The sequence below is a fragment of the Mesoplodon densirostris genome, chromosome 1 (assembly GCF_025265405.1).
Source record: "Mesoplodon densirostris isolate mMesDen1 chromosome 1, mMesDen1 primary haplotype, whole genome shotgun sequence".
In the NCBI taxonomy this organism is placed as follows: domain Eukaryota; kingdom Metazoa; phylum Chordata; class Mammalia; order Artiodactyla; family Ziphiidae; genus Mesoplodon; species Mesoplodon densirostris.
Window position 1 is genome coordinate 149,332,720 of NC_082661.1, and position 288,358 is coordinate 149,621,077.

The 288,358-nt window shown below is 36.2% G+C and overlaps 1 protein-coding gene and 1 pseudogene across 1 annotated transcript; one reads left to right on the top strand and one right to left on the bottom strand.

Annotated features, from left to right (window-relative positions):
• The first annotated feature begins 322 nt into the window (after window positions 1-322).
• On the top strand, window positions 323-163,836 carry LOC132484573 (cytochrome c oxidase subunit 7B2, mitochondrial). Its single transcript, XM_060091272.1, has 3 exons — window positions 323-409; window positions 79,156-79,211; window positions 163,461-163,836. The coding sequence occupies exon 3, from the start codon at window positions 163,520-163,522 to the stop codon at window positions 163,763-163,765; it is 246 nt and encodes an 81-aa protein (XP_059947255.1). The 5' UTR covers window positions 323-409; window positions 79,156-79,211; window positions 163,461-163,519; the 3' UTR covers window positions 163,766-163,836.
• Window positions 33,610-34,627, bottom strand: LOC132488677 (ribonuclease H2 subunit B-like; annotated as a pseudogene).
• Window positions 163,837-288,358: the final 124,522 nt, after the last annotated feature.

A 288,358-nucleotide genomic window follows, 5' to 3' on the forward strand; every position in this document is an offset into this window, starting at 1 on the left:
CAGGGGCATTAAGATGTAACAGAAGGAAAGAAATAGTGAGTTTGCCAAAAGATTGCTGTGATATGGAAGGAAAAGATTCCCACCAGCGAGACTATGCATTATGTAGAGGAACGGGAACACCTGTGCCAATGCTGTTTCCTTCACTATGGAGGGACATATATGAGAACAACACGCCTAAAGCTTCTCCGTCTTTTTACTTCTTCCCGTGGAGCCGGCAATCAGCTATCTGATTGGTCAGTTTTGAAAGAGGAAGTCTGCGTGAGTGACCCACCCCTTCCTTTCCTCCTAGGGAGAAGCGGTCTCTAGAAAGCGCCCACTTTACTCCGCCACCCGGCCGGCAGTGAAGTTGACAGGTGCGGAATTTGCCTGTGCGCCATCTTGCCGTTGGCTTCCGTCTGTGCCGTAGTTGGTAAGTCTGTCTAATTCTGGAGTTTAGTATCAGCAAACCTGCCATTATAAGCCAGAGTCTTAAACATCTTTGCTAGTATTTATAAGGAAGTAGTTTGGTTTTCCTGCTACGTTATTTCTTTTCTTTTTTTTTTTTTCATTTCTCTCTGGGTAAAAGAGGGACGTTACCCGCACGACCCTCCTCACACCCCAACATCTAGGATATAAAGTGGGGATAGAGAGAAAACGAAAAAAGAGGACTTCTGTGCTGTAGAGTGTTTACGGAGTAAAACTTTGGGCATGCTTATGGCATGGCTGGAGTGGGAGGTGTTAAACTTGGACAGTTTTGGACTAGGCGCTGACCACATATTTTCAGCTGTAGTGGGTTGTTGCAGTTTGTGGCGATTTTGTTTACAAGAGAGTGGCCGGTTTTATATAAGCAAACCAATTTCTGTAGAGGCAAGTCTGCAGGCTCTGGGCTGTAAGCAAAGGCAGGCAAGCTTTGATAGGCTCAGCAAGCAAAATCTGACCGGTACAGCTGAGATATCTTTATTAAATGCATCCGAGCCAAATAGTTGCTGCTGCTTGACCATAAATTCTGCATACCTGATTTTTTCTAAGAAGCCTTGTCTGAGACAAGGGTTTAATTATAGAGAGTCTTTTTATGTAGTGGCCTTTTTTAGGTCTCAAAGTGTTTCTACTGTATCCAGCGGTATCTGCAGGACGTGTTTAGTGCCAGGCTTAGGTTGGTGACAGAGAAAGTCTGCTGAAATTCTGATTATCTTTTATATATATATATATATATATATATATATATATTTAAGATTATTTATTATTTATTTATTTAGGCTACGTTCGGGTCTTGGTTGAGGGAGGCATGTGGGATCTTTCGCTGCGGTGCGCGGCCTCTTCGTGCACGGGCTTCTCTCTGGTTATGGAGTGTGGATTTTCTCTTTCTCCAGTCGTGGCGTGCTGGCTCCAGGGTGCGTGGGCTCTGTAGTTGTGGCTCTGGGGCTTAGCTGCCCTGTGGCATGTGGAATCTTAATTCCCTGACCAGGGATCAAACCCAAGTCCCCTGCATTGGAAGGTGGATTCTTTACCACTGGACCACCGGGGAAGTCCCCCTTTTATATATATATATTTTTAAATAAATTTATTTATTTATTTTTGGCTGCATTGGGTCTTTGTTGCTGCGTGCGGCTTTCTCTAGTTGCGGTGAGCGGGGGCTACTCTTCATTGCGGTGCACAGACTTCTCATTGCAGTGACTTCTCTTGTTGCAGAACTTGGGCTGTAGGCGTGTGGGCTTCAGTAGTTGTGGCACGCGGGCTCAGTAGTTGTGGTCCACAGGCTCTAGAGCGCAGGCTCAGTAGTTGTGGCGCACGGGCTTAGTTGCTCCATGGCATGTGGTATCTTCCTGGACCAGGGCTCGAACCCATGTCCCCTGCGTTGGCAGGTGGATTCTTAACCACTGCACCACCAGGGAGCCCCCCCCCCCTTTTATATTATTTTGAGTCTCCTTCAGAGTCAAGAGAGGGAATGTTGGAGGAATCATGTGACTTGTTGATAAGTTTTAAAGTTGCTCCTACCTCTTGATCTCAGGTGGCTCTAAATTTGGTAATTTCATACAATCTGACCATGACTTTTCACTGCTGAGATTCAAACTGTGACTCTACCCATAGGAGGTTGATGGACATCAAAATTTAAAAAAAAATGGGGACCCTTACTCTAAAGAGCATATAATTTCTTCTTAAATTCAGAATGAGAAACAACTAAATAAAATTATTGCAAAAACAGTGGCTAAGAAAGCAAGTCAAAAAGGCTTGCTCTTGGGGTGCTCTAGTTCTAATAATGGATTTTGCTTAGGAGTTTGCAATGTTAGAGTAATTTAAAATTTGTGCTTCAAGTTAATATAGGACAATGGAAGAGTGGAAACAAAAAGGAAAATAGAGTGGAGGAAAGAAAAACTTTTTTTAGAATAAAACCTGAGAAATTAGGGAGTGAATTGACAAAGGTGACATAGGAAATGACACTTTGAAGTTCCAGTAGACATCTATAAGAGGGAAGTGGAGATTCAAGAGGATATAAATGCTGTACAACAGAGTATTGGAAAAGGGAGAGGTGTTTAGTTGTTACTAGATTGAAATAGGGTCCCCAGGTCCCAAATTAATCAAAAAGAGAAAGAGGCAGGATCTCAAATGGTATGACTCCTTCAAAGAGAGTCAAGGAACAGGAAACCATTGAGAGGTCACAGATAAGAAATGGTGTAAAATGCATTAGAACAGAATCTTAAACAGTGAGAAAACTAGGAAGATATGTAGAATACACCAAGTATCATTAGGTGATTTTCAGGTAATATAGTTTTTGTAGGTTTGCAGGGAGGTATAGTTTGTGCCTCAAAGGAACATGCCCAAGAATTAGGACTCAAGACAAGGCTCAGCAAGATAAGGCATACTGAAAGGAGCAAGGCAAAAACATGAGTTAAGTTTAAGCTTGAATGGGCTTGATATCAGTCTGTTGGGAGAAAAGTTTTTTTTTGTGGAATTATCCATCTCAGGGAAGTGGAGGAAAAGGGATTTGTTTAAACAGTAGATACTTTCAGTAAACTCAGAATTTAGTGATTTCATCATTGATGGTAGAAATGATTCTGGAATTTAAGAAACAGAGGAAAAATTTAGGAAAAAACTGATGTCTAGAAAAGATAAAAAGGAAGGCAAGTATTCATTTCCAGCCAACAGCAATAATCCTTTATATTTTGGAGGGGAGATCAAATTAATAAGCAGGGTAAGCCGTTAGAAACTCAACTTCCTAAACAGATTAAATGGTTAAAAAATTAAAACTTTCTGAAAGGTGTAGGAGGAGAGAAGAAAATAAAAACTAGAGGCATATTTCATTGCTGCAGAAAAATATGTAGCAGAAGGAAATGCTATTCAAGGTCTGAACAATTCAGTGATGAAAGACACTGCCTACAGGAGCATATGGAAGGGGTATTAGTTCTCCGTGGGCCCGTAGGGTCTCGGCTTCAGAAGCATCAATTGGAGCTTCAATTCAAGAATCTGTTGAGAGTGATTTTCCAGCCAAAACAAATGGGATAAGAAAGAAGCCCTCCCTGAGAGGCAGGTTTCACAAGCTTAGCAATTCTATAACAAGAAGCAGTGGAAAGAGTCACTGTGGTGTAGGATTGAAAATATCTGCTTCCTGGAGATAGTAGGGCTTGTTTAGAATCTCCACTTCCAGCAGTACCAGAGAGCCAGTAACTGGGAGTTAAAGGAGGGAACAGAAATGAAGAGGTTTTTAAAATATGTCGCAGAGGGAAAAATTGTACTTCAAATAAAATCTGGTGATCTTGAGTGCAAATTTTTAAACTTTTCTGGAAGGCAGGAATGTTTCAAATGTCATTCTTTCAGAGAGGCAATGGTATGCTAAGTGCATTTTGCTCCCTCCCACTTCTCCCTTTTTGCTCTTACTTCTGTTCTATCCCCTGTAAGTTTTACTTATTTAAACATTTCCATAATACTTAGTAAATGCCCAATACAGTCCTATGTCCTTTGCAAATGTTAACTCATTTATTTTATGTATCAATCCTGTGCAGTAAGAATTCCTATAATCCTATTTTATAGATAGGTTCAAAGAGTTTAATTAATTTGTAAGGGGGACAGACCCAGGCAGTCTGGTTTGAGTCAGGCTAGTTAGGTAAACTCTTTAGTAGGTCCTATATTATATATGCCTCCTGTGTCATTTTTAAAATGCAAATGCATGAAAATATGAATATATATTCTTAATTTTTCCTTTTCTCTACAAAGGAAATCAAATTTTATACACTGTTCTGTACCTTGTCTTTTTCTCTTAATTGTGAATTCTGGAAATATTTCCATGTCGATATGTACAGAGCTTCTCATTCCTTTTCATTGTATAAAATACTAATATAGCTGTAATATTAATATTTTGTTATGTGAATGTATCATAGTTTATTTAAATATTCCCGTGTGGATGGACACTTGGGTGATTTCCACTCTTTTACAATTAAAAATAGTAGTGTGGTAATAAATAAGCTTATATACTTGTCATTTTTGGCAGGTATATCTATAGTATAAATTCTGAGAACTTGAATTGTTGGATCAAAAGACAAATGCATATGTAGCATTGTTTATATATTGCCAAATTCCATAAGTCTTTTACCATTTTGCATTCTGCTTACAATATGCTTCATCATAGCCTCATTAACAGAGTGTTATGAAATGTTGAGATTTTTGCCAATCCTATAGGTGAAATGTGTTACTTCAATGTTGTTTTAATTTGTATTTATTATTTAATAATAAGATACGAATGAGTTAAATATCTTTCCATTTGTTTAAGAGTCACTTGAATTTCTTTTTCTGTGAACTGGCTGTCGTTTGCCCTTTTTCTAGGGAACTTCTAGTGTTTTATTTCTGTTTGAAATCTAGCTTCTCTTTTTATATGAGAGAGATGGACCTTTTGCCTCTGATGTGAGTTTCAAATGTTTTTTCCCATGTCAGTCATTTGTCTTTTGACCCTGCTTATTTTTTTAATATAGTAAAATATACCAGTATTTTCTTTTATGGGTTTAGAGTCACATTTAGAAATGTATTTCTCCAAGTTTATAAAGGAATTTGTCTGCTTTAGTACTTTCGTGGTTGCAATTTTTTCCTTTATACATTTAAATCTTTGATTCTTTTTGAGTTTATCAGTGGTCATGGAGTATGATATAGATTCAACTTTATTTTCTTCCAGATGACTATCCTTTGGTCTCTTTAAAATGTGGCTAGTAAAAACCTGTCTTTGACATGATACAATTTATGAATCCCTGAAGGAACTATACCCATTTCAGATACTGGGAATACCTCTGACTGAGAGGAAGCAGAAAAAGAAATTCATCAACATGAGTTTTGGACTTTCTCCTAGCAGTCTGATTTTAACACTTTCAAGCTGCAGCTCACAAAGGCATCAGAATTTGACCATAGACATTAATTCCTTTGAACCTTAAAGTTTTTTGTATTTGAACTTTCAAGGTGATCTAATGTTTGGACTTTAATTTCTCCTTGGGAATTTAATAATTTAAAGAGGTTACTGTCAAATTTGGGATATGTCTATAATGTCAGAATTTTATTCTTAGAATTTAAGCCATTTGATATAATTGATATAATTGCAGCACCTCTGATAGAAAGGGTGAAAATTTGGAATAAGAAATAGAATTGGGAATAAATTTTCAGCTTTAGATTTAGAATGACTACAGATTTAATTTAGTTAATGTGGTTTTTGACCTGTTTTGGAGTATTCTGGGCTTGAAAATCTAAACTGCTAACATTGGTTCTAGAAGGATACCCAGAATCATAGTTGGGGTGGGTGACTCAGTGATGGGAGCAAGAATGTCTTGATAGGCTGCTGATTCCTTTCTCTGGGGGAAGCCACTCCCCTGGCTGAGCTGAAGCTTAATGATAAAGCTCAGTGGTTTAAGAGAACAGAATGCTAGAGAATATTGGTGTATGGGAGGGAGTGTAGAATGCTTCCTCCCTACCTCTGATATTTCCTTTATGTGTAAGATCCATTGTCGTAACATGTCTGGCCTTTCAACCTAACTTCTTCCTGAGTAGTTCAGGGAGTTATTTGATTGTTGAATTGAGAAGAAGAAACTGGGAGCCCCTTTATCTCTGCTTGTTCTTGGGATTGAGCTGTCCTCAGGAAGCTGCTCTGCTCTTCCATTTTACAAGGGTGGGTGAAGGACTGTCTCCATACCGTATTACTGAGACTAAAAGGGAAACAGCATAATTTTGGATTCAGTGCTAGAAAACATGTTAATGGATAAACCGCACTCTCCACCATCTGCTTTAATCAGACACAAAGGTAATATTTGGATCTCCCAATAAGCCAACTAATTTGTATTTCTTAATTCTTCAAAAATTGAGTAGGAGTGCCAATTATTGACCTTCCTCACCTCCAACTCCATCAAGGTGGGATAAGGACATGATAAGGACAATGGGGTGACTGAACTGAAATTTCAGATGCTATATTGTGTCTCATAACTGAGGTGGGAATCAAGTCAGCAAGGACATCACCATTCAGTACACTCAGTACATGCTCAGTAACAATCTATGTTTAATAGCTGTGTGGAGGGAATATATGCAAGTTATATCTCCACAAGATATCTCCAGAAAAATGAGCAAGGATCATATGCATACCACCCTTGATGCCTTAATTTTACATATACCTTTTCTGACACCAAAGTGTGAAATTACAGGAAAGTCTAAATTTAAAAACCAAAATTGAAGTTTTGTGTTAGGCTAAGTTTTTAGAAGCAGAAATAATGAGACTTAGAAATAAAGTAAGTTATATGTCATACACCTGAGTGTTTAGAACTGCCAAGACTGTAAAGTCACATCATGTTGAGCTTTGGGTTTTTAATATTCATCTTTATTAATTTTATTCTGAATGAGCCCTTGGATACTTTGTATCAGTGACAGATTTTTATTAATAATAAAAGCACCATCCCCACCTCTGCCCTTTGCCTTATACTTCTGGTGACAAAATGAGAGCCAAGTCAGTTGTTCCACTCAAGTAGCCAAACTGTCTGTAGGCAAAGAACATATTTTTTCTCTGCTTATTAAGTGGTAAAGAGGTAGCTGTCTTCCTCCCCTCCTGAAAGCGTCTCCTTGGAAACATGATGGGCCTGATTCATAATTATAATACTTTTGTATGTAAATAAAGTCTCCCCAGAAGCCAGATAACCTTGTGTATCTCAGACTGGGAGATATCTCTAAGTCCTGGGTCTCATTCCTCCTTGAAATGTAAATACCTAGGAATACTCCCCTCAGTGCTTTCACCCAGTACTTACAGACCTATGCTAGAATGTAACCCTTTGGCTTTGGAGGAGATAAATTTTATTATACTTCTGGATCAGAGCAATTTAGTACCATCATTAGGGAAACAAATGGCTACAGATTTAATCCTATGATATATGAAAATGATTCTAGGAGAAATGAAAGAAAGGATTCCCTAATTTTATAATGAATTCATTTTCATTTGGCAGAAGGATTGGACTTTTTATAGGAAATCTTTTATTTCCCACACATCCCTTACATAATTTTTCTGTCACTTCTGCTGGATAAAGATGTTAATACTACACTTGGGGCATAGCAAATAATTCACAAATGATAGCTATTATAATAATTATTATGCTTATTATTTTAAGATCTCAAAAATGCCTATATCCATGTTACAGAATCATTAAAATTTAAATTACTTTTTAAAAAATTTTATTTTATTTGTTTTTTTATACAGCAGGTTCTTATTAGTTATCCATTTCATACATATTAGTATATATATGTCAGTCCCAATCTCCTAGTTCATCACACCACCCACCACCACCCTCCCCACCACTTTCCCACCTTGGTGTCCATACATTTGTTCTCTACATCTGTGTCTCAATTTCTGCCCTGCAAACTGGTTCATCTGTACCATTTTTCTAGGTTCCACATATATGTGTTAATATGCGATATTTGTTTTTCTCTTTCTGACTTACTTCACTCCGTATGACAGTCTCTAGATTCATCCACATCTCTACAAATGACCCAATTTCCTTCCTTTTTATGGCTGAGGAATATTCCATTGTGTATATGGAATCCATTCGTCTGTGGATGGGCATTTAGGTTGCTTCCATGACCTGGCTATTGTAAACAGTGCTGCAATGAACATTGGGGTGCATATGTCTTTTTGAATTACGGTTTTCTCTAGGTATATGCCCAGTAGTGTGATTGCTGGGTCATATGGTAATTCTATTTTTAGTTTTTTAAGGAACCTCCATACTGTTCTCCATAGTAGCTGTATCAATTTACATTCCCACCAACAGTGCAAGAGGGTTCCCTTTTCTCCACAATCTCTGCAGCATTTGTTGTTTGTAGATTTTCTGATGATGCCCATTCTAACTGGTGTGAGGTGGTAACCTCACTGTAGTTTTGATTTGCATTTCTCTAATAATTAGTGACGTTGAGCAGCTTTTCATGTGCTTCTTGGCCATCTCTGTGTCTTCTTTGGAGAAATGTCTATTTAGGTCTTCTGCCCATTTTTGGATTGGGTTATTTATTTTTTTAATATTGAGCTGCATGAGTTGTTTATATATTTTGGAGATTAATCCTTTGTCCATTGATTCGTTGGCAAATATTTTCTCCCATTCGGAGGGCTGTCTTTTCACCTTGTTTGTAGTTTCCTTTGCTTTGCAAAAGCTTCTAAGTTTCATTAGGTCCCATTTGTTTAGTTTTGTTTTTATTTCCATTACTCTAGGAGGTGGATCAAAAAAGATGTTGCTGTGATTTATGTCAAAGAGTGTTCTTCCTATATTTTCCTCTAAGAGTTTTATAGTGTCCAGTCTTACATTTAGGTCTCTAATCGATTTTGAGTTTATTTTTGTGTACGGTGTTAGGGAGTGCACTAATTTCATTCTCTTACATGTAGCTGTCCAGTTTTCCCAGCACCACTTATTGAAGAGACTGTCTTTTCTCCATTGTATATCCTTGCCTCCTTTGTCATAGATTAGTTGACCCTAGGTGCATGGGTTTATCTCTGGGCTTTCTATCCTGTTCCATTTATCTATATTTCTGTTTTTGTGCCAGTACCATATTGTCTGATTACTGTAGCTTCGTAGTATAGTCTGAAGTCAGGGAGTCTGATTCCTCCAGCTTCGTTTTTTTTCCCTCAAGACTGCTTTGGCTATTTGGGGTCTTTTTTATCTCCATACAGATTTTAAGATTTTTTGTGCTAGTTCTGTAAAAAATGCCATTGCTAATTTGGTAGGGATTGCATTGAATCTGTAGATTGCTTTGTGTAATATAGTCATTTTCACAATATTGATTCTTCCAATCCCAGAACGTGGTTTATCTCTCCATCTGTTTGTGTCATCTTGATTTCTTTCATCAGTGTCTTATAGTTTTCTGCATACAGGTCTTTTGTCTCCCTAGATATTTTATTCTTTTTGTTTCATTGGTAAAATGGGAGTGTTTCCTTAATTTATCTTACAGATTTTTCATCATTAGTGTATAGGACTGCAAGAGATTTCTGTGCATTAATTTTGTATCCTGCAACTTTACCAAATTCATTGATTAGCTCTAGAAGCTTTCTCGTGGCATCTTTAGGGTTCTCTATGTATAGTATCATGTCATCTGCAAACAGTGACAGTTTTACTTCTTCTTTTCCAATTTGTATTCCTTTTATTTCTTTTTCTTCTCTGTTTGCCATGGCTAGGACTTCCAAAAGTATGTTGAATAATAGTGGTGAGAGTGGACATCCTTGTCTTGTTCCTGATCTTAGAGGAAATGCTTTCAGTTTTTCACCATTGAGAATGATGTTTGCTGTGGGTTTGTCATATATGGCCTTTATTATGTTGAGGTAGATTCCCTCTATGCCCACTTTCTGGAGACTTTTTATCATAAATGGGTGTTGAATTTTGTCAAAAGCTTTTTCTGCATCTATTGAGATGATCATATGGTTTTTATTCTTCAATTTGTTAATATGGTGTATTACATTGATTGATTTGCATATACTGAAGAAACCTTGCAGCCCTGGGATAAATCCCACTTGATCATAGTGTATGATTCTTTTAATGTGTTGTTGCATTCTGTTTACTAGTAGTTTGTTGAGGATTTTTGCATCTATATTCATCAGTGATATTGGTCTGTAATTTTCTTTTTTTGTAGTATCTTTGTCTGGTTTTGATATCAGTGTAATGGTGGCCTCATAGAATGAGTTTGAGAGTGTTCCTTCCTCTGCAATTTTTTGGAAGAGTTTGAGAAGGATGGGTGTAAGCTCTTCCTAAATGTTTGATAGAATTCACCTGTGAAACCATCTGGTCCTGGACTTTTGTTTGTTGGAAGATTTTTAATCACAGTTTCAATTTCATTGCTTGTAATTTGTCTGTTCGCATTTTTTATTTCTTCCTGGTTCAGTCTTGGAAGGTTGTACCTTTCTAATAATTTGTCCATTTCTTCCAGGTTGTCCATTTTATTGGGATAGAGTTGCTTGTAGTAGTCTCTTAGGATGCTTTGTATTTCTGCATTGTCTGTTGTAACTTCTCCTTTTTCATTTCTAATTTTATTGATTTGAGTCCTCTCCCTCTTTTTCTTGATGAGTCTGGCAAATGGCTTATCAATTTTGTTTATCTTCCCAAAGAACCAGCTTTTAGTTTTATTGATCTTTACTATTGTTTTCTTTGTTTCTATTTCATTTATTTCTGCTCTGATCTTTATGATTTCTTTCCTTCTGCTAACTTTGGGTTTTGTTTGTTCTTCTTCTCTAGTTCCTTTAGGTGTAGGGTTAGATTGTTTGAGATTTTTCTTGTTTTTTGAGGTAGGCTTGTATTGCTATAAACTTCCCTCTTAGAACTGCTTTTGCTGCATCCTGTAGGTTTTGGACTGTCGTGTTTTCATTGTAATTTGTCTCTAGGTATTTTTTGATTTCCTCTTTGATTTCTTCAGTGATCTCTTAGTTATTTAGTAACATATTGTTCCTCCTCCATGTGTTTGTGTTTTTATATTTTTTTTCCCTGGAATTTATTTCTAATCTTATAGTGTTGTGGTCGGAAAAGATGTTTGATATGATTTCAGTTTTCTTAAATTTACTGAGGCTTGATTTGTGACCCAAGATGTGATCTATCCTGGAGAATGTTCTGTGCCCACTTCAGAAGAAAATGTAATCTGCTGTTTTTGGGTGGAATGTCCTATAAATATTAATTAAATCTACCTGGTCTATTATGTCATTTAAAGCTTGTGTTTCCTTATTAATTTTCCGTTTGGATGATCTTTCCATTGGTGTAAGTGAGGTGTTAAAGTCCCCCACTATTGTGTTACTGTCAATTTCCTCATTTTTTTTTTTTTTTTTTTTTTTTGTGGAACGCGAGCCTCTCACTGCTGTGGCCTCTCCTGTTGCGGAGCAGAGGCTCTGGACATGCAGGCTCAGAGGCCATGGCTCACGGGCCCAGCCGCCTCGCGGCATGCGGGATCCTCCCAAACCGGGGCATGATCCCGTGTCCCCTGCATCGGTAGGCGGACTCCCAGCCACTGCCGCATCAGGGAAGACCTCAATTTCCTCTTTTATAGCTGTTAGCAGTTGCCTTATGTTTTGTGGTGCTCCTGTGTTGGGTGCATATATATTTATAATTGTTATATCTTCTTCTTGTATTGATCCCTTGATCACTGCGTAGTGTCCTTCCTTGTCTCTTGTAACATTCTTTATTTTAAAGTTTATTTTATCTGATATGAGTATTGCTACTCCAGCTTTCTTTTGATTTCCATTTGCATGGGATATCTTTTTCCATCCCCTCACTTTCAGTCTGAATGTGTCCCTAGATCTGAAGTGGGTCTCTTGTAGATAGCATATATATGTGTCTTGTTTTTTTTTTTTTTTTTTTTTTTTTTTTTGCGGTATGCGGGCCTCTCACTGTTGTGGCCTCTCCCGTTGCGGAGCACAGGCTCCGGACGCGCAGGCTCCGGACGCGCAGGCTCAGCGGCCATGGCTCACGGGCCCAGCCGCTCCGCGGCATATGGGATCCTCCCAGACCGGGGCACGAACCCGTATCCCCTGCATCGGCAGGCGGACTCTCAACCACTTGCGCCACCAGGGAGGCCCCTGTGTCTTGTTTTTGTATCAATTCAACAAGCCTGTGTCTTTTGCTTGGAGCATTTAATCCATTCACATTTAAGGTAATTATCAATATGTATGTTCCTATTATGATTTTCTTAATTGTTTTGGGTTTGTATTTGTAGGTCCTTTTCTTCTCTGTGTTTCCCACTTAGAGAAGTTCCTTTAGCATTTGTTGTAGAGCTGGTTTGGTGGTGCTGAATTCTCTTAGCTTTTGCTTGTCTGTAAACCTTTTCATTTCTCCATCGAATCTGAATGAGATCCCTGCCAGGTAGAATAATCTTGGTTGTAAGTTCTTCCCTTTCATCACTTTAAGTATGTCATGCCACTCCCTTCTGGCTTGCAGAGTTTCTGCTGAGAAATCACCTGTTAACCTTATGGGAGTTGCCTTGTATGTTGTTTGTCGTTTTTCCCTTGCTGCTTTCAATAATTTTTCTTTGTCTTTAATTTTTGTTAATTTGATTACTATGTGTCTCAGCGTGTTTCTTCTTGGGTTTATCCTGTGTGGGACTCTCTTGCTTCCTGGACTTGGGTGGCTATTTCCTTTCCCATGTTAGGGAAGTTTTCAACTATAATCTCTTCAAATATTTTCTCTGGTCCTTTCTCCCTCTCTTCTCCTTCTGGGACCCCTACAATGCGAATGTTAGTGTGTTTAATGTTGTCCTAGAGGTCTCTTAGGCTGTCTTCATTTCTTTTCATTCTTTTCTTTATTCTGTTCTGCAGCAGTGAATTCCACCATTCTGTCTTCCAGGTCACTTATCTGTTCTTCTGCCTCAGTTATTCTGCTATTGATTCCTTCTAGTGTATTTTTCATCTATTTCAGCTATTGTATTGTTCATCTCTGTGTTCTTTAATTCTTCTAGGTCTTTTTAAAACATTTCTTGCATCTTCTCTGCCCTTGCCTCCATTTTTTTTTCTGAGGTCCTGGATCATCTTCACTCTCATTATTCTGAATTTTTCAGGAAGATTGTCTATCTCCACTTCATTTAGTTGTTTTTCTAGGGTTTTACCTTGTTCCTTCATCTGGTACATAGCCCTCTGCCTTTTCAACTTGTCTATCTTTCTGTGAATGTGGGTTTTATTCCACAGGCTGAAGGATTGTAGTTCTTCTTGCTTCTGCTGTCTGCCCTCTGGTGGATGAAGCTCTCTAAGAGGCTTGTGCAAGTTTCCTGATCATAAATTACTTTTAAATTCATTTATTTCACTTTTAAAATGAATTTGTGGTTGAAATTTAGGTGGGATGTCTATCTTGAGTGTTGAAATTTTTGGAGAGGTATCTGCGTTTTTCTCATGGAAGACCACTGTTTGGTTCACGACTACTTTTTCTCCCTCCTTGGTGAAAGAGTACCTCCCACCCCCACAAACATACATATCTGTACAGATGTCATGTATACACACATACACACATGTGCATGTCTTCAAGTGCACTTAGGTTTCTCTCTCTCTACAGCTTTGTCACACTGGATTTTATGCCTTCTAAGGTATTGAGACTTATTCCCTACTATTTGCTAAACCCAGTAGTTGCGAGATGATCTCTTATTCACTTGCCTTTCTTAACTCATCTTTTAGATTCTTGTTATAAGGATTCAAATTCATTTTATTTCCTGTGTAATATGGTGACAATTTTTTTGAAATAGACAGGGTACAATAATATCTAGCTAGAAAGACAAAGCTACTTCTGGTGAAGTAGAAAATAGGGTATTGTAAAGCTATAGTAGTTGAAAAAGGAGAAGGATTGGGACTTCCCTGGTCCTCCAGTGGTTAAGGATCTATGTTCCAATGCAGGGGACTTGGGTTTGATCCCTGGTGAGGGAACTAAGATCCCACATGCTGTGAGGCAACTAAGCCCACGTGCCACAACTAGAGAGAAGCCCACATGCTGTAACAAAAGATCCTGTGTGCTGCACCTAAGACCCAATCCAGGCAAAAATAAGTAAGTAAATATTTTTTTAAAAGCCTAACACAAATTATTCTTAAAAAAACGTAAAAAGGAGAAGGACCAATATAGGTTGGAGGATTGATAATATTTATTGGAGGAGGTGGTACAGGATTTGGACCTTGCTTTTTATAAGAAGTAAATAAAGAGGACAGCATATCAGGTATGGAAAATAATATGAACTAAAGCCATTTCTTGAACACACAGTAAATTTTTTCTCTAAGAATAGTGAAATACAGTGATAAACAAGAAGTGATGAACAGCCCCCTTTTTTTTCATGATTTTGCAGTATAGTAATTTTACAGTACACTGTGATTCATTGATTACTTCTATGTTTAGGGAACAGGAGGAGATGTGCTGTCAGCAATGAACCTGTCAGGTTAGACCAAAAAATTTAAGATAGCTGGTATACATAATGTAGGATCAACAAAAATTTTAAACCAGAAAGTGAAAGAATGAGCAGCAGTACTTTAGGAAATTTGGTCATTGATAAATTGAATGGAGAGAGTCTTGAGTCAGGAAGACCAATTAGGGAAATAGTTGAATAATCTAAACAATAAATGATGAGAACATCTAACTTAATTTTGACTTTTTGAACAGAGAATTCCAAAGAAGTGTCAACAGTTCTTTTAGACTTAATTTATGAATGCAAGGGAAGAGGTAATTCAGAGGTTCAAGACTTGGAAAAAAGTATATAAGTTTGGAAGAGAAAGAGGCAAATTCTTCTTTATGCACATGTGGATGTTGGTCAGTGGCTATATACAGGAGAAAAATCTCTATGTAAATAATGAACATATGTTACTGGAATTCTAGGCAAGAGATGAAGGTTTGGAATTCACCAGCCTAAAGGTGGTAGCAGTCATGAGAGTGAGTAAGCCTTCTAAATTATAAGGCTGAAGAATATATTTTAGAGGAATAGCTCACAGAAGGTTAGGAGAAGAAACAGTGAGGTGAAGGTCAGAGAACATAGCCAGTATAGTTAGGGAAGCTGAAAAAAATTGTGATGTCAAGCTAATGTGTCATATGCTGCTCTTAGCCTATTGATAGCTAACTTGGCTGGACCGGCCTTTGTGGTTCTTATTCAGATTGCAAGATGTCCTCAGCAATAACTCAGAAAACTTTGAAAAAAAAAAGCTTTATTACTTACTGGTCTTGGAAATTACATGGCACACCTGAGGCCATGCAGTGAGGGTGCAGTATGAGAGAGGGAGCCAGGGGGTGGGCGGGAGAGCTTGCTCAAGGGCATGGATTTGGGGTTCTGCTTTTACTGGGGTTGAGAGTGGGGGCCTAGGGTTTTCCAGGCTCACTCCTTACTAGTGAACTTAAATATAAAAGGAGGAATTTAGCAGGAAGAGAAAAACCAATGGGCCCAAATGGGCAATTATCCAAATCAACCAAGATCTTCAAAACAAAGGAGACTGGGTGAGGCCTTCGTCTTTATCTAGCTATGTGACTGACAATGTGTTTGAGATAGCCATCTTTGAAGGGGATGCCCTTTAAGTGGATGCCAGGGCAATCAAAGCTTAAGTCAGGCACTTGCATTACACAAAGTAGAAAACTCAACTGTCAGGGCTTACACTACAAGTGGTGAGCTATATCAAATTTTCTTGTGAAGTAAAAGAAAATGAGATCTGAGAAATTCTAATTAATCTTCAAGTTTAAAGTATTACCCAAGGTGGGGTGGATGTGAAATGAAGAGGCCTGAACTCTTATATCCATATAAATTTGCACATTAAAGCACCATCACCCATTATTGTAGAATGATTTGTCAGATAAATTGTGAATGAGCTATTTAGTTTGAGCAGTGTAGAGGGATTGGGGGTAGCAGTATGGGTGGTGATAGGAGGGCAGTGCTGAGTTGGCAGCCATAGGGGTTATCCTGAGGGGTGCTTGAGAAAACAGAATACTTGTGTAGGGGAGGAAAAATAATTTCCTTTACCCTTCTAGGTTCTTGGCTGAGACACCCTCTATAATAAAAGAGAGATTAACAGGAGAAAAACAAATTTAGTTTAATTTTGTACATACATGGGCTCTAAAGATTTGAGACCCAAAGAAGTGACCAAAGCTGGCAGCTTTTATACCTTTCAGGCAAAGAAAATGGACTGAAATAAAAACACACAATGTAAAAGTTGTGAGTTAAGTTTTATTCAGGGACCTTATTGAGGACTATAGCCTGGAAGACAGCCTCTCAGGTAACTGTGAAGAACAGCTCTGAAGAGGTAAGGGAGGGGCCAGGATATATATGAACTTTTTTGCTGGGAAAAACATGTAGTCAAGCATAAAATAGGTTACTGCTAATTACAAGGAATAGACATCTCAAGTTAATGATTTTAGTGCTTTTCTATGTATGGGATAATGTGAAAATATGGGATCATTGAAATTTTTCCTTAGGTGTGTGTCTTAACTCTCTAGGGACCAGCATATCCAAAGCACAGAATGCTTCCTGTTTTTCTCCATCCTGAATTCCTCTGAGTGCACTGTCAGTGGGCACTGCAGTGGCAATGGCTTGATCCTTGTAGAACTGGAATGGCAGGCAATATTTTTTCTGTTCAGTGCCCCCTGTTGGTCATAAATCTGACCAAGGTTTGGGAGGCATTTCATGACTAATTTGTCCCATGGCCCTAATAACTTACTCCTAGGTTAGGGGAGGATCTTGGTGATAGGCCATTTATGTGCTATATCTGGATTAGGTCCTGTTAATAAATTAAAATTCTCTGGACCATCTGTCTTACTGGTCTATTATGATCCATGAATTGCTTTTCCCTTGTTGCTTCTTCCCATATCTAGTGTTGCATAATTATAATTAATTTTATGTAGAGCTAAATAAGTGATCAGTTGCCTCAAGACATTTAGCCATCATTAATTTTGTTGAAGGTCTGGTTACACAATGGGTAATGCAAGAGACAACAATCTAATAAAATAGACAAGATATAAGTAATATAGCTAGTAACACATTAATAAGGTTGTAGTACAGCAGAGTGAGACACAAAGCACAAACAGTTTAAAAACAACAAGGAGTGAACAAGTTAAAACAATGATTAGTATAACTAGTTGCAGTCTAGATCACAGTAAGCCATCAGGTCCTGAGGGGAACCAGCTGGAGAAGCCAAATTCTGAAGGGCTCACATAGAGAGAAAAAGATAAATGTTTCATCTTAATTTATAAAGGTATACTTCATTAACTTGCTGTAGGTCATAGCATAAAAAGAAGGGTTTTCTGGAAAACAAAGATTAAAAGCCCATAATATTTCAGACAAAAAGTCATTAAATTATAAATCATATTTATCAGTTCAATTTAATTAATTTTTGTTTCACTGGATGAAGCCATAAGGTTTTCCATTAGAGTTTTGTAATTTCTTACCTAGTTCAGCGGTATGATCTAAAAATCACCAGAAATCTGTATTTGTCAAAAATCCTTTATATGAATTTTCTTGAAGATCTTCATTTTCATCAAAGCATCTGAGTAAAATAATAACTGTCTATAAATGATGAAAGACTTAAAATGGCATGGTTAAAGATCTGATTACAGTGCAGTTGAAAAAGAAATTTGGTTAATTCTGTGACATACAGCATTTTAAGATAACTACAATTATGACTGATAACATTATACCAGCACATACCAGATTTTTAGGAATTCCATGTAATTTCTAGAATATCTATATTAATGGCATTTACCCATGCAATATAACCTAAGAAGGTTTATTACTACTTATTTGACATTTCCCAGGTAACTGAACAAACATACTAAATAGACCTAATTAATTTAATATCTCTCTTTGGAATGTATCAGGGGCCCTCTGAAGCATCCCAAAGTTAGCTAGATGTCAAAAGAACATTTAGAATTTGATTTGAGGAAGTTTGTCAAAGATAGCAAAAGGCTTAAAAACACTTGGTAAACTAGGATCATAGGTCATTTGAAATAGTACTTATTCACTCACCCAAAGGGACAATAAAAGATTTGAAAGGCAAATACAGAAAGTTACAGTGAATTAAAAGGTACAGAAACTTTACACTCTGTTATCAAAAGCAGATCAGTACTCCAAGAAAACTTCGTTCTCTTAACACAGAGAGGGAAGCAAATTCTAGCTTTGTACCAGCTTATTTTTACTATTAAAACTTATTTACTCAAATTCTATTCTAATCTTAGCCAATCAAGACCATGCACAAAACTCTTTTTTCAGGGTTCTTTTCCCACAAACCCATCTATAACTTTCTTACTTCCATTCAGATTTTGTCCTACATTTTCCCTTTCTTTTTCTCTCTCCAGGACAAAATCACTTTCTTTTCCCTTAACGACATGCATTTCCATTCCTTATATCTTTTTTCCTTTCATACACAGATGTTTTTATTACTACTTTTAGTATTTTAATTACATATATTAGAATTCTTAGTTTTTAAAAACCTTAATTTCTAGTGAAAACTAAGAAGTAAACAATTATGAACTGTTTTTTACAGTAGCATTCTGTAGATGGCAAACAAATATTGTTTATGATTTCTAAAATGTACTTTTAAGGAAAAATTTTCAGTGTGGCACCAAACATTTTTGTCAATAATCCTAAATATCTTTAGTTTTTCTCCAAACAGAAACCTATGTTCAGTAATTAATGTTTTGGTATATTATTGGGTTGGCCAAAAAGTTTGCTTGGGTTTTTCTGTAAGATGTTATGGAAAAACCTGAAAGAACTTTTTGGCCAACCCTATATTTTATTTTGGAATGATCTAGATATTTAATAAATTTCCATCATTTAACTTAACTTAGCAAAACTCTATTTACCAAAAATCTGAAGAAACTATTTTTTAGTAGGCATAGCCTAAAACATAATTATTCTTAACAAGTTCACCTAAAACTTCTTACCCCATTTATATCTATTTAATTCAGTTGTTCTCAGCAATTATGTTTAGATTAGCCATGAAAATTTCATGAGACTGTATACCAAGTCAGCCATCATGCCAAGCTATTTTTTTTTTGCTGATAAATTTTATAACAGAGATAATATGACCTTATTTGACTTTTAGTGAACATAGTTACAATAAAAGTAAGACGTGTGTATTAACTAAACCAACAAACTTAAACTTTAATACCACGTATTAATTTAATATTGAATATTTCTCAGATCACATGAACTTGAAATTCATTTGGGTTAGTTTCTATTACATTTAGAAGTATTTAATTTATAAGCACTTACTCTTAAGTTAATTAAATAGAACTCTTTTATAAATTAATTTTGATTTTGATAATGCTATCCAGAGATAGAGAAATATCAAATTTATAACATACACACAGACATATAAACAGACATAACCAGCGATCTCATAGCTTCATTTCACAACTTAAACATGAATCAGGGATTACAATATAAACTTACTAGTTTATAAATAACAGTTGGAATAAGTTAAATTTATTTGCTTAGATGACTAAGGCTTTTTACTATTTGTGGAAAAGACTTTTAAGATTTTTATTTGTCCTTGATAAATCCTTAAGTAAGCTGTGAATTAGATTTTGAGCAAGGAAGCCTTTCCAGTAGTTTGTACTTTTAAAAAGGCCTCTTTTCCTCTTTTTTTTTTTTTTCCCTTTGGTTTACCTGATTGAGTTAACTAGTCTCAGTCTCAGGTCATTGTGGGCTGTATTTACATTTCTGATTTGTAGAGATTTGCAAGACAAACACAGTTGCTTTTAATTCCCCAAAGAACTGGTCTGCTGCCTAAATGATAGCAAAAAATTGATTTGCCCAGCTACATTTTCTTTAATTTGCTTTTTTATATCAGTGAGAATATTTCCAACTAAACTGGAAATCAAGAGTTCTATGTTCTAGAACTTTAGGGTTCATTTTATCAGGCCTTCAAAAGTTTGCACAAGGCATTCAACAAAGGCCCTCTTTCTGAGTGCACAAATTAAACCCAGAGCAATTCACCTCAGAGGCAAAAAACATCAACAACAAAAACCCCTCTATTATTGCCTTTATTAGCCCCTGAATATTAGTCCCCAGTTTTTACTTCATATTGTATGGGTTCAGGTAACCCTATTGGTTTCTTTTAGTATATTTAATTAATATTTCCAGAGGGGCAGGTTTATATGCCCTGTCTTATAATACCAGGCAGGGGAGCATTCCCCAGTGAGACTTAATAATCTGTCCCACAATATTATAATTAGGTAAAAGAGATTTAACCATCTTATATAAAGCCCGTTCAAATGCACTGATTTTTATAAAATTTCATCTAATTCTCTCAACTCTTATACCTTAATTTTAGCCTCCATTAGGACCCCACCAACAAGTATTATTCCTACAAGGAGTCCCAGAAACTCTCCCTTTTATCCCCTGGCCATTTAACCTAATTTTGTATAAAAGGCATTGGGGTCCTCAGTGAAGGGTCGAGCCAAGGGACCCAGACCCTTTTGTCAATCTTTTTTTTTTTTTTTTTTTTTTGCGGTACCTGGGCCTCTCACCGCTGTGGCCTCTTCCATTGCGGAGCACAGGCTCCGGATGCTCAGGCTCAGTGGCCATGGCTCACGGGCCCAGCCGCTCCGCAGCATGTGGGATCTTCCCGGACCGGGGCACGAACCCGTGTCCCCTGCATCGGCAGGCGGCCTCTCAACCACTGCGCCACCAGGGAAGCCCCGGCTTAGTGTTTTTTAACTGAGCAAATCCCAGTATCTTTCAGCTGGGCCCCCCACCTCCAGTATCTTTCAATTGGATAAATCTTCCTTAATGTCTCTCAACTGAGGAGTCAGGTATCTTTTTATTCATCACCAAAAAAAAAACCTTGGGATCATCAGCCCATAGCAGGAGATCTAAGACCTAGGAGATATTTGCCCAGTCATCTAGACTCACTGAGGAGGTGGACTGGCACAAGTGACCTTTGCTGGTACCAAGGCTCCAGATCCTGGTGGAATTCAGGCAAAGGAGAGAATTCTGTTCTGGGTCCCTTCACAGTCACCAAAACTGTTGACTGAAAAACACACAACATAAAAGTTGTGAATTAAGTTTTATTCAGGGACCTTACTGAAGACTGTAGCCCGGAAGACAGCTTCATAGATAGCTCTGAGGAGCTGCCCCCAAGAGGTAAGGGAGGAGCCAGGATCCACATGAACTTTTTTGCTGGGAAAAACATGTAGTCAAGCATTAAAAGATTACTGCTAATCATCTCAAGTTAATGATTTTAGTGCTTTTATATATATGGGAAGATGCAAGAATATGGGGTCATTGAAATTTTTCCTTAGATATGCATCTTGAGTATCTAGGGGCCAACATATCCAAAGCACAGGTTGCTTCCTGCTTTTCTCCCTTCTGAATTTCCCTCAGGGTGTACTGTCGGTGAGCACCTGCGATGGCTAATGGCTTGATCTTCCTAGAACTGGAAAGGCAGGCAACATTTTTTTCTTTACAAAACAGATTTGTGAAGAATTGGCAAGGTGAAGAAGTCTGAGCTTAGGGTAGTAAATTAGTGAGGAAGAAACAAGTTTTGCTTATGTGGCCTTCTTGGCTCTGAATTCCCTATCTCTAGTGATAAGAATGTCTATCTCCTGTTTCAGGGAGGATACCTTTCTTATGGAAAATTTATTTCCTGCTTTTCGGGGGACAGAGGGTCAGAGTGTCCTTGAACCAGCTATTTTTTAAGTAACTTTAATTCCATATAATCAGTATGCCAGAGGGGCATATTTTGGGGTGGCCTCCCCTGCGCTCTATCACTTGAGAGTGGTTGGTAATGGGCTGGTTCCTAAATTAGTGTCTTCTAGTACTACTGGGGGTAAATAACTACTTTGTTTCTTAACAGAAGTCTAAGTGATATTTCTCTGCCTTAGCATTTTCCTGTTATAGAGAGAAAGAATCCCAACTGAGCTGATGTTGAATTGTTATCTTTTTTACATGGATAAAAATGAGAAGAAATATGAAGATATATCACCTCCTCTTCTGTTTAAAGACCCAAAACAAGAGTGGTGGTAGGGGAAGGCAGGGGAGAAAGGAGTTGGAAACTTAATTTTTACAAAAAAGCTAGCAGTTCATGACAGAACTCACAGCTTGAGAGGCCTGTATTTCCAGACAGTTGCCCCTGTCTTGACTCTGTTTGTTTCTGGTTATGTTGTCTGTGTCCCTGGGGTGAGGCTAAGGACAAAGGACAATTGGGAAGGCAGCCATGGCCCACAAAATAAGCCTTCAATTGTCATTTTAATATGTCTACCATTTCACCTTAATTTAATTTCCCTACCTCCAAGAATATATCTTGTTTTGTAAGTTCACAGGCTGACACATCATCCAGAGAGACTATTTATTTTTCCTATCTTCTTCACACAAATGCTGAGATTATTCTTGCAACAGTAATCAAGATCTTCTGTCTCTGGGTTGCAAAGAAAACGCATTCAACTGTACTTGAAGGAGAAAATTGAAATTTGGCAACAGATGATAAAGCACATTCTCCTTCTCTTTCAATTCTGTCTGCTCATATCAGCTGAACTGCATTAATAAAAGCAAAAGGGGACTGTTGCTTGCTATTGGCAAAATATACAATATTCAATTGCCCAAAACTCTGTATTAGGTGTGTTGCGGTTTACTCCTATTATGGAACCTTGTGCTTTTAGTCCTTTTTTTTTTTTTTTTTTTTTTTTTTTGTCAGTGCTAGCATGGTGCAAAATGAACTACGAAAGTACTCCCTAGAGGAAGGTGTTTCCCACTAGCTTTAATAGCAGAGCTACTGTGAATTTTCTAGAAATATGATCAAATCTCAAGTATTTGAGATTGCCTTGCCTATCTGCTTGCTGTAACCTTTTTACATTACTGGTGTAATTATTTTAGGAAACAACTCTGTAGATTTATTAGCATGCTTAATGCTAGCTTTAATTATTTATTGCATTTATTGGGTATGCAAGTCATGAAATTGCCACTGGGTACGTTTACAAATAACACAACCACCACAATAATAAAAGGCATCCAAAAATAAAAGTAAGTTGGTACCTCTGACAGAAAGATTTCCATAAATAAAGGGCGTACTGCAGATTTTTCTTTTTCCGCCATCAGACAATCTCATGGGCATGCCAATTGTGAAACCATAGTCAAATTTATAGAAATGCATGGGTAAGGACAAAATAAAAGTTCATACTCATATACACTCAAAATAATTCTTTTTAGCCAGCCCTGTAACAGGAGGCCAGTGGCTCAAATATAGGCAAAATTTTGAAGTAGGAATAGTTTAACTTCAGGTGCCTTTAGACTCGTCTTTGTGTGCCTAGCAATATCTCCTTCTCAACTGGTATTGAGATCCTCTTCCTCATCCTGGCCTTAAATATTGAAGCATCCCGGGACTCTGTGCCTGGACCTCTTCTCTTCTTTAGACACTTTCACTCCCTAGGTAATCTTTTAATTACCATCCTGACACTGAAGGCTCCCCAGGTTCCATCTCTGACCTGAATCATTCAGACCCATATCCACCTGTCTACTTAAACCTAACATATCTGAACTTGAATTCTTGATTTTTCTCCACTAAGTCTGTTTCTCTCAGCGTGTTCCCCTTCAAGTAAATGATAAGATTTGGTTGCTCAGGTCAAAAAATTTGGCATCACCCTTGACATCACTCTTCATTTCATATCCCATATCAGCAGAACTGTTGGTTTTACACTTTTGAAATTTATTGAGTCTGACTACCTCTCTCCATTTCTGTTGTTACCACTTTCATTCAAGCCACCGTCATGTGGAACATAGAAGTTTACTTTATCCTTCTACCCCTTGTGTCTACTCTTGCCTCCATTTAGCTATACTTCATACATAGCCAGAAAGATCCATTTAAAATGTAAATATGCTATTACCTTCTGAGTAAAACCCTCAAATGCATTCCTGTCACACTCAGTGAAATAAAAAATCCTTATTCTGACCCAAAGGCCTTACGTTATCTGCCTCCAGACTCACTAGTTTCTATCTGTAGTCGCTCTTCTCCAGCTGCTCTGCTACTCCTCCATGCTGGAAGGATTTTACCTCAGAGTCTTTGCACTTGCTGTTCCCCCTGTCCAGAATGATCTTCATCCAAATGTCCACATGGTTTGCTCTTTTATTTCTTTCAGTCTTTGTCAGCTTGTCAGAAAAAAATGTCACTGCCTGTCCTGCTCAAAGTAGCACCCTTACCCTGCTTTATTTTTCTTTACATCTTTATTTATTGTCTACATCTCCCAGTAGAATGTAAGATCTATGTGGAAAGAAATGTGGCCTGATTTGTCTTTTATATGCCCAAAGTCTCAAATGTCCTGGCATAGTATAGGCATTGAGTAAATATTTAGGGAATGAATGAATAAGGTGTCATTAATGTTCTAGGGGCTCCATTTGCTTTAGAGCAGTATCCTTTCTGTTCCATAGTCAAATCCATTATATTAATAGTTCCCAGCCAGTTGCCACACCTGGCTTTTAGCAGCTAATCTGTACTAGAACAGAAGCCAAATCCTTGTGATTATGAAAACATGACATGTACTGAGGAAGGCCTAGACTTAGGCTACATTTCTACTCAGACACACCAGAGTAACATAAAGCTTCAGGCCTCATTACAGATTCTATTTAATTGGGGCTTAAGTCTGCTATCTTACAACCTTCAGCTAGAGCCATTGTTTCTGGAGTTTGGCTCAGTTGGCTGTGCTGGTTAGAGATTTCAAGGCTTAGGTGAATTTCTTTAAAAAATACTGCTGGTATTTATTCCTTTGTGTAAATCATTTTTTCCCCTTGTAGTAAAAGTAACACAGACTAGATTAATGAGGAAACACTGGAAAAACAACAACTGTAGAAAAAATTCCACTCCTCAGAAACAACCATTCTTAATTTTTTTAAAATAGATCTTTATTGGAGTATAATTGCTTCACAATACTGTGTTAGTTTCTGTTGTACAACAAAGTGAATCAGTCATATGCATACATATATCCCCATATCCCCTCCCTCTAGAGCCTCCATCCCACCCTCCCTATGTCATTGCAAAGCACTGAGCTGATCTCCCACTAGCTGCTTCCCAATAGCTAGCTGTTTTACATTTGGTAGTGTATATATGTTGATGCTGCTCTCACTTCGTCCCAGCTTAAAATTCCCTCCCCATGTCCTCAAGTCCATTCTCTACGTCTATGTCTGTATTCCTGCCCTGCCACTAGGTTCATCAGTACCATTTAAAAAAATTTTTTTTAGATTCCACATATATATGTTAGCATATGGTATTTGTTTTTCTTTTTCTGACTTCACTGTGTATGACAGACTCTAGGTCCATCCACCTCAATACAAATAACTCAATTTCGTTTCTTTCTATGGCTGAGAAATAGTCCATTGTATATATGTGCCACATCTTCTTTATCCATTCATCTGTTGATGGACATTTAGGTTGCTTCCATGTCCTGGCTATTGTAAATAGTGCTGTAATGAACATTGTGGTACATGTTTGTTTTTGAATTATGGATTTCTCAGGGTATATGCCCAATAGTGGGATTGCTGGGTCGTATGATAGTTCTATTTTTAGTTTTTTAAGGACCTTCCATACTGTTCTCCATAGTGGTTGCATCAATTTACATTCCCACCAACAGGGCAGGAGGGTTCCTTTTTCACCACACCCTTTTCAGCATTTATTGTTTATAGATTTTTTTTTTTTTTTTTTGCGATACACGGGCCTCTCACTGCTGTGCCCCCTCCCGTTGTGGAGCACAGGCTCTGGACACGCAGGCTCAGTGGCCACGGCCCACAGGCCCAGCAGCTCCGCGGCACACGGGACCCTCCCGGACCGGGGCATGCACCTGTGTCCCCTGCATCGGCAGGCCGACTCCCAACCACTGCGCCACCAGGGAAGCCCTAGATTTTTTGATAATGGACATTCTGACCGGTATGAGGTGAAACCTCATTGTGGTTTTGATTTGCATTTATCTAATTACTTATACTGAGCATCTTTTCATGTGCCTCTTGGCCATCTGTATGTTTTCTTTGGTGAAATATCTATTTAGGTCTTCCACCCATTTTTTAATTGAATTATTTGTTTTTTTGATATTGAGCTCCATGAGCTGTTTGTACATTTTGGAGATTAATCCTTTGTCTGTTGTTTCATTTGCAAATATTTCCTCCCATTCTGAGGGTTGTCTTTTCGTCTTATTTATGGTTTCCTTTGCTGTGCAAAAGCTTTGAAGTTTCATTAAGTCCCATTTGTTTAATTTTGTTTTTATTTCCACTACTCTAGGAGGTGGGTCAAAAAAGATCTTGCTGTGGTTTATGTCAGAGTGTTTTTCCTATGTTTTCCTCTAAGAGTTTTATAGTATCTGGTCTTACATTTAATCCATTTAGAGTTTATTTTTATGTATGGTGTTAGGTAGTGTTCTAATTTCATTCTCTTACATGTAGCTATCCAGTTTTCCCAGCACCACTTATTGAAGAGTTCTTCTTTTCTCCATTGTATGTTCTTGCCTCCTTTGTCATAAAGTAGGTGACCATATGTGTGTGGGTTTATCTCTGGGCTTTCTCTCCTGTTCCATTGATCTATATTTCTGTTTTTGTGCCAGTACCATACTGCCTTGATTACTGGAGCTTTGTAGCATAGTTTGAAGTCGGGGAGCCTGATTCCTCCTGCTCCGTTTTTCTTTCTCAAGATTGCTTTGGCTATTCGGGGTCTTTTGTGTTTCCATACGAATTGTAAAATTTTTTGTTCTAAATCTGTGAAAAATGCCATTGGTAGTTTGATACGGATTGCTTTGAATCTGTAAATTGTTTTGGGTAGTATAGTCATTTTCACAATATTGATTCTTCCAATCCAAACACAAGGTATATTTCTGCCTCTGTTGTATGTCATCTTTGATTTCTTTCATCAGTGTTTTATAGTTTTCTGAGTAGACGTCTTTCGCCTCCTTAGGTAGGTTTATTCCTAGGTATTTTATTCTTTTTGATGGTAAATGGGATTGTTTCCTTAATTTCTCTTTCTGATTTTTCTTTGTTAGTGTGTAGGAATTCCAGAAATTTCTGTGCATTAATTTCGTATCCTGCAACCTTACCAAATTCATTGATTAGTTCTAGTAGTTTTCTGGTGGCATCTTTAGGTTTTTCTATGGATAGTATCATGTCATCTGTAAACAGTGACAGTTTTACTTCTTCTTTTCCAAGTTTTATTCCTTTTATTTCTTTTTCTTCTCTGATTGCCATGGCTAGGACTTTGAAAACTAGGTGGAATAATAGTGGTGAGAGTGGACATCCTTGTCCTGTTCCTGATCTTAGTGGAAATGCTTTCATTTTTTCACCATTGAGTATGAAGTTTGCTGTGGGTTTGTCATATATGGCCTTTATTATATTGAGGCAGGTTCCCTCTATGCCCATTTTCTGGAGAGTTTTTATCATAAATGGGTGTTGAATTTTGTCAAAAGCTTTTTCTGCATCTATTGAGATGATCATATAGTTTTTATTACTTAATTTGTTAATGTGGTGTATCACATTGATTGATTTGCATATATTGAAGAATCCTTGCATCCCTGGGATAAATCCCACTTGATCGTGGTGTATGATCCTTTTAATATGTAGTTGGATTCTGTTTGCTAGCATTTTGTTCAGAATTTTTGCATCTGTGTTCATCAGTGATATTTGTCTATAATTTTCTTTTTTGTTATATCTTTTTCTGGTTTTGGTATTAGGGTGATGGTGGCTTCATAGAATGAATTTGGGAGTGTTCCTCCCTCTGCAATTTTTTGGAAGAGTTCGAGAAGGATCAGTGTTAGCTCTTCTCTAAATGTTTGATAGAATTTGCTTGTGAATCCATCTGGTCCTGGACTTTGGTTTGTTGGAAGATCTTAAATTACAGTTTCAGTTTCATTACTTGTGATAGGTCTGTTTATATTTTCTAATTCTTCCTGGTTCAGTCTTGGAAAATTGTAACTTTTCAAGAATTTGTCCATTTCTTCATGGTTATCCATTTTATTGGCATATAGTTGTTTGTAGTGTTCTCTTATAATCCTTTCTATTTCTGTGGTGTCAGTTGTGATTTCTCCTTTATAGTTTCTAATTTTATTGATTTGCATCCTCTCCCTTTTTTTCTTGATGAGTCTGGCTAAGGGTTTATCAATTTTGTTTATCTTCTCAAAGAACCAGGTTTTAGTTTTATTGATGTTTGCTATTGTTTTCTTCATTTCTATTTCATTTAGTTCTGCTCTGATCTTTATGATTTCTTTCCTTCTACTGACTTTGGTTTTCTTTGTTCTTCTTTCTCTAGTTGATTTATGTGTAGGGTTAGATTATTTGAGATTTTTCTTGTTTCTTGATGTGAGATTGAATTGCTATAAACTTCCCTCTTAAAACTTCTTTTGCTGTTTTGGGTCATGGTGTTTTCATTGTCATTTGTTTCTATGTATTTTTAAAATTTCTTCTTTGATTTCTTCAGTGATTTCTTGGTTATTTAGTAGTGCACCGTTTAGCCTCCATGTATTTGTGGTTTTTACAGTTTTTTTTTTCCTGTAATTGGTTTCCAATCTCATAACGTTGGGGTCAGAAAAGATGCTTGATATGATTTCATTTTTCTTAAATTTTCTGAGGCTTGATTTGTGACTCAAGATGTGATCTATCCTGGGGAATGTTGCATGTGCACTTGAGAAGAAAGTGTATTCTGCCAGTTTCAGGTGAAATGTTCTATAAATATCAATTAAATCTACCTGGTCTCTTGTGTCATTTAAAGCTTGTGGTTCCTTATTTCTTTTCTGTTTAGATGATCTGTCTGTTGGTGTAAGTGGGGTGTTAAAGTCCCCTAGTATTATTTTTCTTTCTTTATTTTTTAAAAATTTCCCTAGTATTATTGTGTTACTGTTGATTTCCCCTTTTATGGCTGTTAGCATGTGCCTTATATATTGAGGTGCTCCTATGTTGGGTGAATAAACATTTAAAATTGTTATAACTTCTTCTTGGATTGATTCCTTGATCATTTATGTAGTGTCCTTCCTTACCTCTTGTAACAGTCTTTATTTTCAAGTCTATTTTGTCTGGTATGAGTATTGCTACTCCAAATTTCTTTTGATTTCAATTTGAATGGAATATCTTTTTTCATTCGTTCACTTTCAGTTTGTATGTGTCCTTAGGTCTGAAGTGGGTCTCTTGTAGACAGTATATATATGGGTCTTGTTTTTGTATCCATTCAGCCAGTCTGTGTCTTTTGGTTGGGGCATTTAATCCATTTACATTCAAAGTTATTATTGATATGTTTGTTCCTATTTCCATTTTCTTAATTGTTTTGAGTTTGTTTTTGTGGGTCTTATTCTTCTCTTCTCTTTCCCACCTAGAGAAGTTCCTTTAGCATTTGTTGTAAGCTGGTTTGGTGGTGCTGAATTCTCTTAGCTTTTGCTTGTCTGTAAAGGTTTTAATTTCTCTGTCGAATCTGAATGAGATCCATGCTGGGTAGAGTAATCTCGGTTGTAGGTTTTTCTCTTTTATCAGTTTAAGTATATCCTGCCAGTCCCTTCTGGCCTGCAGAGTTTCTGCTGAAAAATCAGCAGATAACCTTATGGGGTTTCCTTTGTATGTTATTTCTTGTTTTTCCCTTGCTGCTTTTAATATTTTTTCTTTGAATTTAATTTTTGTTAGTTTGATTAATATGTGTCTTGGTGTGTTTCTCCTAGGGTTTATCCTGTATGGGATTCTCTGTGCTTCCTGGACTTGGGTGACTATTTCCTTTCCCATGTTAGGGAAGTTTTCCATTATAATCTCTTCAAATATTTTCTGAGACCCTTTCTTTTTCTCTTCTTCTCCTGGGATCCCTGTAATTCGGATGTTGGTGCATTTAGTGTTGTCCCAGGTCTGTGAGATTGTCTTCAGTTCTTTTCATTCTTTTCATTTTTTCTTTAATCTGCTCCTTGGCACTTTTTTCCACCATTTTGTCTTCCAGCTCACTTAGTCATTCTTCTGCCTCAGTTATTCTGTTATTGATTCCTTCTCTTGTATTTTTCGTTTCAGTTATTGTGTTGTTCATCTCTGTTTGGTTGTTCTTTAGTTCTTCTAGTACTTTATTAAACATTTCTTCTATTTTCTTTATCCATGCCTCCATTCTATTTCTGAGATTCTGGATCCTCTTTATTATCATTACTCTGAATTCTTTTTTTGGGTAGATTGCCTATTTCCTATTTGTTTATTTGGTCTTGTAGGTTTTTACCTTGCTCCTTCATCTGTGACATATTTTTTTGCCATCTCATTTTTTCCTTTTTTTTATGAGTGGGATTGTGTTCCTGTCTTACTGGTTGTTTGGCCTGGGGCTTCCAACACTGCAATTTGTAGGCTGTTGGGTAGAGCTGGGTCATGGTGCCTAGATGAGGACCTCTGGGAGACCTCACTCTAATGAATATTCCCAGGGATCTGAGGTTCTCTGTTAGTCCAGTGGTTTGGACTTGGAGCTCCCACCAAAGGAGCTTCGGCCCAACCCCTGCCTTGTGAACCAAGATCCCACAAGCTGAGCAGGGTGGAGAAAAAAAAAAAAAGAGAGAGGGAGAGAACAATAATGAAGTAAATAAAATTAGACTAGTTAACTAACAGCTATGTTAGAAAAAATATAAAAATAAAAATATAGATGAAACAACAACTGGAAGATAAAACAGAACCACAATAGTAAAAAGGAGGAGGAGGGAAAAGAAAAAGTGGAAAAGGCATTGGCTGTGGAGGGCAGGGCCTAATCAGGGTTGAGGTTTGGGCAGTGGGTGGGGCCTATGCTTAGGAAAAGGGCTGGAAAAGGTGGAGGGGTGAGTGGTTGGGGCTTAGGCTCAACAGAACAGAAGGGGCCCAGGCTTGCCCCTGCCTCTGGTCTCAGACGGCAGTAGACCCCACCTGGGAGACCAGTAGGCTTCCTGTGCTTGAGTGGGTGGGGCAAACGCCCTCTACTTCTCTCCTGCTCCTCCAGTCCTGGAGGACTCCTCCCGCTTGCCTCTCCTGATCTCCTGGGCCTCCCTCCTATGCCCCCAGGACCCACATGGCCTGGCGGGGGGCTTTGGAGGGCAGGGGACCAGCCTGGGAGCTCAGCAGGCTCCCCATGCCCGAGTGGGTGGGGCAAATGCCCTCCGCTCCTTTCCCACTCCCCCTGCCTGCCTTTCCTATTCTGGCCTCCCTTCTACACCCCCAGGATCACCCCAGCCCAGAGGGGAACCATGAGGGCATAGGACCCAACCCGAGAGCGGGGCAGACTTCCCTGGCCGATTGGACAGGGGAAATGCTGGGCCCACTTCGCCCCTGATCTGAGCCCCCGAGGGCCCCTCCAGGTGTGGGAACCCCTCTCCCCTCTCAGCCACTGCTCAGGGGCACTGGTCCTGTCTGGCCTCCACTTTTTCTCCCCCCTCAGTCCCCCCACATCCTACTGGTTTGCTTGGGGCTTCTTCCCATCTCCCTGGGCGTCAGGGTCCCCCACAAGCGTCTGACAGGCACCCTAGTTGCAGCAACCATTGTTAATTTTGATGCATTTCTTATTAGTTTCATTTTAGTGTGTTTGTGTTTGTGTGTGTGTGTGTGTATGTTTGTGTGTGCGCACATGTGCATGTTTACACAGTTGGAGTAAGCCAACAATATTTATTGAGCACTATTTTTATTCAGAGCCCTTTGTTCCTGTCCTAATAATCTTATTAAAAAAATGAGGGGCTTTGATTTTCTGTCCTCATTGTGAACTACTCCTCAGGAGGCATTCCTTTCACATGAAATTAGACTTCCCTCTTTCCATGTTACCATTACCCTGTGCTGAATGTATGTTTGTCCTTTTTTGTTATATCTATCTAGGCTCTCTCCCTCTCTGAGAGATAATACAGTGGAAGCCTGCTCAGACATGTTGGAACAATATTGGAAAACAGAATTCAGTCAGTGAAAACAAGAGAGTAAAGTATGTGAGAGTGTCCCTGACTTGAAGAAGAGTCAAGTAGTGTTATGATGTCAGGCTTGGTGGTTATGGGGAAGAGTTGCATGCTAAGACTGTTTTGTGATGGAAGCTAAATCCAGGGAGCAGATGGCAGGTCTAAGGCCAGACCTAACATAGAAGATGTTAAGTCGTAGCCAGAGAGAATGCAGGTAATAAACATAGTTGATGATGGAAACTTGGGGACTTATAAGGGTGGCTGAACTAGTTCTACCAAATGGAACTAGTTCTACCATATATTAATTAATTAATATATGATCATTATAGGAACACTAGAAAATGCAGATAAGTGGCTGTCCACTTACTTTAAAATATCTTTTGGTGCTTGCTTTGTGGTATTAGTTGTATCTAGGGTGGAGATTAGGGGAATAGAGAGAATTGGGAATTGGAGGAAGTATATACAAGAGACGAATAGGGAAGTACATCATTGCAATATAATCATTCAAGAAGAAATATAGTGATCTGTCATCTTTATAAATATAGTAACCTGTCCATCACTGCTACTTGACTTGTTATGTATTACTTTGGTGATTTGAATTAAATCTATTATTTTTAGAAAACACTTAAATTCATAAATTGGCATTAACAAGCTGGAAATAGACCAGGATTTAAATGTGGCTTATTTCCTATTATCCTAAAAGAATTCATCGAAGTCTTGGTGGAATGCAGTGTCTAATACCTGAGGGCACCCCTCTGAGACACCGAAGTGTTTGCCTCAAAGGAAAGCAATGAGCTCTTAGGGCCCCTTCTAAGGGATACCACTTTGCTTCTCCCATTGTGCTCCTAATGCACAGTACCCAGCATGTGAGTTATTGCTTATCAGGAAAGCTCTGATTGTCACTGTGAAATGTTGTTCTCCAGATGTTTAAGTCATTAAGAGTGGTGTCAGCACAGCAAGCAGGCCTTCCGTTTTGGAACATTGATGCCTTCCGCAAGGGTTGGCAGACTACTGGTTCTGGCCTGAATAATAGTTCCAAACAGGAGTGAGGCATGTCCAGGAGGTGGCAAAGAATCCCTGGACCAGGCTAAGTTTTTATTCTTCAATCTGCCTCTAGAGTGCAGAGGCTAACTCTGCTCCTGTGAGGTAATTAGGGAGGAATCAGGTAGTAAGACTGCTTGCCTGCTTGGTATGAATTGTCAAACAAGATTCATTTGTGACTCAGTTGTCTTATATCTGTATGAGATATTTACTTTGTAAAGTAGTTTTACATACATAATTAGATGAAACCTCTTGAGTCCTGGGTGGCAGGCAGTGTATAGATGAAGGACATAAGACAATCTTTTCTTTTTTTAGCACCTATTACTTTTTTTTTTCCCCCTAATACTCTTGGGCTTGGAGGACATAGTATCTTCCTATGGAAAATGCACATGAAAATCTATGCCCTAAAATGCTTCTCAGCAAAAAATGAACACAATGAAACATGAAGAGTCTAGAGAGAAGAAATGAGATTCACTCCTTCCCTCCCTCCCTTCCTCTCTCCTTTCCTTCCTTCCTTTCAGTTTGATATATATTAAACCCTCCTAGACTGAGGTACACTTAATGATTCCTGCCTCTTGCTGAATTGTAATGCTAATTTTTTTTTTTTGTCACACATCAGTTTATTGAGGAAATTGTGATGTTAGAGGTTAATGCTATTCACTTGATTACTTTTCATGATGTCAAACAAAACTCCAAAGGCCACAAGCCATGAAGTTACACAATTACTTTCCCATATTTGTTCAGGAAACACAAACATCAAACACAAAGAAATGTTCAAGTGAATCTGAAAATTGCCCCCTTCCTACTTTTTTTCAAAAGGTGGTAATTAAGGGTTAGGAAGTACAGTGGAATGGAGGAAGGATGAAAATGGGACATGTAGAAGGCAAATATTTTTGCTCGGTTTAATTTTCAGTGTTTCAAATCTTTCCAATTTTTTTTAACATGTTTTGCACCAAAAAAGGAATCAATACTTTTCATTCCACTCTTGTCAACTTTAGCCAAAGCCTTCTGAGCTGCAGTCATTTTGCTGTTTTTCTTTACAGTCATCAAATCTTTAGTGTTAAATTTAGTGTAATCTTCTTTTGCTTCTACGGGCTCATCTGATTACTTTCTTTGATGGAGGGTTTGGCACTGAAGCTGGAGGTTCTGGAAGCTTTAAATATTTAGATAAGTCATCACTTAATTCTTTAGGGATGTAATCAGATATCAGACCATGGGCATAACGAATATAATCCTCTTCCTTGTCACTGGAAACCGGGTCACCAGAGAAAAATGCAGTAGACTGTACCCGGGCATCGACATTTACATTATTGGTTTTTAATGCTGCCATAGTCTGATTAACCTTTTTTTCCAGCCATTTTAATGTCTTCTCTTTGCTGCACTTGTAATATTTCTTCTTGTCTATTTCTTTCTCCTCTGCCACATCTCTAAGTAACTTCTCAAGTTCAGGAAGTTTCAGCAACAAGATGCAATTCGGAAACATGTCATCCATCACAACTTGATCCAGGGGCTGAAACTTTCCCTCTCTATCAGCCTTTATAAGGTAGTGGAAGTAGCAGAAACAGAGGGTCCATGGGTGTGGCAAGGTGAAGAAGAACTCCTGATTGAACTGATTCATTTATAAACCAAGAATGGTTTTTTTCCTTGAAAACTTTTATTTCAAGCAGCTCCGGTAGACACATATTGAACAAGTAAATGGCTCCTTCCCCTGAACATGGGTTAACCAGTTTTACAAACATAAAACCACTTTTCATCTTCTTTGAAGCATCTTTTAAATACTCTGGGACCAGGAACACATGCTGCCGGGTGTGAGGCCATTCTCCGCAGCCCACGCATTCCGCCATGCTGCCTGTTTGGTCCCGGCGGCCGCAGGCCTCTGCTAATTGTTTTTTAAAAAGCCAATTATATTTTCATGTTGCCGAGAAAATTTCTGCCTAGAGTATAAAACACCTGCTTGTGATATTTTTTTCCATACCAGTTAACAGTTCTGTCCAGTAGGTGGACTCCTTCATGTACAGATAGGGTTTTTCTTTTCCTTTAATCAAGTGTTCTTAAATTTGTGAAAAGGCATTTCCTCATATTGAACTTTTGTTTTCACCAATTTATTTTCTGAAAGACTGAAAATAGATTCTGGTATACTGCCTATTCCTGTTTGAGAAATAACTTCATCTTTAGTTACTTTTTCTTTTGTTTTATTTCATTTTTGTTTTAGTTTGTATCTTGACATTTTAAATTTATAAATCAGAGTCCCTTTGCAGTGACTAAATTTACCATCTGCATTGGATTCTTTTAAAATAAACTACATTTCTGTGCTTATATTCATCACAATATACAAATGTGTGAATAATTATGATTAATATATATTGATACCAAGGACTAATAATTATATTTGTTGTGAGAATAAATCTGTTTATAGTCTCCATAGTTGTTTTCTTCACATTGTTCTGGAGTAAATGTTTTTTTATAATGCTTTTTTCAACAGGGAATCTGGCACATGAGTCATTTTTAAGCCAGTCCCTGAAATTTATACTCGTTACTACCCCTAGGGTCAGATGTCTTCGGCAGTTTCTCTGTGGCCAGTGGGACAAGTGCAGATTCTCTTTCTGGATTATGAGTCTGTCTTTGTCCCTAAATCCTTACCTTTCACCCCTGTTCTTTGAAAATCTTATCATACCATGTACTATAGACACTGAGATGTTGTATGCATGATGAAAATTCCAGTAGTTGATTCAATACTTTTATTCCAACATGAAAAAGAAATCTCTTGACCTGGAAACCCAATTTAGGAAAAGCTTCATTTAGGTAACCTTTGTGTGCTATTTCTCTGTGACTGAGCCAATGATGATAGCATGTGACCCGAAACCAAATTTCTCTCACAATTCATTGCGTTTTCTTATATTACAGGTTCTACCTCCAGTGAAAGATTAAAATGTCAAAGAAAAGTAGAAAAAAAAGGCAACCTCTTCCCTGTATAATCAAGGCCAATTTTGCTGTTTTTATTCTAGATTGTAAAGTTGTTAAAAGAAAGAGTTGTATCTTATTCATCTTCATATTTATCCTAGTATCTGATATCAAACATGGAAGCATAACTGAACAGAATGTGTTCTATTACTTCAAAAATTGAAATAACTTGGATTAGAACCTTCTATTAAACAGAATAATTAAGGATGTCATTACAGAACAAAGTTTTTTTAAAAAAAACCCACACACAGATATTTAAGATAGGCAGATATAGTTTTGAATCATGCTGCCTTTTATTAGCTGTCTGATCCTGCTCAAGTTATTGAACCTCTTGGAGCTTCAGGTTTCTCAATTTCTAAAATGGGAATAACAGTACTTAGAAATAATTGAGGATAAGATATTATATAATTTATCCAATAATATGTTATGAAAAATGAAGACTCAAACCCAGCTCTTCTGCTTTCTGTATAACATTGAAAGTGTATTTCTATGCTTTGAGTACTTATAAAGGACAGGGATTAGAAAACTCTCCATACTAGTTATGATAATCCTGTTCTAGGATGATATAGGAAGAAGAAAAAAGATAATAGTGGAAACTCCATTCTGAAAGCAGACTTAAAGTTTGAGATCTTTCTATGGCCTGAACTTTAGTGTCACCTCCAAATTCGTATGTCCTAATGCCCAGTGTGAAGGTATTTGGAGGTGGCGCCCTTGGTGGGGAGGGGGGGAGATGCTTAGGTCATGAGAGTGGAACCTTCATAAATGAGATTAGTGCTTTTATAGAAGTGACCCCACAGAGCTCCCTAGCCCCTTCCACCATGTGACGATATAATAAGAAGTCTGTGACAGGAAGAGAACCCTCACCCAACTATGCTGGCACCCTGATCTTGGACTTCTGGCCTCCAGAAATGTGAAAAGTAAATGTTTATTGTTTATAAACCAGCCAGTTTATGGTGTTCTGTTGTAGCAGCCCATATGGGCTAAGACAGACCCTGACAAGAACTTTAAACTGATATTCAGGCAATGTAATTAAATGTTTAACATTTTATAAGTTGGTAGATAAGAATTAGTTTTAGAGAAAATTTTAGTGCAAAAAAATGTGGAAAGATAAGGAATTCCAAAAGTACCAAATCAGAGAGATTATTTTCTAAATTAAGTCAAATAACCAAGATATATGCCAAGATATTAAATCTATGAAGTAATTTCAAGAAAGCATGAAGAAAATGAAGAGTTGAAATTGTCAAAGTAATTGATAATGTCCTTCTCATGGTTAAATATTTTCTTCTAGAATTAAAAATTTAATCCAGATATGATATCAATTTAATTATACTCAGGACTGGTACTAGCCTTACCTAGGATTCAACTGTATGAAAATATAATACACCTTGATTTTTTTTTACCAAAAATTTAAGGTAGAGATTTTATTTCCCGCGGCCTGTCAAAAATAAGAGGAAACTGACCTTATTTTTTATAAAATTATAACCTTCAGATTAAGTTGCCCAAGAGACCGAGTGAAGGATATTTATTAAAAGTCCCTTCCCCATTGCAAAACTAGGAATAGTACAGGTATGCAAAAATAATAATGATGATTGCAGACAGAAAAAGGGTTAAGAACCAGGGCTATGCGTCTATTCAAGGAAACGGACAGAGTCTACTATTTGATTCTTACTCTTCTCTGCAGGGCACTATATCAAAAGGCATTCAAAGGATTGCTTTCTTTTAGGCTCTAAATATCCTTTGGGTGTTTGCAGATCTGCATGCTACATTGGAAAAACCTCAGCTTACAAGATGTCCTGTTCAAGCTGTGCTGTAAAAGCAGAGGAAGTAGCAGCCCCAGGCTTTCTATCTTTGTCAGGACTCCTCTTGAGATATTAATGTAAAAGTTTACAAAACTAAAAGTTGAATTACATCTCAGGTTCGATTGGATCCGTTAAAATGGCTTATGGTTCAGGGTAATTTATCAGATTTATGTATCTATTGGCAGAATTTATAGTGTTGTATAGACCACATACAGGTGGAGTTGAGGAAAGAAATCAATCTTTGTCATCTCTTAGTCTTCTTTGTCTTTGAGATGTAGCAGGAGTAGTGCTGAATAAAAGCCAAGTAACCTGGGAATCCATTCTTTCTTTTAGAGTGACTTGGGATAAGATCTCAGTTCTCACATAGGTGTTATTTATAACATATAGAGTTTAGAAAGAAGAGAGCTTTGGTTGTCAAAGAGATATTTTTGTTATCCTGGGATACATACATCTAAAATTCTAGGACTTTAGTAAAAATTTTCTTCATAGTTTCCAATCAGTTGCACCAGCTGCTTCTTCAGAACATCTCTTGATCAATAATGCCCATGATACTGGAAGGAGAGGAGAGAAACTTTCTATACAGTAGAATTGAAATCTCTGTTAAGAGATACATATGTCTGGTTGCTGGCCCAAATTTTTGAACTGCTCCATGTTTTCTAATATTTCTTGTTAGATCAAGAATGTGTATTTTTATGGTGTTTCATTTATCTAAAAAATTTTTATGACTCTTCTAGTTAGCAAGGACAAAATCAGTCCACCATATTTGAACTTCAGCCAGTCATTACCAGGCTAGACCAACTGCCTTTCTGAGATGATTTTTAAGAAATAGATTTGGGGGACTTCTCTGGTAGTCCAGTGGTTAGGACTCCACGCTTCCACTGCAGGGGGCACGAGTTCGATCCCTGGTTGGGGAACTAAGATCCCACATGCCCTGAGGCGTGGTCAAAAAAAAAAAGAGAAAAAGAAAAAGAAATAGATTTGGAACAACCAAAGTTTTACTAATCAAAAATCAGTTGTATTTACACTAGTTAGGTGTAGTGACTTTTCAGAGTAAAAAATGTCAGATATATTTTCAGCATAGATAAAACTACACACTCCTTTTTGGTACTTGCATCAACCTTCCCTGCTCTAGTTTGTTTCATATACATGTGGGTTTACATTACTGTATTTTAATACATTTTAATAATTTTCAGAGTGTCTATTGTTAATAATTTTCTTATAGAATCTCAAACTTAAAGGAAAAATTGGAAGCACAGTACAAAGAATGCTTTTTTCCCCTGAACCATTTGTAAGTTACTAATTTGATTCTTTATCATTCCTAAGTGCTTTAGTGTTTAAGCCCTGTGAACAAGGACATTCTACTGCATAATCATGACACCACCTTCAAAACCAAAAAATCAACTTTGATACATCCAGAGACATCTCAGATTCCATTCAAGTTTCACCCATTGTCTAAATGCATCCAGCAAAAAATCCAGCTAAAATTCTCATATTGTATTTAGTTATTTTGTCTCTTTTCACTTTTTCAGTCTGGAATATTTCCGTGATTTTTTCTTTGACTTTAATGACCCTAACTCTTTTGAAGATTGCAGGCTAGTTATTTTGTAGAATGTTCCCTCAATATGAATTGGTCTGCTGTTTCCTCATGATTACATTCAGATTTGTCAGGAAACCACAGAAGGAATACTTTCATCTTTTCATTATATCCTATCAGGTGGTGCATGGTTTCAGTTTGTCCCATACTCATGATATTCACCTTGATTACTAGATTAATGTGGCGTCTGCTATATTCCTTCACTGTAAAGTAACTCTTTTCCCTGTTGTAATTTATATTTTGTGGGAAGGTACTGTGGAACTGTGTAAATATCCCGTTCCTCATAAATCTATAGTTTAATTTGTTAATTTTTATCAATATAGACTAGAGGCTTTCTATTTTATTTTTGTGTTCGAGTTGTTCCCAGTTTGGCAAGCAGTAGCCCACCTAAGCCAACTTGTCTGTTCTTAGATATGTGCCATTATTTGAGCACTTCGTTTCTGTGGCTTATCTTTAAAATTTTTTTTCCAGCTTTATTGAAGTATGATTGACAAATAAAAATTGTATTTGTTTAAGGTGTACAATACAATGATTTGATATATGTATACATTGTGAAGTGATTACTACAGTCAAGCTAATTAACATATCCATCACCTCACAGTTAACTTTTTTGTGTGTGTGTGGTGAGAAGACTTAAGATCTACTCCCTTAGCAAATTTCAAGTATATAATACATCATTATTAACTATAGTCACCATTCTGAACTTATCTTAAAACTGAAAGTCTATACCTTTTGGCCAATTTCTCCCCATTTCCCCCAAGACCCAGGCCCCAGTAGTAACCACTCTTCTACTCTCTGTTTCTATGGACTTGACTTTTTTAGATTTCCTGTGTAAGTGAGATCATGCAGTATTTCTCTTTCTGTGTTTGGCTTCTTTCACTTAGCATAATGTCCTCAAGATTCATTTATGTTGTCACAAATGGCAGGATTTCCTTCCTTTTTATGGCTGAACACTATTCCATTGCATGTGTATGTATATCTTTATATGTATTTATACATTACATATATAAATAATATGTATTTGTATATAAAATATATATTTATGATAAATTTATATATGTTTTATATAAGAGGTAGATATATGTATGGATAAAGAAGATTTGGTTTATATATGTAATTTTCTTTATCCATTCATCTGTTGATGGACACTTAGGTTGTTTTTATGTCTTGGCTACTGTAAGTGATGCTGCAATGAACATGAGAGTGCATATATCTCTTTGAGATATGGATTTTATTTCCTTTGGATATATACCCAGAAGTAGAATTGGTGGCTCATAGGGTAGTTCTATTTTTAATTTTTTGAGGAACCTCCATACTGTTTTCCATATGACCAAGTTACATTCCCACCAATAGTGTACAAGAGTTCCCTTTTCTCCACATCCTTACCAATGCTTATCTTTTGACTTTTTGATAATAGCCATCCTAACTGCTTTGAAGTGATATCTCATTGTGGTTTTGATTTGCATTTCCCTGATGATTAGTGATGCTGAGCACCTTTTCATATACCTGTTGGCCATTTGTATATCTTCTTTGGAAAAATGTCTGTTCAGGTCCTTTGCTCAGTTTTTAAATTGGATTATTTATTTATTTATTGCTATTAAGTTGTATGAGTTCCTTATATATTTTGAATAGCCATATTGGATATTTGTAGCTTATCTTGCACATTCTGTGTCTCAGGCCCAGAGTCAGCCATTTCTTCAAGTAGCCTGATTCCTTTTAGTGGAGAATGGTAGAAGCTAAGACCAAGGAGTTAGGTGTACTGATTGCTTTTGGAGTGTCAGTGCTTCCAGGCCTTATAGTGGATTAATGTAGGGAATATAGATATATATAACACACATACAAACACACTCTCATTTATGTCAATAATTATTCCTCTTTATGTAGTGAAAACCATCAGTTCTTAGTACAACCAATACCAGTCCCAAACTACCAGATTTATTTTAGTTTTCTCCTTTTGCATATGTTTAACTCTTATCTCTGATTCTGAGAAACCTGTCTCCTGGTTTCTCCCAGGAAATATATTGTCTTTAATATACCAATTATTTGTCTTCGTTTTCAACTCCTACCCGACACAAATGCCCTTCTCACCCTGTTCCAACTCTGACTCCCATGTGGGATGTCCTCTTCATTCCACTAGGGATTCTATACCTCATCTTAAGTCACTCTCCATAGACGAGCTCCTTGCCCCATATGGACTCTGACATCCAGTGCTATGCTGCCCTCACTTATAAATATGCTCCTCACTGCATTTGGGCTTCTGGTTCTCCCTGCTGGACCAGCCTACATGCAGAAAGATCCTTCTCACTGTGCTTGAGCTCTGACACCACACACACGGCCACGCTCATAAACAGATGCCCTCCTCATCTTGCTTAGGTGCTGGCATCTCAGGTCAGGCACCTTCCCACAGGAATCACTGCTTACTCTGGCTCTGAGTGCCTGTGCTGAGCTTCTCCTCCTCTCTCTTGCTCGGATGCTTCCCCAACTCACACCTTACTCCAGGTTGCCCTTCCATGTGGATGCCCTCCTCATCCAGGTCAGACTGATACTCCGTCAGACGGAGACTTCCTCTGTGGACACCCCTGAATCTCATTTGTGCTCTGATAGACTGTTCTGGGTTTCTATTTGTACCCTTCTAACAGCTGGAAAACATGTCTATTTTGCTCTCCTCCTATATATGATTTTTATATGTATTTTTTAACTCCTATTTTAGAAAATCAAAAAGCTTTCTTTTTAAGAGCATAGAACTGAAACCTATGTTTGAAACTCTGAAAATCAGGTGGTCCTCTTCTCTTTATGAAGAGAGTCACAAAAAGATCCTTTGAATATCACCATTCAGTATATTAACCTATTATTTTGTTTATAAAAGTTTGATCTCTACTTGACCATTTTTACAAGAGCATAGGTTTGCCCCATTCACATATCTTAGACAATCATTAATCTATCCTTAAGTAACACTACAATTAGTAGAATTGAATTTTGTAAACCCTTTTTTAAAGATTATGTCAAGTCCACTTTGTGTTCTTATATACCTAGTGTGTTTCCAGCAATGAAAAAAGCACAATGAGTAATAGAGAGATAATATAGGGCATACCTCATCACCTCAAGCAGCTTATGATCTTTTTGGACTAGCAATAGTTCCAAAGGAGAAGCAATGCAGTGCAGCATATAAACTTCGCTGAATAACATAGTCTGTTGGTAAGTACGGTGTACATTCCAAGGAAAATATGGCTTGTGGACTGGAGCAGTTGAATTTTCTTATTGGAAGTGTCTGAAGCGTTATCACTTCAGTTGGCCCTGGAGAGTAGATCGGATTTGGACAGATGAAAAGATGGGGAAAAAAGAAGCATGCATCAGGAAAATCACAGGTAGAATAAGCATGGCGCGTGGGGGGATGCAAAGGAATTTATTCTGATGGGAGCAACAGTAAATTGGGAAGTCCTAGGAGGTTAGATTGACAACTAAAATGGGATACTATTTCCCAGGGCTTGGAACCTCTCAGTACAAAGAGTGTGGGCTTTTCCCATAGTCACTAGAACCACAGTAGGATCTAGAGCAACATTATGACATGATGAAAGTTGTGTTTTAGGAAATTTAATCTAGAGGATATTTCTTGTGTAGGTTAGAGTTGGGGAAGACTGTAATTTAGTCAGTTAAAAACAAGCTGGAAGTGTTTAGGGCCTAGAATTCAGCTATGATACTGAGGATGGAAAAGATGGAACAACTTTGAACTCTTTCCAAGGACAACTGAGAACACAGTGAAACTAACCAACAAACAAAAAATGAAAGGTTAAAAGTGGCTTCAGAAGCTATAAGGCAAAATGAGTGGGCAGTGCATTCTCTGAAAGTAACATTAACATCTAACATTTTGCACTTTCCATTGGATTTAAAATGCCTTTCTTTAATTTCCTGGTTTAGTAATTATTTTATCTCATGACTTTCCAGAAAATCTGCAGAATGGCCATTTAAAAAAGCAAAATAGGAAAATTAAAAAGAAGAATTGGTAATGAATGGTTTGAAACACATACATGAGCAGAAATTATCTCTGTATGCAGTGTAGCAGTTACACACAAGCAGGTACATGTTCGAGATAAATTATTCAGCCTTAGTTCCCAGCCATAGTCTTGGAAGCAGATGGAAGGTTTGAAGTATTTTTAATAAGCATTTAGATGTAGGATTGAACCTGTAATTTTCAGAGAATACTTAGGAGACTAGCCGATATATCAGGTAGGGAGCACTTTGGTTAAACGGTAATATGATTATGTCTATGTACAAACAAACACATAACAGAAGAGATGCAACCAGCATAGAACTGCATGTGTCAGTCTTACAAAATACACAAAAATATTAGTGCTGAGAGAAATTTCTAGAAAACATCTATGCTTGCAGATATTTGGCCAAGTTTACAATTTTTTTTTAAAGCATCATGTCTAAGTCTACAGAGATAAAAAATACTGTGTGCTTTCAGAGGTTATCAGGGACTATATAAAACCTACATATCAAAGCATAACCTTTATTTAGAAATATGATTAATATAGCTGAGAATACATTCTGTTCTTAGAACAAAAAAAATAGACAAAAAATCAATATGATGGGCCATATGTTGTTTGGTAGTTATAGAAATGGAATATAGAATGAAGGCTAGTTAATTTTCAGCTTGTTTGTTTTTTTAGTTTTGTATCTTCTGTTGCAACTGAAAAAAGTATATTCCCAGTGAAGATTTTAGGGGTGGAATTCTACTCACTGCTTCATTCCTTTGGGATCTTCTTGTATCTTCACTGCAACTAAAATAACCTCATCTTTGCTTTAAGTATATTTTGTGAATCTTAATAGTATCACAAATTTAAGCAAATTCCAACTTTTTTCCCCTCCCAGCTCTGTTGCTCTTACTTGAATAAAACATAAAATTAAATGTTTGATTTTGGTTGTACGTTGTAAATTATGCATTGACTTTAGTTTTCACAGAAACATGAGCCAAATGTATTTTTTAAAAGGGAAAAAATAGATGGATAAGCTAAAGTTCCAAGACTCAGAAAAGAATTGCTTCAATTTGATTTGAGGCACAAAGTAAATTGTAATCTGAAAGAAAAATATATTTTTCTCTTTATGGTTTATAATATTTTAATCCATTTACCAACTGGACATCAATTTCAGTCCCCTGATAATCAGACCAAAAGAATGTGACTGTGGTTTAAATAAAGAAGGAAATAATATCACTGCTAACAGATAATAGCAAAATTTATTGAGCTCCTGCCATAATTTAAGTGCATTCTACTTTATTTTCTATTAAATTAAATTAAACACCAAAGATCTATAAGTTGGGTAGCATTGCTATCCCTATTTTAGGCATAGAGTGAGTCAGTAAATTGTCCAAGTTTCCATAGCTAGGAAGAGATGAAGACATGAACTCAGCCTCTGACATTCTGACCTCTGAGTTCATTTCCTTTACTCATGCTATAGAACTTCTCTATTTGACATAATTTGTGAAGAATTGCCTTTCTGAGGTAGAAATGAGAAACAAAGATATGTATTCCCAAAAATCAGATAAATTGAGGGTACAATATGTCATTAAAGACATAGTATATAATAGTAGTAGCTACCAGACATGACTCTTAAGTTATCATATTTAATTAATAATTTTTTACTTATTCTCTTTCCCCAGCACCATTTTCCAGAGGAGGAAACTAGAGCTCAGATACAGTATATACCTTCTTCAGGATCACAGAGCTTGTAGATGTCAGATTCAGAATTTGAACACAGGTCTCTGACTCCAGAAATCTGAGTTCCTTTTGGTAGGAACCTGTGAGTCCAAAAAGAGGGGGTAGAAGAGGCAGTTGAGTAAGGATTTAGGAGAAATGGAAGAGGCTGTGTCTGTGGCTAAGAAAAAGGAGGAAGCCTGGTAGATCGGGGTATGGAGTGTTAGGGTGGAGACAAGCTCCTTGGCAGGAAGAGACCACATTTCTGGTGAGAGACAGAGGCTTTCAGCAATCTCACCCTTTTATGGAGCCCAGCGTGAGGGCTCATTCATCTAACCGTGCGTTCCCCATCACATTCATCCACATATATTAAGGACAACACGCTATCTCTGAAAGAGCATTTTTTCCATGCTAAGTCAGCAGATCTAAGCTGAGCTTCTGGCTCTGCCAGCTACTGGATAATAATCAGAGGAATATCATACATACACACTTTTTAAGCAGTAAGCAGCATTCATCTTTCAAGGTTGGGATAAGGGGCAATCGATGTTTGTAAAATGGCTTTAGAAAAGTGGTCAGCCTGTCCTACATGTTAGTTACTGTCATGACTAGTTATGTTGATTTCCACAGTTTTATATTTATTTATATATCTGAGGAATAAGATACTTGCGTGTCAGTTGCTTAGGGCTAGGGCTGTGATTGTCAATCCTTACAATCCCCAGAAACCAGACAAATGTACACACACACACACACACACACACACACATATATATACACACGGCACCCATCTGAATCTTCTAGAATTGGGGGGAACAGCTGTAATGTTTGAAAAAGTCTCATGCTCCTAGTAACTTCTTAGATATTCCTCTAGGGTGTGTCTAACTATACCAAACCAAATAATTAGGTAAATTTGAGATGCAGTGTTTTAAAGCTCTAGAATAATATCTATATCTTTTCTCTTTCTCAGTTTAAAATGTATTTAATACAGAGCTAATCTTTTCATGAATGAAAATGGCCTGAAACCCACATGCTGCTTCAGCTGGTTTATTAAAATATCTTAAAATATAAGTGATGCTACAATATTTTCTTAACTTTGTTGGGAAATTGGGGGAGGGAGGCAAGGAGGGTTGTGGTAAAGAAAGCTAACAAGTTACATTTCTGTTTCCCAAATGTAATTAGTAGTCTTTTTCCTCCTCACCTTTGTATAAGCCATTTCTTATACAAAGGTTCTTATAGCAATGTTTGAACATTGTTGCAATTCTTCCCTACTCTGACCCAACTCTAGCTAATTCCTCCATTTCCTTTAGGGGGTCTGCAGATATATATATATATGTGTGTGTGTACACACACACACACACACATATATATATATATATATATATATATATATATATATAATTTAAGCTTATAACTTATTTTCTTAACTGAGCCAAGATTTGAAAAATTAAGAGACTTTACATTTAAAAAACCCCAGCTTTCCAGTTTTTTTTTTTTTTTGAACAAAAATATCAGGAGTTCTAGCAACACTGGACTATCTCTCCAAGGCTAGATCTGAGATACATAACCTTACTCATGAAAACGTCATTTCGAATTTTCCCACAAAGTTTAGGTAATTTAAAGGGGGAATAGTACAATTTGATTTTTAAAGGAATCAGAGTCTTCTTTTTGTGTTTTTGAAATTAACAAATTATTTGTTTAAGAAGGTAGACTAGTTTCATCGCAGTGATTAGGCAGTTTGTAAACTTTTGTGGGGGCGGATCATATTGTCTGAGGTATCAGTGTAAGACACTTTGTAGGGCGACTGAGTAATCTCCAGATGAAATTAAGAAATGTAACTTTAAAATAGTAATGACAATAAAGGTGGTTGTTGATCATTGCTTGACACTGAAGACTAACGTGAATAAAAAAAGCAATTTCTTTAAGTTTACTAGCTTTCGATGTTCTGTTTTGTGGTGAATGTTAAATTAAATATTATTTATGTATTATATATAATCCACTTTCCCTGGTTCCCACTGTGAAGTGTCTACTGACACCAGTCCAGTTTCCAAATTAGTCTCTAAAAATAGCATGCTCATGCCTTCCTCCAGCATTCACATATTGCCTCTAACTGAAACCATTTTATATCTCCCCTTTGGGTACCCAAATCTTACCTACCCTCCCAGGTCTAAAATAAAGTTCTTTTTTCATATATCCCTTTTTTGATAAAAAATGTTGCCTATTAGAAAAGGATATGGACGACATTGGAGGGCGACAAACCTGGTTTTGAAACCAAATCTTCTGCTTATTGTTATGTGACTTTGTAGACATTATTTAGCTTCCCTCATCCTCAATTTCCCCATAAAACTGCAAATATTGGTGTAATAATTGCCTTCAGCTTTATGAGAAAAATATTACAGCATGTTAAACATCTGAAGAATCATAAAGTGTTAACAAATATTTTTCTATAGCCTTTAATAATCCAAAGATTGTAAAGTAGCAGCTCACAGGATGCATAGGCCTCGGAGTTGTGTCTGTTTGATTTACACCATGTTTAAAAACGTTTAAATAATTTCCAACACTAGGAAAAAAAATAGATATTTTACATAAACATCTAAATTCTTGTTTCTGTTTAGAAAATTAGAAGATCTGGGAACTCTGGACCTCCATTACCAAATGGCAGCAATCCATGGACAGCTCTTCTGAGAAAACATGTTTCAGTGTGGCTCAGTATCTACTTTGCCCATTGTACTTACTTGCCCTTCTTGGGTCTGATTATCATTTGAATTTACTATCCTGGAGTTAAGCCATTTATTTTTGTATTTGAATACATTCTACCTTTCATCTTTAACTATATGTATCTTATTCTATAGTGTGTAAAAATACCATATATTTTTATATACTATATTCTGTAGTATATTAAAAAAACACATTAATACCATATATTTTAATATACCTTATTATATATAACATCTTATATGTCTTATTCTATTATATATAATATATAACTTCCTAGGACAGACATGAGATTTTTAAAAAATCTTGAAAACCCTACCAGCTTCTAATATCACATCGTAAGTTAATAAATACTAGTTAAATTAGATTATAATGTTAAAAGGTGAAAACATGTAATGTGTCAGTGAAATTAATTTTTTTTTTTTTTTTTTTTTTTTTTGCGGTACGCGGGCCTCTCACTGTTGTGGCCTCTCCCGTTGCGGAGCACAGGCTCCGGACGCACAGGCTCAGTGGCCATGGCTCACGGGCCCAGCCACTCCGCGGCATGTGGGATCTTCCCAGACTGGGGCATGAACCCGTGTCCCCTGCATCAGCAGGTGGACTCTCAACCACTGCACCACCAGGGAAGCCCAGTGAAATTAATTTTATCTGTCATCAGTGTACCTTCCATCCTTCTATGAGACTATGAAGGAGGGTACATGCAGAGAAAAGAAAAAGCTTATTTTTTTCTCTTTTCAATACTAGGATTGGTTTTTCAGGGATTTTCTTCCATTCACTGAAACTTTAGTATGCATACATTCTAAAAACTCTTTGTTTTGATCAGTTTTTACTTCTGTAGCTTCCCCACTTGGAAATTGTACTCGCTCTTTGTTTAATTTAGCTGTTACATAAATATGTTGAAATGCTTCACTATTGCAGTTCCTGCTGTGAAAATATTTTGTAAGCAGCAGTATTAAAACACTTTTTTTCTCCCAGCTATATAGATCATAGGAATTTGAAAGCAGCAAGAGAATGTAGAGTTTATCCAGTACACCTCATGACACCACTGGGGCTTAGAAAAGAAAATGGTGTGCCCATAGCTCACCTTGAGATCGAAGAACCTCTACTAGGGCCTAGCATTCATGACTCCAGTTCAAACTGGTGTTTAAATTTTAAATAGTAATTCAACTTCTTATCATGTTGTAAAGCAAATAAAATGGATTCCACTGAAATAGTTATGTTCTCCACCTCATAATCTAAATCAACTAGTATTTATTAAACTTACTATGTGGCTTTATTTTATTCTCGCAAGAGCCATGTAGGTTAAGTATTGTTATTATCCTCATTTTACAGTAGAGAAATCTGAGTGACTTGTTGAGAGTTAGACATCTAGTGATGGTGGAGGTGAGATTTCCACTCTGGCCATCAAACTTCAGCTTCTGTGCCTGTAACCACTAGACCACCTGCCTTGTCATCATGTGCTTATTTTCTCTATTCTGTCCTGAATTTGTCATGTCCATGTATAAGAACTGGTATAATGTTGACAAAGCTTTCAGTCTATCTGTGATTGCTTGAAGTTTAACTTTTAAAGTTAAAAGTTTCTACCTTCATTACACAGTTCTATCAAACTGTATCTCATTGTTCCAACTATTTCTGTTCCTATTCACCATTTCACCTGTCTGTAAAATTCTGAAATTGGGAATTTTCTTCCACTGCAAATATCTCTATGGATGTTTGCCACAAACAAACAAAAACACTTTAGCTATGATGACTTTGGATGAGCCAAATAATTCTTTTAATAAGTTTGCCTCAAGCTTTTTCTCAGTTACTCAGAAAATCTCGTTTCCCCGAGGAGTAGTTTTGGTCTTCAGCTATTAATTTCACCCTTTGTATGAAAAGAGTGCCTGATGGGATAAAAAACTGGGCACTTTCTAGTCAAGAGAGAATTTTCTGTTCAACTTTTTTTTTTTTTTAATGTTGAGCCTTCTTTTAATTTATTTATTTTTATTTTTGGCTGTGTTGGGTCTTCGTTTCTGTGCAAGGGCTTTCTCTAGTTGTGGCAAGCGGGAGCCACTCTTCATCGCGGTGCGCGGGCCTCTCACTATCGTGGCCTCTCTTGTTGCAGAGCACAGGCTCCAGACGCGCAGGCTCAGTAGTTGTGGCTCACGGGCCTAGTTGCTCCTGCGGCATGTGGGATCTTCCCAGACCAGGGCTCGAACCCGTGTCCCCTGCATTAGCAGGCAGATTCTCAACCACTGCACCACGAGGGAAGCCCTGTTCGACTTTTTAATGTCCTTATTTTTGCAATAAATAAGGATGCTGGATGAGACACTATGTAAGGAGACCAAAGGATTGGAACCTGGACTTCGCAGTTGAGAAGTAAAACATATGAACAACCTGGCAATAACTTAAGTCCATATAACGCAACCCTGAGCAGTGAAAGTCAGTGTCCCAGACCTCTAGTGCTGAGCTGAGTTGAGTGTGTGGAGTGAAGCACAGTTGAGTTGAGTGATGTTAGTCAAGGGCTTTGGAAAGAAATACTGTCCAATTCCGATTCTGTAGTCATATCCTCTGCCTGGCTCTCATTCCTCACTGATCTGTAAGAACTCAGAGGAAGCACATAATTCAGATCCTGGACTATTTTTTTTAGAACACATTATTTTTCTGATTAGACAACAACACCTAACTTAACTGTGAATATTGTAGAACTGTAAAAACAGTATGAAAACAATATTGTCATCCAACACCCAGAGAAATCTACTGTAAACAGTTAATTATCTTTTTCTCCAGGTCCATGTATTTAACGGCCTAAACACCTCTTTGTTGCCTCTATATTATATATGTTCAACAAATTTAGGAGCATATTATCTATGTAATTTTTAGCTTATTTTTTCTCACTTAACCCAAAAGTCAGAGTAGCACAAAATATACAACTGATTTGCATACATTTAATATTTCTCAAAAGCATGTTTTAATGCCTTTGTCATGTTTTCTTCTGTGATGATTAGTATATTTTGTTATTCTCCTATTATGCTCTTCTCCATTTTTTTCTCTCTTCATTTTTTAGTTGAAGTATAGTTGATCTACAATATTAGTTTTAGGTGTACAACATAGTGATTCAATATTTTTATAGATTATACTCCATTTAAAGTTATAATATTTGCTGTATGCACTGTGCTGTATAATATATCCCTGTATCTTATTTATTTTATACATAATAGTTTATACTTCTTAATCCCCTATCTTTATCTTGCCCCTCCCCTCTTCCCTCTCTCCACTGGTAACCACTGGTTTGTTCTAAATATCTGTGAGTCTGTTTCTGTTCTGCTGTGTTCATTTGTTTGTTTTATTTTTTTAGATTCCACATATAAACAATATCATACAGTATTTATCTTTTTTTCTCTGACTTATTTCACTAAACGTAATGCCCTCCAGGTTCATCCATGTTGTTATAAATGACAAAATTCCATTCTTTTTTATGGTTGAAAATTTCATTTTATAAATATTTCATTTTATATCTATCTATATATAGGTAGATAGATAGATCTATAGATATATCAATCACATCTTCTTTATCCATTCATCTGTTGATGGAAACTGAGGTTGCTTCCATATTATTGAAATTGTAAATACTGCGGCTCTGAACATTGGGGTGTATGTACCTTTTTGAATTAGTGTTTTCATTTTCTTCAGATATATACCCAGCAATGGAATTGCTGGATCATATGGTATTACATTTTTAATTTTTGAGGAACCTCCATACTGTTTTCTGTAGTGGCTGCACCAATTTACATTCCCACCATCAGTATACTAGTGTTCCCTTACCTCCACGTCCTTGTCAACATTTGTTATTTGTGTTCTTTTTAATGATAGCCATTCTGACAGGTGTGAGGTGATACCTCATTGTGGTTTTCATTTGATTTCTCTGATGATTAGTGATGTTGAGCATCTTTTCATGTGCCTGTTGGCCATCTGCATGTCCTCTTTGGAAAACATGTCTATTCAGTTCTTCTGCCCAGTTTTTAATCAGGTTTTTTTTTTTGATAGTTGTATGAGCTGTTTATATGTTTTGGATATTAACCCCTTATTGGTCATATAATTTGCAAATATTTTCTCCCATTCAGTATGTGGTCTTTTTGTTGTGTTGATGTTTTCCTTTGCTGTGTAAAAGTTTTTAAGTTTAATTAGGTCCCATTTGTTTATAGTTGCTTTTGTTTCCTTTGCCTTGGGAGGCAGATCCAAAAAAATATTGCTGCAATTTGTGTCAAAGAATGTTCTGCCTATGTTATCTTCTAGGAGTTTTATAGTTTCTGGTCTTACATTTAGGTCTTTAATCCATTTTGAGTTTACTTTTGTATATGGTGTGAGAAAATATTCTAATTTTATTCTTTGACAAGTAGCTGTCCTCTTTTCCCAGCATCACTTATTGAAGACACTATTTTTTCTCCTTTGTCATAGAATAATTAACTATAGGTGTGTGGGTTTATTTCTGGGCTTTGTATTCTGTCCTCTTGATCTGTGTGTGTTCTTGTGCCAGTACTGTACTGTTTTTATTACCGTAGCTTTGTAGTATAGTCTGAAGTCAGGAAATATAATATCCCCAGCTTTATTCTTTTTTCTCAAGATTGCTTTGGGGATTCAGGAACTTTTGTGGTTCCACATAAATTTTAGGATTATTTGTTTTAGTTCTGTGAAAAATGTCATGGGCATTTTGATAGGGATTGCATTTAATCTGTAATTGCTTTGGGTAGTATGGGCATTTTAATATTAATTCTTCCAGTCCATGAACATGGGATATTTTTGCATTTCTTTGTATTATCTTCAGTTTTCTTCATCAAGGTTTTATAGTTTTCAGAGTATAGGTCTTTCATCTCCTGGTTAAGTTTATTCCTAGGTATTTTTTCTTTTTGATGTGATTTTAAATGGTATTGTTTTCTTGCTTTCTCTTTCTGGTAGTGCATTTAGTGTATAGAAAAGCAACAAATTTCTTTATATCAATCTTGTATCCTGCAACTCTACTGTATTCATTTATTACTTGTAATGGTGACTTTAGGGCTTTCTATATATAGTATCATGTCATCTGTTTTACTTCTTCCCTTCCAATTTGGATGCCTTTTATTTCTTTTTCTTGTCTGATTGCTGTGTCTAAGACTTCCAATACTATGTCAAATAGAAATGGTGATAGTGGGCATCCTTGTCTCGTTCCTGATTTTAGAGGAAAAGCTTTCAGTTTTTTACCACTGAGTATGATGATACCTGGGAGTTTGTCATAAATGGTCTTTATTATGTTGAGATATATTTCCTTTATACCAACTGTAGATGAGAATTTTTATTATGAATGGATGCTGAATTTTGTCAAATGCTTTTTCTGCATTTATTGATATGGTCATGTGATTTTTATCCTTTTTTTCGTTAATGTGGTGTATCACATTGATTGATTGTGAATGTTGAACCATCCTTGTGACTCTGGAATAAATCCAACTTGATCATGGTGTACAATTCTTTTTACATACTGTGGGATTCAGTTTGCTAATATTTTATGGAGAATTTTTGCACCTATTTTCATCAGAGATATTGGCTTGTAATTTTCTTTTTTTTTTGTAGGTTTTTTTTTTCTGGTTTTGGTCTCAGGGTAATGGTAGCCTTGTAGAATGAGTTGGGGACTGTTCCCTCCTCTTCAATTTTTTTTTTAATAGTTTGAGAAGGATAGGTATGAGCTTTTCTTTATATGTTTGGTAGACTTCCCCTGTGAAGCCATCTGGTCCTGGAGATTTGTTTGCTGGGAGTATTTTAATTACAAACTCAACTTCACTACTAGTGATCTGTCTGTTCAGATTGTCTATTTCTTAATGATTCAGTCTTGAAAGATTGTATGATTCTAGAAATTTTTCCATTTCTTCCAGGTTGTCCAATTTATTGGTATATAAATGTTCATAGCGTTCTCTTATGATTTTTTTTGTTTCTCTGTGATATTGATATTTTTCCTTTTTCATTTCTTTTGTTTATTGGGATCCTCTCTCTTTTTTTCTTGATGAGCCTTCCTAAAGGCACATCAAACTTGTTTATCTTTTCAAAAAAGCAGCTCTTGGTTTCATTGATCTTTTCTATTTTTTCATCTCTATTGTATGTATTTCCTCTCTGATCTTTATTATTTCATTCTTTCTGCTGATTTTGAGCTTTTTTTGGTCTTTTTCTAATTCTTTTAGATGATAGGTAACGTTTTCTTTGAGCGTTTTCATTTTTCTTGGAGTAGGCCTGTATCATCATAAATTCTCCTCTTAAAACTATTTTTATTGCATCCCACAGAATTTGGATTGTTCTGTTTCCATTTTCATTCGTCTGGAGATAGTTTCTCATTTCCTCTTTGATTTCTTCATTGACCTATTGGTTTTTTTCATAGCATATTGTTTAGTCTCCATGTGTTTGTGTTTATGCATTTTTCTTCCTGTAATTGATTTCTAGTTTCATACCATTGTATTTAAAGAAAAATGGTTGATATAGTTTCTGTCTTCTTAAATTTTTTGAGACTTGTTTTATGGCATAGCGTGTTATCTATCCTGGAGAACATTCCATGTGTAGTTGAAAAGAATGTATAATCTGCTTTTTTTGGATGCAATGTCCTGTAGATATCTATTAAGTCCAACTGGTCTAAATTGTCATTTAAGACTAATGTTTCCTTATTGATTTTCTGTCTGGATATTTCCATTTATATATGTGGGGTATTAAAGTCCCCTACTATTATATTATTGTTAATTTCTTCCTTTATGTCTATTAATATTTGCTTTATATATTTAGGTGCTTCTGTGTTAGATGTATATATGTTTATGAGCGTTATATGCTCTTCTTGTATTGATCCCTTTATCATTATATAATGTGCTTCTTTGTTTTTTGTTATATACTTTTTAAAAAAGTCTACTTTGTCTCATATATGTATTGCTATCGTAGCTTTCTTGTCATTTCCATTTGCATGAAATATCTTTTTCCATCCCCACACTCTCAGTCTGTGTGTGTCTTTAGCTCTGAAGTGAATCTCTTGTAAACAGCATATAGATGGGTCTTGTTGTTTTATCCAGTCACCCACCCTATGTCTTTTGATTGACCATTTAGTCCATTGACATTTACAGTGATTACTGATAGGTATATACTTATTGCCATTTTATTACTTGTTATGTGGTGCTTTTTGTAGTTCTATGTTCTTTTCTTCTTCTTTTACTTTCTTCCCTGTGGTTTAATTATTTTTTTTTTAGTGGTATGCTTGTGTTCTTTTCTCTCTAGTTTTTGTGTATGTCTCATATTTCTTTGATTTGATGAACTGTGGGGTTTATATGTTGACCTATAACTGTATGTAACTAATTTCAATTTCAGTTTCAATAGCCACATATGTCTAGTGGTTACTGTCTTGAATAGAGCAAGTATAGAATTCAACTATTTGTATTTTTGAATCTGATGACTATCTTTACTGCTGCTTACTGTTAGAACTTTCATAGATCTGTATTAAGATGTCCTTTCGTATATTCTGTGTTGAGAAATATCTTTGTTATTCTATTGCAGAGGTTTTACTAAATTCAATAATACTTTTTCAAACTCAGTGTGCTAATTAGGTAGCTAGTTAACTGAAGTAAATGTGAAAACCCTTAAAAACTGTATGTTGATACATACTGATGCATATGTTATTATATATTGTCCTATATCTTTTACAAATGATTAAGATGAACTAAAAAATTAATTAGTTGTCTAATTTTAAAATAATCATTCTACATGCTGCTCAGTGTACCTTACTGCTTTTATTTACATGGTTAAAAGTAGATTAAAAGAAGTAGAGTTTACTTGAATTATCTGAAAGTAGGACATTTGATTCTTCTGTCTTTAGATTTTCTAATTTAACCTATATGAACACCTATAGTTATGTAGAACTGCATGTAGCAAACCTAGGTTCTAGAATTGAAATGGAAAACATTTAAATTTGTAATTTGTAAATAACAGAATCAATTCAATTGAAATATATCATTAGTGACACTAGTGACACTTCTGTGGGTATATCTTTTTGTATAACTCTGATTCTTGGAATTATATAGTAATATTTTATATATCCCTCAAATAAACCAATATATAATTAAAATTAATGAAAAGGTGGGGGAGAAGCCAAAATAGACCACAAACTAAAAAATTAACCTAATTACATTGCAAGTGAATATTTTAACCACAATGAAGAGAGTAGTAAAGAAAATAACCAAATTTACTGTGGAGAACAGAATCTTAACTGGATACATATGACAAAAACATGTACATAAATGCTGTAATCTAATTAGTAAAAGCGTTCCTAACAGGAATGGGTTAGCAAAGCACATATTTTATACACATATTATATATACTAGAATTTTTATGTATACTAGAATTGAACAAATAAATAGACTAAATAGACTGTAGGTAATGAGAGCTGGGCTCCTCACTGTTTCAGAAAGAAGTATAAATAAAGAAAGGAGGAAAGGCTAAAGTGAATCCTGTGGTGTTGGATTGGAATCAGAGGTATCAATATGAATTCATTGTTTTTAATATATAAACAGATAGATAGATAAAGAAATATAGCCTGTTCTCATTATTCACAATGGTTATAATCCATGAAGTCACCACAGACAGTGAGCTAGTGAATACCAAATCATTGCTCCTATGGACAATATAGGATTAGTTTCCTGCAAGCCTTTGTTCACAGTATTCTCATCAACTGATCGATATTTAGCCTTGTTTTATGTGTGTTTCTGTTTAAAGACACCTTATTTATTTTTGATTCTTTAACATTACACTTACAACCAGTGGTCCTATAACTCATTTTTAGTGAAGCTTATCTAACACACATTTTCTCCATAAGGCACATCACAGCCTTCTTGTGCTTAGAAACACTAGATGGCACTTCAACATTACCCTTGGGAGCCATATTAAACAGTAAAATCACCAACAAAAAGCACAAAAATGCAAAAAAGTGGCACTAAATAGACTGCCCAAAGATACATGTTTATACTATGAAAGCTGAAACAAGAAGGCAAAAGCTTGTCTTGTTTTACCTTAGCTGCAAACATGTATGGCAGGTGACTCAAATTTTTCACTGCTCTCCACATGTTTGAGGATGACTGAAGGTGCTGCAAGTGTTGATGACTATGAAAGTGCTACAAGTGCTGCAAATAAATTTTAGCCATTAGGTGATTTTATAAATACAATCAGATCAACTGTGTGTGTGTGTGAGTTTGTAGGCACACATATATAACCTAGCTATGTATGTTGAGAGAGTCAGAGCCATGATGCTCAAGTAACAGTGAGTATACCCAACATCTAGATCTTGGTCCTAAACACCATTCTCCAGTAAAAAGGAACCAGGACTCCTTAGAGAAGTGGTTGATTATAGGCATAGGACAAGAAAAACACAAATTGAGTCTGCAACATCGTGTGGTTCCAGGAAGTAAGAAAATACCAAAAAAAAAAAAAAAAATTGGTTGCTTTTCCAAAGAACATAGGCAGGAACCTGAAAGAGCCTCTAATGGCCAAAGCCATAACAAATAGAATAACAAAATAAATAATAATAGTATTGAACTTTAGCACAAAGAATAAAATAAATATTCATGCATTCTTGCTGATATTAATAAATAACTCCATAAATAAGCAAATATGTGAGGGAGAAGAGATAGCTCTTCCTCACAGTGGAATTTCACTTAAAAAATGTAGAAGAAAATAGAGAAATAAGTTACTATTAGGCAAACACCACAGTAATACATGTTGCAGATAAAACCCTCTAAAGGTAGTGGGGAGACACTGAGGAGAAACATGATTTGCATAGTCTCAAAGTATGTCCCTAAGATACTTTTCAACAAAAAGAAACCTGTGAAAAAAACCTGGCTAACACCAACTTAATCAAATGATCACAATAACCGTCATTAGTAATATGACATATTGATAGATATCATGAACCTCTTGGTATTATGCACTGGGAAAGTCACAACATTGTTTTGTGGTATTTTTCCAAAAAAATGCATAACTCATTCTAATCTTGAGAAATTATTGGACAAACACAAGTTGAGGGATATTTTACAAAGTAACTGATCAGCACTCTTCAAAAATGTCTAGATCATGAAAGAAAAGGAAAGATTAAGGAACTATTAACTGCTAGAGGAAACTAAGGAGAAATAACAACTAAATGCAATAAGGGATCCCGGATAGGATCCTGGACTAGTAAATGACTGGTGGTGGAAAAATTGGTGAATATCAAATAAGGTTTAGTGTTTAGTAATAATATTGCATCACTGTTAATTTCCTCTTCATAGTAATTGTACTTTTGTTATGTAAGATGTTAACATTAGGGGAAATGAGTGAAGGCTGAAACATCTTTCTCACTAAGTTTGCAATTTTACATGCCAAAATTATTTAAATAAAAAAGTTTTACAAATACTATTAAAATTTATTGACTCCATGCTTCTGCGCTCATGTCTGATTTGGAGTTAGTTTTGTTATCTGGAAACAGATTCTACAAATGTCTAAGAATACTTTTAGAGAAGTTTGGATTACCTTAGATATACAATTGCTTTAGTTTATCATTTCTGGTTCCCAGCAACTAATACTTCCTCATGTTATCTGAAGATAAAGCTGTTTTCAAGAGAGAAAGAAGGCCATTATATCTTATAAAGGGGTCAGTTCATCCAACAGATATAACAGTTGTAAATATTTATGCATTCAGCATCAGAGCACCTAAATATATGAAGCAAACACCAACAGAACTAAGAGAAGAAATAAACAGCAATACAATAATAGTAGGGAACTTTAAAAAAAATTATTTATTTTTTTTATACAGCAGGTTCTTATGTTATCTATTTTATTCATATTAGTGTTAATATATCAATCCCAATCTCCCAATTCATCCCACCTTCACCTCCCCATCCCCTGCTTTCCCCTCTTAGTGTCCATACGTTTGTTCTCTACACGTGTGTCTCTATTTCTGCCTTGCAAACTGGTTCATCTGTACCATTTTTCTAGATTCCACATATATGTGTTAAGAGACGATACTTGTTTTTCTCCTTCTGACTTACTTCACTCTGTATGACAGTCTCTAGGTCCATCCACCAATTTGAACCAATTGGTTCACCAAATGAACCAATTTCGTTCCTTTTTATGGCTGAGTAATATTCCATTGTACCACATCTTCTTTATCCATTCATCTGTCAATGGGCATTTAGGTTGCTTCCATGACCTGGCTATTGTAAATAGTGCTACAGTGAACATTGGGGAGCATGTGTCTTTTTGAATTATGGTTTTCTCTGGGTATATGCCCAGTAGTGGGATTGCTGGGTCATATGGTAATTCTGTTTTTTTGTTTTCTAAGGAACGTCCGTACTGTTCTCCATAGTGGCTGTATCAATTGACATTCCCACCAACAGTGCAAGAGGGTTCCCTTTTCTCCACACCCTCTGCAGCATTTGTTGTTTGTAGATTTTCTGATGATGCCCATTCTGACTGGTGTGAGGTGATACCTCATTGTAGTTTTGGTTTGCATTTCTCTAATAATTAGTGATGTTGAGCAGCTTTTCATGTGCCTCTTGGCCATCTGTATGTCTTCTTTGGAGAAATGTCTATTTAGGTCTTCTGCCCATTTTTGGATTGGGTTGTTTGTTTTTTTACTATTGAGCTGCATGAGCTGTTTATATATTTTGGAGATTAATCTTTTGTCTGTTGATTCATTTGCAAATATTTTCTCCCATTCTGAGGGTTTTCTTTTTGTCTTGTTTATAGTTTCCTGTGCTGTGCAAAAGCTTTTGTTTCATTAGGTCCCATTTGTTTGTTTTTGTTTTTATTTCCATTACTCTAGCAGGTGGGTCAAAAAAGATCTTGCTGTGATTTATGTCAAAGAGTGTTCTTCCTATGTTTTCCTCTAAGAGTTTTATAGTTTTCTGTCTTACATTTAGTTCTTTAATCCATTTTGAGTTTATTTTTGTGTATGGTGTTAGGGAGTGTTCTAATTTCATTCTTTTACATTTTATTGTCCAGTTTTCCCAGCACCACTTAGTCAAGAGACTGTCTTTTCTCCATTATATATCTTTGCCTCCTTTGTCATAGATTAGTTGACCATAGGTGCGTGGGTTTATCTCTGGGCTTTCTGTCCTGTTCCATTGATCTGTATTTCTGTTTTTGTGTCAGTACCATATTGTTTTGATGACTGTATCCTTGTAGTATAGTCTGAAGACAGGGAGTCTTATTCCTCCCACTCCGTTTTTTTCCCCTCAAGATTGCTTTGGCTATTTGGGGTCTTCTGTGTCCTCATACAGATTTTAAGATTTTATTGTTCTAGTTCTGTGAAAAATGCCATTGGTAATTTGATAGGGATTGCACTGAATCTGTAGATTGCTTTAGGTAGTATAGTCATTTTCACAATGTTGATTCTTCCAGTCTAAGAACATGTTATATCTTTCTATCTGTTTGTGTCATCTTTGATTTCTTTCTCAGTGTCTTATAGTTTTCTGAGTACAGGTCTTTTACATCCTTAGGTAGGTTTATTCCTAGGTATTTCATTCTTTTTGTTGCAGTGTTGAATGAGATTGTTTCCTTAATTTTTCTTTCTGATCTTTTCTTGTTAGTGTATAGGAATGCAAGAGATTTCTGTACATTAGGTTTGTATCCTGCAACTTTACCAAATTCATTGATTAGCTCTAGTAGTTTTCTGGTCACATCTTTAGGATTTTCTATGTATAGTATCATGTCATCTGCAAACAGTGACAGTTTTACTTCTTGTTTTCCAATTTGTATTACTTTTATTTATTTTCTTCTCTGATTGCTGTGGCTAGGACTGCCAAAAGTATGTTGAATAATAGTGGCTAGAGTGGACATCCTTGTCTTGTTCCTGATGTTAGAGGAAATGCTTTCAGTTATTCACTATTGAGAATGATGTTTGCTGTGGGTTTGTCATTTATGGCCTTTAGTATGTTGAGGTTGGTTCCCTCTATACCCACTTTCTGGAGAGTTTTTATCATAAATCGGTGTTGAATTTTGTCCAAAGCTTTTTCTGCATCTACTGAGATGATTATATGGTTTTTATTCATCAGTTCGTTAATATGGTGTATCACATTTGCGTATATTGAAGAATCCTTGCATCCCTGGGATAAATCCCACTTTATCGTGGTATATGATCCTTTTAATGTGTTGTTGGATTCTGTTTGCTAGTATTTTGTTGGGTTTTTTTGCATCTATATTCATCAGTGATATTGGTTTTCAATTTTCTTTTTTTGTAGTATCTTTGTCTGGTTTTGGTATCAGGGTGATGGTGGCCTCATAGAATGATTTTGGGAGTTTTCCTTCCTCTGCAATGTTTTTGGAAGAGTTTGAGAATGATGGGTGTTAGCTTTTCTCTAAATGTTTGATAGATTCACCTGTGAAGCCATCTGGTCCTGGACTTCTGTTTGTTGGAAGATTTTTAATCACAGTTTCGCTTTCATTACTTGTGATTGGTCTGCGTATATTTTTTATTTCTTCCTGGTTCAGTCTTGGAAGGTTATACTTCTCTAAGAATTTGTCCATTTCTTCCAGGTTGCCCATTTTATTGGCATAGAGTTGCTTATGGTAGTCTCTTATGATGCTTTGTATTTCTGTGGTGTCCGTTGTAATTTCTCCTTTTTCATTTCTAATATTATTGATTTGAGTCCTCTCCCTCTTTTTCTTGATGAGTCTGGCTAAAGGTTTGTCAATTTTATCTCCTCAAAGAACCAGTTTTTAGTTTTTTTGATCTTTGCTATTGTTTTCTTTGTTTCTATTTCATTTATTTCTGCTCTGATCTTTATGGTTTCTTTCCTTCTGCTAACTTTGGGTTTTGCTTTTTCTTCTGTCTCTAGTTCCTTTAGGTGTAAGGTTAGATTGTTTATTTGAGATTTTTCTTGTTTCTTGAGGTCGGCTTGTATTGCTGTAAACTTCCCTCTTAGAACTGCTTTTGCTGCATCCCATAGCTTTTGGATCATCGTGTTTTCATTGTCATTTGTCTCTAGGTATTTTTTGATTTCCTTTTTGATTTCTTCAGTGATCTCTTGGTTATTTAGTAATGTATTGTTTAGCATTCATGTGTTTGTGTGTTTTACGTCTTTTTTTTACCCGTAATTTATTTCTAATCTTATAGTGTTGTGGTTGGAAAAGATGCTTGATGTCATTTCAGTTTTCTTAGATTTACCGAGCCTTGATTTGTGACCCAGTTTGTGATCTATCTTGGAGAATGTTCCATGTGCATTTGAGAAGAAAGTGTTTGTTTTCGGATGGAATGTCCTATAAATAGCAATTAATAGTAGTGAACTTTAAAACCCCACTGTCAACAAAAGATAGATTATCTAGATAGACAATCAATAAAGATACAATGAATTTAAACAACACAATAGTTCAAATGGACCTAACAGATATATATAGAATGTTTCATCCAAAAATAGTGGAATACACATTCTTTCATGATAAAAACTGTCAACATTGGGTATAAAAGGTATGTACCTCAAAATAATAATGACTGTATTTGACAAGTCCATAGCTAACATCATACTCAACAGTGAAAGGCTGAAAGCTCTTCCTCTAAGATCATGATCAATACAAGATTGCCCAGTTAAAGCACTTGTATGCAACATGGTACTGGTAGTCCTAGCCAGAGCAATTAGGCAAGAAAAGAAATAAGAAACAGCCAAATCCAAAGGAAGTAGTATAAGTGTCTGTTTGAAGATGACATTATTTTACATATAGGAAACCCTAAAGACTCCACTGAAATCTTGTTAGAACTAATAAACAAATTCAATAATTTCAAGATACAAAATCAATGTATAAAAATCAATTGTGTTTCTATACACTTATAACAAATTATCTGAAAAAGAACTCAAGAAAACAGTCTCATTTACAATATCATCAAAATTAATAAATTTAAGCAAAGTGAAAGACCTGTACACTGAAAACTATAAGACGCTGACAAAAGAAATTGAAGAAGACATATATACATGGAAAATATCTTGTGTTCATGGATGCGAAGAATTAATATTGTTAAACTATCCATACTACTTGAGGGCATCAACAAATTCAATGAAATTCCTATCAAGTTCCCCATGGTATTTTTCACAGAAGTAGAAAAAAAATATTAAAATTTGCCTGGAACCACAAAGTCAAATTTGGCAACCCAAATTGCCAAAGTCACCTTGAGAAAGAACAAAGCTCGAGGCATTACATTTCTTGATTTCAAATTATATTAAAAAGCTGTAATAATTAGGAAGTATAGTCCTGGCATAAAAGCAGACACCTAGATAAATGGAATATAATTGAAAGCCCAGAAATAAACCCATGCGTATATGATCAACTAATATTTGACAAGGGAGCCAAGAATACTGAATGGGAAAAAGGTAGACTATTCAATAAATGGTGTTGTGAAGGCTGGACATTTCCATGGAAAAGAATGAAATTGGACTCCATCTTACACAACTCACAAAAATTAACTTAAAATGGATGAAAGACTTAAATGTAAGACCTGAAACCGTAAAACTTTTAGAAGAAAATGGGAAAAATCTCCTTGATGTTGGTGTTGGCATTTCTGGATATGACACTAAAAGCACAAGCAACAAAAGCAAAAATAAATGAGTGGGACTACATCAAACTAAAAAGCTTCTACACAGCAAAAGAAACAGTCAACAAGTGAAAAGGCAATCTATGGGATGGCAGAAAATATTTGCAAACCATATATTTAATAAAGGATTACTATCCTTAATATAGAGATTCATACAACTGAATAGCAAAAGATTCTAAATAATAGGATTAAACAATGGGTAGAGGACTGGGATAGGTGTTTTTCCAAAGAAGATATACAAATGGCTAACAGTACCATGAAATGGTCCTTAACATCACTAGTCATCGGGGAAATGCAAATCAAAACCACAATGAGGTATTACTTCACCTGTTAGGATCGCTGTTATCAAAAGGCCAAGAGATAAAATGCTGGGAAGAATGTGGTGAAAAGTAACACTTGTGCACTATTGGTGATAAAGTAAATTGAGGCAGCTATATGGAAAATGATATGGAGATTCATCAAAAAATTAAAAATTGAACTACTCTTGTGATCCATCTATCCCATTTCTAGGTGTATAGCCTAAAGTAATGAAATCATTTCCATAGGGAGAGATAGCTGCACTCTCATGTTCATTGTAGCATTATTTACAATAGCCAATATATGGAAATAATTTAAGTATCTGTTGATGGATGAATGGATAAGGATGTCCTATACAGGTTTCACTCACTAGTTGAAAGCAGAGTGTTCCTATGAAACCTTTCTTAAGCTGAAATGGTGTAAAGTGAAGAAGCAGTTACCTTAGGATACATATATTTTGCTAATGGATGCACGAAATAAATCTGGATAAAGCACAGATGCTCACAGACACAGTTCAAACTATAGTGGCTTGGTGCTGAGATGCTGAGTCCTTTTTTCATATATGTGAAAAATCCTCTTCAGATTTCCTTTTTTTTTTTTTTTTTTTTTTTGCGGTACACGGGCCTCTCACTGTTGTGGCCTCTCCCGTTGCGGAGCACAGGCTCTGGACACGCAGGCTCAGCGGCCATGGCTCACGGGCCCAGCCACTCCACGGCATGTGGGATCTTCCTGGACTGGGGCACGAACCCGTGTCCCCTGCATCGGCAGGCAGACTCTCAACCACTGCACCACCAGGGAAGCCCCAGATTTCTTTCGATTAACAAAAACAGGTTCTAAAAGCCAAATGGTGTAAAGCAAGCCTTTGAAAAGCAGGAGGTATATATATATAATATTAATTATTAATATAGTGTGTTAATTATTGATATTGATAATATATAACCATTGATGTGTAATATAATTATTCATACATAGTATTTTCTAAATAATATAAATAAAATATTCAGCCATAAAAAAAGAAAAATATCCTACGATTTCCAACAACAAGGATGGAACTTGAGGGCTAAGTGACATAAGTCAGAGAAAGACAAATACGGTATGATACCACTTATATGTGAAATCTGAAAAAACTGGACTCAGAAACAGAGAGTAGAGTTGCAGTGGGGAGAGAGGAATTGGGTGATGATGGTTAAAAGGTACGTACTTCCAGTTATAAGATGAGTAAGTTTTGGGGATCTAATATATCACATGCTTGAAAATTGCTAAGAGAGCAGATCTTAAAGGTTCTCACCACACACACACACACACACACACACACACACACTGGTAACTATGTGAGGTGATGGTTGTGTTAACTGGCCTTACTATGGTAATTATTTTGCATTATATATGTCAATCAAATCATCACATTGTGTCTCTTAAACGTACTCAGTGTTGTCAATTATATCTCACTAAACCTGGAAAACAAAAAGGGTTAAGATGTTTTCTTATTAGAACACAGATGGATTTGTATTTTGAAGGCCACCTACCTTCTTGGATCCTGTCATAAACCAAAACATCTCCGATGGCAACTCTATTATCCTCTATGCAATATCCTCTATATTCCTAAGTAATTTTTATTACCTCATTATTCCTCTGTCACTTTCAGTTCTGTCACTGCTCAATCTTCCTGTCATTTCTTAGTTTGAATCCAAAGAGAAAGAAGTACATTGGCCCCAGCATTTTTTTAAAATTGAACCAGTTCTCATTTAATGTCACAAACCAACCCAATAGATTCACTGCCCTTGGATTAGATGCCTAGCCCAGGAACACTGACTTCTGGTCCTGTGGGGGCATGGACACATGGTACAAAGCCTGGCTGCCTAATGATTGCATTCATCAGGGATAATGGCTTCAGTGGCTTGCTTTGGTACTGGCAGGCAATGCATTTGGCCTATGCAGAGTAGCAATTTGTTCTCACTAATAAAACACTGATAAATAACTATACTTTTTTCAATGTTAGTCACTAACTTACATTTTTGCAGTGCCTTATAAGCTAAAATTGTGTTCACTTATGTAACTTCATGTGATACTTCATATTAAAATAAAGTCTTACTCTTTTTAATTTTTTTTAATATCTTTATTGGAATATAATTGCTTTACAATGTTGTGTTAGTTTCTATTGTACAACAAAGTGAATCAGCTATACATATACATATATCCCCATATCCCTTCCCTCTTGCTTCTCCCTCCTATCCTCCCTATCCCACCCCTCTAGGTGGTCACAGAGCACCAAGATGATCTCCCTGTACTATGCAGTAGCTTCCCACTAGCCATGCATTTTACATTTGGTAGTGTATATCTGTCAATGCTACTCTCTTGCTTCATCCCAGCCTACCCTTCCCCCTCTGTGTCCTCAAGTCCGTTCTGTATGTCTGCATCTTTATTTCTGCCCTGCTGCTAGGTTCATCAGTACTGTTTTTTTAGATTCCATATATGTGCATTAGCATACGGTATTTGTTTTTCTTTTTCTGACTTCACTGTGTATGACAGACTCTAGGTCCATCCACTTCATTACCAATAACTCAATTTTGTTCCTTTTTATGGCTGAGTAATATTCCATTGTATATATGTGCCACATCTTCTTTATCCATTCATCTGTTGATGGACATTTAGGTTGCTTCCATGTCCTGGCAATTGTAAATAGTGCTGCAGTGAACACTGTGGTACATGTATCTTTTTGAATTATGGTTTTCCCAGGACATGCCCAGTAGTGGGATTGCTGGGTCATATGATAGTTCTATTTTTAGTTTTTTAAGGAACCTCCATACTGTTCTCCATAGTGGCTGTATCAATCTACATTCCTACCAACAGTGCAGGAGTGTTCCCTTTGCTCCTTTGCTCCACACCCACGTCAACATTTGTTGTTTGTAGATTTTCTGATGATGCCCATTCTGACTGGTGTGAGGTGATACCTCATTGTAGTTTTGATTTGCATTTCTCTAATGATTAGTGATGCTGGGCATCTTTTCATTTGTTTGTTGGCTATCTGTATGTTTTCTTTGGAGAAATGTCTATTTAGGTCTTCCATCCATTTTTGCATTGGGTTGTTTGTTTTTTTGATACTGAGCTGCATGAGCTGCTTGTATATCCTGCAGATTAATCCTTTGTCAGTTGCTTCGTTTGCAAATATTTTCTCCCATTCTGAGGGTTGTCTTTTCGTCTTGTTTATAGTTTCCTTTACTGTGTAAAAGCTTTTAATTTTCATTAGGTCCCATTTGTTTATTTTTGTTTTTATTTCCATTACTCTAGGAGGTAGGTCAAAAAAGATCTTGCTGTGATTTATGTCAAAGAGTGTTTTTCCTATGTTTTCCTCTAAGAGTTTTATAGTGTCTGGTCTTACATTTAAGTCTTTAATCCATTTGGAGTTTATTTTTGTGTTTGGTGTTAGGGAGTGTTATAATTTCATTCTTTACATGTAGCTGTCCAGTTTTCTCAGCACCACTTATTGAAGAGGCTGTCTTTTCTCCATTGTATGTCCTTGCCTCCTTTGTTGTAAATTAGGTGCCCATATGTCTGTGGGTTTATCTCTGGGCATTCTATCCTGTACCATTGATCTAAATTTCTGTTTTTTTGCCAGTACCATATTGTCTTGTTGACTGTAACTTTGTAATATAGTCTGAAGACAAGGAGTCTGATTCCTCCAGCTCCGTTTTTTTCCCTCAAGATTGCTTTGGCTATTTGGAGTCTTTTGTGTCACCATACAAATTTTAAGATTTTTTTTGTGCCAGTTCTGTAAAAAATGCCATTGGTAATTTGATAGGGATTGCACTGAATCTGTAGGTTGCTTTGGATAGTATAGTCATTTTCACAGTGTTGATTCTTCCAATCCAAGAACATGGTGTATCTTTCCATCTGTTTGTATTGTCTTTGGTTTCTTTCGTCAGTGTCTTATAGTTTTCTGCATACAGGTCTTTTGCCTTCTTAGGTAGGTTTATTCCTAAGTGTTTTTTCTTTTTGTCACAGTGGTGAATGGAAGTGTTTCCTTAATTTCTCTTTCTGATATTTCGTTGTTAGTGTACAGGAATGCAAGAGATTTCTATGCATTAATTTTGTATCCTGCAACTTTACCAAATTCATTGATTAGCTCTAGTAGTTTTCCAGTGGCTTCTTTAAGATTTTCTTTGTATAGTATCATGTTATCTGCAAACGGTGGCAGTTTTACTTCTTCTTTTCCAGTTTGTATTCTTTTTATTTCTTTTTCTACTGTGACTGCCATGGCTAGGACTTCCAAAAGTATGTTGAATAATAGTGGTGAGAGTGGACATCTTTGTGTTGTTCCTGATCTTAGAGAAAATGCTTTCAGTTTTTCACTATTGAGAATGTTGTTTGCTGTGCGTTTGTTGGATATGGCCTTTATTATGTTGAGGTAGGTCCCCTCTATGCCCACTTTCTGGAGAGTTTTTATCATAAATGGGTGTTGAATTTTCTCCAAAGCTTTTTCTGCATCTATTGAGATGATCATACGGTTTTTATCCATCAGTTCATTAATATGGTATATCACGTTGATTGATTTGCATATATTGAAGAGTCCTTGTATTCCTGGGATAAACCCCACTTGATCATGGTGTGTGATCCTTTTTTTTAGAAGAAGATGTAGGGGGTAGGAGTTTATTAATTAATTAATTTATTTTGCTGTGTTGCGTCTTGGTTTCTGTGCGAGGGCTTTCTCTAGTTGTGGCAGGCAGGGGCCACTATTGATCGCAGTACACAGGCCTCTCACTATCGCGGCCTCTCTTGTTGTGGAGCACAGGCTCCAGATGCACAGGCTCAATAGTTGTGGCTCATGGGCATAGTTTTCCGCAGCATGTGGGATCCTCCCAGACCAGGGCTTGAACCCGTGTCCCCTGCATTAGCAGGCATATTCTCAACCACTGCGCCACCAGGGAAGCCCTGTATGATCCTTTTTTTTTTTTTTTCTTTTTGCGGTATGCGGGCCTCTCACTGTTGTGGCCTCTCCCGTTGCGGAGCACAGGCTCCGGATGCGCAGGCCCAGCGGCCATGGCTCACGGGCCCAGCCGCTCCGCGGCATATGGGATCCTCCCAGACCGGGGCACGAACCCGTATCCCCTGCATCGGCAGGCGGACTCTCAACCACTGCGCCACCAGGGAGGCCCCCTGTATGATCCTTTTAATGTGCTGTTGGATTCTGTTTGCTAGAGTTTTGTTGAGGATTTTTGCATCTATGTTCATCAGTGATATTGGCCTGTATTTTCTTTTTTTGTAGTATCTTTGTGTGGTTTTGGTATCAGGGTGATGCTGGCCTCATAGAATGAGTTTGGGTGTGTTCTTCCCTCTGCTATATTTTGGAAGAGTTTGAGAAGGACAGGTGTTAGCTCTTCTCTAAATGTTTGATATAAATCTCCTGTGAATACATCTGGCCCTGGGCTTTTGTTTGTTGGAGGAATTTTAATCACAGTTTCAATTTCAGTGCTTGTGATTGGTCTATTCATGTTTTCTATTTTTTCCTCATTCCGTCTTGGAAGTTTGTTCTTTTCTAAGAATTAGTCCATTTTTTCCAGGTTATCCACTTTATTGGCATACAGCTGCTTGTAATAGTCTCTCATGATCCTTTGTATTTCTGCAATGTTAGTTGTTACTTCTCCTTTTTCATTTCTAATTCTGTTGATTTGAGTCTTCTCCCTTTTTTCATGATGAGTCTGGCTAATGGTTTATCTATTTTGTTTATTTTCTTAGAGAACCAGCTTTTAGTTCTTTGCTCTTGATCTTTGCTATTTTTTCTTCATTTCTTTTTCATTTATTTCTGATATGATCTGTATGATTTCTTTCTTTCTGCTAACTTTGGTTTTTTTTGTTGTTGTTGTTCTTTCTTTAATTACTTTACTTGTAAGGTTAGTTTTTTTATTTGAGATTTTTCTTGTTTCTTGAGGTGAGATTGAATTCTTATAAACTTTCCTCTTAGGGCTTCCCTGGTGGCACAGTGGTTGAGAGTCCGCCTGCCGACCCCTTTTATGGCTGTTAGCATTTGCCTTATGTATTGAGGTGATCCTGTGTTGGGTGCATAAATATTTACAATTGTTATATTTTCTTCCAGGATTGATCCCTTTATCATTGTACAGTGTCCTTCCTTGTGTCTTTTAGTAGTCTTTTTTTTTGAAAGTCTATTTTGTCTGATATGAGTATTGCTACTCCACCTTTCTTTTGATTTCCTTTTGCATGGAATATCTTTTTCCATCCCCTCACTTTCAGTCTGTGTGTGTCCCTAGGTCTGAAGTGGGTCTCTTGTGGACAGCCTATATACGGGTCTTATTTTTGTATCCTTTCAGCCAGTCTATGTCTTTTGGTTGGGGCATTTAATCTATTTACATTTAAGGTAATTATTGATATGTATATTTCTATTGCCATTTTCTTAATTTTTGGGGGTTTGTTTTTGGAAGTCTTTTCCTTCTCTTGTGTTTCCTGCCTAAAGAAGCTCCTTTAGCATTTGCTGTAAAGCTGGTTTGGTGGTGCTTTATTCTCTTAAATTTTGCTCATCTGTAAGTCTTTTGATTTCTCCATCAAATCTGAATGAGATCCTTACTGGGTAGAATAACCTTGGTTGTAGGTTTTTCCCATTCATCATTTTAAATATATCTTGCCACTCCTTTCTAGCCTATAGAGTTTCTCCTGGGAGATCGGCTGTTAACCTTATAGGGATTAACTTGTAAGTTATTTGTTGCTTTTCTCTTACTGTTTTTAGTATTTTTTCTTTGGGTTTAATTTTTGTTAGTTTGATTAATATGTGTCTCAATTTGTTTCTCCTTAGGTTTATCCTGTATGGGACTCTCTGCGCTTCCTGGACTTGGGTGACTATTTCCTTTCCCATATTGGGGAGGTTTTCAACTATAATCTCTTCAAATATTTTCTGAGACCCTTTCTTTTTTTCTTCTTCTTCTGGGACGCCCATAATTCCAATCTTTGTTCACTTAATGTTGTCCCAAAGGTCTCTGAGACTGTCCTCCATTCTTTTTTTTTTTTCTTTTTTCTTTTTTTTTGCATTACGTGGGCCTCTCACTGCTGTGGCTTTTCCCATTGTGGAGCACAGGCTCCGGATGCGCAGGCCCAGTGGCCATGGCTCACGGGCCCAGCTGCTCCGCGGCATGTGGAATCTTCCCGGACTGGGGCACGAACCTGTGTCCCCTGCATCGGCAGGTGGTCTCTCAACCACTGCGCCACCAGGGAAGCCCTGTCCTCCATTCTTTTCATTCTGTTTTCTTTATTCTGCTCTGCGGCAGCTATTTCCACCATTTTATTTTCCAGGTCACTTATCCATTCTTCTGCCTCAGTTATGCTGCTGTTGATTTGTTCTAGAGTATTTTTAATTTCAGTTATTGTGTTGTTAATTACTGTTTGTCTTCTCTTTAGTTTTCTAGGTCCTTGTTAAACATTTCTTGTATTTTCTCTATTCTATTTCCATGATTTTGCATCATCTTTACTATCATTACTCTGTAATCTTTTTCAGGTAGCTTGCCTATTTCCTCTTCATTTATTTGGTCTTGTGGGGTTTTATCGTGCTCCTTTGCCTGTATGATATTTCCCTGTCTTCTCATTTTGTCTGGTTTACAGTACTTGAAGTCTCCTTTCCCTAGGCTGCAAGGTCATAGTTTCTCTTGCTTCTGTTCTCTGCCCCCAGTGCTGGGGTTGGTCCAGTGTCTTGTGTAGGCTTCTTGATGGGAAGGAATGGTGCCTGTGTTCTGGTGTGTGGAGCTGCATTTTTTCCCTGTGATGAGCAGGGCCGTGTCAGGTGGTGTGTTTTGGGTTGTCTGTGAGCTTAGTGTTACTTTAGGTAGTCTGTGTATTTATTGGTGGGTTTGTGTTCCTGTCTTGTTTGTTGTTTGGTGTGAGGCATCCAGTGCCAGGAGGTGCTGTCAGTTGGGTGGAGCTTGGATTCAGACAGCGGCCTCCATGAGAGCTCTTGGCGATTAATCTTCCCTGGGGCCAGAATTCTCTAGTGTCCAGTATCCTGGACTCGGTGCTCCAACTCCAGAGCCTCAGGCCCAACTTCTGGTTGAGGGACCAAGACACCACAAGTCACTTGTCCTGGCAATAAAGGGGATTTGAAAAAAAAAGAGAAAAGACTAACAAAACCCCAGACAAATGGTAAAAAGTAAAATCAACAAACAGAAACAGAAACAGGGAAACACACATAGACAAAAGAAACAAAAACAGAGCCAAATAAGTCAAATAGAAAGAGAACAGGGCTTCCCTGGTGGCACAGTGGTTGAGAGTCCGCCTGCCGATGCAGGGGACGCGGGTTCGTGACCCGGTCCGGGAGGATCCCACATGCCGTGGAGCGGCTGGGCCCGTGAGCCATGGCCGCTGAGCCTGCGCGTCCGGAGCCTGTGCTCTGCAACGGGAGAGGCCACAACAGTGAGAGGCCTGCGTACCACAAAAATCAGCCAAACAAACAGAAGAACCCAAGAATGAAATCAAACAATTAAGAAAGTTGACAAAAACCCTAAACCAAAAAACAAAACCAAAGCAGAGTGCCAACTGAAAAGTGAAGCAAAGAAGCCAAGCAAACTGACAAAAATGATATTAAAAAAAATGAGAAAGGGGAAAGAAGGGAGAACAATAGAAATTCAACATAGAAACAGGAATATACAAAAAAATAAAAAATATATTTAAGAAAAAAAATATATAAAGAAAACTCCAGAGAAATGGTAAAAGCAAAATCAAACAAAGAAAAACAGAAGCAAGGAAGCACACACACAGGTAAAAGAAATAAAAACTGAGCCGAACAAATCAAAAAGCAAGAGCACAACCAGACAAATAGAACTCAAAAATAAAATCAAAGGATTAAGATTAAAACTGACAAAAACATATAACCTAAAAAACAAAACCAAAGCAATGTATTAACTGAAGAATAAATCAAAGAAACAGAACAAACTGATAAAGGTGATTAAAAAATATAATGGTAGGGCCTCCCTGGTGGCGCAAGTGGTTGAGAGTCCGCCTGCCGATGCAGGGGATACGGGTTCGTGCCCCGGTCTGGGAGGATCCCATATGCCGCGGAGCGGCTGGGCCCGTGAGCCATGGCCGCTGAGCCTGCGCGTCCGGAGCCTGCGCGTCCGGAGCCTGTGCTCCGCAACGGGGGAGGCCACAACAGTGAGAGGCCCGCATACCGCAAAAAAAAAAAAAAATGGTAAACTAAAATAAAAGGGCAAAAACAAGGGACAAGAAAGCAAGGTAAAAATAGAAATAAAAAAATAACAAAAATTAAAAACATGTTATAAAACATGGAGATCCCAAAAGACTAAAAAAAAAAAAAAAGAAAGAAAAACTAAACAACGAACAAAAAAAAAAAACTAGAACCAACAAAAGAATGCAACAAAATATAATAAAATTAATAGCAATAATTATGTTTCCCTGGGGTCTCTGCTATACGTGTCCTTGCCCATGCCGTGAGCCACAGCCCACCTCTCCCTCCCCAAGAGGCTCTCCTCTCCCTCTGGGCTGGTGTCTGGACCTGCTGTGGGCCCTGTGGGCACCACTCAGACTGTGTTCTGGCCCACTTCCTGCGTGTGCTACCCCCAAAGTCCACAGCTGCCTGAGCTTCACCAATTTCATCTGTGGGAACACTCATTGTCTACTTAGATATTCCATAGATGCAGGCTCTGCCCAGCTGATCGTGGGCATTTAATCTGTAGCTTGTACAGCTGATGGAAAGATTTTCATTCTTCTTCTTTAGTCTCCCTGTCTCTGGGGTTAAGGTTTGGTTTTATCCCTACCTCTGCGTGTGGTCCACCCTCAGGAGTCTGGTCTTGAGGCTGCCTTGGGGCTCTTGGGTCTGCACCTGTGAGGACCGAGTGCAGAGGTGGTATGACTGCTTGGATATTGGGAGCCCCAGTGGCACCAAATGCACAGGGAAGCCAGTGGCCATGGGCACAAGAGATATGGCCCTAGTGAGGGCCTTTTCTAGTGCCTGGCATAAGGCACGTGAGGGCTAGCTCTGAGGGAGCTTTTCTTTTTATTGCTTGGCAGCTGGCACACAAGAGCCAGCCCTGAGCCAGCTTCTTTTATTGTAGTCAGCAGGTGCCGGCATGTGGGGAGAGAGAGGTTACAATAGTGGCTCCTCCCCCTGTGTGTGACTCAGCAATAGCACCCAATGGCAGTCCAGTCTTCCTCCATAGGCATTCCCTGCTGCAGATTTCCTCCCTCCCATCCCCTCTGTCTCCCCACAGCCAACGACAGTTTTCTCTCTGGGCCTGTTCTCCAATCCCCATGCATCAGCTCCCAGCCCCCTTGCACACCTGTGAACACACATCCCAGTCTGGGGCACATCGAGCCGTGGTACGGACCATATATGTATTTCTCACTCTGTCCCGTCTGCCACAGATCAGCTGCTTCATCTTCTGACAGCCTCAAATGCTTCCCTTTTGTCCCAATCGATTTCCCTGTCGGAGAGGGGGTTTCCCCAAATTTGGGAATCTCTCCTCTGCTTCATCTCCCCAACCCTGGGGTGGTCCCATGCCGTTTCCTCTCCTCCTCCTTCTCCCTTCTTTTTTTCCATCCTACCTAGTTATGCAAGGATCTTTATAGTTTTTCTAGTGTCCAAGGTTTTCTGCTAGTTTTCAGCCAGTGTTCTGTGAGAATGTTGCATCTATAAATGTATTCCTGATGCATCCATGGAGAGAAATGAACTTCACATCTACCTACTCCTCCGCCATCTTGAATCTCCCAAGTTTGCTCTTTCGGGGAGTAGAAAATAGATATTAATATTGAGGTATGGTTTTTCATGCAAGATAACCTATACTGTACAAATATATTGTGCATTTGGGAAAGCATATAAGACATGTATGCTCATTTAGCAATCTGGTGTTCTTTTTCTTCTGTTCTTGAAAATGCTCACCAACTTGTTCTAATAAATAATAATTATCCCTGGGTATAGCCATACATAACACAAAGAATGATAGTTGATAGAATCACAACAGAAATTCTGGAAAGAGCTGTATATCTCACTCAATCCAACACATTCATTTTAGCAATTCTATGTCAATTTATCCATCTTTCTTTAGATCATTAAGGAAGATATGTGCTCTGATTTTTGCTTTAATCTAATTATCTTTGCAATAAATTCTTAGAATTCATCACCCAGGAAAAACATGTTTTCTTTCATAAAATGAAATACTTCTTTTTGTTGGAAATAAGATTACACAATCTGTATTTTGCTCTTTGTAATAGCTGTGAGAAAGCACAGGGCCAGATTTAATTTTCAAATATAGTTATATGGACATAGTTTTAAAAACAGTTATTGTCTTCAATTCATTAAACAAATTGTTGAGTGGGTTAAACATTTTGTAGGCCCTTTTTACTTAGCTTTAGTTTGTATATGTTTATCTAATGGTGTATTTCCATTTGCCTGTCTAAATGCATATTTCCATTTTCATGCAAGCCACCTCAATCATTTTGGAAAGTAGCTTTTCAGTCAGGTAATGCTTATTGAGAACATACTGTGTGCTAAAAAGTGTTTCAATGGAAAGCTAATAGGAGTAAATTCTATGGAAGGGCATACATTCAAGTGACAAAGAAGATTAGGAAAGCCATTAGTAATAAAATAAGTTGAAAACTCCTCCATGCCATGATCTAGTCTCATACTTTCCTTTGTTTCATGGTGCTGAGGACATGACTGAGAATAATGAAGCCTGCTAACCTGAACCAAGTGAAGTATATCAGCAGTTGATTAACTTTTAGCCTTGATGATGGAGCAAAACTTGGGGAAAAGCTGATGATGCAAGGGTTGTATTGCTAGGTTAGCAGAGTATCTACAGATAAATATACAATAAATATATATATATATATATATATATATGCACATACATACATATATATGTATATACACTATATAGCAGGCAGAGTAAATGTATATATATATGTATATGTTTATATATATAATTGACCCTTGAACAACACAGATTTAAATTGCAGAGGTCCACTTATAGGCAGATTTCTTTCAATAGTAAATGCTACAGTACTATGTGATCCGAGGTTGGTTGAATCCACAGATGTGGAACTGAGAATATGGAGGAACTATGGATATAGAAGGCTGACTGTAAAGGCACAGAAGAATTTTCAGTTGCACTGAGGGTTGACACCCCTGACCACTGTGTTGTTTAAGAGTCAAATGTGTGTGTGTGTGTATATTTATACACACACACAACACATACGTATACACACATACATTGATAAAGTATATTGAGGACATAAATGAAAAGGGAGATGTTTGGCACATTTTGGATAGCATTGTTCTTATAGAACAGGAACGTTGAATACTTGTGCATTTTTTATCCAATTTGCCCCTCTATGTAACTAAGTGACTGCTCAGTATATCTTCATTGAATGAATGAATAGGAAAGAAATTGCTTTCAAAGCACTATAGGGAAATAGGATGCTCACTGTAGATAAACCTAGATAAAAGCTGAATACTAGTCACATTAGGGCACAACATAGTCTTTGATTGTGTGACAGTGCTTTATAAATAGTATAAGTTTGCATATGAATTATAGATATACAAAAAGCAGCAAGACAGCTTCTTTCACTGAGCTATACCTAGTTAATTCAGGGCCTTTCACATAATACATGCTCATTAGATTTGGTTGTATTGATTTAAAAAAAAACCATGCACATTAAAAGCCAATCTAAGCATATCTAAACACAAAAGTTTAAAAATAGGTTATGTTAGCTACTTAGTAATTAAAATGAACTGACTTTGATTAGTATTAAGTGTTAGCCAGTTTTGAAATACCAACTTTCAAAGCCTTATAAACAGTGAAGTAGCACAACTCTGGCACTAATTGGGTCTTCCAGGGAGCCTAATAAGGATGCATGTCTTTTACTTAGCAGTGCCAATTACCACTTTCTCCTTGGAAGGAGGCTGAAGTGGAGGTGGCTCGGACTTGGCTGCTCATGTCCCTTTCAATGGTGATCACCAATGAGCTGGCTAGACTACTAGAGCCCACCCCCTCAAAAACATCTGTAAGGAAACTCATTGCTAAAAAGCAGCTGTAAATGTTTCAATGAAAGGATTAATATTCTTAGTGAATGACCACCTAGAGCAGAAAGAACTGAATGCTTTCTGGCTTCTACCAGTACCCACGTAGAATCACTGGCTCTTACCACTTTCTTCCAGGAAGGGGTAAAGTAGAGGACTCCATGGCTGGAATGGAGGTGGCTCCGCCTGGCTTCTTGTGTACCTTTAGTAGTGATTACACATGAGCCTCTAGCAGGTCAGGGGACTCAACTTTTTCTTTGCTCTTTATCTCTGTGTCAGATTTCTCTGAGGAAGCTGGCAATAAGTCTCTTGGAGAAATGCTTTTCTCTTGGTTTTCCTCCTACCTCACCAGCCTCTCTTCTTTTGTCTTTTCCTGGCTCTTTCATAGCTCCCTCACCTCTAAATTTTGTAGTATCTCGGGTCTTGCATTACTTTTCTATTGGTGCATAACAAATTACCTAAAACTCAGTGGTTTTAAACAACAGATATATATTATCTCACAGTTTCTTTGGGTCAGAAGCTTAGTGTAGCTTAACTAGGTCTTCTGTAAGACTGCAGTCAAGGTGTCAGCTGGTGTTGAGGTATCATCTGAATGCTTGACTAGAGAAGGATTTATTTCCAAGCTTAAACAGGTCGTTGGCAGAATTTATTTTCTTAAGACTATCACCAATATGGCTGCTTGTTTCACAAAAGTCAGCTAGTGAGGGAAAAAGCTCCAGCACAATTGGCACTGTAATAATGTGATCACACAGTGTCAATCACCTGCATGCTGTCATATATTCTACTGGTTAGAAGCAAGTTACAGGTCCTGCCCACACTCTAGGGAATGGGAATCATACAAGAGCGTGACTACCAGGAGGCAGGGATGATCAAGGCACCTAAGAGTCTGCCCACCCCAGGGCTAGTCTCTGTCATCCATCTTCTCTGTCTGTACTCACTTCCTCTTGTATCTCATGTCTTTAAATACTGTCAGTGATTGGACAACCCTGTTTTATATTTAAAGCTTGATATCCTTCTCTAAACTCCACACTGATATAGCCACTGCTTTCTTTATATTGTTCCTCTTCTGATAGACATCTCAAAATTCATATATCCAAAGTCAAAATAATTATTTCCCCTAAAAGTAAAAATAACCTGCTTTTCCCATGGTTTCCCAGTCCCACTAAATGGCAGCTCTGTTCTTTCAGTTGCTCAGATCAAAAACTTTTGTGTCATCCTGACTCTTCCTGTTCTCTCATATCCAACATCCAATTTATTAATTCTTTATTTTTAATTTGCCATTTCTTGGTTAGTGTACTTATCTTCAGGTAACACTAGGACCTGATCTAAAATATAGGGCACTTGGTGGCTCTCTGGCAACTGGAGTCCTAATGGGGAGAAGTAACCTCTTATCTCCATTTTCTACCAGCTGGCTCCGGGCCTGCTTCTAACAGGATGGACCACATGAAACTCCAACACCACCGCTCTCTGACTTTGCTATTGATGGAAACTCTTGTGGCTTTGCAACATGCCAGATTGGTTCATGTCAGATGTTGCCTCTCACCAAACAAGGCTGCATTTGCCTTAATGAACCTCTCCGTACAAAGATTAAGGAGTAATGCCGATAATGGTTGTCACCTAACTCCTCCTAACATACTCTCTCTGCAGGGTTTTCTCCTCTGGGACCTGTCCTTTTTTCATCCAATGTTCTTTTTTTCTTTCCTTCTCGCTCACATTTTTTTGTTTGTTTTTAATTAATTAATTAATATTTTGGCTGCGTTGGGTCTTCATTGCTGTGCGCAGGCTTTCTCTAGTTGTGGCGAGCCGGGGCTACTCTTTGTTGTGGTGTGCTGGCTTCTCATTGCAGTGGCTTCTATTGCGGAGCACGGGCTCTAGGTGCACAGGCTTCAATAGTTGTGGCACACAGGCTCAGTAGTCATGGCTCACGGGCTCTAGAGCACAGGCTCAGTAGTTGTGGCACACGGGCTTAGTTGCTCTGCTGCATGTGGGATCTTCCTGGACCAGGGCTTGCATCCGTGTCCCCTGCATTGGCAGGCGGGTTCTTAACCACTGCGCCACCAGGGAAGTCCCTCACCCACGTTTTGGAAAACTGTGTTAATATCTGTTTCTGGGTAGGTAAGGCTTCCTATCATCCACGTATACTTTCTAAAGTAATAAATAAATGTATCATTTTCTCCAGGTGTATTTTTACCTTACAGAATGAAAAAAATTGTTCCTATCACTAGAATTTGAGACATTAGTATGATGGTGAATTTGATTTATGGCACAAACAGTAGAGAGGTTCATGCTTGTTCCCCTGAACTCACATGGAAGAGGTAGCTCCCTATTCTCCATACACATAAGGTGAACCTTGATCAGAACTCTCCCTATTTGAGCTTGGGCACAGGTGGATAGTAACTCATGGAGTCAGCTGACAGATGAAAGGGGGTGATCTCAACTACATGGGTCGAGAAAAATTTACAGACTCCTTCTGTATCACTCTAGGAAGACAGGTGACTATGTCCTCTTCCTTTCAAATACTTTGCAATTCTTTCCTTTGTACTTTAAGTTATTTCTTAAAGTTTATTTAATCAGGTGTCACTCGTATAAAAATATTTACTGTTGGTGGAGTAGTCTGGTGATTTTCTCTGGGTAACATAGCCCACCCTTACCTTTTGCCTTTTTCTGTTTCCTTGAAATCTCACACTAATTTTCTAATTATATTTTTAGGAATCTGAATCTTGAACTTTCTGAGGAGAGCATCTGAGCTTCAGAGTTCCTATCAGGTAATGTCAAAATATGGAAAAGGCCCATGGTGCTGAGATTAGAATTTCACTATGTCAATTTTAGATAATTTTGAGGATCCCTCCTTTTTTATGAAAGAAAGAAAGAAAAAGTTCTGATAAGAAATTTTGTAAAAAATAAAATTGACAACAAAACCGTTTTAAAAAGTTGTATGTACTCTTAAGCACTCTATTTATTATTCAGAATTAGTCCAACCACAGAAAGTATAAGAGATATATGCCAGTCTAAATAAACAAATGTTTCCAAAATAAGATATTTCCTATCCGTCGAAAAAGTTTTACTTGATTGACTAACTTGATAGTCTTAACAGTGCAATCAGTTGGATGAAAAATAAAATATGTGTATTGCCAGCAAACATTTTGGAGAGATAAGCACTTGTTGCAAGTACTATACGTGCTTAGAAAAATCTTTACTTTGGCCAGCTAAGACCACCACATGTTTTAAAATGTCATCCATCATTTCAGTGTTAAGAGCGCCCCCTGGTGTGATTGTATAATTATGTTTATGAGAAATTTAGGCACTATTTTTTTTAATTTTTAAAAATTTTTATTGAATTCTTTTTTATTGAAGCATAATTGATTTACAATATTATATTAGTTTCAGGTATACAGTATAGTGATTCAATATCTTTGCAAATTATACTCCATTTTAAGTTATTACAAGATAATGGCTGTAATTCCCTGTGCTGTACAGTATATCCTTGTTGCTTATCTATATTAGACACTGTTTCTAAAACCTCATTTTGCTATTAGATGGTGATAGACCTTCTTTTTATACTCTGCTGACCTGACCAGTGTGGTATGTAACTATCTAGAAATATGAATTTAATTTTTTCCTTGCCATTATCCATGTTTATATCTGGAATCAGTGGTTAGCTTGAAAGTAGAATTTGGTAATAGTAATCCCTAAACTTCTTCAGTTAAAGTTAATGACCAATAATATATCCTTTGGTAAATGTGAAATTATATACTGAGATAAAATTTTATAGGATAATCAAATTCCTTGGTGGTAATAACCTTGTTAAATGGCAAATTTCTGTGAACAGTTTCTTTTTGGTAAACTCATGGGCATTTTAATAATTAAACATGAGAATTCAGACATTGCATTTTGATTTTGAAATATTCATTGTGTGAAAAAATTAATCCAAGTTTTAAGATTTTCTTAACCCAGCAGCCCCCCTATAACCACGGAACTTGCAAATGTAAACATAATAATTCATCCCTGAATCACAACAGACCTCTCATCCATCCCCTAAATCACCCCCACTCCTGTAAATTCTCATTCGAACTTGGCAGCAGGGTGTCTATTTTATAACTGTCATTTTTTCTTGCATTTAATATTTAGTCCTTTGGGAATAATTAAACCATCCTTGCAAAGTGAAAGTGTGCATAATATTCTAAACTACATTTCTGTAAATTTGATAACTGCAATTATGTTTCCCCCTACTGTGTCTTCTCCAAACTTAGATTGTCGTGATCGTTTTAACCATTTCTCATTGGTTCTATGTTCTAAACTTGATCATTTACAGGGCTATCACACTAAGCTGTTTGGAATAGACTGCTTTTACTTTCATTTTCTTCTGTATGGTCCCTCTTTCAATTGAATTCTGAAGCCATAAGCTTAGCACAGTATTTATATTATGTCCTGGCCTGTTAAAAGGAAATTTTCTAAAATATAGAATAAAAAAAAATCAGAACAGCGAACCTACCATAGTAGCCCTGTGTTTGAATCTGGTTTGCAAATTTATTAGCATCATGACCTTGGATAAGTCAGTGAGCCTCTCAGAGCCTTAATCTCTTCTCCTGTAAAAGGGGAATGCAAATCAGTACTTTGCAGAATGTTGTTAATTCATCCTTTATGTTAATATGTATTTGAGATTTATTATCTGCCAGATTTAAGGCTGGATGCCTCATGAGCATTTAGTTCTCACAACAATTCTGTGAACTAGGTGCTTTTATTTCTATATTATTGATGAGGCTTAGAGAGGCTAAGAAGCCTGGTAAGTGCAAAGGCCAAGATTCCAATCGAGGTCTTTTTGACTTAAAATGAGCTTATAAACACTATGCTTTGTATATGTTTTAATCCTACTTACTCATTTCTGCTAATTTATTGATTTTGTTGTCCTTAAGGTCAGATTATCTCCCAATGCACAAACATACAGGAAACCAATCTTTTGAAAAAGAAGAGCTGGATCTTTTAACATGGATGCTCTTCTTGTCCGAAAACCAGAATTATTTTGAGAATTCATTCTTCTATACAATTTTTTTCAAACCAGGCAGTGCACTAAGAGATCCTTTGTTATTATTTTCATTGAGCTAATAGCAGTGACAAGGACTATTGGGTTGGTGAACCTTAAGGCACCTTCATGCAGAATATAAAGGCAGGATAATAGAATGCTTATTTTAGGAACTGTTGCATGCTTCCACCTCACCATTTCTGCTGGTTTTCTCTGGAGCTGGGACCACAATCTATTCCTTTTTGCCTTGTTGTTCTTATTTAAGTATCTAATTACTTGGATTGGCTTTGTGAAGACTGCATCATTTTCCTTATGTTTTAAGAATTTTTTCTCATATTTTAGATACCAGATTTTATTCATTAATTGCTACAGAGGCTAATATAATAAGTTTCTGGTTGTGCTAATAAGTTGTTTTGAAGGCTACTAAGTAACTCACCATGGAAACATGGTGTGAACAGGCTTGTTCTTTGCTTAATAAAATCTAGTGTTTCATAATATTCCTTTGGTCCTTGAGATTTGCTCTAGGAAGTAGGCTGTTCAACCATGATTCAAGAGCACATTGTTGGGTTTCTCAATGGCTGAGTGACTGTTTTCTTGTTGAAGTTGCCTCATGTTGTGCTTGGGTCAGATGTATAGGCATTAATATGAGCAGCTGTGTATATTGTTATGTCTTACTGAGGTTGCACATTACGCCAAGCACCACTGCCACTAGGAAAATCAACTCAATCATCATTATTGAATCCATGAATGAGTGAAGAAATGGGAGTTGTTTTAGTTTTCTACCCTCATTTCTGCCCCACCTCTACACTTATTCCCCTGCCTGCCTACCACACACATGCACACACACAGCATTTGGTGAGTTTGTTCTTGGACTTGTTTAATGTTTGTGGAATCCAGTCTTTTTTTCCAAATCCTCTGATATTGTTTTGGGTTAAGCCCTCATATTTTTCATTTGAACAATTGGAATTCTTTAACTGAATTCTCTCTCTCCAGTGTTACATGTCTCCAGTAAATTGTCCCTAGTAACACCAGAATAATTTTCCTAAAACATAGAACTCATAACAGCTTAAAATTATTCATTGTCTCATTGTTCAGAAAGAGCCTTTGGTTCTTGCTTACTCTCTTCTAATTTGTCTTCCTACCATTGTCTTTACCCTCTGAATTCTGTGCTTTGCACCACTGAAAAATTACAAATCCCAGAATGCTTTTCACTTCCTTTGCCTTCCTGTGCCTTTATGTACTAATGCATGCGCCTTTATGCCAGTAACACCCTTCTGCACTTCATTTGGCGGGCTCCACTTTCTCCTTCTAAGACAATCCTTCCCTGACAAAATTCTCACTCCACAAGCACATACTCAGTCTAAGTGCTTCTTCAGGGGAATTGCAAGATCCTATGCTCACTTCTGTTGTTACAAAGTTTAGATTAAGGTGGAAAGCTTGAAGGCAAGTATTATGGTATATTATTCAATGTACCACAGAGCCAGATATTTAGAAAATGCTCGGGACAACTTTATTTATGAAGCGCATGAAGAAGCTTAATGAAGAATAGAAAGATACTGTGTTAGGATTCCCATGAAGATCCCATGCCTCAGTCAGGCTTTCAAGCTTATAGATCAAAATATCTGACTTCTGTCAGCCATTACTGGGCAAGATGGTGAAGCAGCCATCAGTTGACTTTATATGCTCTCTTTCATTTACATTGAATCTTTTACATTTTCACTTAAATTGACTTTTTCCCAGCACTCATATATGCCTCAGTACCCCTCTGTGACAGTGATTTTTTGTGGCTTAATATTCATTCTCTTCTTCTTTTTACTTGTGGTGTCAAGAGAAAAAAAAACCCCACAAGCCCCCCCATTATCTCTTTCTCCTTTTTGTTATGGGAGACAATGTGCCATAATTCTGTCCAATGAAATATAAACAGAAATCTGATGGAATTTCTGGGAAATTTCTGTGTTCTTGCTGTTGATGGTGTCTTGTCTTCCTTCTGGGCCTCTTTCTTCCTTGTTCCTGGAAAGTACACATGATGACTGGAACTGGAGCAGCCATCTTGCTACCTTGAAAGGTTAGGAATATTACTGAGATTTTAGCCATGACATACTTGAACTTTCAAATCAATAACAGTAATTTCCTTCCCTTGGAATTCTCATTATACGAGAAAAATTTACTGTTTTGTGTTTAAGCCATTGTTATTTGAGTTTTCTGTTGCATCAACTGACTCACTTCCCAAACTGATACTTCTTACATTTAAAATGAATGCATTAGAAGTTAGCGGTATAAGTTTTTCACCTCTCCACCTATGTTTTATATCTGTTAACTCAACAACCATGTATTTAGACCTACTGTCACCATGTATGTACTACCCTAGACACTAAGATATAATGACTGGAACACCATGCCTATGCAAATGGCTTACAGTCTCATGGGTGCATAGAAACAAAATTAATTATGATATTGTATATTAACTATGATTAGTTATGACAATATGAGATAGAATATATAATATGGCAAATGCCACAGCAGTATATATAGAAAAGCCTGAAGGTAAACAGAAGAGAGTATTTACAATTTGATCAAGCTCTCCTAAAAATAAAATCAAAAATTTTAAAATCAGAGAAATGAATCTCTCATCTGAGATTTCAGGCACCCTGAACAGGACTTAATCCTTGTGCCTTTTTAGTGACAGTGTAGGTGGTTACTTACCTTTATGTGTCAGCCTTCTGCCTCTTACTAATAATTAAAATGAGCACGGTCTAGGAGACCAGAGATAAAATCCACAGTTTGAATTGCTGACAGGCTGTCTATGGAAAGCCAAACTGGTGAAAAGCAATTTGTGGAGCAGGAGGGGCAAGAAATGACACAGGAAGTTGCCAAGGATTTTACTGACACAAAGAGTAGTAAGCCAAGATCTGTGACAAGGATGTCAGTAAACAAGAAACCAAGCTCAGTTGTTGAAAGGCAAGAGTTAGTTAATGGAGAGAGACATCAAAGCATCAGGCAGCCAACAGCCCGGAACAAACTCACAATGAGGGAGAGCTAGGGAACAAGCCTCCTCAGGAGAGCACAAAAATAGGCTCCAGGACTCCAGGACTCTCGCTGAAGTCTGTGAGGAAGGCCAGAAGCAGATCATAATAAGGACACTATTTATAAAATCACAGCAACTCAAAGGAGTTAAAATGAGAAAATGGTCTCAAAATAAAGCATAAAAATTTTAATCAGTCAATATTTTGAAAAGACACTAAACACTCAAAGAACCTGATTCAAGAAGAGTCCAGGGACATTGGCATTGATTTCAGTGCTTGATCTTAAGGTGATTTTTTTTGGTACAGATTTTGAAATGAAAAAAAGCTCAGGAAAGGCAAAATCAATGTGGAATAAAATTTCTGGGTTTGGGCCAAATGCCATTCAGAATTCTCAGGTCTTGGGATGAGCTACAGAACTGAGCACATTACCATTTATTCTAACTGTGACACAGGGTTTTCCCTGAAGATGAATGAGAGGAAAGCTGCCAGTGATCCAGGTTTGAATAATAAGGACTGACCATCTCCAGTCTACACACACTTGAGAGAAGCTATGAATACCAATAAGGCATCAAGACATGTTGTGTGATCACAGAATACTCCATACTTTTACTCTACTCAGGATTAATGGACCAAGTTATGCTTGGTCCATTAATGCATGACCACCAGGGTCTGATAGAAAATTATAGATACTCTTCTAGGGCATAAGTCCAATCTTCCTGAAAAAAACAGGGAACAACTAACATAGGTAACAGGTATTTTGGCTTCTGTGACCATATTCCATCTGCACTTTTCATCTAATGAGGTATGCTAATTACCTGTTCTAATGAAATTTGATCAAGAGTGGCTTTCTGAGATATATATATGTCATATATATGAGATATGTTTGCATTTTATGTATTTTTATATCTGAACTATATTAAATCACTTATAATATTACAAATTATCTAAATTATTTCTAATGTAAGACATATAGGTAGTTCATTCATGATGATATATATTTTTTTACTTTTAAAGTGCTGCCTCTGAGGAAGCATGATTATTTTGCATGATGTCAAATGTCATAGAATAGGGATTTGACCTAAATAACTTTTAACTTTCCTTCATAATTTGATGCTGATCTAGAATATGCGAATTCACCTAAATTTTCCTAGAAACTATTTTGCTTGCTTTGCCTCATCTGTGAAGCAGTAATGTGCTTTCAAAGAGTATACTGTTTTCTAGATTTACATTCTATGCATCCAGAATTCAGTAAATACCCATGTTCACTTTATCCATGTCTTCTTTGTTTACAGTAATTTCAGTTATTTCAACCTCAGTCTTTCGGAATGAGGAGTTCTGACCTTTGGTATCTTTTTCACTTATAAATCTGTTCTGTGGTTTATTATTATTATTGTCCTTCTCCAAACCTTACCTTGCTCTTTGGTATTTCTGAAATGTGCAAACAGCATGAGGATGCATAGGAACACATAAAACAGAATGTTATAAAAAACTCTTTGTGGATATTTAATCATCATTACTTTTCTGAGAGCACTATCTCATCCTGTTGATGAAACGTATTCCCAAAATTATATATTCCTGATTTTTATAAACAAGTATGTGATTATAGTGAGCCATTAATATTTGATGAATATAACTTGAAGATTGCATTAGATTTCCAAAAGGGATCAAGGACATATAATCAGGAATTACTTATGAATTTGCAAAGGAGTTTGATTTTAAGAGGTGTTTTTTTAGCTTCCCAATATCCTCTTTAGATTATTTATATAGGAAGAGTTTTTTTATGCCAGGAGTTTTCATCTATAGAAAACCCAAGTTAATGTTTTCATTAATTTGTGCCTATATTTGTATGTTTGGGTTGGATCTCATTTTTATGTTGTGCAGGCTCCCACAGGTGAGTCTGATGCACACCAATATATGAGAACATTCTAAAATATTCAATAACATTATGAAGAGAGACAGTTATTATAATGAGAAGATACTTAGAAATATGTTTAAGGTTCTGTGTTGACTTCAAATTAAATATAATTGCAAAGTATATGTTGCGGACTGAATATTTGTGTTCCCCCAAAATTCATTTGTTGAAACCTTAACTTCTAGTGTGATGGTATTAAAGGTGGGGCCTTTGGGAGCTTATTAAGTTTAGATGAAGTCATGAGAGTGGAACCCCCATAGTGGAATTAGTCTTAGAGGTATAAGGATTATCAGTATAATTATTATAAGAAGAAGAAGAGACTAGAGCTCTATGTGAGGACACAGCGAGCTAGGACACACTGCAAGCCAGGAAGAAAGCTCTCACCAGGAACCAAATTTGCCAGCACTTTGATCTTGGGCTTTACAGCCTCCAGAACTGTGAGAAATTCTGTTGTTTAAGCAACTAAGTTTATGGTTTTTTGTTACAGTGGCCTGAACAGATTAATACGGTATGCATTGGAAGCCAGGAACAGTTTAAAAAATTTCAAATCTTTTTCAAAAAATATATATATTTATTTATATATTTGTTTGGTTGCACTGGGTCTTAGTTGTGGCCGGCGGGCTCCTTAGTTGTGGCTCGCCAGCTCCTTAGTTGCAGCATATGGGCTCTTTAGTTGCAGCAGGTGGGCTCCTTAGTTGTGGCATGTGAACTCTTAGTTATGGCATGCATATGGGATCTAGTTCCCTGACCAGGGATCAAACCTGGGCCCCCTGCATTGGGAGTGCAGAGTCTTACCCACTGAGCCACCAGGAAAGTCCCTCAAATCTTTTTCTAATTAACTAAAGTTGGCTACTAAACTCACAGCTGCCTTCAAGTGTCAATAAAGAATGGCAGCCAAATGACCAATAGTGGGCATTACTGAAAAGATGATCTATCAGGAAATAGAATGTTTGGAAAATGTAGTGCAGATATTTTCTATAACTAAATTGAAATATGGAAAAACTTGGTTAAACAGAATGCCTAGAGAACAGTGTTCTAATTTCATTGGATCTTTGATAAAATTTGAGCTGAATGTCCTTTGTGACTCAGTTGTTATTGACAACTTTCTTTATCATCAGTAAAATGCTATCCTATCTTCTCTCCCTTAATGTAATCAGAACTGAATCTTTTTTTTTTTGCATTTGGAAACTTTACCCTGAAGCATACTTCTCATTCTATAGTACGATGGAGGGATAAAGATGAAGAATGCATAGGCTTCGTTTGTAATGGGACTCTCTTATATTAGTTTTGTGTGATTTGCCACCTTATGTTACTAATGGAATATAGAGAATTCTAGATAAAGTTTCAAGTTAATGGTTTTATTGAAAAAAAACTTTCAAATCTTAACTCTTAAAAGTATTTTTCAATAGTTGAGTTTATAATGAAGAGATTGATACTTTCATCATAATAGTCATTAATCTAAAGAATTTTGTAAGAGAGGACATAGGAGATTGATATAATCTAAAATAAACTATTTAAAGCACACTATTTAAAGCACAACTGATTCTGCACACTACTTTTTGAAATTAATGTAGGTCTAAACAGAGCTCTATCTATAGTTTATGTCATACCACTATGCAGTACGAAGTACTTATTCTGTGCTGGGCATTGAGTTAAATGTGTACATACACATACATACACATATAAAATCTCATTGCTATATAATATATATAGTCTAATTTCTGTAACAACCTAGGAAAATTAATATATTTGTGAAATTAACATGAGTTTGTGTGTTTGTGGGTATGTGGGTGTGAGTGTTCAGAGCAATAGCAAACAAATTGTTCTATTTTATTATCAACTAGAACATATTTATTATTGTTGTTAGTTAAACTTGTTCTAAAACTTGAGGAAATAAAATTAAAATTTAATTGAACTCTCAGAAATAAGGACTAAAATAAAAATTTGGAAGATATAAAAGAAGCAGCCCTAAAATTATTAAAATAGTGTCCTCACGGGAGTAAGAATCAGGAACAGGGCAGGAACAGCAGGAGGCTTGTGTTTTATCTCATAAACCTATTAAAAACCACTTGATTTTTTAAAGAATATGCTCTTATAAATATGCGGTTTAAAATGTAAAAAAATAATAAAATCATTTTATGAGTTAAAAAAAAGAAATGAAGTGCTTAAAATACAAACTGTCAGAACCCTTCCAGGATGCTTTAGAATCAGGTAGAAAAGAAGCGAGTTCATCAATTAGGTAAGTATAAATTAATTAACTTTAAAATAGCAGCCAGTAGTTATAAGCCAACTTCTATACACTCATTTTAAAACATTTTTAAAAATTGTGGTGACATATATATAACATAAAATTTTCCATTTTTAAGTGTACAATTTTGTGGCTTTAATTACATTCACAATATTGTACAACCATCACCACTGTCTATTTCCAAAATTTTTTCGTTGCTCCAAAGAGAAACTCAGTACCCATTAAGCAATAACTCCTTATTCTGCCCAGACCCTGGTAATCTCTAATCTACTTTGCATTGTTACGAATTTGCCTATTCTAGGTATTGCATGTATATGTCTTATGGCCTAAGACATAAACGGACTTACACTACCTAATGCACTTAAAGGCTGGGTTAGTAGTTGAGTTTTCTTTAAGAAGCTATATCCTATTCAGTGAGTTGTTTTCTTTTTCCTAGTAAAAGCCATTTCTTTCACTTCTTCTAAATCAATAAGAGGACTAGGCATGCTTACTGTCTCAAATGCAGCTAACGGACCATTCTTCCATTGCCTTTCTCCAGTGGTCTGCCCTCTGAGTGTAAGTGAGAATTTACGTGTGTATGTATGTATGAGTGTGTGTGTGTGTGTGTGTGTGAGAGAGAGAGAGAGAGAGAGAGAGAGATGTATTGGTGTATCTCAAAACAGTTATTTCATTTGTTCTGATTCTGAAAACAATCCATTTTCATTACAGGAAACTAGAAGAACATTTGGTTGCTAACTTTGATATTATAAACAATGTAGCAATAAACAGCATGGTGCATCATTTCTGATGAATTCTACTTTAATTTAACAATATGCCTTCCATTACCCAGAGAAACAGTGGAAGCCCTTTGTTAAAGACGGTAGAAACTTTTAAGCCAAAGTTGCTGAATACCTGTGAAAATCTCCCTACCCTCTCCTACACCCTTACTAGACTGCACGGACAAGAAATAAATATTTATTGTGTTAAGCCATTAAATGTCAAGGTTTTTCTGTTACAGCAGCTTCCATTACCTTAACTAATACAATCACCCTTTGAACATTTCCTGTTAAGGTTGCCTTAGGCACTTAAAACTCATTAAAAAAAAAAAAACCTCATTAAGTCCAGAGTACATTTTCTTATCTTCTGCTAAACCCAATGCCCAGAAAGGAAAAAGTCCTGTATTTCCGCACAACTCTACTACTGCTCTGGCCATCAAATGCGTGTGTGTGTTTTTTTCCCCACAGTAACCAGTTCTCCAACATGTCAGATGTTGATGCAATTCAATTAAATTCTGACACTAACCAAAGTTCGTAAAAATTCCACAGATTAAGGGCTCAGTTCCACAAGACTTCCCCTCACTTCAGAAGTCAAGTGCAAGTCGTAGGTCCCCAGGCTACCTGCAACTTGACTACAAATTAGAGGTTCCCATGATACCCTCCTCATGTTCGATAATTTACTGGAGTGGCTGATAGAACCCAAGAAAACAGTTTAGTTACTCTTCCCAATTTATTATAAAGGATATTTTAAAGAATACAAATGAACAGCCAGATGAAGAGATACATAAGTTGAGCCTAGAAGAGTCCCACATGCAAGAGCTTCTGTCTCTGTGGAGTTGGGTGTGCCATCCTCCTGGCATGTGTATGTATTCACCAACCTAGAAGCTCTCTGAACCCTGTACTTCTGGGATTTATATGGAGGCTTTATCATGTGGGCATGATCAATTATTAACTCAATTTCCAACCCCTCTGCCTTCTCTAGCGAATGGGGGTGGGGTGGGGTTGAATGTTCCTAGCTTCTAATCATGACTTGCTTTCTCATGACCAGCCCCCATCCGGGTGCCCATCAGGAGTCACCTCATTAGAACAAAAGGTGTTTCCATCACTCAGGAAATTATAAGTGTTTTGGGAGCTCTGTGTTAGAAACTGGGGTAAAAGACTAAATAGTAGCAGGAACCAGGGGCAAATATATATATATGTATATATATATATATACACACAAATATTTATACTTACTATTATTTCGCACCTGGTCTTCCACCTTTTTTTCTTTCTAGTAATGAGCTAAGTGGTACTACCAGTCACTTAGACTAGGAAAAAAAAGTCATTTTAACTTACTTCTTATCTCCCTTACCCAATGGCTTTCCATTTCCTAGAAAAAAATTTCTATGTACATTGTTCCTCTTGTCTCTATTTGCATAGCATCTCCCCTAATTCAAGCTCTCTTTATCTCTTGGTAGGACAATTGTCATAACTTTCTAACTAACATTTCATTTCATTTCTTCTACAAGCTCTTCCCATGGAACTGATTAATATCCCTGACTTGTTTCTGACATACCAGGACCTTTTATCCAAATTGTATGTAATAAAGTTCAAATTCTTTATCTGTGATCTGCCTTTTGACTTAATTTTGCTATCTTATTTCATATGGCTCCCCATATGGTACAGCATATTGTGTGAACTGAAATACTTGCAGTTCCTTTACATACTCTTTATTTTCTTACCTCCCTTTGTTCTCTTTACTTGGAATATCTTGCTCCTGCATCTCAGAATATGTGAATTCTCCATTACATCAAGGTACAACTTAAATGATATTTCTTCCACAAACTTCTCTGATCCTCTTCTTTAATAATTTCTTCATTCCTTAAAGGAAGGGGTATCATTTATGACACATTGCTTTCCTTATAGTTATTCTTATATGTCTTATCTCTTCCACTAGAGAAAGAACTTCATGATGACATACTTTAATAAAACTATTATTAATAGAATTTTACCTGAAAAAAATTGCACATGGAAATAAAGATATCAAATATTTTTGTAATAGAGTAAAAGTGGGTACAAGCTGAGGTAGAAAATAGGTCTCCAGTGGACTTGTAGATTATTCTTAGACAACATAAGATACACTTACTCCCAGTCACCAAATAATTGTTGTGAAATGAGGGATACTGTTACTTCATAATGTTCATCTAAACTGAATCATGATTCTTGGCATATTTTTCAATGTAAAATGAGATGAGTCTTGGCAGTATGTCACATACCATGATAAATAAATATATTCTCTTTAGAGAGGAATAAGTGATGAAATGATCCTTTGATGTTCCCCAAAGAATGCTGTATCCATTTTGATATGTAGAAAGACAGTAATCCAAAGCACATGCTTAGAATACTACTGTTGTCTTCATAGTTCAGGCTATCACTTGAGAAAGGAGTAATAGCTCAGATATAAGGATATGGACACAACATTACATAAGTGTTGAGAAGCATCAATGTAACAAATACATTTTTTCCTTTATTCAGAAAATTAATTATACTTCTCTGGTATCAATCTGTGCAAGGCCTCTCTCCTTTTATTTTTTCATAATCACTACCTTTACTTGATTCCTCATCTCCACTGGCATTCCTCTCCACTCATACACATATTAGTCTTTGAGTTGAATGTAACCTTTAAAATTATATAGGCTTACTCTATATGTATGTGTTCGTGTGTTTTTAGTTTACATAAATTATTATTAATCATCTTATTCTGTTTAATAGGTTTTCTACTCAACACTATTTTTTCTTGTGATTTATTCTACTGTGCATCTAAATTTATCCTTTTGATTGTTACCTTGACTTTCATCTCATGCATATACCACATTTTATTCATCTTATTTCCTATGATTGACACTTACTATTACCAGAAGAGGATTTTGTAGGTCACATGTACATGTAATTTTACTAAGTACTTCCTGATTGCTTTCCTGAAACAATTTACAGGCCTAACAGCAAAACCTGGCAGCTTAATTTCACCCTTATACTTTCTAACATTTGTACTATCCAACTTCTTGATTTTTATCACTTTGAAAACTGGTATTTTGAAATTTGTAGTAGTGAAGATGAGCCTCTTTTTCATATATGCAGCCTTAGTTCATTCCTTCTTTTGGATTTCTTGTCTTTCCCTGGTTAATTTTTATCAGTTCCTTGTATATTCTCAATTAATAGTTTGCAAGCATCTCTCCTAGTCTCTAATATCTTTTTTCTTTAATTAAAAAATATTTTTACATCTTTATTGGAGTATAATTGCTTTGCAATGGTGTGTTAGTTTCTGCTTTATAAAAAAGTGAATCAGCTATACATATACATATATCCCCATATCTCCTCCCTCTTGCGTCTCCCTCCCACCCTTCCTATCCCACCCCTCTAGGTGGTCACAAAGCACCGAGCTGATCTCCCTGTGCTATGCAGCTGCTTCCCACTAGCTGTCTATTTTACATTTGGTAGTATATATAACTTTGCTTATAGTATTCTTCATTGAACAGAAATCCTTTATGTTTTGTCAAATCAGTAGTTTTTGCTTTATGTATTTCTTAATCAAATTTAATAAGGTATAATTTATATACAGTAAAATGTACCCATGCTGATAGTACAGTATGAAGAATTTTGATAAGTATATACATCTGTGTGCTCAGCATCACAATGAAGTTATAGAAAATTCCCATCACACCAAAAACTTCCCTTATGACCCTTTGCAGTCAATTTCTGCCTTTCATCCCCAGCCCCAGACAACTAATGATCTGTTTTCTGTCAATAAAGATTAGTTTTGTTTCTTCTAGAATGTCATATAAATGAGATCATGCAGTGTGAACATTCTTTTTCACTTCTGTTTATACTCAACATAATGTTTTTAAAGAATTAAAAGAAAATTTATATATATACATACATACATATATATGCATGTATACATGTATATGTGTATATGCATACACAGAGATAGATGTATACATACTATATGTATATGTACAGTTTACTTTTCTTCCTATATATCCAAGCTGCTATTTGGTATCATTTCTCTTCAATCCTCCAGACTTCCTTTAGCATTTCTTTTAGTAAAGATCTACTGCTAACTCATTTTTTAAAAAGTGTATTTCAACTTCATTTTGGAAGAGTAGTTTCACTGGATATAGATTAGTTCTTAGCTGAATTGTTTTTCCTTTTGTACTTTGGACATGCCATTCTGTTGTCTTCTGTCATCCACTGTTTGTGATATAAAGCCCATCATTGATTGCATCACTGTCAACATCTATGTAATGTATCAATTTTCCCCCTGCTTCCAGGGTTTTCTCTTTATCTGTAGCTTTCAGAAGTTGACTGTGAAGTACCTGAGTGTGATTTTCTTTGTGTTTATCCCACTGGGAGTTTGTTAAACTTCTTGGATATGTAAGTTAATATTACTTTTTCTTTTTTTCCTTTATACTAAGTTTGTGAAGATTATTACAGCCTTTATTTCTTGAAATATTTTTCTTTCACTTTTTGTCTCTATGCTCCTGGTACTCCAGTGAAATGTACATTGAATCATTTTATGTTACCCCAGAGTCTCTGAGCCTTTGTTTAAATTCTACATTTTTTTTGTCTCTGTTGTTCAAATTTTATTCATTCCATTGATCTATTTTCAAATTCACTGATTCTTCTTCAACTGGTGTTGACCCCATTTAGTAAATTTCAGTTGTACTTTTCAGACACAGAATTTCCATTTCATTCTTTTTTATAGTTTCTATTTCTCTGCTAAGATTCTATATCTGTTCATAGATTGAAGTATATTTTCCTTTAAGTTTTGAATGTCCCCCTTTAATTCTTTGAACATATTTATAATAACTTCCTTGAATTATTTGCCTGGTATGTCTAGCATCTGTGGCCATTCAGAGTCAGATTCGATTAAATGATTATTTCATGAATAGGGGTCACAGTTTCTTGCGTTTATTCTTGTTTTGTTGCTTGCCTAATAATTTTTGATGGAAAAGTAGACATCATAAGTAATATACTTTAGTAATTTAGAAACTCCTTTTTTCTTTCAGTGATGATGATGATGATTTTGTTCTTCCAAAAAAAAGAGGAAAAGGTCCTTATAAGTTAACTTGTTTGGAATCAAATTTTGAAATCTATTTCTCCTGCAGTGTTCAGCAGCTGATACTTTTCTTCAGCTTCCAGTTGCTGTTACTGCCTCGTTGTCCTCCTCCTCTTCTCTCCTGTTCTTCTTCCTTCTTCTCTCTTTATCTTTCTTCGTTTTTCTTTTTCCTCTTTTGTCTAGCCTCCCAGCTCTTACCTGAGCCTGCAATTTAGTAATTAATCAAGAATTTTATGTGCAGAGTTTATATTCAGATTCTGAGGCTCATCCAGTCTCTTAGCTTTTTCTTCAGTTATTGACACATAATTTTTTCTACTTTATTATCTTATAATTGTGCACTACATTGGTTGGTTTTCAAACGCAAAAGCCCTGATTCTGACCTACTTACATATGATTTATTTTCCTGTTTATATATTTCTAGATTTGGCTGTAATATATTGATAAAGTTTTAATGTTGATTTTTATGTAGCTTTTTTTCTCTAATAATGTCTTAGTCTAGTTTTGATTTCAGGGTAATTCTGGACTCAAAGAATGAGCTGTGATGTATTTCTTCCTCTCATTGTAAAATTGTTCTGGCAGGGTTGGTATTGTTTCTTTTTTATAAGTTTGGTAAAATTATCAGTAAAGCAATTTGTCCTACAGTAGTCTTTGTGGGGAGTTGTTAAGTTACAAGTGCAATTTCCCTAGTATATATAGGGCTACTTAGTTTTTCTATAATTTTTAAGTTAACTGTATTGTAGTCATGAAATGTAATCTTTGTGATATGAACACTTTAAATTTACTGTGACTAGTTTTATGGTCCAATGTATGATTTATTTTTAAATGATTGGGTGGAGAGTTCCATAAATGTCAGTTAGATCAGGCTGATTAATAGAGTCATTCAAATCTTTTATTTCCTTAGTAATATTCTATTTATTTATTATTTATTTATTCTATTTATAGAATTCTATTCTATTCTATTTATTTATTATTTAATGCTTATGGGGTCATATGGTAAATATATGTTTAACTTTATGAGAACCTGCCAAACCATTTTCCAAAGTGGCTATATCATTTTGAATTCCCACCCTCAATGAATGAGAGTTCTTATTGCTTCACATCTTCAGCAGATTTTGATCGGTCAGGATTTGTTCATTTGTTTTAATTTTAGCTGTTTTAATAGATATATAGTAATACCTCATTGTAGTTTAAATTTATTTTCCTAATGCCTAAGGATGTTGAGACTTTTTTTCTATGCTTATTTACCACCTGTATATATACTTTGGTGAAATGTCTGTTTATATCTTTTACATCTTTTTAAAATAGTTATTTGTTATTGTGGAGTTTTCCCCTTATTACTGAGGTTTTTTTTTTTAACATCTTTATTAGAGTATAATTGCTTTACAATGGTGTGTTAGTTTTTGCTTTGTAACAGGGTGAATCAGCCATACATATACATATATCCCCATATCTCTATTATTGAGTTTTAAAAGGTCTTAATATATTGTACATACAAATGTTTAATCCTCTGTGATTTGCAAATATTTTCTTTCAGTCTGTAGCTTGTCTTTTCATTAACAGTATCCTCTGCAAAAGTTAAGTTTTAAGTTTTGATGAGGTCCTAATTAGCAAGTTTTATTTTTCCTTTTATGTATGTTACTTTTGGTGTCATAAAAATACTTATTATCAAACCCAAAATCTTACAGATATCATCTTATTTTTCATGTTTTTTTTGAGAAATTTTAGTCTGACATTTTGCATTTACATCTATGATCTATTACGAGTTAATTTTTGAATAAAATATGAGGTGTAGGTGGAGATTCATTTTTTTAAAATAAGGATGTCCAGCAGTTCCAGCAATAATTGTTGAAAAGACTATCCCTTTTTATTAAGTTGCCTTTGCAAAAATCTATTGACTGTATTCATCTTGGTTTATTTCTAGACTTTCTATTCTACTCCACTAACATATGTCTGTTCTTTCACCAATACCACACTGTCATAATTGCTTTGGCTTTATAATAAGTCTTGAAATGGGGAGTGTGAATCTTCTAACCTTGTTCTTTTTCAGGATTGTTTGGTTAGTGTAGTTCCATTGTCTTTCCATGTGAATTTTAGAAACAGCTTGGCAAAGTCTACCAAAATGTTTGCTGTGTTTTTGATTACGATTGCATTGAATTTGTAGATTAATTTTGTTAGAAGTTATATCTATTGTCTTTTATCTGTTGAGTCTTTCAAGCCATTTGCATGGTATATTTCTCCATTTATTTAGATCTTCATTAATATATTTTATTAGTGTTGTGTAGTCCTTAATATAGAAATGTGATGGCTAATTTTATGTGAACTTGGCTGTGCCATGGTATACAGGTACATAATCAACACCAGTCTGTATTTCACTGTGAAAGTATTTTTTAGATATTAACATTTAAATCATTAGACTTTGACTAAAGCAGATTGCTTTCCATACAAACACACACACACACACACACACACACACACACACACACAACTGGTCTGTTACTCTGGAGAACTGGACTAATGCATAGAACTTATATATATTTGGTTAATTTATATGTAAATATTTTTGATGCTATTTCAAATGGGATTTTCTTTTTAAAATTTCAGTTGTTGATTGATGCCATAAAGATATTAGATTCACTTTTGTTTATTGGCATTTACCCTGCAACCTTGTTAAACTCACCTAATAGTACTAGGATTTTTTTTTTTTTTTAGATTCTTTGAGGTTTTCTTCATAGGTATCTGTGTCATCTATAAAGTGAGGCAATTTTACTTCTCCTTTTCAATCTGTATGCCTTTTATCTCTTTTTCCTGTCTTATTGCACTTGCTAGGGCTTCCAATACAACAGGGAATAAGATTGGTAAGGGAAGATATTTGTCTTTTTTCTGACTTTAGGGAGAAAAAATTCAGTCTCTCATTATTTTGTATTATGTGAACTGTCAGTTTTTCATATATTTTTCATTAAATTAAGGAAGTCTCCTTCTATTTCTGGTTTGCTAAAAGTTTTGTTTGTTCACTTTTATCAAGGATGGATCTTGAATTTGGTTGATGGCTTTTTGGTATCTATTGAGATGATCATATATTTTTACTTATTTAGCCTATTAAGATGGTAAACTGCAGTGATTCATATTTGAGAATCGAATCAGCCTTGAATTCGTAGAATGAACACAATATATATATTGCTTGATTTGATTTACTAATTTTGTCGATCATATTTGCATCTATGTTTATGAGGGATATTGGAGTATGATTTCATTTTCTTGAAATATCTTTATCTTATTTTGGATAAGATAAGCCTTATAGGCTTATCTTAATAAGCCTTTGCTGGCCTTATAGATTGAATTAGAAAGTGTTTCCTTTTATTTTCTGGAAAAGATTGTGTATAATTGCTAGTATTTCATCCTTAAATGTTTGGTAGAATGTACAGGTGGAACTTCCTGCGTGTAAAGTTTTTTTTTAGGAAGATTTTTTTTCCCTATAAATTTCTTTTTTAAAAAATAGATATAGGATTAATCAGGTTGTCTGTTTTATAGGATTTTCTTCTTGTTTTTTGGATGCCAGTGTTATCAGTCGTGATGCCCCTTCTTTCATTCCTGGTATTGGTAGTTTGTGTCTTCTCTCTTTTCTTATTTGTCAGTCTTGCTATAGATTTGTTGATTTTACTAATTTTCCAAAGAACCTGTGTTTGGTTCTTTGATTTTTTTATCTATTGTTTTCTGCTTTAATTTCATTGATTTCTACTATGGTCTTTATACATTCCTTATCTTCTGCTGGTTTTTGCATTTAATTTGCTCCTCTTTCTGTAGTGTTTTAAACTGAAAGCTTAGGTTGCTGATTTTACATATCTTTTAATATAAGCATTTAATTCTACGTATTTTCCTCTAATCACAGCACTTGCTCCATACACATATTTTCATATGTTGTATTTTAATTATGTTTTAGCTTGTCATTTAAAAAACTTCCCTTAAGAATTCCTTCTTGGTTCATGTGTTATTTAGGAATGTGTTGTTTAATTTCCAAATATTTGGGGATTTTCCAGATATCTTTCTGTTATTTAGTTTAAGTTTAATTCCCTTATGGTCTAAAAATGTCCTTTGCTGTATTCTATTGTTTTAAATTTGTTAAAGTTTAATATATGGCCCAGGATGTGGCATATTTCTTTGAAAGTTTCATGTACACTTGAGAAAAATGTATATTCTGCTGTTGCTGGGTGGATTGATTCATGAATGTCAATTAGGGCAAGGTGGTTCATAGTGCTATTTAAGTTATTTACATACTTAATGATCCCTTGCTTAATTTTTCTATCAGTTACTGAGAGAAGAATGATGAAGTTTTCAACTATTATTGTGGATTTGTAATTTTTTCCTTTAAGATCTATCAGTCTTTGACTCATATATTTTGAAGTTCTTTTTTTTCCTCTCCCACTTGAAAACCATTTTTAAAATTGAAGTATAGTTAATTTACAATGTTATGTTAGTTTCAAGTGTAGAGCAAATTGATTCAGTTATATGTATATATAATATATATAATATATTATATATTGTTTTTCAAATTCTTTTCCATTGTAGGTTATTATAAGATATTGAATATAGTTTTGTTTGTGGTTTCCTTTTTCTGTGAAAAATCTTTTAGGTTTAATTAGGTCCCAGTAGTTTATTTTTGTTTTTATTTTCATTACTTAGAAGGTGGATCCAAAACGATATTGCTGCAATTTATGTCAAAGAGTGTTCTGCCTCTGTTTTCCTCTAGGAGTTTTTTAGTATCCGGTCTTACATTCAGGTCTTTAATCCATTTTAAGTTTATTTTTGTATATGTTATTAGAGAATGTTCTAATTTCATTCTTTTACAAGTAGCTGTCCAGTTTTCCCAGCACTACTCATTAAAGAGACTGTCTTTTCTCCGTTGTATATTCTTGCCTCCTTTGTCATAGGTTAACCTACCTAAGGAGGCAAAATACCTGTACTATGAGAACTATAAGATGTTGATGAAAGAAATTGAAGATGACACAAACAGATGGAAAGATATACCATGTTCTTAGATTGGAAGAATCAATATTGTTAAAATGACTATACTGCCCAAGGCAGTCTATAGATTCAGTGCAATCCCTATCAAATTACTAAAGGCATTTTTCACAGAACTAGAACAAAAATTTTTTAAATTTGTATGGAAACACAAAAGACCCCGAATAGTCAAAACAATCTTGAGAAAAAAGAATGGATCTGGAGGAATCACACTCCCTGACTTCAGACTATACTAGAAAGCTACAGTAATCAAAACAGTATGGTACTGGCACAAAAACAGCCATATAGATCAATGGAACAGGATAAAAAGCCTAGAAATAAACCCACTCACTTATAGTCAATTAATCTATTTTGAAGTTCTTTTGTTAGGTTCATGCACATTTAAAATTCTTTTACCTTCTCATAGAATTGACTGCTTTATAATTATGCATTGTCCCTCTTTATACCAGATAACCTTTCTTGTTCTTAAGGCTACTTTGTATAAAACTAATAAGACTACAACAGCTTTCTTTTAATTTCTGTTTTCATGGTATGCATCTCTGCATCCTTTAGTTTTATCCTACCTAAGACTTTATATTTAAAGTGGCTTTCTTATAGACAGCATACAGTTAGGTCTTGCTCTTTTATCCAGTCTGATAAATTCTGTCATTTAACTGGTTTGTTTTGACCACTCATATTTCAAGTGATTTTTCCATATGATTGGATTAAAATTTACCATCATGCTAGCTGTTTTCTACTCATTATATTTGTTCTTTGTTTCTTCTTGCCTCTTAATTATTATTATTTCTTCTCCTTCTCCTTTCTCCCCCTCTCCTTCCCTCTTTCTTTCTTTTCTTCTTTCTTTCCTTCTTTATTTCTTTAGTCCTAGTTTTTACAATATACATTTCAAAATAATTTATGCCTACCTTCAAATACAGTATGCCACTTCACATGTAATGTGAGTACTTTATAATAGTATATTTCCAGCTCCTCTCTTCCATCCCTTGATCTATTTTTATCAAACATTTCACTTGTACATGTTATTAAATACAAACTATATTGTTACACTTGTTGATTTAAACAGTGTTTTTAAAGCAAACAAAAATATGATAAAATTTTACCATTATTCCATTTCCAATGCTCTTCATGTCTTTGTGTAAATCCAAGTTTATGAGCCCTATCATATTTCTTCTCCTTTAAGAACTTTCTTTAACATTTCTTATAGATATCTGCTGGTAATGAATGTCAGTTTTTGTTAGGTTGAAAAAGTCTTTCTCTCCTCCCCACTTTCCTTTTTGAAGGATATTTTTGTTATAGAATTTTATGTTGGCAAGCTTTTCTCTGTTTGTTTTGTTTTCTCTTAACACTTTAAAGATATCACTCTTGTCTTCAGTCTGGTTTCTGATGGGAAGTCTGCTGTAATTCTTGTCCATGTTCCTCTGTAATATATTTTATTTCTCTGGCTTTCTTTAAGATTTTCTCTTTATCTTTTGTTTTAGCAGTTTGAAATAAATGCATGTTTTTGTATTTTTCTTATTAGGTGTCCTTCAAGGTTTTTGGATCTGTAATTTGGTGTTTTTCACTAATTTTTGAAATTTCTCAGCCATTTTCTCCCTTTTTTTTTTTTTTTTACCTTATTCTCACTTTAGAGATTCCAATTACACATATGTTAATATGTTTGATATTGTTAACAGCTCTTATGTCACAGCTCAGTTCTGTTGTGGTAGGTTTTTGATTTGTTTTGTACTGTTACTCTTTTTTTGTTTTGCCTTAAGTTAGGGTAATTTCTACTGACCTTTCTTTCACCTCACAGATTCTTTGGCTGTTTAAAGTCTACTTATACATCAGGCAAAGTCTGGCTTCCTTCCTTCCTTCCTAACTAAACTAACTTTTTTCTTTCCCTTTCCTTTCTCTCTCTCTCTTTCCTTCTTTCTTTCTTTCTTTTGCTGTATGTCTGATTCTTTGCATTTCCATTTGTTTCTTTCTTATAATTTCCATCTTTCTACTCGAATTACCTATTATCCTTGCATTTTTCTATATTTTCCATTATAGTCTTTAACACATTAATTACAATCATTTTAAATTTCTTGTTTGATAGTCCCATCTATATCATATCTGATTTGGATCTTATTCTGATGATTGTTTTATTTCTTAAACTTTTTTTTTCTTCCTTTTGCCTTTTCACATGTCTTGTGATTTTTGTCATTGTTGTTGAAGACCTAATATGCTATAAAGGACAGTAGATACTGAAATAAGTTTCTTTGATGTTGTTTTTTGTTTGGTTTGTTTTTTGGATTTTTTTTGTATGCATAGAAATTAACACACCCTTCCTTCTGCTAACCTGTAGTATGGAGTTTGTGTTAATCTAGTCAAGAGCTGTGCTGTATTCCAGTGTTATTTTACTCTATACTTATTAGCATGGTGGTGAGGATTAGGGGAACTGATGATTCTGTCATGTTTTAATTAAGCCTGCTATAGGCCGGCACTGTGAACCTAATTGTCTGGATTGTAGTCTTCACAGTTCCTCTTGCCCCTTCTACAGTTGTAATCCTGGAGATAGCACGTATTTTTGTCTCACCCCAGACCCCAGAGATAGAGCTTTTTTTTTTTCCTGTTGCCCTTCCCCAGCTTCAGTGTCTTTCCTCCAGTACCTGAGGCTTTAGTTTTATTGCCCTTCCCCTTATATATTAAGGCTTTTGTTCCTGAAGAGACATAAGGCATGTGATGGAGTTTTGGCGTTGGCTGCTGTTCTCTCCTTCAGCTGTAGTGGCTTTCCACCAGTTCACTCAGGCTACTGGTTTTTTGTTTTTTGAAGGTTGTTTTTGTTTTTTTATTTCATTTTTTCTGTTGTTGTTTTAATCTTCCCCCAGCAAATTAAGGCTTTTGTTCTATAGGAGAAACAATGGTGATATGTCTGGATAGAATTTTGAAAGCAGAATGCTGTTCTCCTCCAGCCAGCACCATGGTAAAAATTCTTTTAGGATTTTCTCAGTTAACAGGTGAGTTTCCTGGAGGAAAAGCCTATAAAAGCTTGGACCACCCCATGCCTATAGGCGTCAGGGACTTCACACTAGAACAGTGACCCACACATAACCTTTAAAAATTTGTTAAGTATTTCTAGCTGAATCTTCTAACTAACTTAAATGGCAAATGGTAGTATCTGTACCAGGTAAGCAAGTGATGGCCTTTTTTCTCCCTGTAGGCACCTATTTTACTCCAGATTTTGGGTTACAGGCATACTTCATTTTATTGCACTTTACTATACTTTGGAGATATTGCATTTTTTTGTTTGTTTGTTTTTAACAAATTGAAGATTTGTGGCAAACTTGCCTTGTCAAATTTTGGTTAGCATATTTTAGTAAAATATTTTTAAATTAAGGTATATACACTGGTTTTTATTTATTTGTTTTCTTTATTTTTTTGGCTGTTTTGGTTCTTAGTTGCAGCACGCGGGATCTTTCGTTGTGGCGCATGGGCTTCTCTCTAGTTGTGGCGTGTGGGTTTTCTCTCTCTAGTTGTTGTGCACGGGCTCCAGGGCATGTGGGCTCTGTAGTTTGCAGCATGTGGGCTCTCTCATTGAGGCACGTGATCTCAGTAGTTGTGGTGCACGGGCTTAGTTGCTCTGCAGTATGTGGGATCTTAGTTCCCCAACCAGGGATTGAACCCGTATCCCCTGCATTGGAAGGCAGATTCTTTACCAGTGGACCACCAGGGAAGTCCCTACATTGGTTTTTTAGACATAATGCTAATAGACTACAGTGTAGTATAAACATAACTTTTTTGTTTGTTTTTGTTTGTTTTTGTTTTTTTGCGGTACGCAGGCCTCTCACTGTTGTGGCCTCTCCCGTTGCGGAGCACAGGCTCAGCAGCCATAGCTCACGGGCCCAGCCGCTCCACGGCATGTGGGATCTTCCCGGACCGGGGCACGAACCCGTGTCCCCTGCATCAGCAGGCGGACTCTCAGCCACTGCGCCACCAGGGAAGCCCTAAACATAACTTTTATGTGCAGTAGGAAACCAAAAAATTCATGTGACTTGCTTTACTGCATTATTTATTTTATTGTGGTGGTCTGGAACTGAGCCAGCAATATCTTTGAGGTATGCCTGTTACTGTTTGTATTGAGATGTCAGTTCTCTGGTGGGTTAAAGAAAATTGTTATTTTGCTTTTTGTCTAGTTTTTGTTTTTGTTATGTAAAGGTAGGAGTGAGGCACTTTCTAGTTTTTTTTTATCACTAAGCTATTATTTTTTAATATATTAGTGTATTGTTATCTAATAATTTATATTTGCCTTTATGAACACTCTCCTTATCCAGTTTTAGAGTCTGGATTTTACTAGGCCCATAAAATAAGTTGGTAGCATCATTTCAGTTTTTCTGTAGGAATTTATATGACATAGATATCATCTGTTTTTTTAAAACACTGTGATTGTTGAAAACATCTAGGATTTTTTAATGTTTTGGTAAGGGAAGGCGTTTCTTTTAATAAAATTTCATTTTGGTTAATTTTTTCTATTTTTGTGCCAATTGGGCACAGTGCTGCTCTTCTCCTGCCTGTGACAATGGTTGGGCAAAAAATTCATCATGCAGAAGAAAAATAATACATAAGTAGATATTTCTCCCTATCCTATGCCCCATAGCCCTTTCCCCACCTGTACCTCCTTTATGTATCTTTTGTCTCCCCAGGGGTTTCTTATAGTTTTTTATGCTGTATTCTGGGCTCTTTTAGTCATTCCTTCTCACTTTTGAAGCATATCCCATGTTGGTTTTGTGGAAGGGATCTAGTTCATGTTAGTGGTCATTCTTGAGAAACAGAAGCTCCCATATTTTCTGTTAAAAACAATTGAATAAACTGAGTTCTTAAAGTATATTAAACACTTGACAGCTATTTTGGTAATGTAATAGAGATGTACTTCATGATTTCTGTTTCCTAGGCTTAGTTTTTAATATAAAATGGTTAATCAACAGAGATTCCTCCATATTCCATTATAATCCCAAGTATTTGACATGGATAATAAATATTTGTGACAGTGATTATTATTCAACTTCTACAATTGAATAACACTTCAGAGTTTATACTGCTTATGTTCATTCAATTTGATTCTCTTTTCTGCAAGTATGGTGTAAGGTACTGTTGTTCACATATCCAAGATTAGAGAATTTGATGTTCAGAGGGATTAAATGATCTGTTTAATATAAGAAAGTAAATGGTAGAGCAACCACCAGGTCTGCATATTCCAAATCCAGTCCTTGTATTGCTAAAAAACTGCTGTGTGTGATCACCCTTCTTTGCTTATTATGTTGTGTGTTAATATGTGTCCATTTACACACAGGCTGTAACACATAGAGTCAAAAATACTTAAGGATTCACTGAAAACTTCAAAGAATGCTGCTGCCAAATAGAGTTCATATTTTCTTCTGGAAAAGTAGTTTCTGTCAGAAGGAATTATCTATGCTATCTAATATTATTTTCTTTGATAAGAGTGACTGAATTCTCTCTGGTGCAGTTTTCAAAGTGCCTCTCATGGCTTTTACCTCATATTTTCCTGTTGAATTTATGACACCTTGTTAAAAAAATAATTAAAAGTTCATATTTGAGTTGCATTCAGAGCAGAAGAGCTTCAACAAAAACAACCAGGTATGAAACTCAGATGTGGTTTTTAAGTAAGCAAAGTCAGCATAAGGTAGTGGATCTAATTTCAGTATGCAGAAAACTTAATTGATGAACCTGTTAAAATTCAGGTTCCTAGTCTTCAACTGTAGTAATTCTGGTTGGCTTTCTGTGATGGGCTATTGTATATAAATTTTTAACTTTTACCTTAGATTGGACTATTTTTTGAGATGCACTGCCTAACTTACTGTTCTGTGTAAGTAAAAAGCAAGTCATCAGATTACAGAGTTATTTTAATCTGAATACCTAGCAATCAACCTTGCAGAAATGGTACAGTTACCTTTTGAAATGAAGACGGTTAGTTCAAGGGTCTGGGATTTCGTCCTGATCTCCTAGTTTCTATCTGGGACTAGATCAGTATTTCCTGTCACTACTCTGCTTTGCTTTAGCATTTAATCATGTTTTGTAATTTTTATTTGTTGCTTTTATTGACTTCGTTACCTGTGGACTGTAAAATTCCTGAGAGTGAGGTATTAGTTGCTCTTCTGCTTTCAGCCCTTAGCATGGGAGCTTTAATTCCATATGTAGAAAGAATGAATGAGGTGTGATCCTGAAATGGTACCAGAAAATGGGTTTTTGATGGAAAGGTGAATCAAGAAGTTCTCCAAATCAAATTTGCCTTCATTTTGCAATTTTTTCTGTGAGAAGTACTCATTTAATAATCCCTGTTATACGAAGAACTCTGTTACTTGTCAGCCCAGAGAAGCTAACATGCTATGAAAGAAAAGACTTTGTTTTAAAAAGGGCAGAATTTGAGGTGATTGTAAACATGTCAAAGTGACTCTGAAAACATTGTATTCATTTATTCAGTCATTCATTAAAAAATAGTTATTTAGCACTTATATAAAGCACCACATATACATTAATAGGTAGAAATAATGGTCACTTCATTTTTGAAACTTACAGTGTTTGGGAGAAGAAAGACAGCCAAATGAATAGTTAAAGCAAAGTGGGAGCTTTCTGCAACATTGGAATATCTGAAATATCACAGAATAGAGGCTCCATGTTTATGGCACAGATAAGACAGATATGCCATCTGTGGTGCACTTCATACAGAAGTGTGCATACACATGTGTATGCCATGTCTAAGAGCACTGTTCATAGTATTGAGCGCATTTTTGTGCACTTATTTGTTTTTCCATTATATTGAAAGATGCTTAAAGTCTAAGAGTCTGTCTTTTATGCTCATGTATTCAAAGTTCACTGCAATACACGGAACAGAGTGGACCTGCAATAAAAAAAAAAAAGAACAAAAAAACCCCAAAAAGCTGATCCTTTCTACCTTAAAATCAGGATTAATAAGACAGTAAGTTCAATAAAGGTTACTGAGTACATACAGGAGAATTGAATAATTGAGAATTGACATAATTTTTCTCTTTACTCATTCTCACTTGTACAACCATTCTGGATGTTTTCAAACAGTCCATTCTGGCATGGATGCCAGTGCAGTTACCATTTGTAAGGGGCATAATAAGAAGCCACTGCACAATATTTTGGGAATAAATCTATCTTTTGCAATTTTGAATGTTTCTGAAATTTAAATTTCTAATCAGTTCTTTTTCTGTGTTCTGCTGAGAAATGCATAGGTTCAAAGAGTTATTCAGACATCTCATGTACAAAGCAAGTTTTGAAGTCAAGGGAGAAAACGTGTTTGAAGAAGGTCTCAATAGGGTGAACTTCCAACTCTTCTCAGTACCAAAACTCTAAGCTACTGACATGATTAGAGTGTCTGGCTTCTTTCAACTGCCCCAGTTTTCCCCATCTTCTGGTTTTCTTTCAATTTCATTGAGCCTGACTCTGCAACCAGACTCTAAGCCTCTTTGTGCTATTTTTGCTTTAACTTCATCATGTTTCCTCAAGAGGGGAAAGTATTTCAGAAACTCCTCTTTACTCTGTGACCTAGGATTATGCCTTGATTATGTAATTATTCAGAATGTTTAGAGCCCGTACTTAGACAATGAATTAAAGTTGCCCAATTAAAGAATGTTAGGGAGAAATAAGAAAAAAATTTTTAAAAAGCACAGTGACAGTGAAAGTGTCAGTATTCAGATCGTACCTGAGTTTATTCAGCATGTTATAGTGGAGAGGTCATAAACTTGAAGAACTGATGGGATGAACTGTTCACCTGGCTTGTCTGTTGACCTTGTAGCTGTACTTAAATCCTCAGAGCCTCAGCCTCTTCATCAATAAGAAGGGGGAATATGATTCTACCTGTTGTTAGAATAGAATAAAATAATTCATGTAAATCACTTAGAAGAACGCCTGGCTCTTGTTAACATCTAATGTGTTAGCTTCTTTCTGATTCTTCCTTTTCCTCTCTTCCTTCCATACACAAATAAACTCTAGCAAAGAACGATGGTGTGTTATCAGTTAAGCACTTAATCTTTATATTTGAGGTTTAAAATTCACTTGCTTCCCCTCTATCCCCTTTCTTCTTGTCTGTCTCTTATTTTAACTTCCCACTTACGAGCTGTTGCCTGAAAATACTGAGGTAAGGTTGAATCACTCTCTCCACACACTAAATCTAAAAGACAAAGTGAAGCAAAATCCTGAATCTAACGTCCCTTAAAAAAAAAATTTATAAATAAATAAATAAATAAATAAATAAATAAATTGAGAGTACAGCAAATACTCACTAGCTAGATGCCTCTTATGTAGGTCCACTTCTAGTCCACACATAGCCAGCGTTATGGTGAAAACGAATCAGTGAGATATGTAATATTCTGCTGCAAGTGAATACTACGCTATTTTATGATTTTTTTTTTCTTTTGTGGTACGTTGGCCTCTCACTGCTGTGGCCTCTCCCGTTGCGGAGCACAGGCTCTGGACGTGCAGGCCCAGCGGCCATGGCTCACGGGCCCAGCTGCTCCACGGCATGTGGGATCTTCCTGGACCGGGGCACGAACCCGTGTCCCCTGCATCGGCAGGCGGACTCTCAACCACTGCGCCACCAGGGAAGCCCCTGAATTTTTTATTATTATGCAGTAGACTGTTTTCTTCTGGTTGTGGAAAATCATCCTAATGCAAACAAGATATTATTTTTAAATTAAATATTTTTTGAAATTAAATAATATTTTCAACATTTGATTTGTGTTTCTGCTATGTATAAGATATTGTGTAGAGGATTAAAAAAGATTCAGACACCAATCATGATTTTAAGATGATTACAGTATAGTAACAGATAGGATAACTATTTAAATAATTATAATACAGAGTAAATGATTTTAAAAGTTTTTAATAACATACTGTGAGAATTCAGAGAAGAACATGATTACTTCAGTTTAGGTTTAAAGACGGGTGGAATATGTTGAAAAATGGCGGCATTTTAGATGTCCATTAAAGTATAGAAGATTTAGAAAAAAGAAAGAGCATCTAGGCAAGGGAACAACCTAAGCAAATAACTGGGGGCCAGAGAAGATGAAATGTGTATTAACAATGGCAAAGAAATCTAATATGCATGAGGCCTAAAGAGAGAATATGAGTTAAGGTTTGACTATATCATTAAGGGCATTGAATAACAAGCTACAATTTGTTTCCTTCACATATATTCATGGATACAGCAATTTTACTTGCTATTGCAATTACAGGATGTAATCCCAGTCTTGTATTCACTATATATATTTTATATATATTTTATTGTCCAGTGGACTGAGGGTAGTCAACATTCATGGAGGTTATAAGGGGATCTACATATCTGTTTCTCCTAATGTCATCAAGTTTTTATTTTGATAGACTCTCAGACTTTTTATTTATATTAAAAATCTAACAGTCACAAGTCTCACATTACTCCCATGCATGAGACAGAATAGGACAGTGTCACTGATCTTGTAGTTTGACAAATCTTACAAGTATTTATTTGGTACCTTTCCAAAGTAGAAATGGCAGTTTAACTATTACCAGGGAAACAAAGTGTTACCTACTAAGACAACTAATCTGTATTACAGACATTTTAGAGGTTAAAACTTACTTTCACAGGGCACTGCAACATTCTTAGAAGTCCTGATATCACAAATACTCTTTGTTGACATAACACTTCCAAGGACAGCTTTAACAATAGAAAATAAAAGGATTGTATATTTCCTCCCACCTGAACAAGAAAGTAAAAATTTTAAGTTTTTAATTCACTATTTGAGCAGAATTGAATCTGCATTTCTGCAGTTGTAGGTGAAGGCAGAACATGTCCTCCTTCTTAATTTGCTGAGATTTCGTTTACTAGAGTCAGGGCTGTCTTTAATTTCCAAGGTTAAGCTCTGGAATTTTCTTGGTTAGCACTAAGGAAAGGTATGGGGAAGACAGATCTAAGATGCACAAAAGGTGCAATATAAATAGGGAAAGGATATATTAGAATTATTAACAAATAGGATAGTTAATGATCACATTACAGGCCATAATATAACTATCATGATTACTATCTAAATAGAGTCAATGCAGTGTGAATTTAATAGACATAAATTTGTTCATACTTATTCTACAACATTAATTGATAATTTATTGATTATTTAAAAGAAGAGTCTAACTTCAACCCCAACTGGAAATAACTTTTATTTACTATCTGAATAATTTGTATGCCTCTGAATGACATTTTTTTAAACCACATCTATATAATAACAAATAAAACAATGATAGGATTGCTAGCATTTTTTTTTACCAACACATGCAAATTCCCTAACATCTCAAATATAACTACATTAGGAAATCATAACTAATGCCGATGTCTCTTCAACAAAAGTGTCAAATGACAGTCAACTCATCAGTAGTACACAGCCATAAAAAAGGACGATGCAATATCATCTTTGAAATCATTCATTTGAAATCAACAACCTTATAACATATCATCATTCATTAGTATGAGTTGTAACTATTACTTTACATATACATGCCTTTAAAGAAGGAAGCTTTTCTAAGGTGCTTTTATTAAAAAATAACTGTAGGCTTAGTTCATTTCCTAAATGAAACATTTTATTTTATAAATATTCTATAGTTTACACTCAAATCAACTATGTATTTTTAGTAGTAAGTTTTCAGTAGGAAGATGATTACATCCAGGAAAGATACACTTAAATAGGTGTATTACAGATCACATTTCCCAGGTTGATCCACCTAAAGGAAATCAGATGATATATTACTTTGCACAAGGCAACTTCTTTGGTGAACTACAGAAAACAAAATGGAAGTCTGCTTCTGAAATCTGCAGTGCTACAAGTTTGGTATCCGATGACAGACCAATAATTAGGCAAATAAGTATTTGGTTCTGAAGAACCTAGAGGCAGGACAGGAATAAAGATGCAGACATAGAGAATGAACTTGAGGACACGGGGAGGGGGAAGGGTAAGCTGGGACGAAGTGAGAGAGTAGCATGGACATATATACACTATCAAACGTAAAATAGATAGCTAGTGGGAAGCAGCCGCATAGCACAGGGAGATCAACTCGGTGCTTTGTGTCCACCTAGAGGCGTGGGATAGGGAGGGTGGGAGGGAGACGCAAGAGGGAGGAGATATGGAGATATATGTATATGTATAGCTGATTCACTTTGTTATACAGCAGAAACTAACACACCATTGTAAAGCAATTATACTCCAATAAAGATGTTAAAAGAAAAAAAACGTTTGTCATACGACTAAAGAGGTATCATCAAATTGACCTCAAAATTCAGATGCAGCTAATGATACTGTTATAGACATTGCTGGTTGCTGACCAAAATCCACGTTTTAATCTTTTTACTAGTCACACTGGTAGCATTTGCCAAGCTTTCTTGTGAACAGGCATGGCCATGTGATAGTGCCAGAAAGTGGAATGGGAGCAAAAGTAAAACATGCCACTTACAGGCTTGAAATTGAAATAAAACATCTCATGTAGGTGCCTCCCTGCTTATTGCCCCTTTCAGCAGCCTGGAATTGAGACTGCATTTTTCCATGGGAGGTCAGTCCTACTGTTTACCTGTCTAATGCTTTTAAGTGAGCAGGAAATAAATTTCTAATATGTTTCACTCGTACTGTATTATGGAGTGTATTTGTTATAGTCATTACAAATGACTCTCTAACTCATATAAATATTTATTATAGTAATTAAACAATGCTATTCTGATTCAATACTAAAAATAGGGAAGTCATACAGTTTAGGTCCACATTTATTAAAAAGAACAAAAAAAAACAAAAACAGAACTAACTCATAATAGTTACATGAAAATATTTATGTAACCATTTTATGGAAAATATTTATGTAACCATTCCTTTTATTTTATCTTTTAATTTTCATGATATGGAAAGTCAATCATTAGCATTGTGATTTTATTTTTCCATTTAGAGGCCCTAAGCCATGCTTCTTGTCATTTGACTGTTGGTTATTAGAACATAAAATATTAAAATGCAGTATCAAGATATAGATACCTTGTTACCTGTTACCATAGAGATGAATAAAAGGTGGAAGATTGCAAGGGCATAATTAGGGCCAGTACATTAAGGGCCAGCATGAATCCATGTAACATAGAATAGCAGCAAAGAGATAAGATGAATGCACAATGACAAGAAGATGGAATTTGAACCAAACAAGCATTTCTTATGAGGTAAATTACAAAGGCACAGACAATGCATCTGAGATGTGTGTGTGCATGTGTGTATATGTGTACGTGTGCACACGTGTGCATGCCTGTCCATATTGATTAAGCATACATGCTCTGCCAAGAGTTAGGAAGAAAAAGGAAGAGGAAGAAAAAGACCTGGACCCCAGGTGATCAAATTATAAAGGTATTCAAGACATCTGGTAAAGAGCTTGTATCTTCCCATTCCTTCAGATATTTAAAGGTTACCTGAAAACATGGAAGGGTATTCTTTTTATTTTATCTTTTTAAAAACAACATCTAATAGAAGCAGAAAAGAGTAAAACATGTCAAAGATCTCATTTACCTATGAAAATCCACAAAGTGGCTGAAAATATGAGGGGAAAGGAGGACATTGCATGAAGATAAATGAAGAGAACCAAACCAAACAAAAAGGAGAAGGAAACAAAATAGACATCATTAAAACATTATATTTGAACTCTTTTTTTTAATTTAAAAAAAATTTTTTTACTGAAATATAGTTGATTTACAATGTGTTAGTTTCAGGTGTACACCAAAGTAATTCAGTTATACATATTTATATATATGTATATTCTTTTTTTGCATTCTCTTCCATTGCAGGTTATTACAAGATATTGAGTGTAGTTCCCTGTGCTATACAGTAGGTCCTTGTTGGTTATCATCTATTTTATATATAGTAGTGTGTATATTTTAATCCCAAACTTCTAATTTATCCCCCCTTCCCCTTTGGTAACCATAAGTTTGTTTTCTATGTCTGTGAGTCTATTTCTGTTTTATAAATAAGTTCATTTGTATTATTTTTTTAGATTCTGCATATAAACTAAATCATATGATATTTGTCTTTCTCTGTCTGGTTTACTTCACTTAGTATGATAATCTCTAGGTCCATCCATGTTGCTGCAAATGGCATTATTTCATTCTTTTTTATGGCTGAGTAATATTCCATTGTAAGATTTGAAGTCTTAAGAAATCTAGGTTTAGCCCCTGTATCTCCCATTTGTTGGCCATGTAACTTTCAATTTTTACCATTCTTACTTTTAGTAGTCCCATCTGTGAAAAAGGAACAAAAATTCTTGATATAGTTATCTTGCAGGATTATAATGAAGATGAAATAAGATAATGGGTGTGAAAGAACTTTACAACCTGTAACATAGTCTTACACACACATAGTTTTTGCAATATATTATTTAATTAACATGTAGCATTTTGAGTTCTTTTGGAAGGAGTATATTGATATTTTCCTAACACAGACCTCAAAGGTAGCACAAAGGCAAGATTCACTAGGCAAGATCACTTTAGAAAGTCTCTTTCTGATTTTTTTAAAATGAGGAGGGTGTAAACTATAATGAATATTTGACTTTCTTTGTGGACAGCTTTATATAGTGGAAAGCAGAAAAAGCAGTCAAGTAAATTAGGTTTAATTTTTGACCAAAGAGCAAGAACAGTTATGATATGAAAGCACTGGGAAAAGAAAGAAAGTGGAAAGAAAGTGTCCGGGTTACCTGAGAATAAAGATGTGTACTACTATATTTATAAGTGCTAAACATATTTAGGGTGGGGGAGGAAGTGGAAGAAAATGTAAAGATACAATTTCATGGTCTGAGACTCTTAAAGGAACATTGGCTCAAGACAGATGAGAATCTTAAAAATATTGACTCTAATGAAATAAAATATTTGTTGGAGAAGTCAGAAGCATGGTAATTGGACAGGGAACACTAATTGAGCTAGATTTTTTGTAAAGATCCAGAGAAATGATGAAAGAGCATCAATTAACCACACGGCATGATGAAGGATTAGCAAACAGAGCTCAGAATGAGCTACAATTTGAGAAAAGTGCTAAATATAAGAAGCAGGGAATTTATCTGTAATAAGAAAAGTTGGACAGGATCCTAGCTATGTATAGATGTAATGATGTTAACACATGAAGCAAGAAGTCAGCACACCATGGTTTTATTTGAATTCCATCTTCTCCAATAAGTAGGAAGTGGTTGAAACATAGAACCTCTTCCCTCCACATAGCATATTTAGAACAAGTAGAAAAAGTTACCCCAAAAGAGCCACCATGAAAGGCGGTACATGCTATAAATTTTCAGTAACTGAAAATCTGATGGTCTAGCCTAGAAGGTAGTGAAACTTCCATTTCTAGAAGTACTCAAGTAAAGGTCATATTGTTAATATTATTACTGAGTGGAACTTAAGTTGGAGTAATTCTAAATTCCCTACCAGTGCTAAGATTCTGCAGTTCTAGTTAGGATTAGGGTCTGTTCATTCTAGAGTGGAGTTGCCAAATTTAACAAAAATACAGGACACCTGGTTAAATTTGAATTTTAGATAAACAATGAATAATTTTTTAGTATAAATATATACCAAATATTTTATCCAGCAACGCTTCTTCTAGACATTTTTTTCCACTGATTCTCTGGCTCAATTTTTCCCCTTTTCTGAGGATGTAAGGAATAGAGAATAAAGAAATTGCCACCACAGCTGAAAACTACTCATAGACCTGACTTCAGGGGTTTTGTCAAGATTTATATGTGCTAGAATCCATGGAATCACAAAGCTGAAAGGAACCCCTATGTGACACCTGGGAAATTCCTTAATTTTAAGAGGAAAATGAATGATTTGGCTTCTCTAAGATAGAACATGATATAGAAAGTTGTTTGCCACAGTTATTGGTTGCTAAGAGAGTTTATGGAACCTTCTTTATTGTAGATGATTCAAAACCATCTAAAATTCATCCTTCCTGTGCTTGTGGGAGTGGAAGATAAACTTCTCCAGGTACCTTTTTTCTCTGGAAGCCTATTTTTAAACCTTACCAGAATTCCCCTCAGGTATAATCCCTTCACAGTTTTATAGGACTAAGTTTTTCAGCTCATCAGTCCCTGAAGCTCCAGTAACTTCACTACAGATAGTTGTGGGGATAATTTAAGCAAGTCCCATATCCCTCCAATTTCCTTTTCCACAACTCCTCTACAAGATAACCAAGCATGAGACATTTTGTAAATGTGGCAGCCTTGTTTTCAGCCTCTCCTGTAGTTAGAAGCTCGCGTGGCTAACCTTTGGAGAACTAACTCAAAGTAAAAATCCCTTAAATAGATTGTGATACTGTAATTCATTCTTTGTGCCTTGAATAACTTATATGAAATGATAGTAATGTTGCTGGGGGTGGGTGGTGGGGTGAGTGCCTGACTTATAACTAGAGCTGTGTGCCAAGAAAAGGGCATTTTAAAGTAGCTTGCAATAAATGCTGGAGAGGGTGTGGAGAAAAGGAAACAGTCTTGCACTGTTGGTGGGAACGTAAATTGATACAGCCACTATGGAGAACAGTATGGAGGTTCCTTAAAAAACTACAAATAGAACTACCATATGACCAAGCAATCCCACTACTGAGCCTATACCCTGGGAAAATCATAATTCAAAAAGAGTCACGTTCCACAATGTTCATTGCAGCTCTATTTACAATAGCAAGGACATGGAAGCAACCTAAGTGTCCATCATTGGATGAATGGATAAAGAAGATGTGGCACATATATACAATGGAATATTACTCAGCCATAAAAAGAAATGAAATTGAGTTATTTGTAGTGAGGTGGATGGACATGGAGTCTGTCATACAGAGTGAAGTAAGTCAGAAAGAGAAAAGCAAATACCATATGCTAACACATATATATGGAATCTAAGAAAAAAAAAAGATCATGAAGAACCTAGGGGTAAGATGGGAATAAAGACACAGACCTACTAGAGAATGGACTTGAGGATACAGGGAGGGGAAAGGGTAAGCTGTGACAAAGTGAGAGAGTGGCATGGACATATAGACACTACCAAATGTAAAATAGATAGCTAGTGGGAAGCAGCCGCATAGCACAGGGAGATCAGCTCGGTGCTTTGTGACCACCTAGAGGGGTGGGATAGGGAGGGTGGGAGGGAGGGAGATGCAAGAGGGAAGAGATATGGGAACATATGTATATGTATAACTGATTCATTTTGTTATAAAGCAGAAACTAACACACCATTGTAAAGCAATTATACTCCAATAAAGATATTAAAGAAATAAAATAGCCTGCAAATTTTTCTAGTGTGCATGATTTTCTCAACATCAGCACTTCCATAAAACCAGTGTCCATTTTATTCATTCCATGAAAGAAGCCATAGAAATTAGCTAAATAAGCAAGTTTTTGTCACATTGAAGGATACCTTCCAAGATGGTTCATACACATTCAACCTAATTCCCTTGTCTAGTCCTGCATATCTCCTTTAAACTAATAGACTTACCCACATAACATGTAGCCAAAACCACTTAATATATCCCTAACAATCGTTTGGGCTCCTCTGCTCCTCAGCTAAGCACTGGCCCTTTAGACTGGCACATCTGCCTGGTTTGTTCTAACCAAACAAATGTAAATCATCTCAGACTGAACTCTCACAGAGGTAACTTCTATGCTGGTTGTTGTCTATCAGGAGGTCCTCTTAAAGTAGGAAAGAACTATATCCAAGAAAGGGCTGTCTCTATTGACATTGTGTATGGAGCTCACAGTGCTGAGAATAATATCTGCTCTAAGCTCTAAAGACCTCTGCATACAAGGAATACATTCAGAGCTTTCTGAGGCATATTTTGTATGAGTTCCTTGGTCTTCCTGGCAAAGGCTCCTTCTATGTTAAGAAAACAAATGGGGAACTCATAGGCAACAAAAGTACTAAGTACTTAATTTGGGGCCTGGGTTGTTCCTTAGCCTTCTCAATCGACTGTTTCAGATGGGATGGTGAGGGTTAGAAAATTCACTAAACTAGACTGCCAAGGTGAATCTAAGTCATTGATATCTGGTAGAGCAATGAATGATAGAGCATTTAAAGCCTGATTTGGGGAACTTGCCTGGTGGTCCAGTGATTAAGACTCTTCACTTCCACTGCAAGGGGCATGGGTTCAATCCCTGGTCAGGGAACTAAGATCCCACATGCCCCTGGAGTGGCCAAAAAAAAAAAAGTCTGATTTAGGTGATTGCAATGCCAAATGTTTCATTTGGGTTATGCAATATATTAAAGGTTGCCAGTGCCTAATAAATCGTATTTTCTTTGGCTTCTTGAAATCTGGAATGGGAGTAATTGATCTTGAGAATATCTGCAAAAATACCTGGCTCAAGCAATATAGAAGTAATTTCAATGACATCTCCTCTGGGTCAGTATAGACTCAAGACCCTTGTTAGAGTCTTGTTTAAGCATCTAAAGGTCATGGTCTTAGGCAATCTGATTGAGAATCTGAAAGATTCTAATTAAAGTATTTGCTATCCTAAAGGAGTCCTGATCTATCAAGGGTTAGATAGACAATAGGGATTCTCACTGCAGACGTTGAAACCTACTTCTGGAAGTTAATCAGGCATGTTTCATTGGACATTTGTGATAACTGAAATATTGGGGGAATTTGAGGTGCTCTTTGGCTCTGTACCCATTTGAACAATGTTATCTCATTTCACTGGTATATACTAAAGTCAGAATTGAAAATAGCTATTAATTATAATGCCATGTTTTCTTGTAGTGTCTAAAGACTTGGGTGTGTACCAATACACATCACTAGGTGCAAGCTGGAATTTATAGGTGGGAGAGTCAGCAGATAGAGAGGTCCCTTGTTCTTTCAGAGTCCTGTAGAAAGGAATGCTTGGATAAGAGTGCAGCTGTATGTTCCATGGGTTTGGATTCTAACAGCTATTGTTTTCTTTAAATAGGGCAAATGTGAGAACAGCTTTGCGTGGGAAGAAATGGTCAGTTTGGGCTTAGGTGCTAGGCATTTAATTGAGTGTTAGAAAGCCAGGTACCTAGCACTTTGAGATCTTGGAAGCTCCTGGTCCCTTTGGGAGTTTAGTTTGGAAGAAGGAGAGCTACTTGGTCCTAGCTAACTAACTGCAAAGCAGTCTAGAGGAACCTCCCAATGTCATTCACTAGATAATCCTATCCAACGTGAAGTAAAAGAGACTAATGGATATCTGAAAGTTAGTCGATTCACCTACAAATCTATTTAAAACCCACCACTTTGGTTCAAAATAATATTATTTTGTTAAAAATAGAATTATAAAATGTTGTATGTATTCCCTGATACTATTTCTACTAAAAAAAACTGGGTAATTAGTACATAGTATTAGGACTTCAGGCATTGACTGAGGGTAAAACGAAGTACCCTTATGAAACAAACTGAAGTTTACAATGGAATTCTACTCTCACTGAGGGAGGACATTTTGGAGAAAAAATCATAAAAGTGAGAATAGGCTAGGGCTTGATTCATAAGCAACAAGAATGGGGTGTCTTATCAACAGAGTAGGGGCATAATAGATGGTTCCAAATGATGGTCAGGCATGTGCCCAGAGCTCACCTAGTAGTGTTTACCTTAGCAGACCCCAGTGAGACTGCTATGTATTGCTTTCTTTGGACAGATTTGTCAGGAATAGTAAGAGCCTGAGCTTTTTAAAAATTCCAGGAGGATATAGGAAACTAGAACAGGTATGGGCTGAAAATAATTAAAATGTGTTGGAAGGTAGGGTACCAAAGGCAGGGAATATAGTTTGGGGTGACCCTGATTGTCTTTGTCTGAATGGCACAGTCTTGATCTGGGATGGAGCGGTGACAATGAAAGAGGCACAACAATAAGACAAGCATAGCAATAATAAAATAATACATTACCTATATACATAATTTGAGTTTTGAAAATGAAGTGACCAAACTATTGATCAAAAAATATTATTCAAAACACTACAAATGTTATATGTATGCCTAAAAGACTCAGGAGTTTGGCTTTTCAGGGGCTATTTAGCTGCCCACCTCCAAATGAAGTAAAACCCATACATTTAGGGTATAAACTATGAGTCATCTATAGAGCTTAGCCTTAGGTCAGGGCTTAATAAATATTCGCTGAGTAAGTTAATAGAATCATAAAGAACACACCTGAGACAGATAAATTGCTTACTCTGTTTCTGCCTCAAATGTCCCAATGTTTCCTGATTGTAAGTAGACATTGTATAAAGATGTGCTTAGATGACAGACATAAAAATTAAAGACATTATACCTTTTCACAGAAAGTATACTTGATTTTAAGATATAGCATGTCCAAACCAATATATTTTTTGCTACCTTTTTAAAACAAACATACAAAAATAGTTTTTTGATGAAAAATGTATGATAACCTTTGTTTCCTTTAGTTACTAAGTGGCAGTTCCACAGAGGGTCTCACTTTTCTCATGTTGTTTTAAAATTCCAAGAAGTGTCACCTATATTAGAAATGTTTGCTGAACCTGAACTTTCAGAATACTAGTAGGATACACTTTAATTGGATCTATAAAAGCAATTCCCCAAAGAGTATAGCTCCAACCAGTTTACAGAAACCAATTCAGGGTTTACAGAGAGAGGCAAAAAAAAAAAAAAAAAAAAAAACACTGAAAAACTACAAGTCTTCCTTTGCCCAGCTTAATGTTTAGAGGAAAAACTGAGGGATGAAGTTTCAGTGATTCATTTGGATGACAATTCATATTTTTCCCCCCTTGGATTGGATGAAATATCGTCTTATTTCATTTTATGTAGTTTTCTCCAGTGCTCCAGGATTATGACATTATTAATGCCATGAACAGTAATATGCCCACCAGAAATAGCTCATTCTAGAATTTTCAGATAATGGTAAACAGTGGTAGATCAATGAAATTGACAGATAACTCAAAAGGGTCTTTTTATTCAATAAACAATTTCAACATTCCTGAAGAATACAACTTTTTAAATCTATTTCCTGTTTCGAGATTTTATTTTTTGTAATGGTTGTTTTTAACCAGTAGTAACATAATGAGTAGGAGAGGCACAATATTGATCTGTTCTATGATTCAGTTGTCTTGTTTACTTATTTTGGGCTTTGAGAAGAGAAGTAAATGGCCTCCATAATCCATACACTAGCTAATCATCCACCTAATTTTTGAGCGTTGATTGGATTCACAGGCCATGAAATGGAGTCCTGTAAAGTTTTTCTGACTAAACTTCAACTTATTTTTGCTTCCCAGTAAAAAAGTTTGTGAAGTTCAGAAACCAAATACTAAGGTGACTTAGGGACCAAAGCAGAAAATAGAAAAGCAGATATTTTGGGAAACTAGCTGAGTCAGCACAGTGCTTGTTAGAAATGGTAGCCTCCACACCTAAGTCTCTCTACAATCCTGAGGATAAAGTAGTTTGTTCCTTGGATCATTCAGGGGCTGACTTAGGTCAACACTTTTCTCTGCTTTTCACTAAGATAGGCAAAATCATGTTTTCCATGAACTTCTCTTTTTTTTTTTCTGTAGCATTTCTTTAACCTGGAACAATATGAATTTACTACTAGTATTGCTTTAATTAGACTACTCCTTTTGTGACTTCTTAAGTTTTATTTATTAATTATATATATATATATACACACACACACACACACACACATATATATTTTTTTAACATGGCAAGAATCAATCCTGGTGCTTCTAAGGATTCTAAAAATTATCACTTAGGTCAAAGTTTGCTGGTTAGAAATTCTTTTTGAATTTCTAACTCCTTATTTTAGCTTTCTGACTCCTTAAAAATAGCCATTTCACTTGATATGGATTTTTTAACTGAGAAGTGACCCCTAGGTATTTAAAAAATAGCATGGGTTTAACAAAATAAATCTTTTCAAGGACACATTAATGTCATCAGAACTCTCAAAAGGCAACTTTTGCCTTTTGTTATCCTGCTATGTATAATGTTTTTATTGTCTGCCATAGGAATAAAATTTGTTTTTCAATGCAGTTTTTAAGTATTACGTAATATCCAGCCTTGCCTGGTTTCATTTATATTGATTTAAATATAACTGGACTGAATATATATGACCAAGAATATTGAACATGTTAAACTATGGAATTTGGGGCTTCTCTCCTATCTGATACTTTGTTCTACAATGCTGTTCTACAACTTTTCCCTTTACTTTTCTTTCCTGGGTTTTTCCTTGTGCTATTTTCTCAATTTGGAAATATTCTAAGTCCAGGTACCCAGCTCAATTTGTTGAAAGCCTTGTCTCTGAAGTCCCAAGCTACAAGAGAGATAGCTATAGGCTGAAGAGTTGGTATCATTTAACAATATTGTATGGTACACATAAAGATGTATTAAGAGGGTAGATCTCATGTTAAATATTCTTAGCACAATATTTATTTTTATTTTTTTATTTTTATTTTTTTTGCAGTACGCGGGCCTCTCACTGCTGTGGCGTTTCCCGTTGCGGAGCACAGGCTCCGGAAACGCAGGCTCAGTGGCCATGGCTCACGGGCCCAGCCGCTCCATGGCATGTGGGATCTTCCTGGACCAGGGCACAAACCCGTGTCCCCGGCATCGGCAGGTGGACTCTCAACCACTGCGCCACCAGGGAAGCCCAGCACAATAATTTTTTTTAAAAAAGCAGGAGGTAGGGCTTCCCTGGTGGTGCAGTGGTTGAGAGTCCGCCTGCCGATGCAGGGGACACGGGTTCGTGCCCCGGTCCGGGAAGATCCCACATGCCGTGAAGCAGCTGGGCCTGTGAGCCATGGCTGCTGAGCCTGCGCGTCCGGAGCCTGTGCTCCACAACGGGAGAGCCCACAACTGTGTGAGGACTGCGTACCGAAAAAAAAAAAAAAAAAAAAAAAAAAAAAAAAAAAAAAAAAAAATTACCAAAAAAGCAGGAGGTAGAGATTTAAAAAAAAGAGGAATTGGGGATCATAGGCCATACACATCAGGACTAAAAGCCATTCAAGAGACTTGGAGTGAGGAAGATACACTTCAGGTGGTGGGATTACATGGGTGGTCAGGAACTGGATAGGCAGAAGTCACTAAAACTAGAGTAGACTAAAATCCCAGGAAAGAAAATAAGGAGAATACTTGAGTACGTAGAGCCAAGGCAGGGTATGAAAGTAATTTCAGAATTCATTTCCAGTTTCCTTACAGCTTAATGAAGTCCTGCTGAGCAGGCACTGAGGTCTACGTATATCAAGGCTCTGCCAGACACGGTCTTCTAGGATTCTCATCTGAGGTGTTTTCTCTTCAGTAAAGTCTCTTCGGTATCCCTCAAGCTACAGTTAATATGTTCCCTCAATATCCACCAATATTCCCATTGTATTTTTACTTTCTAATTCAATTTAATAAATATTGAGTGGCTGCAATGTTTCAGGTATTCTGCTAGGAAATTGCTTGCCAGTCTTTCTTGGTCTCCCATTCTCTCCTAACACCACAAAAGGAGAATTTGCAATGATTAGAAAATGGAAGAAGACCCCTGACTGGTCTCTTTGTCATGATAGTTAGTGTGATCATCGTTTCCAAGCCCACAGCAGACACTTGAAGTTCAGGAACTTTATCTATTTTCCTACATTTTTGCTAGGATTCAAGTTTCTAAGATGTGCTCCTCTGCCACTATACCCTCTTAGGTCTGGCCACCTTGGAGACCAACTATAGTCTATAATACCAAAAGGACCTATAGACATCTTTTTCTACAAGCAGGCATCCTTACCTTACTGTTTCCCACCCTAGGATACCTGATGTAGTCTTCTCAGTGATTTTAGGCTTTTTATAAAAGACAGGCCTCTTAGGCTGCTTCCACTTTCTACCAGGCTGTAAACCCTGAGGGGAAGAAGTACAAAGCCAGATTATCTCAGTAAAATGGGGGAAAGGAAAAGAAAAAAACATATCTAAAAGTCCCCAAAATTTACTTGCCAGGCAGATATTGAACAAGTAACTATTATAGGTGAGAAAAATAATTGTAGCTATAGCTACCAAATACACCTAGAGGATTTATTTATCCCAAACAATCAAGCACACTAGTATTTAGCTACGTTTATGCCTATCACAGAATCACTTATTAGAAAAAAAAAAAAAAGAATCAGCCTTAGTGCTCAGCAGTGGGAGAGTAGTCAAATAAAGTGGTCAAATAAAGTTGCATCAGTACAAGGATGTACTACATGGGTACATGAGCATTAAAATGATGTTGATATTGACATTAGAAAACGTTCACAATATATATTTAGGTGCAAAATATAGTTTATAAAGAATATGATTGACAAGATACATACCCAAGTTTGTTACCAGTGGTTATGACTAAGTAGTCCTTTTAGTGGGAATTCAAGGGTTTTCAGCTTTATTCTTTTTGTTCACTTGTATTTTAAAGTTTTTCTCCAAGGAATGTGTATTTTCTTTTCACCATGAAAATAAAACTAAAAAGAACAATTTTGAATTTCAAAAAGATCTAACTGCTTCCATCTACTACTAAGTGTTTGCTGTGTGTAGTTACTTTGGTAGGCACTTTACATACATTATTTCTATTTTTCTCACCAGTCCAGAAACATTGGTATAAAACGGAATTTTTTTTCTGTTTATTTCCCTTTTATGTTCCTAGAGAAGGAAGTATTAATCAGATTGGTAGATGGAAGAGCCGTGTTTCCTTCTGGGCAGGATTGCCGTGTGGTAACAGGCTCTTCTCTCATGGGGCATCCATATGGTTAGGTGAAGAAGATCCCTCAAACCAAGGCTTTCTTTTTTCCTTTCTCTTTGATTAATGTCTTAGCATGCTTGCCATTGCTGTTAATTTGGGTAGAATGCAGTGATGAAGTGAGAGCAAATGGACTTTAAGCATGAGAATGAGAAGAAACCTGATTTTTAAGAAGATAACTGTTGAGAAATTTCCACACAAATTGCTGGATTAGATTTTCTGGAATTTTTTGTGTTCATTTCCCAGCAAGAGGAGCGATTTCTCAGGAAAGCAGCATTTTGTTAGGTCTAAACCTTTGGCAGTATGTTCCACCTCAGTGATGGTATAACTTTGCTCAACAGGGTATCATCTGCTTATTTAACAGGCATGTGAGTGAATCTCTACTGATTTGACAATCAGACAACTGCACAAGCAATGAGACATAAAGTGATAAAATATGTGCCTTATCTGATGATTTTTAATGCTACTGAAATATATTTTTAGAACTCAGAGTAATAAAATAGATTCTGAAAGTTTATTGGGATACTTTAATTTCTTTTACTTTTACAATTTGATGCCAAATTCTTTTCATGTATCTTAAGCATATTATATTACTGTGTAATTGTTCTCCTTAATAAACACTTTTACCTGATAAATAAATAAATAAGAAATTAACTTGTGTGAACTGAAAGACGATAACAATCCTATCAGGATCAGGGAGTTAATAATTGATGATCTTTAATATTTTACAAACATGATACTGTGTATGAGTAGCTCTTCTAGATGGTAGTAAAGGTAAAGCTAAGTAGTCAACACTTATTGATAAGACACCATTGAATTATGAGAATTACAGACTGTCATGGCAGAACTGATCCTTCTATGTCTGACATAGATCTTGGGGCTGAGAATTCTACTCCAGTTGGTTGTTAATAATATAGAAATAGATAATTCACTTGATTCACATAACTTGTTTTATTTCTCTAAACCTGTTCAATCTTTACTATCTAATGCTAAATTTGTATGATACTTTATATTTTGCAATGTAGTATTTTTTAATGCACAGTTTGATTTTTGTCTACCCAGTATCAGTTTTGCTAATACTGGTACCATCTTCTTCATACTTTGCCACTCTTCTACCCCATGAGGTTCTGATGGGACTGCTATTCACAGAAGTCATTGGGTTGTGTACGAGGCTTGTAATGTAACTGAGATCTGGCTGTGATTGGGATAAGCACATATTTAACATTTAATGAAATATTATATACAGACACCGGGAAATAAAAGATAAGTTTATGATATTATCTGTCATGTCCTCTACCAAAGAGAGGACTCCCACCATTAGTAGAAAAGATGAGGAAACTAGGAGAGGAGCCAAGCTGTCAAATTCAGAGACCCGGCAATGTTGTCTGATTACTCTGTCTGATATAGGTACCATCTCTAACCTTCCCAGTTAAGTAAATTGGTCATGTTCTTTTATAAATTGGTTATGTTCTTGCTTCATATCATTTGCACACAAAATGTGAGTTGACCTCATTAAATAGGCCCAATATATGTGAGTTTTCATTAGTAAGACCCTGCTTCAAAGAAACGTAAATAGGATGACATATTTTGTAGGTGCAGTCATTCTCCTTTCCTTTGTCAACCCAAGGTTTATTCAGTGGGGTCATTTACAAAATGGAAAAATAGGGTGAGTATGGAAATGATGGTGTGTTCAGTAATATGGACTTCCTGTTACCAAGACTGACCTGGCTACGGCTACTGAGAGTGCCTAATTTTCCTAAATCATTGATAAGCATCAGGGCCCTAATGTGAAATGGTATTTCTAAGACATCAGCCAGCTACCTGGTTATAGGCAATGTTTCTGTCAGATCCATTACTCATAGGTTAACTGAATGTTCTAAATATTGTCAAAATATTCCACACACATCATCTCTCGTATTCTGTCTCACTTCACAATGGAACAAGGAATGCGGTGGACCAATGCCGGTGGGTTCCCTAGTCTTTTCATGTACCCCACTTGAGGTACCAGGTTAGAATTTATAACTATTTTAGTAGTGAAAAAAGGACTGTCAAACAGAATATGTAGGAAAGGATTGATGAGAAGATTTGAAAACCAAGTCTTGAGATGGTCAGAAACTAAGGCAGCTCTGTTTTTGTCTACAGTAGATGATGCTGACTGAATCTCTAAGGCATTGTCATCAGAAACTAAGCTCTAAATAATTTTGGTTTCGTGTGTGTTTGTGTGTGTGTGTGTGTGTGTGTATTTCCCGAGACTAACATTTCTGGAGGAGGGAATCTGGTTGGCTTAGTTTGGGTCTGTTATCACTCCTATGATCAGGGTGGGGACGAGTCCATTATCAGAAGAAAGAAGTATATTAAATATTAGGCATCCAAGGACTGGACTGTAATAGCTACTACTTTTGCTTTCTCAGTATGTTTCCTGTGTGCCTCCCTCTTATCCCTAATGCCCACCATTTAATAGAAAATCTATTCTCCTAGATATATGGTTGAACATATGATCTGAACTGTTGATAAGCATATCTGGCTGTTACTGGGGTGACTGTTTCTAATTTCAAAATGATCATTGTCATCCTATGTCTGTCATATTGAAATTCATCATCAGCTATAAAATCTCCTTTGCGGGGATAATTATAATGGAAAATACTTTCATATGTTTAATAAGTTTAATGTTTTCTTAAGTGCAATAAATGAAGACATTGGCTTCACATCATAAAAATGATGTCATGTTCTGGAATAATTTCATTAATTTTATAGAGAAAATGCGTATGGACTAAGTCCAAATGTTACTTATGGTATAATGTAAAAACGAAGATTTTGCTGTTGTTCAAATAGGTAATAAATGGGAGCAAAAGAGGGTTTTCGTATAACACATAGATATATAGGCATGCCAACCTGAGGACAAAGAAAAAAGCCAAAGCAATTAGGGTTGTATTTATGTTTCAAGTGTATGTAATCACAGATTTGATGTTTTAAGTTCTTAGGGAACCAACCAAATTCTCTCAGACATTGCATGCCTGCATCATTCCATACTTTTTCCTTAGAGTAATTTATTATATTAGCTCTGAAAATTTTGGTTTTATGTTCTTTGTCCCCCTATCACACTGTGAGGCAGGGACTGTGTCATTCATTTCTATATCTCATAATCTCCTCTTTAGTTGGGGACATGATAGTCACAGACTTAGAACAAGGCTTCAGTGACAGCTGAGTTTGATTATTGGATTTACCATATTCTAGCCATGTAACCATGGGTAAGTCATTGAATCTAATCAACTTATTATATTTTTATATGTGATTTGGGAATAACATTGCCTCTTTGGGTAGTGTGAGAATTAGATGTGATAATGTAAGTAAATTTCTAATCACAGTTTTGGCAGATAAATTTTGGATGAAGTATAGCTAGTAGCATTGGTTATTCAAAAAACATGTGTGGCTTCTTAAGTGAATGACTACCTAATTCTTCTTGGTAAAAGCCATGTTTTTTGTCAAAAGAATTATATCAATGAATGTAAACATTTCCAGTATCTACAATGCAAGAGTAATATCTGTGTTTAAAATAGTATTTTTGAATGTATGCAATTATGAAAACTCGGTGTTATTGAATAAGAACATGTGCCTGCTATATAAAATATTGTTATTTGAGAAGAATGGGTCTTGCAGTTGAATAAAATAGGCAGATGGACTCTTGAATTTCTGCAGTGAAAGTTTAATTTCATTGATTATTCTACTAGCTGAATTAACAAATGCTAAAAATACTAGCAAATATTTTAATGCTGATGGAGCTAATTGATATGTCAAATTATTCAATAGATGATCAGTTGATGTGATTAAATATGCAAGATATAAGCTATGTTTAAAAATGTCTACTGATTCTATATGCTTAATCTCCCACATTAACACCAAATGCACATTTTTAAGTTCGAGTGTAACAGTGAGACTGTTTAAGTAGGTCATTCATAATTGAATTTGATATACGGTGTTTATTTTTCTTGTTTTACTAGTCAACAAACATTTTGGTTGGGTAGTCATGAAAAATAATGAAACTCAAGATCTGCATGTATTTACCTGTAACTACAGTACTACCAGGAGAAAATACTGATAGCCTAGAAAATTCAGAAGATAACTCGGTTTGCCGAATGCATGTTATTATAATGGTTACTATGTATTGAAAAAGAAAAATTAATGAGAATAGCAGATACTGTAACTCCCTTTAGGAGAAATATAAACAGTAAGAATAGTGATAGGAAAGGTTTTAGCCTTGTTCATGGATACTCCTGAGAAGGAATCTGGAAGTTTTCAATCTATTACAGAGCTTCATTTTTAGATCACGTCTTTCACACCCACTCTCCCCCCATCTCACACACACATTAACCACAGGGAAAGGTCCCTTGTCTTTATCATGGAATGAATCATTTCACTCTGAATCAATGAAGATGCTGTTAAAATTAGTAACTGGTGGTAATAATAATAGGTCACACTTTTTGAACACTTACTGTATGTCAGGTACCATGTAAGTACTTTTCAAGTGTTATGTATGCCTACTAAGTCTTGGACACAAACACTAGGGTTATAACATAAAAAAGGAAAAAAAATGGAAATTCCTGTCCTCATGGAGGTTATATTTTATTGGGAAATATATTGGAAAATAGATACATTGTGCCATTTAATCCTTTCAACTTTATTCATTTGGTGCCAGTATTATCTCCATCTTCCACTGAAGAAATCGAGGTGTAGAGAAGTTTGGTAATTTGCTTTTAGGCAAATGGCTAATTTAGGACTGAACTAGGAACTAAAGCCATGCAGTGTCTTGCTCTACCATGATATTCTGTTTTTCCTAGTCTACTGATTCTTCCTTTACAACCCTGTGCATTTCTTGAGAAAATTGAAGTTTACCTGCCAGCATCTGTATCCACATATTCTGCCTGCCTTCTTATGATACAGATGAATTTTCTAAGTGCCACTCTGAAGCCAGCCCCTCCATTTGTACCCAGGATCCCTTTGCTCTTATCTAGTTAAGAAGCTTGTTCTAGCAATTTTCTCCTTTCTTTTCTGCATTAGTTTTTTTCCCTCTCTCTGCTGGATCATTCCCAATCAGAAGACATAAACACTATTATTCTCTATTATTTAAAACACCCCCACACACATGTACACACGTACTTTCTCTTTACCTCACTTTACCTTTCAGTTACTGACTCATTTATTTGTTCTTTGTTAAAAGCAGAATTTCTCACGAATAATCCATGCTGGCTATACTCAATTGTACTTCTTCCATTTTTTCTTAAAACCATTGCATTCAGGCTATCACTCCCTTTCACTACACTGAAATTTTCCTTGTGTAAGTCCAAAGTCTTCCAAATTCCTAAATCCAGTGGTCATTTGTCAGTTCCTATTAACTTGTCATTGACTTTTGACACAAATAATAATTCCCTTTTCCTTGAAATTCCTTCTATACTTGGTTTCCAGTTGACCACACTCTTCTGCTTTGTTATTTTAGCAGTAGCTTTTTCTCAGTCTCTTTTATCAGTTTTTCATCTAGTCATCCTTCTAATGATAGAATGAACCAGGACTCAGTCCTTGATAATTTTGCTTCTTTTGCTATACTCACTTATTTGTGTTCTCATCTAGTCTTGAGGTTTTAAATACAAATATATAATCTGTGATACACTATACCATTGCACTCAGTCACTCATTCCCTGTGTCCCTGCAACAAGGTGTCACGTTCTTTTCTCTTGTAGCCTGGTAGCATTGAATAGTGCCTCCTGTAAGTACAGTATGTATCACTACTCCTCTCTCTGGCTTGATGTTGTGATTGTGTTAGGCCAATGAAATGTGAGTGGAAGTGACAGTATGCCAGTTCCAACCGGAAGCTTTACCTGTCCACACTCTTGCTCTCTTGTTTTTTTTTTTATAAATTTATTTTTTTATTTTTGGTTATGTTGGGTCTTCGTTGCTGTGTACAAGCTTTCTTTAGTTGTGGTGAGTGGGGGCTACTCTTTGTTGCGGTGCGTGGGCTTCTCATTGTCGTGGCTTCTCATTGTGGAGCACGGGCTCTAGGTGCGCAGGTTTCAGTAGTTGTGGCACGTGGCCTCAGTAGTTGTGGCTCATGGGCTCTAGAGCGCAAGCTCAGTAGTTGTGGTACACGGGCTTAGTTGCTTCGCGGCATGTGGGATCTTCCCAGGCCAGGGCTCGAACCCATATCCCTTGCATTGGCAGGCAGATTCTTAACCACTGCGCCACCAAGGAAGCCTTGCTCTCTTGTTTTTATCATAAGAAATAAAACTAATATATCTCAGAAATAGGTTCTCCTTCAGCCAGGGTGCTGGAATAAGAAGACAGAAACAGAAGTACAGCATGAAGCCCATATAGCTACCAAGAAGTAATGTGAGTGAGAAATAAATATGTGTTGTTTTAACCCAAAGAGATTTGGAGAAGGGGTTGCTACTGCTGCAGAGCTGACTAAAATACCACCTGTGTGCTAAGGACTCCCTAATTTCTATATCTAGCCCAATCTTTCCTTATACTCCCAACCTACATATCTGAGTGTTTGCTCAATATTTTTAATTGGATGACTAGCAGACATCTCAAACCTAACATTTCCAAAGCTAAATCCCTATTCTTTCCCCAGATACTCCTGATGCTTCCCTATGAGTGCCACCCTTTCATTTGCTCTGGCTAAAAACATGGAATCATCCTTGATTCTTCTCTTTATCATTATCCCCACATTCCAATCAGGAAATCCTATTAGCTGTACTTCAAAAGTATATCCATAATCCTGACACTTGTTATTTCTTACATCGCTACTATCCTAGTCTAAACCATAGTTATTTAATGCACGGGCTTAAAAGAACCTCCCTGACTCCACCTTTACTCCTCCATAGCCTATTTTCACACGGCAGTCATATTTTGAAATGACAATTGAAATGGCATTCTTTTGCTCATTACTTTTCATTAGCTCCCATCTCATTTAGAGGTAGACCAAAATCCTTAAAATGGCTTGTAAGCCCATACCTAATCTTGTCTCTTATTTCCTTTTTAAACTCTACCTACTCTCTCACTTGTTTACTTCCATTCAGCCACACTGGCCTCTTTGTTGTTTTGTTGTTTTGGAATATGTGAAGATCACTGTGCTGTGAGGATTTTTACCTGCTTTTGCCTCTATCATGAACCTTTTTCATCCAGTTAGCCACACTGTTTACTATCTCACCTCCTGTTAGGTCTTTGCTCAAATCCTTTCTTTTTAGTGAGGCTTTTCTTCAACACCCAGTTCCACATTACACTACTTGTAGTCCCTGTGCCCATCCCTTTTGTTTTTCTCCATAGTATTTTCCATCTCTGTTATATTAGAGGACATATTTTGTTGTTTGTTTTCTCCTCCCCCATTTGAATGTATGCTGTAACACTGCAGAAAATTTTGTTTGTTCACTTCTATATACACAATACCTGGGCATATAATAGGCACAATAAATATTTGTTAAATGAATATTTTGAGGTCTTTCTTGATACTCCCACATATGCTGTTATAGATTGAATGTGTCTCCTGAAAATGCATCTGTTGAAGCTTTAACCCTCAATATTATTGAGGTTATTGGTATTAGGGGGTGGAGCCTTTGGGGCATAATTACATTTATAGAAGGTCATGAGCATAGAGCCCCCATGAAGAATGAGTGTCCTGATAAAAAGAAGCGTCCTGATAAAAAGAAGAGACCAAGTCTCACTCTCTCTCCATGTGTGAGGACACAGTGAGAAGGCAGCAGTCTGCCAGCCAGGAAGGGGGCTCTCACCATGAACCAAATTGTCCAGCACCTTGATCTTAGACTTCCCAGCCTCCAGAATTGTAAGAAATAAACGTCTATTGTTAAGAAATAATTTTTTTCCACTCAGTATATGGTATTTTGTTATAGCAGCCCAAGCTGACTAAGACAGATTTTGGTATTAGGAGTGGGGTGCTGCTGTAACAAATAGTTGACTGTATGGAAGCAGCTTTGGAATTGGGTAGAGGCTGGAAGTTTTGAGGTGCATACTAGAAATTTGGATGTTAAGGGCAATTCTGGTGAGTATTGAGATGGAAATGAGGAATATGTTATTAGACACAGGAGGAAAGGTGATCCTTGTTATCAAGTGGCAAGGAACTTCCCTGAACTGTGTTCTAGTGTGTTATGGAAGATGAAACTTGTGAGTGATGAAATTTGATATTTAGCTTAGGAGATTTCTGAGGAAAGTGTTAAAGGAACAACTTGGTAAACTGCAAAGAAAGAGAAATGAATTAAACAAGGGATTGTTAAGCAATAGGAACCAGAACTTGAAGACTGGAAAATTCTCAGCCTAATTTTATTGCAAGACTGAGAAATCATGTTCTGAAGAGAACCGAGGGTGTGGCTGGACTGTCACTTGATAAAGTGACAGAGAAAGCTTATGGAATTACACATGCAGAAGCTCTGCCAATTTGAACAGAAGGGGGCAGGGGGCAGAGATGGGATGAAATGAAGGAAGACTGTTGGACTCTGGATTTGACAAGGTTGAGAACATAGTTATTCAGCTGTGAACGTGTATTCTTCGAAAAGAGGAAAAAATTACCCTGAAAGTGATTTAGAGATGGGACACTGCCTTAGTGTCAATAGACCAAATGGCCTCCATTTGAAGCCTTGGGGCCAGGACCACCCTGCAGAACTTTGGGGCAGTGCCATGGAGACAGGACTACCACCGCAGTGAGCCTGGAGGGCAGAGCATCAAACCAAAGAGGATTATTCTCAAGCCTTAAGACCTGCTGGAATTCACCTTGCTAGATTTTGCACTTTCTTGGGACCCATCACCTTTTCCTTCTTTCCTTTTTCTTTCTTTTGGGATGAGAATGTCTATCCTTTGTCTGTCCCACAGTTGTATTTTGGAAGTACATAACTTGTCTGGTTTCACAGGTTCACAGCTGGAGAGAAATTTTGCCTCAGGGTAAATAATACCTCAAATTTCATCCATGTTTGATTTAGATGATATTAAAATGAAACTTTGGACTTCAGATTTTCGAGTTGATGCTGGAACGAGTTAAGACTTTGGTGACAGTTGGGATGGAAGGAAAGCGTATTGTGCGTAAAAATGACATGAACTTTGGGAGGCCAGGGGCAGAACAGACTGAATGTCTACGTTCATGTCTACGAAATTCTTATGCTAAAGCCTTAACCCCTGATGTGATGATGTTTGGAGGTAGGGCTTTTGGGAGGTAATTATATTTATTTATTTATTTCTAACATCTTTATTGGAATATAATTGCTTTATAATGGCCTGTTAGTTTCTGCTTTATAACAAAGTGAATCAGTTATACATATACATATGTCCCCATATTTCTGCCCTCTTGCATCTCCCTCCCTCCCACCCTCCCTATCCCACCCCTCTAGGTGGTCACAAAGCACCGAGCTGATCTCCCTGTGCTCTGCGGCTGCTTCCCACTAGCTATCAGGTTTACATTTCATAGTGTATATATGTCAATGCCACTCTCTCTTTCTCCCAGCTTACCTTTCCCCCTCCCTGTGTCCTCAAGTCCATTCTCTAGTAGGTCTGTGTCTTTATTCCCGTCCTGCCCCTAGGTTCTTCATGACCTCTTTTTTAGATTCCATATATATGTGTTAGCATACGGTATTTGTTTTTCTCTTTCTGATTTACGTCACTCTGTATGACAGACTCTAGATCCATCCACCTCACTACAAATAACTCAGTTTCATTTCTTTTTATGGCTTAGTAATATTCCATTGTATATTTGTGCCACATCTTCTTTATTCATTCATCGGTCGACGGACACTTAGGTTGCTTCCATGTCCTGGCTATTGTAAATAGAGCTGCAATGAACATTGTGGTACATAACTCCTTTTGAATTATGGTTTTCTCAGGGTATATGCACAGTGGTGGGATTGCTGGGTCATATGGTAGTTCTATTTTTAATTTTTGAAGGAACCTCCATACTGTTCTCCATAGTGGCTGTATCAATTTACATTCCCACGAACAGTGCAAGAGGGTTCCCTTTTCTCCACACTCTCTCCAGCATTTATTATTTGTAGATTTTTTGATGATGGCCATCCTGACTGGTGTGAGGTGATACCTCATTGTAGTTTTGACTTACATTTCTCTAATGATTAATGATGTTGAGCATTCTTTCATGTGTTTGTTGGCAATTTGTATATCTGCTTTGGAGGATTGTCTATTTAGGTCTTCTGCCCATTTGAGGATTAGCTTGTGTGTTTTTTTGATATTGAGCTGCATGAACTGCTTGTAAATTTTGGAGATTAATCCTCTGTCAGTTGCTTCATTTGCAAATATTTTCTCCCATTCTGAGGGTTGTCTTTTTGTCTTCTCTATGGTTTCCTTTGCTGTGCAAAAGCTTTTGAGTTTCATTAGGTCCATTTTTGTTTATTTTTGTTTTTATTTCCATTTCTCTTGGAGGTGGGTCAAAAAGGATCTTGCTGTGATTTATGTCATACAGTGCTCTGCCTATGTTTTCCTGTAAGAGTTTTATAGTGTCTGGCCTTACATTTAAGTCTTTAATCCATTTTGAGCTTATTTTTGTGTATGGTGTTAGGGAATGATCTAATCTCAAACTTTTACATGTCCCTGTCCAGTTTTCCCAGCACCACTTATTGAAGAGGCTGTCCTTTCTCCACTGTACATTCCTGCCTCCTTTATCAAAGATAAGTTGGCCATATGTGCGTGGGTTTATCTCTGGGCTTTCTATCCTGTTCCATTGATCTATATTTCTGTTTTTGTGCCAGTACCATACTGTCTTGATTACTATAGCTTTGTAGTAGAGTCTGGAGTCCAGGAGCCTGATTCCTCCAGCTCCGTTTTTCTTTCTCAAGATTGCTTTGGCTATTCGGGGTCTTTTGTGTTTCCATACAAATTGTGAAATTTTTTGTTCTAGTTCTGTGAAAAATGCCAGTGGTAGTTTGATAGGGATTGCATTGAATCTGTAGATTGCTTTGGGTAGTAGAGTCATTTTCACAATGTTGATTGTTCCAATCCAAGAGCATGGTATATCTCTCCATCTGTTTGTATCATCTTTAATTTCTTTCATCAGTGTCTTATAGTTTTCTGCATACAGGTCTTTTGTCTCCTTAGGTAGATTTATTCCTAGGTATTTTATCCTTTTTGTTGCAGTGGGAAATGGGAGTGTTTCCTTAATTTCACTTTCAGATTTTTCATCATTAATGTATAGGAATGCCAGAGATTTCTGTGCATTAATTTTGTATCCTGATACTTTACCAAACTCATTGATTAGCTCTAATAGTTTTCTGGTAGCATCTTTAGGATTCTCTATGTATAGTATCATGTCATCTGCAAACAGTGACAGGTTTCCTTCTTCTTTTCTGGTTTGGATTCCCTTTATTTCTTTTTCTTCTCTGATTGCTGTGGCTAAAACTTCCAAAACAATGTTGAATAACAGTGGTGAGAGTGGGCAACCTTGTCTTCTTCCTGATCTTAGTGAAAATGGTTTCAGTTTTTCACCACTGAAGATGATGTTGGCTTGGGTTTGTCATATACGGCCTTTATTATGTTGAGGTAAGTTCCCTCTGTGCCTACTTTCTGGAGAGTTTTTATCATAAATTGGTGTTGAATTTTGTCGAAAGCTTTTTCTGCATCTATTGAGATGATCATATGGTTTTTATTCTTCACTTTATTAATATGGTGTATTCCATTGATTGATTTGCATATATTGAGGAATCCTTGCATTCCTGGGATAAACCCCACTTGATCATGGTATATGATCCTTTTAATGTGCTGTTGGATTCTGTTTTCTAGTATTTTGTTGAGGATTGGTAATTATATTTAGATGAGATCATGAAGGTGTGGCTTCCATGATGGGATTAATGTCCTTACAAGGAGAAGGAAGACCAGAGCTCTCTCTATGAAATGAGAGGGCACAGTGAGAAGGCAGCAATCTGCAAGCCAGGAAGAGGGCTCCCACCAGGACCTGAATTGGTCAGCACCTTGATCTTTGACTTCCCAGCCTCTAGAATTATAAGAAATAAATGTCTGTTATTTAATCCACCTTCTTATGGTATTTTGTTATAGCAGTCCAAGTTGACATAAGATATATATCCTCTTGAATTCTAATGAAACTGTGGTCTTCTAAGTTGCCAAAATAATTCCTCAGGCTTTATTCTTACCATGCAAGAGGATAAATTTCAGGAAAGGATCACTCTAAATCAGTGGATTTTGACACATTGAACCAAGATTTTCTAAAAACTCTTAATTTTCAATTATGTAGATGTTAAGTGAGCTACCACATGACTTTGTCTTTCAACCTAGCAGTTGGATTTCCTTGTGCATGGGAACAAGAGTCTCTTAACAGTAGGGTAATTGTATTCAAGATTCATGTTTTCCTCCAAAGGAGTAAAATTTTCAAAAAATATAGTTCTCGGAGACAGAAAATACATCTTTAAGACAGCTTAGTATTCTTAGTTCCATTTGGACTAGCTTTTCTCCATCACTTAAGCTTACTAATTCACATAGACATTGTATTTACTCTGAGTAATGCAACAGTCTTTCTGTATCTGTAAAATGTTTGTATTTAATGTGCATTCAGAGGAAGGGCATAAATGGTAAGAAGAAATTGGTATGTTGCCTTAAAAATAAGGTTGACTAGGACCACCTTACTTCCACCTGTTGCAGATTACTTGTTAACATGTAGGTTAAAAGAAGGAAAAGTCTATGGTACTTAAATTTTAAACTAGCTCTTGTATGGTAATCAAGAGAAACCCTGAATATGTGGGATAGGATTCTTGGAGAGCCTCTCTTGCTTTTGTAGGATGCAGGTAAGGGATGTGGTTCACAATCTTTACTGAAGCTCCTCCTGGGTACATGGAGAAGTTCAAGGCCTTATTTAATTGCTTCATCTCCAGCTGCTGAAGGAAGGAGACAGAAATCCAAGAGACGTTATTACTCCTCTTTTATTTTCCTTCTTTATAACCAGTCAGTCACCAAATTCAGGAGAGGCTAATATTTCCTGATCAGCTCCTCTTCTCTGCATTCCCATTGCCACCACCTTATGTTCTGAATCATTTCCCGCTGAGTTTATTACACCAGTGCTCATCTTGCTTCTGGGTCTGCCCCTTTCCACTTTGTGAATATAGTTGTCTTTCTGTAATTTATAATATAATGAGACTACTCTCCAGCTTAAAATTCTTTAGTGGCCCCTTATGGCCATCAAGATCTAGTCCAAACACCTTACCTGGAAATGGTAAAGTCAGTCCAAAAAAAGCTATGTTTTGCCATTCTGACAGCTTTGCTGTTTTATACCACATGCAGATTCCTTTAAAAGCATCTTTTTTTTTTTTTTTAAATTTTGGTCCCCTGCTTTCCTGATGCTGCAAGCTGGAGCTTTGTCTATTAGATAGTCCTTCACTGCCCCATAGCCATAGAACCTGGGGGGCATATGCTTTTCAACTTGTCTGTAATCGTCTGTTGACAGTTTTCTCCAATGGACTATAAACTTTATGAAATCAGGAAATATGCCTTTTTTGCTGTTTTATCTCCAGGGCATAGGAAAATTCCTAACACAAAATAAATATATGTTAGATAAATTTTCTCCAATTACAATAAATATTCTACTGTCTTTTCTAAAATTGCTAGTTATTGGCATCTCATCTTTTGACAATGACTTGGAAACAATGGTGGCCATTGCCCTGGTTAGTATTTGAATTTTCCATCACTTTCAGCCTTCTTTGAACACCTCAAATAACAGGGATCTCACTACCTCCCAAGATCCCTGTTTCCTTATAAGATATCTTTAATATTTATAATCCTCTTCTTCATATTGAGCCAAAATCTACCTCTAAAGTTCTGTTCTAATTTGTCTTACTTTTGCCCCATTAAACCCCATCTATTGTTCTTGCAGACATCATAAATAATGGAAGGTTTCAGCTATGTATCTTGCTGCTGTAACAGATTTTACTTTGTATGTGGAGAAAAAGATATTATTCAGGAGCTTCCTATTATACATCAATACTTAATGGAGGGGGCTGTTCATTGCAATATGACCCAATTAGACAAAAGCATTTAAATGACATATTTATCACTGAACAGTGAGAGATTATGCTAATAAAAGTAGTGTATAGTTATGTTCAGTATACTTTGGGGAAATGTAAAATTCTAAAGACTGGATATTATGCTTTCCATGATGAAAGATTTAAAGTCATCCTAAAGTACAATGACTTTTTGCAATTGTATTAGAACACCAAACTGAATAGACATGATTCCATTAACAATATATGACTGTAGTGCTAAAATTTGGCTCCAGAAACCTGATACTCTGGTTTGCAAAATACAGTCTTATAAGATAGGCTTTTCATAACATACTGGAAGTCCTATTTGTACTTTCCTATAAAGAATATAGCTTGTCTTTTCCTAGTCATTATCTTTAATAGTACTAAATAATGAGTAGCAACCCATGTATATTTATAGTGTATTTTTAAGTATCAAGCAGTACTGCATATAATATCTAGAATGGGGTAATTATGTAGTTGAGGTAACTAATAAGAATATTAAAACTTACAGAAGCCTACTTTTATTTCAAAGATATAGAAATATCAGTTGTCTATTTGATGATTAAATGGTACCTTTTATTTCAAAGATATAGAAATATCAGTTGTCTATTTGATGATTAAATGGTACCTTTTATTTATATTTCAAAGTAAACAAAACCTGTCTTCTTATATAATGCCATATGTTTCTCAATGAATGACTTGCTGTGTGAATTGAATAGTGAAAGTGTAAATTTTACATTTTGTCAAATCTCTGATACATTTAAATTGTTTTCCTTTTGGAGTCAGGATCAACCCTAGGAAAAATAGTGCCTTCACTGCTCCCAAGACGGTTTATTGTCAGCTACCATTTTTACCCACCAGCAATACGATTTGAGGGGAGGAGAAGTCCAGGTAAAAATTGAACTTTCAAAATAGCTGGAGATATGAAAGAAGAGTAGGGTGTGTAACAGAGAAGGAGGAAAGAGAAGTAATGGGTAAACTTTCTATAGCCATCAATCCAACAAATGATAGTTTACACGGAATTAGGGGAAACAGACAATAGTCTACCAATGGAAAAAGGGTAAGACAGATATCACCTTCCTTTTAAAGTCAAGTAGTACACTTTGTGCCAACATAGTAAGACTATCCACAAAAGATTTAGAGTGGAAAATTGGTGATAGGCATGAAAAATTGAAACTAGAGTACTGGAGCAGTACTGAGTATAGGGAGATGGGGAGTTAGTACAATTTGTCTGGATATGAGGACAAGGTCAGGCAAATTTAAATTCCAGTACAGAATCTTTGAAAGTAGCCATTAATAGAAGAATCAAGTCTTCAGATAATGAGTTATAATTGTATGGCGAGCCAACGCAAGTAAGGAAGGTGGTGTTTTCAAAGAGAACCATCTGCAAAAATTGGAAGCACCTTTCAAGAAGGGATTAATGGCTACTTGAGCTATTGAAAACATTAAAAGGTGAATGTTTTGACTGAAAAGTAACCATGACCCTGGAGCCTCTTTTATAAGGTACTAATTCCATTCATGAGGGCTCACCTTCATGGTCTAAGCACCTCCCAAATCCTCCATCTTATAATACCATTACTTTTGGGGGTTAGGATTTCAACATATGAATTTTGGGGGGACACAGCATATAGACCACAGCAACATTCCTCTAGATAGGATCTTACAGAAGCAGTTCGTAGACTGAATATGGCCCCCAGATGTGTTTTGTTTGCCTTACCCCTTATTTTTAGAAATTAAACCTACTATTGAAAATCAGAATATCTCACATTCATCATCCAGATGGTCAGCTTCTCTTAAAAAATTAGATCTGGAAACCTAGCTCAAGTTCTAACAAGGCAACAGTGAAATACAGTTTCCTTTTGTGGAAAGAATATAATTTCATTACTTTACCATGGTTTCCAACACAGTCTATCTCTCCCCAACATTAAGCATGGTGTCAGTTCTCAATTTTTATCATGCTTACACCATGGGTTTTCTTTGTAACAATATAGAAATATTTTTCTGTGCCCACATCTCTATCTAGAATGGAAAGTCCCATCAGTGTAAAAATAGACATTGTATTTCATGTGCTACAAGAAAACAGAGAATACCTATATTTTTGTTGAAATGTAAAAATTTTCTACCTAATTCTTATGAAAACCTTTAACCCCTTTGCTACTTTTCCATTATTTTTCTAGCTTCTGTGGACATTTAAGTCTACGCCTTGTGCTGTACTCTCAACAATCCAAAATTTAAAAAAAACAATCTTACTTAAAGCTCACCACACAGACTCCTTAAGTAATTCGGTGTCCTTGAGTCAGGTACTCTGAGTATTGCACTAAAGAGGCACTAGCAGTAAATCATCCAGGTGTCTAAGACTGTGAGTTTGGACAGTATTGTTTAAACATCTGAAACCTAAACAACCTGCATAAGTTGTTGAGAAAAAAGGACTTTCTGTATGAATGAAGATCGGGTACTGGATTGTGATCTCTCCACTTAAGCACATAATGTAGCTGACTATTCTGTTCTTTGGCATTTCCTTAAGTGAAAAAATGCATTTTATTGTTTTGAATTTTTTGCATGTCAACATTTCTGAAATCATTTTATCTGACAATCAATGTATATATTTGATGTGGCAATGTTTTCTTTTTAAATTTCTAAATAATTGTTATTAAATTGATAACCAACTAAGCAAACAGGAAATTAAATAATACTCATTGTCTTAATATATACACTTAAAGATCCTAAATAGTAAGAAAAAAATGCTAAAGAATTCAGGCATAGCAGCAGCTAGAGAAAGGAAACAGTTTTGGAAAGGTAACCTTTCAGATCGCTTCAAATCAGTCATGTAGATGGTTACCTACTTCTGAGTGAGGCTGTCCTGAGTGTGTTGTCATTTGCCATATTTTTAACTCCAAACTATTTTGTCTTCCCTAATATACTGCAAGAGTTTGAATTACCTTCTTTGTGTAGCCAAATTACATTTGAACTACATGAAGAGATTCAGATACTCACATAAGTAAAACCTGGGCAGAGAATCAATTTGTTGCCAAAGTCTTTAGTCATTTATCTATTTTGTCTGTATATGTATATGCATATATTTTTATATATAAACATATATGTGGATGCAACTTCAAATATAAATGATATTTGAATTCTCTGATGGCTTCATACTTAGTTCATATAGTTGAAACTTTGGTTTTCCACTTAAGAAATTATATAGAATATACACTTCATACCTGCCTTGTGCTGGATCTCTTGCCTCTTAAGTTCCTATGATTTGGCAGGGGTGGAGAGATAATTATTGAAGTACATATAGAGTCTGTTAAATTAGGGTGAAATTAGGTTGAATTAAGATCATGTTCATGAACTCTGATAGAAATGGTCAGGAGCAGGATGAAAGGCCTTATTTTGTGCTTGAAGATTTAAATGTAATCCTATGGAAAATATATCAAAGACAATTTGAAGTCTATAACTAAACCACCTTAGTCACCATTGGTAGGAATAGGATTCTGTCCTTGGGTCTGCTCTAAGACCAGTTAACATAAAAGATCACATACACACAAAAATGGGGAAATGGGGCATTTCTTTTTTAAGTTCACGAAGTTATACCCTTTATGGAAAAGAAAACTGAAGCAAGCAGCTATATATATCTATATGTCTATATGTATATGTTTCCATTTAACAGATGTGATATATGAAAACTGTGATGTATACACCCCCATTTCCTTGTCATCTCTGGTATGGTGCTATAGTTGGACACCTATCTTGATTTAACTCTATCAGAATTTATTCACTCCGCAAACATTTATTGAGAACTTTTATATGGAAGATACTCCATAGGTGCTAGTAATTCAAATGTGAAGAAAAGACTCCCTATTATTAATGTTTTTGATTAAGTGGGAAAAAATCAGAGGACAGGCCTTCTTAATAAAGTTTAGAATATGCAATTACAGAACTAAAAGCCCTTTTGTTCTCCTCTGTTGGACACTGTATTCCATTGTCACCTATTCCTACTCTCATTAAACCTCTTATAAGCCATTTCCCCTTAGACTACAATAGTTATCATTATCCTTATTTATACATAAGGAAAATGAAGCAAGGGAATTTTGCAACCTGCCCAAGATCACATAGTTAATGAAGTTGCAGAGCTGAGACTAGAATTTCCTGGATCCTGCACCCAGGATCTTACTGTTCATGTGGTTATTTGCAGTCTCAGAAGTAGTTTAAAAACAGACAATAGATGAATATATGACAGTCATGATTAAAGAAATCAGTAAGTTTACTTAATAAATGATGGGATTTTTAGGTCTTTTGTAATTCACTCTTCTCAACAACTTATGACCTGTAGTTAGAATTTCTGATCTCTCCTGGGCTCTCTTGATTTTTATTCCCTAATGCTTCCAAAAGTCTGAGAAGGGCATAAACAAAAGCAATTCATCATGTTTGGCCAGCAGAGATCCGTATTTCCCTGGGGCAAAGCAATGAACCTTTGAGTTTCAAACTGCTTGGGATATTGACTCCAAGCATTCAGATTTCAAACATAAAACTAAAAGAAACTAGTAGTTCTGGAAAATGCATTCTCAGCCTTAATTCTATCCGTACTTTCTCAGCAAGAAACAGTGGTACCATAACACATACAGGAACAGTTCATCTCTCTCTCCTCTCTTGGGACTAGGAAAACACAGTAGGAATGAATGACCAATTAAAGCAGTATAATCTTTATGTGGAAGGAAGAGGAGACTGTGTATTTAGTAAAGGCCATTTTTAATGTGGCTCTGGAAGCTGTGCCAGATCTTTAATGGATACCTTGGCTGCATGAAAACAGCAGGAAACTATATTGCACTTCATATGCTACCATTTAGGTGGCCCCCTGCTACTGGTTCTGCTGACAAGCAAGTTGTACACGTAGAAGGAAGGGCAATTTTTCAGGGAGCTCCGACTTCTGCTGGCATAGCATTCTTTTTAAAGCTTTTTCTACTCACTGAAAGAAAAAAAAAGCCTCTGATTGAGCAAGGGCTGAGGCCCTGCTAAGAGAATATTTAGCTTCCTATGTAAGTAACTCACCTGCCTTCCAAGAAGTTTTCCTGTGTTTGATTTGCAGGCAGCTCAAGTGACTGAGAAATTAAAGGCCGGATTGGTTTTAAGGGTCAAAAGAAGGAGGAAATCTCTGAGAGGCCCAGTTGGAAGGCATATTTTACTGTAATTTGCTGCCATGTACACTCATCAGTGTGGTCTGAGTTGTCTTCTAGGCATCTGAACACATCAAAAACCTTTCTTCATACTTTTTCCTTTGTTTCTCTCTGCTGAATTTTGAATAATTTCCTCGTAGTTATCTTCTTGTTCACTAATTCTCTCTTTAGTTGTGACTAACTGCCATTAAACCCATTCATTGGGTTTTAAATTTTATTTATATTTTTAGAAATTCTTTTTGGTTCCTTTTCAAATCTTCTTAGTCATTCTATATAGTTTCTTGTTCACAGTATATATTTTAAGATTAAAAAAATATTCAAATGTCATAAATATGTTTATCAGGGAGACTATCTCTGATAATTCCATCATCCGAAGTACTCTTGAATCAGTTTCTTCTATTATTTCTTCTGGTGCTTGCCTGTGATGCCTTGTTTCTTTTGTGTTTTGTACTGTTTATGAGCCGCTCATTTTCCTTAGACTTTTAATTGTGAAAATCCTCTGAGATCTGGGGTAGAGGTGTGTTCTTCCAGAAAGGATTTACATTTACTTCTGTGAGTCTAGGCTCTCTTAACTATATTCTCAGTTTGTGGGCTTTCAGACGACTATGTGAAATTGGGCTGTAACCCTGTGAGAAGCCAGTTTGTGGTTCTAAAATCTTACCCACCATTTTTAACCAGTGCTCTCTAGGCAGTTTCAAGGTTTGACAGAGTTAGTTTTCTTGTAGTTTTCTGCAGAGTGGGTTATTTCTGGCCTACCCTTTCCCTGAAGATATAACCCTTTAGGATCTCAGTTGTAAGAAGACAGATTTCTGCCTTGGACAGGTTTGGGCTTTGGATACTAGTTTCCATACACAATGAAACCATGAAAACTGAAGTTCCAATTCACATTTTGGGGAAAAGATGTCAGAATAAATGCTGTCCAACCTCCTGTGCTTATTTGACTGGCTTCCTCCATCACTAAACCTCTGCTTTGAGATGGATATAATTCTGTGTATCCTGCCACATTACTGCAAATATATATCTTAATTAAAAACACTCTACGAAAGAGATTTTGACTCAACACACAGCTATTTTTATAATTTCCTTTTCTTTGGCTGAGGTGGAATGCCTTGTTATTCTTTTCTTCATATAATACCAGCTTTGTTACCTCCACTTCTGGAGATGAAAATATATTAAAGTTTCATCAGAAAATGCATAGACTGCATGTTTAGGCACTTACCTGAATGCAGAGACATGAATTGACTTGTCATCTAATTCCTGGCAAATATATGGCTGAGATAATGGCTTTCTTGAGAAAGAGAAGAAGATTGATTGTCTTCAATGGCCCTAACAACCACTCACTTCTCTAGATTATCTGTGCTCTATTACTCTCAGCTTAGAACATTAGACAGCAGTATATCTAGACTAGATTATCTTAATTGCTATAGGAAAATTTTCACTGAATTCTGATTGAATAGTACCCCAGTTTTTATGGAGCAATACTGTAACTAATGGTTATATATAAAAATTAAAGTATTGTACTTATAAATAAAATCCAAAATCCCCTTGAGGCTTGCAAAGTTCTGCATTACTGGTTTCTACCAACATTTCCTAACTTTCATGTGCTGGTTTCCCTCCAGTTCACAATTCTCCAGTCACACTGAGCTTCTTTCAGTTTCTACCTCAGGGCCTTTATGTGTGTTGAGCCTTCTTAGACTTTCCTTCCTTCTCTTCTACTGGAACATTTCTAGTCATTGTCTGGTCTCACCATAAATGTCTTTTGCTCAGAGAGGTCTTTCCTGCCCACTGATTATAAAATAACTTTAAAGTTGTTAATACTTGGCATTTTATAGAATTTATCCCATACTGCAGTTGTATCTGATTGTGGTTGTTTAATGACTTTCTTTCCCAGTGACCTGTGTAAGCTTCTAGAGGCCAGAGAATGTGTCTGGTTTTTTACTGGTATTTCAATAAATACTCAAATTTACAAATAACAGCATAGCATAAAATCTTCTCAACTTCATCTGCTCTAAAATGAAGATAATAATTAACTTTCACATTTTCTAATGAAAGTTAAAAGAAATTGTTGGCATAAGAAGTAGATCCTAAAATAGACATACAAATACTCACTATATGCCATGCCACAAACTCCACCACCAACAGCAACAAATTCATATGTGTGCTTCAATAAAATTCCAAATGAGTCATGTCATAGACCTAGTTTTTGTTTTGTTTTGTTTTGTTTTTAAGTAATTGAAACAATCAATGAGAAAATATAAAGGTCTCTCTGAGAACAATTTGAGCTCATAACAGAAGGATGAGTTAGAATTGGCTACATGAAGTAAGAGGAGAAAACTCATCAAACACAGTGGAGAGAAGGAATAGGAGTTCCAAAAACTGAAAGAAGTCCACATGTAACTGGAATGCAGGCAGTGAATAGAAGATTTGTGTGAGATGTTGCTGACTAAATGGTCAAGGATCATATAAGCCTTATAGGTCATTGTTATGGACAGAATGTTTGTGTCTCCCTAAAATCCATATGTGGAAGCCCTAACCCCCCATGTGACTGTTTTTGGAGATGGGGCCTGTGGGGTTGTCAAGGTTAAGTCAGGTCATAAGGGTGGGGCCCTAATGTAATAAGGCTGGTGTCCTTATAAGAAGAGAAAGAAGATAGCAGAGCTTGTTATGTCTCTGCCATGTGAGGACACATAAGGAAGTAGATGTCTATAAGTCAGGAAGAGAGCCCTCACCAGAAAACAAACCCTGCTGAGCCTTGGTCTTAGAATATCCAGCCTCCAGAACTGTAAGAAAATAAAATTCTGTTGTTTAAGTCGTGCAATCCATGGTATTTTTTCATGGCAGCCTAAGCAGACTGGGTTAGTCATAACAAAGATGTAAGTCTTTATCTTAAAAGTAATAAGAAACTATTGAGTGGTACTGTGTCCTGACCTAAAACAATTTGGCCTTTCACCATTGTCAGGTTCTTTTGGTAAATACTTGTATTCACTAATAGTTTGAGTAGGTTGTTCACATGGGTGGTATTATTATGAAAGAAATTCTTCAATTTGATACTATCAGATATATGGAATTGAATAGAAAGAATCCATGAGAACAGAAATTCAGGCAGTATCCTTAGACACTTTGGCATACTTCTTACATTAAAACAAGGCCGATGATATTCTTTTTAAATGCAGGAGCAGCCAACCAGATTGTTTAATTACATAGTAGAATTCTGCATAAAGTAGATAAACTCAGGGCCAATAGAACTCTAGAACTAAAGGGCTGTTCCCAGTTTATCAGGCTACTATGCTTGCGAGATTTTCGTTCTTCATTAATGTAAGAGTATTAGCCCTAATATAACATTTCTAGTGAACCATGTATCTTGAATACAACTCATATTATTAGTGAAAAATTGTTTCTAATATTCTTCATGCAAATTAAACCCTCTGATATATATTTTTATGGTTATATGTCAGATGCATATGTAACCATTCCTGAAGTGTGCATTTCTGATTAGTGTACTTCAAATGCTAACTAACAACCCCTAAACTGTAAATGAGGTTAATTTATTCACATGTATATCATACTATTTGTATTTAAATATTTTAGAAGCAAATCATCTGAGAGCATAACAAAGATTTGTCAGTGTGGATGTGATACAGTCATGTTTCTGCTTTTAGATCCCTGGTGAAGGAGGGTTCAACATATATAAACCACTAAATGTGATGTGGACATTAACAGAATGAAAGATAAAAATCATATGATCATCTCAGTAGATGCAGAAAAAGCACTTGACAAAATTCAAAATCATTTCATGATAAAAACTCTCAAAAAATTGGGTATAGGGGCTTCCCTGGTGGCACAGTGGTTGAGAGTCCACCTGCTGATGCAGGGGACATGGGTTCGTGCCCCGGTTGGGGAAGATCCCACCTGCCATGGAGCGGCTGGGCCCGTGAGCCATGGCCGCTGAGCTTGTGCGTCTGGAGCCTGTGCTCCGCAACGGGAGACACCACAACAGTGAGAGGCCCGCATACCACACACACACACAAAAAAAATGGGTATAGAAAGAATGTACCTCAACATAATAAAGGCCATATATGACAAACCCACTGCTTAACATCATGGTGAAAAGCTGAAAGTTTTTTCTCTGTGATCAGGAACAGTGCAGGGGTGCACACTCTTGCCGTTTTTATTCAACATAGTATTGGAAGTCCTAGCCAGAGCAATCAGGCAAGAAAAATAAATAAGCAAATAAAAGGCATGCAAGTTGGAAAGGAAGAAGTAAAAGTATCTCTGTTTCCATATGACATGATACTTCACATAGAAAATCCTATAGAATCCACCAAAAAAAAATTCAGTAAAGTTGCAGGATGTAAAATCAACATGCAAAAATCAGTTGCATTTCTATACATTAATAATGAACTATCTGAAAAAGAAATAAAACAATCACATTTACAATATCATTAAAAACAATAAAATACCTAGGAATGAATTTAACCAAGGAGATGAAAGACCAGTACACTGAAAACTATGGCATCGATGAAAGAAATTGAGGAAGACACAAATAAATGGAAAGACATCACATGTTTATGGATTGGAAGAACTTATATTGTAAAAATGTCCATACTACCAAAGAGATCTATATAGTCTATGCAATCCTTACCAAATACCAGTGGCATTTTTAAAAGAAATAGAAAAATAATCTTAACATTCTTATGGAACCATAAGGACCATAATTAGCCAAAGCAATCTTGACAAAGAAGAACAAAACTGGAAGCATTACAATTACTTATTTCAAACTATATTACAAAGCTATAGTAATCAAAACAGTATGTACTGGCATTAAAAACAGACACATAGACCAATGGAACAGAGTAGAGAGGCCAGAAATAAATCCACATGTATGTGGTCATCTAATTTTGACAAGGGCACCAAAAACCCACATTGGGGAAATGATAGTCTCTTCAATAAATGGTATTGGGAAAACTGGATATCCACACACTAAAGAATTAAACTAGACCCCTATCTTGCACCACTCATAAAATTTAACTTCAAAAGGATTATAGACTTAAATGTAAAACCTGAAATCATAAAACACCTATAAGAAAACATATGGAAGAAGCTCCTAGTTCTTGGTCTTGGCAATGTGTTTTTAAATTTTGACACCAAACCACAGGCAGCAAAAACAAAAATAAACAAGTAGAACTACATCAAAGTGAAAAGATTCTGCACAGCAAAAGAAACAACCAACAAAATGAAAAGGCCACCTATGGAATGGGAGAAAATATTTGCAAACCATATTTCTGATAAGGGGTTAATATACAAAATATATAAAGAATGTTTACAACTCAATAGCAAACAAACAAACAAATAATCCAATTAGAAAATGGGCAAAGGACCTGAATAGACATTTCTCCAAAGGAGATGTGCAGATGGTCAATAGGTACATGAAAAGGTGTTCAACATCACTAATCATCAGGAAAATGGAAATCAAAACCACAATGAAATAGCACCTCACACCAGTTAGGATGGCTACTATCAAAAAGACAAACAGATACCAAGTGTTGTAGAAGATATGGAGAAAAGGGAATACTTGTGCACTGTTGGTGGGAATATAAATTGGGGTAGCCATTATGGAAAACATATGGATGTTCCTCAAAAAAATAAAAATAAAACTAACACATGATCCAGTAATCCCATTTCTGGGTACATATCCAAAGGAAACAAAATTAGTATCTCAAAGAGATATCTACTCCCCCACATTTATTGCAGCATTATTCACAATAGCCAAGATATGGAAACAACCTGTGTCTGTTGACAAATTAATAACTAAATAAAATGTGGCATGTATATCTATACTATATCTATGTGTGTATGTATGTATGTATCTATCTATGAGTAATGGAATATTATTCAGCCATAACAAAGAATGAAATCTTGCCATTTGGGACAACATGGATAAACCTAGGGGGCATTATGCTGAGTGAAATAAATCAGACAAAGAAAGACAAATTCTCTGTGATCTCACTTATAAGTGGAATTAAAAAAAAAACCCACAAAAAACAACTGATCTCGTAGAAACAGAGTAGATTGGTGGTTGTCAGGGACAGGGGGTGGGGGAGATGAGGAGATGGGTGTTAAAGGGTGCAAATTTCCAGTTACAAGTTCTGAAACTCTAATTGATAGCTTGTTATACGTATTAACAATACTGTACTGTAAACTTGAAATTTACTAAGAAAGTAGATCTTAAATGCCCTCATCTCTCTCTCTCTCTCTCTCTCTCTCTCTCACACACACACACACACACACACACACACACACACACACACGATAACTATGTGAGGTGATGGATTAGCAAACTTTATTGTTGTACTCATTTCACAAAGTATACATACATCAGATCACCACATTATACACCTTAAATTTACATGATGTCATATGTCAGTTATACCTCAATAAAGCTAGGGTGGAAACAAAAATGCAAAATCCCAAGCAAACAGAAAGAGATCACTTATGAGCAGTTGGGAGAATAGACGGGGGATGGCAGAGGTGTTGTGGGAATGCCATTTAAGGAAATCATGTGAAGAAAAGTTGAGCTATGATAGATACACTTTGGATAGAAAGAAATTAATGGATTTGAGATGTCTTTAGGATGAAAATTTCTTTGAGAATATAAACAAAATTGATAAACCACTAGCCAGATGCATCAAGAAAAAAAGAAAGAAGACTCAAATCAATAGAATTGGAAATGAAAAAGGAGAAGTAAAAACTGACACTGCAGAAATGCAGAGGATCATGAGAGATTACTGCGAGCAACTATATGCCAGTAAAATGGACAGCCTGGAAGAAATGGACAAATTCTTAGAAAAGCACAACCTTCCGAGACTGAACCAGGAAGAAATAGAAAATATAAACAAACCAATTACAAGCACTGAAATTGAAACCATGATAAAAAATCTTCCAACAAACAAAAGCCCAGGACCAGATGGCTTCACAGGTGAATTCTATTAAACATTTAGAGAAGAGCTAACACCTCTCCTTCTCAAACACTTCCAAAATGGGAGGAACACTCCCAAACTTATTCTATGAGGCCACCATCACCCTGATACCAAAACCAGACAAAGATGTCACACAAAAAAGAAAACTACAGGCCAATATCACTGATAAACATAGATGCAAAAATCCTCAACAAAATACTAGCAAACAGAATCCAACAGCACATTAAAAGGATCAAAAAACCCCATGATCAAATGGGGTTTATCCCAGGAATGCAGGGATTCCTCAATATATGCAAATCAATCAGTGTGATACACCATATTAACAAATTGAAGGAGAAAAACCATATGATCATCTCAATAGGTGCAGAAAAAGCATTTGACAAAATTCAACACCCATTTATGACAAAAACCCTCCAGAAAGTAGGCATAGAGGGAACTTACCTCAACATAATAAAGGCCGTATATGACAAACCCACAGCCAACATCATTCTCAATGGTGAAAAACTGAAACCATTTCCACTAAGGTCAGGAACAAGACAAGGTTGCCCACTCTCACCACTGTTATTCAACATAGTTTGGGAAGTTTCAGCCAGAGCAATCAGACAAGTAAAAGAAATAAAAGGAATCCAAGTCAGAAAAGAAGAAGTAAACCTGTCACTGTTTGCAGATGACATGATACTATACATAGAGAATCCTAAAGATGCTACCAGAAAGCTAATAGAGCTCATCGATGAATTTGGTAAAGTAGCAGGACACAAAATTAATACACAGAAATCTCTTGCATTCCTATACTCTAATGATGAAAAATCTGAAAGAGAAATTAAGGAAACACTCCCATTTACCATTGCAACAAAAAGAATAAAATACCTTGGAATAAACCTACCTAAGTAGACAAAAGACCTGTATGCAGAAAACTATAAGACATGGATGAAAAAAATTAAAGATGATACAAACAGATGAAGAGATATACTATGTTCTTGGACTGGAAGAATCAACATTGTGAAAATGACCATACTACCCAAAGCAATCTACAGATTCAATGCAATCCCTATCAAACTACCACTGGCATTTTTCACAGAACTAGAACAAAAAATTTCACAATTTGTATGGAAACACAAAAGACCCCGAATAGCCAAAGCAATCTTGAGAAAGAAAAACGGAGCTGGAGGAATCAGGCTCCTGGACTCCAGACTATACTACAAAGCTACAGTAATCAAGACAGTATGGTACTGGCACAAAACCAAATATAGATCTTTGGAACAGGATAGAAAGCCCAGAGCTAAACCCATGCACATATGGTCCCTTTATTTTTGATTAAGAAGGCAAGAGTATACAATGGAGAAAAGACAGCCTCTTCAATAAGTGGTGCTGGGAAAACTGGACAGCTACATATAAAAGAATGAAATTAGAACACTCCCTAACACCATACACAAAAATAAACTCAAAATGGATTAAAGACCTAAATGTAAGGCCAGACACTACAAAACTCTTAGAGGAAAGCATAGGCAGAACACTGTATGATATAAATCACAGGAAGATTCTTTTTGACCCACCTCCAAGAGAAATGGAAATAAAAACAAAAATAAACAAAGGGGACCTAATGAAACTCAAAAACTTTTGCACAGCAAAGGAAACCATAAACAAGACGAAAAGACAACCCTCAGAATGGGAGAAAATATTTTCAAATGAAGCAACTGACAAAGGATTAGTCTCCAAAATTTATAAGCAGCTCATGCAGCTCAATATCAAAAAAACAAACCAATCCAAGAATGGGCAGCAGACCTAAATAGGCATTTCTCCAAAGTAGATAATACAGATTGCCAACAAACACATGAAAGGATGCTCAACATCACTAATCATTAGAGAAATGCAAATCAAAACTACAATGAGGTATCACCTCATACCTGTCAGAATTGCCATCATCAAAAAGTCTACAAACAATAAATGCTGCGGAGGGTGTAGATAAAAGGGAGCCCTCTTGCACTGTTGGTGGGAATGTCAATTGATACAGCCACTATGGAGAACAGTATGGAGGTTCCTTAAAAAATTAAAAATAGAACTACCATATGACCCAGCCATCCCACTACTGGTCATATACCCAGAGAAAACCATAATTCAAAAGGAGTCATGTACCACATTGTTCGTTGCAGCTCTATTTACAATAGCCAGGACATTGAAGCAACCTAAGTGTCCATCGACAGATGAATAGGTAAAGAAGATGTGGCACATATATACAATGGAATAGTTCTCAGCCATAAAAAGAAAAGAAATTGAGTTATTTGTAATGAGGTGGATGGACCTAGAGACTGTCATACAGAGTGAAGTCAGAAAGAGAAAAACAAATACCATATGCTAACACATATATATGGAATTTAAAAAAAAAAGGTTCTGAATAACCTAGGGGCAGGACAGGAATAAAGACGCAGACGTAGAGAATGGACTTGAGGACACGGGGAGAGGGAAGGGTAAGCTGGGACGAAGTGCAGGAGTGGCATGGACTTACATACAGTACCAAATATAAAATAGATAGCTAGTGGGAAGCAGCTGCATAGCCCAGGGAGATCGGAAGCAGCTGCATAGCCCAGGGAGATCAGCTCGGTGCTTTGTATCCACCTAGAGGGGTGGGGTAGGGAGGGTGGGAGGGAGACGCAAGAGGGAGGAGATATGGGGATATATGTATATGTATAGCTGATTCGCTTTGTTATACAGCAGACAGTAACACACCATTGTAAAGCAATTATACTCCAATTAAGATGTTAAAAATAAAATAAAAAGTAAAGTAAATAAATAAAAGAAGCCAATGGATATATTAAATGTTTCAAGGGAGTTGAAAGTATCACGAAGGATTTCTGAGTTTAACTTTCTCAACTACATGTGTGGAAGTGATGTGTAGTGGTTTGGGGAACATTGGTAAAGACCAAGTTTGAGAGTAGAAGGGCATGTTTGTACACTTATGCCTATTGATTTTTTAGACATCAAATTATCTTTGAATTATTTTGGAATTTGAATTATCTTGGGAGAGATGTTAAGAAGGCAGTTTAATGTATTGCCCTGGATCTAAGAAGAGGGTTCATATGTGGAGACGTAATTTGGGAGTCACCTAATTGCCCTTTGATGATAACGTTTATTAGGGTGCCTAGGAATACCGAGAGAGAGAGAGAGAGAGAGCATATAAAGTGAAAATAAAACCTATGTCCTAGCCTTGAAGAACTCCTTTACTAAGGACCTGTTACAGAAAGATGAGTTTGTAACGAAGAAATAGCCACAGAAATAGAAATAGAAAGAAAACTAAGGGAATATTGTAGAAGCTAATTGAAGAGAAGGTATCCAGAGGAAGAGTGCGTCATTGGTATTATTATAGTGGAAAATTCAAGAAAAGTGACCTAATGTGTCCATTTTAGGGACAGAGGGGCCATTATTTCTCTTTGTAATATCTATTTATGTTGAATGATGAGGTGGAAACTGGATGGGGTGCAAGAAGAAAAAATGGAAACTCAGGAATTTTCCAGGGTTCATTAATTATTGTTTGAAACTAGATCCCATTTTCCATGGAATAGTGTCCTTCTACACATTCTCACGTTGTGTACAGTTCACATAATATAACTTGCTCTTTTGGCTTAAGGTATTTTTGTTGTTGTTGTTCTGGAACTATTTTCTCCAGTTAAATAAATGAATGTTTTATGTAGGGAATCCCCAGAATCATCTAGCTGCTGGGTGTATGCTGTATCAATATTTTTGGACTTTCTCAATATTTTGGCAAATACCATTTGTAGGTTCTTACATAATATGTGACATTGGTTATAAGGCATACTTAAAGGAAACATTTTCACAATTTAGCTTAAATCCAGTCCTGGAGGGAGCATGTGCTTCTGAAGCATGGCTATGATTTATTTTCCCAGTATTAATTCCAAGATTTTCTTAGTTATTCTCTCTGGCTCTTTAATATAAATTATAAAGTTATAGGTGAAACTGCAAAATCATGAACTATGAAGTAAAAGCAGGAAATTGCTTCACTTTGGATATTATTAATTCAAAACACAATTAGATTCTAACAATCTTAACTCATTATTTTGTGTCTACCCAGTCTTATAAATTGTCTACATTTGTTCTCAAAGAAGTCTCTCAGGCTTATCTGCTATTATTTCTTAGTAAAGTTAACAACACATTTTATGATGATTATAATATGATGTTCAATCTACAATTCTATTAATGTGATAAAATACATTATCTATATAAGAGGCCCACAGATCCACCATCAGCTATCGTTCTAAGCTGCATAAATTGTATGTGTAATCAAAATTATGGCCTATTTGCATGTAAATCTCACTTCTCCCTTAACAAATGTTCAAATGGTTAAATTATGCCAATTTAGTTTAAGCATACCCTTTTAGTCTATGAAGTTTTAGACTCCATTAGATTAAAGAAACTGAAAGTAACCTCTTTGAAACCAGAATTCTAATTGGAAATCTTAAGACTTCAAAACAAGAATCTGTTCTGAATTTCTGTTGTATGTGTTTAGATGGGTAACCTCCTTCAGGCTTGCTTTCTTCTTTAGCCTTTTTCCCTCAGGAATTTAAAAGAAAAACTAAAATGAAATATCAGTTCAGTAAAGCAGGCACCCTGCCCCAAGGTTTGGCAAAGTGCATGCTGTCTCACTGTTTCCTCTGAGGATCTACAAAGAAAAAAATCAGTTTACTAAAGTCAGCCCCTCTGGCCAGTCTTTCTCACTTCCAAATAATGAATTCTAAATGGAAAAGAAAACAAAAAGTAGAATGCCAACATCTTGTTAAGAGTTTTCAAGAAGTTTCCAAAATTTTATGAAAGCGAAAAGAAAAAAAATAAATTATACTGAAAGACAGAACTGGCCTGGTAAAAACAACTTGCAAAGTGATCACAGTTAGTACTTCAGGGCTGTGAAGTGCTCTTCTCATCTAGTGGAATTTCTCTGCAAATGCTCCATAAGTTGCCCACGTGATGGCAATAACAAAAGCCTTACTCATAAAGATTTTATTTACAGATATATTTTGAACAGAGTTTAGGAGGGCAGAGACAGTCCAAGTAGGAAATTTAAAAATCTGGAGTTTTCGGAAACAACAGGGAAAGTATTATTTTGCAGCACTAAATATTCCAATCCAATGTGGATTTGATCAGAATTAACTTCTGGAGTAGACCCCTACTAGCCTAATTTCTGCTTAGCAACTGAAAACAATTTCCATGAAAAATAGAAACACTTGGAAAATGTGTCTTTCAAAATTAAAATGTCTTTGATACCTAAAAGTTAAATATTTTATTTTTTTCTTTACTTTATATGACTATATCAGTGACATACTTAAAGACAAGAATGGCTTGTAAATTTTCATTTGAAGGTTTAAATGAAAGTTTCAAATTATGCAATGAGGGGTCACTGATGCAACTCTACTGGCCACTGAAGAATCATACAATCTTTCTGTTCATAGTGTTTAATGAATAAAGGTAGATGTGGAGAGGAGAAAAACATCTGCACAAATACTAAAACTGCAAAAGTTAGACTCACATGACGAAGGCAGGAGTTAATTGCTGTGGGTATTGTTATGATACCCTAGGCTTACCACACACTCTGTACTCCCTGAGTCATATGTTACAATTTCCCACAAGTAAGTGATTTAGTTTGTGAAATGCCTCCTGGAACTATTAAACAATTTAAAATGAGTACAATGGTGTAACAGCCTTGAAAACACAGAGACATCTTTTGGTATTCCCCAAAGTGTGTTCTGGAAAACACTAATATGGAGATATGCTCCAGAGAGAAAAAAGCATGGCATGCTCAGCTAAGTTTGGAAAGCATCACATGGTATTCTCTCAGAGAATTGCTGTATGCATTAACACCATAGAGGTTTGTGAAATACTTCAGTATAAAAGAATTTTATGCGGGGCTTCCCTGGTGGCGCAGTGGTTGAGAGTTCGCCTGCCGATTCAGGGGACACGGGTTCGTGCCCCGGTCCGGGAGGATCCCACATGCCGCGCAGCGGCTGGGCCCGTGAGCCATGGCTGCTGAGCCTGCGCGTCCAGAGCCTGTGCTCCGCAACGGGAGAGGCCACAACAGTGAGAGGCCCGCGAACCGCAAAAAAAAAAAAAGAATTTGACTTTGTTACCTGCATATTTCTCAAACTTACATGACACAGAAGCCCTTTTTATAAATAATACCCACTAGCATCCAACAGAACTACTGAAATAGGCATGTGTTTGGGGAAATACTGATAGAAGGTTACTTCACGATTTGGAATCAGTGTCAAGCCAGTTAAGCTAAAAGACAAATTATGTATTCCAGTCACTGGAATGGAATATTCTTTTTTTAAAGTTAATAAAATAAATTCTCACATTCCAGTTTGTATGTCAAGTTCTGAGAGTTCCAGTGGCCCGAGGTGGATCCTCAGAGGCTCTCACCTTTGTGTGCGTGTGCAAAAGAATTGTGGTCTGGCTCTGCAAAACAAAGGATCAGATGCAGAAATATAATGACTGCAGAAATAAGGGACTGGCACATTTTAAGATCTTGACTGGGTGAACTGTACAAGTGCTTACTATTACTCACTAACATCTGCATTATTCCCCTGCAAACTCTTCCCCACCCCAGAGTAATGTCTAAGCTGCAAATTTGACCCCATAACTCACGTTCCTAATGTCTTTCAATGGCTCCATATCATTTCTGGATAAAATTTTCAAAGTTTCTAGAATTTATTATAACCACAGTCTCTTTCTTTTCCAAGATTAAGTTGGAGAAATGCTATGCATTTATCCAGATGTTTTGATTTGCCAGATCCACTGAAATAGACTCTTCTAGCTGGACATGACTATATCACACCCTACAAGCCATGGAATGTAGTTAATATAAAATCTTTTGGGAGTAAGCACAGCAGCCTACTTTCTAACACTTAATACGTTGCTTGAAATAACAAGGTTTTGTTATTCAGTGCTTGTAGTTTCCAATATTTGAAATGGCCTGAAATGTAAAAATAACATGGGCTCTAAGGAAATTTGCTGGGCCTACTAAAGTTTAATAGAGAACAAAATAAAGTTTAATAGAGAACAGTGATGCCTCTGATGTGCATGCAGTGTGGCATGGAGAAAAGCTCCCAATGTCTCTGTTATTGTTTTGTTCTCTTACACATAGCTGTCAGAAAGGGAAAAAATGAGTATAGTTGAGAGCACTTTGTGACTAAAAAAATATAATGGGGTTCATGAATGAACCACATTAATGTAATTAGGTTCATAAAAGGAATTGCCTGAATGAACACTGTGGTTATTCCCAGGATGGACATTATTGAATACCTTCAGCATTCTATATAGGATAGAAACAGTCTGTTCATGGTGTCCATGGGAAGAAGCACCTGAGGGAGAGTACATACCTTATATCCCTTCACTCTTCAAGCAACATTTGCCATTTGTGGACGTCGACTCGCGAGTTGTCCACTCTGTCATTTCTCCTTCCTGGCATAGTAATCCACCACTGTAATCTGCCTGTTTATTTGTTGAGGTAACATCCGTTATGTCACTTTTTAGGCTTAATAAAGTGACATAATCTACAACCCAATCAAATGGCTGTACCATCCATTGATTCAGTGACTCAGGAGATGATACCATCACATCTGAAACAGAACCATTTTTCAGCATTTCCACCATCAGCACTTCTTGTGCAGCGTTCCCAGATTTCCTGTTACAAAAAGGCTGAAGGCTTAAGTAATCCTGATGGGAGACACTTAATCCCTCCTTGAGCAACCTACTTTTCTGAGAAATACATAAACGAATGGAAGACACTGCAGGTTAGGTGCATTTCATTTCAAGAAGATTGCCTTTTTACTGTTTCTTGTTTTCTGTTGATGTTCTGAAGCTGTCAAAGAAGAGTAGAAATAAAAGGTGGAAATAAAGGTGTTACAGTTGAGTAATGGAGTCTAGGAGCCTTAGCTTTGAAAGTGTATCATTCGTTATACAGCAGAACACCAGTGTTACTAGTGCTTTTAATGTTTTTAAATGCCGCCAAATGTTTCTGTTGACTAACTTATTCCCAGGGGGTCCCTATAACTCTTTCAGGTTACTCGGGTACTGCTTTCTAAATTACCATGATGGTGAATTCAATTACTACTCTACTCTTTCAGTGGCCTAAAAGAATAAATGGTCTTCCTAAAATATTTTTCTCTTTGAAAGGTCTAGAGTATTAGAGCTGGATAGGACCTTAGAGGTTATCTGATTCAATGTTCCATAAACTTGTCTGATGACAAGACTCTCCTGAGAACTTGTTTAAAAAAATATAGATTCTCAGGCTACTCCCCTGGATACTCTGTTACAATACGTTTGACATGGAGCCCAGGAATCTACATTTTGTAACAAAGAGTCCAAATAACTCTTAGGATCAGGCAGGTTTGGGAAAAGCGAAATTAGTTCCACTTTTTAATTTTATGGATGAGGAAGCAGATGCCTAGATAAAGTGATTCATCTAAGTTATACTGCACAAAAAATTTGAAAAATTGAGATTAGTTCAGGAAAAAAATATATTGTTGGGCAACCTTCATGCATCCCATAGTAGGGAATGTATTTTCTTAGAATGTAAGCCTTCTGTATTGAATAGAACAATGCCATTTAGAAGATTGTGGGAGAAGTGATGAGACACTTTACTCTGTATATGACAGTGGAATTCTCTGTACACAACAGGGAATGATTTTACTCCACAAGTGACATTTGGCAATGTCTGGAGATAGATTTTTGGTGTCACAACTAAAGAGAAAGAAGTACTACTGGTATGTAGTGTATAGAGGAAAGGATGCTACTAAACGCCCTGCAATGCACAGGACATCCACCCACAACAAAGAATTACTTGGACCACAATATCAATAGTGTCCAGGTTGGGAAACCTCGGTATTGATTGCTTCTTGAGCATTATCTCCCTGTGAGATACTTAACGGTACTATCTGGACACATTTGAGAAGTAGGACACAGTTTCCAATTTTCTTCCTGAAATTAGATAGAAAGCCTTATATCATAGCTAAGCAGGTCATTTATTGATCCATGTTAGGCTATACTTAGACTGGATGAAATTTTTTTATTTCCCCCCTTAGGACCATACAGTAAATCTTTTTAGGATTCCTCCTCTTTTTTCTACTCACATATCTAGACCTGTCATTCCTAGCACACCTCAATTATGTCTCCTTTGACCTTTCTGCATTCTGTATCTAAATCACCCAAACTCTAATTCCCTGGGATCAGCTAAAAGCTACAGTGTCAATGTCTGCTGATTTTTAACAGAAATTGAGACAGAGTTTTGGTCATGATTTTTTTTTTTTTTTTTTTTCAGTACGCGGGCCTCTCACTGTTGTGGCCTCCCCCGCTGCGGAGCACAGGCTCCGGACACGCAGGCTCAGTGGCCATGGCTCACGGGCCCAGCCGCTCTGCGGTACGTGGGATCCTCCCGGACCGGGGCACGAACCCGTGTCCCCTGCATCGTCAGGCCTACTCTCAACCACTGCGCCAGCCCGGTCATAATCTTAATGCAGAGGCTAAGTGAATAGAATACATAAGTTACTTAGAGTAACTTATTTTCCAAATCAGTATGATTTTCTTTTCCTAATATTTCTCAATTCTGTCTCCTCTCTGTCTGTTATCAGTACTTAATTCAGATCCTCATCATCTTTTTAATAAACCATTGAAATAAACACTTAACTAACCTCTTAACTTTTCTGTCACTTTTGCTATTTTCTTACCATTTCTCCACCTAACCTATCTTGTAAAGTGCCTTTTCCTCCAGATTTTTTCCCACCTCAGCCTTTTCCTGATTAAACCAATCAGTAGTTTCTCCTCACCTATGAGAATGTTTCTCAAATGTGGATTACATATGGCATCTTTGTTTTTTTGAATTTTATTTTATTTATTTTTTTATACAGCAGGTTCTTACTAGTTATTCATTTTATATACATCAGTGTATACATGTCAATCCCAATCGCCCAGTTCATCCCACCACCACCCCCCGGCTTTCCCCTCTTGGTGTCCATACATTTGTTCTCTACATCTGTGTCTCTGTTTCTGCCCTGCAAACCGGTTCATCTGTACTACTTTTCTAGGTTCCACATATATGCATTAATATATGATATTTGTTTTTCTCTTTCTGACTTCACTCTGTATGACAGTCTCTAGATCCATCCACGTCTCTACAAATGATTCAATTTCGTTCCTTTTTATGGCTGAGTAATATTCCATTGTATATATGTGCCACATCTTCTTTATCTATTCATCTGTTAATGGGAATTTAGGTTGCTTCCATGTCCTGGCAATTGTAAATAGTGCTGCAATGAACATTGGGGTGCATGTGTCTTTTTGAATTATGGTTTTCTCTGAGTATACATATGGCATCATTTTAAAGAGGAAACAAATTATTTCATCTCAACTTGTATCATCTTAAATTATTTGGTTATAAAATCACTTATATATGTGTAAACATAAAATCAAATTCATCCTCTTTATGCTTAAAGCTTAACACAACTATGAAACCAAAACAAATTTTCAAATTAAAAATGAATCAAACTATTCAACAAAGAATAGTTGAATATTATTTTCTTGTATTTCTTTATATTATCATGAAGGGAAGAACCACAGAATTAAGAATTCTCTTTGTTAACTCACATAAAAGGCTTTGAGCTTGAGCACGGTTTTCTCAACAACAGGAAACACTGACTTACAGAATTGAATCCAGATGCCACAGCAAGGCATATGAAGTCCTCAGTGTCCGCTGCTGTCCTTTTCTCATCCCTCCAGGCTCATCTGTGGGCACTTGCTGCTTCAGCACTTATTACTTAGTGTTACTGAGCTCATCAGGCTGCCCTGCCCCCATACTATTTCAGCTGTCTGTGCTTTTGCTTGTGCTACTTGGTCTACGTTTTTTTTCCCACCAGTTTTGTGTTTTATGTTTCTTAATCATCCTTCAAGATCTAACCTAGGTGTCATTTCCTCTAAAACCATTCCTAGAACCCCAGGTTGAAATGTACCTCTCCTCTGTGGATTAAGGGCACCCTGTGCTCTTCTGTAGCCTTGTCTCCTCCCTTATAACAGTGCTCTGTCCATCCCCTCCCTCTACCATGAGCTACCATAAGAGTAGGGGTGGTACCAATAGCACCCAGACCAGGCCCCGCCACGCCAGTAGTCACTCCATAAATATAATATATAGTAAACTGAAGTGAAACATTTTCAACTAAAGACCCATCTCTGGTAACCACATTGCTTTTTGTTTCTTTGTGTGTTTGTTTCCAATGCTTGGAATTTAATATACTTTAAGAAAACATGACATAGTTGAAAAATGCACTGGATTTAGAATCATAGGACTTGAGTTCACATCTTGTCCTGTCATTTGTTCTTGTGTGTAAAATGGAGATAATCACCATATCACATTCTTTTTGCAGATGTGCAAAATTCTGGCATGATGTTTGGCAAACAAGCATATATAATAAATATTAGTTTCCTTTCTGCATTATGCTTTACTTCTTTTTATGGCCTTTAGTGATTTAAAATTATTATTGTTACCAGTGAAGCTTCAAATCTGTATACCTCCCTTTCGCCATTAGATTGAGGTCCGGTATTAATTATTTTTCCTGAACTGAGCTTCAGCATTGCTGTATAAAGTAGATGAGACGATCATTCTTTCCTTTTCATCCTCATAGGATACTTCACTCTCTTTAACTATTTATATTTATTCAGAACATATTTCTTTTCTTTTATTGCCACAGGCATGAGAGAACCTCTGCTTTGTTCTTATTACTTAGAGAAATCTGTCTTCTTCCTTCTCTTTATAGGCTGTTTTCATCAGAAAGCATCTCTTTGAGAAGCATTTTCTTTACATGCATTATATTATTGAATTTACCTTTTTATGCTTTCATATGGTTATTAGAATCTATAGCTTCAGTTCTTTGGGTAATAGGCTTAAGGCTCCTAGATAACACAAAATTTATTGTAGAAGTAAGTCATGTGGAGTTCAGCAAGATGGAAAATTTCTCTAATCAGTGAGTTCCTAGCTCTTAAATGTGTTTTATAAACAAAAATAGATCAAAGATACTACAGAAGGCATTCCTAATAAAAAAATTCTTAATAATGGCTACATTGGTACAAGCAAATTCAGACTAGATGGCAAAGAAAATGTTCACAGATATGGGAATAGCCAGAGGATGAACTAATCTACAAAGGGATGCGATCATTGTCACTAGAGACAAAGTATTTGAGCTTCAACTTAACATTGAAAGGATAGGAATAATGAAACCAATTTGTCATAAAGCAGCAGGCATGAGTTGATGATCCACAAGAGATCCCTATTATCACAAATTATTCTCTGGTTCTGTGCCTTCCTAAAGACTGAAAGCTATGTGTGGCACAAGTGCTTTTGTATTGGATTAAGGCTGCACCTGTCATACTCTGATCCATTTCACTTTCAACCAACTCTCTGAATTCAATTCAAATTAAACCTGTAGTGCTTTTTGGTGAAGAGATTCATGACTAACAGGAAAAAACTTTGAATGTTTGGAACCTTAGAGGAAATGCATTTGGTTCTGTTTTAGCCCTGTTTGTCACAATCACGAAAAGTACCACTTTACCATCTGGTAGGAAATAAAAGAGAACCTTAGGATCTTGTTTTCTAAGTTGGGAATAAAATCATTTGAGTTAGCAAATCTCAGTGAGTAGTTATAAGTTTACAAGTACTGACCTCAGGCCCTTTTGTATCCATGTTGCCTGCATTTGGGCCACAGTTAACATATGTTATTGCTAGAGACTGAGCACTGTTTGACAGCTTGCACTGAGAAGAGACATTGACAGAAAGAACTCCTCCATGTGTTTCTGCTTCTATATCTCTTGTTCAGTATAATTATCTGTTTTAAAAAAAGAATTATTAGGGCTATTATGGACATGTACATCTGATTTCATGATTTTTTTGGCTTGTTCTCAGTTGGTTTTAACTTCTTATGAGGATACCAACATTCATTTATATTTCAGAGTAGCTCAAAAATGTTCTTTCTTTGCTTTTGTGTCAGCTATTGTGTATGCAGAATTACATCTTTTGATCTTGAAATTTTGCAGACTATTGGAGGAGAATGTAAAGATAATTCCTCAAGAGAATGACAAGACAAGCCACAGGCTGAAAGAAAATATTTGCAAAAGACATATATGATAAAGGACTGTAATTAGGTTCATTGATTGTAACAAATATAACAAATGTGCTACTCTGGTACAGAATGGAGAAGGCATGCATGTATGGTGTCAGGAATTATATGGAGACTGTGCTTTCCATTCAGTTTTGTTGTGAACCTAAAACTACTCTAAAAAATTTGTTTTTAAAAATGATAAAGCGAATGCATCATGTCACATGGTGTGAAAGAAGGGTTATAAAAGTGTAGAAGCTCAGAGAAGAGTTGGCTTATTCAGCCTAGGGAGGTTTCGAAAAGACTTCACAGAAACGGTGGATTTTAGACTGGGATTTAAAAGGCAAGTAGAATTTTATCTGTAGGAAAGTGCAAGGCAAGAAGTACCGGTAGAAATGAGAAATGGGGAGGAGGTTAAAAGGAATGGAGAAAAGGAGCAAAAAGAAGAGGAGGAGGTATGGCATACCCTGTGAATGCCTTGTAATTCTGACTGAAAGCAGAGTTTATAGTAGACATAGGCAGGTCATTGGACTAGTGGGGCGTGTTGTAATTCTAGCCTTTTTATCAGCTGGACATTGTTGTCTCAGTCTGCCATTGAATTTTCCTTTTTTGTGCTTTCATATGGTTATTAGAATCTATAGCTTCAGTTCTTTGGGTAATAGGCTTAAGGCTCCTAGATAACACAAAATTTATTGTAGAAGTAAGTCATGTGGAGTTCAGCAAGATGGAAAATTTCTCTAATCAGTGGGTTAACTAACTGCGCAAGTTCACATAGCTAATCAGTGACAGAGCTAAGACTCAACTCCAGACATCATGATATCAAAACTTACCTGCCTGGCCACACTGCAAGACATGGTGTGGGTGAAACCTTCAAGGTGGGAAGAACTAAATGTAGATCAGATGTCATCGCCTATCTTTTGTTTTTGCAGGTTTCTTTGCAAGGAAATAGACCAGCAGCTTCAATCAACTGCAGTTCTGTCATACCTCCATGATGTTTCCCTTGGTCAGAAATGCACTAAGTAGTCTCAGGATTCGAAGCATTCAGCAAATTAGGGCAAGACAGAGCCCCTCAAAGCACTCACCAGATTTTCATGACAAATATGGTGATATTCTACTAGCCGGCGGAACCACTTTCTGTGTTGTTGTATGGGTGTTTACAGCCACACAGGTTGGAATAGAATGGAACCCCTCCCCTGTTGGCAGAGCCACCCCAAAAGAGTGGAATGATGAGTAAACATCACAGTTACTGTAACACAGAATTGTCTCAAAGTCAGCTTGTCATTTAAATACTCTGCTGTGCATTGAAATATAGCATAATCGAAGAAATAAAATGCATTTGAAAACATTAAAAAGTCGTTGAAAATAGTCATTATAGTGCCTGAAAGCAACGCAGTAGCAGTGGGAATAGATTACAGGGGATTATGAATAATAAATATTTGAAAGTAGAATTAATGAAGCATGTATTTTTCTGGCTTAATGATTTATGCTAGGTATCTTTCAGTGGACATACACACATAGGTACTTAACAAAGTAATTGTTTGGCAAATCCTATTGAATCTTTCTTAAAAACATATTCATAATTGACCATTTTTCACATCCTTTATCTTTCCTTCCCTGATCTGAACCACCATACTTTCGCTATGATTATTATAAAAACTCTCTAGCCAGTCTCCTTTCCTTTACACTTGATGACCATCAAGCCTGCCCTGAACCCCCCCAACGCAGTCACACACAATCTTTTTTAAGCACAACAGTGAGAATGATCATTTTTTAAAATTAGTTTAATAATATCCCTCCTCTTTTCAAAACACCATGTCTCCCCATTTTACAAGGGCATGAGTGCCTCAAGGCAAGGATAATTGGGACTATCTTATGGGTGACTTATCACAGTTGGCAATGGAGACCACCTCTTACTCCTGGATGATCAGCTTCAGGGTAAGTGTACTATTCCTCAAGCTCAAATATATATAGATATCATTATTCTTTGGATAAAAGACATGGTTTTAGGTGTATAATTTATAGGTCTTAGGGAATGCTCATTTTCAGCTTTATCAGTATTGCTAAGTTATTCCCCAAAGTGGTTACATTCTCACCAGCAATGTATACAACCTCCTCTTGTTCCACATACAAACTCACTCTTAAGAGTTTTCATGCATTGTAATATTTGCTACTTTGATGAGCATGAAATAATAGCTCATATTTTAATTTATGCTTCCCTGATTACTGGTCTGGTCAAACATCTTGTGTTAGCTTTTTATGTTTTGGGGGTTTTTGTGTATATGACCTTTTTTTTTTAATCATTTTTTTGTTTAATTTATTTATTTTATTTTTGGCTGCGTTGGGTCTTCGTTGCTGCTTGTGGGCTTTCTCTAGTTGTGGCGAGTGGGCGCTACTCTTCATTGCGGTGCATGGGCTTCTCGTTGTGGTGGCTTCTCTTGTGGAGCATGGGCTCTAGGCATGCAGGCTTCAGTAGTTGAGGCACGTGGGCTCAGTAGTTGTGGCTCACAGGCTCTAGAGTGCAGGCTCAGTAGTTGTGGCACACAGGCTTAGTTGCTCTGTGGCATGTGGGAGCCTCCCGGAGCAGGGCTCGAACCCATGACCCTGTGTTGGCAGGTGGATTCTTTTATCTTTTTTTTTTTTTTTTTTTGCTGTATGCGGGCCTCTCACTGTTGTGGCCTCTCCCGTTGCGGAGCACAGGCTCCGGATGCGCAGGCTCAGCGGCCATGGCTCACGAGCCCAGCCGCTCTGCGACATGTGGGATCTTCCCGGACCAGGGCACGAACTCGTGTCCCCTGCATCAGCAGGCGGACTCTCAACCACTGCGCCACCAGGGAAGCCCTGACCTTTTTATTTGTTGCTTTTGCCATTTTTCTATTCAATTGTTTGTCTTAATCATTTGTAGAATTTTTTTTGTATATTCTTTATTCTAATTATATCAGTCAGGATATAATCAGAGAGGCAGAAGCAGTGTGAATAGTATAGAATATAGGATTGATTTTGGGAATTAAAACTAATGCAGCTGTGAGAGCTAGTAGAGAAGTTTTTACAAACCTGTTGCCTTTGTATCTGGTACTAAATATGTTCACAGTAAAGGAGGAAAACTGAACATGAAGTAAGGGAGAGCCAGGGCCAATGGGAATTGAGAAGGGTGCACTCGGATCATGAATGTAAACTGGAACCTGTGCCTGTTTCTCACTGTCTCTAACTAAGATGACATGGATGACTTATGGGAAAAGCTGGTGCCCTTCACTGTGGAACTACACATTCACCTTGCTCAGGACTCAAAAGAGCTGGAAAAGAACTGGTAGGAGTTAAAATAGCTACAGGCCCAGGTGCTGTTTCTTATCAATCAAGCCAGAAGATCAGTAGCAGCATACACAAGCTGCTACAGTGCAGGGCTGCTGTTCTACACCAACCTTCCAAGTGTAAAATGGATGCTGGTTCATGTCCACCATCCCTATCTCATGCATTCTCTCTTGTGGCCAATCCTAACCTGAAACCATAGAGGGGAGGGAATTCTGGAAAAAGTAGTTCAAGCCTAGCTAAGTTGACATTTAGAAAGCCACAGTAATCCACCCCTTGTCAACTTGACATCCGTGCACATCTTTCCTAACTGTACCTATATTTCAAATAAAGACAGTAGCAAAAATAGGCTTTCACCTAACATGATGCAACTTTCTCTCTTAAAACTAATCCTATCCCCAAAAGAGGACATCACAAAGACCCTTTATCCATGGCAGTGTGGCACTCTCAACTTCCAGTTTTAGGGAACCATTGCTGTGATCTCTAATGAAAGCCTAAGACTTCTAGACCAGCAAAGCTCAAAGTTATAGGGACAGGAAACAAATACTTCTCTAGTGTGTTGCTAGGGGCAATTGTGAAGAAGCCATTCTAATCTCCACCTCTTGATTCCCAGACCTGTAAATCTCACTTCTGGGAAAATAGCACTATATATCTGTTGGTTATTTACAGGATGTCCAACATCTTAGAAGACATTACCACAGCCTGGCAAGGTGGTGTTACCCAGCTGTCGCAGTCACTAACACTTCACAAGTCCATTGTACCATTTTATCAGTGATGGGATACATGGTAAGATCAGTGACTCCCATAAGCATAAGCCCATTAGTATACATTATCTGCTGTTTATTATAAAAAATTAGCTTCTTGGTCAGAATCAGTGCTGTGTTGCATACCATGGTAGTAATTAAGACATTTTGTAAGTTCATGGATGATGGTATTCACAGGAAAGTCACAGGGAGAGAAAGTAAATCTACATTGTTACTAAGTGTGTATTAAAGTGAGAACAAAGTATTGCCTTTTCCATGATAGAAATGGTCTAATGAAATCAACCTGGCACTGATGATTCCCTTCCTTCCTCCAAGGAATAGTGCCAATGGAGGTGCAGTGTTGGTCTGTACGTTTGGTAGATTGGGCACTCAACAGTGACTATAGCCAGACTAACCTTGATGAGTGCAAGTCCACATTGTTGAACACACACGTAATCTTCATCCCTGCTGTGATGACCACTTTGTCTCTGAGCCATTGTGAAAGCACAGGGTGGCTGAGAAAGAGAGTGATAGCCATAAGAAGGGCTCATCTTGTCCACTGGAGTATTAAGATACTCCTCTGCTGAGTATCCTTTTGGTGAGTATTTATATGGGACCTGAATATCTTCCTACTCTGTGCTCATTTAGAGAAGTCTGTTCACATAATCCATTCCCATGCTTGTCACCAGTTTTCCAATAGTGTTCCTTCTAATTCCCTGCCCAGCCTGCCAAGCCATTAGCTGGCATCTATGGCTTGGTATTCAGTTGTACCTCTGGCCAAGCAACAACTCTGTGTACTATTTCATGTACTGCCCACCAGGAAGATTTCCCTTCCTCAGGGCCAATTTGGAATTAAGCTGTATTACTGAAGCTATCTGCTTTCAGCTATGGCCAGCATATTTTGTAGAACCAGATCCGAATTCTTTCTTCCTTGGTCAAATGGTTTACAAACCTATAAATCCTAGGTTTGAAGTGACATGAAACCTTCCCAAACACAAAACTTGTAAACAGTGGAGCCTGGAGTCAAGCTTTAGAATATGTTCTTTTGCTTCCAAGTGACACTGCCTATTAGTCTTTCTTCAAGTTTACAGGTTGAAAGTTCTGGAGAAGGATTCAAGCTGTAGCTAGAGAAGATAGGGAGCTATCTAGATTGTTGTGAAAATCATGGGGGTAAAAACATTATCAAGAGAGTATATCAACAAGGAAGTAGATATAGGGAATGCATGAGGCATTCAATGAGTACTATATTTTAAAATGGCAATTTCTTTCTTTCTTACCTTCACCCTGACTATTTTCTGATTTGAAGTGAGGATTAAAACCTACCTCTTTAGGTTTATATATGTATGTGTAAGCATGTGCCTGCATGTGTGCGAGTGTGTATATGTGTGTGGAGTGTGCATACGTGGGTATATCTGTATAGATATGTACACACACATATATCTATACAGATATACACACATACATATACACATATATTTTTAAAAACAATTATTTTAGGAATGTATATACACATAAATATGTAAATTATTTTTATATTAAAATTTATGACCACTGGTTTCTTATAAGAAAATTGAGATATTGAATCTTTTGCTATTTCTAACTTTTCTCACTGGATTATTATAATTTGATCATACATAAAACATCAAATGCAAGCTGTTCTGTTGTGCTCCATGTGTCTTAAAACTAACTTTTGAATGAATTTATCAAATTTCCAGCCATAATGTAATTCTTATAGTGCCTCATACACTTCTTGGAAAATTATATTATTATATATTACTATGAGGAAAATATTACTTGGCAGTTACTGAATACATTTGCTTTCTGTCAGCAAAGGAGGAGAACTTCATTTTGACACATACTCCCCCTTTACTTGGAAAAACTGGGCTACTAGGGCTACACTTTGGTACTGGGCTTAAGTATGAATAATAAGTGAAGAATGAATAATTAAAGCTTTCTATATGTGCTGTTATAGTTGTCGAAGGATTGAATGCTTTTCTCATTTGAAATTTATAGTAATCCTGTAGAGTACATAAGCTGGTCATGTATCCTATTGAATATATGTGTACACATGATTAGCCATGGGTTGGTTGAGTGACATGGAAGCCATCTAAAAATGAAGATAGAATAGAATCCGCATCTCTTGGCTTTTGGTCTACTGTTCCATTAGAATTTCTCATGCTTTCTAAGAAAAGACAACCCTGATCTTATCCTATTTGATGATGGTAAATTGATAAATAACTGGTGTGGCTGCATGCCAACTATTGGGAGGGTTGGTAAGTTAAAGAGTCAGGCTGGAGAATAGGACTGAAAGGGTGGTGTGTGTTTGATCAGCCTAATTTATGTGCAGCCACTTTAATGGGATTTGAATATGAGGTCCAGTATTTACTAGTTCTTGCTTCATGACACAACCTTATAGATAAGTTAATAACAAGGACAAGAACCCTATCCAAAAAAAAAAAAAAAACCTATAAATTCTGGTCTCAGGTGTAAAATAAAGTAAGAGATATCTCTGTTAGAGTTTTCACTCACGTCCTTAACTGATCTAACAGAGGCAGTGTGTGCCATCTTCAAAGATGTAAGAAAAATGAAGTGGAGATAGCAAGCTAGTTATTAGCAGCCATTGTTAAAACAGATTTCAATAGAGAATTCCCCCTTTTAAGAGAAATTTCTGTGAAATTTGGAAATTGTTTAAGTATTATGTTAGTTCCTCATTTGTTATGAGTATAGTAAATGGCATAGATGTACGACATACATCATAAAATCTTTCATGTTTTGCAGTAACAGCAGTTGCTTTCCTGGGGGAATGACATTAATTTGAGCAGTATCTCTTATTTTCCAATAACCTTTTATGTTACAAAAAAATCGGCAACTTCATTTTCTTCCCCTATCTGGAAACCATAGAAACCAATGTGAAATTATAGCTAAGAAGTTCGTCACTGGGCTATCTCAAGCTGATCTCCATGGAAACATACCACATTTTCTTGAAATGAAAGATCTTCCGATCAGACACACAACCATAACTGATGGGTGTCTGACAAATATACCAACAACAACAAAAAAAGTATACGGATATTTTATTATATAATACATTCAGAAGAGTTTTAAAACTGCTTCATAAATGAGAACATTTAAATGGTAAGTATTATGCCAACTACAGAAATAAAAATACAGTTTTGAAAACAATGTTCTGTCACTCTATTTAAATATTGTTCTTTCTAGATTTTTCCATTAAAGGCAATTTTCTAAACTCATACAGACTTTGAATTCAGAAAGATCTATATTCAGAGCCTAACTCTGCCCCTTAGCTATCTGGCTTATCTCTCCCAAGTTTTTTTATTATAAAGTTAAGGGATATAATACCTGATTTACAGATTCTGTTTACTAACGAGTTAAGCTAAATGCTTAATAAGCAGTTATAATTTTTTTTTTTTTTTTTTTTTTTGCGGTACGCGGGCCTCTCACTGCTGTGGCCTCTCCCATTGCAGAGCACAGGCTCTGGACGCGCAGGCTCAGTGGCCATGGCTCACGGGCCCAGCCGCCCCGCGGCATGTGGGATCCTCCCGGACCGGGGCACGAACCTGAACCCATGTCCCCTGCATCGGCAGACGGACTCTCAACCACTGCGCCACCAGGGAAGCTCAGTTATAAATTTTTATCTGGTTAAATGAATAACTGAGTGATGAAAGTATTGCTGAAGATGAGGATGAGATTGAGGATTATGATTTCAGCCCTTTAATGAATGGTTAGGAGATAGTATTGTTCTAGGTGAAAGAGACTAAATAGGAATGTCACTGTCAAGGGCTTTGACTATGATTTAGCTTTGATAATACAAAGACTATCCCTAGTTCAAAATTTGAATAATCTCCAAAAATTTATTTTTAAGACTGTTGTTTGGAACTTGGGTCATATGAATGGGGTGGAGAAGGGACTTCATCATATTATAGGAGTAGGCTCTAAAATAAGCCCGTAAGGTAAAAATCATATTTTCAAAATTACCTTAAATTACACATAAAATTCTGTATTCATTTAATGTGGTGTTCTGTTATATAAAGAATAGATACAGTAGTATATGTTTACCAGACATACACATGACAAGTATAATTGTACAATACACCCCCCACAGAGTGTGAGGACATGTCCTTTTGTGAGAGCAAAGTGAGCCACTCAAGAATACACAGTCTTATGGAGCAGAACAATAAATGGAATGTTCTGCTCTGTATGCACTATTTTTCCTTTTTTTTTTTTTTTGTCTCTGTCATTCTGTATCTGCGTCAGTCTCTTAATTTCTCCCCACACCTCTTTCCATTTTCCTTTCCTCTGTTCCTGTCTGTCTCCAAGTCTACATAGTTGAATCTGATTAAATTAAATACATAAATGATGTGACTCCACTGTATCACCCTGGAAACGATATTAAAATTAAGCAGCTTTTAAACTTTTTCTGTTGCAACCCATGCTGAATGATATACAACACACTTCAATGCCTGTATTCAGAATTTTATTTTTCCGAAAATAAGGAAAGAAAGGGCTTCCCTGGTGGCACAGTGGTTGAGAGTCCGCCTGCCGATGCAGGGGACACGGGTTCGTGCCCCGGTCTGGGAAGATCCCACATGCCGCGGAGCGGCTAGGCCCGTGAGCCGTGGCCGCTGAGCCTGCGCTTCCGGAGCCTGTGCTCCGCAACGGGAGAGGCCACAACAGTGAGAGGCCCACGTACCGCTAAAAAAAAAAGGAAAGAAAGCAATAGAAACATTCATGTTTTGTGGGTTAAGAAGTCATGGATATTCATAAAAGTATTTTAAACACACATGATTTCATTGATTATAGAATTTCTCAAACTGTTTTTAAGGAAATAACTAAACATTCATAAGCTGTATGATAATTTATGTACCTCAAGTATGTTATAATTTATTTACCTCAAGTATGTTAAAGAACTATATTTTTAAAATTTTGCTTACCTCAGGCTAAGCTATAGGGTTTCAGTTATGTTACAATTTCAAGTGCATTACATTTGACCACACACCTTTTTTTCTCGATGAAACACATTCAAATGTTAATATATATGAGGGGCATATGCTAGCAAAACCTTAAATTCACTCCAATTTCTTTCTTTTTCTCTATATACCTACTTCCCCTACCTACTAAATAATTTGTGAACCTGAGTTTTTAACTCTTAGGACTGTAGTAATAAAGATATTATGTGATTTTTACATCACTCGATGTTAATGAGAATGCTGGTTAGGATCATATGCCACCCTGCCAAAGTCTGTTTACTTCATACATTCTCTAAATTGTGATACTAAGAAATTGTTTCAGTTCTAGTAACTGTGAAAATTACTCCCTAAGAATACTGAAAACCAATAAAAGCTGTTATCCCCAGTGAAATAGGGTAAGACTTCGGACCTTACAATTATTTTTAAAAAGTTATTCATAAATTAAGCTTGTAAGAAACTACTTACTTCATATATGAGTGAAAATTAATTTTCAGTGTACTTTCACAATATTATATCTGAAATACAAATAAGTTTGAAATATGCTTGTTATTTTCCTAATGTGACAACATAGAATGATTTGTTGAACATGAGAATCATTCTGTAAACTAAAAAAAAAAAAATAATTTAACTTCACCTTATTGGAACAAACAGCATTCAAATTTGGCTAATTTAAAAATCAAACCAACAGGAAAAAATAGCGTTTTCTTTATTTGCTAAATATTATCCAACTTCGGTAGTCAATTCTTGAGTTATTACCTAAGAAGTGAAGAAATTTAGGATGGTTGCTTCTGTAAAATGAAACAAAAATGCTATTAATAGCACTTAAAAGGAAGATTCCAGGACAGTTGGATGGAGAGTAATTTTATATTGCACACAACTACAACTACTTTTTCTGAAATATTACATAAAATTTTTAAGCAAGATTATTTTCTTGGTCTTTACTTATATGTCACATATTTATATAGTTGTTTAATTAATAGAATGCTACAATAGAGTGAATGTTTGTATCCCTCCAAAATTCATGTTGAAACTTAATCCCCAGTGTGATGGTATTTGAGGTGGGGCCTTTGGGAGATGATCATGATGGTAGAGCCCTCATGAACGGGATTAGTGCCCTTATAAAAGAGATCCCAAAGAGTCCACTTGCCCTTCGGACATGTGAGAACATAGCCAGAAGCATCTTTAAATGAGGAAGCAGACTCTCATCAGACACTGAATCTGAAAGCAGCTTGATCTTGGACTTCCCAGCCTCCAGAACTGTGAGAGAATACATTGCTCTTGTTTATAAGTCACTCAGTCTATGGGATTCTGTTATAGCAGCCTGAATATACTAAGACAAATGTTTTGAATACTTTACTCATTCAAAATTTATAATTTATTGGGTTACATTATGAATCTCCTCAGAATATAATATAATTAACTAGTCTGTGGAATAGGATTATTAGAATTTGAAGTGACCGTGGGAAAGAGAGTGGCAAAATAACAAAAAGCATCTTCTTTTATGAATTAGTCCCAAATACATGCCACACCTTATTTGTATTAGTTGGAACTGACCATTTTGTAAAGCTTCCTGTCACTGAGCCAAATCTCTCTTCAGAGCTAAACTTTATAAACTTGGTAAGTTTGTCTGTGGTTAGATACAGTAAGGCTGAGCTAAAGAGATCCAAAATGCAGTTTCAAGAAAATTGAAATTTGTTTCTCTCTGATTTAGCAGTTCAGTGTAGGCACACGGTTCAGGGCCGTAAGCAACACCATAGCGACAACAGAGGCCACTGGAGATGCAAGGACAAATAAGAAGCATTAATAATAGGAAGGAGATTTACATATCTCTCAAGTCAAAATAAGTTCACTCTTTGCCCCCAAAACAGTATGGTTATAGAAACAGTAAGATTGTGTCTGTGTTGTGTGTGTGTGTGATTGAAGTAATATAAATACTATGACCTTATTACAATTAAAACCAAAAAAAAAAAAAAAATCCCAAATTTGTAAAACAGAAAGCCTTGTCCACCTGGAATGAATTATATATATATATAAATGGCAATGTTTCCTTCAAACTGAGGAAAAAATATAACAGATTATTCTGCATATTCCTATGCAAATATATTTGAAAATCTAGATAAAATGAATAATTTATCAAAATGCATTATTCCTAAAGGATATAAAGTCTAAACAGACCAATTACCATAGAATAAACAGAGGAAGTAGAGAGATGACTCCAATTAAAAAAAAAAAAACCAAAACCCTGAATAGGCCCAGTTGAAAATTTTGCCAAACTGAAAATAAAATCTTCAATCTAAACTATTGTAGAACAGAAAAAAAAAGAGGCAAGTTCCAAATTCATTTTAGGAATGACATGAGTGTATTATAGACTCCAAACATTACAAAGATTTTACCTAAAATAAAATTACAATCCAATCTCAATATTAGTGTGGGAATAATACATGATCATGTGGATTTATTCCAGGAATGCAATGTGCAATGATAGTTAAATATCAACAAACATTTATATAACCCATTATATTAATAGAGCTAGGGAGATAAATCATCTGCTCATGTTCATAGATGCATAACAATATTTAAAATGTATTATGCTTTAAAAACAAAAATATGATTCATGCATGTGAGTACGTACACACACACCCCCCCTACAACGCTTGACCCTAAGGTCAGCACCTAATGGAAAAACATTTGAGACTTTTGATTAATATTAAGCACAAAGCAAATATGTTCTGTATTTCTATTGTCACAACATTTTTATTGCAGGAATTAGTTTATAAAATTAAAATGCAATTAGAGGCATAGGAATTGGAAAGAGAGTTAACTTCTATTTGCAGATGATAGAATTATATATGTGGAAAACCAAAAAACACTGATGGGGTAACTACAAACAATAAGAGAATTCCAGGGTGGGATCAGATTATAAAATCATAAGATCAACGTTCGAAAGGATAATGTGGATGAGGCAATTCCGTTTACAAAAGGAAAAATAAATGAGCACATAGAACACCTAGATATAGACATATGTCCAACATATATGTGTGTGTCTATATGAACGAATGAAAATACATACTATGTTCTAGGACAGGGAGACTTAATGTCATATAGAGTTTAATTTTCCCTGAGATAATTATAACATTAAAGCTTTTCCAGGAAATACTAATAAACTATATTTCTTTGGGACGTGGCAAGTTAATTATAAAATTTGTTTATCAGAGCAAATAATCAGAACACATGAAAATCCTGTGTGTGACTGACTCTCTTAGTTATTAAAACATTTTTCAGAGTCTGTATTTCTAAAGCCCTGTGCTATCGTGTACAAATGGAAGCTCAATATAAGAGAATAGGGAATCCATAAATAGACCTTATTGTATTTAACATATGACAAAGGCTCAGCTGGCCTCAGCCTGCAATGGCTTGAAGGAGGGTTTCGGTTCCTGGCCAGAGATTGGAGCTAGGCTGGGGCAGTGAGAGCGCTAAATCCTAGCCACTAGACCACAAGGGACCAGTAGCCAGTGACAGGCCTTGACCCATCACTGTGTGGAAATGAATTTTCACGTAGAGACAGAAGGTAGTGAAACAAGTGAAGTGTTTATTAGGAGGAAAAAGGGTATGTGTGGATAGACACATGGGCTGGCTCAGAGAGAGAGAGAGTCGCAGCCTTGTAGTTTGAATCACTTTTATAGGGCATTTCTTCCGGGTCTCCTTTGGCGAATCATTTTGATTCGCCTGGGTCTGAGTCCATATTTGATATATCTCAGGAACCTCCCATGTGTGCACACGCATATTTTAGCCAAGATGGATTCCAGCGAAGAGGCCTATGGGTAGCTTAACATCACTCCCCTTTTGACCTCCCTTTTGACTTTGAGAATGAGAAGTATGTGGTTTCTTATCTTTTATCTGGGCAGAGCCCAGCCTCCTCTCTGGCTCCTGCTGTCATGGAGTTTCTGTCCACAGGGAATGAACTCCTGCTGCCCACCCTGGGGGCCCATCTATCTCTTGCCTCAGTAGCATTTACACAGTGGGGAGAAGATGAACTTTTAATGAATAGTGTTGGGATAACTAGTCAACCACAAGGAAAATAGATAAAATTGTATCCATTTCTGACACTGAAGACGGAATAAATTCTGACTGGTTTGGATCTCTAAATACAAAAAAGGAAAATATAAAACAAGAAGAAAACATGGGGGAATTTATAATGCAATAGTGTGAAATTTTTCCTAATTATGAATCAAAGTCCATATGCAAGGAGAAAAAAATATTGATAAATTTAACCATATAAAGAAATAACTTTTACATTGCAAAAATTCCAATAAGCAAAGTAAAAAACACATGATGAATCAGAAAAAGTGTTTGAAAATTATGTCAATTTAAAGAGTTACTATGCCTAATATATAAAAGCCTGAAAGTAGAGAGGTAAATGAACAATGGGCAAAAGAGATAGGAACAGACAGTTCACAGAAAAAGAAATGCAAATAGCTCTTATATACATGAAAATATTCACAACTTTCCATAAGAGAAATGTGCTAATTACAGCTAAACTGAGATACTGTTTCTCACCAATCAGATTGACAAAAATCCCAAAGTTTGACTAAATGTTGATGAGGTTGAGGGAAAACAGGCACTTTCATAGATTGCTACTGGGAATGGAAAATGGTAGATTTCTCTGAAGGAGAATTTGGCTATATTTTGCATTTATCTTTTAACCCAGCAATCTCATTTCTAGGAATCTATATCAGAATGCACTGGCAAATACATGAAAAGGTATATGCAGAATGCTATTCATGGAAACACTTTTGAAATAGCAAAATACTGTAAATAGCCAGTTACTGAACTCTTTTTTTTTATCAGCTTCAAAATCCACCCTCAGATTTGCAGTCTGGGCCTCTGCTAACCACCAGTTTGCTCCCTGGCTTCCCCAAGTCTATGCCTGCAGGGGGCACTATAGCAAGACTGGAACTTGGAAAGAAAGGACACCAGCCTTTCCGAAGGGTCTAGATGATGCTTTGCCTTCACTTCTTTTGAGTGTCACAACAGCAGCACTTCTTCACTCCAGCAAGAGTTTGGTCCCCACTGATTTAAATACTGCCTTTAGCGCACACTAAATGCTTTTGTCTGGAGCTTGACTTGTGGATCATACAATTTATTTGGAAGAACAAACAATATCCAGGAAAACTTGGACTTTTTCATAAGTAGTGTTGGACTAGCTGGTTAACCATAGGAAAATAGATGGCACTGATTCCATTTATGGCACTCTTCATAGGTTTGATTCCAAATTGTTTTGAGATTTAAATATTTAAAAAATGAAATCTTAGAACTAGATGAACATGAGAACACTTATGTGTCACACAGGTAGTAACCAGAGGGAAAAACAATACCTATGACCAGGGAAACAAAGGGAAAAAAAACTGCACTTACGAGAACTTCAAATCATAAAAAGGGTGGTGGACAGAACTGGTACTTAGACCTCCAAAGAAGGGACACTGCTTGGCTGGCACTGGCATCTTTGATCTTGGAGTCCAGCAGAGCTGGCATCCAGACCTCCAATGAGAGGCAACCAGCAGGCTTGTGCTGGTTGGTATCTGTGATAGCATAATAAGCATCTGTCTGTGAGAATCAGGAAAACTCTAAAATGGAATTAAATATTCCCTTCAGAGAATATTAGGAAACCATCTCGTTATTTCAGAAATTGGAATAAAAATTTTAGCATTTATATTTTTCTAGCTAATAAGTAAAGAAAAAAGACAGAATATTACCACTAAAAGAATGAATCTAAGCAATAGTAATTAGTGACTACTTACATCACAAAAAAAGAAAATAAGACAATATATGCCTACTGGTGAGAGTACAAACACTCTCTGAACTACTGTTGCCAAAAAAACCCGAAGTTGAATATCATTCTAACTACCGATTTACAAGAAATAAGGAGACAGAGAAACATTTTGGACAACACCATGGGGCTGCGGTATGCAAAATCAAGACTGGGAAACTCTTTTGGACAAATATATCTGGTTTCCTCTGCAAATAACTGGCAAGGAAAAAAAAGAGAGTGGGAAGGAACATATATATTGAGACTTAACAGACAAAATAATTGCAATATATGGACCTTCCTTGGATCTTGACTCAAAGAAACAAACAAAAAATATATGAGACAATAGGGAATTTAAATACTGACTAGACTGGACGTGTGATGATTTTAAAGAACTTTTTTTAGATTAATGATATTTTGGTTATGTTAAAAGTAAAAGAATGCTCGTATTTTAGAAATATACCCTGAGACATTTTTAAGTAAAATGCTGTCTAGAATTTGCTTCAAAATAATCCAGTGAGTCTGTTGGGAGTGGGTGCATAAATGAAATGATAATGGCCATTTGTTGAAAACTATTAAAACTTAGAATTGTATGCATAAGAGTTCATTTTCTTATTACTTCTATTTGTATATTTATGTATTGTTTTTGACATTTTCCAAAATTAAAAATAAATACATTTAGTATACTTATTTAGAGTATATTTTGCTGATAATCATAGTGATTAATAATAATGACAATGCGCCTTTCATTTCGATCACTATGATGTTTAAATGCACTTTAAATGCATTATTTCTTTAAATTTCCCCAATAAATATGTGATCTTTTTATGATTATTTCCGTTTGTTTGATTTCAAAGCCTTTACCCTTACAACTATTTGCCTCTATGCCATTCTATCTAATTAGTGGTAAAGGTGATAAAAATTTCAGTTGCAAGTTTGTCAGTGAATAAGTCCTTTTAATATTAATATTTAATAATTATGAAATAATAATGCTTGCCTATTAATATTATGTGCTAGGCACTGTTCTAAGGACTTTGGGTGTATTTATTTGATACCCTTAACTACCTTATGAAGTAAAAGTTTTATTAGCTAAATTCATTTTATCATGCTTGGAAACTTGTGTGATTTGAGAGTCACCTATCCAGAATCTATTTAAATATTTATCTTCTGTTAGACCTGTAAATTCCTTATTTGTTACTATTAGAAATAATACTGTATGAAGCAGCCTATACACAAATCTTGAATCTTCACTTTTGGTATTTTTAAGTAGCGTCTTATAAGAGAAATTGCTAGGTATAACCAGTTTTAAACTTTTGTTATATATGGATATTGACAAAAGTGCTTTTTAGAAAAATTTGGCCAACTTCCACCAGTTGTGCATAGCAATTTCAGCATTATGTGGAGTTCAGTACACTTGAGTCCCACTTAGTAATCTCATTTTTAAAAAGCAGGATTGAAACCTGAGAGCTAAAGAAATGCCATGTCATTTGTATGTTAATTTCATTTCTTTGATTGTTGATAGTATGGGACATTTTAAAATAAGATAATGTATTATGCAACTGTATGTATGTGTGTGTATGTATTGTCCATTATATTCCTTCATCTGCTTTTTTGACTGACATTCTCATCCTATTAAATTGTAGGACTTCTTGATACGTAAAGTACCAGTTATTTTCAGTCATTTGTGCTGCAAATGCTTTCTTACTTTAGTTTTTGCCCTTTGTTCAGGATATTTTTGACAGGTGAATTTTTTCAGTTTTGATGGAATCATTTAATCAGTCATTTCCTTTGACCTTTTCCAGTGAGCTTTTTCACTTGGATAGTCTTTTGGGATCACAACATCAGAGAAACATTCACAGACTTGTGCACTAGTTGGTTTGTTTTTGAGACATTATTCTCCCCTTTGTCCAAAATGCTCTAGTCAACTGATTTCCTTTCATATCCTTGAATCTACCAAGCTCTTTGCCAATTTAGTCTGGGGAAGGGATATTGTAGTACCTGTTCTCTAGGCAGTTCAGAGCTGGACCAACTTGTTTCAAGGCTGTTTTGTAGTCTGAATTGGTTGAAGAATCCTGGCTGCCAAAGAACCTGATCTCAGCAGGAAATTCCCGGCATTGAGCTGAAGAGCATTATTAGTCTAAAGGCTGTGGAAGCCAACTTGTGACAAGAGGATCACCAATGCCTTACAGTGTGAACACATGACTTTGACACAAATAGGTCATGAGAAGAAAATACAGAAGAGAATTAATTGAAAAACGTCAACATTTTAAAAGCAAGGTTTAATTTTTGTTGTCATTGCCTCTTTAATGATGGCATAGGAGACATTTAGCAAGATGCTTGGAGAATTTCATTCATAGACATAGCTTATCTAAACCACTGAAATCCCAAAGTTTCATCCCACTATTTAACTCACATCAAGTACATATTTGACTAGAGAATTTCAGTGACAGCAACAAAATAAATCATTCCTGTTAAAACTTCAGAGATGATTCTCCATTTCTCTTTTCACTACTCAGAAAGAGAGTTAAAACAAGTGTGAATTTAGAAACCTGACTTTTGTTTGGAAATCTTGTTATTTTGAGAAGGAATATTTTGAAACAGATTTTTTCCCTTTTATTTTTAAAATTATTTTTTATTTGTAACGAAGTAATACAAGTACATGGTTTTAAAACTCTAGCAGTGTAAAGGGCTTAAAAAAATAAAGTCTCCCACATGATTTCCTTCTATCTTCAGTTTCTCTTTCATTAGAACCATTTTACAGTTTTCTAATTGTTTTTCTGTTTGTCATTTCTTCTTATAACTCTACATCATTAAATTTAAATTGATATGTCTTGATTAATCCATTTCAGACATTGTCTATGGATGTCTTTGTATGATACATGAATATCTAGCAATCTTTTCTTTGTACCACACTTTTCTCATTTTGGGGATTAGAAAATCTTTTCAAAATTTCATGTTTAAGGTTAAAGTTCTTTATTTTTTTAAAGTTCTCTTCAGTTCCCTGATAATTGATATTTCTACTGGAGTAACTTTTTCAAATTTGTTTACCCTGATCCTTCTCTTGCTACAGGTTTTTCTTCAATTTCTAGCATTTTTCTTTCATAATGAGAATGACTGGCAATGTCAGGTGTATGGATGGGACCTGTGAACTGGCAGACTTCATTTTGAATAATTGAGCAAGGGACTGGAATTTTTCTGAATAGTAGAATTTGAACAATTTTTCTTTTGAAGCAAATATCCACTTATCCCAGTTATTCCTAGGGGAAGTCTTCTTCCCCATCACCCCAACACTGGGTAGGTTTGCATTATTTAGGGGTCAAGGTAAATGGGGAATATTTCACCTTTTCTAAAACTTAACAGTGAGGTGTTGTGTCTAGAAAGCCAGCTTCCTCAATTTCTGGGCCCTTCTTAAATTCTAGGATGGGTGTGTCCTCCTCTGTTTGTCCATGTTTGATAAATCTTCTGTCTGCTGAAAGCCCTTATCTCACTTTATTATAGTCATGTATACTTTTTACTCTTTACTGACCCTTTTTGAGGATCTTGACTTAAGAAAAATTTTTCTATTCAGTCAGCTGTCCTGAACCAGAAACCAACTTACTTTTTAAAATAAATGTTATTGCATTTTATTTTAAAAACAAATACATAATCATTGAAGAAAACTTGTAATACTCAGCAACATATAAAGAAGGAAGTAACCATCAATGGTTGCCTCATTATTAATGATAATGACATTTTGCTACTTTTTTTTGCAAATCTGTATCTCCTTTTACTTCTGTATCTATAACTCTAGTGTAGATTTTGTCCAACTTTGATCACAACATGGTATGGTAAAAATTTTCCATGTGAATAATAATTACTCTTAAATAAAGTTTATAGGAAATACAATTCTCCATTGTACACATGAGTGTATCATAATATAATTTACTGTTCCCTCATGGTTACAGTGTAAAATGCCTTCTCTTTAATCACTGTTGTAAATAATGCTGCAGTGAGAACTCTTTACATAATCTGTACCCATTCCTGATTATTTCCTTGGGATTTTATCTTAAAAGTAAAAATTCTGAATCAAAGTCTATAAAAATATCATATTTCATAATTCATGTGCCAAATTGCTTTACAAAAAAATGTATCCATCAGCAGTATATAAGGGACCCCTCTCCCCAATGTCTCTACATAATATGGTATTAACTTTTTAAAATCCAATATCACATATAGAGCTTGCATCTTATTTTACTTGGCTTTTATTGAATCATTAACGAGGTTGAATTTTTAAATTTTTATTTGACTATTTTCATGTCTTCTTTCACGAATTATCTGCTTGGATCCTTTGCTGATGTTTGAAATCATGATATGTAACGGTTGCATTTTAGAATTTGTAACAAATCAAGATGTGTTCCATATCAAAGCTACCGCTATACACCACTAGTTTTGTTTTGGAAATTTTGTAGTGTAGAGCCTGCCTGAAATATCCAGTCAACTTTTGGGTTTTCTGTTATCATCTACATACGGTTTTGCATGTTGCCAAACTTTAAAAAATAAATCATAAACACAATAGGAGCATAAAGAAAAGAAACATGTAGCAAGAATGATAACAGTAATATTCTTAGCATGGGAGAAATAACTGGAACACAATTGCAAAGTATGCAAAGTGCAGTATCTACTATAGTGCTGGCTGAGAGGCTGTCCCCCCATACATATTTTGTGAATGAATGAGTCAGGGAATTATGAGGAAGCAGAGGACTGCAGACATCTTCTTTCAGTCTTTTCTATGATTTGATAAGTAAATAAGGCAGATCAGGAATTCTTTTAGTTTTTCTGTATTACTGAAAATAATCATATCCACAACACTTCAAGGTGATATTGTATTTATTAGCTAATGTTCAAAAATGGTCTGGACTCTTCAGAACAGAGTTGGGTAAATACAAGCAGTTCTTATCAAGATATCATACATAATGGAAAGGGTATTAATTCATATTCAAGGCAGATACAGTTGCAAAAGTTAGTATTTCTTTAAATAGCAGGTGGTGTGATTGTTTCTATAGCAATAAAACAACCTTCAAAATGTTTAAAAGTTATTCTCTTTTTGGCAAGAAATCTTTTCTTCAAAACCTCTTAATTGTAAAAACAATATCAGAATCATATTAAAGATAATTTTGGAAAAAAAAAATTGTTTCAAGTGCAGCTGTTGTTAATTTACATTCCATTTATGCAACTGTTAATGGATATATATTTGTTAGAAGCTATTGTAGACACTTCAAACTAGTTTTGAGAAAATAAATTTTCAGTGAATTTGCACTCTATGTGCAAAAAATAAATACGAAAAAAATGAAGTTAGGGGTCATTTCAGTTGTCTATTTTGATTGCCAAAAGTCATTATATGAACATTTTTTGAGACTCTCTAGGTTACTATGGAATTTATCTGTGACCTTTACATCTTGGAATTTATCTGTGACCTTTACATTTTGTCTGTATTCTTTCCTTTGAGTGAGTCCCTGTCCTCTATATGTGAGATTCCTGGCTATACAAGAAAGAACATAATCCAGGCTGACCTGTAAGAATAGCCCTTACCTGTCTTTGTTAAGATGTGGATAGTCCGTTTGAGAATGAAATGACAGTACCATCATGATAACGTCTGAACCTTTGGATCTAGCCAAGCCTAAAGCAAGAACCACCACATATATTTTCATATAAATGAGCCAATAGGTTTCCTTTTTGGCTTAAGCTAATTTGGGTTGGGTTTCTGTTTCTTGTTAAAGAACTGTGTCCTGGTGCCTTATGTAGACACTGGGTATGCAGCTTCCATCTTCAAGTGAAATGAACAAAAACAGACTGTTGTCACCCAGTGTAGATGAGTGTAGATGGTGGCAGCAAGTGCACAGGACCCCAGATTGATAGAGAAACTTGTATAAAGGCACGGAGGTAAAAGAGATACCAGGACATATTAAGAAAATCAACAACATTTGGGGGGTTTAGGTCTGGCCTCTAAGGAGCTTGGAAGTTGTCACTCTGTCCTAAAAACAAGTAAAACGCTTAACAGACTGAATATCCACAACTCTTCTACATCCATCGGAGAATTGAGGTCACAGGGCAAATTTCTGCCCCCCAAATTAGAGAGAGAGACAGGAGGACACAGAAAATCACAATTTACTGGAGCAGAAATCTAAACTGTAATTGACAAATTGCTAGAGTTTCAGTGTGGGCAAGCCTGAGGTTTAAAATGTCAAGGGGACCCAGGCTTAGGGGGAACCTCACAGTAAACTTACTACCATATGATCCAGCAGTCACACTCCCTTGGTGTATACCCATCTGAGTTGAAAACATGCCCACAAAAACTTGAAAACATATTTATAGCAGCTTTATTCATAATTGTCACAACCTGGGAACAGCCAAAATGAACTTCAGTAAGTGAATGGTTAAATAAACTATGGTAAATCTGTAAAATGGAATATTATTCAGCACTAAAAAGAAATAAGCAATCAAGCCATGAAAAGACACGAAGGAACCTTAAATACATATTACTAAGTGAGAGAAGCCAATCAGAAAAGGTTACATACTATGTGATTTCAACTGTATGACATTCTGTAAAGACAAACCAATGGAGACAGTAAAAAGATCAGTGATAGCCACAGATTAGGGAAGAGAGATGAAAGAATAGACAGAGCACAGAGGATTTTTAGGTAGTGAAATTACTCTGTATGATACTATAATGGTAGATACATCTCACTGTACATTTGTAAAACCCATAGAATGTATGACACCAAGAATGAACTCTCAGGTAAACTGTGGACTTTGGTTGATAATAATATATCAGTGTAGGTTCATTGATTTTAACAAACATACCTCTCTGGTGAGGGTTGTTGATAGCTAGGGAGGCTATGCTGTGCATGTGTGCAGTCAGGGGGTATATGGGAACTGTACTTCCTGCTCAATTTTGCTGTGAAACTAAACTGATCTAAAAAATAGAGCCTATGGAAAAAAACAAAAACATCTAGTATTAGAGGAATAAGGTATGTGAGAAAATGACAGAAAATTAAACATGGAAGTTATGCAGTGCCCTTAAATATTGTGATAACAGGTTCAGATTTTACTAATAAAGTTATTTGGGGGCTGATTTTATATGTATGTATGTATGTTTCATCTTTGAGACTCTATGATATTACTGAAAGTCTCACCTAACACAGAGTGACTGGGATACTTTCAGTCTGATACTTCCATCACCCACCACCATTACAACCACCACAACTACTGCAGTGGGAATGGGCTTAGTTTTACAAATTGTTTTCTTATGTCTATTTGTTCTGATTCCTAATAATCACGGTGTTTTTTCCTAAATGTCTACCAACTTCATTTTATATATTTATTTTTTTAATTTATTTTCATTGGGATATTATTGACATACTGTGTAAGTTTATAATGTGTTGATTTGATACATTTGCTTATTGCAATATGATTACCACCATAGCTCTATCAGGTAACGTAATTATCAGTTATTTTTTTGTGGTGGGAACAATTTAGATCTAGTCTGTTAGCAACTTTGAAGTTTATAATACATTATTGTTGTCTATAATCACTATGCTGTACATTAGATCTCTAGGGCTTCTTTATCTACTAGTTGCAAGTATGCACTCTTAAACAACATCTCCCTAATTCCGATACTCCCCCAACCTCTGGTAACCACCATTCTGCTCTCTGTTTTTACAAGTTTGGCTTTTTTAGATTCCATGTATAAGTGATATCATACAATATTTGTCTTTCTTTACCTGACATATCTCACTTAGCATAATGCCCTCAAGATGTTTAAGTATTTAAAGCAAAGTAGTGATATCGCTTATTTGATATGTAGAAAAGCTACTTTTGGTATTGTGAAAAATAGATTTGATAAGAGTGAGAACAGAGGAAATGAGACCAGTTAGAGGACTGTTGTTATCATCCAAGTTAAATCCATGAGGATGTGGACAAAGGGAGGGGGAAGATTCAAGAAGCGGTTAGGGGTTGGTCTAGCAGGACTTGGTGAGGGGTTGGTGTTAGAGGTGAGAGAACAGGAGGGGGCTAGAAGGAGGAGGCTGGCCCCTCACATTTCAGGTCCCAGTGCATAAGTCAGTGCAGACCAACATATCACAAAGTTTTAAAAGTTTAAGTTAACAATCCAGTAATTAAAACATGTTCTGTCCTTCCATCTTGAAAAATATAATTCTGTAATGACAGATTAACTATAGTGTTAATCTATGATTTTTATGTAACAATGTGGCAAAATATCAACAATAGCTAAATTTAATTATTATAGTGCATACATGAGTGTTCTGGTCAAGAATTTTTTTATGAAAACAATGGCTTAAGGGATTAAAAGCTAAAATGTAATTGTACTAAAAGTATATGTAATTTAATATATTTTTCAATAAAATGGAAAATTGAAGTAAACTTAAAAAAAATTACTTTTCATATTTTTGGGAAAGATTTTTCATCTAAAGCAACCCAATTATCTATTAAAATTGAGATGTGAAATGCAAATTATAATGAATATTATATTTAAAGGACAATTCTAGCATTTAATGTCTAGCTGGTTGCCAGTATGAAGAATTGGTGTCATACTTCATTCCTATTCTAGACCTTTACTGATACAAATTTAAAATCAGTATGAATTGTTAATATTGCTAAATATTCTACAGCCTCCATTGAACAGTTAGTAATATGATACTAATGCTTGAGTACCTCTGGAACTACAAATTGGAACATGAAGAGAACATGAAAATGTATGCTTAGCACTAATGAGAAGTTATTGCCAGAATCCACTGTACCTATGCCATCTGAAGGAACATTTGATTAGTTCATTAATTTGTCTTTTCATTTACCTAAGCACATCCACCACTGAAATCTTCATCCTCCTCCACAGCAAGGCCCCTTTCTGAAGTCAGTAGTGACACAGTCCTCACACCTTCCCGTCATTCAGAAGTAGTTCCCAGGGCAAGAGATATGAGAAACATTGTCATGGAAACTGAAAGGTACTTGTCAAAAGGAAAGATATTGGTGGCACAGTTCACCTTGTGCCAGTCTGGGTGCCAGACTCAGAGGGACAGAGGTGCCCATAACTTCCTTAATAGTGTCTCCTTGTGTGCCTGTGTATGTGTGTGAGAGAGAGAGACAGAGACAGAGACAGAGATCCAGTGTTTTTTTAAAGGGTATGGATTGGCATAAGGGTTCCTCTTGCCCTGCTTCAGTGATGCTTGGGGGACCACCATGACATCTTTACCTTAAGTGTCTAGGTTCCTGGGGTGGGGGGAGGTCCTTAACCAGGACAGGGATTATCATAGCAAGAGGAACAGATATAGGAGAAAATTATAGGTTCTGTTTGGGAAAAGTTAATTTTAAGATGATGGTGGGATATTCAAATTAAGAAATTTAGTTGACTTAGAAATACAGTCTGGACAGGCCTCTGAATAAAGGAATGAGTTTTCAATATAGACTGAAGAATTGTTAGCTTTGTAGTGTCTGGGGGAAAGAAAGATTTCAAGATTCCACCCTCATACTCTTCTCCTTTTTTCTTCTAAAGGAGACATCTGTTTATTGGATGTCAAATACTGAAAAGGCTGTAACAACCAATGAGTGAAATTAATCTGTGGATCAAATGGCTAGCTCCATTTGAATTTGTCTCTCATGCCTCCTCGAGTCTTATAGTTCAGGAACTTGGCCATTTCAACAACCCTGAAGCTTACTTTTTTTTTCTTTCTTTGCATACTTTTTGCCTCTTCCTGCCATGAAATGTGATAATACTGAAAACCTGCCTTAGGTTGAGTAGGTGTGTGTGGGAGGAGAGTTTGAGTGAAATAGAGAAGGTGACAGGTTAAGCTTCAGAAGTTCCAACATGAAATGATTACAAGCTTTGAGGTTTAAGGCCAAATATAGCTTCTGCCAAAAGCTTCCTTCTTCCATTTGATATTGTTCATTGTGTATAGTCTCATGAGAAGGGTGATGTAGTGCAAGTTAAAATTTCAGTACTCCTGGATAACCAGTCCATCTGAGATTGGTGAAATCCCACCATAATATCAAATTTCAGGATATTAGATAGTAAAAGTCCTATGATCACCTGCATTATTATTAATTAAATGACAAATTCAAATAGTAACATTTGAACACGTGTGCAATAAAAAAAGAGGTTTCCGGGGCTTCCCTGGTGGCGCAGTGGTTGAGAGTCCGCCTGCCGATGCAGGGGACACAGGTTCGTGCCGCGGTCTGGGAGGATCCCACATGCCGCGGAGTGGCTGGGCCCGTGAGCCATGGCCGCTGAGCCTGTGCGTCTGGAGCCTGTGCTCCGCAACCGGTGAGGCCACAGCGGTGAGAGGCCTGCGTACCGCCAAAAAAAAAAAAAAAGAGGTTTCCGTTCCAGTTTAGGTCTGGGTCCCACATGTCAACATAAACAGGAGCCTTCCCAGCCTACTGCTCAGTGCTTTACTTTCCTCGCTAACAATATACTGACAGAAGACAACATTGTTAATAAATGTCAGTGCATCCATTTTTGTTCACATGTATGTAAAGAATAAATTCCAAGAAGTAAAATTTCTAAACCAGAAAATATGTGCCTTTTATTTTTTTTTAACATCTTTATTGGAGTATAATTACTTTACAATGGTTTGTTAGTTTCTGCTGTATAACAAAGTGAATCAGCTATTCGTATACATATATCCCCATATCCCCTCCCTCTTGCGTCTCCCTCCCACCCTCCCTATCCTACCCCTCTAGGTGGTCACAAAGCACCATGCTGATCTCCCTGTGCTATGCGGCTGCTTCCCACTAGCTATCTATTTTACATTTGGTAGTGCCTTTTAAATTATGTGATCGCCAAATTGTTCTCCAAAGAAGTGGAGCCAATCTTCACCAGCATTTGAAATTTTTGGATGAATATTAATAAATATTTTCACTTTTGTCAGCCTGGAAGGTAATGATGGTATCAGATTTTTGTTTTAAATTGCATTTTTTTGATGATGAGAGAGGTTTATAAATTGGTGATATTTCTTCTTTATATAATCTACCCATGTTTTTATTGGGTTGTTGAGTTATTTTTCTAATGTGTAGAAATGCCCTATATCTTTAGGAGACATAGACCTATTTTTAGTTTATCATTTGCTACTTTTACTTTTTTGTAATATTTTTTCTGGACTGATATTTAATAATTTTGTTATATGCAACTTTAACAATATTTTCTTCTATAGTTTCTGGGCTGTATGTCTCATGAAGAAAGTCATTACCAATGCTAAAATAATGAATAAATATACTCATTTTTTTCTATTTCCTATGAGACTAATTTTCACATTTTCTACTTTGATATCTATAAAATATATTTTGGTAAAAGATAATAATATTGAGATATAGCTCTATTTGTTCCTAGTGACTAGCAGTCATTCTAAACACTAAGAAAAAAAATAATCCATCTTTTCCCTATTGAAGTGAAATGCCACATTTAGCTATTTGCTAAATCCCCATATGCATTTGCTTCTATTTCTGTTCTCCCTATTCTGTTCCTTTGTTCTGTCTACCTTTCTCACACCACAAAAGATCAAGTGAACAAAACTTTTGATATATAAAGGATGTAAATAAAGCCCATAAGGTATATTTTATATAAATACACATACCTACACACAAATATACATAAAACCAGCAATGCTTATGTACAGATAGTCTATAGAAGAAAAGAAATGCAAATGCCTTATGAAAATTTGAAACATCCCAACTTCAGTCATAATCAAAGATGTGCAAATTAACATGATGATGTTCCATTTTTGGTCTATTATGTTGGCAAAAGTTAAAATGTTTGGTTAACACAGGTACTCCCTTACTGTTAATGGGATGTAAATTAGCACATTTTCTTTGATTAACCACTTGATAAGAACTCTCAGGAGTCTAACTGCACATATCTTTCAACACAATAATTTCCTATAGATGGCTGGTATACATTAAAAATATATGTACAGTGTGATATATACAATATTAAAAGACCAGAAACAATCAGGGGTAAGGGATCTTTTTAAACAAAATATTATGTACATACAAAGGCAATGTTATCAGCCTTTAAAAAGAGTGATTTAAATATGTATTGACAAGGAAAAATCCTCTAAAAATATATTGTAAATGAAAAAGTATATTTTAAATGAAGTAAGCAAATAGTGAAGAGTTTGTAAGCTTCCCTGTATGTTAAAGAATATACATCCCTTATATGAAAACAGCACACATATATTTGGCTCTATATGGTTAGAAAATTTCTGAAGGAATATATAAGAAAATACTAATAGTTGGTGCTTCTGGTAAGAGGCAGGATGAAATGTTTCCAACATAATTGACAAAGTTTATTTAATATAAGCTGTTTTTATAAGTAAGAGAGAATACCAACAACTTTTTCAAAAGTGGAAAAGTAAACCAGTAAATGTTTCACATGAAAAAATTAAGTACAGTGTTCAACCTTACTACAAAATGTACATTAACCTGAAATTCCATTCTTTACCTATAAAATTAGAAAAGTTTGGCAATGCAAAATGTTAGTAGTTTTTTTTTTCTCATAGTTTGCAATTTGAGACTACTTTATTTCTAGGGATAATTGAATAGTAAAGTCGTGTGTGTGTGTGTGTGTGTGTGTGTGTGTGTGTGTGTTTGATTCTGCTAACTTTAACCAGAAATCATTGACTTTCTGTCTGCTGTTAAAAAAATAAAAAAGAATAAAGAGAAACCTCAACTAAATAGAGTCAAAAGACCAGAAGGGGGAGCTCTCATGTCCTGTGATGATAGCAGAACTCAACAAGAAGAAGAAAGACTCCTCTTCTTTCCTGGCAAGGACTCGGCCAATGAAAACCATGGACTCTTTATTTACTAGAACCCTCTCAACTTCCTTTCTATAAAAGCTTTCTTCTTCCCTTCCCATGATGGAAAGTATACATGGCTTGCCATGTTGCAAACCCTGAATTGCAATTGTCTGCTGATTCTGCATAAACCCACCTTTGCTGGAGAAATATCTGGCAGTTTCTTTGTTTCAGGGCAACATTTTGGTCACCCATATGGGAACCAGAGAAGACCCCTGAGGGCTCTGGGGCTGGTGAGCAGATATGAGCCCTTTGTCACTCACTGCTTTTCTTACCAACTCTGGGGTTTGGAGGTGTGTCTCTCTCCTGGATCTGAGCTCACACGGTCTTTGTGTTTGAAGCTCTCCAGGTTATTTGGGATCTATTTAAGGGTTTTGACTCTCTGGTTAAGACCTTTTTCCATATCCTAGTGCTCATTTGGCATGTCAAGCTGATCTTGAGATCAGACTGTTTCAACTGAGAGTGGCTGGAACAGCTGTTGGCCCAATTCCTTCAGGAAGGGACTGCTTCAAAAGAAACTGCCAAGTTTTTCAGCCTTCAGACTATTCCTTTGGAAAGACTATCCTCTGCAGGCTGGCAAAAAAAAAAAAAGGCCTTTGCCTTGGCCCTTCCGGGACCAAGCTGTCTTCTTAGGACTGGCTGGAATTGGCTTGCAAGCTGTTTGAATTGAGCCATTTGTGCTGTAAGCTGTTGGAGCTGCTTGAAAATTGTTTTTAATGTAGAGAGAAAAACCTCAGAAAATGGGGCCCCATGTATCTAAATATTTTGAAGGTGCCCACCCACATGGACTGTGACCAATGTTATGTTTAAAAACTGTGGTCCTTTCTTACATGCATTCTAACTAAATGGACCAACCTGACCAAAGGCAATTTAGAATATCACTGGTCATTATGGGGAACTTTTGTAATCCCCAAACTTAATTTCCTTACTACTAAATTGGACCACAATAACTCAAAAATTTCCAGAGCTGAGTGCAATGCTTGTTTTGGTTGGTATTTTGAGACTTCCTAACATTATCAGTAGTCTAAATTGCCTCTCTGCAAAATAAGATTTTAATATTAACTGAGGCAAACAAATGGTTAAGAAAGATAAAATAACTCCCGAAGCCTCACATTCTTCCTCCTTGGCTTCTTTGCCTCAGGCTCCACCTCCAGAGCCATCTTGTTTCTCTCCCTTTGCTCTTTCCTGGTCTGAAACTGTCACTGGCCCCATCTTCTTCCTTTCCTTCTACACCACCTGTGCCTCCACTATTCCCACAATTCCCCTGCAATAATTATCACACCTAACTTCCCCTTTTCTCAAAACTTGCCCCATTCCTTTTTCCTCTGAACTTGTCATAACCCATCCATTTAAACTTAATCCTTCTGAGGCTCCAGAGACTAAACTCTTAATTTCTTAATACAGTAAGTCCCCTACGTATGAACTTTCAAAGATGCGAACGTGTGTTCACACGTCCAATCACATAAGTTCATGTGTCCGGTGTACATTGTCACATATGTGCATCCTCTACAAGTGGTTGTGCTTTTGTGTACTTTACTGTACAGGACTGTGTAGAGTACAGTAGTACAGTATCTTTATTTCTAGCCCAGGACGTCTGGAAGCAAGCGTAAAAGAAGCGGTGATGTAGCTGAAGAAGTGAAGAGATTCATGATACAGGAAATTGTCTTTATTTGAGGAGGCACTGTTAGTTTTTGAGGCACAGGACCCGAACATAGAATGGTACATGAAGGTTGCAGCAGACGTTCGGAATGCAAACCAGGGTGGGGGGAAGGGATAGTTAGGGAGTTTGGGATTGACATGTACACACTGCTATATTTAAGATGGATAACAAACAAGGACCTACTGTATAGCACAGGGAACTCTGCTCAATGCTGTGTGGCAGCCTGGATGGGAGGGGAGTTTGGGGGAGAATGGCTACATGTATATATATGGCTGAGTTGCTTTGCTGTGCACCTGAAACTATCACAACATTGATAATCGACTATACCCCAATATAAAATAAAAAGTTTTTTCAAAAAAAGAATGTAATCCAGTGCTATTGTGTCATCTATGATGAGAAAAAAAGAGCTACTACCCAGACATCACTGGATCGTTTTTTCAAGAGGGTAGATAGAATGAATCCAGCAAGGGACCAGAACCTGTGCCATCAACGTCAGGCGTGAGTGAAATTGCAGCTTGCCCTCCGTCTCTTATTGCTGATGATCCTTCAGCTCTACCATCTCCCACCTCCTCTCCCTCCTCTAGTCAGTAACTCTTCTTACCTGTTTACTCCATGCCAGCCCCTGTATGCCAGCTGTTGTACTGCACTACTGTACTTTCCAAGGTACTGTAAAATGTTTAAAATGTTTATTTTGTGTGTGTGTTTTTTATGTATTATTTGTGTGAAAAGTATTATAAACCTATTACAGTACAGTACTGTATAGCTGATTCTGTTAGTTGGGTACCTAGGCTAACTTCGTTGGACTTAACGAATAAATTGGATTTACGAACATGCTCTCAGAACGGACCTCATTCGTATGTAGGGGACTTACTGTATTTTAAGGTTTAAGAAACTTTAACTATATCTTGCTACACATATAATACAAATCTATTTTGCCAGTGGACCACGTAACTAAATTGGCTTGAAATGGAAATATTGTTTTCCATGGAATACTTCCCAAAGACAGGGACTTACTGTATTCCCTGGACTAAAGCTGAACTGCAAGCCATAGTCAAAGATTTTCCCAAAGTAACTGAGGATTCTCACAGATTTGCTGAGAAATTTAACACAGTCACTCAAACTTATTCACTTGGTTTCTCTGATTTATATCAGCTAGTTCATATGCTTGTCTGTGTAGGCCAGACCCAGCATTGGATAAAAATCACTAATTGGGAAAGTTCTGAGAGATCTCTAGAATTACAACTGAGAGTAACTAACTTATTATACAATCAGGTTTGGGTGATCACTGGGTGACTTCATCAAGAAATCCCTAGAGCTTTTCCAAAGCCTGGTCATTGGGACAAAATTCAGGCCTGCACACAGAAATCTGATGAACCTATTCATGATTATTGCAATTGACTTCAGATTACTTTTTAAAGAAAATTCTCATCTTCCTTCAGATGTTTAATCCACCCAAGTAGTTTTTAACTCTATGTTTGTTAATGGGATGAACTGAGACCCTTCCTAGTGAAAAGGAAGCAGTGTAAAATGGGAAACTGTGTCCACTCCAGATTTAGTTCATCTGGCAAATCAACTCTCTGGTACTTTAGATGAGTTACATCCAAGGAAGACCACCAAAATATTCAACTCCAACAAATGAAGGCTCTTAAAGGAAACCAAAACCCTCCTAGTTTCAGCTACCATTGCAATGAGTCAGGACATTGGAAGAGAGATTTTTACAAATGTACATGCTTTAGGTGCCTCCAGACCTCTAATCAGCCTTTCCAGTGTCCTCCCAATTCTCAACCATGTGGCCCAAGGAACTACAAGGGCCCTTCCCAATCCTCTCTCTTAATTGTCTTGGAGAAACATTTCTTCAGATCGGGGATGAATCTCTCGGTGCTCAACCCCACTACTCTAAAATGTCCTTGTCTCAGAGTAATAAAAAAGTTTGAAAAATGGAGGTCTCTACTAAACCTCAAGTGATTCCAGTCTCTGAACCTATTCCCTTTTATTTAGGCCCTTTGAGTGATGCACACCATTTTCTCCTTAGTCCCTCCACCCCTATCCACTTATTAGGCCAAGACTTCTTAGAGAAGTATGCCAGGTTTTCTTTTTCCCAAATGGAAATAATTCTAGAAATTGACAGCAGTTATCAAAATAACCCACCAGGTGAATTAAATGACCCTTTGACATCTTTTTTTGGTTCAGTCTCTGATGGTACTAGAGCAGATTCTGAAAACACTGATCACTTGTCACTATTGAATCAGCTGCCACTTTCCTTATGGGCAAAATCGCCAACTGATGTTGGCAAAATTCACATAAAAATTCAGAGACCCCTCAAAACCCCAGAATTTATCAATACTCTATAAGTAAAGAAGCCCTTCAAGACATGAAGCCCTTCAAGGCTTAAAGCCTATAATAAAAGATTACAAGACTCAAAGCTTCATTATCTCTTGTACTAGCCCCGTAACACTCCTATTTTACCAGTGAGAAAACCTAAGGGCTGAGAGTGGAGGTTTGTCCAGGACCTGTAAGCCAGTGGTCCCCGACATTCTTGGCATCAGGTACTGGTTTCGTGGAAGACAATTTTTCTACGGGCCGGGGTGTGTATGGGGGGGATGGTGCAGGTGGTATTGAGAGCGATGGGGAGCGGCAGATGAAGCTTCGCTCACTTGTCCTCCGCTCAGCTCCTGCTGTGCGGCCCAGTTCCTAAAAGGCCAAGGACCATATAGGTCCTTGGGCCCTGCTCTAAACAATGAACAACACTGTTATTCCTCGACATCCTGTTGTTCCTAACCCTTATATCTTACTAATATGCATTCCCACTGTAAATAAATTCTTTATTTAATTTATGTAGTGCCATCGTTAGTATTCCGGTTGATGAATCTAGACAATGCCTTTTTCCTTTCACTGGGTAAGGAAACAGTAATGCCTCAGGGTTATACTTAGATTCCTTATTTTTTGCAAATCCTGAAGGCTAACCTGGATGATGTAAAGTTCCTTAGAGGTTCTACTTTGTTGCAATATGTGGATGATTTTGCTTCTTTGCTTTCCTTCTCAAACTTCCTCACAGGAAGACAGCATCCACTTGCTAAAGCTTTTAGCCTTAGAAAAATGTAACGTCACACACAAAAAATTGCTGTTTGCCCGAATCCAGGTTTGATGTTTAGGCCATCTGATATTAGAACAAGGGCTACACCTAGATCCAGATAGACTTCACAGTGTCCTGTTTCCCCAAACCCAAAACTAATGCCAACTGGGAGGTTTTCTCAGGCTAGTAGATTATTGCCAAAATTGGATTCCAGATATCTCTCTTATGGTCAAACCTCTATATGCTTTACTCAACAATAGCAAACCTGACCCAATTTTATGGGAAGAATTGAATGACATAGACTTCAGGGCCTTAAAGGAGAGTTTGATGAACCCACTTGTCCTTGGGTATCCCAATTATTAGATTCCCTTTTCCCTTTTTAGATGTGAAAAGAAAGGGAATGCCCTTGGGTAAACACCCAAAAACATGGGAACCACCATCAATCTATAGGGTATTATAGCCAGCCACTGGGCCCTGTAGTGCAGGGATACCCCACATGCCTTAGAGACATTACAGCCACTGCCCTTTTGGTTAAGGCAAATGGGAAAATTGTTGTTCCCTTTAATTGCTTTTGTGCTTCATGCAGTAGAAACTCTTGTGAATTCTCATGACACTCAACATTTCTCAGCCACTTCACCTCCTATGAAATCCTTCGTATTAAATGCCCCTCAGATAACTATTTTACATTTTAATATTTATTTATTTGGTTGCACCAGGTCTTAGTTGCAGCAGGCAGTCTCCTTAGTTGCAGCACATGGGCTCCTTAGTTGTGGCACACAGGCTCCTTAGTAGTGGCATGCGAACACTTAGTTGCAGCATGTGGGATCTAGTTCCCTGGCCAGGGATTGAACCCGGGCCCGCTGCATTGGGAGCATGTAGTTTTATCCACTGTGTTACAGGGGAGTCCCCTATTTTACATTTTAATAACCTTAGCCTGGCTACTTTTCTCCCCTCTGTCACCAGCAAAGTCCATCACAACCGCTTAAATCTTGTGGACTACCTCCTGACTCCTCATAATGATCTACAGGAAATTCCATTGGGTAAAGTTGACTTCTCATTATTCACTGATGGTTCTTATTTAAAAGGTGACAATGGCAAATATTGTACTGGGTATGCTATTATAAATACTTTTGACACTGTTGCTAGTTTGGTTCAACAGGCTGGATTATACACTCTTACACAGGCTTGTACTTTGGCCAAGGACAAAACTGCCAATATTTATACCGATAGAAGATATGCCCTCAGAATAGTTCATGATTTTAGAATGTTGTGGAAGCAACATGGCTTTCTTACTTTCTGTAGAAATAGAATTAAAAATGGCCCCAATGCTCAGGAATGATTAGATGCAATACCTTTTCCAGCCACTTTAGTGATTATTAAGATTCCAAGGCATTCTAAACTTGGCTGTCAGGAAGCTGGAGGAAATCACCTTGCTGATATTTCTTCAGGGAATACTACCCTTAAGGGGACCAAGAGCAGCCAAACCTCTGTCATGGTCCAAAGGGATATTTCCCTAAATAATAATTTGGAAGAACTGTCCAGAGAGGCCCAAAAATTGACCTCAGAAAAGGAAAAACAAGATTGAAAACTTGACAATTGTTTTGACAAAAAGAGAAAGCTCTGGTTTAGGCTAAATAACAACCCAGGGCTACTGGAGTCTCTAAAATTCCCACTCCTCACCATTATACACACATTAAGCCATTCGTTTATGGAAAAAATGATAGCTTTCTTGAATTGATATTGGTGGGGAAACATTAACAAGGCCACAACAATGACCTACCCACTTGTCCTACTTATCCAAAATACAAGTCAGGGAAGCCTGTTCCTACTGCTCCTGGAACACTTTAAACTGTCTAGTGGACCATTGGAAGTCTGGCAAATAGATTTTATACAACTCCCTCTGTCTAATGGGTATAAATACGTTTTAGTCATGGTCTTTATATTTTCACACTGGAGTGAAGCCTTCCCTTTCAGAGAGGCTATTGTCTCTTCTGTGGCTAAAGTCCCTTTGGAAAATATTATCCCTACCCGGGAAACTCCTCTTGAACTTCACAATGATTAAGGAACTCATTTTACTGGCCAGGTGCTTCTGCAAGTCTCTTATGTTTGGCTGGTTTTGCACTTTCACTGTGCTCACCACTCTCAATCCTCTGCTTTAGTCAAACACACTAATGGCATTATTAAGACTCAGGGGACTTCCCTGGTGACACAGTGGTTAAGAATCCACCTGCTAATGCAGGGGACACGGGTTCTAACCCTGGCCCAGGAGGATCCCACATGCCGAGGAGCAACTAAGCCTGTGCGTCACATCTACTGAGCATGTGCTCTAGAGCCCGTGGTCCACAACAAGAGAAGCCACTGCAATGAGAAGCCCGTGTACTGCAACGAAGAGTAGCCCCCACTCACCAGAACTAGAGAAAGCCTGTGCGCAGCAACGAAGACTCAACACAGCCAAAAATAACTAAATTAATTAATTAATTAATTATTTTAAAGAAAGACTCAATTGGAAAAGTTTGTAGAAGCCCTCCAATACCTTGGCCACAAGCATTGCTGTTGGTCCTTCTGAATCTCAGATCCATCCCTCTGGGACTCATCAACTCTCACCCTTTGAGACAGTCACAGGACTCCCAATGCACTTGGCCTCTGTTTCTTTTGACCTACAACTGATAAAAGGAGAGATACTCTAATGTTGCAAAGGCCTAAGCTTCTAATAAAATAACCATGATTGGGTAAAGCAATCTTTTCACAGTGCACCTCAGAAGACGAAGACCTTAAGCATCACACCTTGGAAACTGGAGATTCGTCTATTGGAAAAGACACTTCCAGGAAAACTCTCTTCAGCCTTGCTGGAAAGGCCCTTATCAAGTACTGCTAATCAGCCCTTGTGCAGCCAAACTCCAGTCATATGTCAATGGCATCAGTAAATACAGAACTGAAATTAGTATTTGACATTAGGAGAACATTGGTGACTTGGTGGTCTTATTGTGAATAATTTCACCAGAGGATTAGGGGCAGAAGCAATAGATAGAGTTGGTAAATATTGGAGTAGAGATAGCATAGATTAGTCTATTTAGAAGCTTAATAAAAACTATTGCTATATTTATTTCAGATAACACTGGACAATTCATCAACCCAATTGATTAAAATACTGTGTAGCTAGTTTTTGTTTGGATACAGCACAGTATTTTTTTCATATTTCTGAAATTAAAAACACAGCTCTGGAATGTGAAGGCAATAGAGGAGAGATTTAAAATATTTTACTTCAAGATTATTCTTAAACCATCCAGTCACCCACCTCATTCTTAAATATATCTGGAGAAGGCCATTGTATAATCACTCGTATTCTCTAATATAACTCCAAGATAAAAGAGTTTTTTCAATATTCTATTATTCCCTACTGGAATTGAAGACTATTCCTGTGTTACCTCTCTTTATTATGAAATATTAATGACCACTGACTTTAGTATTTTAATGGAAATATGTCAATATCTAAAAAATGAACATTAGAATTAAATCTATATTAAAGTTGATATGTAAAACATAAATAAACTAGCTAATGGAACTAGCCAGTGTAAACACTTGCCAGAAAAGCAGCAACAACAACAATTTAATTTAATGGAGAGCCATATATCTTTTTTAAATTTTTTTTAACATCTTTATTGGAGTATAATTACTTTACAATGGTGTGTTAGTTTCTGCTGTATAACAAAGTGAATCAGCTATATGTATACATATATCCCCATATCTCCTCCCTCTTGCATCTTCCTCCCACCCTCCCTATCCCACCCCTCTAGGTGGTCACAAAGCACTGAGCTGATCTCCCTGTGCTATGAGGCTGCTTCCCACTAGCTATCTATTTTACATTTGGTAGTGTATATATGTCCATGCCACTCTCTCACTTCATCCCAGCTTACCCTTCCCCCTCCCCGTGTCCTCAAGTCCATTCTCTACATCTGTGTCTTTATTCCTGTCCTTCCCCTAGGTTCTCCAGAACCTTTTTTTCTTTTTTGATTCCATATATATATGTGTTAGCATACTGTATTTGTTTTTCTCTTTCTGACTTACTTCACTCTGTATGACAGTCTCTAGGTCCATCCACCTTGCTACAAACAACTCAATTTCATTTCTTTTTATGGCTGAATAATATTCCATTGTATATATGTGCCACATCTTCTTTATCTATTCACCTGTTGATGGACACTTAGGTTGCTTCCTTGTCCTGGCTATTGTAAATAGAACTGCAATGAACATTGTGGTACATGAGTCTTTTTGAATTAGAGAGCCATATGTCTTTTGTAGAGCTCCTGAGAAGGAAATTTTTGGATAGCATTTTACTTTGTTGAATTGTGGCTGAGTCATGTCAGTTTTGGTACAGTTTTAAATATGAGATATCAGTTTAGAAATGTAATGTTTTCTGGAAAATTAAACACTAAAAAGAAATTAAAATCAAAGCCTTTACCCAGATCTTATGAAACGCAGTCAAGATACCAGATTCTGGCATATTTTTCAGGCATAAGTTAGAAGACCATATATATAAATTAAGATCAGACTTTTTCAAGCATTTCTAATTTCAATGAAAAGCATTTCTATTTGTTTTTCAAAAATGAGTATTGACTTTATATTAATGGCAATTAAAATTATCATCAAATTTAGTTGTAAACAAAAGTATCCATCTTCAGGAAAGAGTCATTTTCCATACTATTTAACTTGGGCACCAGATCAGAACATTGTGTTTCTCACCACCCAAGTCACAGACTTCATACCATTTTATGAAACCCAAGAGGGTGCAGAATTCATAGGTAGAACCAGAGATGTAAAAATCACTTGACTGAAATGATACTAAGGGAGTGAGGTACAAAGCAGAGCCCTCTTCTGTGAGAAGGAGATTAAAATATCAGTGAAGCTGAAGGAAACTTTTTCTGAATGATGAAAATAATTGGGTCATGACCAATGGTCTAGTAATTTGTTTTTGCCATAAACTGCTTACCCAATATATCTAGATGTGGTTTGGTCAATTGTGTCAGCATACAGAGTTAAACTTTCTATGTGGTTATAAGATTAAAACCTGATTCTCTTTACTTCAGTCATATTATTTTTCTGTTTAAAGACATGGAAAGTCATGGTTGCCATTGAGTACAGGAGATCTTGAGGGGGAACAACTTAATGACCTGTTCTATATTTGAGATATGGAAACTGAAACCCAGAGTAACTAGGAACAGTAATGCTATGACACATAATTTATTGTAACACAGGGAGAAACTATTTTTCTTACCTTGGATCCATGTTTCAGTCTCACAGTAGTGCTGATAGTTCTGAGATACTTGTAACTGAGAAATGCTAACTGTGTGTTTCTCTCATGCTAACTGTGTGTTTCTCTCAGTTCCTCAAGAGAAAAAGATAGATAAGTGTTTTTCTCTCTTTTCCTCTCCTGGGACAGCCAAAATTGTGCCTTTCTAAGTTCTTCTAGGGATGAGAGAATGTATGATAATTGATTCTCTTTGTTTGGGGTAACACTCTAAAATAAGTTACAATCCAGGGCATTATTCACAAGTACAAGTCCATCAACAAATGTAGCTGAAATTATCTTACAGCAGCCCTGTCAAACAGAAATATAATGTGAACCACACATGTAATTTAAAATATTTTAGTGACCAACTTTTTTAAAAAGTAAAAAGAAAGAGTAAACATAATTTTAATGATAGATTTCAGTTAACTTGATATATCCAAAATATTATTGTTTCAACATGTAGTCAAAATAAAAATTGTTAATGACATACTTAAGACTCTTATTGTCATAGGAGGTTTTGGAAATGCAGATTTTTTGGTTTTGTTTTGTTTTGTTTTGTTTTTGTTTTTCTGTGCTTACAGAACACTTAATTCAGACTGTACACATTTTGTGTGCCTAATATCTATATGGAGCTAATGGCCACTGTAACGCACAGCAGGACACTAGAAGGTTAGAGACAGAGAGAAGAGAGAGGGGATAAGCCTGATCTGAGCAAAAAATGAGATTCTTGGATTGTGAGGATTAAGGGATGCTGGAGATCAGTTTCCTATATGCAAATCTACTCTGCAATTTGGCAGGATTTCAGTGGGGAATGGCTGCAAAATACCTGTGGAAGGCTGTGAACCAGGGTAATTTGCTTCAAAATATGACATTTCTTACATTCGATTATTGTATAAATTCACACCTGTTGCATGGGTTTGCACCTCCAAATAAACAGAGTTTTTGATTAAAGGTTCTAAATAGAGTAATACATACTCAACTCAATACTTCTATCCTCAAAACCACTACTTGTGGCTCAATCTGATGAGGCCTAAATTCTGCCTCTAATCTGTTGAAATTATCCCCCCTAAGACAAGGAAGGAAGAGGGTTACTTGACTCAGAGGAGGAGTCGTTATTAGAAATTCTCATGAAGAATTTATTTTGTGATACCATTATTATTTTCTTCTACAACAAAGCAAAAAAGGTGGTTGGTTGAGAATAAACTCTACAGGACTTGTAACTTAATATTTAAATAGTACTATATACCTTACTAAGAATTTGTAGTGTACTCAGTTTAACTATAAACCTGGGGAAATAAGATTTAGACTAGTCTAAGCATAGCAAAGAGTTTTCATTTTATATGTTAATTCTGAAGCTCTGGTAATGGCCACCATCAGCTTCTTGTGAATAAAGAATCTGAGGCTAAATTTCACTTTTTTTGAACTTTATTGAGGTACAATTGACAAAGTGGTAAGATATTTAAAGTGTACATCATGATGATTTGATATATGCATTCTTTGTGAAGGGTGTCCTCCCATCTAGCTAATTAAACTGGGGTTGATTAGCAATGAAGGCCATGAGTTCAGGAGGTAGAGTGAATTAGATCATGTTTGAATTCTATAATTGTATGCATTTTCAGTGAATGTTTTAGGATCCAGAAGTCACATTTGGAGAGTCAGACATATTCAAGAACTATTTCTGCCTCATGTTGGTGTCCAGACACAACTCACTGCTCACTTTTACTGCTGTGAAAACCAGGAAGAGTAATGGCATCAGTTAAGTTGGAATGTGGAGTAGAGGAATAAGAATGGGCTTTAGAATGAGATTACGTGTATGTGAATTTTAACTCTGCAAACTCAGTTATGTACGTTTGGGAAAATCAATTTCCTCTTCTCTAAAATGAGGATAATAATAACACCTATCTTACAGGAATGTTGTGAAGCCTTCTTTAATGTGTAATGCATTTGACATTTGTTATTCTTAGCTAAGTATGATTTGGGACTGTTATGAGGTTTTTTAAGGGCAAGGACCATGACTTAAGTTTCTTTGTACATACCAGGCATAGGTAAACAATAGGTGTGAAAGCAAATTAAATACTTTTAAACTAGAATGTTATCAAGTTTTGCTTTTTGTGTACTTCAAAGCAAAAGAATAAATTAACTTTCTTTTTGGGTAAGTAAAAGTATAGACTTTATTAGAGACAGGATAAGATGCTGAATGACTTCTTTGGGTTGCTTCCAACCCTTTCTTTCTGTGCTACTTAAATAGAAAGCTGAAAAGGAAGGGCCTGCCCATGACAATTTTCAGCAGAGATTCATTGGTAGTCATTGTATGGTTGTTGTAAAATACAGCTTAGTATTTTATGGCAGCTTAATCTACTTTGCCTTTCATCTGTGCATCTGTGAAAAAATAGTGACAACATGGAAAATATTCTAAATCAAACATATGGAGTGTTGGAGTCTGCAGCCAAAGCCTGTCCTCATCAAACTGTTATTGAGAGAAAGTAGAAATTCCAAGCTCGTGTTAAATGCTAGATTGTTGTACTCAGATAGCCACTCTCTTAAGTTGATTATTATTTAAAAATATCCCCAAAACAGAAAGAGGGAAGAGTCACATGAAGGATTTTTTTTCTCAATCTTACCAAACGTTTGACAGAAAGGACTTTCAGTAAATCCTTATATAGGAACATGCATACATCACACACACACACACACACACACACACACACACACACACACACATTCTACATACCTAATAGTTGAACACTAACGTGTATGGGTTCAAAATGAAAGAGGCTTAACATTAAAATTTTGAAATAAGAATAAATTGATGACCTGACATCATGTCACAAAAATTTACCACAGTTTGGATATATTTTTTTAATACTGTGCCTCACACAGAGAGGCGAAGAATGGACTTCATGAAGTGCTGCTAACACCAGGACCAGTGTTTTGTCATTTGGACTGTGCCATCTGTACATCTGTAGGAGGGACCAGTCACATAGATTATGATGTGAAGGACCTCCCTTTGAGTTGTAATTGGAGCAGCATTCAATCTAAAAACATCAAATGAACTTCAAATAAATGACTTGTATTTTGTGAGAAGATGACTTCATATTATCTTTTAGTTTGACCATTTATTATGTTGTAAATTATTTGATTTTCTACATTTTGGTACAATGTGCATTACTTAGCAATCTTTATCCAAGAGCGATGCTTCACAAATGTTGGCTGCATTGTAATCTCTGGAAGGCTTGTTAAAAAAAGATTTCTGGACTCTAACCCCTTAGTTCCTAATTCAGTTAGGTTTGGGGTAGAGACAGAATTTTTATTTTGAACTAGTTTCTAGGTGATACTGATTCATCTGGTCCAGGAACCACACATTGAGAACCACTTGATGATTGAAACAATATACATATGAGTAAATGAGCTGGGCAGCAGAATTACATTTATAGTGATTTTGTTTTTACAATCTCAGTGTACATGCAGATACTTTTATGTAACACTCTAAATATAAAGTGACATTGTTGGTTATTTAATTAGGTGTTTTCCATACCTAACCTTAAATATCCAAATGTTTGATGTCATATAGACAATTACTTTGATTACCTTACATTTTACCTTTGGAGCCGGTTTATTTAGATGAACTTGCTGTGTGTGAGATTGTATTTCTAATCAAGATGTTGAAATAATAATTTAAAAACAAGTCAAAGTGACAATTCCTATGCTACCTAAAGATCTGCTTCAGAATATTCTTCTTTTAAGAGAAGCTGCTCAAGGCTTTTAGACATCAGGAGATGTTTGACTTAAGGATTTGATTATAAGGCATTTCCTTATTGAGTAACTTTCAATATTTGTCTAATTACTGTGCTTTCAATTATAAGCTCCTCCACGAGTTTTATGGTGAATATCTTATCTTTATACTTCATAGTAATATTGTGTTATAACTTTAATAATTCTCTTGTAGAATAAAAAAATTAAATCTCCCACGTGTAAGCCTACTGATATCATCTAATTTTGTCTGGTTATTAATCTCTTATTAAGTGCTCTCATATTTACTATAGGAAGCTTCAAATTTAGAAATATATAGATTTTCCTATCTTAAAATTATGTTTTAAATTTACCTTACTAACCAATTTTTAACAATGGAAAGAATAAAAACTGATGACATACCTTGTCATTTGTGGTTTTTAGCACCTGAAATTTAACTATTTAATGGTTAAATACCAAATAATAGAACTCTCTCATTAAAGAAAAAAAAATTTTTGTATTTTTAAAATAATTTGACTTTAACCAATCCTCAATATTGAACATAATCTTAGTTTTTAATGAGAACATGCTTTTTTCACCAAAAAATTTTTTTCACCTAATTATCCCTTTAGAGTTAGTGAATTAGTTAGACAAAATAAGTATTAAAGATCATGTATGATTTTCTATTCTCAGAAAAACAAACTTCCTTTTCCTGTTTTTTAATTTTTAAATTAGCTTCTATACTTTCTTTACTTCTTTTACCATATGTAACAATCTCTAACTATAATCCAAAGCCACACATTACTTAGCTACCTATACTTGCATTGGGTAGATAAAGTGGAAGAGAGGAAGAAAGAGAAGATTAGAAAGGTAAGCTGAGGTCAAATTTCTGAATTATCTTGGAGGCATTCCTAGGATTTCTGGGTTCATGATCCTTGAAATGTGTTGTGCCTCTCCTTTTATTTTATTTAAAAATTTTTAGGTACCTTGGCCTTCTCCTAAAGATTCTTATTTAAAAGATTTTGATGAGACCGTGGAATCTATAGTTTGAAGAATCAAGTGATACTGTTGCACTTCAGTATTTGGAAAAAACTATCTTTGACAGTGGAGAGTCAATGAAGGCTTTTGAGCACAAAAGTATAAACAGAGATAAGCTTCAGAAAGATTACTGTAGGAAATAATGGGTTTGTGGAGTTTGGAACTTAACACAGAGAGACAAGTTAGAAGATGATTGCAAAAGGCCAAGAAAGAGTTAATGAGGGTCAAAGTCAGGACAATGGCATGAAAACTGGAAGGACAAGGAAGACTCAGTGATTCAATAAATATTTACAGAGCGCTTATTATAAGCAGGCATTGTTTTAGCTATTGTGAATGCAGCAAAAAACAAAACAGAAAAAACATTTTTACTCTTGTGGAGGTTATATTCTATTGATATGACATAAAATAAATGTATTATATAGATCAATTTAGATAGATAGATAGAGAGATAGATATATTAAGTGCCATGGAGAAAAAAGCAATGAAGGAGGACATGAAGTGCCAGGTGGAAAGAGAGATTAAATAAGGTGATTTGGGATGGTTTTACTGATAAAGTAATATTTTAGATAAATATGAAAGAGGTGAAGTTTCAAGCCACTCAGTTATCTGGGGAACGTCATTCCAGACAGAGGGTAATACCAACAAAAAGATCAGAGCATGGAAGTGTGCTAGAAACAGCAAGGTGTGTCAGTGTGGCTGGGATGAAGGAAGCAATGGGGAGAGGAGTACCGTGTTACATCAGATGGACAGTGGGATGCCAGACTATTTAGAACTTTGTAGTTTCTTGTAAGAACTTTGGCTTTTGCCCTTGGATGTGATGGAATACCATTGAAGGGTTTTGAGAAATGGAGAGACACATTGTGCTTTCTGTCTTAATAGGATAACTCTTGACTGCTGTTTTGATAGACTTGATGGTGGTGGTGGGGATCAATGGTAGAAAGAGAAAGACTAGTTAGAAGAATATTGCAATAACCCATTTTCATATAGTGACACTTTGGACGTGTGATGGCGGTAGAGATAATGAGAATGTATCAGTTTCTTCAAATATTCTGAAGATAGAGACAACTGAAGTTTCTGACAATTGGATGTGAGGTATGAGTGATTAGGAGGACATAAGTGTGGGTTCAGGGAAAGATGGAGTGGTTATTAAATGAGATGAGACAAACTTCAGGTGGAGAAACTTGGGAAGAATATCAGGGGTCTAATTTTGACATGGGTAAACTTGAAATGTATATTAAGGCATCTAAGTAGAGATGTTGAGTAGGAAGTTGAATCCTATAATTTTGGAGTTTGAGAGGTCAAGACTTGAGATAGAAATTTGGCAGTTCTCAGTTCATAGATGAGATCACTAAGGGAGTAGTCTTGACAGAGAAGAGAAGAGGTCTAAGGACAGAAATTTGGAGCATTCCAACAATAAGATAATAGGTAGAAGAGGAGGAACAAATTAAAGAGACTGAAAAAAAGCACCAGTGAGTAAGGAGGAAACTTAGAGATTATTTTCTTAAAAGCCAGGAGAAGAAATTTTTTCAAAGTGGAAAGAGTAATCAACCGAATCAAACACTGCTGGTAATTCAAGCAAGAAGTCTAAAAATTGACCTTTGGATTAAATAACAATGAGATCTTTGCTGAACTTCTCAAGAAGAGGTTCTGTGGGGAGGTGGGAGTGAAAGTATTTCTGAACTGTATTCAAGAGATAATGGGAGTAGAGGAATTGGTGCATTGAAGTGTTTTGCTTTAAAAGAGTCAAGAGGATATATCAGATGATACAAGGAAGAATTTGAAAAGTTCAAAAGCAGAGGTACTTTGCAGTTACCTATCTCTACCTCTAACAAAATTTGTTAATATGTCTAGATTGATGATATCACACATGTGCCAAGAAGTTATGAAAAGCTTTATTGCTCATATAATGGGAATATCTGTTGATAGTAGGCCAGGCACAAAAACTTGAGCAAAGGGAGGGACTTTTGTTTTTACTTTGGTTAGAGGATAAGGAGGCTAGAGTAAGAGTTCCTGTGTGGACTGTGTTTACATAGTTTAATTCCTGCTGGTGCCAAGGGAACGTGAGTGAAGACTTTCTTATTGGCTTTCTTAGCTGTGGGGCAAGAGGTAGGAAAAGATGGGGCTTGAAAACTGTCAGTGGTCAAACACCAAAAATGCAGTCAGACTGTAACAAAAGAGCTCAGTGACAAATTTGAGGTGGGGTTTTAGGAAATAATGAAGAAATTTCTCTCATTTGGAGCATAATGATTGAAGATATTGATGGCATTTAACCAAGACAGAAACACCCAATGAGGATCAGGTCACATCTGGAAATGCCAGCCCTTCTGACCATAGGAAAGAAGCAAGAGGAAAAATGGAAGAAGGAAGGGCAGAAAGCCAAGATAAAGTAGTAAGTGCTGATTGTGTGAATTTTGTCATTTGGGTCTTGAAGAAATATTCTCCTGAATCTCAGTTTCTCTGTATGCAAATGGTTCTCACCTAGCTAGGGTTTTCAGAATATGAGAAGCAGATACAAAGGATTCGGTTGCTTTAATGTAGCCTCAGGTTGTCTTTCTCTGGTATGAAGAATGCTGACATCTTAAAGAGCTTAAAGACATCGGTTATGTTTATCCCTTGAGGTAGAACCAGGACCCTGACCCAAGGCTGAACTATTGTTTTCTGGCTGCTCCTCCCTTGTCTTTCCATCCCTTCCCTTCCCTGATTAGCAACTGTTCTAATCTGCACTTTGGAACTCAGGGAAGGTCATGGAGGCTGGAGTCAAGAAAGACGGGAACAGAAAAGCTTCCATACCCAGGAGCCTCACAGGGTCCTGCTTGGTTTCACTACAAGGTTACCTGAGACCAAATTAGAGGGGTGGAGGCCCTGCATATGCCCTAATCTTATCAGCAACTTCACCCTTGAACTGTTGCTATAAAATTCCTTATCAAATCCTCCCAGGTTGGGACACATAATTTTTGAGAAGCACAAGCCCACTGTATTCCCCTTTGCCTGGCAAAGAAATAAAGCTATTCTTTTCTCCTTCACCCAAAACTCTGTCTCTGAGGTTTGATTCAACACTAGTGTGCAGAGACTGAACTTTCAGCATCAGTAGGAGCACTTAAATGGCAATTTTGATGAATTGCTGGAGGCTGAGTATGGGCTAGCAAGAGAGTGAGAAACTCATGGGAGCTTCAGTCTTAAGGATCCCCGTGACTTTCATGGGTTTTAACCTCTAGGACTCCCACCATGCTCTCATGTTGAAGAGTTGAAGAAGACCCCTCTTGGCTCTGCTAAGGGGCCTACAAGAGCAATCACTGTGAAATTCACCAGAGCTTTCTCCATAACAAAGATTTCCTTCAGGAGGAAAAGACTTTACCAGAGCTTTTTCTCCTCTGGAGGAAGGGCACTCCTCACACTCAAGCCTCCTCTAGACTTCCTGTATCAATTAAGCAAGGAAAAAGCCAGGAGTCAGTGCTGTGACTCTGAGGTGGAGAGCCAACTTCAGGACACTGGTCCACAAGAGACCTCCCAGCTCCACGTAATATAAGTGGCAAAAATCACCCAGAGATCTCCATCTCAACACCAAGACCCAGCTTCACTCAACGACCAGCAAGCTACAGTGCTGGACACCCTATGCCAAACAACTAGCAAGACAGGAACACAGCCCCATCCATTAGCACAGAGGCTACTTAAAATCCTAATAAGGACACAGACATCCCAAAGCGCACCACCAGACATGGACCTGCCCACCAGAAAGAAAAGATCCAGCCTCATCCACCAGAACACAGGCACTAGTCCCCTCCACCAGGTAACATACACAACCCACTGAACCAACCTTAGCCACTGGGGACAGACACCAAAAACAACGGGAACTACGAACGTGCAGCCTGTGAAAAGGAGACCCCAAACACAGTAAGATAAGCAAAATGAGAAGACAGAAAAACACACAGAAAATGAAAGAGCAAAGTAAAAACCCACCAGACCTAACAAATGAAGAGGAAACAGATAGTCTACCTGAAAAATAATTCAGAATATTGATAACAAACATGATCAAAAATCGTGGAAATAGAATAGAGAAAATGCAAGAAACATTTTAAAAGGACCTAGGAGAACTAAAAAGGAAACAAGCAATGATGAACAACACAATAAATGAAATTAAAAATACTCTAGAAGGGATCAATAGCAGAATAACTGAGGCAGAAGAATGGATAAGTGACCTGGAAGATAAAATAGTGGAAATAACTACTACAGAGCAGAATAAAGAAAAAAGAATGAAAAGAACTGAGGACAGTCTCAGAGACCTCTGGGACAACATTAAATGCACCAACATTCGAATTATAGGGGTCTCAGAAGAAGAAGAGAAAAAGAAAGGGACTGAGAAAATATTTGGAGAGATTATAGATGAAAACTTCCCTAATATGGGAAAGGAAATAATAGTTAATCAAGTCCAGGAAGCACAGAGAGTCCCATACAGGATAAATCCAAGGAGAAACACGCCAAGACACATATTAATCAAACTATCAAAAATTAAATACAAAGAACACATATTAAAAGCAGCAAGGGAAAAACAACAAATAATACACAAGGGAATCCCCATAAGATTAACAGCTGATCTTTCAGCAGAAACTCTGCAAGCCAGAAGGGAGTGGCGAGATATATTTAAAGTGATGAAGGAGAAAAACCTACAACCAAGATTACTCTACCCAGCAAGGATCTCATTCAGATCTGATGGAGAAATTAAAACCTTTACAGACAAGCAAAAGCTGAGAGAGTTCAGCACCACCAAACCAGCTTTACAACAAATGCTAAAGGAACTTCTCTAGGCAAGAAACACAACAGAAGGAATATACCTACAATAACAAACCCAAAACAGTTAAGAAAATGGGAATAGGAACATACATATCGATAATTACCTTAAATGTAAATGGATTAAATGCACCCACCAAAAGACACAGAGTGGCTGAATGGATACAAAAACAAGACCCATATATATGCCATCTACAAAAGACCCACTTCAGACCTAGAGACACATACAGATTGAAAGTAAGGGGATGTAAAAAGATATTCCATGCAAATGGAAATCAAAAGAAAGCTGGAGTAGCAATTCTCATATCAGACAAAATAGACTTTATAATAAAGCCTATTACAAGAGACAAAGAAGGACACTACATAATGATCAAGGGATCAATCCAAGAAGAAGATATAACAATTGTAAATATTTATGCACCCAACATAGGAGCACCTCAATACATAAGGCAAATACTAAGAGCCATAAAAAGGGAAATCGACAGTAACACAATCATAGTAGGGGATTTTAACACCCAACTTTCACCAATGGACAGATCATCCAAAATAAAAATAAATAAGGAAACACAAGCTTTAAATGATACATTAAACAAGATGGACTTAATTGATATTTATAGGACATTCCATCCAAAAACAACAGAATACACATTCTTATCAAGTGCTCATGAAACATTCTACAGGATAGATCATATCTTGGGTCACAAATCAAGCCTTGGTAAATTTAAGAAAATTGAAATTGTATCAAGTATCTTTTCCAACCACAGTGCTATGAGACTAGATATCAATTACAGGAAAAGATCTGTTAAAAAATACAAGTACATGGAGGCTAATCAATACACTACTTAATAACGAAGTGATCACTGAAGAAATCAAAAAGGAAATCAAAAAATACCTAGAAACAAATGACAATGGAGACACGATGACCTAAAACCTATGGGATCCAGCAAAAGCAGTTCTAAGAGGGAAGTTTATAGCAATACAATCCTACCTTAAGAAACAGGAAACATCTCAAATAAACAACCTATCCTGGCACCTAAAACAATTAGAGAAAGAAGAAGAACAACAACAAAAAATCCCCAAAGTTAGCAGAAGGAAAGAAATCATAAAGATCAGATCAGAAATAAATGAAAAAGAAATGAATGAAATGATAGCAAAGAACAATAAAACTAAAAGCTGGTTCTTTGAGAAGATAAACAAAATTGATAAACCATTAGCCAGACTCATCAAGAAAAAAAGGGAGAAGACTGAAATCAATAGAAATTGAAATGAAAAAGGAGAAGTAACAATGACACTGCAGAAATACAAAGGATCATGAGAGATTGCTACAAACAGCTCTATGCCAATAAAATGGACAACCTGAAAGAAATGGACAAATTCTTAGAAATGCACTACCTGCCAAGACTGAACCAGGAAGAAGTAGAAAATATGAACAGAACAATCACAAGCACTGAAATTGAAACCATGATAAAAAATCTTCCAATAAACAAAAGCCCAGGACCAGATTCCTTCACAGGTGAATTCTATCAAACATTTAGAGAAGAGCTAACTACTATCTTTCTCAAACTCTTCCAAAATATAGCAGAGGGAGGAACACTCCCAAACTCATTCTATGAGGCCACCATCACCCTGATACCAAAACCAGACAAAGGTATCACAAAGAAAGAAAACTACAGGCCAATATCACTGATGAACATAGATGCAAAAATCCTCAACAAAATACTAGCAAACAGAATCCAACAGCACATTAAAAGGATCAAAAAACCCCATGATCAAGTGGGGTTTATTCCAGGAGTGCAAGGATTCTTCAATATATGCAAATCAATCAATGTGATACACCATATTAAAAAATTGAAGGAGAAAAGCCATATGATCATCTCAATATGTGCAGAGAAAGCTTTTGACAAAATTCAACACCCATTTATGATAAAATCCCTGCAGGAAGTAGGCATAGAGGGAACTTTCCTCAGCATAATAAAGGCCATATATGACAAACCCACAGCCAACATCGTCCTCAATGGTGAAAAACTGAAACCATTTCCACTAAGATCAGGAACAAGACAAGGTTGCCCACTCTAACCAATATTATTCAACATAGTTTTGGAAGTTTTAGCCACAGTAATCAGAGTAGAAAAAGAAATAAAAGGAATACAAATTGGAAAAGAAGAAGTAAAGCCATCACTGTTTGCAGATGACATGATACTATACATAGAGAATCCTAAAGATGCTACCAGAAAACTACTAGAAGTAATCAATGAATTTGGTAAAATAGCAGGATACAAAATGAATGCACAGAAATCTCTGGCATTCTTATACACTAATGATAAAAAATCTGAAAGTGAATCAAGGAAACACTCCCATTTACCATGCAACAAAAAGAATGAAATATCTAGGAATAAACCTACCTAAGGAGGCAAAAGACTTCTATGCAGAAAATTATAAGACACTGATGAAAGAAATTAAAGATGATACAAATAGATGGAGAGATATACCATGTTCTTTGATTGGAAGAATCAACATTGTGAAAATGACTCTACTACCCAAAGCAATCTACAGATTCAATGCAATCCCTATCAAACCACCACTGGCATTTTTCACAGAACTAGAACAAAAAATTTCACAATTTGTGTGGAAACAAAAAAGACCTCGAATAGCCAAAGCGATCTTGAGAACGAAAAATGGAGCTGGAAGAATCAGGCTCCCTGACTTCAGACTATACTACAAAGCTACAGTAATCAAGATAGTATGGTACTGGCACAGAAACAGAAATATAGATCAATGGAACAGGATAGAAAGCCCAGAGATAAACCCACGCACATATGGTCACCTTATCTTTGATAAAGGAGGCAAGAATATACAGTGGAGACAAGAGAGCTTCTTCAATATGTGGTGCTGGGAAAACTGGACAGGTACATGTAAAAGTATGAAATTATAACACTCCCTAACACCATACAGAAAAGTAAACTCAAAATGGATTAAAGACCTAAATGTAAGGCCAGACACCATAAAATTCTTAGAGGAAAACATAGGCAGAACACTCTATGACATAAATCACAGCAAGATCCTTTTTGACCCACCTCCTAGAGAAACGGAAATAAAAAGAAAAATAAACAAATGGGACCTAATGAAACTTAAAAGCTTTTGCACAGCAAAGGAAACCATAAACAAGATGAAAAGACAACCCTCAGAATGGGAGAAAATATTTGCAAATGAAGCAACTGACAAAGGATTAATCTCCAAAATTTACAAGCAACTCATGCAGCTCAATAACAAAAAAACAAACAACCCAATCCAAAAATGGGCAGAACACCGAAATAGGCATTTCTCCAAAGAAGATATACAGATTGCCAACAAACACATGAAAGAATGCTCAACATCATTAATCATTACAGAAATGCAAGTCAAAACTACAATGAGACATCATCTCACACTGGTCAGAATGGCCATCATCAAAAAATTTAGAAACAATAAATGCTGGAGAGGGTGTGGAGAAAAGGGAACACCCTTGCACTGATGGTGGGAATGTAAATTGATACAGCCACTATAGAGAACAGTAAGGAGCTTCCTTAAAATGTACAAATGGAACTACCATATGACCAAGCAACCCCACTACTGGGCGTATACCCTGAGAATACCATAATTCAAAAAGTGTCATGTACCAAAATGTTCACTGCAGCTCTATTTACAATAGCCAGGATATGGAAGCAACCTAAGTGTCCATCAACAGACTAATGGATAAAGAAGATTTGGCACATATATACAATGTAATATTACTCAGCCATAAAAGGAAACAAAATTGAGTTATTTGTAATGAGGTGGATGGACCTAGAGTCTGTCATACAGAGTGAAGTAAGTCAGAAAGAGAAAAACAAATACCGTATGCTAACACATATATATGGAATCTAAGGAAAGAAAACAAAGATCATGAAGAACCTAGGGGTAAGTCGGGAATAAAGACACAGAACTACTAGAGAATGGACTTGAGGATATGGGGAGGGGGAAGTGTAAGCTGTGACAAAGTGAGAGAGTAGCATGGACTTATATACACTATCAAATGTAAAATAGCTAGCTAGTGGGAAGCAGCTGCATAGCACAGGGAGATCAGTTCGGTGCTTTGTGACCACATAGAGGAGTGGACATAGGGAGGGTGGGAGGGAGGGAGATGCAAGAGGGAAGAGATATGGGAACATATGTATATGTATAATTGATTCACTCTGTTATAAAGCAGAAACTTAACACACCATTGTAAAGCAATTATACTCCAATAAAGATGTTAAAACTAAATAATTAATTTAAAAAAAAAGAATGACCCTCATAGATGTATGCTGATTGAAGTCTTTTCCTTCTCCCCGATAGGAGTTTCTACAGATTGAGTCATCCCCCTCTTCGTAGAACAGTGAGGGAGACACTGTTATAAATGAAGATTTCCCTTACAAACATAAATGTCTCCTAAAAAGTGTAACTTCTTCTTGGTTTTCAGAGCTTCTCCAGTGCCTGCAGTTTATTAAAAATCACCAGCTAAAAATAATCTTTACACCCAAAAGCCATACTTTGGTGTGGCAAATTCTGCTCCCCTACACCGTCTCTCATCATACAATCTTAGAGTAGCAAGTGAGTCACTTTCTTTCATAGTTTTCTGTTTATTATATTTTTCTTCATAATATTAACCACCATGACAATTATTTTTGTTTATTTATGTTTCTTCTTGGTTTCCTCCAGCAAAATAAAGTGTGAGTGTGAGGAGCCTGTCTGTCTGTCTTGTTTATTGTCCTACCTTCAGTGATAAGATGAACAGAGCACATAGTAGTTGTCCATACATCTTATTAAATGAATAAAGTGTGTTTTAAGAAAATATCTTTGGCATCAAATTCTGTTGGTTTCTCAAAGTAAGATACTGTATATTACTCATCTTCAAAATCCCCAGGTGCCAAAGGAATTGCCTTTCATGTAGCATTAAAGGATGAGCTCAGGGTTTCCCTGGTGGTGCAGTGGTTGAGAGTCCGCCTGCCGATGCAGGGGACATAGGTTCGTGCCCCGGTCCAGGAAGATCCCACATGCCGCAGATCGGCTGGGCCTGTGAGCCATGGCCGCTGAGCCTGCGCGTCCGGAGCCTTTGCTCTGCAACGGGAGAGGCCACACAGTGAGAGGCCTGCATACGGCAAAAAAAAAAAAAAAAAAAAAAAGGATGAGCTCATTGATGTGTTATTATAAATTTAGTATATCCATTAAAACACTGGGCTATATTCTATATTTAAATTCAAATATGCAAGTCAATCCCTCTGCCTCTCTCTTTCTTTCTCTATCCAAATGTTAATGGTGCTTTTCTCTAGGTGTTGGAATTATAGTGTGTGTGTGGTTTTTTTTCGGGGGTGGGGTGGGGGACGGATGCATTTCTATGGAGTAGAAACTTTCTTATTTGATACACTCATGATCAGAGATGGTCAATCAATTGAAAAATTAAGGCAGAGTCATAAAAATGATATATAAATGCTGCTTTACTTCAGGTCATGAGTCACCTTATATATAGCATAAACTATCAGATGTGGTTCAAGGGGACCACCACACATAATTAAAACATTCTTACCACTTGAGAAATTCTAAGAGTTTAAGAGATTGCCTTTCAGGAGTCCAGGACAAAGGCAAGAACTCTTTTGGGTCAAGACCAAATAATTACTACACAGATTATAATTATAGTAATGTGTACCTCTTACACAAATAATTCTGGTAACCAACAACATGGTACCTCTGTAATCCTAAAATTCAATTCTCAAGGATAAAAATACATGTGCATCCTAGGCAAAACCTAATAGAGGGAGAATTCAGTTTGTCATTGTATACTTTTATTATTATTATACTTTTCAGGAACCCCTTAATATTCTTTATAAACAAATGAGGAAATGAGTAAGTTGAGGTCATGAAGATCTTCTATTGAATTTTCTATTTTTTACAATAATTATGAATTCCTTTAATTATGAACATACATATTAAAGAACATTTTTAAAATGCTTAAAATAAAAATTTTGAGTTTTCATATGGATAATAAATAAAATTAAATATTTATGGTTTTCCCTGAAATGGTTGATCTTAAATTGCATTATAAAATATCCTTTTTTCTTCTATCATTATTGATTTTTTCCTCACCTCTTCAATGTTACAATACACCTTGTTGGAGGTGGAAAAATCTTCAGAGTCCTTACAAAATTCAGGCTTTCACTTTTCAGATGAGGAAACTGTAAGATGTACCCTAACTTGGTCAATGTCAAACAAATTCTAGCAGAGCATTTACTGCAATTCAGGGATTCTGAGTTCAGTCCATGGTTTTTATGTGGAGTTGAAAAGGCAAAAGTTATTACAATTGCCTATGTCCTAATCGAGAGATAGCATGTTGCAGAATAAAGAGCTTCATTTTGAATTAGGTCTACAATTATGTCTCACCTCTGTTATGATTGGCTAGGTGCCTTTGATAAAATTATCTAACCTACTTGAACTATGGTTTCTTCCCAGTTTGGAAATTATTAAATGAGGTACCTTCTAAAGTGACCCAGCATTGAGAGTCCTTCCATGAATAATTGTGCTGCATATCATTTAATTACTAAATGTCTAGTAATGTCAGACTTACTACTTTCCTATTTGAACTGGAATATGAGTAGATATATTACATTTCAAATCTGAGCCCTTTTGATTTCCACATCCAAACATCTGAGTTCATGCTTTGCAGTTCATTGCTTCTTTAACTCTCCCAAGGAGACTGTTATCGCTGCATCATTCAAACTGCTGAAATGAAAGATTTCCATTCTTTTGGAGTATTTTAAAAATAACTGAGAAAATTCACTGAGGTTTAACACTTTGCAGGCATGCTTAGATACCAAGGTAGGTGTCTCATGTGAAATCTAAAATATATTGAAGTAAAAATATGGAAGAGAGACTGAAAGATCATATTATTATAATGACTTCTTAAATAGTATTTAATGTAAAAAACACTATCTTCTAGTTAATAAAAATACTTTAAAATTTTGGCTGAATGCTGAACTTTCACTTGAATGTAATGTTTTAAAAGTCATATACAAGTAGTTTCATATTTTTAAGGTCTCACTTGTGGTGCACTTCTTTATTTGTCAAGTCAAGGACTATTAAGTAAACCTTCTGCTCCATATTTCTCTCTCTCTCCATTGCTATCTTACTTAACACAATGAATTTACGTTAAAAACTGGGAATTGTGTGCAGCCACTAAAGCACAGAATTCTAAACACAACTAATATCTGCAAAAAATTATACCATCTAAGTTAAGGGATCATTAATTTAAAGACATAAGTAATGTTGGCTTGAATTCAACAAATGTTTTTTTTTGGGTGCCAGGCACTCTGTTAGGAACTAATATAGACGTGAATAAGACATGGATACTTACCCCTCAAATTTTCAAACTAGTGCTGGACAATTCCATCTGTCCATTTGCTGTGGGCAGTTGGTTCTCATTTACCTAGAGATACACGATAATTAGGAAACTTCCAATCATCTGGTGCAAAACATAAGATAAATTTATCTAATCATCTAATTCATTTATTTATTGTGATTGAGGGTTACCCAAAGCCAGTGCTTCTGTCTATCATGTAATTAGTTTCTCTTAAACTATTATGTCGCTTTGATAGAAAACATTGTATTGTAAGGCTATGAAAAGTGTAAAAAAATTAATAGAAACCCAAATTAAATAGTGTTGGGAGACCAGAAGTGGTAGCTCTCCCACTCTGCATTGATAGCAGAACCCAAAAGGAAGAAGACTTCCCTTTTTTCACAGCAAGAACTCTACCAAATGGAAAACTGTGGACTCTTTGTTTCCTAGAGCCACCCAACTTCCTTTCCCCTCTATAAAAGTGTTCTCCTTCCTTTGACAGGGACTCACACATGGCTCTCCGTGGTTGCAGATACCAAATTGCAATTCTCTACTCATACTGAAAAAAATCATCTTTGATGGAGAAGTGTCTGGCAGTCTATTTGTTTTACGTCAAACCAAAGGAAATTAATTGCTGCAATGATACACTCTCACAGTGTATTTTGAGTGAGGCTCAAAATGGCATCCCTTTGAGTGTCCCAAGAAGATGTTTTGGAAATTGGGCAGATCCCTGAGCAGTGTTGACAAAGATAAACTACGAAGATCATGAAACCAAAACTTAAGAGAAGGTTAAAACTATGTCCTTTTCCTGATAGAATTCTATTGAAACCAGGCAAATAAAAAGATATTGTCCCTTTTGTTATGTGAAAAAATGATCAACAAGAATGGAAGAAGGCATTAAGTCAGATACTCTATGCTTTGATAGAGAAACCACAGATTGTCAGAGATGTGTAATATGATTTCCTTCCACAAAGGGAGAGGCAGAATTGGAGGAGCTAAATTTTTCAAGAGCAATGATCTTAGGAGAGCTAGAGCCTGAAAAAGAGAGTACCAGGGCCATCACTGATAGATTTCCAAAAAACTAAATTCTGTAGCTGGATCACAGAATTGCCAGGCTTAAGAAAAATGTCCTGGGGTATTTTTTTTTAAGTAATATATAGCAATGATTAAAACTTAACATGAAAGAAAAAGAAAAACAATGACATTTTAGCAATAAAACAATTGAGATAGAATTTGTGACGGCGGCCGCATAACCTGGGACAAAAGTTATGAAATGATAAAAATGTATTGCAGGGCTTCCCTGGTGGCGCAGTGGTTGGGAGTCCGCCTGCCAATGCAGGGGACACGGGTTCGTGCCCCGGTCCGGGAGGATCCCACATACCGCGGAATGGCTGGGCCCGTGAGCCATGGCCTCTGAGCCTGCGCGTCCGGAGCCTGTGCTCCGCAACGGGAGAGGCCACAACAGTGAGAGGCCAGCGTACTGCAAAAAAACAAAAAGTATTGCAATTGGTGGATGATGACAAGGGGGAAGTGGAGTTAAGTTTCTAATTACAAAAATCATGTGTTTACGAAAAGGTCTAGTCAATTGTGCTACAGTCCTCTGACTCACTCAATGCGTCAACACATAGCCAATTTTGAAATACATTTGGGAGACAAAAAGCAATCATTTGGGGTTTGAAATTATAAAGGAAGTAATTATGAACAATTTTCAACTATTTAGCTATTATGAAAGAAAAGCTACATTTGAAATAAACAACTTAGTAAAAACTTGTTACATTACAAGGTTTTTGAATTTTGTATTGTTTAAAACATAAAGGAGAGATAAGGGTTCTATAAGAAATATTAAATAAGTTGTTAAACTTCTGGTGTAATTGAGTAAGAAGAAGGTTCAACAGTTACTGTTTAAGGGCTATTGAAAAGGAAAAATGAGAAATTTCATTTTTAATTTCAAAAAACTAGAATCTGGCTTACTTTAAGGAGAATAAGAAAAATGACACTTCTGTAAAAGGCAACTTAAAAAATAACTTCAATTTAATTTATGGCCACAAGACAAATGGTCACAAACAGTATGCATACTATATGAAGAGGATGTGCACGTTTACTTCTTTGCTATATTTCAGACTGATCTGTATGGGTGGAACTATAAAACATTCCATGCATGCGAAAAAATGGTCTAATAATACTCAGCTATATAGAATGAGAAACAAGTATATATAAAAATAGTAGAACACTAAACTCATGAGGAAAAAGGTCATGTCAGAGTTGATCACTTGTGTAGATGCTTCAAAATTTTTGAAACCATAATACTTTCAGTGTATAGAATATTTTATCTGAGAAAGGTAAAAACATTTTTGTATAACTTCCTTTATGTCTATACACAGTGTGTGGTAGATATGAGGATGTTAAAACTGAAGAGAGGTTTTAAACCATGCCCCCCCCTTTTTTTTTTCGTTAGCACAGGCTCCGGACGCGCAGGCTCAGTGGCCATGGCTCACGGGCCCAGCCGCTCCGCGGCATGTGGGATCTTCCTGGACCGGGGCACGAACCTGTGTCCCCTGCATTGGCAGGTGGACTCTCAACCACTGTGCCACCAGGGGAGCCCCATGCCCTTTTCTTGATAGAACTTTATAGAAACCAGGCACATAGAAAGATTGCCTCTATTGTGATATAAAAACAAATTAATAATGATGGAAGAGGCACAGAAGAAAAAGTCAGCCAATCTTGAACACTGTTGGAAGACTTTGAAAACCATCCTTGTTGTCATTTCATGCCTGCAGCCCAGGACCACAAACATGTGACCCCAAATCAAAGTAGAGTTGAATCGATTGTTACTGTCTCAAAAAGAGGTGCTACCTTCCTGAATTCTGGTACTGCCACAAAGTTCATGATTTTTGTTTGTTTCTGTGTGTATGTGATTTATCTTGAACATCTCAGAGAACAGAAACAGTTCTCAGTCCCATTCAAACCAACTCTAAAATTATATTTTAATGTTAATTCATCCATTGAACTTGTCTATGAATGCCTATTCCTTTCAACTAATTGTTATCTATATTCACTCCATTTCTGTGTGTACCAGAGTCTATTTTTTATATAAATTTATTTATTTTATTTATTTATTTTTGGCTGCATTGGGTCTTCGTTGCTGAACGTGGACTTTCTCTAGTTGCAGTGAGCAGGGGCTACTCTTCGTTGTGGTGTGCGGGCTTCTCACTGTGGTGGCTTCTCTTGTTGCGGAGCACGGGCTTTAGGCACATGGGCTTCAGTAGTTGTGGCTCGCCGGCTCTAGAGCGCAGGCTCAGTAGTTGTGGCGCATGGGCATAGTTCCTCTGCTGCATGTGGGATCTTCCCAGACCAAGGCTCGAACCCATGTCCCTTGCATTGGCAGGCCGATTCTTAACCACTGCACTGCCAGGGAAGTCCCCAGAGTATGTGTGTGTGTGTGTGTGTGTGTGTGTATACATATAATATATATACATATATTATACATATATACATATATATAATATATATAATATATATATACATATATATAATATATATACATATATATACATATAATATATATACATATAATAATATATATATATATATATATATATATATATATATATATATATATATAATTTATTTATTTATTTTTTGTGGTACGCAGGCCTCTTATTGTTGTGGCCTCTCCCGTTGCGGAGCACAGGCTCCGGACATGCAGGCTCAGCAGCCATGGCTCATGGGCCTAGCCATTCCGTGGCATGTGGGATCTTCCCAGACCGGGGCATGAACCCGTGTCCCCTGCATCCGCAGGTGGACTTTCAACCACTGCACCACCAGGGAAGCCCCCCAGAGCCTATTTTTGACCTATCTCTTTTCCTGGTAGAAACTCTAGACTTCTTTAATCTACATTGCCTCTCAACTGGACTTCTCCTTCAAGGCATTGCCTCTTCTTTGTTCATATCCAGCCATTAATTCTTTCAGTCCCATTAACTAAGGCCTTATAAACAAATAGAGTGCAACTTATTCAAAGAGTTATGTATCCTCAACTTCTTGACTATTTAAAATCTTATGTTCAGGAGCTGTGTGGTTAAGCAACAGAGAAATCTTGTTCTTCCTTTCAAGCTTGTTTATAATACACCTTGCCAAGCTGTGCTCTGGCACTTTGTTTTAGTTTCTCTGAAAAGATGTGGCCTCCCATCACAGAGCCTACCAGGATCATGGAGCTTGCACACAGCCACTGTGATAGAAAATGAAGACCCAGGATCCATCTCCAGGAACATTTTTATGATGGGAAATGTTTCGAACAGAGACATAAAGACTAGGTCCTGGCTAGCCTCTGACACCAGCTGTTGGACCTAGAGCTAGTCTGTATACTCTATTAGGCCAGTGTTACTTAAACTTTGTTATGCCTTTAAATCACCCAGGATGTTATGAAAGTGCAGATTCCTGTTCAGTAGGTATGGTGTGAGGCCTGTGACTTGGCATTTTTAACAGTTTCCAGATGCTGTTGTTGTCTGTGGGCCACACTTAGAGTAACAAGGCTCTAGATCTTGTCTGTAAAATGAAGGAGGTGGGCTACAGGGCCTCTGAATCCTCTAAGTGTGCTTACGTTCTGTATCTTTCAGAGCTGACACTTTGGCAACTGGATCTGATCCAGTTTGCATTTCTGAAAAGACTTACTGCTCTGAAACACCCCCAGTGAAGATGCTAGTTACTGAAGGACACTGTAAATGCTCATCCAGATCATTGGAAGGGGAGGCAATTTACTCAAGATTATGTAATCCCTCACGAAGATATTCATTTCGCAACATCACCATTGGAGTACCAAGAGATCGGAAATGTGACTTACAGTTCAAATGCACAGTGGAATATTTAGGTATTTAGACTTCTTTCTTCTCGAGTGGCATTCTTTAACTTTCTGATTACCAACTTCTTTAAGTTCCATATGCATATGTTATAAATACTTTTGTTCTAGTATAACTAGGATGATGCAAATTGATGCTTTCTTACTAAATCAAATAGACCCAGAAAGTAAGTTGCCAAATAGAGTAGAGTAGGAATTATTATTAAAAGCCTCTTGATCAAAAATGAGTCGTATGGGGACTTCCCTGGTGGCACAGTGGTTAAGAATCCACCTGCCAATTCAGGAGACACGGGTTCGAGCCCTGGTCCAGGAGGATCCCACATACCGCGGAGCAACTAAGCCTGTGCGCCACAACTACTGAGCCTGCACTCTAGAGCCCATGAGCCACAACTGCTGAGCCTGCATGCCGCAACTGCTGAGGCCTATGTACCTGGAGCCCTTGGTCTGCAACAGGAGAAGCCACAGCAGTGAGAAGCCCTCGCACCGCAACGAAGAGTAGCCCCCACTCGCTGAAACTACAGAAAACCCATGCGCAGCAACGAAGACCAAACGCAGCCAAAAAAAAAAAAATAAGTTAATTAATTAATTAATTTTTAAAAGGTGAGTGGTTTGAAGAAGGGCTATCATCTATTATGTTTTCTAATGAGATGGACTTTGAGCAGATATCCCTGACATAAATATAACAAAGTTAAAAAAATACATATGGAGGACAAAAAGCCAGGGAAGACTGAGGTGCGTCACAAATGTAAATGTAAAAACACTTCATGAAGTAAGGGCCAGTAGGGGCTGACGTTGAAGTAAGGCACAATGAGAAAAACATTGGAAAGCCCAGAGTTGGGCAGATCTTTTCTTTAAGACCAATAAGACTTGTTTTTGATGTGCCACTTTGAGTCATTAGGAGGCAACACTTACAGCTTAATGTTTAACTTGTTATTCCTCAAAAGGAAAACAAGTAACATCAATATAAATAGGATTAAATATAATTCAGGAAATTAGTAGGAAGAGAACATACCATAAAAATTATAATCGTGACAACCATGATTTATACTGTTATCAAAAATTAAAAGTTATAAAGCTGACCTCTTTGTCCTTCTATGCACAGTTCTCACACTCCTCCCCTATCCACTAGCTTGATGCAGAGAACTCTAAGGTCTAGGAAGTGGCAGAACCACAACATGGAAGTAACCTGAGTCCCTGATTCATCACATGGAGGAAAGCAACAAGGAGTGTATGTGTAGAAGTGCTATATGATTGAGAAATACTTTTACACTCTGTTAAGCCACTGGAATCTGGTGCTTGTTTATTACTGTAACTAGGTCACCCTAATTCATACAGAAATTTATTATCAGAAGGAGAATACTATAACAAAACACTAAAATTTGTGGCATTGGCTTAACAGTCTGGTTGTGGGTGGCAAATATAGAAGGCTAGAAAGCTGGAGATCCCTGTTTACCATGGCAAACATTTGATAAAACTGTCACCTGTGATAACTTACAAGGTAGATGAAGTACCTACTAAGCCTGTAGCTCTTAGGAAAGTTGTTGGAAACATCTAGAATTTTAAGCTATTTTGGTTGCCTCTTTCTGAAAGTAATAACTGACTAGCTTTCAAGTGGAAAAGGTAATGCAGTGATTTCACATGATGATAAAAGCTGATCAATAATTTCTGGAGTTTAAATAATAGAAAAATAAGACTGAAAAGGCACTGAGAGCATAAAGACCATCTAGACTTCTCAGGTAAAAAAATGTATCAGTAATTCAGTCATGGGACCATATAAAAAAAGGGAACTACCCTTCACTCTAAGACTATTATTCCAGCTGTACCTCAAGGTGGTAGGAATTGAGTTTCCTTCCTTCCTTCCTTCCCTCCCTCCCTCCCTTCCTCCTCCCTTCCTTCCTTCCTGCCCCTCTCTCTTTCTCTTTCTTTATTTCCTTCTTCTTTTCAGGGAGGGGTCATTTGAGGGAACAATGTTGGGGCAAGGAACACTTGAGAACTCTATCTAGAAAAATCTTTCGTGTGTGATTTCTGACCAAGGAAGAGATAAGGTTTTTGACAGAACTGTATTGCTAAGGAAACCATGACCCCAGCCAAAAATAACTTGTGACTTTGAACCAACTCTTAGCCCACACTTCCAGCTTGCCTGTTAGGAAGCAGAATGAAAAAGCTATACAGTCCACAATCCCCTAACTAGGGCAGACTCTCCTACACTCTCTCAGTGGGCAGAGCTAAGAGCTACAGAGTACAATGGACAGTTGGTTCCTTCAAGATAACCAAATCCAGGTCTAAGCAAAGAACAAAGGAGGATTCTTTAAATTGCTTGCCCAGCAGGATTTTGTCACTGCCATGGATCAGTAATTGCTGTGTGTTTCCCATTTTCACTTTTTTGATTTGGAGTTTTTATTGGGCATACCCTGTCCCTTCTCCATCATTGTATATTGACTTGTTTGTATTAGGCAGAGATGTAACAAGTTTGCCATTTCAGTTTATATGTTGCTCCACACACAGGAAGCACATTAGAACCTAAAGAAAAAGATAGCATAGTACCTAAAGATCCTAGACTTGAAGCTCGGTTCAATAACTAGATAAGGCTTTAAATTATTTCCCTTTAAGACAGAAATGAATCTTGCAGTAGACTGAAGTGTCTTCTCAAAATTCATATTTTGATACCTAATTCCCAATGAGATGACATTTGGAGGTGGGACCTTTGGGAAGTTATTAGGACATGAAGGCAGAGCCCTCATGAACGAAATTAGTGCCCTTATAGAAGAGATCACCGAAAGCTCCCTTGCCCCTTCTGTCACTTGAGGACGTAGCAAGAGAATGGCTGTCTATAAACTTGGAAGCAGGCTCTCACCAACAACAGATATGCCAGAGTCTTGATCTTGGACTCGCTAGCCTCCAGCACTGTGAGAAATAAATTTCTGTTTATAATCTATGACACCCAATTAATGATATCTTTGTTATACCAGCCTGGTGATCTAAGGTAAGTGTCTTCTGAAACTAGACAGAAAAATGCAATAGATAATTGAGTTAAGAATGAGAATCTGTAGCAAAAACTGCTAGCTTTCATCAAATTCATGTCTTCTTTTTCCTGGGCAAAAGGTTCCCTTACAGTTATATATAGCAATACATACGTGTCTAAGATATAGCCAATGGAATGTGAACAGGAGTGATTTGCACAACTTAACAGACATGACCCTAAAAATCTCACATGCTTTTACCTTTAGAATCTTTCCCCTCTCACCTGCTGGATTCAGAGATCTTTGAGGATCTAGGGGATGGCAGAACCACCATATTGAAGAAATTTTGGTTCTAAATTGCTGTGTGGAAGAAGGTCTCCCACCCCATCCTTTTGGAAGTAGAGGGCAATAGAGGTTGTGTTTCAGAGCATGGACTTTGGACTCATACTCGAGTCTGAATTCCCCCACTTATAATCTGTGTGAGTTTAGGCAAGTCAATTGTCTTCTCTAAACATTCACTCCCTTAAATGTAAAGTGGGGATAATAATAGTATTTTTATTAGAGAGTTGGCCTGAAGATTATCATCCTTAAACCTATTATCTTCCATATGTTACACTATTTATTTTACTTGTTATGTGAGATCCACTGGGGCAGTCTCATTTTATTCACTGCTCCCACCCCAGAACCTAGAACAGGGTCTAGGGAAGCAAAACCATCCCTGATTGAGAACTACTGACATACAGCTTTTGTCCATTCATTTATCAAGTAATTAAAAAATGATACTTGAACATTTACTTCATTCCTGGCACTATTCTAGCACTGGGAATACAACAATGAATGAAACAGAAAAGTCTCTACCCTAACAAAGCTTATATTATGGAAGAATAAATATAGAATACAAGAATAAAGTGATCCATAATAAAAGGTAAGGTAGTGAGAGGTGATATGAAGAAAATACCGCTGGTATGAGGCTTATATAAATAAGGTCTTTTATTTTCTGTATTCTAATGTTTTGACATCTGAGAATTGCTGACCCTGGAGTGCCTGTCCTTCTCAGGGCTAGCCAATTCTTAGAGCTAGTAAACAACTTTCCAGTAAGCATGCATTTTAAATGCAAATTAAACAGTCAGAGCCCCACCCTCAAGTACTTTCTCTATGGGGTTCTCACCCTGGACCACTATCCCCCTGCCCTGCTCACCTCAGGGCCAGGTACCAGACAACTAGGGACAGCCCCTAGCCCCAGAAATTGAATAAAATTATTCAAAGTAACCAATCCTAAGCCTGCTTTTCCTGTCTCAGCGGTTCTTTCCTGAGAAAACGACAATAAAGTCTTTTGTCCACAGTTCCCACATTCCCTTTGTCTCCTGACCAAACCTGGTGCTTCTCTATGTGCCCCTACCAACCCCGTTGTGAAAAGAGGGCATGCCCTCTTGGGAACTATGAGTAATAAACTATCTTTCCACGGGGAATTGTCTTCTCATCTGTTGGTCTTACTATTACCTCATTTTTTAAAATTAATACACTATATTTTAAAATAAAGCTAAAGAGTAACAGAGCTCTATTGTAGATGGGGTGGTCAGGAAAGGCCTCTGTGAAGGAGTGACATTTGCAAAACCAGAATAGATTGAATGAACCATGCTGATACTGAAAAAAGAATGTCCAGGCAGTAGAAACCACAGAGGCAAAAGTCCTGAGGTAGAAGCACGTATGTGTCCAAGGAAAAGCAGAGGCCAGTATGACTGGGGCACAGTGAGTATGAGGGATAGAAAGTAAACTGGAGAGGTATCCAGGGGCCAGATCATATAGGACTCTGGGGCCCACTGTAAGGTTTCTAACTGAGTTTGAATGTGATGGGAAGCCAACGTAGTTCTACTAGCTGGGAAGTGTATAATAGGACTTGAATTTTAAAAAGATCCCTATGGATGCTGTTTAGAAAACAAACTGTAGAGGGGTAAAGAGTAAAAGCAAGGAGACCAGTTAGGAGATCAGGAATTGAACTAGGGGAGTAGCTATTGAGGAGGATACATTTTAAATGTAGAATGGATAGGCTCAATTGGATTTACTGTGAACTGGACTTGCTGTGTGAGAGAAAAAAAATTTTGGTCTTAGGGATATAGTGATGACACTTGCTGATATAAGGAACACTGAAAATAGAGCAAGTGTGAGAGGTAAAATCAACAATTCAGTTCAGGGCATTGTTTGTGGTGCCTGTTCAACATCTAAATACAGATGCTGAATAAGTAATAAACATTTGTCTATGTATATCACTGGTGTCCCAAGGAATAGTAGGGGCTGGTGATATAAATTTTGGATTCATCAGTATATAGATAGCATTGAAAGCCACTGAGATGGATGAGATCAACTCATAGCAGTATATTCTGGTTATAGGCACAGAACAAGAATTGAGAGTAAGTAATATCATCAGTTTAGACTTAGAAAATTTAATGTAGAAAATGTTAAAAACATAATAAGGAATATAGGAAAGAAAAATCCTACAGTATTTTAGGTACTTTATAGGTAATTAGCAATGTTAAAAGTTCAAAAAAATCTTTACTTGAGTCTTCTTAGACTATTGATTTATTGGTAGCTGTTGACTTATTTCTTTCCTTGTTAAAGTACGGATTTACTGAAGGGGAGAAGAGAAAAATAGGATACTGATGTTTTTTCTCCCTCTATTCTGTATTTGTAGCTTTCACACTATCAAGTAAAAGTTTATTTAATTATTCATTTATTTCACATTCTTAACCTAGCTCATTACTCTTTCCTTCCCCTTTTGAAATTTCTTCCTTTTGGCAGAATGTTAAGCAGCAGCACTCATGATGATAATGCTTAGAGCAATAGCAATTCCAATTGGTCTTTGTGGATTAGCATGATAAACAGTCAATGATAAACTCTGACTACTTTTCTTAAAAGTGCATTGCCAGCATAAACACTAATGAGTCCTTTGGAGCCATTATCATTTGCCTCTGTCTTCGCTGGGCTGAAGCAAACATTCGGAGAGTATAGTATGCCGAGTTCAGGTTATATCTGAATCCCTTTCTTGATCTGTTCTTCTCGTTCTTGATAAATTCTCAATACAAAAATTACAAAAATGTTCAACACACATATTATACAAATATGAAATATATTTTATGTGTATTATATATATGTGATTTTATCCATCTATCTTCCTACCTACCTAATGACCTAACTACCTTTCAATCTATCTAATATAAATAATGATGGAAAGATTGTATATCGATATCTATTTTGAAAGATAAAATTTTTGAAGCCTTTGGAGGTAGGTAGAAAAATGAGGGAGACTTCTTTTATCTAACGAGATTTCCTACGGGGCTAATAACTGCCAGTAACAATGAGGGTGGGGAGATGCTATGTTGTGGAGGTATATTTACTGAAAGTGCATCAGGCTATGAACAAATTATGTATAAATTGAACAAAAAGCCAGAGCCAGAGAAGGAAGTCATAGAGGGTTAAAGCAAATGGGCAACCAAAGAGACAAAGTAAGTGATTATGTAAGATAAAAGAGAAATTGTTTTATAACGGAGAGAACTTAGATAGGAGAGCTTATGTTCATACATACTACTGATAAACCTAATATTCAAGAGAATAAATATTCAGTGTTACTCACACTTGCACATGTGCATGCACACACATGCACCCACCTTACTTAACCAATAGTTTAGAGTTACACAATACCTGTTTAGAGGGGCCCTCTCTATGCTTTGCTAAGCAAAGGAACATTTTAACATCAGTGTGAATATGGATGAAGTATCTCCAAATAACTTTCTTCTTAGAATCCTCTTGTTGGAGTCTAGGACTCTTGACTAGATCTCTCTTTTTGCCATATGTTTTCTTGATCAATTATTGTCAGGGAATGTTGAGACATATTTGAGCTTGAGATGAAGATGTTTAGTTCACAAATGAGCTGATTTGGTGTAGCTGAGGTGAAAATCCTTTCCATTGCCAAAGGTCTTTGCTCTAGCAGAGATGTTTCCCCTATTTGTCTAAGACCAAGTGAGTGAGAAAATCTTATCAAATTAGAAAGGGTGCCTTTTGGTTTTGTTAAGACAAAATCCTTTGGTCAGTTATTAAACAATTCACTGAATTTTTGACCTGTTTCATCCCATGTAAATGCAGATACATATAAACCAATCTGCAGACAATCTCTCTATGTATAACCTATTCACTCCCTCTCTTTTACTCTCCTTGATAACTAAACCATAAACGTAGGCTAATTATTAGCCCAATACCACTAATATGTTTTATGTTTGCTTGTTGTAATTATTTTACCATCATCCTAATGGATTGTTCTTATTATGGTTAACAAATGCTGTTGCAATTAGCACTGTCCTAGTTGACCCATAACAACTACTCTCTGTAAGTACAAGCAGAATATGAATGCATGTGGGGAAGGTCAAAGCCAGTTCATAATTCAACTTGTGAACACTGAGTTCCCACCAAAATTTTCCTCTTATGGGCGATTTAGGATTTTCATTAGAAAGGCATGGGCCTGAGAGCAGCCAAACCTGAACACAGGTGTTAGGGACAAAAAGGAGTGCTATGTGCCAATCAATATCTTGCCCAACATTGTTGTGTAAAAATATAACATATGTTCTATGCTGGGCAGATTTGTTAATCTTTCCCAATTCTAATGTTATAGGTAAACTTGCTGTATTAGTTTGCTAGGGCTGCTATAGCAAAGCACTGCAGACTGGGTGGCTTAAAGACCAGAACATTATTTTCTCAGAAATATGGAGTCCAGACACTTTGTTGGGAGGGTGAATTTTTCTGAGGGCCATGAGGAAGGGATCTTCTCTAAGCCTCTCCCCTTGACCTATAAATAGCCATCTGCTTCCTGTGTCTTGACATTGTCTATACATGTCTGTGCCCTAATTTCCTCTTCTTCTAAGGACATGGGTAAGATTGGATTAGGATCTGCTCAAATGACCACATTTTCACTTAATTACCTCTGTAAAGATCCTATCTTCAAATACTGTCACAATCTTAGGTATGGGAGGTTAGAGCAATGTATGAATTTGGAGGTACACAATTCAGTCCATAATACCGACCTTCTTAGTAATATTTTTTAAAATCTCTTATAGCGCATATCCCTGTATTAGACACTGTGTTTACATACAAGGTATATAAGTTAAATACATTTTTAAAGGATGTAATTTTTATGGAGTCAAAAGCTATTGAAAAGCAATTTGAGGGTCATGTAATAAATGGACACAGGTGGGACTTCCCTGGTGGTGCAGTGGTTAAGAATCTGCCTGCCAATGTAGGAGACACGGGTTCGAGCCTTGGTCTGGTAAGATCCCACATGCTGCGGAGCAACTAAGCCTGTACACCACAACTACTGCAACTACTGAATCTCATGCACCCAGAGCCTGTGTGCTGCAACAAGAGAAGCCACCGCAATAAGAAACCTGTGCACTGCAAAGAAGAGTAGCCCCCGCTCGCCACAACTAGAGAAAGCCTGCGTGCAGCAACAAAGACCCAACACAGCCAAAAATAAATAAATAAATTAAATAAATTTATTTTTTTAAAAAAGGACACAAGTTTGATCATTCATTCAACAACTACTTTGTGAGCACCAACTATGTGCTATGAACTCTTTTAGGCCTGGGGAATACATAAATTAATAAAACAGATAAAAACCACTGCCATTAGAGAGCTTACGTTCTCTCTGGGAAACACAGGCAAAATAGACAAAAACGAGTAGACACAATAAACAAGTACATTTTATTGCGGGTTAAACAATATCCCTGTGTACTGGGCAGATTAAGAAATATTCCCAATATTTCAGGGGAAATTTCTGCTAATTTTGCTAAAATCAGTACCTATGCTTCTCAAAATCTTTACTGGCTATGCCCTGAAACCTCTACGTCTTCCAGAAGTTGCTACTGGAATGAAAGACAAGCAGTAAAGATTTTAGTAAAATCCATTTTAGTCACTCTTCCTCTTCCCATAACCCCCCATCTTTGTCATTAAGTTATCAACACTGAAGATTCAAACATACTGTTACATCACGGATCAACCAAAGTAATCACTGAAGCTTGAAGCACCACTTGCATCCAAATTTCAGTAAAAATTTTTAAGATGTATAATACAAGTTATGAATCAAATGGATTGAATCTGAGTAAGATGTCATTGAAAATGTTTTAAAACCTTAAAATACTATGGCCTGGAATGCTTCTGCTCTATAGTTGGGCATGTATTTGAAATGTGGCTTCCTGTCTTTCCATTCAGAAATTGGCAGGTGTAGAAAACAGCAAGAAATAGAGAAGTTTCTTGTCCTTCCTGATATATTTTTTTCGCTAAAGGAGAAAGTAAACAATAAAGACTCAGAATTTACAAATCTAGGCAGGAAATAAAAATGAAGAGTAATCATGTGAAGAAAAATAACCTGACACACTTATACCAGGAGAACAGAGAGCTGGATACAGAAATAGATCAGTGGACAGTCATAGTCAGCCGATTAGAAATGGCTTTTAAATATTCCTTTTCTTTTGAAAATCAAAGCATTCTATAAGACTATAGTCCTGCTCAACCCAAACACCTTCAAAAGAACCGTGTTATGTTAAAACTTTCTTACCTGAATACAGAAAGAGTTTAGCACACACAAAAAAGCTATAAAGAAGAGGAATCATGATGTTGATTAGGATGGAAGGTCAAGATTTTTAATGAGTAACTTCACAGCCGAGTGTACTGTGACGATTTATCCCAGGGTCAAGTATACTGCTTCTGTATATCCCTTAGCTGTTTGCCAGACTGACCCAGTGACCTTGGGAAGGTGTGCCTGGAAGTACTTGTCAAAATTAATCTCAAAGGCATTGGGATGCTAAAGCTATCCAACTGAAACCTCCAGAAATAGAAAGTAGAGTATGAGTTGGTTGTTGAATTGAGCTTTGAGAAGAAAAAATAAAGAAATGCCCTCAAGCATGAATAAGTCTCAGTTTAAGACAGTCCCATAACTTTTGCCTGACCTATTGCTAATTTTGTAGTTAAACTACAGATATTTTGATGCCAGGGATTTCTGGTTTAGAATCCTCTGAATTGAATGGTGATACCCATAAAAAGATTATTTGCTGACCTATTGTCATAAACAATTTAATGAGACTGACATAAATATACCTTCTCTAATGTATACTGTAGCAATAAACAGGAACAGCAAACCAAATTTAAGAAAATTGAAAAATCAGGGTGCGTGATGGGATTTGAGACATACAAGTGGAATTATCAGCTTTTGGACACTACATCTATTTTACCATTTTTAGAGAAGCTAATGCAGATTATAATGTCAAGTTCAAGAAATTCTGATCTCCATAGCAACACTTGGGCATGCTAAAGGCACTTACTTGGTTATGAAACTTCTTGGTTTCACATTCTGGAGTCAGAGTTTAATCAGTTCTCTATCCTATAGGGAGTAGAAAGAGTAGGGGAACATAAAGGCAGTCAGTATTGCAATCTGTCACTTTCATTTTCTTGAAGGCTAAATAGTAAAGACCTTTCCTGGACCAGAGTTTGGGGTTTCACGCAAAAATTTATCTCTTTTGCTGGTCCCAATAAAATGCTGCCACACTTTCTTAGTATAATGGGAGATAACCCTTAGAAAATGTCAAAGAAAATTTCCCTTCCCCTGTTCAGTTAAATTGTGCCATTTTCCCCAATGTACCTTAGATCTCCAAACTGCTAATGAGTTACTTAGTAAGGTTGAGATTATATTGGACAAAATACATACCAACTACTCCACTCTAATCTCTAGTCTATTTTATCTATCATACTTTTTTTTTTCAATTTTCCCCAACGGTGTAATTTACCAATTAGGGCAGGACTGTAAAATATACATGAGCAAAGAGGAGGTCACCATGATAATTTGCTATCTTAGCATATCTTTAATTCTTCAAGAATAATGGTGATGCAGATAAGGATCTATCTTCAATTTATGTCTGTGAAATATTATGTCAAAGTTTTTTTATGTCTAGCACACAAAATATGATATTTTTACCATATTATGAGCCATAGCAATCCCAAAGATCTAAAGCAAATTGAGCAATAGTTTTGTAGGTAATTCAACATAGGACAGTCTTTTCAGCAACTGGTGTGGGAAAAGTTGGATATCGACATATCAGTATGCAAAAACAAACAAAAAAAGAACTTTGATACATAGAACCATACAAACATACAACATACATTAACTTAAAATGGATCAAAAATCTAAAAGAAGTAAAGCTATACAAGTTCTATAAGAATGTATTGGAGATAATTTTTGTGATCTTGAATTAGAGAAAGAATAGGGTATAAGGAAGTTCTGGACTAAGACATGATTAGTGTTTTATTGTTCTTTATAAACTTGAAGTAGATACACTCCACTGGCCACAGGTGATGTTCAAAATATGTGATAAGAGATCAGCATGAGTACCAGCAGATTAGGTTGGATGCCAATCTTGAATTCTAGTAGAATATCACTTTAGCCACTAATTGAAACATAAGTTGGTATGTCTATTCCATATATTCATAATTCATAATTCTGGAAGGAGTACAAATTTCAGTACTCTCTCAGCCACCTCTGAGTAAAGAATAGGAGGGTGAGAAAGGAAGAGGACCTCACAGCTACCCTGTCATCAAGTGCTGACTGAAACCAGGGGTTTGAGAGAAGGTGTGTGTTGGGCCTAGAGGAGAAGCAGAGACATCTAAACACCTCATTTATTTTGCCATAGTATTTATTAAATAAGGCTTAAGTGTTTTTAGATAACATTTTATTCTTTCATTCATCCACATGCCAATGTTCTGCACACACTCGTAGGGCAAAACACATGTGAGTAAATACAATTAAAGAAAAGTGGCAAGAAATATTTTTAAATCAAAATTCTGATTCTGTCCCCTGACCTGTCCACCTTAACTCCTTTGCTACAATCCTTCAGTTTTTGAATCCCATGCTATCTCCTGGACCTACACTGGGAATCATTTTTTACTGTATAGTGAATTTCAAACTCTGGTACACTTAGGGTAACTGGACTTCATTTTAGAATTGGCTACTGCAACACTGGCTATACATTCTGGACCACATTTTTAAGTGAGCACTTCTGATCAGCCTTCTCTCTAATATGTCTGATGGTATGCTCTACATATTCCTGTTCCCATGATATGAGGTTGCCATCCTTTAGCTGAGGATTGATGTAGTGTGGATTAATTGACATGACTGATTGTGTGTTTATTTTCTAGGAAATCCTAGTGCTGCAGATGCCAAATTTTCTCTTCTGCTTCTATCATTTCTCTGTTCTCACCTTCATTTATCTTCTTCACAGCATGTACGCCTAATGGACATTATCAAAGTTAGCATCAGGGAGTCCTCTTGGAGAGGTTAATGGACTTGGTGGCAGAGTAACTTTAATTTTGCACGTTCAATGAGACATCTATTTTTTTATTTAATGAGATCTTAAAAATGATGGTGGGTGGGAGTAAGGGAAAGAGCTGCTTCCTTTTTTTCTTCTCTAAGAAATTGTTTTTTGCTGCTAAGAAATAGGTGGATGATAAAGAGTTGAAAATAAAACAAATGGAACTCTTTAAATTTTCACCTTTTGATATACTGAAAATCACTCAAAGGGAGGAGAAAGATAGTAGAGTCCAAGGTATCCTATTCTTCTATGTACTAATCTTGTCTTTGCTTAGTAGCTTCAATTCTGTGAGTTGAATCTTCAGTATTCAAATAATTAAATGACAAAAATTTCTGGCATTCTGAATATTGTGTACATTCTGAATCTGTGTACATTCTGAATATTGTATTTCAAATGAGCTCTTCTTGGGAGGGGGTTAGTTTGAAAGGTGTTAAATGTGACTTTTGGAAAAAGCATCAGTATTTTCAACATTTTTTTTCTAAAAATGAGTAGTTACTGTTATGTCAATTGCAAATCTGCTTTCAATTAGGCATCTAGATTTTTTTATTTTATTTTTACAAAGCTCTCTCCAATTTGCTACAAAGATCACCTGAAAAATGTATTAGATGTCTGACTTAATGGAAACCCCCTGATATCAAGGACTCTCTTATTGGGAAATTTAATACCAGCCCCCTAGAACATGTGTCTAATTTAATAAACCCCATGCGAGGGCCAATAATGTGCAAGGCCCTGTTAGGCACACAGGGAAAGAACACAATGATTCTTGCCTTCCATTAATTTGTAATTAATTATTATGCCAGTCATGTCGAATTCAGCATGAGTCACTTTGCTAGAAATGTGACAAGTGTGTGAATTTTTAAGGTCACAGATTGGCAACCGTAGAGATATAGGTTAGACAAAGTACCCAGCCTTGTGTGTTTAATTTATTTAGTTGTTTTTATTTATTTTTAACTTTTATTTTATTTTTTTGTTGAAGTGTAGTTAATTTACAATGTTGTGATAGTTTCAGGTGTACAGCAAAGTGATTCAGTTATATATGTATATATATATATATATATATATATATATATATATATTCTTTTTCAGATTCTTTTCCCTTGTAGATTATTACAAGATGTTGCATATAGTTCCCTGTGCTATACAGTAGATCCTTGTTGGTTATCTATTTTATATATAGTAGTGTGTATGTGTATTACTTAAGTTTAGATGATCATGTAATTCATTCAAACTGTTACATTTTTGAGAGCTAAAGGAGAAGGGGATGACAATTATTTAAAGACAATAGTGAAAGCCTGGACTATCCCAGGGCAAACCAGGGCATATAATCAATAACTTCTGGTAAATATGTTTTATGTAGAAAAGATTTGGTCCTAATGATTTTATCATATTGTAGAGGTCAAAAGTTGCCACATACCTGTATGGAATGTCCAGACTCCTTTCTAGTTTCTATCATGAATTTTGTCTTGGTATGAACGTACTGCAGGCTGAGCTCTCCAATGACTAGAGAAAGCAGTTACCTCTCAATCTCAGCTGGATGCACATCTTTGCCTTCTTTTCTGATTATCTCAAAAGTAGGTCACGTATGCTGTCCAACTGCTTTCTTCCTCCACAACTGTATTATGGATTGTTTTATGAGACTGACTTTTTTGAAATGTTGAAACATTAAACTCAGCTCATCCACTCAATATGTTGAAGACACTATATCCTAGACATTGCAGGGAAAACAAGGACATAAATATATCAGTCCTACTGCTATAGACTGAATGTCTGTGTCCCCTCAAAACTTATATGTTAAAATCTTAACCCTCAAAAATGATGGTCTTAGAAGGTGGGACCTTTGGGAAGTAATTAGGTCAATGAAGGTGGAGCCTTCATGAATGGGATTAGTGCCCTTATAAGAGAGAACTCAGAGAGCTTCCTCACCCCTTCCGTCATGTGAGGACACAGGGAGAAAGTGCCAGCTGTGAACCAGGAAGTGGCCTTCACCAGAATTTGACCATGTGGACCCCTTGATCTTGTACTTCCTAGCCTCCAGAACTGTGAGAAATAAATTTTCATTGTTTATAAGCCACCCAGTCTATGGCATTTTGTTATAACAGCCTGATTAGATTAAGACATCCACCATGAAAAAGATTATAATTTAACAGACAGGATTAAACAATCAAGTAGATAATAGCAAAAAAACAGGTAGAGTAAGACAAGTGCAATAAAAAAAACAAACAAAAAAACCAAACAGAAGGCATACAGAAGAAGTAATTATATCCATTTTGGGGAATCAAGAAGAGTTTTCCATTCATAAGAAGACATTTGAGAAAATCTTGGATGGATATTTCAATAGAATGAGTTGAAGAAGAGAGAAAGGATAACATCTCAGGGGAATGAACTGAAATATATTTAACAAAAAAAAATAAAAATTAGGATTGAATAAATATGTTGTCAGCAAATGGAGTAACTGATCTGCTGGTCAGGTTGTCTTAGGAAAAGATTTGCATCATTTACATTAAAATAGTAATTCAAGCTGTAAGATTGGTTGGATTAATCTATGTGGAGAATATAGTATAAAGAGAATAAGATTGAGAACTATACTTTAGAAAGCTATACTTTAGAAAACTATATTTTAGAAAAGAAAATAAAATTGAGAACTATACTTTAGAAAAGTAGATTTTAGAAGATGTCCATTTTTATGAAGTAGAAACAAACATACAATATACAACAACAAAAAGAGCTACCAGGCAATTAGGAAAATAAAACAAAATGGAGCTGAAGGTTGAAATCATTTCAAGATTCTGGTTAGTGAAGATAAAATTACTTAGAGAAATCCAGGAGACTGGGACTGAAAATACATAATTATATTTTATTAACTAGATGTTGTGAGAGCAATTTTTAACACAGTAGTGAAGACTGATGGTAGATCTGAAGAGTTTAGAATTGAACTGGTAATGGAGTAAAGACAACTTGTGTAGATTTTTTTTCCACAAAGTTGACATTCAAAAGAGGAAATAGAGCATGATCTGCATCATACCAGCAACAATTAGCAACAGTTAACTGTGGCCTTTATGATAGTCCCATTGTCCTTATGTTGCACTAAATACATAATAAAAACTTTAACATATGAAATAAGAGGATAACTCACCACATCTCTTGTATTCATAAATCTTCCCAAGGGCCAAACACTGACATAGAAATAAATGGCTGTGGCATGATTTAAAGGGAGAGAAAGGCTAAATGTGACCCAGTATGTGGATTAGGATGTAATCATATACCATGATCTGTGGGGGGGAAAAGCACAAATATAACCACACTACTAAGTAATTTCAGTTGGAAAACAGGAAAAGATGGATTTAAATTCAATCAAAAGGATTAAAATTTGTTTTAAGAAGTATTTACTGTCGATGACAGGGTTTTTGAGAAATTGGAACCTCTAAATAGGCTTATTTGGTTTATTTTTATTTTGTCTCTCTTTTTTTTTTTTTTGTTTCTACTTTTAATTTTTTACTGGAAATATACCAACATAAAATCAAACTGTTTTGAGTGACTATTACAGTAAGTTCCTTATATACGAACCTTCTGGTTGCAAACTTTCGAAGATGCGAACATGTATCCGCATGTCCAATCACGTAAGTCAGTGCACGTGTCTGGTGTACAGTGTCACGTGTGTGCATCCTCTACAAGTGCTTGTGCTTTTGTGTACTTTACTGTACAGGAATGTATAGAGTACAGTAGTACAGTGTCTTTATTTCAAGCTACTTCTGCAAGAGGACAACTTCATTGAATGCCTTGCTGTGCAACCCAAGGAGCTTACTAATGAAGACCTGATGGAATTGGAGGCCCAAAGAAAAGACAAAGAGAGACAAGGGAAGATGTAACTGAAGAACCAAAGAGATTCACAATGCAGGAAATGGCAAAGAGATTTTCTTTATTTGAGGAGGCACCGTTAGTTTTTGAGGTACAGGACCTGAACGTAGAACAGTACATGAAGGTTGCATCAGACGTTCAGAATGCAATCCAGTGCTACCTTGTCATCCATAAGGAGAAAAAAAGGGGTACTACCTAGCCATCACTGGATCATTTTTTCAAGCGGGTAGATAGAATTGAATCCAAAAAGGAACCAGAACCTGTGTCATCAACGTCAGGCGTGAGTGAAGTTGCAGCTTGCCCTCCGTCACCTATTGCTGATGATCCTTCAGCTCTACCATCTCCCACCTCCTCTCCCTCCTCCAGTCAGTAACTCTTATTGCCTCTTGACTTGATGCCAGCCCGTGTATGCCAGATGTTGTACTGCACTACTGTACTTTCCAAGGTACTATACTGTAAGATTGTTTTCTTTATTTTTTTTTGTTTTTTGTTTTGCGGTACGCGGGCCTCACTGTTGTGGCCTCTCCCATTGCAGAGCACAGGCTCTGGATGCGCAGGCTCAGCGGCCATGGCTCACAGGCCCAACCGCTCGGTGGCATGTGGGATCTTCCCGGACCGGGGCATGAACCCGTGTCCCTTGCATCGGCAGGTGGACTCTCAACTACTGCGCCACCAGGGAAGCCCCTTGTGTTAGTTTTTTATGTATTATTTGTGTGAAAAGTATTATAAACCTATTACAGTACAGTACTATATAACAATTGTGTTAGTTGGGTACCTAGGCTAACTTTGTTGGACTTAAGAATAAATTGGACTTATGAACGTGCTCTTGGAATGGACCTCATTCATATGTAGGGGACTTACTGTATTTTAAGGTTTAAGAAACTTTAACTATATCTTGCTACACATATAATACAAATGTAATTATTTTTTCAGTGGATCGTGTAACTAAATTGGCTTGAAATGGAAATATTGTTTTCTATGGAATACTTCCCAATGACATCATGATCTTGGAACCCTAATTACAAAACTCTCAATCTACATACAACTACATTTGGAGATTGGTTTCTTCCAAACTACTGCCTCTGATAAACATTTTCTTATTTTCATATTGACATAAATATAACTTAAAACAATTCCTCTTTTATATGAAAATTCTTGTGTGAATTTAAAAAGTATTCTTAAGTGGTGAATAGCAAATAGGTTATTTCCTTTCAAAATTAAAATGATAAACCAAATTTAAATGATTCATTTATCTTAAAAATTAAGATGAAAGACAGCACCAGTTTTGCTGACAGATGTTAACCAATTTTGCTGATAGATGAACCTTTTGTATTAGGCGTAGAGAGAGAAGAGGAAGTTTGAATTGGTGTTGCAGCATCAAAGCACAAAGTAAGTGACAAGTAGAAATGTGGAGAGAAAATAGCCTAAGTTTTGGTGATTGAGAAGAAATCTTGTGATAGCATTTTAAATTCAGATGGGTAAGGACTAAAGTGAACCACATGCTAGGCTGTTGTCCATGAATTGTCTGTAGGGAAATGTACAGCTTCCCGCATTGTTAAGGAGAGAAATAAGAAAAAGAAAAGTGAAAATACCTAAATCTGCTCAGAAATCAAATCTAAGGACACTGGGGGAATTGTTATACCAAACATTTCCATCTATTCTGCCAGATAAGAGAAATTTAAATAATTTGGTTCAGAGAAGTAAAGGATTAAAAGTATACCACTTATTCTTCCTACTAAATTTATCATAAATTCTCCTCCTCTTTCTGGATTTTGCTTTAGATAATTTCTCCTGAGCTACATATTACATATTTTGGTACGTCATCAATAATTTGAATAAAGAAAATCATAAACAAGATTTTCAATATACCCTAAGTATGTTCAAGGGACCTATAGTTTTCAAGAGTATTAATACATCAGATTTTTTGGTTGACAAAGGAATATATGTATGCATTTGATTAATCAGCAAATTCATATTGTCTCCTGTTCAAGAAATGTAGATTCATCTACATGTTTTAATTTTGTTCCCAGTCTAGTTGGCCCATAACATATAGAGCTATGACTTAATTGCTTATATATTTGAAATTGTGGTCCAATGATATATGATGACCTCTAAATATTAAAATTGTATTCATTTACAGCAAGGTATGGATTGATATTAGTTTTGGATGATCCTTGAAATTATAAAATGAATAAGAGAATTAAAAAGATTTTAGTTATTTAATAGAAATTCTAGATTATTTTCAGAGAATAGAAATAAGAACTTACAATAATGTAACGCAATTCTGTTTTGTCAAATATTTGGCAAAAACTTTTGTGTTTCAATTTCCATGTTACTGATGAAGAATGCTAATAGTGTCAGAATTAAAAAGGATGGAAAATTAGAATTTTTATAGTATACTGTGGGTGGCTTCAAATTATTTTTCAATAAACGTTTTGTATAAATGTTATAGACTCTCAGGCATTTTGGTAGATACATTCCTTTCTAAATATTGCAAAATATTTTCTTTTTGCATTGTCCAAAATAATTTAACTTTTTGTCTCTGGTAATTTGAATTGATGAAGATCCAGAATGGGCTTATCATGTGGAAATAACTTTAGCACAATGAATTTTGCTCCACTCTTTATCCAATAGGCTGGATTAATTGAAAGCCTTTTTTTTGGTGTTACTAAGAGGTTTTCAAAGTAGATATAAATAAGCATTTCACACGCCCCCAGATAATACCCTCTTTAGAAGGACTTCAGTTATTAGACTACAGAGGAGTGTCTAGCAGAGGTGATGAAAGAAGATATTAACTTACATAGTTTCCTAAGACATAAGACTTATCTAAAAGGGATCTACTTGCTGAGGAAAGAAGCCACTGTGTCTTCTATCAGTCAAAACTCTCCAGAGTTTCTTATAGAAATACTTTTCTATATCTAAATTGTCCTAACCTGTTTCTCTTTTCCATTAACCTTGACATGATAATAAGTAATATTGGCAAGTTATATTAATTACACTAAAGAAACACGTTTGGTTATAGTGATTCACACTAATATCCAGTTTAAAATAATAGGAGAATGAATGCCATTCCCTAAGGAATTTTATTGGTAGGTTATTGAAAACCATTGTGTAATTCACTTATGCACATACACAAATGACTGTCACTGTAACAACTAATCATTTTTTAGATCATTTAGAGAAAAAGTACATTCTTGGTTCATGCAATTGGAAAAGAAAGGTAAGAATTTTATAGAATAGTAATGGCACCTACCTTGTCCAATTCAGGGAGGAAATGAGCCTGTTAAATTGTCCTTTATAGGATCCCTGAAATAACCCAAGAGTGGAGAAGACATCAAGGCTTTGATTAAAGGTTTTATGTAAAAGAGCTGACCTCAGGCCTCCCTGGTGGCGCAAGTGGTTGAGAGTCCGCCTGCCGATGCAGGGGATACGGGTTCGTGCCCCGGTCTGGGAGGATCCCATATGCCGCGGAGCGGCTGGGCCCGTGAGCCATGGCCGCTGAGCCTGCGCGTCCGGAGCCTGCGCGTCCGGAGCCTGTGCTCCGCAACGGGGGAGGCCACAACAGTGAGAGGCCCGCATACCGCAAAAAAAAAAAAAATAAAATAAAATAAAAGAGCTGACCTTGATTAAAATTTTATGCAAAAGAATTGTTCAGTCACTTAAAGTCTTAAAGAAAAAGAGTGATTCTTACTTGGACTAGACCAGAAAGTGATTTCTCTAAGACTGATTTCACACACAGAAATGTCTAAAGAAAAAGTTTTCTCTAACTCCCAAATACTGGAGTGTAAACATTATATATAATGTAGGCATTAAAGAGGAGATCAAGGACCATCAGCTGTTTTAGTCTGTTTTTGCCATTTCTCCCATGGACTTCCATAGGGATACCTTGACTTTGTATTGCTGGATGAGATTAACGATTAAATGCAGATGACTTTGTATAATGATTCTTTTTGCCCTTTCATGAGAATTGTTTTGTTTACCTTTGGTCAAACAAAATCTCAGCTTGACAGGTTTCCTAACATCAAATCTTCAAACACAAAAGGCAGCAGGATTCTTACATGTTTTTATTCTTTTAAGAAATGCTCTGATCACATCACAGTCTTTGCTACTTTGTATACATTCTATGGTATTGTTTTACCTGCATAATGATTTATACAGTTTAAAGAGAAACGTGTGCTTGCTTTGTTCAGAGGGATATGAAACTCCATGCAGTTTGCCACGACACCTTTCTGAATTTATGAAGAATTATCCACATTATCCTTGTGGATCCCATTCCTTTGCTTAGAAGTACTCTGCCTTGCTCACCAGAGTGTTAAGAGCTAACCTCTTATTTCAGGAACCTAGCTTTCTGGGATTTTCTTACACACTGGTATCTTTTACTACATCTGCTTTGGTACTACCGTTTCCAGTGTTGCAACATGGTTGGTGGACAAACAACGACATGTGAAGCCAAGTATGTTGTAGGACATGGCAAAAAATGGAAATTTTATACCAATATTACATTCTCACAAGGCAAAAGCTACCCAGGTCCTGAATAACCCAGGAATAAATCATTCTCAGTAATGAGAACAAAAGATTCTCTCTTAACTTTAGCAAAGCTAAATTAAATTCATGAATACTAGGAGCCCAATAATTTGGATAAGAACATTTGCACATGATCCGGGTTTCCAACTTATTGTAAGAAAATATCACAGACCCGTGGGAAAGAAATCAAGTCTTCAAGAAAAAAAGGTGAAATTTTACTATGAAGGAAAATGAATGTGATCTTTGCCTTATATCAGAAACTAATATGAAATATAAAATAAACAGTATATAATATGAAGTGGTTTTAAAATCTAAAAGAAAAATATTGTAAGTACAAATGTGACTGAGCTTTGTTTAGGTTTAAGGCTTTCCATTAGAGTATCAGATATTTAAAATAAATTACTTGTGTTTGCTTATTCTTTACAGTTGATACTCTGTGTTAGAGGTGGTGAAATTAAACCAAAGTAATTTTTAGTGGTGAAACATTTGGTTCAAATACATAGGTAACATGGGAACAAGTAACTGTGCTTCTTTCTTTTTTATATTTGTCTCATTTCACAACTTATGTGGAGACTTTTATGTCTTTCATAATTTCATTTAACAAAAATACTCCATGCTGTCTTTTGTGTTTCCTCTTATTTTCTTATTGCTAAATTAGATATAATAATATTTAGCTCACTATATTTCTATGAATATGAAACCATATATATATATATATATATATATATATATATATATATATATATATATATAGAGAGAGAGAGAGAGAGAGAGAGAGAGAGGAGAGAGAGAGAAAGGAGAAAGTGTTTACTACCCTGCATGGTATACGGAAAATATTTTAGAAATGTTCTACTTTTCTTCCAAATCCTGAAAAAATACTGCATTTTCTTTCTTTATATACTCATTTTTAAAAATGAAATGAAACACACGTAAAACTGAAAAACTTATTAATAAAGTTTAATAAGTTGTCTAAAGCACATAGCTATGCAACAATTATCTGTGTGAAAGATAAGAACATCAGTACACCTTTTTCTATTATAGCTTCCTTTCTCACCCTAGAGGTAATCACCATTCTGGCTGTGGCAATAATCTCTTCTCTTTTTAAAATAGTTATACCAATTCCATGGATACATGTATATGTGGCTGAGTTGCTTTGCTGTGCACCTGAAACTATCACAACATTGTTAATTGGCTATACTCCAATATAAAATAAAGAGTTAAAAAATAGTTATACCAATTCCATATGAATCTCTAAAAACACAGTTTACCTCTTTTGAATGTTATGAATATGGAATCAAAACATATGTATATTTGGCTTTTTCTTTAATATTATTTTCTCATGATTTAGCCATACTGTTGCAGGTAGAAGTAGGTCATTCATTCTCATTGCTAGATAGTACCAACATTGACAGATATATCACAATGTATGTGTGCACAATGTATGCTATGGTTAACCAATAACTGGGTTGTTTCCTATTTAGAGGCATTACAAACAGCTATGACACCTATATTTTTGCTTCAATACCTAAATGAGACATTAAAATTCTATTTAAAACATCAGTGATAAAGAAAGCTTTATTTTTTGTTTTGACTTTTTTCTTTTACTTGCTCATATCTAAAAAAAATTGTTAATAATTCCTGCCTTATCAGATTTCTATTAAGGTTAAATGAGATATTTCGTTTTCAGCTCTTCAATGCTTTTGATGTAACTACAATATATGTGTATTTACATATATTGAAAATATATTTATATACATTATATATAATACATATTTAGATCACTTGGAGAATGAATCATCAGTTTAAAATATATAATTATATATTATACATAAATATAATATATTTTAAATATATGTATGCATATATACATTTGTCTGTGTATATAATTTATCCTCATAGTTTTGGTTTGTTTTGTTTTCAGCTGGAAGATTCACAAATAATTTAGCCAGCTGTTACCAGAAATGGGAAGCGCCACTCCCATTATGTAGTACACATAGAATTAGGAGCTGAGATCAAGTCTCATGACCCTTTGGGCAGTAGTATATTTTCACAAAGAAATTACTAAGCTGGTGAATCTTATCTCTGAAACTCTTCTTTCCCTTTTCTCCTTCTAACTACCTAAGTGATAAAACAATGATAAGCTAAGTTTCCAGGGTTATTTTCATTTTGATAGAATATCCTAAAGAGCCAAAACCTTACACATGTCCAGAGTAAAAATGTGTAAGATATTATTGGACAGACACACTTGTCCATGTTCCTCTTGGTAGATTACCTAATACGTTTCTTTCTACCTGCTTGAGGCCTGATGCTGTGGCTCGCCTTAGGTACTTTCTCCAGAAAGGAATAAATAACTGGACATTGCAGAAGCATTAGAATAGAGAAGTAACAAAAGAATGGTGAGATTCCTGTTGTGTGCTTTAATGATTCCTACCCCTGGAAACTGGGAGTTGAAAATAATCTCTCTATAGATACAGCTATCTACTAGGGGAAATTACTCCCTTTAGAAAACATAACCCAATTTATTGATATAAATCTATATATATGTACAGTTATTTGCTGAGCACTTCCTGTGTTCCTAGAACTGTATCACTCATGGCAAGAAGAGAAGTATAGGATACTGGGTTCAACCATCTAGAGCAAAATATCTGTTTTTTGGAAATTTTCCATTCTGTTGCAAACTCATACTTTTGTAAAATTCAATAAAATGAACTACTAGAAAAATGAAATTAAAAACAGATAAAACACAAGCTAAGTTTTTATTATATTCAACAGAAAAATATTTTATAAATATAATCAGGAAAAACATTACAGGGAGAAAATAATTTTAAAATATGTTCATCGTTCATTCAAAGTTGCATCACTGTGATTCATATAGAGAATCACTATTACACTTGAACTTGTTGTACTATCATAACAGAAATTTAAAAGTTATGAGTAAAATAAGGTTTCTCCATGCTGGAGAGCTCAGACATTGTTCTCGACTACAAGTCCTAGCTCCCAAAGCCTCACCTACTAGTTCCCTTTCCTCCAGTGATCCTGTCATGCTACAGATGATGGGACTGATAGAGATTCGAAGGTCCAGAAGGTCCCCAGAAATTTGCCTCTTTCTGAACCAATTATTCAAGTGATTCCAACCACCTCTCCCTCTGATGTTGCTGAGCTACACTCTCATTAACCCTAAATTTGTCTTTACTGGATCCTGTCCATGCTGTAGCCTGGCAGATGTGTTCCACTGCAAATTCAAATCTACACACTTAGAGTCCCATGGATTTTCCTATATAAATCTCCTTTAAACATTTATAAATAGTAGATGCAAACAGATGGTGTAGAATGCATTACCTCTTTGCAGAGTCAACATCTGTAACAGACATAAATTTGGGCAAATGCTTTGTTCAAAACAGGAAATACCTATACTACAACTCTTGTCCTCTGGATATGGCTAACTGATACAAGGTTCAGTCTAATGACCCAAGCTAGGACAATCAGAGTCTACCTTTCAGGTTTTAGAAAAATTCCATGTAAACACATAAAGACAGAGGTGGTTGAAACTAAGTCATCATATGATAGAAGTTGCTGCTAAGATACCTGGAGCTGCCCTAGTTTTTGTCATTATCATGCTTGGAGACTGTGTTTGCTTTAATTCTAACAGTGACCTCAATGTCCTTCCAATAAATCTCTGTTTTGCTTAGGTTAGCCAGTGCCGATGTCTGCTATCTGCAACCCAAAGAGACTTAATGAATAAATCATATGGTCCTAAAAATAAATGACAATGTGTGGAAGAGGGATGCTTTATTCACCAGCCAACAAAATTGGAAGCCAAGTCCTAGAATCTAGTTAAAATATCTTATCAGGGAGTCCTGACTTGATAGAATTGGGCACTCAGGTTTATTGGAAATCCCAAGGACTTTGGTGTTAGAAAAGCTAAGTCTGAATCATAGCAATGGTTTTTCTATGTGGATTTGGTCAAGTTAATCTACTACCTGATCAGCACTATTGTGAGAATTAAATGAGAATGTAGGTTGCAAGTCATAGTAGAGAGCCAGCATTTATATTATTTGTGTAGGAATGGTTGAAGATAAGGCCAGAAAGACAAATTGGCGCTACATGCTGGGGAGCCTTGTATGCCACAGAGAAAAGTTAGAAGTTGATTAATTTGGGCATGGCATTGGAAGGCATGGCATTGAAGTTCGTTGAGCAAGGGAGTGATATGATCATTGCTGTACAGCTTGAAGATTAATGTGACACCATAATACAAGTTGGACAATTTGGAGATGGTAAATGGCAAACTCTCAGGAGTTGTTACAGTAATCCAGGTGATAGCAATGAAAACCTGAACTAGGCTGGTAACAGAGGGAGCAGAACAGGCTGGAGGTATTAGAGGTGCATAAAAGTGCAATGAGTTGGTTGTGGGACTAGCTGAAGGAGAAATGGATAAATCAAAGATTCTTGAGGTCCCAATCCTGATGGCTTGAGCTAAAAGCAAATATAATTCAGGATGCTAGAGATACTACATGAGATATAATTAAGCAAAATAGAACTATAACATTTTTACATCTTGTAACATCTTAAGTTTCTTAACCATTATTATTTGATGTGTTTCTTTATTAGTATTTGGTGCAAATCACTCCCCATCTATGTAGTTAGCTGACTAAATTCCTCTAGAATTGTTTTCTTTATTTTTTATTTTTTAATAAATTTATTTATTTATATTTTTAGTTGCATTGGGTCTTTGTTTCTGTGCGCACGGGCTTTCTCTAGTTGTGGCAAGCAGGGGCTATTCTTCATAGTGCATGGGCTTCTCACTGCAGTGGCTTCTCTTGTTGTGGAGAACAGGCTCTAGGCATGCGGCCTTCAGTAGTTGTGGCCTGAGGGCTCAGTAGTTGTGGCTCGCAGGCTCTAGAGCACAGGCTCAGTGGTTATGGTGCACAAGGTTAGTTGCTCCGTGGCATGTGAGATCTTTCAGGACCAGGGCTCAATCCCGTGTCCCCTGCATTGGCAGGTAGATTCTTAACCACTGTGCCACCAGGAAAGCCCCTAGAATTGTTTTAAAAGAAAGAGTTTGGCTTTTCCTCAGACCTCCCATGCTTTCCTATGTATAACATGCCCTTAAATTGTGGGTATCCACTTCAACCTCACCTATGATTGACTGAGTTATTCCTTTGTACCTGAAGCACTGCTCATTATTTCACATTAATTATCTTATTTAATTTGTTTAATCTTCACAAACCAACTGCTTGTGGTAGACACTATTATTCTTTTTTTCAAAAATAGGGAAGCAGAAGTTCCAGGAGGTGGCCATTACTCAACCCATGGCTGGACTTACTTCTTGGAATTGCCTTCTGTTAGTTTTCTAGCCACAAGAACAAATGAACATCATGGACTTGCCTCTTGAGACAGATGAAAAATGGTCTGAAGGATTATTCTTTCTTTCTGAAACCTAAATTAGCTTTCCTTGGAAGATTTACTAGCATTTAAGGTATCCGACCAAATGTTCAGCAGGCTGTTAAAGGTGATTACTTTGAAATAAACAAAATTAAATTACAGGTAGGAGTTCTAGTATTTTTATGGCAGTGGTTTTCAAATGTCCTTTTGCAGCAAAATACTGTGAGTCTAAGTTACAAAGCCACCAGTGACAATGGTTCTTTAAAGCAGTTGGTTCTTGGACTTCCCTGGTGGCACAGTGGTTGAGAGTCCGCCTGCCGAGGCAGGGCACATGGGTTTGTGCCCTGGTCCGGGAAGATCCCACATGCTGCGGAGCGGCTGGACCCGTGAGCCATGGCTGCTGAGCCTGAGCGTCCGGAGCCTGTGCTCCGCAGCGGGAGAGGCCACAACAGTGAGAGGACCACGTACCACAAAAAAAAAAAAAAAAAAAAAAAAAAGAAAAGAAAGAAAAAAAAAAGCAGTTGGTTCTTATAGGTTGGGGTATGTATGGATGGCACAAAAATATTTGGGAGCATGTAACATTGCAGCAGTGACCCAGATTTTTTTTCCTGATACTTTAACTAGTGTGCTGCTGTCTTATCCCCACTTGATCTCTGTAAAGAATAAACATATTCTTCATGTACCAAATCTGTCCCCAGCTTCATCTTGAATTTGTAATTACATTAATAAATTTCAAAAAATGGTTACTGCTTAAAATCACTACAGCATGTTTCGAGGCACATTTTGAAAACAACAATAAGTGACTCAAATAACAGTCTTAATCATACATTTTACATTTATGTGCTCTAGCTGTGAATTAAACATGTGAAAAAAAAAGATGGGCTTTAGAGGTAAGTTTAGAGTTATCTGTTAATATATAGGTACCTGGGTGAACTCTAGTATAATTCTGACCTTTTCTGGGTCTCAGTTTCATCATCTGTAAAATAAAGGTCTATGAAGATGAATCCCTGACACATAGTAGGTACTCAGTAAACATTAGTTTCCTTTCTACCTAAATGCGTGACTACTCTCTGTTCTTTTCTAAGAGACTTTCTCAGTTCAAGTTTTTTCCCATCCACCACACCTGCTACATTCATGTCTGGTAGTTTTTTCTCCCATCTTCTCTTTGCCCACGCCTGTTCTTAGAAAAAATTTTGATATAATTTAAATTCAGTTCTGAAGATATCTGTGCTAATTATTTCTAGTAACTGTGGAATATCATATAAATGGTAATCTGAAGAAATGAGAGAGGATATTGGAGGATACTGTATACCTGCCTGAATTCAAAACATTTGCCTATACAGGTTAAGACCTTTCACTGGATACACTTTTAATAGGGAGAGATGCATATATACAATTAACAAATCTTTATAATAAAGGTAAGAACTCAGTCATTAGGCATGCAGCAGTGGCACTGATTGATTTTGTCCAAAGTAGGAATGAAAGGAGGAATGTGTGTTGATGTGCAGGATTGGTGCTCAAAGGACATCATTTAAACAGTGTCTTGAAGGATGAAGATCTTTTCTAGCTTAGGAAGAAAAGAAAATGTCTCAATTAATTTACTTAAAAAGTATATTACTTTATTCCAACTTGTGCTTCCACCTGGAAACTCTGGTCTGAGAACATTCTGCAGTCTTTGTACTGAAGTCTTAATTGTCTTCAGTTAATAAAAGCTGACTTCCCACTATCAGCTAATAATTTATGAGTCATGACGCCATTCCTATCTTAAAGATAAATGAATCATCTAGAAAGAAAAAAAAATGTGAAGTTAAATCGTCTTGAAATCATTTCATTGGATTTACTTGATGCTCTGGGAATCTTGAAACCAATAGATCTCAAAGGGAATTCGTAAAACATATGGCTAATTTGCTTTACATATTTCCATTTAATTTTTTATATTTAAAAAATTGTACCATTTACTTTGGTGTTAAAATACTGATTCAAATTGTAACCAGATGAGTAAATGAAATATATGACAATTTTTGATATTATAATTAGTAGATTTATTGACATGGACAGATAGTCACAATGAATGATGAATGCATAAAAAGGTTAGAGTAAAATACATATTTATGTATAGTAACTACATGTACATATTATGCTATATATATATCATATAAAGTACAATCTGTTTATTTTCTGGAAGCTTTTAGACATATTTAGGTGAGAAAATCTTAAATATAGTGTTCATTGAATTTTACAAAATGATCAACACATCAATGTAATGATCACCCAGTTTAAGATGTAAAGCATTAACATCAGCCTAGAAGCAACTCTCATGGTCCTTTCCAGTCATTAACCCCAACAAAAATAACCACTATTAAACTATCAAGACTTTTACTACCATAGATTAATTGGGCCTGTTTTGGAAATTTATGTAAAGGGAGCAATACTATATTTATTTTTATTTGTTTCTAGTTTATTTTAGTCAACATAATGTATGTTGTTGAATGTAAGAGTGATGTATGCCTTATATATGATTTAGTTGAATGAATATTCTCCAATGAATATATGCTTTCTATAGTTGTGGATGGATACTTGAGTATTTTTTTCCATTTTTGACTATTAAAAATAATGGTTCTATATACATTCTTTTTTTATTATGTAAGTTTCAGGTGTACAGCATTGTAATTTGACATCTGTGAACATGACAAAATGATCACCACCACAAGTCCAGTTGCAATTCATCACCATATAGTTGACCCCCTTCACCCATTCTGTCTACTCTCCAATTTCCTTCCCCTCTGGTAACCACTAATCTGTGCTCTGTATCTATGAGTCTATCTTTGTTGTATTTTGTTTGTTCTTTTGTGTTTTCAGATTCCACATATGAGTGATATCATATGGTATTTGTTTTTCTCTGTCTGACTTATTTCACTTAACATAATACCTTTAAGGTCGATCCCTATTGTCACCAACAGCAGGATTCTATCCTCTTTTATAGCCGAGTAGTACTCCATTGCATATAGATACCACATATTTTTAAATTCATTCATCCATCTATGGGTGCTTAGGTTGTTTCCATATCTTGGCTATTATTAATAATGTTGCAATGAATATTGGGGTACATATATCTTTTTGAATAGTGTTTTCATGTTCTTCAGATAGATACCCAGAAGTGGAATAGCTGAGTCATATGCCAGTTCTATTCTAAATTTTCTGAGGAATCTCCATGCTGTTTATCATAGGGGCTGCACCAATATACAGTCCCACCAACAGTGTAGAGGGTTGCTTTTTCTCCACATACTCTACAATATTTGTTATTTTTTTCTTTTCAATAATAGCCATTCTAACAGGTGTAAAGTGACATCTCATTGTGATTTTGATTTGCATTTCCCTAATAATTTTTTTAAATTTTAATTATTTTTAATTTTTATGGCTGCATCAGGTCTTAGTTATGGCACGTGGTATCTTCACTGAGGCATGTGGGATCTTTTGTTGCAGTGTGCAGGCTTTTCTCTAGTTGTGGCATGCAGGTTTTCTCTTCTCTAGCTGTGGTGCACAGGCTCCAGGGTGCATGGGCTCTGTAGCCTGCTGCACATGGGTTCTCTAGTTGAGGCACATGAGCTCAGTAGTTGTGGCACGTGGGCCTAGTTGCCCCGTGGTATGTGGGATCTCAGTTCCCTGACCAGAGATTGAACCTGCATCCCCTGCATTGGACAGCAGATTCTCTACCACTGGACTACCAGGCATTTCCCTAATAATTAATGATGTTGAACATCTTTTCATGTGCCTGTTTGGCATCTGTATCTCTTCTTTGGGAAAGTGTCTACTCAGATCCTCTGCCCATTTTTTTTTTCTTTAATCAGGTTGTTTGCTTTTTGTTGTTGTTGACTTGTATGAGTTCCTCATATATTTTGGATATTAACTCCTTATCAGATATATGATTTACTAATATCTTCTCCCATTCAGTACGTTGCATTTTTGTCTTGATGATGGTTTCCTTCACTGTGCAGAAGCTTTTTAGTTTGATGTAGCTCTATTTGTTTATTTTTGCTTTTGATTCCCTTGCCTTTGGGGTCAGATACACAGAAACATAGTTAAGATCAATGTCAGTGAGGTTACCCACCTATATTTTCTTCTGGGAATCTTATGGTTTCAGGTCTTACATTCAAGTCTGTAATCTATTTTGGGTTAAGTTTTGTATATGGTATAAGATAGTGGTCTAGCATTATTCTTTTGCATGTGGCTGTCCAGTTTTCCTAGCACCATTTATTGAAGGGACTATCCTTTCTCTATTGTATGGTCTGTGCCCTTTGCTGTAAATTAATTTTCTATATATATGTAAGTATATTTCTGGGTTCTAAATTCCATTCCATTGATCTGTGTGTCTGTTTTTGCCAGTACCATACAGTATTGATTACTATAGCTTTGTAGTATAGTTTGAAATTAGGGCACATGATACCTCCAGCTTTGTTGTTTCTCCAGGTTGTTTTGATTAGTAAAGATATTCTGTGGTTCCATGCCAAATTTAGAATTATTTTTTCTAGTTCTATGAAATATGCCATTGGAATTTTGATAAGGATAGCATTGAATCTGTATATTGCTTTGAGTAGTATGGACATTTTTACAATATTAATTCTTTCAGTCCATAAACACAAAATATCTTTTCCATTTATTTTTATCTTCTTCAATTTCTTTCATCAGTGTCTTTTAGTTTTCCATGTACAGTTCTTTCCCCTACTTGATTAAATTTATTACTAGGTAGTTTATTCTTTTAGATGAAATTGTAAGTGGTATTGTTTTCTTAATTTCTCTTTCTTTTTTTTTTTTTTTTTGCGGTACGTGGGCCTCTCACTGCTGTGGCCTCTCCCGTTGCGGAGCACAGGCTCCGGACACGCAGGCTCAGCGGCCATGGCTCATAGGCCCAGCCGCTCCGCGGTATGTGGGATCTTCCCGGACCGGGGCACGAACCCATGTCCCCTGTATCGGCAGGCGGACTCTCAACCACTGCGCCACCAGGGAAGCCCTTAATTTCTCTTTCTGATAGCTTGTTATTAGTGTATAGAAAATCCACAGATTTCTGTATATTGATTTCATATCCAGCAACTTTACTGAATTCATTTATTAGTTCTAGCAATTTTTTTGTAGAGTCTTTAGCATTTTCTATACATAATTATCATGTCATCTGCAAATAGTGACAGTTTTAGTTTTTCCTTTCCAATGTTAATGTCTTTTATTTATTTTTCTTGCCTAATTTCTGTGGCTAGAACTTCCAATACTATGTTGAATAAAAGTGATGATAGTGGGCATTTCTTTCTTGTTCCTAATCTTAAAAGAAAAGCTTTCAGCTTTTCAGCACTGAGTGTGATGTTAGTTGTGTGTTTGTCATATATGGCCTTTATTATGTAGGGGTACATTTATGTACCTTATAAAATGAGGTCTATTTTCACTTTGTTGAGAATTTTTAATCGTAAATGAATACTGAATATTGTGAAATGCTTTTTCTGCATCTATTGGGATGAGCATAAGATTTTTATCCTTCATTTTGTTAATGTGATGCATCATGTTGATTGATTTGTGGATGTTAAACCATCCTTGCATTTCTGGAATAAATCTCACTTGATCAAGGTGTATGTTCCCTTTAATGTATTACTAGATTAGGTTTGCTATTATTTTGCTGAGGATTTTTGCATCTTGGTACATCAAGGTTATTGGCCTGTAATTTTCTTTTTTCTTTTTCCTTTTTTTTTTGTGTGTGTGTGGTGTCTTTGTCTGGTTTTGGTATCATGGTAATGTTGGCTTCATAAGATGTTTGGAAGGTTTCTATCCTCTTCAATTTGTTGGAAGAGTTTGAGAAAGATGGATATTAAATCTTCTATACTTTTTTGATTTAATGGTTAAAAGAGTGAGATCTGAAGTCCTATTGCTTAAACCCAAAGCCCAATTCCAAAGCATATTAATTGTGTACTCTTGGACAAGTTATTCAGCTAAATTTGCCTCAGTTTCTCCATCTGTAAAATGGGTAATTATGGTTAATTACTTAATTGGTTAATCTGAGAATTTATTATGGTAAAGAATGCAAAGTCCCTGAAACAATGCCTAACACATGGTGAGAACTCAATATCTATATTTGTTTTTCATTTACTATTTTTTTTGCCTTGGATTGTTTGTATATTTTTAATGTTGCCATTTCTATATACAGTATTATAATTTCTGTAGTACATTTTTGTCTACTCCACTTTCTTCAACTGGTCTGTGTTAATTTTTTAAAATTTTGCTGAAATATGTAGATGTGGAAGTCTTTCAGAATAGGTTTGTGGATAATAAATTTTTTTGATTCTTTAGTGTCTAACAATGCCTCTCTATTCAGTGACATTGCATTTGAAGGTAGTTTGATTAGAGGTACATTTCTAAATTCTGATGAACATTTTTCTTCAGAACTTTGTTATCCTTTAGTTATTTACCTGGTGTTCTGTCTCAAACTTGCTCCTTCTCCCAGATCTCAGTGGCTCTTACCTTAGCATTCTCTTGGAGTTCCCCTAGACTCTCAGCTTGGGAGCCTCTTTCCTATGCAGATGTCTCAGCTCTTTGGGCTTCCACTTTCAATTGGGCCCATCCATGTGTTACACGGTAATGCAATTTTGACTTTCCACACTACTATGGATTTAGCTTTATATTTTTATATTTTCATGTTATTTCAGGCAAGGATAATATCTTGAACAGAAAATAAGATTGCTTTTGCACATAGTCCTTAACATTTTATTTATTTTATCCCTTATAATTTAATATTGGGAACAATGTGATTTTATTCAGAGGTCTGTGCTCACACTCTAGTTCTGCCTCTATAATAGCTGTACACCCACCACCAAGCAATAGATCCCCTTTTTACTTCCAATATTCTCGTCTCTAGTAAGGAACTAGTTATCGTAGGGTAGTAATAAATATATAGAGAAATGCAGTCAATTAATTCAATGCCAACCATGTGTTCCTCTGTAAGTTTTGTGGGAAATGGGGCCAGGGTTGTATGACCTGGAAGCTTGGGATTCTAACTATTGTTAGCATGTCCTTTGTCGGTGAGTGACCTTGGGCATGTGATTCCAAATTTTTGAGGCCCAATTTCCCCTCATTATAAAAATAAGGGTTAAAATAAATAATTGTTTAAAACAATTAAAATCCTACAAAATCCTTAAAGAACCTTGTAGTTCCAGTAGCCTATGTTTCTAGGCTTAATTTGAGCTGGCACGATTTAGCTACTGCTGAGTTAAAGTGTATGTGTGTGTATGTTATGTGTCTGTGTGTGTTTGATTTTATGTCTGTGTTGTGTGTATAAGTGGGGGGCTCCTGAAGGAAAATTTATGTTTAGTGAAGACATTATTTTTGGTGTTGAAATTAAATGGTTCTTTTGGAATGAATTTAGCTTTGATCTATTTATTTATGTTGGCAGAGCTATCCAAAATGTACTAGGGAGAGGGGGATGCTGTTGAGTGGGTGTTTGAACAGACGCCGTTTTGCATATTTATCTGTCATCTCTTCTGGCCCTGGGGGAGCCTGAGGTTTCTGTCTTGCCTAGTTCCTCTGCTGGGCAAGTCCAGAGGCTGCCTCTTCCCTTCATTCTCTCTCTTGTTTCTCCCTTGGTATTCATTCACACTTTTTAAAATTAATTTTTATTGGAGTACAGTTGCTTTACAATGTTGTGCTAGTTTCTGCTGTACAACAAAGTGAATCAGCTATATGTATACATATATCTGTTTTCATTCACATTTTGAGAGATTTAAAAAACTGATTTCAGAGGGAGTCTATGCAATACAGAGTTATTGTTTATATTTTGAATCATTTATGTTTCTTAAAGAATTATCATTGCTCTTTAAATAGATAATTTTAGAAATCTCCTTTGTACATCTCACTGGAGCTAAAAAGGATTTCTAACCTAGTAATTAATTACAGGGGAAAAGAACATCCACAGCAGGTTTCATTACATTCTTTGCCATTAGGGGATGGTCCCTGTACTGCTGTTGAAATCCCTTTCTGCTTTGGGCCACTTTAGATATATCTTCATTTAATTCTTATTCTGAGCCCACGAATTCTGTACAAAGCCTTATATTTAATCTTTGAGTATATTTTACAGTGCCCTTCTTTTCCACTGCAATCTTCTGTAAATTTAATATTTTAAATTAAAAAAACACATTTATTAAGCACTAGACACTGGGCATAGTTGAAAAGACCAAATGTGTGCTTGCCCCTATGGAGCTTAGATATTAATAAAAACACATGAATAAAGAATTAGACACACATTTGTGTATGTAGTTACAGATTCTGATAAGATTAACTAAGCAAAATAGCTGGCAGCTAGGAAAGAAATTAGCCTAGTTGGGGAATTACTTTGTTAAGAGTTAGGGAGTCAGGGAAGGTTCTTCTGGAAACAATATATAAAATGAGACCTAGAAGATGAAAAGAAGAGTAAGGTGAAGAGTTGGGATAGAACGTTCTATTGGGAGAGATGTTATTTAAACATTTAGGGCAGGACCAAAATTCATCTCCCGGTCAATTAGTTCTAATATTTAGAAGAACACCCTGATAGGTCTCACTGGATCTTTTTTTTGGTTGAATACAGCTCAAATGGGAGAATGTGAAAGGATTAATCTCCAAAATTTATAAGCAGCTCAATATCAAAAAAAATGAAGAACCCAATCCAAAAATGGGCAGAAGACCTAAATAGACATTTCTCCAAAGAAGATATACAGATTGCCAACAAACACATGAAAGGATGCTCAACATCAATAATCATTAGAGAAATGCAAATCAAAACTACAATGAGGTATCACCTCACACTAGTCAGAATGGCCATCATCAAAAAATCTACAAACAAAAAAGGCTGGAGAGGGTATGGAGAAAAGGGAACCCTCTTGCACTGTTGTTAGGAATGTAAATTGATACAGCCACTATGGAGAACAGTATGGAGGTTCCTTAAAAAAACTAAAAATAGAACTACCATATGACCCAGCAATCCCACTGCTGGGCATATACCCTGAGAAAACCATAATTCAAAAAAGAGTCATGTACCACAATGTTCATTGCAGCTCTATTTACAATAGCCAGGACCTGGAAGCAACCTGTGTCCATTGACAGGTGAACGGATAAAGAAGATGTGGCACATATATACAATGGAATATTACTCAGCCATAAAAAGAAATGAAATTGAGTTATTTGTAATGAAGTGGATGGACCTAGAGTCTGTGATACAGAGTGAAGTAAGTCAGAAAGAGAAAAACACCATATGCTGACACATATATATGGAATCTAAAAAAAAAAATGGTCCTGAAAAACCTAGGGCAGGACAGGAATAAAGATAGAGATGTAGAGAATGGACTCAAGGACACGTGGAGGGAGAAGGGTAAGCTGGGACGAAGTGAGAGAGTGGCATGGACATATATACACTACCAAATGTAAGATAGATAACTAGTGGGAAGTAGCCACATAGCACAGGGAGATCAGCTCAGTGCTTTGTGACCACCTAGAGGGGTGGGATAGGGAGGGTGGAAGGGAGATGCAAGAAGGAGGAGATATGGGGATATATGTATATGTATAGCTGATTCACTTTGTTATACAGCAGAAACTAACACACCATTGTAAAACAATTATACTCCAATAAAGATGTTTAAAAACAACCTTTTTAGTCACTTTATGGAAGAAAATAGTTCATTAAAAAAAAACCAACAAAGCCTAGTTGCTCTACATGGCAACATAAGAGTTTGAGATTATGAAATGAGGAGAGAGGTGATGATAAAGAAAAGGTATGGAAGAGAAATATGTGAGGAGGGCCTGCAGATGAGGAACCTATCAATAACAGAAAGTTAGAAGCATAGAGAATGATACATGGAGAAATTTCTAATGGAGGAAATATTCCATAATTTTGCAGACACAGTGATGATTGATGTTGAATGTAAAATTGTTTCTTGCCCTTTGATGTAATTATTCTCTTACATATATCAACGTTCTATAAAATCTGACAAACACATTAGCCTTAGGTTTTGTGGTACTTCACGAAAAATGAAAGAAGTTAGTGTCAACAAGCTTCCTGAGGCAAATGCAGGAGCCACGTAAGAGGTGAGGCTCAGGCTGCCACATGGATGGCATAGGAGCAATTTAAAGGCTCATCACCAAGTAAACCATATATTTAATTGGATAAAAACAGAGGATATTTATTTGTATACTCAAGAAAAAGGTGATCCTGGAAACCTGGAGAATTGGGAATATCTAGACCAGTGGTTCCCAGGTGGGAGTGATTTTTTTCTCCAGGGAACATTTGACAATGTCTGCAGACAATTTTAGTTACCATCAATTGGGGTGGGGGAGTGGGAGCTCATGGGATTTAGTGGGTATAGGCCAGGGATGCTGCTACACATCCTATAATGCACAGGAAAACCTCCTCCTCACTGTCCATCCACACGAAACATTATCTGTCCCAAAATGTCAACAGTGCTGAGGCTGAGAAACCCTGATCTAAACTGAAGGCATTTTGTCATTCTTATTTCCTAATCTTGTTAAAAATATTGGTTAAAAAATTAGTCATAAAGAGCTTATATAAGCTCTATGTTAGATCAATCTGTGGTACAATTTACTTTCCACAGTATCTAAACAAAACCATGTATAAACTCACAATTTTCTTGCAGTCAGAACCAAGGTTATAACAGATATACCAGGTTGGTACTAGTAGGCCTAGACAAGAGAGCATGGAAAGTAAATAAAATCCATTCCTGCATACAGAAATTATTTCAAAATGGCAGTTTCATTGATCCACATAGACCAAAAGAAACGACATAAATTGAATTTTGAAGAAGGAGCATGCATGAGATCTGTGCAGAAGGGTGTGGAGGCACATGGCATTTGTATTATAAAGGAGGGTCTGTGGTATGTACTGTGGATGAGGGAAAAGAAAAGAAGAGACTCTAGTGAGGAATCTATGGTGGTAGGCTTGGTGAACCTTGATCAAAGTTCTGCTAATATGAAGAAGAATCTGGAACAATGCTGGTGTTCTTGTAACATTTCTTGAATGGATAACTAAGTAGCGTGGGTATGACTTGATGATAAACAGGGCATGGGACAGTAAGAAAAATCTAAAATGATTCTGAAATGGAGCACTGGATGAATGGCTGTATCTAGGGTTCATATATGAAGAAGCAGATTTGCAAGAAGGATATGGAAGATTGGTTGGGGGTCTGGAGTTCAAGAGAGAGTCCCAGGTTAGTACTAGAGATTGGGAAGCATTTACATAATAGATAATGACTTAGAAGTGCACTAGATAGCTATTTCACTGACATTCCAGTTTACCCAACAGAAACATCAAGTTAACCTGCCAGTACATTCAGGTGCAATGGAAAGGCCATTTAGTATTACCTCAGATGTTTTAACAAGTATTGAATACAAATAAAACCCACTCTCCTTGGAAGCAGGTGCCTTGGAAATGCAACACACTTGTTATGACAGTGCTGCCAATACTCACATTTTTAGATTTCCTCTTTAGGAATTACCTAGAACATTTACAGATCTTCTCTAGGAAAATCATCTTTTCAGGAATGCACTTAAATACATATGCTTTTCAAAAATTACAAGATAAAAGTAATAACAATAACAACTAATATTGAGTACATACTATGTGCAGTAAGCACTGTAGTAAGAGCTTAATGAACATTATAATATTTAGTCTTCATAACCACCCAAGAAGCTAAGTATATTTAATCTTTTTTAGTTGAAGAAACAGACTTGGAGGAGTTAAAATAATTTGCCCAAGACCACAGGGGTCTGCCTGACTCTCCAAGCAAGTCTTTTAGATAGCTTGGATAATAATAATTTGATCTTAAAATATAAGTATAGAATAATAAAACTCATTTCTAAGATATCCCTGGAGAATCTCTATCCTCCTCAATAAGGGGAATTCTCAAGACCACTGAAGTGTGTATAGCCTATTAAAAGATTAGTTTGAGGAATAATCTCCAATTAGGTTACATTTTGTTTGTTTGGGTAGTGCTTGATTAATAATTTTAATTATTTTACTGTCCTTATTTCGTTCAAATTGTAGGATAAAAACCAAAACTGAATTATGACTTCTACTCATTTGCAATTTAATCACAAACCACTTTTATTCTTCTGTTTCCAGATTTGTTCCTTTTGTCTTCTCTAGATAATGGCCTGAGGCAAGTGACTGACTTTTTAATCCTTTCACATCACAGAATCTTGCAGAGGACTTTCTATAGAAGAGATTCAATTAAAACTTGAGGTGAATCAAGTTAACGTATTCAGTATTTTCAAACATAAAGAAAAACATAAATGTATACACACACACACGCCTGCATGCTTGCACACTTGCACACTAAGAATGAATTAATATACCTTCGGTATACTCCAAGCTCTTACCATAAAGAAACTTTCCAAAAGTCACCCAAGAAATTATTTACAAAGGCTGGTAACATAAATATTAATTATTAAAGTGAATAGCTTCTAAAATTTGTAATTCCATTAAAAGTACATATACAGGGCTTCCCTGGTGGTGCAATGGTTGAGAGTCCGCCTGCCGATGCAGGGGACATGGGTTCGTGCTCTGGTCCGGGAAGATCCCACATGCCGCGGAGCAGCTGGGCCCGTGAGCCATGGCCGCTGAGCCTGCGCGTCTGGAGCCTGTGCTCTGCAACGGGAGAGGCCACAACAGTGAGAGGCCCATGTAACGCAAAAAAAAAAAAAAAAAAAGTACATATACAGAATATCTTTAGGTCCTAATTTGATGTCCAGCTGCTAATGTCTTGCTTTGTGCTGGATATGATAGAGGAAATAGTATGGATATGATCTGAATATGATATGATATGAGTTATATGATATGATAGAGGAAATGATATGGATATGATCTGAATATTATATGATATGAGAGAGGAAACGATATGGAGATGGAGATGGATATGATGGAGGAGGAAGTTCATCTCTACTTTTCGTTTTCTTGCCTTAGAGAGGGGTAGTTATATGAAGAGGGAAGGAAAAGAATATAAGTTAAAACAAAACAACTCTAACCCTTCCCCTGCAAAAAAAACCCTCCAAGACCAATTTCCCTCAGTAATATCTTTTCTGTGGTTAAATTCATGAAAGGAGAGATACTTAGTATACACATTGTCTGAAGAGTCAAGCTATTTTTTTTTCAATTCTTGAAAATATCTGCAGCCATTTCTATGATCAGTTATCAAAATGTGCATCAAGTCTTTGTTTTTTAGGTGATTTTGTGAGCATTTAAGGAAGAAGGTCAACAGATGCTAAAAGCTCACCAGGAGATAATCTAGTTCAGTATTTATTTTTACTGGATATATTAGCTATTAATTACCTTACTTTCTAATGTGTGAAAGCATGATTAAGAATGTTATGGAGTCACCTCTTGGAATTAAGTCGTGTTCTACAAGAATCAATACATAGACTGACTTTTTATCACGGACCCACATTCCATCATCTTTTAGAGATACTACTAGGGAGAAGCAATATAAATACATATATTAGCACATTAGCTAATATATTGTTGACTTTTTTTATATGACCCTGACCACAGGACCTCATCATTCACTGTAATTCAGATGAGTATAACCTAGTTGATTATGGAATGGAATGTTTGTTCTCCTTATTGTTATTGATCTTTCATAACTGGAAGAGACATTATCTGTGTTTTTTAAAGATTGTTTAATATATATTTACAATATTGATTATAGCTGAAAATTGTTTATACAATGTCACAAAGGTAATTAAATAAAAACTAAGCATATTCAATATATAAAAGTAGCTAGTCATATTAATGCAGTATGGAACTAGCAGTATTTCTAAGGGTTTAATATATGTTTGCCTTAAAGTACAAACATGAGATATCAGAAAAACCAGATTCAGAATCATTGGTTAATACTCTTTGAAATGTATAGTTTCTTAGGCACTGTGGCTAGTATAATTTTAGTAAAATTACCCTAGAGTCAGACAAAGCCAGGATGTCACTCAAAATCCAATAGGAACTAATTTTAAATATACATAAAATCTGTGGTGCTGCCAGACCAGAAAAAAGAAGCATAGAATATGGAATTCCATCTACATAGTTCAGATGGTAAAATACAAAATTCGGAGGCATTGCATGAACTATTCAAGGGCATGTAATTTTGGTGCCTTCAGAGACAGATTTGAAGAAAATACAGTGTCTTAAGAGAGCCAAAGAAATGCAAAATCAGAAGAAGGTTAAAGTTAAATGAGTATGTAGATAACTGAAGTCCAGTGGACTAATACAAATGTATAACTTGAATTTAGGGAATGAGGATTGTAAAACCACACACCTTTGTAACTATGGAGTCTGTTTAGTGAGAATTTAAGTATTTTCCAGTTTTGTCTTGGGAGAAAAAAAAGAAAAGAAAAAAGGGGGAATGAAACTCACTTTCCTGCCAAATCTTTCTTTATATACAACCTAATTTTTCAGACATGAAAATTCTAGTTTGCTTGGGAAAGCATACTGGCCACTTCGTTGGGTATATGTGTTTTATCAAAGCTTAATATGATAAAGTAAATCAAACATCCAGTATGAATACTTTTATGTTAAGGAAAAAAAAATCTGTGTACTTTTGGTAAATTAAAGTGCTTGTACTGTTTATTTTTGTTATAGTATCTAACTTGTAATTTCAATTTAAAATGTTTAAAGAAGAAATTAATTATAGGTAGAGATTTTAATTTGAAAATAAGAATATAAGTCTACTGTTTGAGAACATGAGAATAGTTTTGAGTTTAATATTTACTATACTTATAAGTACAATTTATCAGGTGTAAAAGAAATACTTAAGAATTTGTGAGAGAGCCTCCTTGGTGGCGCAGTGGTTGAGAGTCCGCCTGCCGATGCAGGGGATACGGGTTCGTGCCCCGGTCCAGGAAGATCCCACATGCCGCGGAGCGGCTGGGCCCGTGAGCCATGGCCGCTGAGCCTGCGCGTCCGGAGCCTGTGCTCCACAACGGGAGAGGCCACAACAGTGAGAGGTCCGTGTACCGCAAAAAAAAAAAAAAAAAAAAAAAAAGAACTTGTGACAGTTTTGTTAGAAGAGTTTTTGCCACCCTCTTCCATTTTGTGCACATATAGACACAAGGGCTCCAGGTATTCAAGATCCCACCCATCCATCCCAAGGTCAGAGGAAATAAATAAGCTTTGTAATCCCTGCACAGCACACCAATATGCTTTCACATCTGCATTGAGAATGCTCTCAATGAGATAGTTAAATTATGGGTAAAAACTGAATATTTAAAATGATAAATGTAGATTAAGTGTTTTGGTTAGATACAGTTATAAATTAGGCAAAATACTGATCAAAGGCCATCTTTAAAGTGATTGTTACATGTTAACTGGATTCATAATTAGAGAAAAAGATTGTAAATTGACTTGAAAAGTTTAATGGGTAACTTAGGTGGCAGAGTAGGGATCAAAAGTACTTTCCTGCCTGAAATAACTAAAAAACCAGGCAAGCAATGTGAAACAACAGTTTTAAAGAAATTGATCATTAGGCAATGAAGGACAGTGAGCCCTGAGATGAGAAACAAATGAGGTGAGCCTTTTGATTACTCCAGCCTACTTCCAGGAGACAGTTTCCAGGTTGTATCATGGAAAGTACATTCCTGACTTTTTCTTGGGCTAAGGAGACATAACTGGGAGTCCAGGGAGGCCAAAGCAGCTACATTTTGCAGGGAAGAATACCAGAGAAAGGAGAGCTCCCTGGAGGAACAACCAGAACCCTGAGAGGTACTCCCTGGAGTTTTTAGCTGAGGTCTGATCAGCACACATGTGTGCAGAAACTATTCAAGGCTGAGGAAGAAACATCTGAAAAGATTAGAGGAAATAATACTTGGAACTCATACAGGGTCTAGAACAGTACTGGTCCCAACAGCCAGAGTGGAAAGCTTTGCAAATCACAGGACATGGGGTAGATCACTAAGAAGGTTCTTACATGAGTAGTGGGGAAAAATTCACCCTAGGCTATATACCCTGATCCTGCCAAACAAACCTTAAGCAGATCTAAAAGGATCAGACTGCTTCCAAGTTACCTAGTGGTTTGCCATAACAAAGCTCAAGAATTTTATTGGAATACAAACATATTAAATATTCCCAAAGGTAAAATTTACAATTTCTGGTATCTGATCGAAAGTCACCACACATGCAAATAAGCAGGAAAATACTAACCATAATGAGAAGAAAACTCAATCAAAACGTATCCAGAATGGCATAGATAAACTATTAGATAAGGAACAAGAAAACAATTTACAAAAATTAAATTGATTCCTGGTAAAAACCCTCAACAAATTAGAAATTGAAGCAAATCTTCTCATTTTGATAAGGGATATATTTGAAAAATCTACAATTAATAACTTTTTTTTAATGTACAGAAACTTTGAACTGATATTTCAGTAAAGATGAGATGCAGTTGTCAAATAAGTGCATGAAAGTCTCCACATTAGTAGTCAGAGTGAATTGCAAATTGAAAGCACAATTAGAAACTTCTACATGCTTATTGGAATTAAAATTAGTCTAAAATTAAAAAGATTGATCATACCAAGCATTGGTAAGGATATGAGGCAGAGGAACCTCTTGCATACTAAGTGGGGATGTGAAATGGTACAACCACTTTTGAAAACAATTTGTCATTTTCATAAAAAAATTAAACATATCCTATTTACCACATGACTGCTGTTACCACTTTTAGGCATTTCTGCAAAAGAAATGAAAGCATATGTACATGCAAGACTTGTACAAAAATGTTTATATCAGCTTAATTGGTAATAACCAAAATCTGGGAACAATCTGAAAGTCCATCAATAGGCAAATGCATAAACCAATTGTGGTATATAGAGACAATGTAATAATACTACCCAGCAATAAAAAGGAATGAACTATTAATATATACATAACATGAATGAATCTCAAGATAATTATTCTGAATGAAAAAAGCCAAATATTTCTCCCTTTAAAAAACAAAAGCTCCAAGAACCTGTTCCATATATCATTTCATTCATATAAAATTCTACAAATGTAACTAATATCTAGCCACTGAAAGCAAATCAGTAATTGCTTAGAATGGGAGGTAAGGTGTAGAGAGGGGTGAAAAGGAGAATTACAAATGTGAATGGGAAATTTTTTGGGGGTGATGATGTATTATTATCTTGACTGTGGTGATAGCTACATGGGAGCACTTATCAAATATACAATTTAAACATATGGAATTTATTACATGTCAATTATATTTCAGTAAAGCTATGTAGAAAGTCTTAAGAGAAATCTGCATTTCTGAATTCATTACTTTAATAAATTGATTTTTAATTTTAAAAATAAAAATATTTGTAAATTCTTCTCTATAAATAAAAGCTCTCAAGTGCATTAAAAAATTGATGCTGTCAGATGTAAACCAGCCTAATTAAAACTCTTGGTTGTGGGGTTCGGAAATTTCTACAATTTTAATAACAGTCCCAGTTGAGTCTTATGCACATAAGCTTTGAGAATCATGCCTTAAAATGGTCAGAAACCTTACAGATTTTACATTTGGCACAAATCAATTGAGCATCTTTTAATTCCCTGAACAATTTCATAATTTTAGCTTAGAAGTTTTCCAAAGGATGAATAATAATTGAATTGTTTGGCCAGGAAGATGATAAAATGTATTCAAGGATAAATAAGCCATAAACTTGCTTGATATTTTATACAATTATACATGCTGGAAAAACATTAGAAACAATTACACAAGAAACCCACCATTGGGGTTCTGTGTGGCAAATATCACTCTGGAGTGGTGTGGAAGTATTACTTTTGGAGTTTCTCTCATTAATACATGAGGGTACAGTAGAAAGGGAAATGGTTAGGAGCAGAGAAGATACATAGGCTGTCTCCTTTGTATTTCTGCTTACCGATTGAATGCCCTTGAGAAGAACAGGGGGATGAAGTGTTTGAAAAGAGGAATTTTGGGGAGAGATGTTAGTGGAGGCTACAGAGAAGTGTCAAGAGGAGAGCAATGAGAACAGGATATCACAGTGCCAAAAGAGGAGTCTTATTGAATGTATAAGGAGCACTGGTATGGGTTATAATAGGATTTATTGTGTATATAGTTTTCTTTTTTTTTTCTGCCAGGAAAACCAACTGAATCATAATTATCTCAATAACTTGGGAGATTCTTACTTTTGAAGTTAATAAAATAATTCTCATCATTATGTACATTTTTATTTATTATTATTTTTTTTATGAATCTAGGATGGCAAGAACATTCTCTTTAGTGGGATTCTGATGGGTATTAATGCTCAGTATTCCTCATTGTCTAGGTCTGAATGGGATGTACATCATTTTCCTAAATCACAGAGCTGTCTCTCAAAGTCCTGATTTTCATTCAGAGTGGTAACTGGCAGGACGTGGATTCTGGAATTGTTTACAGATTCTCTCTGTTGAATAATTGTTATTGAATATGTAGTAGGGACTTTGCAATCAGGCTAATTCAATGAAGAGTGTTTCTTTCTTCTGAAATGGGATTAAAGCTTGTAAGGATTCATTAATGTAATGCATGTAAAGCACTTCACCATTGCTTGGAACATAGTGATTGTCTAATAACTGTTAGCTATTAGAAATAGTATGGAGGCAACATGGCATTGTTGAAAGTCACTAAATTATGAAGCTGAAGACCAAAATACTAATAGCCTAAGTACAGACATTTGGGAAAATTTCTTATCCCACTCAGGGTTTCTTTACTTAATCTATCAAATGGATTAATATAATCTCTGACTAGGAGCTAGATCAGATGGACATGTTGAGGTCCTTTCCAGGACTAGGTTCTGTTCTACCAAAAGAGGACCCCAAATAACAAAATGAAACGTCCTGAGGGATTAGATAGAGACATACTTGGAAAAGCTACATGAAGACGACATTCACAAGATACATCTTAGAAATGTTGATTCTGTTGATGCTACTGAGTTGCGATTTGCTGCTTGTCCCCCCAATAATTCCCTTTTGAAACATTTTGTAATAAGACAGTGTCAGTGTCATCATAGGCCAACAGAATGAGCAGCATTTTCATTGTGCAAGGAGCTGAAAGAAGAAAAGTAATGAGTTGAGGAGAACTGCTAAACAGATTGAGTACCAAGGTTGCTGATCCATTCCTGATTCCAATTAACCTTAATTTGTCTAGAGGCTCAGCAACACCAAATGAATATAACTGGCCAATTAGCAGACCACCAACATGAGTTCAGCTCACCAAAGGCTGTTTATCAGCTGGACATGATGAGGGCTCACTTCTGCTAATTCTATGGTAAGTGTCAGGGCACGGCTCTGTCTTGTAGAGCTCCTTAAATTGGGAGTTATAGAATGTACAAATTCTGAGATACTGAGTGTAGGGATTGCAGGAGGAATGACCTGCACTTCATCGGGAGATTTTATTAGTAAGTACAACTGCAGCTACTTACAAGCAAATATTAATAAGACTACCGCTTAAGCCCATGAGGTTTAGACTATGATTCTTTGCCACATACAGTTCTTAGCAGGGACTCAGTGTTCAACAAATGCTAATGAATGCTTCTTTCATTTTTAAACTTTACCAAGTATTTCCTTAGTGCATATCCATTGCTCTTGCCAAAAATCCTTTCTACCTACTAGGGTAAAAATATGATATATTGTATTTTAAAAACAGGATTTTTGAAACACAGACCCACAGACTTGTTGAAGGTAACATCATTTCCTTCCTGGACAGCAATCGTCTGATGTCTTGTTTAAAGGTGAAAGAAACCCTTTGGTCACTATCAGAACAAACTGAAATAAAGTCTATCTCATGTCATTACTGGTTAATAAATTTGAATTTACCATGTGCAAAATTATTTATACAAATTCCCTAATAGGCAGAAATAGCAACATGCTGTTGATTCTTTATGAAAATTATGCAGAAAGTGGACTTGGGTTCTTATTAGGACAGGAGGCAACCTGGTTAGGTCTTAAAATGAGAATGGGAAGCAGCAACTAATTTCAGCTCTGATAATAACTTGATGTGTGGCCTCAGGCCACTCATTTAAATTCAGGAAGCCTCCAGTTTTGTCATGGTGATAATAATGTATGTCTACTTCCCACATGTGTTGTGGAGATTAATTATTTAATGTTTGCCAAGTGCTTTGAAGATGAAGACTAAAGACTAGATGCTAAGTTTATTACTTGGAATAGGATATATCAGGAAACTGCTTTCTTTTTCAACGGTGAGCGCTGGTGTGCAGAAAGGGGAGTTTGAAGGGAGACCAGGTGAAAGTGTGAAAGAACTGAAGATGAAACAGCTACTTCTCAATGAATCAGGATTTCTTTTTCTGCCCTCTACTTTTGAAGAAATGTGTTTGACAGCCCAGTACAACAGGAATGTATTTAAAAGTTTGTCTAGAAAATATCTCCAGCACCAAAGCAGTGTCAGTTTGATTTTCTACCATACCTACATTAACTGCACAATGAGAGTTCATTGTCTAAATAATAGCTCTTAGGCAACAAGAATTTCCCAACACAAAGAATTTACTGTTTTTTGTTGAATCTACTTTTGAAGTAAGAAGTTGGACACATTAAAATTGTTGGTTTGAGCATAGTTTTAAATTAAGCAACAAATAATGATTTCTGAAAGTGGTAGAAACCAAAAGGATTTTCTAGCTAAGTATAATGAAACAAAATCATATAGATCATTTCAATCTCTCATGTCCATCTATTTCTTAAGCATTTAAGTGTGCAAAGAGTTTACTCTAATTAATAAATGAGTGTTCATGAAAACTCTATTCTATTGGAAGGATTCTATGGGGGCAAATGTAAGGTTAGCAATTGTTCAGGCTAAAGCAGCACTGTGTTTTAGCTATCATGAGTCAATAGCCACAGACTGAGTGACCAAACCCTTTAAAAATTTTAATTTCTTATACTTGTGAGTTTTGGACCGCTATTAGAAAAATCATAGAAATATGGAAAAATAATGTTACAATTTTCCATCATGCAAATGAAGAAACCAAGGCCCTGAGGTTGAAATTACTATACCAAGTTTCCATTGATAGTTGATAGCTGAACAAATACCCTAATATATATACTTTTTTTCCTCTACACTGAATCCAATGAATGAATTACATTCTAATAATTAAAAATAACAAAAATATGACAGAAAAAAATTACATTATATATGTGTATGCCTCCCAGGTGATGATCTTTGTTCAAGGCGAACACAATGTGGTTTTGCCAAACCATTTTTCATAGAAAGTTGAACACATTCTGTTCTTCTACAGAAGTTTCCAGTACCTGAATCCAAAGAACTGAAAATGAAGACACCTTGTGATGTTTACAGGACCAGGTGGTGCTTTTAAGATATTTGGCTCCTGACTAAGGACAGAGTCAACCTTAGATATTATGGCAAACTATGGTTTGTCATTTAGTTACCCTTTCTTTCTATCCACCTTTCTGTTGATCCAACTTACAGTCCTCACCTTCCACCAGCCCCACTCTTCCATACATCTCTCTATGCCTTCTCTTCTCTTTCTCTGGTACCACTGTAGACTGTGAAGGTTGAATCATAGATAAAGTTCTTTTTGAATCTTCCTCTTCTTTGCCCTTTATTTTTTTCTAAATGTGCTAGGAAGTAAAGGATGTGAAAAGAAAAAGGCAACAAGATGAAAAGATTAGAAAAAGAGAGAAGGACATTCTAGAAGGCTGAATGTCTTCCTTATTCTTTTTCTTTGAATTAAGGATCTATTATTGTAATAAAAATGCTCATGACTTATCTTTATGAAATCATACTTACTCTGCTAAAACTTTTATATATCATTTAACCCCCAAATGCCCTATGAAGTAGGTACTATTTTCTCCCCAAATGACTTGCACAAGATCATAAACAAGCATGAGAGGTATAGTTTTAAGTTATAAATTTAAATTTATAAATTTAGATAAATTACATCTTTCTGACTAAACTATTTGATGTGGAATTAATTGAGATTAATCAATTTAAATTAATTGAAACTAAATGTCAGCAACTGAAAAAGGAGAGGTGTAAAGGGGAATATGAGCAATGATAACCAATCACTAGATTCTATCAATCAGTTCACACTCCTATGTGTGCCTAAAATATCAATAAAATACAAATAAAAATAAGGTTATATATTTGAAAATCCATAAGATTTTGTTCTATTTTTACTCTCATGACTTCCAAAGCATCTCTTCAGGTACACTTAAGTATAAATATAAACACACCAAATTATAATTTATATACAATTCTAATTATACTTTGGACCTTGACTGAATTGGACCCTCAGCATTTAGTCACTCAGCTCATCTTTGCACCCTCTTTTTTCATTTCCTAGTTCTACATTGCTGTCTTCTTTGGCGTGCCTTTAAGTGATACCATGGTTGTATTGGGCTTGATATTTTAATTCACATGCTTAGCCTCTTTGCCTGGATCTACTCAAAGTTCAGTCTTATAGGGAGGAAATTTCAACGCAACGTTTGTGGCTCTTCTATTTCTTTTTAGCTAAAGCATCATCTTTAGAAAGTTGGTTCTTTCACGTGTATATTTTCATATTTATTTTCCACTATGAGAAAGAATGACTTTTCTGAAGTCATGTGGTGAGAACAAGGCTCATATTCCCCTTTCTCGCTTTTGGCCAAAAGAGAAAAATCTTCCTGTTTGAGGGCCACCTGAAAATATCTCCCTCACTTTATGTTCACTTTCCATATTTTTCTATATTATCCTGGATGTCGCAATCTTGAATTTAGAAATTTTCTGTTTCACACCCAATTATGTGTTCTAATAAAAGAATACAGGAAAGGAATATGGCAGAACAATGAAAATATTTTAGAGAACAGTTCTTTGAATTATTTGTTGGCCCAATTACTTTTAAATTATAAAGTTATAGAATAATAGACACAGCTATACAGTTTACGGCATATTTCCACTCTGTGTTGTAGTAATGACAATAATACTCCAGTTAATAATTGTACTATTATTTTAGATTAACTAAAAATTTAAACATATGTTATATCATTTACTCTCTACAATAATAATATGGGTTTAGGATTCTTTACATTTAATAATAACAATAAAAAGAAAGGTTCAAAAATCATAGCTGTTGGTATATAAACATAATGTTCATAATGGTGATAATGATGATTACAATAGTAATTTGAGTGCAATGTTCCAGTCCACAACTCATTTAATTCTAACAATTATATGACAGAAATTTATAACTGTTCATTTTACAGTGGAATAAATGAAGTTCTGAATGTCAAAGCTCACACAATTGTTAATTCATAGAGCTCGATTTAAATGCAGGTCTCTCTGAAATGGTATGGAAGTTACAACCACGTTTCAGACTGCAAGTTTTTACTCTATCCACCACACTGTTCTGTATTTTCTGTTTATACCACAAACATTATGTGATTTATTGACTCTACTGTGAGTCATCTTTTATATGTATTCATCTCCTCTTTCAAATAAGACTTTTAGGGCTCTGAAGGCAGGAACCATTCCCTATTCACCTTTGTATCTTCATAGTTGCTAAGGTGTTATCATTAACAGTATTAACAAATATGATTCTAGACACTTTGGGAAAATCCAGCAGAAGCAAAGATCTTATCATCTTGTAATAGAAATAACCCATTATACACTTAGCTGAAATCAAGGTAAAGGTAAATATATGATAATATTAGCTGAAGTCACTATCACTACAAATATTATGTGCTGCATTTTGTGATGTTTAATTTTATGTGTCAACTTGACTGGGCCACAGAATGCCCAGATGTTTCATCAAACTTTATTCTGGGTATGTCTGTGAAGATGTTGGTGAATGACATTAACATTTGTATCAGTAGGTTGAGCATTGCTTTCCCCAATGAGGGTGGCCCTATCCAATCAGTTGAAGGCCTGAATAGGACAAAAAGGCCAACTATTCCATGAGCAGGAGGAAATACCTGACTTCAGAGCTGAGACATCAGTCTTTTCCTGGCTTTGGACTCAACTGAACATTCAGTTTTTCTTGGGTCTTGAACCTGCTGGTTTTTAGACTTCAACTCACACCTTCAGTTCTCCTGGTACTGAGGCCTTGGTACTCAGACTGGAACTACGCATTGGCTCTCCTAGATTTCTAACTTTCCTATCACAGGTCTTGGGATTTCTCAGCCTCCATAATCATGTGAGCCAATCCCTTATATTAAATCTCTTTATATATACATAAAATATATAAATTTATAAACGTATATAAACACACATGCATGTATAACAGAACCCATTGGCTCTGTGTCTAGAGAACCCTAACTAATGCAGATTCCTTCAACAAACATTAATTAAGCATTAACTCTGTTCACCTACTGCCTTAAACATATCTCCTGAGTGCATGTTGTGTGTAGGATTTGTGTTAGGTTCTAGAGAAAAAAACCAAGTAAAAACCATCCTCTCTGCTTTCAAAGGATATTATAGACCAAGTCAAGGACACAGAACATACACATGAAATATAAGGAACCCCCTGTCGCATATGCTGAATGTCCAACAAGTAAAACCTGCAGTAAATACTATTAGAATCTTGAGGAGATATTGCTCGCTTCGTGGATAGGGCAGCCATCCATCCCAGTTTAGCAGGGACAGTCCAGTTTATGCCTTTGTCTCAGCCCTATTAATTATTGCCCCATTTCACTCTCAACAGTGTTCCAGTTAAACAATAAACTATAAGGTCACCTTACTCACAGATGGGATAGAAGGAAAGCTTTCTTTAAAAGGTAAATTGTGGGCCATGTCTTAAAACAAGTAACAGACATGAATCATAGATCCGGCATTGTGAAATGTGTCTTTTATAATTTCCTTAAATTTCCAGCCATCAATTGCTTCAATCCCACTGTCCGCCTTCATTCTAGAAAGTCCTATGAGAAAATAAGACATATTTTACAGGAAGGGAACAGAATGTTTCACTGATGTCTCCACTCTTCTTCTCCAGGAGGATGGCAGGCAGTTCAAGTTCAACATCACTGTGCCAGTGTGTGTGGTAGGGAGGCATGGGGTTCCATAAGCTCCTTCATTTTTACAGCCGCTAAAGCAATTACTAGCTAGGAATTAATGTTAACCAGAGCAAATTAGGTAAAAAGTCACTTCCATTCACTCAGAATAATTGCCTGCTAAATTAAAATTGGCTCACATTTGAGGAAATAATGTAAAAATGTCTTCAGTGGACATATTTGAATGCTTATATTTGATGAAAAAGGGAAGCATTTGGGGAATGCTAATATAACATTTAAATATGTTTTACATGAAAATCACGTTCAACTTTTCAGAGCAAGATAAAGATGCAACCCTTGGCAAATAATGCCACACCCTCTGCTAGAACTTCTGCCTTGGAATTCAGTAGAAGCAGACTTGTCAGAATAAAAAGAAGCAGTGGTCAAAGGTGCAAGTTTCATAAGGGAAAGTGATGTATTGTAGTCTTTATGATGACATTTATATAAATTAAAAATTTAGATTATATGCTTTCACAGTTAAAGGTCCACACTGTCTCCCAGATCGGTAGATATCTGTTTTTGAATGTGAACACTTTGAGAACAAATGCCATACCATATTTATCTTGGTATCTCTCATTACATAATTGAGTGCCTACTATATACTAGGTAGTTAAAAACTGTTTGTTGAATTACCTTGACTGCACTATGCATTTTTTAAAATTACTAGACTATGCACAAAAGTAGGTATATGTGATGATTGAGCTGTAAACTAAATTCCTAAGGATTTTCTACTCATATATTTGATATTGGGGCATGTAAATTATACTGTTGAATCATATACTTACTTATCATATACTTATGATTACCAAATGCACACCCAGAAGTGAATTAGGACACATTTAGCAGAATTATTAAAGAATAATTAATGGAAAGTAAGTCACTGGGAAACTTCTTAGCACTTTAAAGAGTTCTGCCTTTCAAGCCCTAGGACAATCCTGATCTTAAGTGGTTGTATGGTCCTATCAAGAATGACAGCATTCCTGGATGTTTGTAAATTTTGCTTGCCTATCAACGCCTGAATCAGTCAGTCTAAAGATTACTTATTAACACTTTTTAAAAAATCACAGCATGTTTTAATAACGATGAGTGGATTCACAGGCAAAAGTCTTAGGTTAAAGTCCCAGTTCTGCCATTGATATGCTGTGTGAGCTTAGTCATATAATTTAACCTCTCTGAACCTCAGTGTGCTCATCTCCAATATGTCACTGAGATTGAGGGTTGCTCTGTGGATCTCTATATCCTGCACAAACTATGAGTCCAGAAATTTCAGGAATATGGACACTGAGTGATCAGACGGAAACGTAGCATCTGTGACGTCTTTCAGTAATGTATGGTTGAAGAAAATGAAACAGATGTACTATTCAAATATTTAAATGACAATTCATATTTTAAAGTAATTTGAAAAGATTGGAATGCAATTTTTATAATAACAGTTTTTTAGTTTTTAACCTTTGTTTATTAGAAATCCAGAAATGTAAAAATGATTACAGGAAGGAACGAGTAAGACTTAGAGGAAGAAGTTGGAGGCTAAAAATCTAGAGTAATTTACTTGTCTATAGTATGAGGATAAACTAAATGATAGCCATGGATTAATTTGAAAATCTTTTCCTAGGATGAACCTGCAGATTGAATTATTGAACACCTAGTTTGGCAGTATATTTTTTTAATTAATTTTTATTGGGGTATAGTTGATTTACAATGTTGTATTAGCTTCTACTGCACAGCAAAATGAATCAGCCATACATATACATATATGCCCTCTTTTTTGGATTTCCCTCCCATTTAGGACACCACAGTGCCTTAAGTAGAGTTCCCTGTGCTATACAGTATGTTTCCATCAGTTGTCTGTTTTATACATTGGCAGTATATTATGAAGAAATACAGCAGAGAATTGACAAACATGCACATCACTTTGTGCTGTCATGGCACATTATATAACAGTAACTCTTGGCCTTTTTTGGGATAAAAAAACTTTTTTAAGACTATGATCAAAGTTACTAACCAGTACATTAATCAGCTTTTGCTAGATAATGCTATGTAACAAACACATCCCAGATTTTAGGGATTTATAGCACAAAAACATTTATTTCTTGCTCAAGTGTCATAAAGTTTGTAGGGCTACTCTGATTGTGATCCAGGCTGGTAACCAATGGTAAGTCTGCATTAACACACCTTTTCATTTCAGGACCCAGGCTGAAGGATCTGCCCTTAATTGGGGCATGCTATTCTCATAGCATAAGATAGTAACACAAGAGAGCCTGAAACAGACTCTAAAATAATTTTATACCTTCTGCTTAACATGGTTAACAGCACGTCTACTCACATATCCCCTTCAAGAGTATATCACCTGGTCAAGCCCAAAATCAGTGAGGCAGAGATATATATATATATTCTTCCCACATTATTTATTGGCAAGTCGTATGACACTGGGCAGGTGTTAACCTACTATTGTGGATGGCAGTGAGGTTTAAATATTGGGAATGATAGTCTACCATTATTGCCATAGGAAAATGTAACTGCAAGGAAATATTGCAAATTTCTAGGGGTTCCAAGTCATAGTTTATGTCTCCTGGACAAATAGCCAAATAGCAAGGTAGTACTTTTCTTCTCAAACAGTTTAACATGTTTGGAAAATAGTCTTGAAAAAAATTACATCAGGTAGGACTTTCCAAAAAACAAAACTTTTTCCTCATAACTTACTTACTGAATTGTATTCATAAATATTTCCATGGAAAATATTGGTTCTTTGAATGAGAGATCTAGATGTAAAGTAGGGAAAGGACAATTGGATATACTACTTGAAAAATTCTTGAGTAGCAATGATATCTTAATTTAATCTTTGAAGGTGAGTTGTGAATATTTTGTTCACATTGTTTCTCTAGTAAACATGAAAGGGTGGTGCACTAATTAGCAGGTTAGTGTGAGTTAACAGAACTTGGATTAGCCCCAGGTCTCACTAACTTCAAAGATTGCCAGACTTTTAAAAAATCATATTCTCTGTGAAGGGAGGAATGGAGTGACTCTATGCAGAGCTGGGGAGGGGGGAGTGGAAAAATCAAACAAACAAGAAATAGTTAAATAATTTGGAAACTCATTAGCAGTAATTCCTGTTAATAGAGGTCATAGCTGGAGTTAAAGGCTTAACATTTCCAGAAGACGAAGAGTGCCTGGTAGGTACCAAGCCATGCCTCCAACATGGTTTACTTACTCCAGCAGTAAGTAAACAAGGCTTACCACATTCATCTTGAAGTTATGTCTACACTATGAAGTGCAAATTGAAAAATGACTATTTTGCAGATGCAAAGGTCAAAATAGAGCTGACATGTAGAAATAGAAGAAAGGCAGATTTTGGCTTAATGCCAGCATTTGCTAATTTATTAACCTCTGTAACACTTGTATGTTCTTCCTCATTAGGAATGTCTTTACTATTTTCCAGAAAGCATTTGTTAATTAATTAGGTCGGTGTGATGATTTCTTAGACAACTTTTACTACTGAGATGCTATGACTCACAATTTATCTCTGTTTTTTATTCCTTCCTACCTTCTTCCCTCCCTGCCTCCTCTCTCTCTTTCTCTTTCTCTATTCTCTCTCTCTTTTCTCTCTCTCTCCTTTTGCTTCTTTGTTTCTTTCTTTTGCTCTGTAAAAATTAACATACATGTGAAAATACATTTTTTTCTCCTCTCTAAATTCATCTGTCATTTGGGTATATTTTAACCAGATTCTTAAGAATGTGGTCTTCAAAAAGTCTTTTGTTTTAACTATTAAGCCTTTCTCATTTCCTTTATACCAACTGTATAGAACGACATTTCCACTTAAATAATTACTTTTAGAAATCTGTTTTAAGTTTCCAGTTTCTTATATGTGTAATCATAAATTTAAACATTTATTTATAGAAAAGTAATTCTATTTGAGTTTGTGTTCGAATGAACACAGAAGCAAGAGAATTTCCAAATCTTATTTTTTGACAATAATACCAGATGGGTCTTTACTTCAAGGCTAAAGAAAACTTAATGCTTTAACAATATGGCTTTCACCTTGAATCATAATCTTTTCCAATGGACTTGATAATATAATGAGCTTGATTACTTTAACCCAACCATGGTATAAGATACAGTTTATTTTTCTTCCACTGTGACACTTTTATTATATAAACAGCTCATAAGTACCTTTGGAAAATAATAATTTACAGGGTTTTTAAGAACTGTGTAAATCATTTTAAACTATAGTCGTTGTATACAAATCTTTAAATGAATGTTTTTTCATGGTTAAATGAATATTCTACTCAATAATAAGTTGCTTTATTGTTAACTGCATGGACCACCAATTTCAAGGACTTAGAAATAGATAAAATATACTTAAGAGGAAAAGATTCTGAACGTTTTTGATATCAAAACACATCTAAAGGACCTTAAAATTAACATTAAAGGGTCCTATAAAAACACATTATATTTCTTTCTAATTATTTATATTCTTGAAAAAATGAGTTTCTATACTTGGACCACGAATGTGGATATTTTTTCTTTTGGTCTTTCTCTCCAATATTGATATCTCACAACATTCTCAGCTCCTCCAAGGACTTGATCCAAGCCTCAACATCTCAAATTCTATTTTTCATCTTTCTCCTTTGGTATAAAGTGTGGCAAATATAAATGCCTCCATGGCCATGCAGGCGAGAGAATGCATTAGGGAAAATACAATAGGGAGTAGGAGAGGTGGTTGTGATATGGGAGCTTGCTTGTCCTGCCTGAACAAGGCTGTGACTACTCAGTTCCATCTGACTGTCACCATGTAGGAAAGAAGACGTTTGTTTAAGATAATCAAATTTTCAAAAGAAACCACAGAAAGGGAATTTTATGTAAAAATCTTGAAATAATAAATATTGTCCACTAACATTGCTCTCTTTTTATCTTAGTTATAAAACTAAAGGAAATACATTGAAGGCAAACTCCAATTGCCAGTCTGAGATATCTATTTTATACCCACACTTCTATATACCTGCTCAGAGTTCTAGTATCTTAGATACTGTGTCTTACGATGACATTTAGGCAATGAGATGAACGAAGAATTCATGGTTATAATAACCTCAATCAGTGATTGCATATACAGCCCAATAAAAAGTGGAACCATGTATATTCAATTATTTATTGAACAGAGATGTTCTGTAGTCTGAATAATATTAATTTGGAAATTATTGGAACTAAATTAGTCACATCGTATTCTCAGATATTTTTCAGTCTCTAAGAATTAGTGCAAATCACTTTCTCATTTTCTAAAAATAAATTTATTTATTTATTTTTGGCTGCATTGGGTCTTCATTGCTGCACACTGGCTTCCCCTAGTTGTGGTGAGCGGGGTCTACTCTTCGTTGTGGTGCGCGGGCTTCTCATTGCGGTGCATGGGCTTCTCATTGCGGTGGCTTCTCTTGTTGCTGAGCATGGGCTCTAGGCGAGTTGGCTCCAGTAGTTGTGGCACGTGGGCTCAGTAGTTGTGGCTCACGGGCTCTAGAGTGCAGGCTCAGTAGTTGTGGTGCACGGGCTTAGTTGCTCCACGACATGTGGGATCCACCCGGACCAGGGCTCAAATCCGTGTCCCTGGAATTGGCAGGCAGATTCTTAACTCCTGCGCCACCAGGGAAGTCCCATTTTCTCATTTTGACTGTGCTTAACTTTTATTTTTGTTTTTTGCAGGGGCGATTTAAAAGATGAAGGGTACTAAGGCCATGGTAAGTTTTAAGAATCTTAATAATAATGTTGAATTTTTACATTACCCCTTTGCCATCAAATTATTTGAGTCATTAACAATAATATGCACAATAGCATATGATTTAAATGTTTTTACCAATTTTGGACTTCTATTGGAATACACCAGGTTAAATGCTAGATAAAAGTTAAATTTTATTATTATTTAAAAATATTATTTTTTAATGCACCCATGGGTTGTCAAAATTTGAAGAATACATAGGATGGGGAACTTTGGGATCTAAGGAGAGCATGTAAGCAGGCTTTGCATTGAAATCTTTGTTCATTGGTTAAACTTGGTTGATTACTTTCTAGGCTTGTAATGCTTAGTGGACAGGGAGTAATTTAGGGTCCTCATAAGACTTCTTTTTCTTCTTCAGAAGGATGAAATAATAATATTTCTACATGTATATTTGCAATGAAATGTATAGCTGACACAGGCCCAGGTTTAATTACAGGGTGTGTAAATTAGTAAGCAGGTTAATTTGTGTCACATCCATATTTCATGAATTTGTTCACATTTCATATTTGTCCACAGATTTCACTTGCAGAAAAGAGTTTTTGTTGAGGAATGCAATCACTTTAGATATGACTCTCAATAGCCTTAAGAAAGTATGAAATGAGAAAGTACAGATCTGAAAAACAGGTGAAGGATTATTATTTAGCTTTCAGAAAACTCCTTTCTTTTATAAAGTTGACAACCTATACACATTTCTTATATAAATGACTTTCACCTTTGGAGTTGAACATTTACCTAAAGATGTGGGATTACTGGGCAGTGAGGAAGAGGACAGAAGATCTTAAAGCATTAAGAGTCACAGGAAATCCAATCAATTTCTTTTTATTGAGCATTTACTTTCCATAAAACACAGTGTGATACAAGGTTGGATACAGAAAAGGAGCTAAGCATTTGTTCTCAGGAGATTTAGCATAAAGCATATAGCACTTGGCAAGATGAATAACAATATAAGAAATTCAGAAATAAGCAATATGAGTTAAAAGAAGAGAGAGAAATGTTAATGAGATGACTAAATAAGTAGAATTAATCTAAGCAGATGTTACAAGCTTAATTACATCCTTCCAAAATTCTTATGTTGACACCTAACCCCTACCTTTAGAATGTGACTGTATTTGGAGATAGGACCTTTTACTTTAAAAGGCAAAATTAAGGTAAAATGAGATCATCTGGGTGGGCTTAAATCCAATATGACTGGTGTCCTAATAAGAAGAGGAGATTAGGACACAGATACAGAGGGAAGACCATGTGAAAATATCAAAATAAGATATCAATCTACAAGCCAAGGGGAGAGGCCTTGGAAGAAACCAAAGCTGTTGACACCTTGATCTTGGACGTCTAGACTCCAGAACTTTGAGGAAATAAATTTCCATTGTTTAAATCACCCAGTGTTTGGTACTTTGTTATGGCAGCCCGAGCAAAGCACACAACTGGAAACACAGGCCAAAGAGACCTGGCCTGAATGTCCTGCTGACTATTAAGAGATATTTACCCGGAAAGAGGATTTCATGGAGGCAACAAAGTGGAAGAAGATAAAGAATATTTTCTTTATCAAGAAAAATAAATTGTTTACATCAACTTAAGAGTGCATGTAATGTGCAGACAAGGAAGCTAAATTGCTTTAAAATTTACACTGTAGAGAAATTTAATAATACCACAATTCAATTAATTTGTGCTAAGAAATGCATTATATGTATTGAAATATGCATAAGTAATTGTTTTTTTTTCTTTTAGGATTCAAATCCTCACAGGATTTTAAATTGAAATAAGTCATAAGGTGAGATATAACTGAATGAAAGTTGTTAATGATGTTGCTACAGGAATGGAATGGGCTTTGCTTAGAATCATTTTGGCAGCATAGAACAACATGGTTACCTTGAGCTTATCTTCCCAAATTAAATACCCTTTGATCAGATAAAAGTTATTAAAAAGGATCCTAACACACTGAGGAATAAAATGGATAAATGGTTAAGTATTCTTAAGTTATCTTACAATTATTTAAGTTATAATTTTGACATTGTTTTTCTATAATGCAGAGATTACTGAAAAAATGTAATTTCCTGATTCATTAATATTTTAAGGTACTTTATTATTCAAAGCTTTGCCATTGAGTAACACTCAATGGCAATTATAGCTCCAAATAAAATACAATGTTCTACTTTCTTTGACTATTTATTTAGCATTGAAATGGTCTAATTTATAACAAAATCAGAGAATTATGCATTAAAATGAAATCTAAGTTTCCTCCCAAGAGATAAATCTTTTCAGCTGTGTAACTTGTGGGTAATTACCCAACCTCCAGTAGAAAATCTTCAAGGATAGGTTTTCCACTACATCACAATTTAGTCTTTTGAAAGTTTTGTAAATCCTGAAATTTGTATCATTAACATACAGTAAACAACTCATGAGATTATACCATGATTTATTTGATCTTGTACCACCAAAGTCTATTTCTGGCCCATAATGGGAGTGCAATAAAAATGTGTGCAAGTAAATTGAATTGAATATCCTGAGATTATCTGTTGACAGTTAAGTCACTTTTTTTTTTATTCTGAAGCAAAGGTAAACATTTTCTGTGGGAGCTCCAAGGATGTGAGAAAGGCCTGGGGTTTCTACTCTTTTCTTAAATGTCCTTGGGATTCTATCGTATTCTTGACTGACACCAAGTTAGAACATTTACTGATCAAGTTTTAATGCCATCTTAAATGTTGTCAGTGCAAGTCTTGAGATACTGCTTTGTTTGCTCATTTTGGACACAGTATTTGAGCACCCTTTGTGTCCAGCCCCTAGCTCTTAGAGCTAGAGTAAACATGGACCTATATAGTTAGTGGCAGGAGGCTTGCAAATAGCAGAAAATAGTCTAGGAGGACTGTTAATGGAAGTATTTCCATTTAATTTTAATCATCAGTATAATTATCCTTTTGCCAATGAAATAATGCCTTCTCCTTTTAAAAGGTAAATACTTTTACAAAGCGCGTTGAATCCTGAGAGACTCCTGGCTCAAATCCTTGTATACTTTCTAGAGAGGGAAAATAACAGGTTAGTAAAAATATTTCAAATGAGGTCTTTGAAGAAAATCCCTAGTAGATTAAAATTCTATATCTGGGCCAAGTGAATAAAGTACTAATGAATTGAAATACAGATTGAAACACTCACAGATTAATATTTAGGGGAAGAATTTAGGTCAAAGAGTAAAAAGGGTGGTTTGTATACAATTTTCAATACATTAAAAAAAGCAATTGTGCTTGAGCACGTATTTTTTCCAATGCTAAAGATGTTATACAAACAGCTTTGCTATACAGAAAAATATGTACTAGATGGCAGTCTAAGTACCCTTTTCATTTATGTCTCAGGCTAATTTTTGGATTCCAATCCATGAATGGGGGAGAAAAGAAAGTATTATGCATTATTTTACCAAATAAATGCTTTTATCATAACATAAGCATAGTGTTTAAATAATTAAACTAATGAGTTGTGATTCAACTTTAAAATGTAATAATTTGTCTTTTACTTGTACATCTCCAGAATTGAAATTGCATCTTGATGCAAAAATACCCTTTGAGACACCTTGACCCAAGTTAAAATTGTGTTTGTAAGATCTATGGCACATTGCCTTTATACAATTCCTCATTGCTTGTCCTCAGTGTTTGATTTTAAAATAAACAATGATCAAGTGAAATTAGAAGCAAAACACATTAATATTTTAGAAATTTTCAGGAACTTCAGGACTCCGAGGATGCAGGTGCAATCAAATTGCAGCCACATCTTAGATTATTAGTGAGTGTTTTAATTGTCTATGTGGACTTATGCTGTCCTTACACCTAGAAAACTTTATGTTTGTTCTTAAAATCTTATGTTTATTCTTATTCTCTTTTACCAGATTGGTGCAGAATTTTTTATTCTCACTTTCTTTGTATATTTACCTTCTTTTCAGGTTTTGTGTCTCTTCCTGAAAATTATCCAGGACCAAATATATATTTAAATAAAAAGTCAAAGTTATACCTTTGGAATTTTAGTTTGCTTTCACTATATTTGATCAAGATCTTGTCTTTTTGTTCTTTTTACAGAAGATGTTTGTGAGTTTGGAATCATTTTCTCATAGATAATCCAAGCTGGCTGTTTAAATCCAATTTGCATACTTGTTTCAAAGATGTTTGAAAAGCCAGACAACCCCTCTGGTTCTATTTGCATAAAAGCTGCAAAGTTCTAAGTTGCTGGGCAGTTGGCAATACTGGAAACGAAGTGCCCTAGGCTATTGAAGAAGCTGAGGAATTTAGGGGGATGATAGACCTTTAAGCTTGGAGCTGAGAAGACAGTAAAAATAATAACTAATACATCTTTTGAACTAACTAAAATGCCAAGTGTTGCAATAAACTCATTACATGGATTATTTCATTTAACTTTTAATCATTTGTGGTAGGTAATACTATTAATCTCACATTATAAATCAATAAACTTGGTGCAGCTTGCTTAAGCAACTGCCTAAGTCAAAGAAACAGTGAGTTCTGGAGCCAAAGCTCAAATCCAGGCAGCCCAGATGAAGATTCTAATCCACTCCAAAGATTTTACCTGCAAAATTATACTGCCATAGTCCAAATGATAGGATTCAAAGAACTATGAAGTTCTAGGTAGAGGTTGCTTGAAATCAGTTAAAGTATCACCATTGTGATTCCTGATAGAACATTGTCAAATAGAGCCCAGAGATTTATGTGTATTGAAGCTACAGTGTCTAATTCCAGGGCCTGGGACTAACAAGAATTAAGCAAGTTGACTGACCAGTCAGTTGACAATTTTCAGGAGGAAACACAAGTGCATATCAGGAACTGTGGAAGCAGTCCATGCACATATAGATAGCTCCATAAATACTGATACAAGTTTTACAACAGATGATTAATTAGAAAACCCCACAGACTATCTCTAGTGCAGGTTTTCATGCATTGTGCACACAATTTAAAGAGAGAGATAGTTCCACAGACCTTTTAGAAGCAGCAGTACCACAATCCCACTCCCTGCTTCCCACTTCACAGAGGCAACCATTTGCAATTTTTCTTCTTTCAGTATTCCCTCTACATCTCTATCTACTACTTTTTAATTTTTCTTTTTTAGCTTTATCAATTTGCTTTCTAGCATGGAAGAGGAAGATTGACTCTTTTTTATGTGTAACCCCATCATACCTCCCCTTGCTTGCTATCTCCCCATCTTGCCATTATCGTTCTATCCTAATGTTAGTAAGATGAATATTTAATATTCATATTATTATAACTATCAATATTATGATTATATGACTGCCTTCCCAACTGAGCCATGTGGCATGCCATGATTAATTTTCATTCTTGTACATTTTTGTCTTGCTTAGAGTTAATATTTGCCCCTTTTAAATGTTTGTTTAGTTTTCTAAACACATCACTTATTTATCCCCAATTTGTTACCTAATTATATAATCTCCTCTCATATCATGTAGTCACATTAGTTATTCTATCACTTTCACACATTTGAAGAAATCTTTTCCAGAAGTTTCTTGTTCCAACCGAGATTGGTTCATCTCTAGGTCTGATGGTTTTTACATTGATATCTCCCCACATGATCACACTAAAAATTCTGTTAGTCTCTCTTTTAATTTGGATCTCCAGTTTCCTGGATCCTGATTTCCATATTTCTGTTTTCCTTCCCAATTTTGCTGCATCAGATGCCCAGGAGTTTCCTAAGCACATAGGGAGTCACATTTTCTAACAACTTGCATGAATGAAAATATCTTTGTGTGTATGTTTTACACTCACAGGTAATTGCTTGGTTTCTTATAGGATTCCAGGTGGGAAAGCATTTTTCCCTCAGAGTTTTTAAGAAGTTCCTACATTGTTTCCTAGCTTTCAGTATTGTTTTTTTTTTTTTTTTTTTTTCTGATTTTGTTTTGGCTGCTTTGCGTCTTCATTGCTGCACGCGGGCTTTCTCTAGTTGCGGCGGGCGAGCGAGGGTTACTCTTTGTTGTGGTGCGCGGGCTTCTCATTGCGGTAGCTTCTCTTGTTGTGGAGCACGGGCTCTAGGCACACCAGCTTCAGTATTTGCAGCACATGGGCTCAGAAGTTGCTGCACATGGGCCTTAGAGAGCGTGGGCTACAGTAGTTGTGGCACAAGGGCTGAGTAGTTGCAGCTCGTAGGCTCTAGAGCGCAGACTCAGTAGTTGTGGTGCACGGGCTTAGTTGCTCTGGGCATGTGGGATCTTCCCAGACCAGGGATTGAACCCATGTCCCCTGCATTGGCAGGCAGATTCTTAACCACTGTGTCACCAGGGAAGTCCCAGCTTTCAGAATTGTTGTTGAGAAATCTGATATCTTCACATGAAGCCTCTTCCCCCTCTCAGAAATCTCATAGGATCTTTTCTTTATCCTGCTTTCTAAAATTTCACAGTGGCATAGATTGCTGAGAAGGGTCACTGCACTACAAAAATCCAAGGCACCATTGCAAACGGCACATGTCAAAGGAGGTTCATTCACATTGTCAATGACAATGTTGCCCCTAAAGTTGTGCAGTTTACAACCTGTGTAACTGTATAAGACAATCCTACTGAGTGGGACTATTTTCATCTATTGCACTGGGCACCAGGTGTGTATTTCAATGTGGAATCTTATGACTCTGAGATCTGGAACATTTTCTTGAATTTTTTTTGCCTTTTTTCTTCCTCTCTCTCTATTTCTCTGTTGTTTATTCTTGAATAACCTATTATTTGGATGTTAAGAACCCCAGATTTGTCCTCTAGTTTATTATTTTTTAAGATTTCCTATATTTTATCTAATTATTCTACTTCCTGGGAAATTTCCTCAGCTTTATCTTACATTTATACTACTGAAGTTTTCATTTCTAATATCATATATTTATTTTCCAAGGACTCATTTCTTTGTTCTCTGAAAGTTCCTTTTTTTCAATATATTCATATTTCTCTTATTTCTCTGAAAATATTTATCTAATTGTGTGTATGTGTGTGTGATTTCCATCTCTCTTTGTAACCTCTTTTCTCTGTTACTTGTTTCTGTTTTTATTGACTTTTTAATATTGGCTCTTTCATAATAGACATATGCCTCAAATGTCTGTTCATTTTTGACTGTAGACTCATATTTAAAAGAGGGGCACTAAAAATCTCAGAAATTGGGTTCTCTGTGCATATAGAAAAGATTATGGGCTTCCTTGTGGGGTAATCTGCCAATGCTTCTTACTAGGGAAATACTTCAGAACTTTTCTCTGGGCTGTCCAGACTTCCAGTGGCTTGCAGGACATAATTATGATTGTCAGTTCTGGGATCCTGGTGAGATAATATATTTAGTGTCTAAATTCCCCCTCATTTTTCTTGTTTTTCGTGTAGTACTCTGAGCTTCAACTCAGATCAGAGATAGTCTAATTTGCTCTCTCATGTTAATAAACCAACAGTCATGTGTCTAGTTGGTATACATGTGTGGAGAAAGTAGAAAGTCCTTAGCTATGCAGAGGAAGGGAGGTGATCTAGAGATCTAAATAGACTTTCAACTGGTCTTTCTGATTTTATTCTACCACTTTTATTCCAACTTCCGTACGTACCCAATACTGCCAATTCCTGAGTCACTGGTTCTTTGGAATGCATTGGGTCATCCTAGATATTCTCAGAATTCATTGCTGGATTAGGATTTGGCTTTCTTGGATCTGTTAAATCACTTACTACTTTTCCATATGGCTTCAGCTTCCAATATGTTTCTCTCTTTGTTCTTTGGGTTTATTCCTCCTTTAAAAATAGTTATTTTTAAATGGACTTTCAAGAAGCAGGGGAGATACTTCTTGTGTTACATAAGTTATCTTCAACCAAGTATTACATAATTCTATTTTTTTAACTTGTTGTATTTGAATAAAATTTAAAGATAAATCATGCCAGTGTGCCTTATTTTCCATTTTATTAATTGGGAGTATATTTTGTATTACATGTTAAAACTAGACTTAAAGTATTATAAGCATTACTTACATAAAGTATCTTGATATATTTATCACAAATAACATTTCCTTTTTTACAGCTTCCACATCTCTCTTGAACTTTTCCCTTTCTCCATACATGTTGTATACTTTTTTATTAGAATTTTTGAACTTTTATTATATTTAATTTAAAGTCCATGTGGTCCGTCTCTCTGTCTGCTTTTATTGACTATTTCCTCTCTTGATCATGGATCACATTTTCTTGCCTTTTGTTGATGTTGCTGCTGCTCTTTGCTTAATTTTGTTAGGAATGGAACAGACATAAATAACTTCTCTCTTATAAAGGGCTTGGTACTTTTTGGAATTTATTTCATTAAGCATTCTTTGTGTTGTCAGCTCTTAAATGATTTTTTTTTAACTTATGAATTTGTAGCAGTTATCTCTTGAAAGTATTAGCATTCAAATAGGGGCATGAATCTTGCAAATTATTCTGAAAAAGTGGATTTTGAATACAACATGTTTTACCTACAGATATGAAAACATACTTTCACACTGAAAGGTGGTGATACCTGTAGCCTTTGTAACTTTTGAGGTAGGATGGAATAAAATAGACAAACAGATCAGTGTGAGATTAGCATACCATAGTAGCAACATGAATGCCCAGAGCAATTTGAAAGAATGATGTTATACCGGAAATGCAGATAGTAAAACAGCTTGACAGAGAGGATTTTCCATTAGAGATGCAAGCAGTTTGTGCTTCTGTTCATAAGAGTTCATGTTCACAAAGTTTGCATCAGGTTTTCAGTATTACAAACAGCAGTTGGAGCTCTCGATTTCTGGCAGTTTTTAAGTATCAAAAAACTGAGGTTGATTTGAATCAAAGAGGGAAAATTTTTTTAAAGATGAAAAAACCCTATGTGTAAGTACTTATTTTATAAAACTAACACTTTTAATATTGAAAACTCTGACTCAAAAAAATTAAAGCATTTGTGAATCGTGTGCCTATCGTTCTTCTAGCACAGCCCAAATAATGGCCTTCTAAGCTCTTTTAAAATGTATCAGTGATATATGTGAAATTGGAATTAAAAGGAGGGAATTTAACATAATTACATACTTCAGCTAGTTCAGTGAGCAGAAATTGTTGGCACCATCTTGCTACATTTTTCCAAACTGAAGCTGCCATGTTTTGTATTATGAGCAGTTCAGCAGCTTTGTGCATCTGTCGCTCCCCTCCAATTTAATTAGACTGTCTGTTGCAGACAAATCAGACTGTGGCTTCTTCTTTTTTTTTTTTTTAACCCAACTGCCATAAATGCCAAGTCAAAATATGAATAAGAAGAAAACAAGATGTTCTGCAAACACATGCCACTTTATTGGGCAAAAACATGATAGGAGGATCTGCTCATACTCTCCATGAGAGATGAGAGAAGTGAGGCCTGGAGAATGTGGTTATAAAAGGGTCAGATTGATGCTATTGTCTTTCTTGGCTCCAATAGAGCAGGGA

What these genes read in the sequence shown, in the direction of transcription:
- LOC132484573 (XM_060091272.1), top strand. Translation starts at nt 163,520, where the DNA reads ATGATGTTTCCCTTGGTCAGAAATGCACTAAGTAGTCTCAGGATTCGA.